General features: G+C 35.0%; 1 long non-coding RNA gene and 1 pseudogene across 2 annotated transcripts; one reads left to right on the top strand and one right to left on the bottom strand.

Moving 5' to 3' along the window:
• Positions 1-88,163: 88,163 nt before the first annotated feature.
• Positions 88,164-247,640, bottom strand: LOC126949892 (uncharacterized). The gene is made up of 3 exons (XR_007723988.1): positions 247,571-247,640; positions 168,750-168,822; positions 88,164-88,267 (listed from the first exon to the last, which is right to left on the bottom strand). It is a non-coding gene; the product is annotated as an uncharacterized LOC126949892 (long non-coding RNA).
• Positions 182,899-183,818, top strand: LOC126949886 (40S ribosomal protein S2-like; annotated as a pseudogene). Its single transcript, XR_007723986.1, has one exon. The product of XR_007723986.1 is annotated as a 40S ribosomal protein S2-like (transcript).
• Positions 247,641-288,358: the final 40,718 nt, after the last annotated feature.

Below are 288,358 nucleotides of genomic sequence, written 5' to 3'. Positions count from 1 at the left end.
TGACCTGACAGGAACCAAAATATATCATAAAACAACAGTATTTTGAATAATTTAGAGCTCATAGAGAAATGAACAAACAAAATGCAACAAAATATCCAGAAACAAATGCTACAAATGGGAGTATTTAAATTAAAATTATTAAGCAATCAATTATATATGAGGAAAATATTATGCTACATTCCTACTTCATTCCATATAATAAATTCCAGATAGATTATTTATCTACAGGCCTTCCAAGAAAATGTAGAAAAATGTTTTCCAAATATGTTACCAAGAGAGCTTTGACAGATATAACTCTATAACTATTAAATATCTTCATAAGAATAAAATAAAAATATTTTTGACATAAGAAAAGGACTGAGATAAAATAGTTTAGCATATATGTAATACATATAATATATATAACAAATATAAATTTAATTTTCATAATATATCATGAGCGCCTATAACAAGTAAAAAACAACAGCCCAGTAGAAAATGGCAAATGAAATCAACAGACAACTAATAGCCAATAATGCAAACTGTTCAATACTAATAATCAGTCATACAAGATTAAATTCTAATGGCTAATGACATTAGATGAGTAATCTGGCTAATAAGGTTCCTGGTAAGCAATTCAATGACATTTTAAGAAAATTATTTGTATATGTTTTGAGTGGCAAATAAAACTATATATTTTTCATGTGCAACATTTTTTGAAGTTCCTGTACATTGTGGAATGGCTAAATCGAGCTAATAAACATACGCATTACCTAAAATACTTATTTTTTATGGGGAGAACAATTGAAATCTACTCTCAGCAATTTTCAAAAATACAGTACATTGTTATTAACTATAGTCACCATGTTCTATATTTCTTGAACTTATTCCTCCTATTTAATGAAAATTTTGTATCTTTTGGCCATCTCCCCATCTCCCTGTTCCCACCACTCCTCCCATCCATAAGTGCCACAATTCTGTTCTTCACCTCTAGGAGTTCAACGGTTTTAGATTACACTTATAAGTGAGCTCATATTGTATTTGTTTTTCCATGTCGAGCTTATTTCATTTAATACAATATCCCCTAAGTTTGTCCTTGTTGTCACAAATGACAGAATTTCCATCTTTTTAAAGGCTGAATGGTGTTCCACTGTGTACATGTATCACATTATTTTGTCCATTGACTTTTTAATGGACACTTCCGTATGTTGACTTTTGTGAATAATGCTGCAATGAACGTAGCAGTGCAGATATCTCTTTGGGTTACCAATTGCATTTCCGTTGGATACAGACCCAGTAGTGGGATTGCTGGATCATATAGTGGTTCCATTTTTAATATTTTGAGGAACGATCATACTGTGTTTCATAATGGCTGTACAGGCATTAGGTACAGAGATATTGTGGGCTTGTTCCAAACAATTGCAATAAAGCAAACATTGCAATAAAGTGAGTTAAGCAAATATTTTTTCCCAGTGCATGTAAAAGCTATGTTTACATTATACTGTGTATATAAAGTGTGCAATAACATTATTTCTAAAGACACAATATACATACCTTCATTTAAAAATACATTATTGCTAAAAAGAGCTAACAATCATCTATATCTTCAGCAAGTTATAATCTTTTTTGCTGGTGGAGGGTCTTGCCTTGATGTTGATGGCTGCTAACTAATGAGGGTGGTGGGTGCTGAAAGTTGGGGTGGCTGTCATAACGTCTTAAGACAAGAAAGTCTGCTGCATTGATTGATTCTTCCTTTTGCTTAAGATTTCTCTGTAGCATGAGATGCTGTTTGTTGGCATTTTTATCCACAGTAGAAGTTCCTTTACAGTTGGAGTAGATTCTCTCAAACCTTGCTGCTGCTCTATCAACTATGTTTATGTAATATTCTAAATCACTGGTTGTCATGTCAATAACATTTACTGTGTCCTCACCAGGGGTAGATTCCACCTCTAGGAACCACTTTCTTTGCTCAACAGTAAGAAACAATTCCTCATTTGTTAAAGTTTTTCATGAGATTGCACCAATTCAGCCATAACTTCAGGCTGCACTCATAATTCTAGTTCTCTTGCTATTTCTCCCACATCTGCAGTGACTTCCACCACTGAAGTCTTGAGACCCTCCAAGTCATCCATGAGGATTGCAATTAACTTCTTCCAAAGTCCGTTTTTTTTCATATTTTGACTTTCTCCCATGAATCACAAATGTCCTTAATGGTATCTAGAATATAAAACCCTTTCCAGAAGGTGTTTTTTTTTTTTTTTTTAATTTTTTTGAGATGGTGTCTCGCTCTATCGCCCAGGCTGGAGTGCAGCGGCGCGATCTTGGCTCACTGCAAGCTCCGCCTCCTGGGTTCACGCCATTCTCCTGCCTCAGCCTCCTGAGTAGCTGGGACGCAGGTGCCCGCCACCACGCCTGGCTAATTTTTTTGTATTTTTAGTAGAGACGGGGTTTCAGCATGTTAGCCAGGATGGCCTTAATCTCCTGACCTCGTGATCCACCCGCCTCGGCCTCCCAAAGTGCTGGGATTACAGGCGTGAGCCACTGCGCCCGGCCTCCAGTAGGTTTGCAATTTGCTTTGCCCAGATCTATAAGAGGAATCCCTGTCTATGGAAGCTATAGCCTTACAAAATGTATTTCTTACATAATAAGGCCTCAAAATTCAAATTACTCTTTAATCCATGGGCTGCTGAATGAATGTTTTAGCAGGCATGAACATAACATTAATTTCCTTATACATCTTCATTAGAGCTTTTTTTAAAATTATACTTTATGTTCTAGGGTACATGTGCACAACGTGCAACTTTGTTACATATGTATACATGTGCCATGTTGATGTGCTACACCCATTAACTCGTCATTTACATTAGGTATATCTCCTAATGCTATCCCTCCCCACTCCCCCCACCCTACGACAGGCCCCAATGTGTGATGTTCCCCATCCTGTGTCCAAGTGTTCTCATTGTTCAGTTCCCACCTATGAGTGAGAATATGCAGTGTTTGGTTTTCTGTTCTTGTGGTATTTCGTTGATAGTGATGGTTTCCAGCTGCATCCATGTCCCTACAAAGGACATGAACTCATCCTTTTTTATGGCTGCATAGTATTCCATGGTGTATATGTGCCACATTTTCTTAATCGAGTCTGTCATTGATGGGCATTTGAGTTGGTTCCAAGTCTTTGCTATTGTGAATAGTGCCACAATAAACATACGTGTGCATGTGTCTTTATAGCAGCATAATTTATAATCCTTTGGGTATATACTCAATATTGAAGGGACTCTTTTTTCCTCATTATGTGTTCTTGGCACCTTTCTCAAAAATAAATTAGCTGTAAATTCATGAATTTATTTCTGAGTTCTCTACTCTGTTATCTCTACTAAAAATACAAAATATGAGCCTCTATTCTCTATTGGTCTATATGTTTTGTTTTAAATGGCAATATCATGCTATTTTGACTGTTGTAGTTTTAGAGTATATTTCGAAGTCAGGTAATGGGATGCCTCCCCAGCTTTGTTATTTTTGCTCAAGATTGGTTTGTCTATTCAGGGTCTTTTGCTTTTCCACACAAATTTTAGGATTGTTTTTGGAATTCTGTGAAAAATAGTTCAGTGATTATATTATAGAATCTATTTAATAAATGTTTTGCTACTGGTGAATATTACAAATTTGGAAAATAACATGTTTTTAATAAATGAATTTCTAATGTTAATGTGTTAGAAATAACATCAGTGAGATACAGTAATATGTAAACAATTGGGTACACTCAATTTAGATTTTTTAATATAATGACTATAAGATTCATGGCTAACCCAAAACACTTAAAGGTAAAATTAAGTGCTATTAATAATTATGTTGGACCAGTAGGCTATAATTCAAATTGTCTCAGCCAAACTGGGATGAATGCTTTAGAGTATGGTATCAAGAAAAAAAATCATAAAATTGGGCAACAGATGGGTCTAGTGTTAAATTGCTAGATTCATTTCTTTTTGTACAATATTCATTCTTAGATCACTAATTACTAAACATCTTACTTAGAATATAACATAAATTCAGTAATATTTTAAGAATGACTATGTGTGTATTAAATGAATTCTTCAATAATTCTCAGATTTAATTTTTGCGTTTATAAAACTGGGCTAGTAAAACCCGTAGGCTGAGGCTACTTTGTAGTGAATGAAATTGAATAATGCATGAAGAATATATACTGACCAGAAATGTAGTTGAGGCTGAACTCACAGTGAATACTAAAACAGAGTATTCCCTTTTATCATCAAGAGAATCTCCCTCTGTCGTTTCATTCCCATTAATATATAAGTTTGAGCCAGCAGCTCCTATCTTGAAGATAATTCTTCCCTTGATTCCATATGTTCCATTTCTCTGCTCTTCTTCATAGAAAAATATCTACAATGAGTTGACTTCTCAGCCTGTGTCCAATTCCCTAATTCCCTTTGCCAGTCAGCCACCTGTCTGCAGGCCACACTCCACTTCTCAGGTCTCATATCTATGAATTCTCAGTAGCATCAAGTGATATTGAGGTTTTTTTTGTGTGTAAGTCTTTTCTCTGCTTGGCTTCAGTGACAATGAATGCTCCTGTTTTTTTCTTTTATCTCCAGTTCCACATCCCACTTTCCCTTATGGGCTTCTCTGCCTCACTTATAGATATTGGAGTATTCTAAGTATCTGTTCTGGATGCTCTTCTCTTTCTTCCCTTAACATGATGTAATTCCAATAGTCGTGGGATTTTAAATATGTATGTGCTGATAAGTTCCCAAATTATGTCAATAGCCTTGAACTCTCCCTTGAGACACAGTACTCACATATTCAACTAATACTTGACATCTCTATGTATGCAATATTTAACTCAAGTATAGAATATTCAAAATAGGACATTTTTCTACATCTTTAATATTTTTTTCTCTTAGTGTTTGCCATTATAAAAACACTACTGTTACACTTGTGTAAACAGTATCACAATTCAATGGAAAACTTAGGCTGCATGCTTGGGAGTTTTTCTTTATTCCTCATACCAAATCCATCATCAAATTCTAGAGAAACAACCTCCAGACTACAACCAAATCTTAGTTTTCTCCATATCCATACCACCAACTGGCCTAAACTACTCTTATTTCTCACCTAAGGTAATATAATATTTTCATAACTGGTGTACTTTCACTATATTCTTCCCATACCTAGCCTCAACTCATTTGACACAGAGGAGCCAGGTTGTTCTTTATAAATATGTTCATATCAGTCCTCAGCTTAAAGTATCCCAAGTCCTCTCCATTGCACATATTCTTAAAATCCAATTCTTACTCTCTTGTAAATCTATACACAATTTTGCTTCAGTCTACATTTCCAATCTCTTCTTGTAGTGCAGTCCTCTCGATAAACATATTCCATTCCTCCTATCTGCTTCTGTTCTTCAAATATACCAGAATTGTTCCTGGCTTATGGATTTTCCACATTTAACCTGCTGTCAGAAATACTCTTCTACTAGAGTATACGGCCTTCTCCAAATTGTCATTCGGCTCTCAGCTGAAATGCTGGCTCTGACTGTCAATCATTGTCCAATGCCTGTTCCTGACTTCCTGCTTTTTGTTCTTTTAGTGTAGTTGACTTAGAATCACTGATGCAGATATAAATATTTAACAACTGGTTCTTCAAATAAATAAATACAAGAGAAAAAAGCCATGGTGTAAATATTCTCATGATGGTTAGCTGTGCTTATCGACATGACTTTTTGTGTCAGATTGGGAAGAGATGGACACAAACAGCTTTCACAGAGTGGAGCAAGTTAACTCCAGCACAGCACTGGACAATCTGTTAAGAATTTTGCTCATTTACCGTCTTGCTTTTTGTTTCATCCAAGACTAATTGTCAGTTAAAACATAAAGTTTGGGAATCTTTTACCAGATCTATGATGAGATGAACACAGAAAGGAGGGAATCAGAGGATGTTCTGATTTTGCAAAACCATAATATGCATTTATAATTCTATACATTTGTTTTCTACCTTAAAAATTCTGTTCACCTATTATAAACAGTTTTAATGACAACAACAGTGATAACAGTCAATCTATAAGAAAGCACATTTATAAGATATAAGTACCTTTTTTTCCCCTTTCTGGAGAAATAAATCTTGAATATCTAGGGTAGACCAGAACTATTTCATCATTTCCATCATATCAGGAAATGAAATTGTGCCTGTGCATGGCTCTTTCTTAAGCAGCATCCTGAAAACACTTTCAGCATCCTGTGTTTGATCTCAAAAAAATCAACACAGAATTCTCATACTTTCTAGGGACAAGTCATTATATCTCTTTGCCAAGTATTTAACTGTCTTTCTTATTTTCCACATGGCAGTAAAATGAGTTTGTTTTTCAGACATGAAGAAAATGATTCTCTAATTTAACACTTGTCTTTAAGCAAAAGCATGCCTTATTAAGATGATGTTGGCCATTTATTAGCTATAAGCTATAGTAATTTCAATTTAGAAAAATATGCTCAAATTGAATAAGGGAAAATTTTAGTTAACCACCAGGAAAAACTTAAAAATCAAGATAATAAAACTTTGAAATTAGATGACTTAAATGCTCTATAGTTCATTCATACAAGAACTATTCCGATAGTACCATCTGTGTGTATAGTGCTGAGGTACAGGGTAATTTGTTATGTTGCTTTACAGTTATGCATCGCTCAACAATAGGGATACATTCTGAAAAATGTGTCATTAAGTGATTTTGTCATTGTGAGCACATTATAGTGTGTAGTTACACAAACATAGGTGATACAGCCTACTACACACCTAGACTATATTGTACAGCCCAATGCTCCTAGGGCTATGAATCTGTACAGGATGTTACTGTGCTGAATACTGTAGGCAATTGTAACACACTGGTAAATACTTGTGTATCTAAACATTAAAAATGCGAAGTAAAAGTGCAGTATTATAATCTTATGTGACCACTGTTGTATATGTGGTCTATCATTGACTGAAACATTATAATGCAGAGCATGACTGCATTTACATCCTTGTATAATTTACCTGTGTTTACCTCTTCTTAAATCTGAACCTGTTAACTAAGCAAGGTTAATTAGAAAAAGCGGTAGAAGTTACACTTTACTAGTTATGGGGGTTCTGGGTTTTGGCCTAGGCCAAAGGTTGGCAACATCCGTTTTTACACTTTGAGGGTAGTGTGCCATCATGCAAGTTCAACTACTCTGAGAATAGGATGCTGTAAGAAACCCAGCCTAGCCACATGGAGAGGTCTCATGAAAGAGAATTGAGGGCTTATTCAGCACTTCTAGCTGGGCTTTCACCCACCGGTTAGTATCCACTTGGCCACCATGCAAGTAAGGCCATCTAAGAGTTGAGACTGGCTTTGGTCAAGTTGGGTCAGCTTATGCCAGCTGATGAAGGAGAAACGAACTGTCCCCAATAAGCCCTGCTCAAGTTGCAGAATTGTGAGCAAATAAGTAAAATGATTGTTGTTTTAAGCTGCTAATTTTTTGTTTGTTTGTTTGTTTTCAGTTGTAATCGTTCTTCAATGACCTTTAATCTGGAATGGCTCCACATAAGATGCTAAGTTTTGAGGTACTTTGTTACACAGCAATAGATGGCTAGAGAAGTTTAAGAGTTGACCCTCAACCTCCAGAATTCTCCTACTTAAAGACCACAAAGGAGAGAATAGACACATACCCAGTACAGTTTGCGTACACATTCACTGCTTGAGAGCAGCCAGGCTGAGCTCCATGATTACTAACCTTTTACCTCCAGGAGTTTGTATTTGCTAGAACATGGAATACAGAGGAGAAAGTGTCCCACTTTTGAGTGAAAATGAAACAATTACTGTACTTTTGTCATACATTAAACTCCATACCCATTTTGCTAAAAAATGGAAGGAAATTTGGTTCATGACCTTCAATTTATATTTCCTTTTGAAATGGAAAATAGTGGTAATACTTCACTGTTGTCCCCAGAGGAGCCATAATCACCAACCTTTTAAGTGTGGTTTATAGTATGATTGGTATGCAATTTCAGGTATTTCATCAAAGAAGTATTACCAGAGCTAGCATGGCTGATTTCTTTTGCTTGGTTTTCCTAGAGAACATTAGAGATTTACTCTGGCTTAAAATCCAGTAATGATAATGAATTCATTGTTTACTGTATTTGCAACTGTCATGATATAAGATAATGGGTTTCGTCTCGAATAGGGTCATAATTTGTGTCATAGTCCCTGATAGCACATTTAGATTTAACATCCAATTGTATTTTCCATCACTTCCACAGAGGAGTTTGCTTCAGGAAAAGCACATGCATTCAATTTAGGTTTTAGTGATCTGTGGCCCTGGAAATTTAAATCAAATCAATTTACAGACAACATCAAAAAGTTCCCTGTGAAGTAGATGCTGTTAACTTTTATATATTACAAGAGACATTTATACAAAGGACCTTCGGGCACAATTGTTATCTTTTTTATTTTGGTATGTTGACCTGAGGTTTTACTGGAGTGTATATTCACGGAAGATTTTTACCTAGGCTCACCAAATATGTATTTGGCATATGGGGCACTGAGTCTGGTTTTCATTTTAAATAATTTCTTGAAAAGCTTTGACTTCTCAAACCTGTTTATTTAGAAAGAAGTAAAGTTGTTGTTGTCACTTGACCTGAGATATGGAAAATCTACCAAGCAGCTTACATATGGGATACTTAAATTTTCTCAACTTACATTTCCTTTCTGTTTAAAAATATGTAAGATAAACATTTTGTTACTAAACTGTGGCCTGAAATGATATATTTTTTGATCTTTGTTCTCCTGTAAGGAAATGAAACCCATAGGTTATATTCAAATTTAAGCAGTATTTTCCATCAATGTCTTATCCCAACATTTGTATTGAAGGTCATAAAACAGAATGTTAAATCTATAAAGAAGCACTAGTGTTGAAATGGACCTTTGAAGTCAGTTTTAAAATAAAATCAATACTAAAGATGGCATGTCCCAATGGCAAGAATATCTGAACTGTTATACAGCATAATTTGGTAGTTTGATAAACTAAAACCTTTCTGTATTTGCTGTTGGGATACATTGTTCTATGTCTCTAAAAAAAGTCACATATCTCAAGTAGATCTGGAAAGAAAGATCAAGTAGAAATGTTTGATGAGTAGCTTAGTTTGGAAGGTTGAAATATAATTCATGTAATAGACAGCTCACACATAGGTTCTTAGCCTCACCAATGGTAAGCTGGGCAAAAGTTTCTAGGCAGAAACTTTAAGAGAGAGAATATACATCATCAAGATTCAAAGAAAGTGTTTAAAACCTGCCATTCGATTAAACTTTATGAAATTAAGGTTCAGAGTTCATGCTGATATTACACATTCATTATTATAGTCATTGGGAATTATGAAGTAATGGTGGGAAATATAAGTGTAAATGTAAAGGATGGAGATTTTCTAAGAGATATTTTATAATTGTTTTTCCTTTTAAATACTGCTTTGGAATCTGAGTGCTTTTTCTAGAGAAGGAAAAAGTAGCATACCACTGGGTTCATACTCATTGAATCAGGTCATGATAGAAAATGTTTTCTAATGCCAAAAATATTAATTCCTTAATCTGTATTTCTCAAGAACTTCTGATACTTTTTATCTCCTATGTTTGTGTTACGTATAATTTTAAATAGAGTGGAAATATATTTATTTTTGAATCAGAGATGAGTATCTTCCTAGCTAATGAATTGGAAATAATTATATGTGTAAACATGTTAATTTTTATAACAACTTCCAACTTTCCAAAATAATCTTAATCTTATATTACAAGTGATATTTAAAAATTGATGAATGATTTTTCCTGAACTTCTCAAATACAGAATTTACACAGTCATATAAAGAATAAGCACTTCATTTTTTGCAGCTTCAGAGAGTTAAATGACCTTTTGACTAAAAAAAATATATTTCAAGTCCCTTAAAAAATGTGATGTTGAGCTACTAAGATAGTAGAGCTCTAATTTATCTGAAGAGTATTTGCTAGGGTTCTGATCTTGGATTTTACCTTCTAAGATACAGGGAGAAAGAAAATAAACGCAGAAATCACCCTTTCCACAGTGAAGAACCTAACAGCAGACAGCTCCACTCCTATAAACTGGGACACTAAAAGGTTATAGCTTTATGAAAAAAAAAAATAATAACCAGAAACGATAGAAATAATCCCGTTTCTTTAAGAACCTAAGAACTGAATGCAGATTTAAAACAAAACAATACTTCCTTGGTAATACATAACCACAAGGCAGTCCTCCAGTGGAATATCTTTATCTGAGTGCTCTTAAAAAACAAACAAAAAAGGTAACATTTTAACTAAAAGTACTTCCTTCGAGTTCATAGTGCCCTCCAGAACCTACAAATAAGCAAGCTCAGACTCTCTAAGAGAAGGCTATCTTCAAGCTAGGTTTCAGTTTTTCACAGAAAAAAATTCCAAGCAATGAAACTTACGAACTTTCAGAAGAAAAACAAGACATTAAGTTTTAGAGCCAGTGGGGAAAACAAAAAATAGCTGAGACAAAATATAAAAAAATTATCTAATTGAATATCAAACAAAATATATATTTGAAAAGAAAAAGAAACACAAAACATTCTCAGATGATATAATTTCTCATATACTAAACACAGAAGAAACTAGAGATTAATAAATAGAAGTAATGATTTTATCATTATAGTTCAATATAAAATAATTATTAAAAAGAAATTTCAGTTGGAAAATAAAGTATAGTTTTAAAAGAAATATTTGTGAAAATATCACAATACAATGCAACTAGAAATAAATCTAACCAAAAGTCTTTAAGACCTTTATGAAAAAAATAAAATGTTGTTGAAATACACTGAAAAGACAAAAATAATTAGAGAAATATACCATGTTCACTCTTTGGAAGATGCAATATTTTAAGAATACCAGTTGTCTCTAAATTGATCTATAGATTTAATATCATTAACATTTACAATATTTTATAAGTTTTAGATTTTTAACAAGCTAAACTGTCAAATTCTAAAATTTATGTAAAGTGACAAAGAGCCAAGTATAGCTAAGACATTTCTGAGAAAGAACAAATTGGGGAGCAGCATAAAGTGTCATATTAACAAACCATGTTAATATGACAGAAGTGGCTTTGAAGGCAGTGGGGGGAAATGGATTTTTAATAGTGATAATTGATTTTCCATGAAATTAGGTCCTTACTTCAAATCACATGAAAATTAATCAATTCTAGGTGAATTATTATTTAAATGTAAATGTCAAAAATATAAAACTTGAGGACAATAGAGAATAACAGTTTTATGAACATGGGATAGTAAAAGATTGCCTATAAAATATTATAACAATCAGAAGTAAGTTTGGGAGGCTGAGGCAGGCGGATCACAAGGTCAGGAGATCGAGACCATCCTGGCTAACATGATGAAACCCTGTCTCAACTAAAAATACAAAAAATTAGCCGGGCGTGGTGGCGGGTGCCTGTAGTTCCAGCTACTCGGGAGGCTGAGGCAGGAGAATCACTTGAACCTGGGAGGCGGAGCTTGCAGTGAGCAGAGATCGTGCCACTGCACTCCAGCCTGGGTGACAGAGCAAGACTCCATCAAAAAAACAAAAACAAACAAACAAACAAAAAAAACTACCTTGATAAACATAACCACATTAAGAGCTTTTATTTTTATTTATCAAAAAAAAAAAAATACAGAGAACATGGAAATAAATACGGCAAGAAATACTGATGAAGATCAGAAGATTATTATCAATACGTATAAAGAACCCCTACAAATCCGTGAGAAAAACCAAGTGACATTTAGTGGATAGTATTTACTGGCTTATCCAATTTCCACTCCACTCTCTTTTAGTGTTCTTTCTTACACTTAGAGACTATCAAACTAAAAACTGTATTTGCCAGATTCCTGTGCAGCAAAGTTTTCTGTATGCCAAATGAGTCCTACCAATGAGAGGAATTCATATGGAATTTGGAGAGCAACAGCCTTCTTAGTATAATTCTGGCTGTTTTCTACTGGCAAGACAAATGGATAAAAGTGCACTTATTTTCTACTTCGGCTAGCCCTGGTAGTACCTTATTATACATTCATTTTTCACTGTCAGATCTACTTTTTGGTACCTCAGGAGTTACTTACCAAAAGTTGGACCCATTTCATGATCCAATCTAGTTTAGGTCTTAGCCGGTAAATATTCCCCCTCTTCCTCCTCCTCCTCCTCTTCCTCTTCCTTTCTTCCTCTTCCTCTTCCTTTCTTCCCCTTCTTCCTCCTTCTCCTTCTTCTCTTCTTCATCCTCCTCCACCTCTCTCTCTTTGTCTCTGTCTCTGTCTTTCTTTTCCTCTCCCTTTCCCTCTCTTTCACTATCCTCCACTCCCAGATCCACTGAGTTGTACATTACATACAATAAAATCCACCCATTTTAGCTATACAATGTAATGAGTTTTGGTAATTCTGTGTGGTTTTGTATACATGACCACAATATATTACAAAACATTTACATTGTTTCAAAACGTCTTCTATGCCCCTTTGCAGTCAGTCTCTTCCTCAGTTACCAGACGCAAGCAGCACTGATGTGCCCTCTGTCATCATAGCTTTGCTTTTATAGATTTCATGTAAGTAGAACTATACAGGATAGCCTTTTGTGTATGACCTGATTTTGAAATTTACCCATATTGTATCAATAGTTTATTTCTTGTTTTACAGAATGGATTTCCTCTGTGAAGATATACTACAACTTGCTTAACCATTTACCTCTTGATAGACATTTGAGCTTTTATCATAGTTTTGAGCTATCACAAATAAAGATTCTATAACTATTTGTGTACAAATCTTTGTTTACACATATGCTTTTATTTCTCTTGGGTAAATACCTAAGGGTGGAATGTCTGGATCATATGAAAGACACATGTTTGAATGTTTAAGAAACGGACAAAATGTTTTCCATAGTGGCTGTAAGTTTTTTTCTTCCCATCAGTAATATGTGAGTGTTCAGTTACTCCACATCATTGCCCACACTTGGCATTGCTAATCTTTTTAATTTTAACTGCTCTTTTACAATCTTTACGGTAATCACTAACAAAGAATGCAAAAACTATAGCTGAAGTCAATAGGGCTGTCAAAGGAAACAAAAGCCAAGACAGATGGAATAAGATCAAGATAGCTATTGCACATCAGGTTGACTATAGTTAATAAACATATACAGGTATTCCATACTTGAAATTTGCTAAGACAGTAGATTTTAAGTGTTCTGACCATAAAACAATGATAATTAGGTGAGGTAAATACCTGTGTTAAATCGCTTCATCTAGCCATTCCATAATATATACATATATTAAAATATCATGCTGCATAACATAAATCTGTGCAATTTTTACATATCAATTAAATATAAATAAATAAGTAAAAAACATTTTTGGAAGCCAGTGGAGCTTTTAAAGCAAATTTCAATACAGAAATAGGAAACCGTATGCACAAAAGAAAAACAAAAACCCCAAATCAATAATTTTGACTCGTATTTTACATAATATACAAAATTAACTTAAATCTTAGATGAAAGTGTAAAACAATATTATTAAATTTCTAGATGCAAACGTGTTTGTTACTTTGAGCAAAGATAGTTTAGATATAATGTGAAAAGCGTAATTAGTACAAAAATGGAAACTAGAGCTATTCTTATTATGAATATTTGCTAAATTTTGTCACATTTTTACTTTCCTGACTTCTCCCATGTTTGCATAATGTTTAATTTCTGTAATGGGTCTCTTCTTTGTTTAATACTTGTGGTAGCTCTGCTTCCATGCCTGCCCACTTACTGATTCACCTTTCTGATCAGTTTCTCTTCCAGATGCACAAGTAGACAAGAATAAGCCTTTATTTAACATAGTTCACGATTCCTTAGTACTATTTAGGGCAGACGAATTTTATTAATAGTAAAATAAAAAGTAACACTTGCTACCTACTATTTATAGTCTTGTTGGCACCACTATATACAGTCATGCATTACTTAATGACGGGGATGTATTCTGAGAAATGCATAATTAGGCATTTTCATGGTGTGTATATCATAGAGTGCACTTACACAAGCCTGGATGGTATAGCCTACTATACATGTAGGTTATAGGGTATAGCCTATTGCCCCTAGGCTACAAACCTGTATAGCATGTTACTGTACTGAATATTGTAGGCAATTGCAACACAATGGTAAGCATTTGTATTGCTAAACATATAAAAGGTACAGTAAAAGTAAGTTATTATAATTTTATTGGACCACTGTCATATATGAGGCCACTGTTGACTGAAACATCATTATGCAGAGCATGACTTTATATCCATTCATCTCTTGAACTATATATGTATTTCAGTTTTATGGATGAGAAAATGGAGCCTCGTTGAGATTTAAAACTTTGTTCATGGGATTGCACCTAGGAAGCAGTTAAATTTGGATTGATACCCAGTGTGCTCAGACTACAATGACTAAGCTCTTAATTCTTATGATGTACTCCCATTACCCGTTGGGTTATGGTTCCAAATACACCTTCAACTAAAGAATTTCTTAAATGTCATTCAACTTCAAAGATTTTGCCTTCAACACTTGAAAGAACTTTGTCTTCCACACTTGAAATTATTAAAAATCTAAACAAAGTAAATAAATCAATGCATTTTAGACATGGGCATCATAAGGCAACACAGAACAGTGATACCTGGGAGAGAGTACACAAATAAGTTACAACCCGACATTGCCCCAATTACTTCTTAGAGTTTCTAGGCTTGGGGCATGGAAGGGGGACCCAGGAAAGGATTCCAATCTTTCTAATTTGAGGAGATGGAGCTGGGAGTCCAAGAGACCAAAGAGCTGGATTTCTATGAAGAGAGTACCAGAAAAAAGAGAACTGTGGAGAGAGAACAAGAATTCTGGAGATCTGTAGATGGTCCCTCTCGTGTCTTTAGTTGATCACTGTTAAGGGCATTTGTGTAAGGAAATCTCCCCAAAAATATTCTAAAGCAGCAGAGGAAACAGTTTCTAGAGGTCACATAAGGTTTGGAATAATTTGTATTCCTCAAAACCAGGGTGGGAAATGCCCCAGTTTCCAGGACATTGGGTAGAGAATTGCCTCAGTACTGGGGTAAAATCAGCTCATAACTGAACACTACTCTGGCTCCACCTAAAAAAGGTTAAAAGGAAGACTATTAAAAAACGCAACTGCTTCCAAATAACTTAACTGTTCCCAAATAAAACGCAACTATATTTATAGGAACACAAAATTGTTCACAAACCTGTACAGCATGTTACTACACTGAATACTGTAGGCAATTGTAACACAATGGTATTTGTGTCTCTAAACATATAAAAGGTACAGTAAAAATACAGTATTATAATTTTGTTGGGCAATTGTAACCCAATGGTAAGTATTTGTGTCTCTAAACATGTAAAAGGTACAGTAAAATATAGTAGTATAATTTTTGGGGACCACTGTCATATATGTGGTCCACAGTTGACTGAAACACCATTATAAAACTAAACAACAAGTTATAAAATTAAACAACATAAAATTCGTAATGTCAGGCAGTCAAAAAAATAGGCAGTAAGGTAATATAAATATAATAAGAAAAAAATCATTCAGTAGAAAGAGACTCCCCCTCAAGAAAGACATGTATTGTTGACTTTGTAGTCAAAGATTCCAAGGCAATTATTGTATCTATATTATACGATAGAAGAAAATTCGAACATGTTAGAGAGATGGATTATATATAAAAGACTCAAACTTCTTGAAATGAAAGCTATAATTTCTGAGATAAAAATAAATACACTAGGTAGATTTGACAGCAGGTTAGTCACTACGGAAGACAAGATTCATGGATTTAAAGGTATAGCAATAGAAAATATTCAAAATGAAACAAATTTTAAAAACTGAACAGAGCTTCTGTAAGCCATGGCTTACAGCCAACTTTAAGTGACTTCATATAGGTTCATGAAAGAAGATAGAGAGACAGAAAAATATTTCAAGAAATAAGGGATGAATAGTTTCCAAATGTGAAGAATGTTGTTAACCCATAGTTTTAGTAGCTTAATAAACTCAAAGCACAAGAAACAAAAAACATTACTACCATTGCTCTTCAAAGTCAAATTGCCAAAAACATGTTGTAAAGAGACATCTTAACCACTTAGAGGGGGGAAAGTCACATGATAGATGGAGGAACAATATCAGAATAATCAAAACTATTAAAAAGACAGCAAAATCTTCAAAAATAAAGGTGGAAAGATTCCTTTAGAAATAGAGAAACTGAAAGAGTTTCTCACCAGCAGACCTTTGCTATGGGAAACATTAAAGGAAGTCCTTTAGGTAAAAGCAAAGTGATACCTGCATCTATATGATAGAATAAAAAGCACACGAAATGGTAAGTAGATAAGCATAAAAGACTTCTTCCTTTATTTAAAAAAACTCCTTTAAAAGATCACTGTTTAAAACAAATACAATAACAATATAATATGCATTTATAAAATTACTAAAAGTAAAATAGCTCACAACAGCATAAAGGCCAAGTTAGTGAAATTGAAAGTATAACTTAGATGTGTATATGTTATATAGAAAGCACAACAAAGTTATCACTAATAACTCAACAAAGGAGATAAAATTATAAAAATTATTCAGATAAACTGAATTATTAAGAATACTCAATCCAAAAGAATGCATAAAAAAGAAGAAAAAGAAAACAAAGAAACAAATGAGACAAAAACCAAATAGCAAATGGTAGGTTTAAATCCAATTATATCAACAATCACTCTACATACTAATATTCTAACCTGTTTTCTAAATGTAACCTGGATAACAATTCCTATCACTGTACTAAGTGCTTGTTCTAAATAATGTTACAGAAGCACACCTGTGAGTATTTAAGGATACATTTATAAAAATTTTTCACTAATTATGAATATTTAGAAACCATCTTGTACACTAATTAATGTGGGAATGGTTACATAAATATCACTGTCTACATTTCCTTTGCTCTTTGTTTTCTATAAGAATTAACTTAAATGAGTAAGTGTAGCAAGATCTCAGTTCTGAAGTTTCTGCAAAATACCAGGACAATAATTATATATCTGTACCCAGTCAATATTAGCTCTCTTTTGTCACATTATAATTCTGACATACTATAATTATACACAGTTATGAGGTACAATTTGACAATTCAATACACATCTATGTTGTCTAATGATTAAATCAGGGTAGTTAGCATATCCATCACCTCATACATTTATCATTTCTTTGTGGTAAGAACATTCAAATGCCTCTCTTCTAGCTATTCTGCAATATATAATACCTTACTGTTAACCATAGTATTTTCTGCCAGCAATGGAACTTGGAAATAAAAAGAAATACCATTTAACAGAGGAACAAAAATATGAAATACCTAGGATAAATTTGGCAAAAGATGCATAAGACCTATACACTAGAAACTGTAAACCATTACTGAGAAAAGTTAAAGAACATTAAAGAATATTTAAATAAAAGGAAGACAAAGCATGTTCTTGGATTGCAATACTCAATATTTTAGAGATATAAATCCTTGGCAAATTAGTCTATAAATTAAGCATAACACTACTAGAAATACAGTAGTCCTTTTTTTGCGTGTTAGCGTAGAGTAGAATTTGACAAGGTGATTAAAAATTTATTTGAGAATGTAAATGCTCTAGAAGAGCCGAAACAGCTTTGCAAAAGCAAAACAAAAATTGTCAGAATAATACTACCTTATTTCAATACTTATTTTAAAGCTACATAAACAGTGTAGTATTATAGTTAGGCAAATGGCTCAATGGAACAGAAAAAAGAGTCCAGAAGCAGACACATGCACATGATCATTGCTCACAAAGATGCAAGGGCAATTTGGTGGGGGAAGAGCTATCTTTTCAAGAAATTATGCTAGAAAAATGAGATATCTATATGCAAAAAAGGAACTTCTATCCATTCCTTGTACCACATATAAAAATTAACTCCAAATAGATCATAGACTTAAACATAAAGCATAAAACTATAAAACATATAGAAGACATAGAAGAAATGTTTATGTTAGTCAAAAGATTTCTTAAATGCGATATTAAAAGCATACCCACTTATAAGCAGATACATTTTACTTCATCAAAATTAAAATATTATTTTTCAAACACTATTCTGAAAGTATGCGAAGACAAACCATAGACTGGAAGAAAATAATTGTAAATTACATTCCTCATTATGGTTTTGTATGTATCCAGCATATACAAAATATCTCAAAATTTAATGATAAGAAAATAACTCAAAAATGGGCAAAAAGTTTTAAGTCAGATGGAAATTAAAGCCATCATGAAATGCCATTACGTATCTATTAGGACAGTTGAAATGTAAAAGACCAACTAAACCAATATTGGTGAGATTGTGATTCAACCTCATAGAATGTTGGTGGGAATGTAAAATGATGCAATCACTTTGTAAAACTTTATGGCAGTTTCTTAAACATATAACCATATACCTCAATATGACCCAGCCACTCAACATCTAGTTATTTACCAAAGAGAAGTGAATGTACAGTTTTTACAAATACTTGTATGTGAATGTTCACAAAAACTTTATTTTTGTAATGCCCCCAGACTGGGAATAGCCCAATTCATCAAGTGATGTTAGCCTGTTGAGTGATGAATGGATTAATAAATTGAGGTATGTCCACAAAGTTAATTAATAGTAATAAAATGAAATGAAACAATTGTCGAGAACTGTGAAGGAGCTGAGATTTTACCTGATTTGCAAGTTAACAAGTTAGTCTGTCACAATTTCATAGATTCTGGCAGAAGACACAAGTCTCTTGGGTCAGAAACAAGGCACTTTCGTACACACGATGGCAGTAGACAGAATATGGATTCCCTGAGTCCCAGTTCCAACAGGGCAATATGAAGACAATGCAGGAAAGGGGTCCCAAGTTTAAATATTCCTTTTTTTTTTTTATACTAGGCAATAAGCCTGCTTAACCTTTGCCATGAAGGAAGACAATATATTTATCATACTGAACAGTAAATAAACATACCCTTTGCTCTGGAGAGAGACACTATGTCTTCAAAGTGTGTTGCCTATACAAACATCCTTGTAAAGACAATCCAGAACAAAGGCAGTTAGTGATTCTGCTCCTAAGATATGCAAAAATCAAGACATACAAATCCACTAGGAGACTGTCTCCAGTTAGTAACAATATAATGAATCTCAGAATAAGTATGCTGAGTGAAAGAAGCCAGACTAAAGATATATACATCTTTACATTTATATAAAATTACGTAAAAGACAAACTAATGTACAGAACCAGAAAGCTGGTCAATAATTGCCAGGGAATGGAAAAGGAGGGGAAGAAGGGACAAAATAGAGGCTACAAAGAGGCACAAGGAAATTTTTGGGGGTGAAGAATATGATAATTATCTTTATTTGCTGATGCTTTCATGGGTATATACATAAGTCAAAACATAAAATTATACTTTATAAAATGAGAGGCTTATTGTATATAAATTATACTTCAATAAAACTTAAATAATAGAAGAAGCCATTCAACTTCTCTGACTCTTTACATATTTGTAAGATTAAACAGCTCTGGGATTGCATACAACTCTAAAATTATTTTAGTCTACAGTCAAATTGCATATTGGACTGAGACAGGAATCTGCTCATTGCTTGCACGTTCAGTAAATTGTCTCTCACCTCATTTTATTAATACATGGATTTAAAAAATATTTTCAATTTGTTACTCATTTTTATTTTTTTAAGATAGAGTTTAACTCTGTCGTCAGGCTGGAGTGCAGTGGTGGTGACCTCAGCTCACTGCAACCTCGAGTTGAACTCGGGTTCAAGCGATTCTTCTGCCTCAGCCTCCTGAGTAGCTGGGATTACAGGCTTGCACCACCACGCCTGGCTAATTTTTGTATTTTTAGTAGAGACAGGGTTTCGCCATGTTGGCCAGGATGGTCTCAATCTACTGACCTTGTGATCTGCTCACCTCAGCCTCCCAAAGTGCTGGGATTGCAGGCATGAGCCACCGCGCCAGGCCAATCTTTTAATTTTTAATTAGCAAAGACGCTGAGACTTTAGTGAAATTAGAGTTGATAATCCGTGACAAAATATCCGAATTTTAATCTGTATTTTCCTAAAACACATTTCTTACCTTTGTCGCTGTTAGTCTGAAGTCTGTAAACTATCGGAAATTGTAAGAAAAGAAAGAGAGAGAGAGAAGCTGGTCTTTAAGGTAGTGATAGAAGCATAATTGAGGAAGCATAATTGCGTTAAGGTAGGTTTAAATAATTTTAGAATTTGACAGTATTTTAGAGATTAAAACCCAAGTCCTCATTTTACAGTTTAGGAAAGTGAGACCTAGAGAACTTACCATTGCTGAGGCAAAGTAACTTTGGTAGTGACAAATCTCAGAAGTCCTGATTCCTAAATCAGTATTCTTTCTATTATGCAAAGTTTTTACTCTAAGTGATAATATTTATTTCCTCAGTTTTAGGAAGCCATTCTTCTGTGTTTTTCATTACACTGAGAACAAAGTAATTACATAGTTTGAAAAAAATCCCTGACGTATTACTTCAGCAAATCAATTCAGACAAGTGTAAAATACAACTTATTTTTCTACCCAAACAGCAATTAGGGTCAATGTTTTCTCACAGTAGCTTGTTTACCTTCGGGACACTAATTGTGAGCAAAGTAAGCGCAATTAAAGTGGACCTAAAAAGAAGTTAGTTATTAAGTAGTTAACCTGTCTTCCAATCAGTTTCTTGAATGCATTATTAACCATTTTTCAAGGGGCCTCATCGATTTTTTGACAAGCCATGCAATTTCGCTTCTAGACTACGTTGTCTAATAATATATGTGCACACACACACAGGAGTTGACACACATTTGTGTTTTGATGGCTCTACAAATTACCTTATATTTTAAGCAGAAAAATCACTTATTGGAAGCCTTTAGTTTGGCATGCTTTTTCTTAAACCAACAAGCACTGCAGTGTTAAGTGGACCCTAACAGATGGAGCAGATGGAGCTGCCACAGAAGCAATAAGGGAAAGCAGGAGGGGAAAGCCAAAGAAGTCCTGGAGGCAAGAAATACTGATGACTCTTTGTTGTTTGGGGCTCTTTATTGTATTTTTGTCAACTTTAATTTACATGTCTTTTAACTCCACTCAGGATTTTGACAAAAAAGTATCAACATAATTTAAGAACTCACCTTCATCTTGTCAGGAAGGCCTAATTCTTTTACAGTCTAATGATAAAAGAGTCCTACACAGGAGTGTTTTACTTATAACAGGTTTTAAGGCCAAGTTTTAGGGATCCACACAAAATAGTAGGTTCTTTATTATTTGGAGTATTCTGATGCACACCATCTGCCTCTCTCTTTATAGCCATAGGTATTTCTTGTTTGGAACCCATTATTTTATACACTGTCTCATCTTCCTAGCCATTATTTGTCCTGAAACTCAGGACAGCAGTCTTCATGTTGGAATAAAAGTCTAGACACACTAATATTTGCTATCATTTAATCTCTTTGGAGAATACCAGGGATAAACAAATGATTATTAGGTATAAATGAAATTCACAGGGACAGGATTGTTCTGATGTAAAATATGTGCAAAATATTTTGTACTGAATTATTGGAGAACTTAAATTACAAAAATTCTTAATCAGAGCATGCATCATTTTTGGCTTATTTGGGTTTTTTGTTTGTTTGTTTGTTTCCTTTATTTTTCGGGTGATGAAAAGAATAAAAAATGTATTTTAGAAACATTCTCTAGCTTGTCCTTCTATGTCCAAAAATCATTACCATGATTCATTTTTAAAAAATGATCAAATTGGCATGACCAAAATATACCAGATATCAGAAATTCTGTTTCCTTACATTGTTGGCATTAATGTTGTTAGGTTGAGCTACACATTTTTATCTGTGCTCAATAGATTTTAGTCTCTCTCCATTTTTGCTATGTAGAAATATATTTTGGTTTGATGATACACTACCTATTAAGCATCTTTGACAGTTGAAAAATATAAGATGAAGATAGCAATGTAACCTTTGATAATGGTAACTAACAACAAGAATGGGAAAATTCTAACATTGCAAGGAGGGAATCATTGACTTCTACAATTATGAAAGGCCTCCTTTGTCTATATAGTGTAATCCAAGATTTGTCTAAAGACTGACTGTGGTAACCAAAATGCCTGTACTACTACTACTGATGATCTCAATATCATCATGATTTATTGCTCTGAAGTAGTTTCATAGAATTTGGCAATTTAGTAGTGGTTAATATATCAGATTATCCACTTAATGATTTATTCATTGTCATATTGCTAAGAATGGAAGGAAATGAAGGCATGAACAGACCAGGTAAAATTTGAAGCCGGCATCTGTACAGAACTGGCTGGGCATCACAATAGTTGTATCTACATTAAAAATGATGATTTGGGAAGAAGCACAAATAGGGCAAAAGAACCTATAAAGAGAGGTGTAGGGATACAAAGAACCAAGTTTGTTAGAGTAGGCAATCTTATGATGTTAAAATAGCAAAGAATTTAGAATCAGGAGACTTAATTTGAATCCAGTTCTGACACTTACGAAATTGAGGAGCTTTGCACTTACATAAATTAATACAGAGGTATTAGCTATTATCATTAATTTTACTTAGAGTCACTGCCTTTTAGTTAATGTAATATATGTATTCTAGATTAAAATAATTGGTTAATGCGGACATGAATTTAATTGTAAGTCAAAACCTGGTTTCTATTTCTAATCTACTGAAATGTTGAAACTTGGTGAGTGGATCAATATTTGAATTTAAGCCATCAAAGATTGCTTAGTAACTTTGGAGTGTCTTGATCATTTTAAGTCATTAAGCAAAATACAACTTATCAATATCAACATGGGCTTGGCATCATTAGAGGGGAGGAACAATTCTATTTTTATATCTTATTCCAATTGGAAAATAATCAGTTCACATAAAGATGCTTCTTTTTTTGTGGATAAGACATTTCTTTAAAGCCTTGTCCGTTAAGCATGTCATTTGTAGACACATTTCTACTAGTATAAGATCTTTAGGTAAAAGATTATCAGATCTTTTGATTCTGTTCAGTTCATTAATCATGACTAATTTGCCATTTTAACTCTTTTACTTTCTGGAAACAAAAACACATGTTTTCCTATATCAATTTACAGGACAGAAGAGAAGCTTAGTGACAATGCAGATTCTTCCAAGAGTTGCCTGATACACATACTTTAGACATTCTAAAATTACATTTTTCCAGGCCAAGTCACACAATTATGTTACTAAATATGAAAATGAGATTACACTAACAGCTATAATGATATTTCAGGGAGAACAAAAATCACATTGTGTCAGTTTATTATATGCATTAATTCAAGGTTATTTTTTAGACACGGGTTGGTCACTCCCCTTGACCATATGTTCCTGATTTAGTTGTAAAACCACACTGACTATGACAATAGATTCTTTAATAGTGCTTTACAAGAGTTTAAATAACAAGGCTGCATGTACTACAAATTACTGAAAGTTACAAATTTTATCACCAAAATTATTTTATTCATTAAATAAACATTGAGAGCCTACTTTGCGTCAGCATGTTCTAAGGGCTGGGGGCTGGGTAGTAGAGTTATGAAAAATTAAACACTAACCCTACTCTGAAAGATTTTTGTTTGTTTGTTTTTAGAGGCAAGCGGGTAGGAAATACATCTTTACAATACAGTTTGATAACAGCAGTGGGAGCGATTTGTACAAGAGTGCTGTGGAGCACAATAATGGAGTGGCAGATGCTGCCTCATTAGAGAAGCAGAGTTGAGAAGTTAAGCTTAAAACTTGTCTTAACAGGTACAGATGACTTTTAAACAACTCGAGTTTGAACTGCATGCATCCACTGATAGTGATTTTTTTTTTCAATAAACATGTTGGAAAAAGTTTTAGAGATTGGTGACAATTTGAAAAACCTCAAAGGTGACCTGTGCAGTCCAGAAACCTCAAAAAAATTAAGGAAAATGCTAGATATGTCATAAATGCATAAGATATATGTAAATATTAGGCTGGTACAATTACTTTCGCACCAATCTAAGACTAGTCTATTTATCACTTACTGCCATAAAATATATACAAATCTATCATAAAAAGTTAAAATTTATCCAAACTTAAGTATGCACTTAGAGACTCTACATGATGACATTCATAGTTGAGAAAAATCCAGACAAATGTAAAGATGCAATGTTCAACCATAGTGGATAACATTAACTCTGTTACATACTGTACTACTGTCATAATTTTGTTGCCACCACCTGTGATTTTAACTGTTGTGAGAATCTGCTGAAATGCCGTGTGATGCTAATCATCTCTGTGTGAGCAGCTCCTCACTCCGGTAAATTGTACAATGCAGTTAAAGTGGTCATTCATGGTTCTCGTATATTTTTCATCGCATTTAGCGTGTTACCGTAAACTTTGAATAACGTCATGAGACCCATTCGAAATGCCACTAGTGATGCTGGATGTGCTCCCAGGAAGGAGAGGAAAGTCATAACATTACCAGAAAAGTTGAATTACTTGATACGTACTGTAGATTGAGGTCTGCAGCTGTGGTTGCCTGCCATTTCAGACAGATGATTCATCTTCTAATAAACATAAACCTGTGGTATCAACAAATACAGTACAGTACTGTAAATGTATTTTTTCTATCTTATGCTTTTCTTAAAGACATTTTCTTTTCTCTAGCTTATTTTATTGTAAGGATGTGGTATATAATATGTGTATATATTTGCGACCAGCCTGGCCAACATGGCGAAACCCCGTCTTTCTTAAAAGCAAAAGTTAGTGGGGGCATGGTGGCCCGTGCCTGTAATCCCAGCTACTGGGAAGGCTGAGGCAGGAAAATTGCTTGAACCGGGCAGACGGAGGTTACAGTGACCCGAGATTATGACACTGCACTCGTCTGGGCAACAGAGCTGGACTCCATCTCAAAAAAAAAAAAAAAAAAAAAAGTTATACATGACTGTTCAACTGCGTGTGGGGCTGGCACCCCACCTCCCACATTGTTCAAGAGTCAACTGTACTTTAAAAAAATATTTACACTTTACAGATGAAGAAACTGAGACAGAGAAATTAAGAAACTTTCTTATGTATATACAAGTATTGAAGGGTGCAGTTCACATGCAAATCCATTCTGTGAACCCATTTACAAATATGTTTTCCTGCTGAATACTTAGCTGTGCCTTTTAGACACCAAAAAGATCAAGAGTTACCATTTTGAATTGGATCAAAGGAGTGGAGAAGTAGTGAAAAGCATGTTTATAAACTCCTGATGGTTTTGTAATTAGCACACTGGTTCCTCTCTGTTATAAGAAAAAAATGTAGCAAATGTGCTGAGTGGACAAAATAGAATTGTGATAGTGAGGGGCTGGGCTTTTTGTAGGTTTATTTGCTTTTATGTATGCTGCTGGGTTTTTTTTTTTTTAAACGTTTCTGTTGATCAAAAAAAAATGGATTTGTGGTCCACAGAGAGATTAAAACCCTAATATAAAGTTTAAATGCTAAAACAGACTTTAGTTCCGGCTTACTCCTACTCTGTTAAAGTAAACAAAAATTATTCTGAAGTGTTCCAAAAGAATTGTAATACCAATATATTCTCCCAGCACATACAACAGGCAGGTTAGACTTATAAAAATACAGTGTGGTTTATACATTTTATACTAATTTATATGATTTATTAAATGTCATGGGTATTAACATTAAGGGAAATAAAAAGTACTGAAATGCAACTCTTTTATTAAAGAAGAGAAAAGAAATAACTCTTCAAAGCCCAATCTAGAATCCCTATTTATTAAATCAATAAAACAAATGGATAATAAGCAGTGGCGTATATTCATTAATTCTACAGAACAAAATACACATTGTGGTTTATATTAAAATCTATGGATAAAACTTTTTCTTGTCCTCAACATAATAGATTTATTTAAATTATAGGTTACTCTTTAATGATATTTAATATTTTTATAATGGTATGGATGGTTCATATATAATTGAGAGATTTGATACTTTGATATGAGTACATTGAAAACCCACAATGAAACACTAATTATCATTAACTAGGCACATAGCACCAAACATAAGAAATATAGGCATGTAGGGATGCATAAGTTCTTCTGCAAAGGTATGGCATCCGGTTTTTTTTTTTTTTTTTCATGCTGTTTTGTTTTGGGATGACGTATAAAGTAGCCCTTTTTTAAAGAGAGGGCTTGAAATCTCCTCTCTTTTGTACACAAACCATTGTATGTTCCAGGGTAACATGAAGTGTCATCAGTGGGTAAGAAAATAATGTGGGCATTTTATTTTTAAGCTATTATTATGCAACTTAAAACCTACTCCTAAGATTAGACCTGTTGGATTAAATGAGCTCTAATTTTAGGAGTAGGTTTTAAACTGTACGATAATAACTTTAAAAAAACACACAAGTGCATTGGTACAGACTGATGATAATTTCATGTTGCTCAGTCATAAAACTGTTGGTAGAAATAGGATTAGATTTGATGTTTTGAGTTTTTTGTCCCAAGATGATTTTCTTGAATTAATTTATTTTATCTCTTATTTATTTTCAGAATATAAACATGTGACATAAAAACAAATCATCCAAATACCATAATACATCAATGAGGTCCTATTGAATTCAAAACTCCTTTGTACATTTCTCATATTTCTGTCACACCTGCTTACTATCTAAATAGCATGAGGGGCAGAGGACCTGAAACTCTGGACAATACAAAATAAATAGGATTATTTTTATCTTTACAGAATTTTGACGTTAAACAAGATTTGAGAATAATTTTAAAACGTGTAATTAAATGCTAAACTGTCTACTACACTTAAGTGGTTAGTAGTGAGAGCTCTGAGAATATGCTACTGATCAGAGTTTGTATTCTCAGAGAAAATTCCTTCAAGTACAGAGCCTCTAAAAGTGTATTTGCTGGACCAGCACCATCAATATTACCTGCCACACCGTTGGAAATGCAGGCTCGCACGTCCCACCTGAGACCTGCTAAATCAGAAACTTTGGGAGATTCTGATGTGCGCTCAAGTCTGAAACCACTGACCATGGGATGAGGTTTGACTAACGAGTTTGAGAAAATCATGGAGTAAGGAGTCTCTGGCAGATATGTAAGGCAAAAATTCACCTTTGTAGAGGATAAAAAGTAGATTTCCTTTATTCACTACTAGAACTTAGGATGATAGCTGGAGACACCTGTATTTAGAACTTTCAACAATATGCCCTCTAGTAAATATCATTATAAAACAAATTATTTACTTTGGGAAATAATAAAAATATGTTATTTGCGTTTTAATTTCCAATTAAAAAATTTTCATTTTAAAAATGTTTCTGGTTAAAGTTTTGCCTTGAAAGAATTATTTTCAATTTTAAATATTGTGTTTTAAGTAGAGATTGTATAGATGTGTAGATCTCAATAAAAACTCGACTATCCTCTCTTGCTTATATTCTAAAATATACACTTGAGAGAGTGGTTCACAAAATTTTTAAAAAATACACAAAAGAATACCCTTATAGCGACACCTGGAGAATGCAAAAGATTTAGTATGTTTTTCTGCACATTTTGCATAAAACTTAACAGAATTATTTAGTAACTACTTGTTAACTGCTGATATTTCTGAAACGCTAAAAGAATGTCACTTATCTTTGGCATATTTGCCACAGTACTTTTATTAAGATAAAATAAAGACTAATATACCTTAGGAAGATTTTCGAGTAAGCATTTCAAATTAACCAGAAAATTTAATATACTGGAACACTATGTTAGCGAGAAGGATAGGATTTTATTAAGTAAAAAACAGTATGCATTATAAATTTTAATTCTTTCTAACCGTTTTTCTATTTACGTTCACATGAATAGCCACACCACAGTACTTTTAACAGTTGGAGTGCATAAAACACAATTAGCTCTTAGCAGAGTGAGATGAACCATATGTTTGAGTTAATTAGTTCTCTTTGTTCCTGAAATGTTTTTTCTAACTCCTTTGTCATAGATAGTTTTGTCACATTTTACTCCTTTTCCCATTCCTTCACTGCCCTTCACACAGCTGATAAAACATATTTTAATGAAATCCAGCTTAAATATATTAAAAATGTTCCCACTGCAAAATAAATAAATAAATAAACAAATGAATACACAAACTTAGCTGTTTACAAAGCTATTATCATTTAATTTATTGGTTAAATGTAAACACTCAAGAATATTAACAATGATGAAACTTGATTGCTAGCAATACATTTTCCAAATTAGTTTAGTTTGTACATATATGAACTAAAAACTTTTAAAAGGTGAAAAATGAAAATATTTATTAAACCAAACCAGTTTCTTCTGATGAACAATGTTAAGTAATTAAATTATGATCTTTTAATTAAATTCACTGAATATTTTAAAATCACAGAGACAGATTTATAAATCTAGGTTCAGAGTCCTGTTATGTGAGGAAATCTTACTAAGGAGGAGCCCAAAGTTCCAGAATTGTCCTGTTTCCTCCACTCTTTTGTTTTGAGACTTTGGGAAAGTTATTCAATATCTAAATTGCAATATTTTTCTCTGCAAACTGATAGAATAGTGACCTCTCATTGTATGGCTATGGTTAATAAATTAGATTATTGTATGGCTGTGGTTAATAAATGAGATTATGCCTTTAACACCCCTAACAGAATGTCTGCCAGTATGTTTTCTACAAATGCTAGCTGTTGCTTTAATTACCTTAGTAATGAGAGTTTAATTTGTGGCCGGGTGCGGTGGCTCACACCTGTAATCCAAGCACTTTGGAAGGCCAAGGCAGGCGGAACATGAGGTCAGGAGATCGAGACCATCCTGGCTAACATGGTGAAACCTTGTCTCTACTAAAAATACATAAAATAAGCAAAGTGTGGTGGCACGCACCTGTAGTCCCAGCTACTTGGGAGGCTGAGGCAAGAGAATCGCTTGAACCCAGGAGGCAAAGGTTCCAGTGAGCCGAGATCGTGCCGCTGCACTCCAGCCCGGGCGACAAAGCGAGACTCCATCTCAAAAAAAAAAAAAAAAAAAAAGTTTAATTTGTTACAGCTTTAACAAAAGTTTCTCATGATGGGGAGCATTTTGTTGCCACAACTGAGGGTGGGGTTTATTGTTATCCAGTACAGAGAGGCCAGCCATGCTGCTAAATTTTGTATAATGAAACGGGGAGCCCCAGAGCAAAGAATGATTTGGTTCCAAACGTCAATAGGACTGAAATTGAATAACTCTGTAGCATAACATGAATTGGTACTGTGTTCTACATGGTGTATTTTGAAAGTTCTTTTTGAATTGAGTAATAAAACGTAATTCAATAACTGGTCATTGAATTCTAACAAATAAAATTTTGTTGAACAACTTTTTATACATGTATCAGTTATGTGTGATACTTTGTCTAAGTAAAGTGTTGAAGAAAAATCAGTCTAACTAATGCCTTAAAGTTGTTCAGCCACCATCATTTAACATTTAAACTTTGATTTCCACTGTTAAGGGCACACTTGTGTTTTCATTTGTGTATTTCTGAAAGTGAATTCTCACTTGCCCTTCCAGAAGGTCAGAATTTCATAGCCGAAAGGTGTGTTCATTATAAAAATAATTCTATTGAATATGTGCATTTTTCTAATGTGAATTTAATAATACAATAAAAGGAGAAAGGTCACTTGAAGAATCCTTGATACATTTCTTCTCACAGGACATGTCTGATCTGTTAGCAAATGCTGTGGGCTCTATCTCCAGAATTTACTACTTACAACCTTCACCATTCATCTTAGTTCAAGCCAACTTCATTTCTTCTCTCCTAATTAATTACCCAGCATCTACTTTGTTCACTGGAAAATTTCCCATAGGGATTTTTTTAAAAAAAATACACAGAATTGTTTACATTTTACAGAAGGAAAATTAAGTTCCTCCTTTGCTAAAATTCTTGAATTGTATCTTATCTCACCCAAAGCAAAGCAGAGAAGTACACAGTGTCTGCAAGAACATATGTCTCTCTGTCTTACTTCTCTGACCTTATCCCTGACCACCCCTTCCCTCCTTCTCTCTGCACCAGTCATAATGCCTCCTACCAAGTTGCTGTTCTTTGAATATTCCATCCAAAGTAGGGGCCAGCAACTTTGCACTTGATATTTTCCCATCACACTCTTTCCCCTGACATTCACATGGCTCCCTCTCTCCCTCCATTGCATATGTGCCACCTTCTCAGCGAGACCTTTCCAAACCACCTATGAAAATAGCAATTCTAAATGCATCCTCTATCCTGCTTCTCCCCTCCAGCAATCCCAATTCTGATTCACTGCCTTAGTTTTTCCATAGCAATTATCACCATCTAACATACTTTATATTTCACTTGTTAATTTGTTTACTGTCTGCTCTCATTAGAAGGTAAACTGCTTTAGGGAAGGAATTCTTGTTTGTTTGTTTTTTCTCGTCTTTACAGCTTTTTCTCTAGTGTCTGGAACAATGCAAGACACATAGCAGGAGCAAGTTGGTGATTAAAGAAGAAGTTGATTAATGGGTACAAATATACATTTTGGTAGAAGAAATAAGACCTACTATTAGAGAGATCAGTAGGATAACTATAGTGTACAGTAATCCATTATACATCTCAAAATAGCTAGAAAAGAAGAATTTGAATGGTTGTAGCATAAAGAAAAGACAAATATTTAAGGTGATGGATATCTCAAGCATACTGATTCGATCCCTACAAATTATATAAATGTATTGAATTATCACATGTATGCTGAAACTTTTTACATCTGTTATGCATCAATAAAAGCAAAAATAAACAAATTTTAATAAATCACCATACAGCAATATAATGGCTGATATCTGTAAGGTAGTAATTTTACTGTAAAAAGAGCTACATTATTGAACCTTGTTGAACTCTTTTTTTTTCCTTCCTCTACAGCAGCATTCAATAGAAGCACCTATGACTCAATGGCTTTCTTTTTTCTTTTCTTTTTTTAAATTTTTTTTTGAGACAGAGTCTTGCTCTGTCACCCAGGTTGGAGTGCAGTGGTGCAGTCTTGGCTCACCGCAACCTCTGCCTCCCAGGTTCAAGCAATTCTTCTGCCTCGGTCTCCCAAGTAGCTGGGACTACAGGCATGTGCCACCATGCCCGGCTAATTTTTATATTTTTAGTAGAGATGGAGTTTCTATGTTGGCCAGACTGTTCTCGAACTTCTGGCCTCAAGTGATCTGCCCACCTTGGCCTCCCAAAGAGCTGGGATTACAGGTGTGAGGCACAGTGCCCAAACTGTCACCCCATTGGACAACACAGCTCTAGAACAAGAGAGAAACCTTCGTATTCTATAGGCCTAAGCTTATGTCCACAAGTACAGGAATATTGCTACATTCTGAAGAACTTTAATATGTTTTTATGTAAGTATAGTAAACTAATTTTGTATTATTGAGATATATATATAGTGGTTTTTATTACCTAGGAAGGCATATGACAGAATTTACACATTTTAACACATTTTGGAATTAACGAGTGAGATATTACCTGAAAGTTATTTGCTTTAGCTCTATTTCTGAAGAATGGATCCCTTTATTATATTTTATTGATATCATTGAATTCTACTTGAAAAACACTACTGATAAATTGATTTATAAAACCGTCTGTCCATGCCAATTGTGGAGACTTCTAGAGGTAAGAAAATCCTTTCCTATATGAGGCCAAAATCTAACTTAACGTATCTTTATTAGATAGGCCCTAGTAGTTTCCTCTGAAGCCACAGAGGGAAGTCTGAATATTTCTCCATATGAAAATTGCTAGAGTATTTTAGTATTGAACATAAAGGCCAGAGTCTTCTCTTTTTCTCTTTAAACAGAATTCATGTTTTAAAACAATTCCTTTTTATATTATCTTGTCCCCAAACTTCCCTTTTCTTATATATGACCCCTGGATATGCTTAAGTTTAAAGAGTCAATGTGATATTGTTAGCTTTGAAGATGTAGGACCTTTGTGCAAGGACTAGAGAGCGGCTTCTGTGATCTGAGCATGACCTCTAGCCAACAGCTAGCAAGGAAATGGGATCTCAGCCCTGCAACTGCATGGAACTATGTTTGACAACAACCCGAGTGAGTAAACAAGCATATTCTTCCCCAGGGCCTTCAGTGTGAGCCCAGCTCAGCAGATACTTTCATTTTCAGCCTTGTGACAGCCGTAGCAGAGAACCTGGCCCAAACCTCCCAGACATCTAACCCAAGAAGCTGTGAGATAATGTCATAAGCTGCTAACATTTGTGATAATTTGTTACACAGAAATAGAAAATTAACATAAAACAAATGGTTTAAAACTGATTAAATAAGAGAAATGAAGTCTAGATTTTGTCAAGATAATGGCAAATTATTTGATCATTCCTCAAATCACTGTAGCTTCCAGGTTCATTTGAATTAATGTCATTGAAGTCATTAATGATCTTGTCATTTCAATGAACCCTCAGTAGGCTTTAACTTCCATAATCTTCCATAGCATTTGACATTTTAAAAGATGCTTTTATTTTAATTAAATATTGGTCAAAAATAAATGAATGTTTTTATATGCATATGAAAAAATTAGTATGCCAAGTTATTGCCATCGATAACACATATTTTGTACTTTTTTACAGTATTTTTTTCCAATGAAATTTTGCCCGATTGAAATTGTGTAGGTAAAGAAAAAGTAAGCATTGGCTTTAGCATTTCTTTTTTCTTTTTTTTTCAAGTTATTTCCCTGTTAACTTTTTTTTAACTTTTAAGTTCAAAGGTACATGTGTAGGTTTGTTGCCTAGGTAACTTGTGTCACAGGGGTTTGTCGTACGGATTATTTCATCACCCAGGTATTAAGCCTAGTACCCATTCGTTATTTTTCCTGATCCTCTTCTTCCTCCCACCCTCCACCCTCTGATAGGCCTCAGTGTGCGTTGTTGCCATCTGTGTTTCCATGTGTTCTCATCATTTAGCTTCCACGTATAACATACGGTAGAACATACAGTATTTGGTTTTCTGTTCCTGCATTAAATTGCTAGGGTAATGTCCTCCAGCTCCATCCATGTCCTTGTAAAGAACATGATCTCATTCTCTTTTTATGGCTGCACAGTATCCATAATGGCAAAGACATAGAATCAACCTAAATGCTCATCAGTTACAGACTGGATAAAGAAAATGTGGTATGTATACACCATGGACTACTAGGCATTAGTACTTCTGATAGCCACATTTCATTGCAGGCTTTTTGAACTTAACTCTGGTTTTCCATATGTGCAATTCTTAATCTATATTATTTATTTTTTAAGACTCCATTTATCGCTGGGAAATTATACTATATCTAACCTATTTTTTATACCTTCTCAGCATTTCTTAATCTTAACTTCCATAGCAAAGACAGCAATGTATTTGCTATCTTTTCTACCTTATCATCTGGGAATGTGGTTATGCCAGGGATGCCTTTCTCAAGTTATGAACAATACTGGTGAAAGTTGGTGCTGTTAAAATATCACTACAACTCTTTTTGAGATCAAACAACAGACAACTTGGTGGAGTGGAATGGGCAACATTCTAGAAGTCGGGGGAGCTGTGAGGATTGCCCCTCTGTCACTACCAGGCTGGGCTCTGTCTGTAACTTCAACATCAATATCAGCAACCTAATTACTCATTTCTCCCTCAGTTGCCTGATCCCTGAAGGTAGGGACTGATCAGATAACCTTCCTCTCATGTCTAAATATATTAATATACTAATAATATAAATATACTATATATTATATTTAATATTTTGAATCCCCAAATAATATAAAGTTTCAGGAATAACCATCTACTGATTCAACTTTTGTACTTTTCCCCATTTAAGATAATTTTATCAACAAACCTGTGTCGTAAAAATGACAGGGATTTCTCATGATTCCTATATGAAATACTGGTATTTGATTATTATAGTTTTGTCATTACTATGTAAATATCAGCAGTTTTAAAGTTACTCTAAATACAGTAGAATATTATTCATTACTACAGGCTCATTTTGTCCTCTAATGACATTTCAAATGAGCATGTTCACAAATAAGTGTCCTACTTGAATTAGATTGATATCGATTGCAAGAGAAAGCCTCTTGTTTATTACTGAAGCAATTGGCTTCCTAGGAGCTGATGAAAGTGGAATGATTGTAGATTGCATGGAACTGACAAATCCTCTGAAAAAAGGTTTCTCTAGTGACAATACTATTGTTTTAAAATGAAGGTTAGACTTTTCTAAGCATATTTTCTCTATATGTGAATTTGTAGTAGTTATGCTTGTTTTGTTTTAGTTTTTCATTTAATCCTTCCAGTTATTTTCTTCAAAATAGCCCAAGATAAAGGAAACAAGAAAGTTAAAAATAGTAATGTATGCTATCATTACAAATCAAAGATATAAATTATTATATTCTTGAAAACCATCTATTTAAAATTGTAATAATTTTTGGCAATGTACATTGTATATGCCAGTGAGTAGGGTAGAAGATTAAATGAGTGACTTTTTAAAAATGTAACTTGCTTTTACACTGTTGGTGGGAGTGTAAACTAGTTCAACCGTTGTGGAAGACAGTGTGGCAATTCCTCAAGGATCTAGAACTAGAAATACCATTTGACGCAGCAATCCCATTACTGGGTATACACCCAAAGGATTATAAATCATGCTACTATAAATATACATGCACACGTATGTTTATTGTGGCACTACTCACAATAGCAAAAACTTGGAACCAATCCAAATGTCCACCAATGGTAGAGTGGATTAAGAAAATGTGGCACATATACACCATGGAATACTATGCAGCCATAAAAAGGATGAATTCATGTCCTTTGCAGGGACATGATGCAGCTGGGAACCATCATTCTCAGCAAACTATCACAAGAACAGAAAACCAAACACCGCATGTTCTCACTCATAGGTGAGAATTGAACAATGAGAACACTTGGACACAGGGTGTGGAACATCATACACCAGGACCTGCTGTGGGGTGGGGGACTGGGGGAGGGATAACATTAGGAGAAACACCTAATGTAAGTGATGAGTTGATGGGTGCAGCAAACCAACATGGCACATATATACCTATGTAATAAAACTGTACATTGTGCACATGTACCCTAAAACTTAAAGTATAATAAAAAAATGAAAAAAAATTAACTCACTTTCATTGAGCATCTATTACTTTCTAGAGACCGTTGATAATGGATTAAATATTAAAAAGACACAGCTCCCAATCTCAAAAACTTACAGTGTAGCAGGTGAAATAATGTACACATGCAAATAATACTAGGTAGACTCTTAATATATTAGTCACACTCACTAAGGTCTATGGGCCATGAAAACTATTCAGTGATTCCTGAGGGATAATGAAAAATATTTCGCAGAGAATTTTTTTTTTTTGAGCTAGCCATTAATGGATTAAAAAAAATCAGAAGCGTACTACATAAAAACGAAGTTTCATAGTGGATACAAAGGAGTTTCCAAGTATATGGAACAATACAGGCAAAGACAGTGGGTGACAAGGAAGAATATCTTTATGGCTGGAAGATAGTACTTTCAGAATAAAGTAATGGTGCTTGGAGGGGAAATCACAAAAGATAATGGTAAACTGTCATGGAGGGCTATACTGTCCACAGAAGGTGTTTTTAGGGTTAACTTAGAAATTTGATTTTCTTTAGTAAGGCAGTGAGAGATAAAATTTAAGCAATATCTTACTGAGGGGCATACTTCTCTTTTTAAACATTGTTTTGAAAAAAAAAATCATCAGCCGGGCGCGGTGGCTCACGCCTGTAATCCCAGCACTTTGGGAGGCAGAGGCAGGCGGATCACGAGGTCAGGAGATCGAGACCATCCTGGCTAACACGGTGAAACTCCGTCTCTACTAAAAATACAAAAAATTAGCCGAGCGTGGTGGCAGGTGCCTGTAGTCCCAGCTACTCAGGAGGCTGAGGCAGGAGAATGGTGTGAACCCGGGAGGCGGAGCTTGCAGTGAGCCAAGATTGCACCACTGCACTCCAGCCTGGGCGACAGAGCGAGACTCCGTCTCAAAAAAAAAAAAAAAAAGAAAAAAAGAAAAAAAATTATCTATGTATACAAGTAGGGAAAATAACGTAATGAGTGCCCATGTACTTATCACCAGCTTCAACGTGGCTAATCCCGTTTCATTTATATCTTCATTCACTTTCTTTGCCCTCCCATTACAGATTATTCTGAAAGAAATCAGATATTTCATCATTTCATCTGTAACTATTTTAGTATGTATTTTTAAATGGTAAGGACTCTTACAGCTGGGAAACTTTATTGCCTTTATCACCCTTCAATAAACAATGATTCTGTTACTGACAAAGCTGGTCCACCAAAAGGTGGGGTCTTTCTCTGTTTGGTGTCTTGAAGTCAGTACTCAACCAAATGTGAGCCACAAGCAATGCAGGTTTTATTCAATGGCCACGGAATTGAGAAGTGGAAGCGTGACTCACAAATCAACTTCTCATTTCAAGAGAGTTGGCAAGTCACAGATATAGGGCATCTCTAATGAAGGGGTTGGGCATTAAAGACAATGGGAGAAACATTCATATCGTCTCTGGGAATGTGTGGAGAACTTAGATCTGTAGAGCCCCCTCCTTTTTGTCCTCTTATGCTTTCTTCTGGTCGTTGTCATGGTAATTGTTAATTGTCATGGTGCTGTTGGAAGTGTCATTTAGAATGGAAATAGATTATAATGAGGTTAGAGGTTCTTCAGAGGTCAAGTGAACTGCCATCTTGGATATCGCCAGGCTCAGCCGGTGAGGTGGAGAACTGCTCATTGCAGGCATTCTGTTTCTTAAAGACAAGCAAGGGTGGGGTAGAAATTCAGCTATGTCATGTTGGCATTACACTGGGCATTATACTGGGTAACAATTCCTTAATATTAAATAGCCAGTTGTTTTTCACATTTCAGGAATTGTTTCATAGTTTTTGTTTTCTTACAGTTTGCTTGAATTAGAATCTATACATTGTGGTTAGTTGACAGCTGTACCCTCCTTCCATCTCTCTCTCTCTCTCTTTTTTTTTCCTTGCAATTTGTTTGTTGAGAAAATCTGGTTTATTTGTCTTACAGATTTACTTTCAGTCTGAATTTTGCTGACTCAATATTTACTATCATTTAACATTTTCTTCTATTTCATCTGAGTTGGTAAGTCTGGATTATAGAGGTTTGATTAGCTGAGATTGAGCCACTGCACTCCAGCCTGGGCAACAAAGTGTGAGATTCTGTCTCAAAAAAAAAAAATAAAAATAAATTTAAAGAAATAAATGTACTAATTTTTTATTCATGCATTATTTTTTCTTATGCCTATGTTACAGTGTCCTATTTGTAATTTAAGTATAAGCAACCAACTTTATCTTTGCCATATGATGATTTCACTATTCCAACATCGTTTATTAAGAAGTTCATGTTTTCTTAGACTTAAGATGCTATCTTTATAACATACTCTTTCCATATTCAATTTTTCTGTATCCAGAATAAAATCTAATTTTAATTTTATTGCTTTGCATTAAATTTATACATTACTTTAGGAAGAAAATTTTAAGATGTTCTCCTATCCAAAAATATGTTTTCATTTGTTCAGTTATACTTTGATGTCTTTCAGTAATCTTTGTAAATTTTTCTCTTATAAGTTTTGGATTTTTTGTTAAGCTTATGCTTAGGTATTCTTCTTATTGTTATGTTTGTTATTTTATTTTCTATCATAAATTGTTTCTATTCTTTCATTACATTTTTTCTTGTTTTTATGTATACAAAAGCCACTAATTTTTTTGTATGTTGATTTATAACCTGCTGTTTTAATTTCATTTGTAACAGTTTTCCATAAATTTTTTGTTTGTTTTCCAGTTATATATTCCTAATCATATTCTAGAAAACAGAAATAGTTTTGCTTCTTTACTTTCAATTCTAACATAAGATTCATGCACTTTTCCAACCATAAAAAAATGTATTAAATTACAGATGATGAGCAGGGGAAATATAATATTTTTGTTTATATAGTTTGTTTTTGTCAATTTGTTTATTTTTTGAAATGCTGTCTTTATTCAGTTTTGAGACCCTGGCTAGAGGCTGGTCAGTTCCCCCCGCCTTTTTTCTTATTATACTTTAAGATCTGGTATACATGTGCAGAATGTGCAGGTTTGTTACATAGGTATACACATGCCATGGTGCTTTGCTGCACCCATCAACCCATCATCTACATTAGGTATTTCTCCTAATGCTCTCCCTCCCTAGCCCCCCATCCCCGGACAGGCACCAATATGTGATATTCCCCTCCCTGTGTCCTTGTGTTCTCATTTTTCAACTCTCACTTATGAGCAAGAGCATGTGGTGTTTGATTTTCTGTTCCTCTGTTAGTTCGCTGAGAATGATGGTTGCCAGCTTCATCCATGTCCCTGCAAAGGATATGAACTCATCGTTTTATGGCTGCATAGTATTCCATGGCATGTATGTGCCACGTTTTCTTTATCCAGTCTATCATTGATGGGCATTTAGGTTGGTTCCAAGTGTTTGCTATTGTGAACAGTGCTGCAATAAACCTACATGTGCATGAGTCTTTATGGTAGAATGATTTATAATCCTTTGGGTTTATACCCAGTAATGGGATTGCTGGGTCAAATGGCATTTCTGGTTCTAGATCCTTGAGGAATCGCCACACTGTATTCCACAGTGGTCAAACTAACTTACACTCCCACCAACAGTGTAAAAGCGTTCCTATTTCTCCAGGAACTGGTGTTTTTTTTTTTTTTTTTTTTTGAAAAGATTAGCAAAATAGATAGACCACTAGCCAGACTAGTAAAGAAGAAAAGAGAATAATCAAATAGACACAATAAAAAATGATAAAGGGGATATCACCAATGATCCCACAGAAATACAAACTACCATCAGAGAATACTATAAACACCTCTCTGCAAACAAACTAGAAAATCTAGAAGAAATGGATACATTCCTGGACACATACACCCTCCCAAGACTAAACCAGGAAGAAGTCAAATCCCTGAATAGACCAATAACAAGTTCTGAAATTGAGGCAGTTCCCTTTCTTGAGTGGCTGATTAAGTCCATAGACCAACTCTTTCCCTTATAAGGCTCTCACCCTCAGGAATCACCATGCACCAGCCCTAATTCCTCCAGGGCCAGGTACCAGACAGCAAGAGAAAGCCCCTATGTCGTGAAGCCACATAAACCATTTAAATTAGCCAATTCTGTAAGAGTTAGCAAAACCTAAACCTACCAACTTGCCACACCTTTACTGCTCCCTATATCTCTGGCTTGCTGTTACCCTGTCCCCAGGTGCGACCCCCTGTGTGACCCTGTCTGGCAGCCTCTCCTTTGAAGCTTTAAATAACAGGGTGCTGCCCTCTATCTATCTGAGTGTCAATATGTTATGTCTTGACATCAAAAGAATGTTTAAATCTTATAAAACAAGAAAACATCCACATTTTCTGGAATCTAGGTGAATTGCACTTATTATGTTACCATCATGCTTATTTTTTGTGGTGACTAGTGAAGTTATTTCTGTCCTCTGTTGCTCTAGAGGGTGTATATAATACGCCTATGGTCACACCATTAGTAAGTGGTCAGTTTTAATCACGATTTTATCTAACTGTAAAGCGTGTGCTTGTTAATTCAAGCTTAGACTTATATAAATTATATATTTTCTTTAACACTTACTATATTGACACACACAAAACTAATTGAATGAGTGATTAAAATATGTAAATTCATGAAAACATTTTAAAAATGTATGTATGACTACTGAATTAAGCATTTCATTATTCATGAAGATGTCACACATACTCACAACTAAAACATAACCTTTAGTCAAATATTTCTCATAGAGATAGGAGTCAAAATATTGTACAATAATATAACTTCTTCTTGGTAAGTAGATGTCTAAAATATTAAAAGTGTAAGTCTTAAGTATAAGAAATATTATTCTTACTTAAAATGACTATATCATTTAAATGACTTATGTCTATAACTGTTCATTTTAGCAACTGTGCTGGGGCTCAAATTAGAATCAATTTCAAAGCTGTTTGTAATTATACTCCTCATAATCCTAAAGATTCCTGGACAATGTCCTATATGTTAAAATACCCTTTTTATCTATATATTACCTAGCAAAGAATTATGAGGAAGGGGCGAAAACAGAGCAAATATGTACAAACCTGTCTTTACAAACTTTACAATCTAGTGAAATGGTGATTAATCAAATGAATATTGAATTATAAAATGACAAATTCATGAAAACCAGGCAAAGTGCCTCGAAAACATATGACAGGAGGGTGTGATATTGATTTGAGGATCAGGGCAGATTTTTCTGAAGGAAGTGACATTTGGTGAAAGAGCCAAAGTATTGGAAGTACAGTCATGTGTATGTATGATGTTTTGGTCAATGGTAGACTAAACATATGAGAATGATCCCATAGATTATAAAACCATTTTTTACTGTACCTTCTCTATGTTTAAATATTTTTAGATACACAATTACTTATTGTGTCACAATTGCCTACAGCACTCAGTACAGTAAAATGCCTATAACATGTTTGTAGCCTAAGAAAAATAGCTATACCTTATGGGCTAAGTGTATAGTAGGCTATCCTATCTAGGTTTGCGTAAGCACACTCTATGATGTTCACGCATCAATGAAATTGCCTAACAACACGTTTCTAAGAGTGTATCTCCATCATTAAATGACTTTTGACTGCAGTTAATTAGATGAAGGTGGGATTAGAAGGTAAGTGGAGTGAATGGGGGAATGTTTTAGGCTGAGGGAAGATGATATGGAAGGATAAGTTTGGGGAGAGAGCATGGCACAATACAGGGTGATGTGTCATGTGAAGTGAACAGAATTACAGGGTGAAAATAACTCTCTAATGAATGGAGAGGGAGGGAGGCAACTACAAATTGGGAGAGCAGTTAGAAGACCGCTGCCTTTGCCCCATCCAGAGGAGGGAGTTGCTTGAACAAAGATTGTTATGGTGAACCTGGAAAGTACTAAATGAGTTCAAGAAACATTAAAGATAACATTGACTCAAAAGACTAAAAATAGAACTACCATATGATGTAGCAGTCTTACCACTGGCTGTTTATTCAGTAAAAGGAAATCAACATACTGAAGAGATATCTGCACTCTCATTTTTATTGCAGCACTATTCACAATAGCCAAGGTATGGAATCAAGGATGTGTCCATCAGTGATGAATGGATAAAGAAAATGTGGTTTGTATACACATTGGAATAGTATTCAGCTATAAAAAGAATGAAATCCTGTCACTTGCAGCAACATAGATGGAACTGGAAGACATTATGTTAAGTAAAGTAAGCCAGGCACAGAAAAAAAGAAGTCAAATTCTCACTCTCATGTGGGAGCTAAAAATACTGATCTTATGGAGGTAGTAAATAGAGTGGTGGTTATCAGAAGCTGGGAAGGGTAGCAGGAGGAGGGATAAAGAAAGATTGGGTACCCGGAGCAAAAATCCAGTTAGATAGAAGGACTAAGATCTAGTATTCAGTAGCACAATAGAGCAACTGTGGTTAAAAATGATTTATTGTATAATTCAAAGTAACTAGAAAAGTAGATTTGAAATCTTCTCAATCAAAGAAATAATAGATGTTAGATGTGATATATCCATTACCCAGATTTGATCATTACACACTATATGCTTGTATCAAAATATTACATGTACCCTATAAATATGTACAAGTATTATGTATGCATAAAAATAAAAAAAATAAAAATTGACAGGACAAGAGAAAGGGAGGATGAAGAGAGGATCACTTCTTGGTGTCAGGACTTCATAACAAGAGGGATGGTGGGGCCAGTCAGTGAATACTTAAGTATGTTTTTCTTTAAGAGTCAAGTAAAATGTTTTTTATTATGTTGTGTTTCTGTTACCTAGAACTTTATTTTAAAGTCATGAATGAATGTTGGATTTTATAATCTTTAGGCATCTACTGAAATCCTCATTTTTTTAACTTCTTGTTTTACTGAGGAAATCAATATCACCTTACATGTTAACTATTCTTACTGTGTTAGGAATTATAGCTGGTGCCCAAAATTAATGGGAAAAGATACCCAGAAACTGCAACAAGCAATGGTTACACAAATGGTTTATGTTTTTCAGTTGATAAGTCTTACATAATTTATTGCTGGTTTTGATTTGGGTGTTCAAAAGTAATGCCAGGGACCTAGGCTCTTTGTATTTTTCAGTTGCACCATTCTTAGCATGCTCTAGTTAATTCCCAAAATTTTTCACCCATGTTTACAATATGGTAGCCACATCATAAACTCTTACTTTTGTTTATCCAGCAAGAATGGGATGAGGAAATGAAGGATGTTCAGCCAAGAGCTAAGATCTGAGTCCTCCCAGAAACCTGCCCAGTATAGTACCCTTTAGCAGAACTAGGTTGCACAGTCATCCCAACAGGAAAGAAACCTGGGAGTATTATTTTTGGAATAAATATTCACTTAACAAGAGACAAAGAGATGTTGTTATTGGCTGTATCTAATAAACTTAAGTTTTTAAGATTAAAACCATCTACTGTAATTTTTCAATTACTTTCATGGTATTTGACCAATATGGATTTTTTAGATCTTTAGTAAAATCCTCTAATTTATTTTTCAATCTATTTTATTGTGATTCCACAATTTATTGCTAATACTTCTCTCTGTTTATATTTGTTCCTATTTTATTTGTTTCTAGAACTGATTTGTTTAACTTCACTAATTTCTGATTGCATTACTTTTTATTTTTCTTGATTTATCAGAATTTTGTCTATGTCTTATTAGTCTGCTAGGGTTGCCATAACAAAGTACTGTAAGCTGAGTGTCTTAAGTAACAAAAATTTATTGCGTCGTAGTTCTGGAGTCTGAAAACTCAACATTAACCTCTTGATAGGGTTGGTGTTTTCTGAGGTCTCTGAGGAAAAATTTGTTCCATCCCTCTTTCCTAACTTCTAGTAGTTTGCTGGAAATCTTTGTCATTCCTTGGCATGTAGAAGCATTGCCCAATATCTTCTTCATCTTCATCTTCACATAATGTTCCCCCTGCATGTTTGTCTGCAAATTCCCCTTTCTGATAGAGACTGCAATCATATTTGACTAGGGCTCACCCTAATTTAATTTTAACTTGATTACCTCTGTAAAGACCTTGTCTTCAAATGAGGTCACATTCTGAGGTAATAAGAGTTAAGACTTTAATGCATACGTTTTGGGAGGACACAGTTCAACCCATGACAATGTCATCTTAGAAAATCTCCTATACATTTTATTTTCAGTGCTATAGTAACTCTTAAAAAATATTAATTGCCTTAAATTTATCTCTCTCCTATAAGAGGGAGACTATGAATCAAAAAGTTTATTTGTAGTCAATGTAGTAGAGAGAATTGGGAAATGTCAACTAACGAATCACCCCAGACAATAATTCCTTAAGCCCTCGATGGCAATTGTATCTGACTGCCTAAACTTCTCCAATAATAAGCATCTCTCTGAAACTTCTAGAACCCAGGGATAGCTTGTTATCTCACTTTATTGCTATAAATAATAAATCTGTGTCCCCACCACTGTGTAAGCCAAAGAAGTTCTCTGTTATCTCCCAAACTCTGTCTTATTCTGGGTTTCTCCCAATGCAGTCTTACATTAAAAGCATGTGTACAGATAGTTCAATAGAAAAGTGATCAAAATGTAAAAGAATGAAGAACATTAGCCTGAAAGAATAAGGGAAAGCGACTAAGCGGTAAGTGTAGTAGGTATTCAGACTGCTATGAGAAAAACCCACCATAGACTGGGTGGTTTAAGCAACAAGCATTTATTTCTTATAGTTCTGGAGAGTGGGAAGTCCAAAATCAAGACACTGGCAGATTCAGTGTCTGGCAAGGCCTAGCTACTACTCTTCTTCTTGTGTCTTCACACGGAGAAAGATGGTAAGAGAGTTCTCTGGGGCCTCTTTTATGGGTGCACTAATCCCATTGAAGAGGGCTCTATGCTCATAACCTACTCACCGTCCAGAGGTTCTACTTCCAAATACCTTCACATTGGGATTAGGTCTCAACGTAAGAGTTTTGGAGGGGAACAAATATTCAGTCTATCACAGTTAGCAAATTGGGCACCACTAGGGGCAACTTGTGTTGATCCCACAGGATTTTCTAAAGGGTGCTATGAAATGTGTTTCACAGTTATCCATCCACTGGCTCTCTCTGCCCACTGATCAAAGATGGCCTCATGGGTATTAACTCCACAGCACTTAATGTTGCGTATGCATGAATGACAAATGGGTTTTCATGGGAATTTTCTATGTCAAGGAGTCAGAGAAACTATTGTTCAGGAAGAAAGATATGTTTTACGGGCCAAAAATTAGGCACTCTCAGGTTGCACCTGGTGAAGTTAGTCAAAGTCTGCATGGAAATTCAATTTATGTCTCAAGAGCAATAGGAGAATCTAGGAGCGTTTGTAGTGGCACAAAAGCAGTATCTTACCATCTGTCCTTCTCATATCACTCTGCGTCAGCAAAATTCTTAGCATCCTCAACCTCTTCTTAGAACATATTCTACAAGTTCCTGAAAACTGGTGCTCCCTGGGGATATCACTTCTCTTAGAGATTATTTGAAAGCTGTTTCTCCATAGTCAGTTTCCTCTTCATTCTGTAGGGCTGATCCTAAACTATTACTCCCCCTTCATCTTGGAAAAATAATTATAAATGAGACTTTGCTCTCAGGGTTTAACAACCTCCTATTCAATTATGACTCCCTGTTCCAACCTCCTAGCCACTCTTCCTTTCTCACAAAAGACTCTAACATCCAGTTCACAGATATCCTATCTATCTCAATTTCTGTAGATAGTTTTCAACAAATTCACACATAACCTAGATGGTCCATTTAAGACTACAGGTTTCATTTTCATCTTTTAATGATTAATTAGGTATTCTTTTAGTGTGCCTCTGCACGGATTTTGAGCATCAAAGTCAAGTTCCTGACTTAATCAAAAATAGGTCTGTCATACAAACAATGTCATAGTTAACTACAAACTTTTATTTTCTGAGTTTGCTTTTTGTTTAAGTCCCTCATGGAAACAACTTCAATCTTTTTATTATTTTCAATCATTTGACCTCAACATTTCTTGTTGAACATTTTCTTATGGTTTATGTATGCAACCAGCTGTATCTTTTTACCTCTTCACAATTTAATTTTATAGTTTATATTTACAGTCACTGACTTGTAACTCCTGGGATCTATTTTGTACCTCTCCTTTTTGTTGCATTACTTAGCAATTCCAGCAATCTTCCTTCAAGCTTTCTGTAACCATGTGGTCGAACACTGCTGGAGAAAATTATACAGTGGGGTTATTTCATATTCCCGATTATAACTACCAAATGAAGATTCTACTAACATTCAGTAGTGTTAGTATGTTTCTCTAGTAAACATATTTTCCATAACCTATAACATCTACTTCTCGTCCTTTTATCGTACTCTTCCATTTCCCTAAAAGCCACATCTTCATTTGATAATATTTCTTCACACTGTTTTGAAAAAGTAGAAATTATCAGGTTAGACATTCTCCTCTTCCCATAGGCAAGTTCTTAATACAATATCTGCCCCATTTTTTTTTCTCGTGTCGGCAGAAGATGTGATAATGTACATATTATTTTCTTTAATAAGAAACCATAATCCAGTACATCTATATTTTTATCTTAATACTTGTCCCAGTTTACAATTACATTTATTTCTTGATTTATTTTGTACTGATCTTTCCAGCTATAGATAGGAAACTCTCTAAGGTCAAAAATCTGTTTGCAGATTTTATTCTGTACTCACACCTGTATAGCATAGCGCCTTCTGTATTATAGTCACTCACTAAACAGTTGTTTAGTTAATGAATATGTGAAAGAATGGAAGGAAAGATAGATGTATAAATGCATGAGTTGAGTAATGAATGTGAATGCACATGAAATCAAATACCCACCTAGAAAAAAACTCAAAACACAATGTGCTTTATTCAAAATAAAAATGTGGACAACTTTTTCATCATTGTGTGACTTTTATTAATGTCTTGAATTAATTCATATGTACAATCTGTTTGTCCTCAAAAAAGTGTATCAGCAACTATTGTTCTTCCTATAACCATCTTAAATTTTGGAAAATTGACTTTTACAATAGGAAATAGTTAATTGAAAGTAGAAATTGTATTAATACAAGACATCAAATGTATTGTTTCAAAAAATTAAAATACCAAGAAGGAACAGCAGTGTTTGCTGGTATATTTTTATTTAAGTGAAATATTTGGAGCTACATCTAAAAGTTTCAGATATTTTCTTTATTGAAAGAAAGGTCTTAGAAATGTTCTGATCAAATTGCTTTTCCATAGATTTGCTTACACTGGTGTTTACTGCTTTTTAAAGTGTACATGCACTTTTGCAATTTTGCAATAGAATTAGAAATGATAGTTTTTGAAATTTATTGTTAGAGAAAGATAATCAGTAATGGCTCAGATAATCAGTAATGGCTCTCCAGGAGTATAATTTATACAGACAGATATACTTTAAACTACTATTATATATCCATGAAATGAATGCCTCCAGTTATAAAAAGATACAAAATTATACATTCCAATGATTTATATATTTGTATTTATATATAAATATGATGATATATGTATTTATGTATACATATTTTAATGATTTATGTATTTGGTATTTTTCATCATTGTAATGATAGGTACCTTTAAACAAATATATTAATTTATCTTTATCTGATGAGATTATCATTAGACAACAGGCCATCACAATTCCTAGAACATGTATACTTACTGAATGAGTTAAAGAGACATGATTTTAAGAGGAAGAAAAAGTGGAATTACTTGGTTTGTGATCAATACTATGCCACAACTACAGTTTTTATGCTAATACTTGGGTACATTAAATACTCACAAAATATTCCATGATTAACAAAAACATCTTCAAAGGAAATACTAAAACAATATTTTCAAGTGAATGATTCCAATCACATCATACCCATTGCTTCTATAATGTTTATGTGTTGTGTAACAGTAAATGACTTCAATGATTGTGGCTAGACAAAGGGATTGAGAGCCAGCGCTTTGTGCTCTGATGAAATTTCATCTTTGGCTGCTTAATATACATGTACCTACTTATGCTTATATACTCCAAAGTAAGCATGTAACCCTTGGTGTTATATGGATTGATCTGATTAATATATTGAAAACTACTGAAACTTTTAATCTAATTATAAATATGATGTTCAGATTTTAATTTTTGAAATCCAGATTTTTTTTTTTTTTAAATAATCAACAGAAATTTATTGACTCATGGTTCTGGAGGCTGACAAGTCCAAGACTGAGGGATCAGCATCTGCTGAGGGCTTTCTTGCTGTGTCAGCCACAGGTCAAGGACACTGTACAGGGACTGTGTAGACAAGGTATGAGGCCAGTTTTCCCAAGGGGCTTTCACTGACTTTATAAGTCAAGTTTAATTCCTTAAAGGAAAGTACACCATTCCAGTCAAAACCTTGGTAAAATAACCAGTATCTTCAATTGTGTCCCTTTTGCTGATGTGTCAGTGAAGTGGTGATGTTGTCTGTGGTAAATACCTGGGGTTCATCATCTCACGTCAAGAAAATTTAGGACATGGACACATACGAGGAGTTTAGGAGCAAAGATTTAATAGGCAAGAGAAAGAGGAAAAAAAGAGAAAGGAAAACAGCTCTCTCTCTAGTGAGACAGAGGGGACTTCCAAGAGGAAAAGACCCTAATTTTCTTTTAAAAAGTACTGATTGTTTGCATTTATATGTGCCTGAATAAAATCATTCTGAGAATTCTTGTTTTCTTTTATTCACCTGATTTTATTTTTCCATTACCAGCTACGTCTCTATGAGGAAGTATGTAACTCAAAACCAAGTGTGGTATATATATTCCATAATTCATGTTACCTGTAGTTAAAATTAAAATAGTGAATAAAGTTATTCTTTAAGATGTACATCATTGTTTTTATTACCCATTTTTCTTTTCTAATTTTAGCTGCTAAAATTATTACAGATATTGTAGACAGTAAAGACCTGTCACAACTCTTGAGGGTTCTATGTTAAACAATTCCAGAACAGTGCAATTAAGTATTATACCTACAATTACATGAACATTTATTTCTTAAATATGAAACAAGAAAGTTTTTTTATATTTTCAAACTTTAGAAAAATGAAAACTAAAACCCTGCTGAATTCTACTGATGCTTAATCCACATCCTTAGCTTTTGCATGAAGACTGAAAAATAGACACTGTTTAACGATAAGAAAAAGCTAGATCAAGATGTAGACAGAGTATGGAGGCCAGAGGAACAAATTCACTTCCTCTGACATGCCAGATTGACAGAAGAATTGGTAGAGTACATGGCATCTGCATATTATTGTAAGGACCCCTCCTTCTGTGTCTTGACTGTGGATAGCTAACAGCTTTGGGGTTATTTTAAGGAAGGAACAAGGGCAGACATATGCTTGAAATTAATTTAAACAGCTACTGCATTATTTCATTCTACTGTCTAGTTTATAGCTTGAATCTCTTTGACTAGATATAGACGTTGTGTTGTTATTTTTAACACTTGATTATCTAGTTCTAGATGTCAAAAACTGTGACACATTGGTTAAGTGGTTATTTGACTTCAACAGTTATTTTGCTACTAGAATCAGTACCATTGTATGTGACAGTTTGCTTTTATGTGTTTTAAAATAATCTTAAAGCATATGTATTAAGATACCAATGCATTATAATTTTTAGAGCTTGTTTTATACATTATGAAATATATTAGAAATCTTTGCTGAAAAGCAATGATTTGTTCTATGTAGATATTTAACAAAATTAGTTTACTGATGATTTTTATTGACCCAAATTCTTATATTGTCAGGAAAGCATTTTCTCATAGGGAATCAAAGAATAGTACAATCGATAAGAGACATTAGGGATTATATGACCTAACTCCAAGACTCCCATGGCAGGACACCACCAGTAGTGTGAAAGTGTTCCCTTTCCACCACATCCATGTCAACATTTATTTTATTTTTGTTTTCAATTACAGCCATTCTCACAAGAGTAAGGTAATATCTCATTGTGGTTTTAATTTGTATTTCCCTGATAATAAAGTTCTAATTGGCAGTGAGCAATTAGGATTTTAGATGTATAGCCTAGAGTTGGAGTTACCCATCCCTTTGTGAGGTGCCCCAGCTCATTTTATTCTTCAGCATAAGAATCCTTGATGACTACTGCATTAAAGCTGTCCTATCTCTTGTTAGTCATCTCAAAGCTGAACCTGAGGACTATTTTTCTCTGTCCTTCATCATGCTATATGGTTTCCACATTCCTCTCTCATTCAGGTTTAAAATCAAGTCTAATATGCCAGATGCATGCCTACATTGAATTAATGCTGTGGGATTATGATGATTTTGTGATCATGAAGTCTATCACGTCTTGCACATGGAAAGTGTTCATACAATTACCCACCAATTTGATGAAAATATAATTTTGAAAATAAACCTATGCTTCATATTCTCTTCCAAAACAAATTTAACTTTCTAGGTGAGCTGAATACAAAAATATTGAAAAAAATGAGGTGAAAACACACATAAATCCTCTAAAATCATTTAAAGTAAAGGAATTAAGTAGTGGAGAATTGCTGAAAGCAGTTTTTACTATTATTATCATTTCAACAGCTATTTGGAGGAACAGGTGGTTTTATGTTACATGGACGAGTTCTTCAGTGGTGATTTTTGAAATTTTAGTGCACCTGTTAACTGAGCAGTGTACACTGTATCCAATATGTAGTTTTTTATTCTCCACCCCACTCCTATACGTTCCCCAGAGTCCTCAAATTCCATTATATTGTTCTTATACTTTTGCATCCTCACAACTTAGCTTCCACTTACAAGTGAGATCATACAATATTTGGTTTTCCATTCACTTAGAATAACGGTTCCCAATTCCATCCAAGTTGCTGCAAATGCCATTCTTTCATTACGTTTTATGGCTGAGCAGTATTCCATGATACCACATTTTCTTTATGCACTTGTTGGTTGATGGGCATTTAGGTTGGTTTCATATTTTTGTGATTGCAAACTGTGCTACAATAAACATGTGTATACACGTGTATTTTTCATATAATGATTTCTTGCTCTTTGCATAGACACCTAGTAATGAGATTGCTGGGTCAAATGGTAGTTCTACTTTTAGTTCTTTAAGAAATCTCCATACTGTTTTTCATAGTGATTGCAGTAGTTTACATTCCCCCCAGGGATGTAACAGTGTACTATTTTTACTACATCTGTGTCAACATTTATTAATTTTTTATTTTTTAATTATGACCATTCTTGCAGGAGTAGGGAGGTATGCCATTGTGGTTTTAATTTTTATTTTCCTGATATTAATACTTAGTAATGTTGAGCATTTTTTCATGTTTGTTGGCTGTCCATATATCTTCTTTTGAGAATGGCTTATTCATATCCCTTGATCACATTTTTATGGGATTATTTGTTTATTTCTTGCTCATTTGTTCGAGTTCCTTGTAGATTCTGGATATTAGTTCTTTGTTGGATACATAGTTTGTGAATATTTTCTCCTACTCTGTGGGTTGTCTGTTTACTCTGCTAATGATTTCTTTTGCTGTGCAGAAGCTTTTTAGTTTAATAAGGTCCTATTTATTTATTTATTTTTGTTTTTGTTGAATATGCTTTTGGGTTCTTGCTTATGAAGTCTTTGCCTAAGCCAATGTCTAGAAGAGTTTTTCTGATGTTATTTTTTAGAATTTTTATGGTTTCAGGCCTTAGATTTAAGTCTTTAATTCATCTTGAGTTGATTTTTGTATAAGGTGAGAAATGAGAATCCAGTTTCATTCTTCTAGATGTGGCTTGCCAAGTATCCTAGCACGATTTGTTGAATAGAGTGTCATTCCCCCACTTTATGTGTTCTATGCTTTTGTTGAAGATGAGTTGGCACTAAGTATTTGGCTTTTTTTCTGGATTCTCTATTCTTGTCCATTGGTCTACATACTGTTTTGGTAACTACGTTCTTGTAGTATAGTTTGAAGTCAGGTAATGTGATGCCTCCAGATTTGTTCTTTTTGCTTAGTATTGGTTTGTCTATGCAGGCTCTTTTTTGGTCCCATATGAATTTTAAAATAGTATTTTCTAGTTCTGTGAAGAATGATGATGGTATTTTGATGGAAATTTCATTGACTCTGTAGATTGCTTTGGGCAGTATGGTCATTTCCACAATATTAATTTTACTCATCCATGAGCATGGGATGTGTTTCTGTTTATTTGTGTCATCTATTATTTCTTTCAATAATACTCTATAGCTTTTCTTGTAGAGATCTTTCACCTCCTTGGTTATATATATTCCTAAGTATTTTACTTCTTTCACAGATGTTGTAAAAGGGAGTGAGTTCTTCATTTGATTCTCAGCTTGGTGTATTGTTGGTGTATAGCAGTACTACCGATTTGTGTACATTGATTTTGTATCCTAACGTTACTGAATTCACTTATTAGATCTAGGAGCCTTTTGGATGAATCTTTAAGGTTTTCTATGTATATGATCATATTGTCATGAACAGTGACAGTTTGACTTCTTGTTTTCCAATGTGGATGCCCTTTTTATCCTTTCTCTTTTCTGGTTGCTCTGGTTAGGACTTGCAGTACTGAGTTGAATAGAAGTGGTGAAAGTGAGCATCCTTTTCTTGTTCTAGTTCTTAGGGGGAATGCTTTCAACTTTTTGCCATTCAGTTTGATATTGACTGTGGGGTGGTCACAGATGGCTTTTATTACTTCGAGGTATGCCAGTTTTATTGAGGGTTTTTATCTTAATGTGATGCTGTACTTTGTCAAATCCTTTTCCTGCATCTACTGAGATGATCATATGATTTTTGTTTTTAATTTTTTTCTGTTGTATCACATTTATTGACTTGTATATGTTAATTCATGTCTGATATAAAACTCACTTAATCATGATTATCTTTTGGTTTGTTCTTGTTTCTCTAGTTCCTAGAGGTGTGACATCAGGTTTTCCATTTGTGCTCTTTCAGACTTTTTGATGTAGGCATTTAATGCTATGGACTTTCCTCTTAGCACCAATTTTGCTGTATTCCCGAGGTTTTGATAAGTTGTGTCATTATTATTGTTCATTTCAAAAAAATTAATTTTCATCTTGATTTCATTGTTATAGAACTCTCTTTTGTCAAAGATCATTCAAGAACAGGTTATTTACTTTTTGTGTATTTGTATAGTTTTGAGTGTTCCTTTTAGAGTTAATTTCCAGTTGTATTCCACTGTGGTCTGAGATGATACCTGATCTGATTTTGATTTTCTTAAATTTGTTGAGTCTTGTTTTGTGGCCTATCATATGGTCTATCTTGGAGAATCTTCCATGTGCTGTTGAGAAGAATGTGTATTCTCCAGTTGTTGGGTAGAATGTTCTGTAAATACCTGTTAAGTCCATTTGTTCTAGGGTATAGTTTAAGTCCATTGCTTCTTTGTTGACTTTCTGTCTTGATGACCTGTCTAGTGCTGTCAGCAGAATACTGAAGTCCTCCACTATTATTGTGTACCTGTCTTATCACATTTCTTAGGTCTAGTAGTAATTGTTTTATAAACTTGGAAACTCCAGTGTTAAGTGCATATATATTTAGGATTGTGATATCTCCCTGTTGGACTAACACTTTTATCATTATATAATGTCCCTTTTTTGTCTTTTTTTTTAACTGTTGTTGCTTTAAAGTCTGTTTTGTTTGATATAAGAATAGTTAATTCTGCTTGCATTTGGTTTCTATTTGCATGGAATATCCTTTTCCTCTCCTTTACTTTAAGCTTATATGAGTCTTTATGTGTTAGGTGAGTCTTTTGAAGATGGCACATACTTGGTTTGTGGGTTTTTATCCACAAATATTTCATTTGCAGGTTCTTCTGCCACTCTATCTTTTAAGTGGAGCACTTAGGCCATTTACATTCAGTGTTAGTATTGAGATGTGAGGTACTGTTATATTCGTCATGTTAGTTGTTGCCTAAATATATTTTTTAAAATTGTGTGTGTGTGTGTGTTTTTTTAAATAGACCCTGTGAGATTTATGCTTTAAGGAGGTTCTAAGTCGGTGTATTTTGAGGCTTTGTTTCAAGATTTAGAAGTCCTTTTAGCATTTTTTGTAGTGCTGGTTTGGTAGTGGCAAATTCTTTCAGCATTTGTTTGCCCGAAAAATACTTTCTCTCTCCTTCACTTATGAAGCTTACTTTTGCTGGATACAAAATTCTTGACTGAGAATTATTTTGTTTAAGGAGGCTACAGATAGAACCCCAATCTCTTCTGACTTGTAAGGTTTCTGCTGAGAAATCAGCTGTTAAACTGATAGGTTTTTCTTTATAGTTTACCTGATGCTTTTTTCTCACAGCTCTAAGATACTTTCCTTTGTCTTGACTTTAGATAATCAAATGACTATGTGCCTAGGTGATGTTTTTTTTATGAAAAATTTTCCAGGAGTTCTTTGAGCTTCTTATATTTTGATGTCTACATCTCTAGCAAGGCTGGGAAAGTTTTCCTCACCATTTCCCTCAAATAAGTTTTTTCAAGCTTTGCGATTTCTCTTCTTCATGAATGCCAAGTGTTATTGTTAGATTTGGCTGCTTAATGTAATCCTAAATTTATGGAGACTTTATTCATTTTATTTTTTTGTCTATATCTGATTGGGTTAATTTGAAAGCCTTGCCTTCAAGCTCTGAAGTTCTTTCTTATACTTGTTCTAGTCTATTGTTGAAACTTTCCACGGCATTTTGTATTTCCTTAAGGATGTCTTTCATTTCCACAAGTTACAATTGTTTTTTCATTATGATATCTATTACTCTGGAAAATTTTCATCCATATCAAGTATTTTTTTTTCAATTTATTTGAGTTGGTTTTCGCCTTTCTCTGGTATCTCCTTGAGTAGCTTAATAATCAAGCTTCTGAATTTTTTGTCTGGCAATTCAGAGATTTCTTCTTGGTTTGGATCCATTGCTAGGGAGCTAGTGTGATCTTTTCGGGGTGTTATAGAGCCCTGTTATGTCATATTACCATAATTACTTTTCTGGTTCTTTCTCATTTGGATAAACTATTTCTTCAACTTTTTCCTGAATTTATTTATGATTGTACTGTGTTTTTTTTTATATTTAAAGTTCTCTTTTTTTCTCTTAAGGATTCAATTTTATTGTCTATTTTAGCCTAATTTGATACTTGGTGCTTGTAGGGGTGACAACTCTGTATGAGTTCCTTAGTCACAGAGAGTCTTTGTGTACTGGCTTTTCCTGATGCTGGTTGTAGCAGTTGTGTTCTTTGTGTGTGAGCAAGTTCACTGTCTCCTATGGAGTTGGAATGGCAGAGCTCTCTTGCAGCTTATTTCATTCTGTTGTGGTGTATATTTTATTTATTTATTTATTTTTTTCCTAGTATTGTATTAACTGAGTTGGTGATTCAGGCTTTAGGCCAATAGGGGAGGTATCCCTGGGTAGGCACCAGTTGTGGCTAAAGCAGTTGGGTAGATGTAATATCAAATGGTGGACCAAGGTCCCAGCCTTGATGAGGGTGACTGGGGAAGCTCTCAATTAGACATGCTGAGGTTTTATCATGGTGAAGAGTGGGAGCTACCTCAGCTCCCCTGACAAGCCAACAGGAAAGTTGTTCACCTCACAGACTCACTCTTGTCATAGTGTTTCAGCTATTCAGATCAGACAAGCACCTCTTTCATCTATAGGAATGTTGATGTTCCAACTAGGGAAGAATTATGACTCTGCCTCTTGTGCAGGCCTGAATCTGGGAGGTGCTCCTCCAGTGGTGCTGCGCTCACCCTGGATTGTTCCAGAAATGCTGTCTATAGTTGTCTCCTTGCTGCGTTCCTGCAGGGGAAGCCCTAACTGTGTCTGCAGTGGAGTGCAGGGACCCTTTCTCCAAGGCCATTCATGATCACAGCGGCTGCCTGCCTGTGGGGGTAGATGTGCAGACTTTCCCTACCGCTCCCAATATTGCAATTGTGTCTCTGCTGTGAGAAACTTCCCACCAGTGGAAAGAGATGGAACTCAAGGCCTACTGTTCAGATTCCTTTGTCCCACAGTGTTATCCCTTGATGAGGTGCTCCCCTGCTTTACCCTAGGAATGGGGCTTAAAAAGAGCCAGACGGCAGTGATTGTTATTGCTCTTCTGGGTCTAGCCACCCAGCATGGCTACTAGACCTTAGGTTGGAGCTGGGGAATGTCTGCAAGAGGGTGACCCGTCTTCAGGTCTCCCAGCCATGGATACCAGGCCCTGCTTTGGTGGAAGTGTCAGGGGAGTGATGTAGACTCTGAGATTTCTTGGTTTTAGATAGGTTTGGTTTGCTGGCTTTCTTGAATGGTGGTTATGTTAGCAGTGAAGTTGTCATGTGGACAGGCTCAGGGCCTCTTGTTAGCTAGGGTGCTGCAGGCAGTGGTGTTAGCTGTTGCTTTCTCCTTCCTGGGAACAGTGCTATTCTGCCCAGAGTTGCTGTAATGGCCTGGGTTGCTTGGCCCTCAGCCAGAAGGTGGCATTTGCAAAAGAGCACTTGCTGAAGTAGTAGTAGTGGGATATAAGCTTGCCTTAAGATGGTCAGGGGAAGTATTCTGGTTTCTCAGTCAATGACTGGGGCCATAAAGTTCCCCAAAGTTTTGTCTTATGCTACAAGGGCAAGTAGAGAAATACCATCAGGTGGGGAAAGCATTAGGTGGATCTTAGCTCAGACTCTCCCTGCGTGGGGCTTGCTGCAATCGCTGTAGGGAATGTGGGGGTGGTTCTCAGTTCAATGGGGTTATGTTCCAGAGGGGTGTATGGCTGCCTCTGCTGTGCAGTGGCTTCGCTAGGGGAGTAAGAGGTAGCTGGTAGTGAAAGACCTCACCCAGCTCCCAGGTGGTTGGTGAGGCTTGTTTTGCTCCTGCATTGCCCCACTAACAGTGCCAAGTTTAGATCAAGGCAGTGTGCCCACAGAACTCAGATGTGCCCTAGGCCAATAAGCTTCCTGACTGAGAAAGCAAGCACAGCTTTTAGGCCACACCCCTACCCCTACCCCCCGAATCCTCCACCTCAGTCTGCCAGCAATGTTGGTGCCCTGCCCCTGTGTTCATACCTGCTGCAGTTCTCGTTTGTTCCCCAGATTCTGTTCAAGGAAGTTCATGCCCACTTGAAATTGTCACAAAATGCAGTTGGCAGCTTCTTTCACCCTGCAACCTTTCCCTAAATCTGCTAGCTGCATTCCTCATGGGCTCCTGTGAGATATAGTCAGGGATGGCTTCAATGGGCTTGAGCTGGAGACTGGGAATGCCTACAAGTCTCTTTCTGATTATTCTGCTTCTCCTTTTATACTTCACGCTGCTCCCTAAGTCTGTTCCAGCTCTAGGTAACGTGAAAGCCTTCTCCTGTGATCTGTATGTTCAGATTTCCCAGTAGAAATGCACGTTTGAAGGAAGGTTCTCCCGTTGTCACACACTTGGAACTCACAGTTTTTTGCCTGTCTTATAGAGTTTGCAGTGGCATGCTGCCTCTGTCAAAGGATCTGTGATTTTTTTCAGTTCTCCTGGTACATTCCTGTTGTGGTCCTTGGAACAAAAGTTCACAGTGTGAATTGCCACACACTGTTCTCTCCAGCCAAGAGGGAGATGCTCACTAGCCCTGCCTCCTTTCTGCTCACTAGCCCTGCCTCCTTCCTGACATCTCAGCACCCCCCGCCTTTTTTTTTAGTGTGTTGTAATGGAATAGAGTGGCAAATGTCTTAACATGCCATATTCAGTTTTGATATGAAGGTTCACTCAGCATTATAAAAGGATTTGGGCAATTTTCCCTTTCCTGCTATTCTCTAGAATAAATTAAATAGAGTTTTTTTTGTCTTTAAATTTATGATAAGAAGGGCGACCAATTAAGCCATTTGTACTTTAGACTTATGTGTGCCTCCTCCTTTGTTTTTTTTGCAGGGACCTGGGGAGGTATGAAAATTTTATGATATTTCTGCAGAAGTTACTGATATATTCTGATTTCTATTTTTTTTCTTAAGACCTTTTTTGGTCATATTTATGTTCTTACGGCATTTTAACATTTATCTGTTTTAGTGCGTAGGTGTTTACATAGCTTATTGGTATAAATTAAATTATAGTATTATCTCATGTTTTTTGATGCTGTTTGCATTTTTCTTATTATATATCTTATGTACAGTTATGCCTCGCCTTTCCTTTGTGGATATTTATAATAATCTTTTCTCCCTTGCTCTTTTTTAAAATTCATCTTGTTAAAAGTTTGTCTATTTATTTCTTTCAAAAACAGTTATAGTTTTGTTAATCAGCTCTTTCCTTTCATTGTTTCATATGCTAATAGCTTCTGCTCTTATTATGCATTTTCTTCTAGATTTTTCATGTTTATTTTATGAGATTTTCCCTAATTTCTTGTGGTAAAATATTAGTAATTAATTATCATCCTTTTTGATTTTAAAAATGGATTATATTGCTCAGCATTTATAAATATTTTGTTTCCATTATAATTAATTTTTAGTCATTGATTTCTTTAGGATGATTTTATAATAGTCACTTATTCTTTCATTTATTTGCTATTCATTTTTCTTTCTTTGCATATTAAAATCCCTTCTCCACTCAGTTTCCTCCATTATTTTTATTTCCTGGAGTACACAAATTGTTCATTAAAAGCAAAAATAGGCCGGGCGCGGTGGCTCAAGCCTGTAATCCCAGCACTTTGGGAGGCCGAGACGGGCGGATCACGAGGTCAGGAGATCGAGACCATCCTGGCTAACACGGTGAAACCCCGTCTCTATTAAGAAATACAAAAAACTAGCCGGGCGAGGTGGCGGGCGCCTGTAGTCCCAGCTACTCGGGAGGCTGAGGCCGGAGAATGGCGTAAACCCGGGAGGCGGAGCTTGCAGTGAGCTGAGATCCGGCCACTGCACTCCAGCCTGGGTGACAGAGCCAGACTCCGTCTCAAAAAAAAAAAAAAAAAAAAAAAAAAAAAGCAAAAATATAAGAACTACTACTACTAATTATTATTAATCTAAATCAATCTAATACTTAATCTAAATGATAGAAGCTTATGTAATTCTTATTCCTGAAGTATTTATAACACTCACTTCACTTATTGAGTAATGTGGCAAAAATAGTTTTCACTGTCTTTGTTCCCTTATTCAAGTTTTCAACATATTACAGACAATTTGATAAAAGAAATACAAAAGAGATGCTATCATCTATCCATTAACATTTTAATTATTCCCATTTCTTGGTAATCATCATTAAATGAGCTAAATGTAGAAAAGAGAGAGAGAAAAAAAGGAAAGCTAGCAAAAGGCAAAAAACCAAGCTATTTCAATTTTATTTTGCCCCTAATAATTCTGGTCAGAGATAAGGGTTGTGTGCTCTTCTGATAAGCATTAAAGTAAAGCAATTTTCTCTGACACTTCACCTAAGAGAAGTGTTCAGTTAGAGTGACATGCTTCCTGTTCCAGGATATTTTATTTTAGTGATGTTGGTATTTATTTGAAGCAGGGAATGAATGCAAATACTTTTCTTTCAATATTCTGAACTAGTAATCTTTCCAATAGCAGTCACATTGGGAAAAATACTGCATGTTTATGTTGCAGGAATATGAGCTAATAATTTTACCTCTTAATTTATGATCAACATTTTAATTTTAAAAAGCATATGAAGTTTATATTTTGAGGTATTTGGAATACTTATGAGATCACAAGAATAATTTATTTTCAATTTTTTGATTTAATGAAATTTGAAAGAATTTTGAGCCTCAAATTTCAAGTTAACATTGAAAGTTAAAAGTATATAGTTGTGACTATTGTTACCAATGTTAATAAAAACGCAAAATTTTAGTGGCTAACAGGAGATACTGCAATTTGAAACATAATGCTTTCTTTGTTAAATGATGCTTTATACTATAAATTCATAGAAAATTATATTAATTCATAAGAATACATCTGAGTGTAATGCTTTTTAAAAATAGGATATGGCATGCATTATCTATTTCCTATTTCTTTTGTTTTCTTTCTTTTCTATTTTTCTGGAGATGAAGTCTCCCCTTTGTTGCCCAGGCTGGAGTAGAGTGCAATGGCGTGATCTTGGCACACTGCAGCCTCTGCTCTCCCGGTTCAAGTGATTCTCCTGCCTCAGCCTCCTGAGTAGCTGGAATTACAGGCATGCACCACCACGCCCGGCTAAGTCTGCATTTTTAGTAGAGATGGGGTTTCACCATATTGGCCAGGCTGGTCTTGAACTCCTGACCTCAGGTGATCTGCCCACCTTGGCCTCCCAAAGTTCTGGGATTACAGGCATGAACCATCGCGCCCAGCCATCTTTCTATTCTATAAAATCTATCTCAGAAATAAAACTATTAAGTACATCTAATTTAAAATATTTATTCTTTCTTACATACAACTCCCTTTGTGTTATGCAGTACTTTCACATTAAGAATTTACAGGCTGGGCGCGGTGGCTCAAGCCTGTAATCCCAGCACTTTGGGAGGCGGAGACGGGCAGATCACAAGGTCAGGAGATCGAGACCATCCTGGCTAACAAGGCGAAACCCCGTTTCTACTAAAAAGTACAAAAAACTAGCCGGGCGAGGTGGCGGGCGCCTGTAGTCCCAGCTACTTGGGAGGCTGAGGGAGGAGAATGGCGTGAACCCTGGAGGTGGAGCTTGCAGTGAGCTGAGATCGGGCCACTGCACTGTAGCCTGGGCGACAGAGCGAGACTCTGTCTCAAAAAAAAAAAAAAAAAAGAATTTACAGTAACCGAGAGCTATTTTTGAAGTTTTAAAGTAGCATTGACCAACACAGAATATTCATTTTGAATAAAATATACTCACCTTGAATCTGCAAAATGCTATTAAATTGTTAATTTTCAGGAAATTTATTTGTAAGCAGAGCATTTGTACTTGAAATCTCCATTTAAAAAAAATCACTTATTATGAATAAAGTATGATAACATTTTTTTCAGTCTAAGGCAGTAAATGTACCCCTTTAAAAGTCAGCTTTTTAATATAATCATGAAGATCTAAGCACTTAAAGAAGAGAAAGCTTTCCAAATCCAGGATAAGAGAGAAGACTAAAATTTGTTAACTGTCCTGTTAATCTTTGACTGGCCTTTCTAGTTATCTGAATGAGGCCTAGACAATTCTTTTTCTTACTTAACTTTAATACTATAACTACATTTGAATGTTTGCCTATGATAGAGCTAGCCAAGTATCTATTATGAAAATGGGAACTTAATAAATTTATAATAAACTTAATAAATGATTCTTAGTTTAACAGAAAATGTTACTTATATGAGTCCAAGGAATTCTTTTTATTTATATTTTAAGTTATTTTACAAAAATACTCTTTGAACATTGTTTGGACTACAGTCTGAAACATTTCTTTTCCACTTTAAATGAAGTTTTAACATGATTTCCCCAATGTTACATTGTAAGCTCAAGATGGCAGGGTTGTTTGCTTTATTCACTGATATATTCCAAGTTCCGGCATAGTGTTTGGCACATTGTGGGAACTCAGTAACTATCTGTTTAATTTATGAATGTATAAAATACATTTTAGATAAATGTTATATCATTAAAACAAAAAGAAAAATGCAGTGCACCTTCTGCAAAAAATTGAAGCCCAGAGTCCTTTGTTAGTTTTTATCAGAAATGAGTTGTTTTTTGTTTGTTTGTTTCAACATTTTGGCAAATTTAGATATAACTGGAAGCACTATGGATTTTCAATGTTTGCTTAATAGAGTCATTGGGTGAACATATAATCTAAGATATCACCTTGATAACAGCTATTTGCTAATTTTCCATTTCTTAGAAACATGGCACTTTCACAGGCATTTTTGACTTGTCACATAGACCATACTAACCTAACAAAACATTTTAAAGTGTCTGAAAACTTGTACAATATCTTGTGTCTTGATCTGTTTTGTACTGTAATAACAAAATATCTGAGACTGAGAAAATTTTAATAAACAGAAATGTATTGTCTTACAGTTCTGGAGGCTGGGAAGTCCATGATCAAGCCACAGGCATTTGCTAAGGCTCTTCTTGCTGTGTCATCACATGGCAGAAGGTGGAAGGGTAAAGAGACAAAAGGGGCTGAACTCATCCTTTTAAAATGGCATTAACCCACCCATGAGGGCTTTGCTTTATGGTGATTTGCCTAATTACCTCAACGGTCCCACCTCTTAATATTGTTACATGACAATTACATTTTAAAATGAGTTTTGAAGGAAAAAAATTCTCCCATGTTATCTTTTCACCCTTAGCCCCCCAGAACTCATGTTCCTCTCACATACAGAATACATTCATTCCATCCCAGTGGCCCCAAATGCTGAGGTTCTGTAGATATTCTGTGCCCTTTTCTGGAAATTTTTCTGTCCTCCAGGCTGTAGCATTCTGGGCTTATAGTGGGAGTGGCAACCCGAAAGATTTCTGAAATGCCTTCAGGGTTATCCTCCCATTGCTTTAATGAATTATACCTGGTTTCCTTTATTCATACTAATCTTTTTATCACATGTTGACTTGGCTACATCCTTGGTTTTCTCTCCTAAACATACTTCTTTATTCTTTACATGGCCAGGCTGATAATTTTCCTAGTTTTTACAATCTTGTCCCCTTTTAATTATAAATTCTGTCTTGCATTTTACTATATGCAGTTGAGAAGTCATGTAGCACTCTGAGTGCTTTGCTACTTAGATATGTATTTCACCTGATATCCTAGGTCATGCTCTTAAATCCTGCCTCCATAAAGCTCTAGTGCATGTATAAAATTCAACAAAGTTCTTTGCCACGTTACAACAAAGATGGCTTTTCTTTCCATTTCCAATACCTTGTTCCTTATTTCCATGTGAAATCTTGTCAGAATTGCCTTCATCATTTATTTTTCTGCCGATATCCTGGTCATGACCACTTAAGTAATCTCTAAGAACTTTCAGACTTGCCCTATAGCTCTCTTCTTCTGTGTCCTCACCAGAATCGCACTAATACTCCATTTATGGCAATCTAGGCATTTTCTAGCTTGCTCCTCCAAATTCTTAGAGCTTCTACACATTACCCAGTTCAAAGCTGCTTTCACATTTTTAGGTATTTGTTGATAGCAACACCACACTCTTGGTAACAATTTTCTGTTACGGTACATTTTGTGTGGCTATAACAGAATATCTGAGAATTAGTAACTTATAGTAAACATAAATAATTTTTCTCAAAGTTATGGGGCCTGGGAAATCCATGGCACTGGGATCTGGAGAGGGCCTTTCTGCAGGATTATCACATGGAGAAAATGGAACGACAAAGAAAAGAAAGGGACACAAACTCATCTTTTTATAACAGAATAACCCTACCCATGAGGGCAGAACCCCCATGGTTTAATCACGTCTCAAAGGTCCCACCTCTTCATACTGTTGTTAAAGGTAGTTAGATAGGCATTAGTGGGGAAGGAGAGCGCTCTTCCCCCACCCACTAGGAATGTCAGATGCTGTTTCAATGATTATTACACTGCCTCCCTAAAAATGATAATTTGGCAGCCACAAGGAGAGACAATCTCCTGATGACCCAAAGTTTTAATTGTGGGTCATCACACAATCTCCTGTCTTGTGGGTCATCAGACATCTCCTGATGACCCACAATTAAAGTGTTAATTGAATGCAGATGCTAGGAAGAAGAAACTTCCTGAGCACATGCACTAAGAGACAAAATGGTGAATTATGATGTTCCAGGTACACTGCACTTTAAAAAGGGAAGAAAGACTCAGATGGGCATGCATACAACTATACAACTTTCTAATCACACTGCGTGTGCTAAATTTCCAAGGGTAAGGAGGGCACTGCTTATGCAGGAAGCCCACCCTAGGGTAACAACCATGGGAAAGAGGTAAGCCTATAAAGCCCTAAGATCAAGGTTAAACATCCCTTTTTGACATTTAGATGTCCTCTTGGATCTCTTCCAAGAGAACTTTCCTTTCTTTCCTATTCTAAAGCCTTTTTAAATAAACTTCCACTCCTGCTCTGAAACTTGCCTTTGTCTCTTCTTTTGCTTAAAACATCTTGGACATTTATATTCGTAAAAATTTCACAATGTGGCCAGCAATTATATTATATTTAATTTCTATCTATCTATTTAATATGAAAATCTATGAATGTTAGTAGCCAACACATAGATTTGTTGTTCAGCATTTATAAAGTTCACCAGAAGCACTTACATTTTATGTGTTGATTGGAATAATACCACATTAGCCCTGATTTACAAATGTAATTTAACAAAGATAACATCTGCAGTAAGGCAACAAGATTATACAAGGTCACTTTGTTTCTTAATATATGTGGCAAGAATTGTTTTATAAATTTTCTTACTAGTATTTTTATGCTTCCCATCAATGCTTAATCAGCTGGATATGAGTTAACGTCTTCATAGTGCTTAGAAGGTCACATATATTTTAAAACTTTTTTCTAACTTTTGAGGTACATACTTAGTATGTATATTCACACATTCTGCAAGTTTTGTAGTACAACAATTTTGACTGCTGGTGCTCGAAGGTTTGCTGACAGCAACCACTTTACAGTTTAATTTATCTTATAATTAATGTTTACCTAATGGTATAATATGTGTGGGGTACATTGAGTTTTTCTGAAGTAGGATTTAAAAAAAATTGTGGGTACACAGTAGGTGTGTATATTTATGAGGTGTATGAGACGTCTTGATACAAACATGAAATGTAAAGTAAGCACATCATAAAAAAATGGGTTATCCATACCCTCAAGCATTTATTCATTGAGTTGCAAACAATCCGATTACACTCTTTGTGTTATTTTAAAAGGTACAGTTGTTATTGACTATAGTCACCCTGTTGCGCTATCAAATACTAGGTCTTATACTTTCTTTCCATTTTTTTGTACTCATTAACTATCCCTATTTCCCCCTCAGCCCCCTACTCCCCTTTCTAGCCTCTGATAAACATCTTTCTACTCTCTCTGTCCATTAGTTCAACTGTTTTGATTTTTAGATCCCACAAATAAATGAGAACATGTGGTGTTTGTCTTTCTGTGACTGGCTTATTTCACTTAACATAATGATCTCCAGTTTCATACATGTTGCAAATGACTGGATCTCATTCTTTTTTATGGCTGAATAGTACCACATTTTCTTTATTCATTCATATGTTGATGGACACTTAGGTTGCTTCCAAATCTTAGCTAATGAAAACAGTGCTACAACAAACGTAGGACTGCAGATATGTCTTCAATGTACCAATTTCCTTTCTTTTGGGTGTATACCCAGCAGTGGGATTGCTGGATGATATGTTAGCTCAACATTTAGTTTTTTGAGGAACCTCCAAATTGTTCTCCATAGTGGTTGTATCAATTTACGTTTCCACCAACAGAGTACAAGTGTTCTCTTTTCTGCAAATCCTCACCAGCATTTGTTATTGCCTGACTTTTGGATATAAGCCATTTTAACTAGGGTAAGCTGCTATCTCGTTGCAATTTTGACTTGCGTTTCTCTGATGATCAGTGCTGTTTGCACTGTTTCATATACTTGTTTTTCATTTATATGTCTTCTTTTGAGAAATGACTACGCAAATATTTTGCCCATCTTTTAATCAGAGTATTAAATTTTTTTCTTATTCAGTTATTAGAAATCCTTGTGTATTCTGGTTATTACCCCTTGTCATATGGGTAGTTTGCAGATAATTTTTCCCATTGTGTGGGTTGTCTTTTCATTTTGTTGATTGTATACTTTTCTGTGCAAAAGCTTTTTTACTTGATGTGATCACATTTGTTCATTTTTGATATGTTTGCTATGCTTGTGGGGTACTGCTCAAGAAATTTTTGCTCAGACCAATGGCCCGAAGATTTTCCCCAATGTTTTCTTGTAGTAGCTTTATGGTTTGAAGTTTTAGATTCAAGTCTTCAATCCATTTTAATTTTATTTTTGTATATGGCAAGAGATGGGGTCTAGTTTCACTCTTCTGCATATGGATATCCAGTTTTCCCTGCACTGTTTATTGAAGAGACTGTCTTTTTCCCATTGTATGTTATTGGCACCTTTGTCAAGAATGAGCTCACTGTAGGTGTGTGGACCTTTTTCTGGGTTCTCTATTCTGTTCCAAAGAATAAGTTCACTGTAGCTGTGTGGGCCTATTTCTGGATTCTCTATTCTGTTCCATTGGTCTATGTCTGTTTTTACGCCAGTGCCATGCTGGTTTGGTTACTATAGCTCTGTAGTATAATCTGAAGCCAGTTTTGTTCTTTTGGATTAGAATAGCTTTGACTACTCTGGTTCCATATAAATTTTAGGATTGTTCTTTCTATTTCTGTGAAGAATGTCATTGGTATTTTGATACAGATCTCATTGAATTTGTACATTGCTTTGAGTAAAATGGACATTTTAACAAGATTGATTCTTCCAATCCATGAACACAGAATATGTTTCTATTTTTTGGTGTCTTCTTCAATTTTTTAAATTAGTGTTTAATAAGTTTCATTATAGAGGTCTTTCATTTCTTTATTACGTTAATTCCTTGGTATTTAATTTTGTGTCTGGCTATTGTAAATGGGATTACATATAAAATTTCTTTTTCATGTTATTCACTGTTGGCATATAGAAATGGTACTGAATTTGTATGTTGATTTTGTATCCTGCAACTTTACTGAATTTGCTTATCAGTTCTAATAATTTTCTTGTGGAGTCTTTAGTTTTTTTTCCAAATAAAAGATTATATCATGAGCAAACAAGAATATTTTGACTTCTTCCTTTCCAATTTGGAAGCCCTTTATATCTTTTTCTTGTCTGATTGCTCTAGCTAGGACTTCCACCACTATGTTCAATGAGAGCGGTGACAGTGTGCAACTTTGTCATGTTTCAAATCTTAGGGGAAAGATTTTCAGTTTTTTCTCATTCAGTATAAGCTAGTATGGGTCTGTCATACATGGCTGTATTATGTTTACGCATGTTCCTTCTATTCCCAGTTTTTTCCAAAGGTTTTTTTTTTTTTTTTATGATGAACAGATGCTGAATTTTGTTAAATGCTTTTCAGCATCAATTAAAATGATATTATTGTTTTTATCCTTCATTCTGTTGATGTGATGTATCACATTGATTGATTTGCATATGTTGAACAATCATTGCATTCAGGGATAAATCTCACTTGGTCACGTCAAATAATCTTTGTTGAATTTGGTTTGCTAGTATTTTGTTAAGGATATTTGAATCAATATGCATCAGAAAAATTGGCCTGTAGTTTTCTTTTATTTTTGATGTGTCTTTGACTGATTTTGGTATCAGGGTAATACTGGTCTCATTGAATGAATTGGGAAGTAGTCCTTCTTTCTCTATTTTTCAGAATATTTTGAGTTGGATTGGTATTAGTTCTTTAAATGTTTGATAGAACTCAGCAGTGATGCCTTCAGGTCCCAGGCACTTCTGTACTTGGAGACTTTTTATTACAGCTTTGATCTCATTACTTGTTATTGGTCTGTTCAGGTTTTGGATTTCTTGTTCAATCTTTGTAGGTTGTATGTGTCTAGGAATTCTTTTATTACTTCTACATTTTCAAATTTATTGGCATATAGCTGCTCACAGTAGACACTAATAATCCTTTGAATTTCTGCAGTATCAGTTTTAAAGTCTCCTTTCTTATTTCTTATTTTTTTTTTGGGGTTTTCTCTTTTTTTGTCTTGGACTGGCAAAAGTTTTGCCAATATTTTTAATGTTTCAAAAAAACAACTTTTTGTTTCATTGATCTTGTGTAACTTTTTTCATTTCAACTTCATTTTTTTCTCCTCTGATCTTTGTTCTTTCTTTTCTTTTACTAATTTTGAGCTTGGTTTCCTCTTGCTTTTCTAGTTCCTTAAAGTGCATTGTTATATTGTTTAACTGAAGTTTTTCCTTTTTTTAATACCGTCACTTATAGGCTATAAATTTTTCTCTGAACACTGCTTTTGCTGTATCCCATAGGTTTTGATATGTTGTGTTTCCATTATCATTTGTTTCACATTATCATTTTCACTTAATTTCTTTACTCACCCATTGGTCATTCAAGAGCATGTTCATTTCCATATATTTGTATAGTTTCTAAAATTCCTCTTATTAGTTATTAATTTCTAGTTTTATTCCATTGTGGTCAGAGAATATGCTTGATATAATTTCAATGTTTTTGAATGTTTAAAGACTTGTTTTGTGATCTAACCTATGGCCTATCCTTGAGAATGATTCATGTGCTGAGGAAAGAATGTGCATTCTGCAGCTCTTGGATGACACATTCTGTAAATATCTATTAGATTTATTTTTTTCTAAGTGAAGATTAAGTCTCATGTTCTTTGTTTATTTTCTGTCTAGAAGATCTGCTCAATGCTGAAAGCATGGTGTTGAAGTCTCCAGCTATTATTGTATTGGGGCCTATCTCTTTAGCTCTAATAATATTTCCTTTATATATCTGGGTACTCCAGTGTTGAGCGCATATATATTTAAAATTGTTATATCCTCTTGTTGGACTGACCCCTTTGTCATTATATAGTGACCTTACTTGTCTCTTCCTATAGTTTTTTTTCTTGCATCTATTTTGTCTGATAGAAGCATAGTGATTCCTGCTCTTTCATGGTTAACATTGGCATAAAATATCTGTATTTTTAGTCTATATCTGTATCCATCTCTTTCTTTTTAGGCTGAAAGAGATGGATATAGATAATTACCCTGAGAGTGGGTAATTATAAAGGAAACAGGTTTAATTGACTCACAGTTCTGCAGGCTTAACAGGAAGCATGAGTAGGAGGCCTCAGGAAACCTACAATGATGGCAGACAATGAAGGGGAAGCAGGCACCATCTTCACAATGTGGCAGGAAGGAGTGTGAGCATGTGAAGGAGGAAAAACTATCATTTATAAAACTATCATATCTTGTGAGAATTCACTTACTAGCACAAGAACAGCATGGGGAAACCATCCCCATAATCCAATCATTTCCCTCCCTCAACACATGGGGATAACAATTCGAGATGTGATTTGGGTAGGGACACAGAGCCAAACCACATCACAGTCTTTCTGTGTCTTTGTAGATGAGATGTGTTTTTTGTAGGCAACAGGATCAGTGGGTCTTGTTTTTTCATCCATTCAACTAGTCTATGTCTTTTGATTGGATAATTTATTCTGTTTACATTCAATGGTATTATTTATAAGTAAGGATTTATTCCTGCCATATTGTTATTTGTTTTCTGGTTGCTTTGTGGCCTTCTCTTTGTTCTTTCCTTCCTGTCTTCCTCTAGTGGAGATGATTTTCTATGATTATATAATTTAGTTTTTTGCTTTATTTTTTGTGTATCCAAGTATGTTTTTTGGTTTGAAGTTAACACAAGGCTTACAAATACTCTCTTATAACCCATTATTTTAACCTAATAACAACTTAACACTATTTGCATAAGTAAACAAACAAAAAGTAAACTAATAAAAACTCACCTTAGTTTTGTCCTCCCACTTTTTAATTTTTTTGTTTCTATTTATGTCTTACTGTACTATGTCTTGACAAGATGTTGTATTTATTTTTTTATTGGGTCATCATTTAGTCTTTAGCCTTATTTAGTTCATTTGGTGAGGTCATGTTTTTCTGGATGGTTTTGATGTTAGTAGATATTCTTCAGTGTCTGTACATTAAAGAGTTAGGTATTTATTAGCAGCCATTCTTATTGGGAAGGCTTTCCAGATACTTGAAATAACTTGGGTGTTATGATTGAAGATGTTTCTGCTTTAGTGGGTACCTTAAGCTCAGTAATGCTGTGGCCTTGCAAACTAGTAGAGGTCCCAGCTTGATGGTCTTGGACAAGATCTGGGATAATTTTCTGCATTACCAGGCAGAGACTCTTGTTCTCTTCCCTTAATTATCTCAAACATATAGAATCTCTCTCTTCATTCTGAGCCACATAAACCTGGGGGTGGAGTGACACAAGCACCCCAGTGGCCACCACAACTATTACTTCACTCGGTCAGATCTGAAGCCAACACAGTAGTGCATCTCTCCCAAGGCCTCCTATAGCCACTCCCTGGCTACTGCTTATGTTCGCTTTACAATCAGCAGGTGGCAAAGCCAGCCAGGCCTGTGTCCTTCCCTTCAGGGTGGCAAGGTCCCCTAGGCCCAGGGTGGGTCCAGAAATGGACCGACAATTGAACACAATTGCTGTGTTCTCCCTCCCCCAGGACCCAGGGACAGTCTCAGCATCATGCTGTGATTGCCAGGGGTGGGGAAGGGGTGACATCAGTGTTTCAGGACTGTTTTTTCATATTGCTTCAGTGCCCCTTTCAGTGATATGATGTTAAAACCAGGTACTATGAGTGCTCACCTGATTTTTGATTCCTATGAAGTTGTTCTTTTCTTTGCCATTTGAGAATCAGAGACTAGAGTAAAAAATCTTAGAAGTCCACCTGGTATTTTATTGTATTATGGCTGAGTTGGCACTCAAACAATAAGATGCAGTCCTTCCCACACTTCCCTTCCCTTTCCAAAGGCAGAGGAGCCTCACCTCATAGTCACCATCACCCCTGGCCTCAAGGAGTACTGCCAGTCTACCACCAATGTTCCCATAAGGCCCAAAATTTCTCACGTCAGCTTGTGGTGAATGTTGCATAGCTTGGAACTCACCCTTCAGGTAGTTAGCTTCCCTCTGGCCCCGGAAAGGTCCAGTATTTCGTCCAAGAGTCAAGTCCTAAAATTGGTGTATTAATCCCTTCTCATATTGCTAATAAAGACATACCTGAGACTGGGAAATTTATACAGGAAAGATTTAATTGACTCAGTTCTACATGACCGGGGAGGCCTCACAATCATGCGGAAAGCAAATGAGGAGCAAAGTCACATCTTATATGGCATCAGGCAAGCTCATATGTGCAGGAGAGAATTCCCCTTTATAAAACCATCAAATCTTGTGAGACTTATTAGCTATCCATGATTCAATTCAATTACTTCCCACCAGGTTCTTCCCATGACATATGGGACTTAGGGGAGCTACAATTTAAGATTTGGTTGTGTACACAGCCAAACTATATTATTCTCACCCAGCCCCTCCTAAATCTCATGTCCTCACATTTCAATATTCATTATGCCTTCTCATCAGTCCCCCAAAGTCTCAATTCATTTAAGCATTAACTCAGAAGTCCACAGTCCAAAGTCTCATCCAAGACAAAGCAAGTCCCTTCTGGCTATGAGCCTGTAAAATCAAAAGCAAGTTAGTGTTAGTTACTTACTAGATACAATGGGGATACCGGAATTGGGCAAATACAGTCATTCCAAATGGGAGAAGTTGTGCAAAACAAAAGGGCTCCAGGCACCATGCAAGTCTGAAATCCAGTAGGGAATCATTAAACCTTAAAGTTCCAAAATGATCTCCTTTGACAACACATCTTACATCAAAGTCATTGTGATGCAAGAGGTGGGCTCCTACAGCCTTGGGCAGTTCTGCCTCTGTGACTTTGCATGGTACAGCCCCATTTCTGGTTGCTTTCATGGACTGGCATTGAGTGTCTGCAGCTTTTCTAGGTGCAGGGTGCAAGCTGTTGGTGGATCTACCATTCTGGGGTCTGGAGGACAGTAGCCCTTTTCTCACAGCTCCACTAGGCAGTGCCAAGACTCTGTGTGGAGGCTCCAACCCCACATTTCCCTTCTGCACTGCTCTAGTAGAGGTTCTCCATAAGGGCCCCGCCCCTGAAGCACACTTCTGCCTGGGCATCCGGGCATTCCACACATCCTCTGAAATCTAGGCAGAGGTTTCCAAACCTCAATTCTTGACTTTTGTGCACCTGCAGACTCAATTTCACATGGAAGGTGTCAAGGTGTGGGGCTTGCACCCTGTTGGGCCATGGCCTGAGCTGTACCTTGGCTCCTTTTAGCCATGGCTAGAGTAGCTGGGACACAGGGCACCAACTTCTGAGGCTGTATACATGGAGGAATGGGGGGAGCCCTGGGGCCATCCCATTACATCATTTTATACTCCTAGACCCCAGGGCCTGTGATGGGAAGGGCTGTCACAAAGGCTTCTGATATGCCCTAGAGATGTTTTCCGAATTTTCTTGGTGATTAACATTGGCCTTCTCATTACTTATGCAAATTTCTGCAGTGGGCTTGAATGTCTCCGCAGAAAATGATTTTTTTTTTCTTTACTGTTGCATTGTCAGGCTGCAAATTTTCCAAACTTTTATGCTCTGCTTCCTCTTGAACACTTTGCCATTTAGAAATTTCTTCCACCAGATACCCTAAATCATCTCTCAAGTTCAAAGTTCCACAGGTCTCTAGGGCAGGGACAAAATGCTGCCAGTCTCTTTGTATAGCAATAGTGACCTTTACTTCAGTTATCAACAAGTTTCTCATCTCCATTTGAGATCACCTCAACCTGTACTTCATTGTCCATCACACTATCAGCATTTTGGTCAAAGCCATTCAACAAGTCTCTAGGAAGTTCCCGCATCTACCTGTCGTCTTCTGAACCCTCCAAACTGTTCCAACCTCTACCTATTACCCAGCTCTAAAGTTGCTTCCACATTTTCAGGTATCTTGATGGCAGCACCCCACTCTACTGGTACCAGTTCACTGTATGAGTCTGTTCTCATGCTGCTAATAAACACATACCAGAGACTGAGTCTGGGTAATTTATACAGGAAAGAGGTTTAATTGACTCACAGTTCAGCATGGCTGGAGGTCTCACAATCATGGTGGAAGGCAAAGGAGGAGCAAACTCACATCTTACATGGCAACAGGGAACAGACTGTGTGCAAGGAAACTCCCCATTATAAAACCATCAGATCTTATTAGACTTATTTGTAACTATGAGAAGATCATAGGAAAGACCCACACTATGATTCAGCTACCTCCACTGGGTCCCTCCCACAACATGTAGGAATTACAAGAGCTACAATTCAAGATTTGGGTGGGGACAGAGCCAAGCCATATCAACTGGGGACCTTAAGGGCCTGCTTGGTGCTCCACCCACCTGTGGTGATGTTGGCACTTAATATTCAAGACAAAGTCTCCTTTCCTTTTCCCCCTGCTTTTCTCAAGAATAAGGAATTTTGCCTCGTAATCATCACAGCTGGTCACATGCTAAGTTTCACCTGAAGTTAGCAAATCTCAGATGCTCACCCAAACCCCACAGTGTAGTACCTGGATATTGCTGCTGGTTATTCAGGGCCCAAGAGCTCTTCAGTTAGCAGGTGATGAATGCTGCCAGGCCTTTCCTGTAGGACAGTGGGTTACCTTCTGGCCCAGGGTGTGTCTATAAATGTTTCTTGGGAGCTAAGGCCTGGATTGGTGGCCTCACGACTCTGACTGGTGCCCTATCCTGCAGTGGCTGAGGTGGTATCTAAGATGTAAGACAAAGTCCTTCCCACTCTTCCCTCTCTCCTCAAGTGAGAGGAAGGGGATCTATTTTGGAGCCATGAGCTGTGCAGCCTGGGGTCAGGTGAGAGGTGATGCCAGCACTCCCTTGACTGCCCCACTGGTGTCTCAGTAAGTCACATACTGCCTCCCTACTCCACGCCCTCCAGTTCACTGTCCTGGGCCTAGTTCTGCTCTAGGACTCATCTAAGAGTTGCATTCCTTATGACTTAGACTGCCTTTCATGTTTACTTAGATACTAAGAACACTTTGGCCCTCAGTGGTGAGGTGTGCTGGCACTCAAGTTTGAACTGTTGCAATTGGTGATTCCCCTGTGCCTATGGTTGGTTAAATGCTCCCTCGGTGGGTGAACATCAGCTGAGTTTGGTCTAGTTTTTCTCTCTTTTCTGACACGACAGCACTGAGTTCAATGCCTCACAATTGCTGTCTCCCTCCTTCAGTGCCCAGAGATGCTCTCTGCAACACATTGTGGCTGCCAGGGGTGGAGAAGGGTGGCACTAGAGATTCAAGACCATTTTTTTTTCTGTCTCTTTAGGGCGTCTTTTAGTGATATGAAATTAAAACCTGATACTGTGAGTGCTTACCTGATTTTCGGCTCTTATGAAGGTGCTTTTTCTCTGAAGATGGTTGTTTAACTTGATGTCCTTGAGAGTGAGTGATGAGTGGAGGTTCCTATTCTACCATCTTGCTTTGCCTCTCTCTGAAGTAGTTTTGTACTCATGTACCAACATTAGATAATATACTAAAATTCTACTTCATAGGGAAAATACTGTTTTTGTTTAAAGTTTTTAGGGTAAAAATGCTAAATGACTTAATGAATCATTTGAGTGATAGGAAGAATGGCTTTCTTTGAGAAGCTGTGCCGTAGCAGGTGTAGCTCAGAGTAGCTCAGAGACTCTATCACTTTGGTTGGTTGGGAACCCTATCACAGAACAGTAACTGCCCTTACAGTATACTACTTCTATAACAATTACTGTCTCTAAATTAGGTTGCATGTAACTCTCTACAGTTTGAGATTTCACCCTACTTGTAAGCTAAAAAGACTATTACTGTTTGATGGTAGAAGACTGGAGACTCTGGGTCAGAATAAAAGGAATTTATTATTCACAGCATAGCAGAAAAAATAAGCTTCACATACATGCTGTTTCTCCTTACCCCTCATATCCCCAGGGTGAAGTGGAGTGACCCAGATGGATGCTGCACTTGCAGTAGTAACCCTAGGCTTAAAAAACTCAAATCTTTTATAACGGAAAATAAACTTCCCTGAACTTTGTCCCAGAGGGAGATATCTCTGTTATTCTGAACAGCAAACAAAGCTGCCCTTTACCCCAGAGGGAGCCACTATCTTTATCTTCCACAGCTGTTTGCTATACAAATCTGTTATAACATAGTCAGTGCCTCCGCTTGCAAGATGGATAGAAATGGGAGACATTCACAGAAGATTATTTCTCAACATTGACTTCCTTAAAAACTGTATTTCTCTCAGGACTCTCCCCACTGTTGATAAGTAATTTTCAGGCCATTACCAAAAAAGTTTTCTTCTGTCGAAAGGACATGGAATATCAGAGAGATAAACACAAGGTTACACTTGTGAAGAGTTATCTTTTCAGGATTAATAAAGCAGTTCTTTATTAAAGAGTAAGAAGTATATTGCATATAAATACTGATTGATATTCAAATTTGAAGAAAAGTAACAAAGGTGTAAAAAGAGATGAAACCTAGATGCCAGTTGGGGCCACCTCTATTAGATATTATTAAAGAGATGTTTCAGATATCTCTGATTAATTATCTCTTCTTTTGTCCCACTCTTTATGAATCTCAATCTACCACTATGGTTCAAAACAAGACATGGAAACAGACAGAGAAATTATAAAACAACTCTACAAGATGATAATGGTTTAATAAATACTTACTATGTTAAGATACCGTGAGATATTTAAGGAAAGATAAGATATAAATTCTTTTGTTAAAATTTTATAACATAATTGAGGAGATAAGACTTTTAAATGGGAGAAATTACGTAAATATATTAAGTACCAGATTGAAAGAATAATGTTATAAATTTTAATGTGAATAATTGTTAAAACTTTAGAAGGCATTTGTGAACAACAAGCTTTATATAAAGAACTCATGTAGTATTTGGGAGGCTGAGGCAGGAGGATTGCTTGAGCCCAGGAATTTGAGACCAGCTTGGGCAACATAGTGGTACCCCATCTCTACAAACAAATTTAAAAATTAGGCAGGCATGGTCATGCATGCCTGTGGCCCCAGCTGCTTGGAGGCTGAGGTGAGGGGATTGCTTGAGCCCAGGAGGTTGAGGTTGCACTGGGTTATAATTGCATTACTGCACTCCAGCCTGGGCAACATAGAAAGACCTTGTCTAAAAAAAAAATTGTTCTAAAAAACAAAATTGAACAGCATTGAAGTCACATTGTAATGGTCATATTCCACTACTTCTCCAGCATGTCCATTCCTACCTCTTTCCCAAGAGAAAACACAAGAAAGAATGAGAATTAATAAGAGGTTTGCAAATGTGGTATGTTAAAAATAATAAAATCATAATATAAGGTTTGTTATAATATTTACATTATTAATCTAATATTACATTTAGAAATATTTCCATGGAGTTGTTAACTTCAAAACCTAAAAAGTATCTCATAGTAGAATAGTATAAGAAATATTGTCAGCGTTCTCCTACTGATGAAAATTGGAGTTGTTTTAACATTTTCATCTTTATAATATTTTAAGTTACAACATCTAACCAAAATGAATATTTCTAATAAGCTAAAAGATGGAAAAACTACTTTATAAAAAGTAAATCTTTAGCTAGTAGGCTTTTACTAATCTCTTTTCCCTATTCAAGTGCTGTTTTAATTTACAATTTCCTATTTACCAATTATAATGAGTATTAATTTCAAATCTTTCTTGTAATTTATTATTTCTTCTTCTGATGAATTACTTATTCATATTCCTTTCTTAATACATCTTGGTAATATTCAGTCCCAGTGAATAGTGTTAGTTTTCAACTTTTATAATGTTTTTTTTTTTTTTTTTTTTTTTTTTTACAAAATTTAAAATGTTTACATAGTTAAATGCATCAATCTTTTCTCTTTCAGATAATCTACAAAACTCTCTGATTTAGCAAAATCTTCCCTGCTTCAGATTATAAATACTTGTTCATATTTTCAAGTTTAAAAGTGTTTATAATGTAAACATTATCAAGATTAAGTTAGCTTTTAAAATATTTTCAGATTCAAACATCTGGAATGTAGATTTTTATATGGTATAGGCCTGGCATTAATTTTTCTCCAAGTTGATAGACAATGAACAAAATAATATTGATTTAACTGTATACATTTTTTCTGTCAACTTAAAAATCATCCTGGATTCTGAATATATATGTGTACGTGTACATACATACTCCCTCAGCTTTACTAATCTTTGCCTTTTCTCACAAAATGTCACATTGTGTAATTGTATAGTTTTTTTTTAAATAAAATGACGTAGAGTTAGTTCCTCATGTTTTCCTTTTCTAAAATCTCATTAGCTATTCTTACAAATTAATTTTCCACATGAACGTTAGAATAAACAACTGGAGATCTAGTTTTAAACCATGTCTATATATGCACACACAAAAATACATGTAGATCTCATTACATTTTTGAATAGAATTACATGGATTTTATACTTTAATAGAAATACAACTCATCTCTATTTTTATATTGAGCCTTTCCATTTAAGAACATAATCTTTCTTTTCAATTATTACATTTGATCTTCAGTAGACATTTAAAATTTCTTGATAGGATTGTGTTTTGTAGTTATTGCTATTTTCCAGTGCATTTCTAGTACAATATTGTTGATGTCTATAGAAAAGACTAATTTTTAGATATTATTTTTCTCTTATCCTGTTGATTATATTTGTATAGTCGCTAAAACATTTCTTTGATTACAAAATATTTTCTAGAAATAATTTTATATCTGTTGCAATTTTAAAGTCTTACGCTCTTTTCCCCTTACTTAATTTTTTAAATGTTATGTTGTTATTTTGCATTTATTAGGTTCCAGAATTAGGCTGGATATAAAGAAAGACAGTGTAGGGGAAGTTTTGAAAAACTTGAGTCTGATTTAGGAATTTGAACCACCTGCTTGTAATGGATTTATTGAATGAGCTAGATCCAGCACAGTACAAGTCAGGAAGCAAGTTTCTACTTTCTATCTTCCATTCATTTTAAGGAATCAAAGTCTTGTAGGTTATAGTTTGTTTCTGTTTTTATTTTGGTGATTGTTTTAGTTTTTATTACTAAAAAGAGTCAAGCCAATCTATTCTTTACAATATCTATTTTCATATACCCCATAATAATGCAAATATCCCCCAAACACTGTCATTCCAGAATCACTCTAGTCAATCAATTTTAAAAAGTTGATAAAACATCTTTTCAGTCACAAATAAACCACCATTATGTATAAAGTAAACTTTTAGTCTCTCTGAAGCGTGCCAGATCAATGCTGATTCCATCTTAAATCAAGGTGCAACTAAAAATCAAAGGAGAAAAGGAATCATAACAATTTCAAAGAACAAAGACATTTGCTTATCCATAATATCTTATATTGTTAGCAAATAATTTTTAAAAATACTGTAGTAGGGTCACATATTTAATTTTGTATTCTGATCCTAAATCTTAGAGAATGGATCAATAGAACTTGCTGTAATAAAGTATATGTATTATAGAATTATTCTACCCTTCAGATAAATGTTTCAGCTGTTACTGTAACATTTATCTATCTTACTCTATATTTTAATAAAACAAGATAAACAAAACTTCTCATAATAAGTTGCAAGAAACTGATATTTTTCTGTAATAATTTTACTACAAAGTATTGTTATAGTTAAATTTATTATATAACTGTACATTTCATTATTTTTGTTGCATTATTTCTTTTATAATTTCTGAATATGGAAAAGGAAAATAATTGTTTAGAGCTATGTTTGTTCAATGTGATAGACACTATTCCCATGTGGCCATTAAATTTAAATTAAAGTTAAATAAAATTTAAACCTAGTTATCTTATTTCAAGAGCTCAATAGCTACATGGGTCTAGTGTCTGCCATGTGGGACAGCATGGATATAAACATATCTATCATTGCAGAATGTTCTACTGGACAGTGGTGGTTTCAAGTATGGCAAAACTAGCATATATTTGTAACTTGCAAAGCCATGATATACTCTTAAAATTTTGTAATAATTTATAATGACTTTTGTAGTGATTAAATTAGTTATTTGATATCATGAAGGAAGTAATAGCTATCTTTTATTTTAGTCTCTTTTAGAAATTGCAACAGGATTCTCTGAGCGGAGGCTGTGAAGAACTTCAACATTAGGAAAACATCAGGATTAGGGGGCAGTGGGGAGAGGAAAGAATATCAAAAACTTATAATATCAGAAACAAATCAGAAGCCACATAGAGATCTCTCACATGACATTGTTTCTTAAATTAGCTGGATTTCCTTTTGCTTCCTTATTTCTTCATTCATTTCTTCATTAATTCCACAACTATTTATTGAGCCTCTGTTAAGTACCAGACATTATTCTAAATCTTGAGGAAACTAGACATAAATGTAATGGTCTGAATGTTTGTGTTCCCCCAAATTCCTGTTTAAATTCTAACATCCAAAGTGATGGTATTAGGAGGTGGGTCCTTGTGAGGTAATTAGGTCAGGGAAGTAGAGTCCCTATGATTGGGATGTTTAGTACCCTTATAAAAGAGTCCCAAAAGCTGCTTTGCCCCTTCTGCCATGTGAGGACACAGTGAGAAGAGGTTTGTATATGAACAAGGAAGTGGGCTCTCACCAGACACTGAATCTGTCAACACCTTGATCTCAGACTTACCTGACTCCAGAATTTTGAGAAATGAATTTCTGTTGTTAATAAACCACCCAGTTTATGTCATTTTGTTATAGCATCCTGAACAATAAACATAGAAAGACAACATGTATGGCATGTCAGATGGTAGTGAATGCTAAAGCATGCCAAAAACAAAAAGCAAAATGAAATAACATAGAAAAAAAAAAAGCAAAAACACACTAAGGAAGAAGAATATACTTAGAACTGGGAGGAATTCCTATTTTAATGATCAGATTGATCAAAAAAGCCTGTTCCAGTAAGGTGATATTGAAACACGAGAGTTCCCTGGTGCCTCATCGCAAGGCATGCAACAGGAGTGTGGCTCTGTGTTCCTCCACCACCACTCAAACCCCTTATGGGAAGGAGAGCATGCAGATGGGCCCACCCACGAGCCAAGGCGAGTCGTTCTGGGCTCTGGTTCTATGGTGGCATTTCGAGGTGGATGCCTGTGACTCCCGAAGCCCCAGTGTTAGAGTGCTCTTTTAGCTCTGCTGTCTGCAGATGGCTTAAGTGTTAACCAGCTCAGTTTCCTCTTGGTCCCTGGGTCCTTGTCCAGTGTCAAGAAAGAATCAGACCACACATGGTCTTGAAGAGTGAATGCAGGGATTTTACTGAGTGGTGGAGGTGGCTCTCAGTGGGATGGATGGGGAGCTGGAAGAGGGATGGAGTGGGAAGATGATCTTCCCCTAGAGTTTAACCATCCAGTGGCCTATCTCCTCTCTGATTGTCCCTAGCCAAACTACTCTCAGCATTCAGATGCTCCTTCTCTTCTCTCCTTCCCTGCCACCCGCTTCTTGCAGCAAAAACTCAGAGTGTGAGGGAGAGAGAAAGTGAGCCTCCCCTCTTTCTCTTCCATCTTCTTATCCCCAAGTTCCAGAGACATTAGACAGATGACACCCATAAGTGCCATTGTGACCTGTACCTGTGAAGCAGGGGAGCCTAGATAAGAGGAGTTATTCACCCTCACCTATGCCTGTGCCTCCCCTACTGTTGGCAACCTTTAGGTTCCCTGGGCCTCATTTATGTCATGGAGCATGGCCTCCTTCCACGAAGTGGGGATTTAGTTTGCAGGAATTGGTCCTGTCCATTTACATTGTGCCTGTTGCCTGGCTTTGGATCCCTTAGATCTGGTTTTCCTTTCTAGGGCTTCAGCCTGAAGCCTGGAATCAACTTTGGGACAAAAAGGTATTTCAGGGCTCAGATTAAGTCTCAAATAGGTGCAGCTGGTGGGAGGAACCAGCCAGCCAGCCACATGGGGTCCTAGCAGCAGCCATGTTTTTCTCCCACTCCTCATGACCATTTGGTGTGGCTTGTGCATGCTGCAGACACACCCAGGCATCTGAGCCATGAGGGGTGTGGGTAAGGAGCATGGCATGCTGGACCCTGCAGCTGTTGGGGTGGGGGTGGGGATGGCACCTGTAGGAACAAATGAAAACCACATTGCTCTGAATTGCACCTCTGATGGCTGAGCCAAATGATTCTTTTTAATATCATTGCCGCCGTCTGTAGCAAAACCCTTAACATTATAAAGGAAGAGATAAGAGTCATTTCAAAACATGAAAGAAGACACCATAGCCACCACAGCGAAGTCTGGGGGTCTTGGCCTTTGGAGTTCAGTCTCGGAGCCTTTTAGCAACAAAAGATACCTTCAGTTGCCCCCTCTGTGAAGGGAAACAGAGAAGGAAGGCGAGAGGTTGTAGGTTCTTGTAAAAGAGGCAGATCCAGTAGTTGCACACCTGTACTCACCCTTCTTTGTATCTTGGATGGGACTCCAGATGAAACAGGAGAGTTCTCTGGCCTCCCCTTGCAGGATGTGTGACGGGTGTGGCTGTTTGGCCACCACCACGCAAACCCCTTATGGGAGGGGGAGCATGCCAAAGGGCAGGTGCAGGAGCCGGTGCCAGTGCTTTTGGGCTCCAACCCCATGGCGGAGTCTAAGGGTGGCTGTCTGCAACTCTTGAAGCCCCAGTGTTAAAGGGCTGTTTTAGCTTTGCTCTCTGCAGATGGATTAAGTGTTAACCAGCTCAGTGCCCTCTTGGTCCCTGAGTCCTTGTCTGGTGTCCAGGAAGAATCAGGTCACACACGGATATGAGCAGTGAATGTGGGGGTTTTATTGAGTGGTGAAGGTGGCTCTCAGTGAGATGGACGCAGAGCTGGAAGAGGGATGGAGTAGGAAGGTGATCTTCCTCTGGAGTCAGGCCACCCAGCAGCCCATCTCTCCAGTCATCCCATTGTAACTCCTCTCTCCATTCAGATGCTCCTTCTCTTCTCTCCTCTGCCACCCAATTCTGCCGTTTGTCTGCTTGTCTCCTTCTGGATCCTGGGGCTTGGGATTTATATGGTTACAGGATGGGGTGGACTGGTGGGCCAAAAGGCAACAATTTGGATACAAAAACAAAAATGCCTGTGCCCATGTAGAGTCATGGGTTTCCAGGCCTTAGGGTGTGGCCTTTGCTGGGGAACTGTCCTTTTCTACACAGTATTTCCCTATCTGCTGTCCACATCAATATTTAAGTAGGGACACATAGAAGAACTTATTATGTTCTTGGCATTGTATTGAACTCAAGACTGTTTTGTTTTAGGCATTATACTAGGCTTTGGGACTGCAAAGAAGAAAAGAGTTTTCGTCCTATTCTCATCAAGGACTAAGGAAGAAGATAACAGGAAGAATAACCCATTACATACAATGTGCTAAGTGTTCTATTAGAAGTACATGCATATGGTAATGTTTCCTCATTTACCAGCTAGTATTTTTCCCACAAAAGAATATAAAGCCTTATGAACAATACTGAGAATAATAATTCTTTTTTTATTCAAAATTAATTTTTTAACAGAAAAGAATTAATCTTAAGTGAAGAATTATTTAAAAAATTAACCAACATACAGAGCTTGCAGTGAGCCGAGATCAAGCCACTGCACTCCAGCCTGGGCGACAGAGTGGGACCCTACCTCAAAAAAAAAAAAAAAAAAAAAAAAAAAAAAAAAAAAAAAAGTCAAAATTAGTCCTATTCTGGACAGTATGAAAAATTTCTACTGACTTTTCATTTTTTAACATTATATGATCTTCCCTTTCAGAGGGATGAGGTTACAGTTGATAAAGGTCGTGAACATCAAATTTAAAATGTAAAATAAATGAACAAATAAAATTTGTGTCATCTATTTTTTGTCATGGATATGTTAATAAATAAATGTGATAAACATGGAGACTTTTTATAGTAAATCTTATCTTACTGACAATTCATTATTTTTATACCTGTTTTAGAAAAAAATTAATTACAATTTTTCTGCTATTTTTTCTTTTTTTCAGGATTAAATTTTATTTCTCATTGATCAAAACCATGAAAAATATTTACATTTTCCCATGTTATAGCACAATATTTCAATGGAATATTTCTTGCCATAAATAATATCTTGCTGATTTGTAGAACTGAAACAACAGTTTAAGTTCTCCAAGGTAAGGAAAAATGACATAGTAAATAATTGTTTAAAATTTCTAAATCCAGACATAAACATATGGCTTCATTATTAACATCCTATGTAGTCTATTACTAAATTATTTCCATTGTCAATTAGCACCCATTTATAAAGATGCATTCTTAATATTGTTTTGATCAGCTGGAATACACAGATATAAGGTATTTAAAATCTATTTATGCTTTATAGAGAAACCAGACATTAAAACATCATGTACTACTTATTTGAAATTATTATACCTTATCCAAATTATTTAGTCATTAGGTTCTTCAAATTATTTAGTTATTAGGATCTTCAACCCAGGTAACAGGAATAATTCTGTGGTTTTATTTTTCTGTAAACAACTGAAAGAATAATCAGATCATATTCTAATATGTTCTGAAATATCTTTAAGACTGATCATAAAAACTAATTTCTAATATCAAACTAATGCTTGATATTTCTGCTATTTTTTCCTAATCACTTTTGGATAACTCCAAAAATAAAGTATAATATTAGGAAATTCATTTTTTTGAGTTTTACTTTTCTAAACTGAAAATTAACAATCTTGAAATTAAAACAGATGCAATTTTTCATGTACTTCATGATGGATGCATGGAAAGATTTACCCGGAGAGAAATAAACACACCTATTAGTTATCTCCAATTAGCCATGAAAGAAAGAAAAGGCAGATGAGTGACTGATTACTAAAAAGCTCCAAGTAATTGGGTAAAAGTAATGTTATATGTTCCTATAGTATAACCTAAGAACATGATTTCATTTGTATAAATTAATTACAAAGTAGGTGCAATTAACTGACTTACAGGTAAGGACGAAAATATAAGGAGTTTTGCAGATAGCAACCATTTGAAAATAAAACACTTCAATCATATTATAGGACACCATAAGAGAATGTCTCACTCTACAGTATACAGAGTCCATTCCTTGTTCTGAATGAGACTTACAAACAAAAAAGTATTTATTTAAAACTTGTGTTTTAAGGAAAGCTTTCACTGCAAATTAATTTAGCCAACATTTCAGTCATCTGTAACATTATACAATTTTACTATCATTTCTATAATCCATTAGTTTAAAATGAATTCAATTTATGCTACAGTTGAGTGATTAAATAATTTCTGAGGAAATTTTAATTATCTTTATGGCAGTTTTCTAGATTTGAAAGAAAAAGACCTTACACACAAGTTGAAATAAAAAATAGTTATAAAAACTCAACTTATTGTAAAAGCCAGAATCCGCAGCGGGGACAAAATATATTTCCGTTCTAAATATTGTTACCTTCAGGTCTCCTGATTCCTAAGTCCCATTTTGATGTTGCAGCAAGAAAGGGGACTTGAGGTGTCATCTATCTTATATCTCTCATTTTGAACCTTGCCTTCCACAGGGCCACTGCACGGTGTCCTCTCAGCTTCTTGTACTTTCTCCCTGAATATTCGTGTTTTGCTCCCTCACTTGATTTGAGTCCTTGTTAAAATGCTACCTTTTAAGAGAGGACTTTCTTGGCTACCTCTTTATCCTGCTCTATTTTTCTTTTTTAAAAATTTAGAAAATATGTAGCATAAATGCTATATATATATAAAAGATATGGTACATATGTGTGTGTATATATTATATACTGTGTATCTAGTATTTATTTATTGATTGATACAGGATCTCACTCTTTCACCCAGGCTGGAGTGCAGTGGCATGATCACGGCTCACTGCATCCCCTCGACCTCCCCAGGTTCAGGTGATCCTTCCACCTCTGCCTCCTGAGTAGCTGGGACTACAGGCATGCTGCACCACTCCCAGTTAATTTTTGCATTTTTTTGTAGAGATAGCGTTTCTCCATGTTGCCCAGACTGGTCTTGAACTCCTGGACTCAAGTGATCCACCCACTTCAGCCCTCCAAAGTGCTGGGATTACAGGTGTGAGCCACTGTGCCTGGCCACTGGTCTGTTTTCCTTTAGAATTACACTTATAAACAACATAATGTTCCATGTTTATTTTTGTAATATTCTGTCTCCCTCTAACTTCACCACCACTAGCATGTAATAGCCACCCGAGTGGGGCATTTAGTTTGTTTAAAGTATGTACCTGGTACACGGAAGAGGATCAGGCAATATAGAAGATGCCTGTCAAATACCTAGGAATGCAGACATAGTCAGATGTTTTTCTATAGACATACTGACTGAATTTCACTTTAAAACAAATAAAAATCACAACCAAAAGCAACTGCCTAGTAAACCAAGTCTCTGTGGTTTCAGGTATCAAATACTGAATTTAGTTGCATTTTGCTTATGGTAGTCAGTTGATTCGGGATTGTCCACAATCTTAGATAATCATCATGTTATCTGATATCTAGATGATCAAAAAATGTATTTTGTTTTCCCTTTCAATGTTTTTTTAATCTAAGAGTCCAGATTTGTCCAGGCCTTTGAAGATAAACTTCAATATCCTGGTAATTTCTAAATTTGATTATAAGTTAGGATTTTTGTTTGCTAGAGAAATAATTCTTCCTTACAAGTTAGGGTTTGAGTTTAAAGAGTTGCTTCCTAGTGAGTTCTGCAAATATTCACCTACCAGAAAAAGACTATGCTTTACACAATATCTTTTGTAATGGTGTACACTACATTTACTTTTCTGATACAGGAAAGTGCTTTCTTCAGAGTCATGATGATGTCATCTTCAAAACGTTGACACTCTCATAGCCGAGTGAAAAAAAAGATATTTAGTTAAAATAACCTGGACTAAAATGTCAGTTCTTCTATGTTGTAACTTCTGAGTCTCAGTGTCCACATTTATATGAAGTGAGTGAAGGAATACGAAGCATATTGCAGGCTTTCATCAGACAAGGAAAAATGTCTGTGAAAGTTTCTGAAAACATTCTGCTGCAGAGAAACGGTGATATTTTAAATCACTTCTTTTTTTTATCTCCTCCCATTCTTTAAAAGTGCAACAGAAAAAGAATTTTCTTATTGTGGTCTTACTGTCTCCTAATTCAAAATCATTCTGGATTTCAAATGAATTAATGACAGGCAATACTTTCATAGCAGATTGCCTTTTAGATCTCTTAGCCTTAGAATACAACTAATATATTTAATAAATTTACTTATCAAAAACATTTCTTTCTGAACATGAAAAAATATACTAGAAACTGTCACTATACAACTACATACAAGGTGCAGTGCTAGTCCTCAGAAATGACCCCAAACCACAAAATAAGGAAGAGGAGAAAGGAGAGGTCGAGGAGAGAAAACTGACAGCAATATCAGATGAATTTTCTGTAGATGAGTAAGGTAGAGAATACGTAAATGACTTGACTTTTATAAAGTGTCATCTTGATTGCCTTTTAAAAAGACATTTTAAACTAACTGTGACTAGTGAGACAAATAGCTAATTTGGGAGAAATATACATACTCCTCCAACATAAGGTTATCATTTTGCTATTTGTCAGTGCTAAATAAATATTCATAAATGTGGAACTTATCTTCCCCTATCAAAATTCTAAGGATTCGTTTTCTCAGTTTTCAATTTAAAGATATGGTCGTTGAGTTTTTTTTTTTTTTCTTAAAGCCTCTATTATTAGCCTACAAATTATTTTGAAAGAGAAAGTCAATTAAATATGTGAGCTCAAACATGTTATGTTTAAAGACTAGCCCATTTCCCCCCAAAACTGAATTAATTGAATATTATACGAGAATATATTAATATTTATAATACCACATTGTAAAAGTAAGGATACTTTTACAGGTCAGTAATTTCCCTAAGGTGGAAGAAATTCATTTTTAGTGTCAATTTTAAGATAAATGACATATTTCCTTACAATAGTTTTAGAACTTCTAACATAGCCGAGGACAGGTATGCCACAGTTGTTAAGAGCATTGATCTTGATGTTGTACTATTTCAAAACGATACTTGTGTTTAGCAGGTTACCTGCCTCTGAAGGTACAAGTAATCCTTTAAACTAAGAAAGGCCACGTGGAGAATAGGCTCCCTCTGATGAGTGCCTCAAATGTCAAACCTGTTTATTTAAAGAGACCGTGTATAATTATGTAGTCAAATCTGGTTTTTTCCCTCTTGGAAATCTCCACTTTATGAATAAAATACTGCTTATGGGTTTGTGCAGCCAGACAACTAGTGCATAAAAGAAGGGAACTAGTGTCAGATCTTTTTATATTGATTTTTTTTTTTTAATAATGACAGTTTCTAGGTCCCCAATCACTAGGAAGAGAAGGATTCAGTATCTCTGAGACAGATTGAGAGAGGCCAGACTCAGAGCCCCCATTAGCTGATTTGCTGAAGGAGAATTTAAGATTTTGAGGCAGTGTTTCTCACACCTGACTACAGAGATAATTAAGCAAAATGCCAGTTTTATCTCCAGACAATTGCAGAGGCTTTGGTAGTGTTGGTTATTGGCCAATTTCTCAATCTCTATTATAAGAAGCACTCTAAGCCTTTAATTTAAAATGTCTTTATTTTACACATCTTACCTACATTAGACCTCTGATCATCTTCACATTTATCGTTATTAAATGATTTTGGATCTCTTTTGTCTTTTCTCTAGGTATTACCTTACAACTGGACACTATTTATTGGGGTTACCTAGCATGTAAGAGGGTATTTGGATAATTTCTTCCATGAAATTTCAGGCCATGGCTCTAAAATGATTCATTAGCTAACATTTTACTAACATCATTCTAAACATTTTTACATATAAAACATCTATATAATTCCAAGACATTAAAAGTCAATACAGTATTTATAAAGCAGTTATATGCATTCAGGCAGGTGACTGTATCTTATATTTTTTATCTTATAAAGAAACAAAAGTGTGATCAAATATTGGATCTACCATGTACTGTTCTTTAGATGAGTTTCTTAAACCTTTATACTTCAGTTTCCTCTCTGTAGAACATTATGGAGAATATGTTAATATTTATAATACCACACTGTAAAAGTAAGGGTACTTTTACATGTACCCTTATTTTTAATACCAACCTAAGAGATTTTTGTGTTAGGACTAAAGGAAAAACAATATAGAATGCTTATCACAGATTCTGGTATTTGATATGTAGTCTATAAACTACTGTTAGCAAAGAAAACAAATCCTCACACTTTCCTTATGTGTATATATAAATGTTCATATGTGTGTATATATGTACGTATAAATATGTGCGTGTGTAAAACTTCAAAAATGCACTTGGTTTGTCTTACCTACTGAGTTACTTTTATTGGATGTCTTTGTGTGGGTGTTTCTGTGTGTGAATTATCTTATAGATTTGTTAAGTAGACACATAGAAGAAACCAAACACATCACAGTGACAAGTGACTTTCCTATTTGAGGACTGCCTCTAAGAAAATCTCATGTATATGAGATCCACAAATTATATGCAATATATGCACATGTGTGTCATGCACATTTATGATTTCTAGAAATGATGTAGAAGTTCTACAATAACAAAGCACAGCAAAAAATCTTGTATGAATTTAGAAATGAGATTTCACTTCAAATAAGTTTATTTAACTTATCCAGTGTAAAGTTGATTTTAGATTGGTTTTTGGTGTAATATACTTTCAGAAGTACCATCTCATAACAAATTTCAGAGAACTTGGATGAAAATAATTATACAAAAATTCCCTATGAAATATTCATTTTTAATATGCATTCGGTTTCGATTCAATTTTTTAGATAGTTTCTTTAAATATATTCAGCTTTCATATTGCTTTGCTTTATACTGTCAAAACAATAGCAACATTTGCTTTACTGTCAAAGAGATCAATTTCAACAATTCAATATAAAACACAAATCATACCATTTGCTGACATGAAAAAAAGAATTCGTTGAATTTTTCACTTTTTTAGCCAGTTATATAACTGACAACTGTATGTAATTTAAGTTTTTTAAGCACACCCAAACAATAAAGAAAAATAACACATTTGCAGGTAAAATGAAATAAACATCAAGAAGGAAAATTACTTTCTGAGAAGTTAAGGTACACGTGAGGTGTTGCTATAAAACTGCTTTTTTCATTTATCAGATAAATGTTGGATTGGATTCTGTAAGTCATCAATAAATGAACAATACAATTGTGTACTAAACTGGTGAGTCTGCTTATGATAGTCTATTCTGATCCCGGAATTATAATATTATTGGCATTAGTTGGAGTTAGGCAACATAGGAAAATTACAAGAGATGTTAATATCCTAATTTTGATACACTGCTGCTAAGTTGCCTCTTGAAACAACAAGAAGCATACAAGGAAAATTCACTAAGGTAAAGTTACGTCAAGACTTGGTCACACAATAAGTACCTGGTGGAGCTAGGATTCCTATCCGTGGCTGTATTGGTTAAGAGTTCTTCCAGGACAGGAGAAGGCCTGTCAGTGGGCACATTTAACCTGAAAACATGAATAAAATTAAATTTCCCAAATGAGTGGTTATTTTTATTGGACTTTTAATAAGTAAGCTCTATAGAAATTTCATAATCAAACATTTGACAATTTCAGATATACAGGAAGGAATATAAATATAGTTACTGATCAAATAGTATGCAATCTGAAAATAAAACTGATGGTAAAACCTTTCAGCAACAAGTGTTTTGGAAACATTTTGACCCTTCCACATATACCTTGATCCAAGTATCTGTGGGGCAGCTGGTAAGGAGGCTAAGTTCATAAGACACTAGGCCTTGACTTAGACAAACTTCCAAGCAGTGACTTTGGTTTCTTCATTGCCATTAAAAAAAATTCAAAACCATGAGATATCATCTCCCATTTGTTAGAATGTCTACTACCAAAAAGACAAAAGATAAAAAGAGTTGGGGAGCATATAGAGAAAAAGGAACACTTGCACCCTATCGGTGGGTGTATAAATTAGTATAGCTATTATGGAAAAAAGAGTATGAGGGCCCCTCAAAACAGAACTACCATATGATCTAGCAATCTCACTACTGAGAATATATCAAAGGAAATAAAATTAGTATGTCAAGGAGATATCTGCAATTCAATGTTTATTGAAGCATTATTTACAATAGACAAGATATGGAATTTGTGTCCATCAACAGATAAATGGATAAAGTAAATGGGATAGATATACACAATGGAATACCATTTGACTTTAAAAAAGAAAAAAATATCTTAATGTAGGAATATCCTAAGAAGAATTTTCATCTGTTCTGTACACATGCTTATGGACAAATTTTAAAAATTGAGTTTCTAGCTGTTCATAGTGACTGTATAAACACACAATCAATTTTTAATATACTAACATATCCAGCAAACTTGCTGAATGAACTTATGCATTCTAGGAGATTTTTGTTAAGTTTTTTTGGGATTTTTCCATGTACACAATCATGTCATCTGCAAATGAGATAATTGTATTTCTTTCTAATCTAAATCAAAATTTCTTTTTATTTTTCCTTATTGCACAACGGATAGGTCTTCTGGAATGATGTTGAGTAACAGCTGTAAGACAATAGCCAAGCCTTTTTTACACCACAATGTTGCGGGAAAGCATGAGGTGTCTTACAATTAAGTATGATGTTATCTGTATATTTGACACCCTTTTTTCAGTCAAAGGAGTGTTCTTCTATCCTTAGTTTTCTAATAGTTTTTTATAATAAAAACATAAATAAATGTTGATTTATAAATATTTTTGCGTTTGTTAAGATGTTAATGTGGTTTTTCTTTTTTAGTCTGATAATATTGTGAATTATATTGATTTATTATCAAATGTTAAACCACCCTTGCATTCCTGAGATAACCTTCACTTAGTCTTTACATGTTGTTGAATTTAGCGTGCTAATATTTAGCTGAGAATGTCTTTGCATATGATCATGAGAGATACGGTTCTATAGTTTTCATTCCTTTTAATGTCTTTGGTTATTCATAGTATTACCTGATTATTCCTTTAATATCTATAAGTTCCATGGTGATATCCTTCTTTTCTTCCCAATATTAGTAACCTATATGTTCTCTTTTTATTCTAGATCAAAATGCCTAAAGTTTCTATCAATTTTATTGTATTTGTTAAAGAATCAACTTTCGTTTCATTAATTTTCTCTATTGTTTTGTTTTCAATTTTATTTCTTTCTGTTTTTAAAAACTTTTTCATACATATTAATTGACAAATAAAAATTGTGTATATTAAAGGTGTACAATGTGATGTTTTCATATATGTATGTATTGCAAAATGATTGTCACTATCAAGCTAATTAACACGTCCATCACCTCACATGGTTACCTTTTTAAATATTATTTTAATTGACAAATCATGATTGTATTACATTATGTATTACATGCATAGAATAGAAGCTGCTGCTCTAAAAAACTGACAATGAAGTAAGAGTTGAATCTAGAGCAAGCAGAAGAAAGCAATTATAAAAATAACATAGTGCAATGTGATGTTTTGATACTTTGTTCTTTTTATAATTCTTTTATTCTACTTGCTCTAGATTTAATTATTTTATTGCTACTTCTTTAAAGTAGCAGCTTAGATAATTTATTTAATACTTTTCTTCTTTACTAATATAAACATTTCATGTTTTTTAACATTCTCTAAGCACTTCTGTAGCTATATTCTGCTAAATATTATGAGGTATTTATTTTCACTTGGTTAAAATATTATTTAATTTACCTTGAGTCATCCTCATTGACCAATGAGCTATTGAAAGTGAGTTGCTGATTTTCCAAATATTTTGGGGAATATTCTAGATATCTTTCCATTGCAGATTTCTAATTTAATTTTGTTATATTGCAGATCATGAACATACTTTATATTACTTCTCTTCTTTTAAATTTGTTAAGGTTTATGTTATGGCCCAGAATATGGACTATCATGGTGAATGTTCCACATACACTTTGAAAAAAAAAGTGTATTCAGCTGTTGTTGGGTGGGATGTTATAAAAATGGCAATTAGGTCAAGTTGGTTGATAGTGTTTTCAGGTATTCTATATTTTCACTAGTTGTTATATCAATTACTGCTTGAGGAATGTTGAAGGCTTCAACTGTATTTGGGGATTTAACTATTTCTGTTCTAAGAGTTTTCCCTTCATGTATGTTGAAGCTCGATTGTTAGATGCACATATGTTTGAGACTTATCTCTTCTTGGAAAATTGAGCAATTTTATCTTTAAGTAATGTTCCACTTTATTATAATATTCTTTGGTTTAGGTATATTTTGTCTAATAACAGTATTTTGGTTAGTGTGTGCTGCAAGGTATAGCTTTTGTACATGGCATATATTTTTATGCTTTTTTATTATTAACCTATGTATTTATATTTAAAATTAATTTCTTCCAGAAAACATATGACTGGTTGTACCATTATTCTTCAATCTTACAGTATCTGTCTTTCAACTGGTATACTTGGATTGTTCACATTCAGTATGATTCAATTTAAATTTTATTTAATACGGTTGAATTAAAATCTTTTTAGCTGTTTTATATTTGTTCTGCTTATTGTTTTATACTTTTTTTATACTTTTTTTCTGACCTCTCATGTTGAGCATTTTTATGATTTCATTTTATTTATATTGACTTACTATCTTTCTTAAAAATCAGAATCGGCATTGAAATAATATAAACACTTTACATATACTGCAAGGAACTTTCAGCAGTCTCCTCCCAATTCCTCTTTTCCATTTTCTGTCCCATTGTTACATACATTTGTTTCACATATGCACAATACTTTGATAGCTTTATATTTTGAGTTATTTAAGGCAATTAAAATTGCAAATCAATTTTATTATATTTTCTTTATTTCATTTTTTGGGCTCTTCAATTTTTTTTTACATAAATTGAAGTTTCTCTCTGATATAAAATTATTTTGCCTAAAGAACTGTGTTTACTATTTTGTGTAGACTAATTCTGCTGCCAACAAATGCCCTCAGATTTTGTCTGTCTAAGATAGTCTTTATACTTCTTTCTTTTTTGAAGTATATTTCCCCTGGGCATAGAAGTATAGGTTGATTTTTTTTCTTTTAGTACTTTAAAAATGTCTCTCTTTTGTATTCTAGCTTCTTTGTGTTCTGAGACAAGTCTGATAAAATTATTATATTTGTACTTCTGTGTGACTACATTTGAAAAAACATCTCTGGCTGCCTTTAATATTTTCTTTTTTTTTTTTTTTTGAGACGGAGTCTCGCTCTGTCTCCCGGGCTGGAGTTGCAGTGGCCGGATCTCAGCTCACTGCAAGCTCCGCCTCCCGGGTTTACGCCATTCTCCTGCCTCAGCCTCCCGAGTAGCTGGGACTACAGGCGCCGCCACCTCGCCCGGCTAGTTTTTTGTATTTTTTAGTAGAGACGGGGTTTCACCATGTTCACCAGGTTGGTCTCGATCTCCTGACCTCGTGATCCACCCGTCTCGGCCTCCCAAAGTGCTGGGATTACAGGCTTGAGCCACCGCGCCCGGCCGCCTTTAATATTTTCTGTTTGTCTTTTGATTTCAGCAGTATGAATAGGATACACGTTGGTTTTCTTTGTATTTTTTCCCTGCTTGGTGTTCTCTGAATTCTTGAATCTGAGATGTGTTCTTTGTCACTAAATTTAGAAAATTCTCAGAGGTTACTTTCAAATCTTTCTTTTTCTTTATGTTGTCTCTTTTTCTCCTTTTGGAAAATCAATTATACATATATTAGGCTATTTGGTATTGTTCCTCAGCTCTTAAATTCTTGGTTCTGCTTTTTCCCCTGAAAGATTATTTTTCTAATTGCGTTGAAATTTGGGTAATTTCTATTGACCTGTTTCAAGTTTACTGACTGTTTTCTTGGCTTTGCTATCCCTACTGATGACATTCTCCAGTGTCAAGATTGAACACATTCTTCATCTCTGTAAGATCTTTTTCATTTCTAGTAATTCCATTCTTTTCTATTATTTCCATCACTTCACAGAAATAATTATGTGATCTTGCATAATGTCTAACTTTTTCATTGAACTTTTAAATATATTAATTATAGTCATTTTCATTTTCCTGTCAAATGGTTTGTCATCTGCGTCTGGGTCTGATAATCTCTTTGTCTTTTGAGAGAGTTTTTACATTTGTTTTCTATTTTGTATTTTCCTCATAAATTTTTATCAACAGCTAGTCATTTTTATTTTTTTTTTAAATTTTTTATTTGTTTTGGTAAACTGGTATAGACCAAGGTAAAGAACTTCATCCAGGAAATTTGCAAACCTTTTCTTCTGCTGGGTTTTTAGTTTAGGGATTTGAGTTAATCTTGTTAGAAATTGGGCCGGGTTTAAAATTCCTTATTGCTATGGTTACCCTCATTGCACTATAATTCCTCAAGTTTCTTTAGCGATACCTGTGATTTAACATGGGGGATAGCTTGCCTGTGTGTGTGTGTGTGTGTGTGTGTGTGTGTGTGTATGTGTGTGTGTGTTTTGTCATTATTTGTTTTTATCTTTATCTCATCTTTAGTTTTGCCCCTGGCTGTATCCTTTTGTATACTTTTCACTCTTCCCTTAACCAGTATGCTGTTACTTATTATTAAATGCTTGTTAGACTGTCACTGAGTACCGAGTGCAGTGGGAAGTTGTTCCCCACGGTCCTGGTTAATCCTCAGTTTTAGGCAGGAACCCTATTTCTAGGACACAGGGATGTGGCCTCCTTGTTGCTCCTGTTCCTACTCTGGCTAGAGCTCTGGCCCTGGCATGTAATGCTACCGTTTTCCCAGAGCAATGTTTTTATTCTATTTTCTTTCTCCTTTTGCATTGGGCTTAAACCTAGCTCAATTTCTAATAAGATTAATTCAAATCCCCACACTAAAAACCTAGCAGAAGAAAAGATTTGCAAATTTCCTGGATAAAAATGTTTACCTTGGTCTGTACCCTTGTAGCCTTCAGTGCCACAAAGGTTAAATTGTTGGTTACTTTGCAGTTAAGGCTTTTGTTCCATCAAGAAGCCAGTTTTGTTGGGTTAGCTATCAAACTAATAATTTTGCCTCTTCTTGGAAAACTTCGTGTAGAATTGATATTACTTCCTTTTTTTTTTTTTTTTTTTTTTTTTTTTTGAGACGGAGTCTCGCTCTGTCGCCCAGGCTGGAGTGCAGTGGCGCGATCTCGGCTCACTGCAAGCTCCATCTCCCAGGTTCACGCCATTCTCCTGCCTCAGCCTCCTGAGTAGCTGGGACTACAGGCACCCACCACCATGCCCGGCTAATTTTTTGTGTTTTTAGTAGAGACGGGTTTTCACCGTGTTAGCCAGGATGGTCTCGATCTTCTGACATTGTGATCTGCCTGACTAGGCCTCCCAAAGTGCGGGATTACAGGCGCGAGCCACCACCCCTGGCTGATATTACCTCCTTTCTTAAATATTTAGGAAAATTCACTAATGAAGCCATCTAAGCTTGAAATTGTCTTTGTGGAAAGGTTTCTAAGTACACTTGTAGTTTCCTTCACAGTTATATGAACTATTCAGGTTATCTATTACTTCTTGATTGAGCTTTGATACTTTGTAGTTTTCAGGTAATCCATCTATTTCATCTACCTTGTCAAATGTATTATAATAAAATTTTCACAATCTCTTGCTTTTTCAATTATGTGTAGAAAGTGTATATCAATTGTCACATTCCCCTTTGATATCTTTATGGCTCACAAATGATTTAGAAATGTTTTATTTAGTTAAATATTTGGTATTTTCCAGATATTTCTCTAGTTACTAAAACCCCAGGGGTCTGGCCTTGGTCCTGCTGTTCACCACACAGAAAGCCAATGACTGAGAGGACAAGTATTTCCAAGGAAGAAGACTTTCTTTGGCTGCTATGGCCAAGGAGATGGGAACTGAGTCTCAAATCTGTTTATCTGGCTAAAACTAGGGGTTTATATAGCAGGGAGGAAATGTAACAATATGTAAGAAAACAAGAACTAGGGAGGAGCAAGGAAGCAATCATGATGAATGAGGGGTGGCATCTGCTATGGTGATCTAGTGAGTTGAAGTTCTTTGATACTTTTTTGAGAGGCCTGAATGTCCTGTCCTGAGGAAGGAACTCAGATAAAACAAAAATTTGAAGCTCTAAGACTAGAAGAGTCAATTTCTGTGTTTATCAAAAAGAGTAGTCTATGGGACTACTCTTAAATATTTTTTGGTCTATAACAGTATAGCAGTTCCCAAACACATATAGAGACACTTTTTGTTCAAGCCATAGTTTACTTGAGGAATTGGGCTAACCATCCTGTAGCATATTCCCACAATCTGTATTTGGCAGATTGCATTTTATTGCTGTTGTTCAATATGCTTCTCTTGTCTTTATATTTCTTGTAATTGAATCTAAAACTTGCATAGTCGCATTCAAATTCTAGCAAGAATGATTTGTAGGTGGCATGGTAGATTTCTCTAATACTGCATGAAGAGCCCATATAGTCTGGTTTTCCTAAGAGAGATCAGTGTTTTCAGTTGTTGTCAGTCCATCTACCCATTATAAGGCTTAGTAGCAACATTTCATGTATTTTTAAAACATCTAGTGTGAACTGTTATCCAGATCCACTGTTAAATTAGGACTTATAAAATAATGATTTTATAGTGCTATGATTATTTTTGCTTTATTAGTTGAACTTTTTCTATAGAAGAAATTAACCTTATCAAGTATTTGGCTACCTTGAAATGGTTTTATAAGGTATTATAATTTCTTTTTTCATTTTATTTGCCAATTTGCAGAATGAGTTATCACATCAGCACTCTATAATAGTAGGGTAATCATATAACTCATCCTCCGAACTGCGACACTTACAAGTAAAATGAAGTTATATTAATAATCATCTTAAGACAACAATCATAACCTGGGATTATTCCAGGAAAAGCTATCTAATGGTGATCTATGCATATTTTTAAAAGTTGATTATGAACTTATGGATCTTTTTGTATTTTATGTTTCATTTCATTGCAATCATAATTCTTGTTAATATCCTAATTGTTTTATATTTGGCTGCTGAGAGCTGCTTCAAGTTGGTTTCTATGTCCTTTTGAAATAATCTCAGTAGTCTTTGATAGCTTCTTTCCTTTTCTGGACAAGATACCTCATGCTCATTTTATATATTTCCTTCCTCCAGATCTGGAAACAGTTATTTCTCAAAAGAGTCTGTTTATTTTAGTAAGGAATGGTATGCAGATACCAAAATAATACCAAAATATTGGTTTTAGAGCTGATTACTTCTGTATTACATTGCTTTTAGGCCTTCTCAATGAAGAGAACTAAGAAACATGATTTTTTAAAAGAAAAATTAATCATGAGTATCTACTGATATTTCTAAATTAAAATAAAGATTACTGGATTCAATCTTGCTTTTATATTTTATGTTTGTGTTTATTTTCTTTTACTCTTCAAATGTTGATTACGATATTTAATGTTGCCAATATTTTCTACTTTAATATATATATTCACTCACACCATTATTTTTACTAACAATGACTAATTCAATTTCAAATTTCTGTGATGCTAGTTTTATCCTTTAGGCATAAACTACTAACAAGGCCAGTTAAAATCCTGTGTTTTAAAATCATGTTAAAAATTTTTGTTTAAATGTTATGCCACCAAATTGATGAATGATTTTGTTTTTTAAAAATTTATTCTTATAATTTATGTAAAATATTCAAAATTATAAAACAAAGTAAAAAGATCTGTAGCTTCTTTGTTACTTAACTCTTCCTACTTGTCACTCTCCAAAAGATAGCATTAATGAAACCACATTAAAGTCTCTATATTGAAACTAGTTTGACTATATGTACTGATATATCATCATATTCTATTTACTGCCATATCGACGTACTAAGGTAAGTCTTCATCAAGCCTCTATTATGAAATGGCTCTTTTGGTATCTCTGATTTTATTCTAATCATAAGCATTTTTTTTCCCCATTGTCTCTGTTGCATATTTATGTATCTTATGCTAGTTCACATAAACTGGCCACTTGCAGTGTCTGTTCTGGTATACTAATAGTAGGGAAATCTCTATACTTGTTCAGAGATCAGCCCTCACATTTATATATTGTTTAATCACACTTCTTGCTGCAACGACTGAATTAAGCAAGTGCGTTTGTATTTATTTAGTTATGTCCTATTCTGACTCTGTTACTATTTTGCAGATTTGTAGAATGCAGCGACTACTAGATATATGACTCTCCTGTGAGATTGGGTGAATACTAGAGATGCTGGAAATGCCATTTTTAGAGATGTTTCATGGGAAGGGTCATATACTCATAAAATAATGTCTCCCAAGAAACCCTTATCCTGAAAGGTTCTGCTGCATACTTCAAAACACCCACCCTTGTCTTCTATGTTTATGGCTACGAATGCCTGCAATGAAACTCCAGAAGTACAAGGAAGTGTCTGTCCCTATAGCTTAACTTAGCTGCTGAACCTTCATTTTGTAATTTAATTATTCTAGTTAATTTTAGGTAATGACAGGGAAAAGAATGTGTCTTTAAAACAGTTAATACAATACTCATTCATATAGAAACATAATATCCTGGAAAAGATAGCAAATTTAAGTTCAAGAATTAGTGTAGTGAAGAAAACTATTAAATTTTATTTAAATCATATCCCATTAATTCTCAGACTTATTTGACCACAGAATTGTTGCTTCCTACATAATGTATTAAAGTGAAGGAGAATTAGTGTTCTATAGAACACATCTGAGTTTTGTAAAGGCTGCGTTAAATAAAGTTCAACAAATGCATTTACTGTACAATATTTGAGAGTTTTTTATTTGCTACTGTGAATGATGAATTTCAAGGTGGAGGATAGTATATGGAATATTTCCCAAATTTATTTATGTCAGAACTACTTTACTGCATGACACGAACTGTGAATTATTGTTTAGGACATATAAACATCCTTCTTTTTTACAATTTACTTCTCTCTTTCTTGCTCAGAGAAGGTCATTTAATCTGTATGTCATAAAATGCTAAGAAATGTGATTTCATTACTACTCTTATTACTATCAGTATGTTTACCTTTAATTGATGCATTATATAATAAAGAATCCTGAATATGTCATAAATCTAAAGCTCAGTGAATTTCAACAAACTGAGCCCACTTGTATAACCAGCATCTAGCTCAAGAAACAGAATATTTTACCTACCTGTAAAGAAAAGAGAAATAAAAATTTCCCCAGACTTTCCAGGACCACCTTATTTTCTTTCAAAGAAAAGGAAGCAGTAACGTCAGAAGAACATTCTATAAAAATACTGTCCAAGTACACTAGATGAACTTACTATAGGTTGCAGAAGTTGGAGTACAGGTTTTGCACACCAGTTATACTGACACACAAACTGCAGATCTATCCTCTTCCTCATAGCTTTAGAGCTTAGCAATTGACCAGTAAAAATGTAGAGGGAATTACTTAAGGCAAATCAATTTAACTTGTCTTTCAGCAAATGTTGCATTGACTAAATCCTCTGTTCTTTTGCACATTGGTGGTAGAGTTAAAAATTTAATTAAAAAGCCAATGAGTTTGTCCATAGAAGAGTTAATTGATAAGAGAAAGAGGAATTCTGATTGACAGTTACAGACAATATTCATGGACAGTGGTAGAAGCGGCAGGCTCGGATAGTTTTCTTTCTGGAATAAAATCTACATCACTGGAAGATGCTGCTCCTTAGTTTCTTTCTTCTTCTTTTTTAAAAATAGTTAATTTAGTTTAATTTTTAAAAATTGACAGGCCGGGCTCTGTGGCTCATGCCTGTAATCCCAGCACTTTGGAAGCTGAGGTGGGCAGATCACCTGAGGTTAGCAGTTCGAGACCAGCCTGACCAACATGGAGAAACCCCCTCTCTACTAAAAATACAAAATTAGCGAGGCATGGTGGTGCACGCCTATAATCCCGGCTACTCAGGAGGCTGAAGTAGGAGAATTGCTTGAACCTGGAAGGCGGAGATTGCAGTAAGCCAAGATCGCACCATTGCATTCCAGCCTGGGCAACAAGAGCAAAACCCCGTCTCAAAAAGAAAAAAGAAAAAAGTTGACAGATAAAATTGTATATATTTATTGTGTACAACATGATATTTTGTTTTATATATACGTGTGTGTGTATATATATACACACGTACATACATATATACATATATTGTGGAATGGCTAAATCAAGCTAATCAACATATATATTCTTACTTAGTTGTTATTTTTGTGGTGAAAACTTGAGATCTACTCTCTCAGCATCTTTCAATAAAATAATATATTGCTATTAACTATAGCCACCAGGTTGTACAATATATCTCTTGAGCGTATTCCTCTTATCTAACTGAAATTTTCTATCCTTTGACCAATGTCTCCCCAGCCACCTCCTGCCCCGACCACCACCCCAACCCCTGGTAACCACCATGCTACTCTTTACTTTTATGAGATGAAGTTTTTAAAATTCCACAAGTGCGATCATGAGGTATTTGTCTTTCTGTGCCTGCTTATTTTACTTAACATATTATCTTTTGCAAATAACAGGATTTTCTTCTTTTTTGTGGCTAAGGAAAAACCAGATTTATATACTAGATTTTCTTTATCCATTCATGTTGATATACACTTAGGTTAATTCAATTTCTTGTCTATTGGGAATAATGCTTTAATAAACATGGAAGTGCAGATGTCCCTTTAATATACTGATTTAATTTCGTTTGGATATATACCCAGCAGTGGGATTGCTGGATCATATGGTGGATCTATTTTTAAATATTTTTAGAAACTCCATATTGTTTTCCATAGTGGCTGTACTAATTTGTATTTCCCCCAACAGTGTGTAAGTGTTCCCTTTTCTGCACGCCCTGGCCAACACTTATCTTTCGACTTTTTGATTATAGCCTTACTGCTCCTCGGTTTCTTGTGTTATTTGTAATTGTCTTCTATGGCTGTCTGCTTGGTCATTTAATATTTATTTGGGAAAGGATACTATCTTAACTCACAGCTTCTAATAGCTATAAATATGATGCTTATTGTCAGGTGCGGTGGCTTACGCCTGCAATCCCAGCACTTTGGGAGGCCAAGATGGGTGGATCACTTGAGGTCGGGAGTTCAAGACCAGCCTGACCAACAAGAAGAAACCCCGTCTCTACTAAAAATACAAAAAATTAGCTGGGCATGGTAGCATGCGCCTATAGTCCCAGCTACTCAGGAGGCTGAGGCAGGAGAATGGCTTGAACCTGGGAGGTGGAGGTTACTGTAAGCCAAGATCGCACCATTGTACCCCAGCCTGTCAACAGAGTGAGACTCCATCTCAAAAAAATAAAAAAGAAAGATGCTTATTATGTTTCTACTGCTATACTTATGTTTCAAACTATTAATATATCATCCCTGATTTTCACCTTAATATTGTGAAGTAGCTATTATTAATCATATTTTACTAATGAGTAAAATCAACAGAGAGACTAAGTATTTGTCCTAGGTCATACCAATGTTAAGCTGAGAAAACAAGTTTTAACCCTAGACATCTAGCTCAAAAACAAAGTGCTTTGCTGAAGGGTTCCTGAAAATAATCCTGGGAGATAGATAATGTGTTCTTTTCTCAGAGTTGCAATCACTGAGGGCTGGGGTATGAACCCAGATCAGAAAATTGTGGGTGCATTATTCTTTCCTCTAACCCAATAGAGTGCATATATATTCTTTCTACTGAGAAGTTCAAAGACTTACTGTATCAAAGAAAAGGAAATATACTACTGACTTTTAATAAGAAATGAAAAATTATGGTTTGAAACAGGGAAAGAACACTAACATGTTTCCGATTTTTAAGGTGCAGTCCAAAAAATGGCTTCACATTCAAGGATACAGGAGAATTAGGCTGGATTTCCATCACTCATCTTTGTGTATATGACTGAGAACATTGGTATTTCTGTGCTGCAGTTGAGTAATGTTTCTTTTTTTATCTATGAATATTTATTTAGGTTAATATCAAATACAAATACATTAAAATAAACAGATAAAAATAATTACGTAACTTGCATCAGTGGACATTAGGTATCCAAAGATAGATATATTTACAAACAATTGAAACACCTTTTAGTGCAATGAGAGGGAGACATTATAAATTATACCACTTTGTGATGGATATGTTCCTTTGCTTGGCTACAGTAATCATTTCACTATGTATATGTAAATCACAACATTACATTGTACACCTTAAATATACACACTAAAAATGAAATATATCACTTTTGGATTGTTTTAAACTTAATTTTCTCAGACTTCTCTGGAGAATTGGTCCTGCATTTACTTAATTGACCTTACACTTAATAAAATACAACAGAAAAGAAAAACCGTCAAAATGTTACTGATTTTAGACATGAAAAAGTAATGCATAATTGAAGTACATATACAGATAACAATTATCTTTCTATGAGGTTACTATTACAGTATATATTGGTGGACATCTTTTTCTAAAAATAAAACATAAATAAAAATTCTACAGGCAGAATTATTAGTCAATGGTGTTAAATGTTTCACAATTTTATCAACTTTACTGAGGTATATTTACATTCAAGTAATTGTATGCATCTAATGTGTGTGATTTGATTCATTGTGATAGATGGGTCCAGGGCCAAACCACTGCTCAAATCAACACACATTTTTCTCACCTCTCAGAGTTTCTTTAAGCGTCTATGGAACACATTCATACCTCTGAACCCTGCCCCAGATAATCATTGATATATTTTTGTTCACTATAGATTAGTTAGCATTTTCTAGATTTTAACATAATTAGAATCAACCAAACAATATAAACCCCTTTGCAAAAGGCTCCTCTTAGCACAATGGCTTAAAGAGTCACTTATGTTATTGTGTGGATTCATTTTTATTGTCGAGCAGTGTTCAGTTGTAAAGATACCCATATTTTGTTTACCTATGCATTTGTTGATGAATATTTGGGTTATTTGAATTTTGGAGCTACTTTGAAAAAAGCTTCTATGAATATCTGCATATAAATCCTCTGTGTGGATATATATTATCAATTATCTCAGGTAAATACCTGTGGTGGAATAACTAGGTTACTTGGTGGATATATATTGAATTTTTAAAGAAATATCCGAAGAGTTTTCCAAAGTAATTGTACCATTTCACGTTCCCACAGGCAGTGCATGAGAGTTTCAGTTGCGCCACATCTGGACACTTAAAATTTTCAGCCATTACTCTTAGCTCTTCCGATGGATACACAACAGTAACTTTTCTTTGTTTTAATAGTACTTTCTCAGATAAATAACCATGTTGACAACTTTTCCTATGCTTATCTGCCACAAAAATCTTTTCTGTGAGGTATGTGCTGAAATATTTTGCTCAGTTTTTTTACTGGATTTAATTTAAAGGGCAAGACCACCCTGCCTAATTCAGGACCAACAGTTCCCCTAAGGCTAAAATCCGCTGAGGGAGCAAGTCCACCTTAGGGAAATGGCCGACCCTGGCTGTGCTCCGCTACAGACACTGCCACACCAGACCCTCTGGTTCCAGGTTGTTCCTTGCCACCTTAACTCACCCATTCCCCCAGAGGCTCTGGGGGCCAGGATTGAGTCCAGGTGCACAGTAGCACTGTGTGGGGTTCTCAGGTATCTCCTGATGTTTCAATGGTTTTTATGTATTGGCTTCCTAACTATAACTGTTTGCATTTTAATGGTTTATTTAAAGTTATGTCATGTATCCTTAACTTTTCACATTACTTAAGGTTAATATCGTACACATTAATGTAAAATGTAAAGACTTTACAACCATCTAAGTCCATTTACCTCTTGAGATCTGTTATGCTAGAATTTTCATATGTATTATATCAATATACATTATACACTCTGAAAGAAAGCATCATAGTCTTTGACTGAAATAGCCATGCCTATTTTAATGAAATGAAGAATAAAATATAGACTATCTCCAAATACGTATCATTTTATATTCCCTTCTTGAATGTCTGTTTCCCTCTACTACCACTCACCTTCACCCAGAAGAATTTCCATTAGCATTTTTTGCAATACATGTCTTATCAAGACAAATTCTCTTAGTTTTCTGTTATCTGCAAATATCTCCACTTTGCTTTTTTATTGAAGAATATTGTCACTGTATATGGAACTGTAGGTTGCTAGTTTTATTTCCTTCATTACTTTAATGATGTTATTCCCCTTCTTCTGACTTCATAGTTCCTGATGGAAGACCACAATCATTTGGAACATTGTTTCACTTATATAATGTGCCATTATTCTCTGGTTTCTTTCAATATTTTTTTCTTTTCTTTGGGTTTCTGTAATTTGTCTATGATGTGCCTAAGTAAGGTGTATTCATTGTATGTGTCGTTTTGGTTTTACTGAATATATTGCATTTTGAATCAATGTATTTCACAAAATTTGAAAAGTATTTGAACATTAATTCTTCAAATATTTTTACTGACACATTCTCTCCTCTGCTTCTGGGACACTAATTACATGTATGTTTGACATGTAATTAAACCATTTGATAAAATGTAACACTCTCTGTAGTTCTGTTTGCTTTTTCTTTAGTTTGTTTTTTCCTCTGCCTCTTAGCTTGGATAATTTCCATTATATGATTTTCAAGTTCATTATTTTTTTGTCAGCTCCTTTCTACTATTAATCTGATCAGTTTACATTTTAATTCAAATATTTTATTTTGAATTTCTTTACTTTCTATTTTCTATTTAAGATTTTTAATTAGTATATCTAGCATTTTCTATTTTTCTGCTGAGATTTTCAATTTTTGTCCTTTCATTCCAAGTGTATTTTCCTTTACCTCATTATAAAAGCTGTTTTATGGTCTTGTCTGACATGATAAAAACTCTCAACACATTAGGTATCAAAGGAATGTGCCTCAGCATAATAAAGACTATATGTGTCAAGACCACAGCTAACATATTAAATAGTAAACAACTAAAACATATCCTCTAAGACTAGGAATAAGACAAAGGTGCCCACTGTCACTGCTTTTATTCCTCACAGTACTGGAAGTCCTAGTAAGAGCAATTAGGTTAGAAAAAGAAATTAAAGCTATTCTAACCAGAGAGGAAAAAGTTAAATTGTCTTATTTGCAGGGGACATGCTATTATATGTAAAAAATTCCTATAGACTCCACCAAAACCTCTTAGAGCCAATAAACAGATTCAGCAAAGTTGCAGCATTAAAATCATAGAAAAATCAGTTGTGTTTCTATACATTAATGATGAACTATCGGAAAAAGAAATTCAGGAAACAATTTCATTTAAAATGGCATAAAAAGATGATACTGAGGAATAAATGTAACTGAAGAGGTGAAAGATGAGAAAAAGTTGAAAACACAAATAAATAGAAAAATATCTCATGTTCACATATTAGAAGAATTAATATTGTTTAAAATACCTATATTACTCAAAGTGACCTACAGATTCAATGTAATACAAATAAAAACTTCAATAAAGTTTTTCACGCACACACAAAAATGCAATCCTAAAATTAATGTGGAACCACAAAAGACCCCAAATAGCCAAGCAATCTTGAGAAGAATCAAGCTGGAAGAATCACACTTAACGATTTCAAACAATATGATAAAGTTACAGTAATCAAAATAGGATAAAACTTGTATAAACACGGATACATAGACCAATGAAATAGAATAGAAAACCCAGAAATAAACTAACACATCAACCAATCTTTGAAAAGGCTACCAAACATACAAAATGGGGAAAGTGTAGTCTCTTGAATAAATAGTGTTGAGATAACTGGATATCCACATGTGAAAGACTGAAATGGAACCCTTATCTTACACCATACGTCGAAATTAATTCACAATGGATTAAAGACTTTAATGTAAGATGGAAAATTTAAAACTCCAAGAAGAAAACATGGGAAAACTCTTTGACATTGGTCTTGGCAATGACTTTTTAGATATGACGCCAAAAGCACAGGCAGCAAAAGCAAAAGTAAACAAATGGGATTACATAAAACTAAAAATATTCTACACAGCAAAGGAAACAACAAAATGAAAGGACAACATATGTAATGGGAACACAAAAATTACAAACCAAATATCCAAAAGGGGATTAATATCTAAAATATATAAAGAACTCCTTAAACTCAATAGCAAAAGCTAAATAATCCAATTGAAGAATGGCAGGAGATCTAAAAATAGACATTTTTCAGAAGAGGGCATACAGGTGGCCAACAGGTATAGTGAAGCTGCTCATTATCACTAATAATCAAGGAAATGCATATCAAAACCACAGTGAGGTGTCAGTCCACATCTGTTAGAATGGCTATTATCAAAAAGAAAAGAGAATAGAAGTGTTGGAAAGGGTGTGGAGAAAAGGAAACCCTTGTACACTTTTGGTGAAATATAAATTGGTATGACTATTATGGAAACAAATCTCGGAAAATTAAAATAGAGCTGCCGTATGATTCAGCAACCCCACTATTGAGTATTTATCCAAAGGATAGAGAATCAATACGTCTAAAAGATATAGATATCTTTAGATTCCCATGTCCATATGGAATTATTCACAATAGCCCAGACAGGCACTCAACCTAAGTGTTCCTTGTCGGGAGACTGAATAAAAAATTATGGTGTGTGTGTGTGTAATGAAATGCAACACATCCATAAAAAAGAAGAAAATCCTGATGTTTGCAACAACAAAGGTAAACCTGGGAGGCATTATGCTAAGTGAAATAAGCCAGATACAGAAAAACAAATACTCTATGACTTCACTTCTATATGGAATCTGAAAATGTCAAACTCAAAGAATCAAAGAGGAGAATAATGGTTGCCAGGGCTGGAAGGTGAGGGAAATTGGAAGACGTTGGTCAAGGGGTACAAGATTTCAGTTATAAGATGAGTAAATTCTGGTGATCTAATGTAGAGCATTATGACATTAATTAATACTGTACAGTATATTTGAAATTTTCTAAGAGTAGATCTTGCGTGTTCTCAACACACACACACACACACATATACACACACACAAATGGTAACTATATGAGGTGATGAATGAATTAACTTGATTGTGGTAATCAGTTTTACAAAGCACACATATTAAATTTTTTCACATTTTATACCTTAAGTATATACAGAATTTATTGGTCAATTATACCTCAATAAATCTGGAAACAAGAAGTTTGTGTTTGACAACCTAACATCTGGATCATCTTGAGTCTAGCCTCTGCTTATTTTATTTTCCTTTAAGAAAGTCATATTTTCTTGGTTCTTTTTATTTGAGTAATTTTCCATTGTATCTGGGATATTGTTACAGTTATATTGTTGAGGCTGTACATTTTGTTATATTCCTATAAAGGATGTTTAATTTTTTTTAGAAAACCAAAAACTACCTTGCTTATCCTCAAGCCTCAACATTTTTCTTGTGTGTTTAAGGCAGTAACTCAACTCTCAGTTTTTTCCATTTAGCTTTAGCTGCCAGCTGCTTTGAGTTTTCCTCATGCTTGCATAATTCAGTGGTTAGCCACGGATTTGGACAGAGTTTTTATACATAACTTGATGATTTCTCCCATGCTTTCTTTTCCCAGAATTCCCTCTTCATTTTTAGAGCATGATTGCCCCAGGCTCTGTGTTCTGATTCTCTAGGTTAGAAAGAATGTGGGTTTCTACCACAGTTTAAACTTCCCTGGGCCACACTGGGACTGTGGTCAGTCTTCAAACTTAAATCTTAAAAATGAGAAACAATCCTTGCTATAACCATCTTCAGAGTTTTAACCAATGCCCCCAATCCCACAAAAATATTACAGTTTTTTTAAACTTTCAAGTTTTTAAAAATTGTATCCAGATTGTATCGTCGTTTTTGAGATGATTCAATTGTTAGGAGATTATTTTGCCATACTTGAAGAGGAACTCCTTGGGGTAGAACAATGTAATCCTTTTCTCAGAAGACAGAAATATTTCTCCTGGATAGATTCCAAAACACGTGTTATTGTGTAAAAAGATTATCTGAGAAATTAGACACATATCAAAAACAAGATTTCAAAAATTCGGCATCCAGAAATCCAAAAAATTATGTCAGTGAATGAAAAGAGCAGAGGTAGGTAAAATCTCAAAAAATCCCAAAGAGACATTGATTTTTTTTCCAATCGAAAATACAGTTTTGAACTGGATTTTATTGTGGTTTTGCTTGTCTTCCTTCCAGATGGCACAATATAAGTTGTCTTAGAGATAAGCAAAGAGAGGCAGACTGAACACATAGCTCTCAAGAATCAAATTTTGCATCACTGATAACATGTACAAACAGAATTTCTCATCACTTAACACTGATGTCCGTAAATTATCTTTTAAACAATTTGTTATTGATAACACATACACTTCTAGTCCCAAAAACTAAGAACTGAATCAATAAGATATCTTCTTTCAATTACCAAATATTTTCTGTGCTTCTGAATAAATTATTTTATTCTTGCAAAAGAGAAAATCTCATAGGATATATGTTCACAACTTTAACCCAGAAGCTAAAATATTTTTTTTCTTTATTTTGAGAAGCAAGAATGGGTAAGTTACAGGGTAAACTCTTTAATGCTTTCTATTGACGAATTTATTTATCTTTTATTCTCTTATTTTTAAAACTAAGGGTAAGATCATCTTTATTAGCTTATATTTTTAACATTGAAGGTCTACTTGTTGGATAATACTGACAGCTGAGTGTTTCGGGCAATTAATTTTGAAATAGGACCAGTGAGAATGCTAATACCATGAAGCCACACAGAATGGCTGATGACCAAGATAGCCATAGTTAGGCAACATGCATACTATAAATTTGGTTTCCATGTGAAACATTGTAACTTTGAAAAGTTATCTTGTATTTCTGTTCTTTCATTTACTTAATTTAATAAAAAACCTAGATCTATTAATTAATATCAAGGTTAACTTTTTTGAAATTTAGTGCTTGAATGAAATTCTAACCACATAGTTATGAGTCTTTTAGTTAATAAATACAAATTTCTAGTCAGTCTTTTATTTAATAGGAGAGAAGCTGTTCAAATACTTCTGACAATAAAATATGCTTCAAAGACTGGCCTTCAAAATTATGGATATTAGCTACAATATTTTACCTACTCTGGAAAATTAAAGTGGTATTGAAACTTTTATGTATAGTAAATGTATTGCTTTATCTTTGTTGATGAACCCTGAGCATCATGAGTGTGATATACCAAAGCATGAAGTCACATTTTCCTATTCATGTTTATATTGTGTAGTAATGGAAGAAATATTGTTGTATATTGAACTCCTAGTTCATTTCTGAAAATAGTTTGAAACGATGATGTTTTTTAAATTAAGGATATTTTATTGTCTTTCTTTTTTTTCTTTTTCTCTTTTTTTTTTTTTTTTGAGACAGAGTTTCGCTCTGTTGCCCAGGCTGGAGTGCAGTGGCGCGATCTCGGCTCACTGCAAACTCCCTCTCCCGGGTTCATGCCATTCTCCTGCCTCAGCCTCCCGAGAAGCTGGGACTGCAGGCGCCCGCCACCGAGCCCGGCTAATTTTTTGTATCTTTATAGAGATGGGGTTTCACCGTGTTAGCCAGGATGGTCTCGATCTCTTGACCTTGTGATCCGCCCGCCTCGGCCTCCCAAAGTGCTGGGATTACAGGCGTGAGCCACCACGCCCGGCAAGATGATGGTTTTTTTTTGGAGATTATAATGAAGATATTTATATTGAAATCTTTTGAGCTAATTATTGCTTCAAACATTACCAATTGTTATTCTGTTTTTTTTCTCTTTATGTTAAGGTTCTAGATGTAATGTAATATTTTAGAAGAAAAATATTTAAAACAATTTTTCCATGACATTATATCCAAAATAATTTGTTTAAAATCTCTCTAATACCTGTAAATGTTTTTTACTTCTACAGAATATTTTGATTTTCATCAACAGTCATGAGAGCATTAACAGCCAGACAAAGAGACGGGGACTTAGATACTGTGGATAAACAGAACATTTATTTTAATTAAATGCCTAACATTTCAAGCTTATTAATCCAGAAATTTCAGGCAATGCTTCCACAGACTTATATATCTCTTTATTAATTAAAATGTTTTCCTTGGCTGAGCATGGTGGCTCACGCCTGTAATCCCAACACTTTGGGAGGCCAAGGTGGGCGGATCACCTGAGGTCAGGAATTCAAGATCAGCCTGGCCAACATGGTGAAATCCTGTCTTAAAAATACAAAAATTAGCAAGGTGAGGTGACGGGTGCCTGTAATCCCAGCTACTAAGGAGGCTGAGGGAAGAGAATCGCTTGAACCTGGGAGGCGGAGGTTGCAGTGAGTAAAGATAGCAACATTGTATTCCACCCTGGGCAACAGAGAGAGACTCCTTCTCAAAAAGAAAGAAAAAAAGTTTTCCTTATAAATTTTTTATTTATTGTTTATATTTATAAACCTTCAGTTTAAAAGCTTATATTCTTTTATATATATATCATTTGCATTGTAGCCTGTTATGTGTATTTTGCTGAACATACACGTTTTTCTTCCAAATTTTAGTTTAAAAAATAGTGTGTATTTTTTTTTTAATGCTAGAATAGCATTCACTTGAATGGAGCTTTTGCAGTCTAATATGCTTTTGAGGTTGCAGTGCTCAGTACTCCCGCGCAAGTCAGAAATGCCAACACCATGCTAGAGACAAGCTCCTGGCCAAAGGCCAGGACACCGCCTTTGTCAGCCAGCTCTGCAGAGGGCAGGGCAAGTACCCCTTTCTGAGACTGGGAAAATGCTTGGAAACTGCCAGAATCAGCTGAATTGTAAAATATTTCAGATGTATTTGAAGAAAACAATAAATCATCAACATAAACAAGACATCATTAGGGTGCTTGATGGGCATTTCTTGAATGAGAAGATTCTGAGCTGTGATTACTGTGTGTTTACCTTTGCCCACAGGACATAAATTAATTCTGTAATTTGGTAAAAAAGAATATTGCTTTACTCTCCAGCTGGTTTCCTGGGGGAAAAATAATAATATTTCAAAGGGGAAATACTTTGTTAAGCATATTCCTTTACCAACAATCTAGCATATTATTCAACACTTAAACTCACACATTGCATTTTATTCTAATATCTTGAGGCTGGTATTTGTGAAAAGGTATTAATAAAAACAGGCTTTCCTTTACATCGTTCTCAATAATAATCTGTTAGTTGGAGCACTTACTCCATAAGCTTAGTATACTGTAACAAAAAAAGTGTTTGGAGGCACATTAAAATTAAACATGCTAATTCAGTTTTCCTAATATATTCTGCTTTTGATTCTTAGCGAATTAATGATGATCATGGTGTACATTAGAAATAGTAACTAAATATTTTTAAAATTTTTTAGAATAAAATGACTAACCATATCACCAAAGAAAGAGATAGTTAAAAAGAAACATTGTACAAATTGTGCATTGACACAAAATAGACCATATTAGCATCCCAGAAACAAGAAACAACTATGAGGTATTAAATTGAAAATCCATGTGAAGGGAAGGTATGCATCTGGTTCTTCATGCCTTGCAACTTTTAAAATAGCATTTGAAAGCTAACCAGAAAAAAGACTTTAAAGACATTATTTCCAAAATTATGCAGAGTTCACAATGAGTGGATCTTAGAGCTTCTGTGTACCTATTTTTCATATTTCATATTTATATGGAAAAATGCATAAGAAGTTAAGGAATAATAATATAAATATATATTTGGTAGGACAATTATCATCATCTCAGTGTTCTGTTTTTTTACATTCCATACTTCATAATGAAGAGAATTTGGATTTTCTTTCTTTCCATTTTAGAGATTTACATATGAACTTTGTACAATAATTTGAAAAAAAATGAAAGAAACGTATGAAAAATATTAAAACTGGAAAATATATAAAAAGAGTGCAGAGTTTTTTCTTCACTCCTTTTTAAAAAGTTATTTAAATAAGATCGAAAACAAATATACAATAATATGTATTGAAATACATTTGAAAAATTTTGAACCTACATGGATTATTTACATTTATTTGTCACATTTCTCTTGAAGAATAATATAAACTTGAAACAAGTAAAACAAATTCCTCACTGTCCTCAGTTTTGAATGTTTAAATGCTTATCACATGATGGAGAAACCTTATTTAAAAAAATAATGTTACTGGTATGAATTTCCATATAAGTTTTAAGCACCTTAATCAAAATAATATCTTACAGATTCGTATAATACAGATAACATCATAAAAATGATCATCTTTGCACCTTTGGCACCACTTCATACCTAGCCCAATATAAAGAAACATAATCTAGTAATTATTTCTTTTTTTTACATTATCTTCATACATGTTCTCCAATTCTTGATTTATAGACTGTGTTACCTATTAACTGTGCACTGCGGAAGCTGCAAATTTTGATCATGCAGGCAGTTCTCCACTTCTCATCATTGTCTTCATCAAATATTTTTATCATTACTTAAATTATTGCTTAGTTGTATATCTTTGTTTAATGTACTTATATATTCATTTATTTTATCAATTATAATCACCAAATCCCCTTCTATATCATATCTTACTCCTAATCTTTTTATTTTCTTTTCCTTATTATAACTTTTCTATCCTCAGCACTTCAGAATGCCATGGTCAAAATTAATAAAATTTACAATTGCTCTGTGATCATAAGTAAGTCTGCTTTGCAGGATGAGCTAAAAGTGGAAAACTAATGAACTTTATTTTTATTATTATTTTGCCGAGACATTAACTGCAAGTCCAAGTTATATTTCACAATAATATTTTCTTTTATAGTGTTTCAATATCATGACCTCTGAATCACTCAAAGTATAATACAGTCCACATTAATACATAATTAAATATTATTTTTTATCAGTCTATCAGTTGGTTTAAAATTGTGCCCACATATTAGTTTGCTTCACAATTAGAAAATAAATTTTTTGTGTAGTTTTTAATTTTCCTGGAGTTTCTCATTTCTGCCTCTCTCACTTTTTAAAATGACACAATAATGTACTTTTAATGTAGCAGTTATGTGATGAATCTTTTCTAAGTCCTTGAATTAAAAAAATGTCATTATTCTACCTTCACACTTGATTTAAGATTTGTCTAGAGACAGCATCCATTCAAAGCCATTTTCCCTCATAACTTTGGAACCACTGTTTGATACTTTTCTGGCATCCAAAGCTATTAATGAAAAATCTGATGTTAGTATGAATCTCGCACTGTTGTAATTACCTGTTTTTGTCTCAAGAAGCTTGTATTTATTTTGTGTTTTTTTTTTAACTTATTGGTTTAAATCAACCAGAATTTCTTGGACTGTCTATGTAACAGAAATTAAATCAGTATAAATCATTGTTTAGGTTCACTTTGGGTTCCTTTGATTCTTCATGTTTTCTTTCATAGTCGTTTTATCTTGCACCCCATACTTTCCTTCTGTGGTCATTTTCTTTCCCCTTGAAGTTCACATTTTGAAGTTACTTCAATGAGAGTCTAATGATGCTGAGCTATCACACATTTTGTTGCTGTAAAATGTTTTACTTCATTTTTCTTTTTATAAAGATAGTTTTGATGGGACACATTTATTTCCTATATTTGGGGGTTTATGTGTTTTTATAATTTCTGAAAAATCCTTGGTTATTATCTCATTTTCTTCTCTTTATATTTTAAGATCAGGGATACATGTGCAGGTTTGTTACATAAGTAAACTTATGTCATGAGGGTTTGTTGTACAGATTATTTCATCACTCAGGTATTAAGTCTAGTACCCGTTAGTTATTTTCCCTGATCCTCTCCCTCCTCCCTCCCTACACCCTCTGATAGACCCCAGTGTACATTGATCCCCCCTGTGGATCTATGTGTTCTCATCATTTAGCTCCCACTTATAAGTGAGAACATGCAGTGTTTGCTTTTATGTTCCTGTGTTAGTTTGCTAAAGATAATGGCCTTCAGCTCCATCCATGTCCCTGCAAAGGGCATAATCTTGTTCATTTTTATGGCTCTGTAATATTTCAAGGTGTATATGTACCACATATTTCTAACCAGTCTATAATTGATGGACATTTAGGTTGATTCCATGTCTTTGCTATTGCAAACAGTGTTGCAATGAACATAACACATGCATGTGTCTTCATAATAGAATAATTTATATTTCTTTGGGCATATACCCAGTAATCAGATTGCTGGGTCAAATATTATTTCTGTCTTTAGGTCTCTGAACAATTACCACACTGTCTTCTACAATAGTTGGACTAATTTACACTGGCAGCAACAGTGTATAAGCATTGCTTTTATCCACAACCTCACCACCATCTGTTATGTTTTGACTTTTTAGTAATAGCCATTCTGACAGATGTGAGATGGTATCTCATTGCGGTTTTGATTAGCGTTTCTATAATGATCAGTCATGTTCAGCTTTTTCCACATACTCATTAGCTGCATGTATGTCTTCTTTTGACAAGTGTCTGTTTATGTCTTTTGCCCACTCTTTTACGGGGTTGTGGTTTTTTCTTGTAAATTTGTTTAGGTTCCTTATAGGTGGTGGCTATTAGACTTTTGTCAGATGCATAGTTTGCAAAAATTTTCTCTCTGTAGGCTGTCTGCTTACGCTGTTGATAGTTTCTCTTGCTGTGCAGAAGCTCTTTAATTTGATCCCATTTGCCAATTTTTGCTTTTGTTGCAGTTGCTTTTGGTGTCTTCATCATGAAATCTTTGCCCATGCCTGTGTCCTGAGTGGTATTGCCCAGGTTTTCTTCCAGTGTTTTTATAGTCTTGGAATCTACATTTAAATCTTTAATCCATCTGGAGTTAATTTTTGTATATGGTGAAAGGAAGTGGTCCAGTTTCAATCTTCTGCATATGGCTAGCCAGTTATCCCAGCACCATGTATTGAATAGGGAGTTCTTTCCTCATTCCATGTTTTTGTCAGGTTTGTTGACGATCAGATAGCTATAGATGTGCAGTACTATTTCTGGGTTCTCTATTCTGTTTAATTGGTCTATATGTCTGTTTTTGTACCAGTACCATGCTGTTTTGGTTACTGTAGCCCTGTAGTATACTTTGAGGTTGGGTAGCGTGATTCCTCCAGTTTTGTTCTTTTTGCTTAGGATTGCCTTGGCTATTTGGGCTTTTTCTTTGGTTCCATATGAATTTTAAAATAGTTTTTGTCTAGTTCTGTGAAGAATTCCATTTGTAGTTTAATAGGCATAGCACTGAATCTAAAAATTGCTTTAGGCAGTATGGCCATTTTAATGAATTGATTCTTCCTATTCATGAGCATAGGATGTTTTGCCATTTGTTTGTGTCATCTCTGGTCTCTCTGAGCAGTGTTTTGTAGCTCTCCTTGTAGAGATCTTTCACTTCTGTATTCAGCTGTATTCCTAGACATTTTATTCATTTTGTGGAAGTTGGGAATGGTAGTTTGTTTCTAATTTGGCTTTGATCAGAAAATAACAGATGCTGGCAAAGTTGTGGATAAAATGTTTATACACTGTTGGTGGGAGTGTAAATTAGTCCAACGATTGTGGAGGACAATGTGGCAATTCCTCAAAGATCTGATGACAGAAATACCATTTGAACCAGCAATCCCATTACTGGGTATATACCCAAAAGAATATTAATTATTCTATTATGAAGACACATGCCTGGGTACATTCATTGCCACACTATTTACAATAAAAAAGACATGGAATCAACCTAAATGTCTATCAATGATAGAGTGGATAAAAAAATGTGGTATATATACACCATGAAATACTACACAGCCATAAAAATGAATGAGATCATGTCCTTTGCAGGGACATGGATGGAACTGAAAACCATTATTCTTAGCAAACTAACACAGAAAGAGAAAACCAAATACTGCATGTTCTCATTCATAAATCGGAGTTAAATGATGAGAGAACACATGAACACACAGAGGGAAATAGCACACACTGCATTCTATTGAGGGTGCAGAGTGAGAGGAGGGAAAGGATCAGGAAAAATAACAAATGGGTACTAGGGTTATTACCTGAGTGATGAAATAATCTGTATGACTAATGCCCATGACACAAGATTACCTATATAACAAAGCTGCACATGCACCCCTGAACTTAAAATGTGAAAAAGATTTTAGTTAAAAGCCTATTCATTATTTTCTTTCCACAGTTTCTTCTCATTGGTTTCTTAATGTTGTTGGACATAATTTAATACTAGATCTTGACATTGTGTTCTAGTTCATTCCAGCTACATCATTCTAAGTTTCTGGTTCAGCAATGTTAATTTTCACACTTTGAAAATTTCTTAAATACTTTAAAGACAGTATTTGATTCACCAGCTAACTGGGTCAACGCATGACTTTTTCTCACATAAATTTGAATGTACTTTGTATCTTATTAAAATAAGTTATTCATGTGGTTTATAATTTATAAGGTTATTCAATTTACTCATGGAAAAAATACTCTAAAATACTCTAAAATTATGGTAATGGGGTTATAGACATAATAGCATTTTATGATCATTTTTGGCCTGTGATCCTAATAAACATATTAGGCAAAATATTGTCAGAATACAAACATGAGTGAAAGAATGTGCTAATCAGTGTTCTTATATCAATATATAAATACATTTATTAAAGATTTCTGCCGGGCGCGGTGGCTCACGCCTGTAATCCCAGCACTTTGGGAGGCCGAGACGGGCGGATCACAAGGTCAGGAGATCGAGACCATGGTGAAACCCCGTCTCTACTAAAAATACAAAAAATTAGCCGGGCGCGGTTGTGGGCGCCTGTAGTCCCAGCTACTCGGGAGGCTGAGGCAGGAGAATGGCGTGAACCCGGGAGGCGGAGCTTGCAGTGAGCCGAGATCGCGCCACTGCACTCCAGCCTGGGCGACAGAGCGAGACTCCGTCTCAAAAAAAAAAAAAAAAAAAAAAAAAGATTTCTATGATGACTTAAGTGGTTTGAATTTTGTTCCTTCAGAGAATATGTTTGCTAAAAACCTCAAAATGTAACCTTATTTGGAGTAGGTTTCTTTGCAGAAGTAATTAAGGTGTGGATATTGAGATTAGATAATCCTGAATTAGTATGGGTCCTAAGTCCATTGACAGGTGTCCTTACAAAAGAAAAAAAAGGTGCAAAGAAATGCAGAAGGGAAGGCCATAGGAAGATGGAAGTAGAGACTGGATGATTCATTTACAAGTCAAGGATTGCCAAGGATTGCCTGTGGGCTAGGAGAGAAGCCTGGAATGAATTCTCCCCTAGAATCTTTGGAAGAAAGCAATCCAACCAACATCTTTATTTTGGACTTTTTAACCTTTAAAATTATGAGAGAATAAAACTGTATTGTTTTAAGCTATCACATTTGTGATATTTCGTTGCAGCATCCCTAGAAACTAGAATATGCCTTTTGATTATTTACTATAGTATATTGATATTAGGCATTTAAAAGTGTTTCAAACATATTTTAAAATTTTCAGTGATACCTGCTTCTTCTAGAGTGAATTTTGGCAATATAAAATAGTTTTGTAATCACTTCTACAATCAAACCACCAAAGAGTTCCAATCACACCCCCTCCACACACACTTGAATCTCTCATGCCAGATTTTTGAAGGCAAATTCTCCCCCTCACCCATAACACTTGACAATCAAGGATATAATCTCCATTCCTATAATCTTGCCTTTTCCAGAGTGCCATATAAATGAGATATGCAATATATAGCATTTTGAGTTTGCCTTTGTTCATCATGCATAATGCATTTGAGGTTTATTCATGTTGCTGAGTGTATCAACAGTTTCTTCTTTTTATTACTAAGTAGTAAAAGAAGAGTAAGAACAAAAGAACTGTGGTTTTGACCCAGTTGAGAAACATGGTCGTTTGCAGATTTTTATGAAGAAAACTTATATAAATATCCAAATTTTATTAGGCTTATGTGAAAATCTAGGTAATACGGTATGTGTATGTTTAACTTATTAGAAACTAATACATGGTTTTCCTTAGTGGCTGTATCATTTTGCATGTTCACGAGTAATGTAGGAAAGTTCCAGTTACTTCACATCCCCATCAGAACTTGATTGTCACAAGAGTTGTATAAATTCATGCTTGCACACACGTATTCACAACATCAACATCATCAGTTTAGGGGACCACTCTACTACCATGTAACCTTATCTTAACTAATCACATCTGCAATGACTTTATTTCCAAATAAGGTAACAATCTGAAGTAGTGAGGTTAGGACTTAAATATATCTCTTTTAGAGGGACACAATTCCACCCACAGGCAATGCAAATCCACACAATTTTCTTTCAAAACCCGTCCAAGGTATAACACTCCTAATTGCTATATTCTGTTGTCTCTGTCTTATTAAAGTATACCCACAATCATTTATCTTTTCTAATGCCCAGTCCACAGTTACTGGGTCAACCTTGTGCTTGGTTCTTTGGTTCTCTAACATTATATAGAAGACAATGGGGAAAGCAATGTGGTCCAAACACACAACTCTCTGATAGTCTTGTATAATGAAAGGATTAAATTGGCCAGACATGGTGGCTCACGCCTGCAATCCCAGTAGTTTGGGAGGTTGAAGGTGGATGGTTTGAACTTAGAAGTTCAAGACCAGCCTGCACAACATGGCAAAACCCCATGTCTACAAAAAATACAAAAATTAGCCAGGCATGGTGGTGCACACCTGTAGCTCTAGCTACTTGGGATACTGAGGCATAAGGATGCCTTGAGCCAGGGAGGTTGATGCTGAAGTGAGCCAAGGTCATGTAGCCTAGGTAATAGAATGAGACTCTAAAAAAAGAGAAAAATAAAGAAGGAAAGAAAGGATTAAATTAGTAGAAGTTAATTATGCTCTTAAAGCTCATATAATGGGAGGCAAGAATCTTTCTGGATCCCATTGCTATATCCAGGACATGTCTATTCCTGTTTTGCAAAAACCTCTACTCCTCTATGTTTGGAACACTCTCCCCTTCTAATTTTTGCCATTTACTATTGTACAATTTATATACTTTTCACCTTAATTCACTGAATATACTGATATCAAGTTCAAAGTTTTCCTATTTGCTTCGACTCCTATTCTCAATCTAGTTGATTTCAAATTCCACATAGAAAACTAGCTTTGACTTCACGATCAACAGTGATCTTCAATTCGAGTCCATTTTCCTGATTCACTTTACAGTAAGGCCCTAAGAAGTTACCCTGAAATCCTGTATCACTCCAAATCTCTGACCACCATCTCCTGTTTCTTGCTTTCCTATTTAATTATTTAGGCAATGAGTTGCTGTGATTCACATCAGGACCTCCAGTTTACTGACCTCTCTTCTTTCTCTTCCTCCCTTTTCCCTGTCCTTAGTTTATTCCCTGTTCACTTAGATTCCATGCTCTATCATTTCAATCATTCTCTTTGCAATCTCTTAAACCCCCTTATTATGATATGTTTTAAATGCACAAATTCTGGAAAAATCTGAATAAAATCACCCATCTGCCTTCTGCATAGTCTCACACATATCACTGTATGTGGGAGAAGAAGAGTCACATGGGGCAGATGAACTGTACAGTCATTATTAACCCAAACTCCTCCCTCAATGCCATGTTTCTCTATGGCAGTTTAAAATCTTCTTCACATTAACTTACTTTTCTTTATCTAAAGGACTTTTTCTGTTTCTGAAGGACTCTCCACATTAACTCATTCTCTAAAAATAATAAATATTTTGAAATGACATTAATTACATTGTAGAATTTAAAAATACACTACAGTGCTGAGCTTTCAGGCCATTTTTTGTTTAAAAGTTGGTAACAGAGGAAAGTACACTCTTGGAACAAAAAAATTTTGAAGGTATTGGCCAGTATATTACACTTACATTTTGGTTCATCTGCTGTACTGGAGGGGGTCAAAACTCAGGTTCTGCCCAATATCCAGAGTCTCAGACAGAACCTCCCCACATTAGTAGTAAGTAAGGGTTATAGCCTTAGTAAAATATCAAACCAGACTTAAACATGTCTATTGTCCAAACCCTAGGAGACCATAGGAAAGTCTGCCTGGGACTGAGTAATGCAGAAGAAGTAAAATAAAAAAGAAAAGAAGTATGTTTCTGAGACATTATGACCATAGAACAATGGTGTAATGAACTTTCTCTCCAGCTATGTAATTTGGTCCATTCAAAGAACTTCAATCAATGTGACTTCTCAATTCTGGCTCCTTCTACGTTAAAGTTACTGCCCAAGTTAGGTAGGCATGGGATTCCAGTAACTACATTAGGATGTTGGACTGGCCATCCCTGGCAACTTGAATCTATATTTCCCTGATCGCTGCAGGCCAGATGAAGTAGCTGATGTCTCTTTGTTAGAGGCAGGCAGTCAAAAAGTTATACTTAATTTTGCTGGGAAATACATGGAATTTTAAAAAAAAACAGCTAAATGTGGTTATATATTTAAAAAGACATCACATATTCTGGCAGAAGAAATTTAAGTACTGTAACATCACAACCAGCATGCCAGAAATCCACAAAAGATCTATGTCATATGAGTTTGACCGTAGTTCTCTGAGGCGGACAGAAATCAAGGTGATGTGCGACTCTTATCTTTAAGTTTTTTGCCCCTTCTAATCTTGTACGCACACACACACATAGTCTAAATCTGTAGGAAATGAGTCATATATATCTGAAACTATCTCGCCAGAAAAGCTGATAGGTTCAAGGTCAAGGTCTTCCCTTCTTTCGGAGCTCTGTTTAGTCATGTCCAGGAAAGAACAAAGAGTTCATAGTTTTATTTTGTTTCGTTTTCAGAAATTTGTTGGAAAAAAAGAGTAGGAAGGCTAAATGTTATACTGCATGATAGCAGTACATGGAAGGAACACTAAACCAAGGAGATGATGATGATGTTTATTTACACTTTTTAAAATTCCTGGCAATTCCGTCTGTAACTAACTTTAAGTGAAATATAATTACATGTAAGGGAACAGTCATAAGGGTTTAAATCGATCTTTTGAAACAAACTGATCACCCAAATCAGACTGTACTCTCTTCTCACTAGAGATTGACTGCATTCTAGATTTGGGATTATGGACACAACCAGAATAACTATAAGAGTTATAACTATATGTGATTGCATTACAATGATCAGGTAGAATTCTTGGACCTTGAATATGTCATTCAAGGTCTTTGGAACCCAGTTTGCCTAAGTATAAAATGATTATTTTGTCAAAATGATTTATAAAATCCTTTCAAGCTCCAATATTTTACATTTTTTGAAACTCTGATTCAAAATATATTTTATTATTAAAATAAAAAAGGAAAGAGCAAATTGCAACATTACTGTGAAAATATATTTAGAAATCATTTTTATGCTTTTCATGATCTACACCATAAACCTTAAACTCACTTGAAGTCCCCACATGCTGTAGTTCCAACTCATTTTTGCCTCCTCCAAGCCTCAGGTGGTTATATATTAGAGAATGGTTACTCTCTCTTCTGCATATGTGGCGGTACCCTATACTGTTTCTTTCTTCAAATTTCTTCTTATTTTCTCTCTCCTTCTTTTGAATGACTTTTATCCCATACTCATGTGAATGTTGAAAATCTTTCCTTTAAAGTTTAGGTCAAATGTCAACTTCTTCACGAAACGTTCCCTGGAGACTCAGGCAGAAACGGTGTTTCTTTAATCAGTGCTGAGTGACTACTACTAATCTTCATTTAAAATGGAACCCATCATGTCCTGCAGTTTTTTCTTTGTTACCCTCTCAACGAAAAAAAAAAATCTTTTAAGAAAAGTATCATATGTTGGGCATCTGATATCCACCTTAACATCAGTCTTCTCACCCCATAATGCCTAGGAACTAGAGGACATTCTCCTAGAATTTGACTGGTAGTGATCTTCGGGGACAAAAAAGAAAGTTGAGAAATGTTGATATAGTTTTATCTAATGTACACTTAGGACGTAAATTCAAGGACCAGTTACAGGATGATAGATTTAACTCAATCTTTTACTGGATTGCATGATCAATTCTCAACTGCTTCCAGGCGGTGCCTCACTGGATGACTCATAACTAGCCATTTTTCCAATCCAGAGTTATGTCCATATTCCTTTGGGTGTCTTCAGAAAGTCACATTTTCAGGTAAATTAATATGACATGCACTTAACTAACCTCAAATAGCTTGGGAAAGAAGAGCAAAGAGCACGCATAAAATAGAATTTGTAGTAAAGGAAATTCTGGATTCATTAAAGACAAAAGGGAATTCTAAGACATGAACACTCCATAACAAGGGCTTTTTAAATTATAAGGGATACACAGTGATATTTTATTTTGTACACTTCCTATTGTCATCTCCTTACAATACAAAATTAACACTTAACACAGGAGTGCATCACACATAGAAAGTATCAAAAGAGACATGTTAGGATATATAGTTATTTTCAAAATAATTAAAAAGTTATAGATTGCTTTATAATATTTGGCTAGATAATTATTTGAAACATAAAAAAATTACAATGCAGAATCCTTTTGTGGGAAAAATATATTAATTTTTGTTGTTTCCTCCTGATGTTAAAAATGAGGGTGAATTTTATTTTTTATTCATAGGAGGTTTTCATTTCAAGTACTAATTATGTAATTTGCTTGTGACTAATATGAATTATTGAATCATTATGATCAATGATATATGTTAACTAACAATATGGAGCATTAGTTATAAAGCTAATTTCTACAAAACAGCTGCTTATGTAGATATATTTCTCTGTAGAGTTATTAAATATAGCATTTTTAAATATTGCAACGTATCCAAACATCAATTTTATTAGACAGCATTATTTTAAATGTAGGCAATGGAAGTTAATGCTACATAAATGCCCATTTAAATGTTTAGACATTTACATCAAGTGAAATATTTTCTTATATTTATACAAGTATATATTTCATTTACACCAAGTGAAATATCTCTTAGCAGAAGACGCTGAAAGAAAAGGCAGGAAATTCTGATTTAAAATGTGTGTAACCATCATCTGTAAAATTGTGTACAATTTTGTTGTATGCATAAATGTTATAAAGTAAAATAAATCTCATATTTAATTTTAAGGACATCTATAAAGACTTATTTCTAGAAATTATTTGGCCCCAGTGGTGTGCAAGATCTCTTCTAGATGCCAGAACACAAGCTAATAAAAGACTTGATATCTAATTAGAAATGGGCTGGCAAATTAAGAAAAACAAAAATAACACAAAATAGTTTTTTAGACACTCTTAAAATTATTTTTGCTGCTATTATTATAATAGGTACTATAAAAATGTTTTAAGAAGTTGGATCTTGAATTAGTCTTTCAGAATGGATTAGGTTTGTGTAAACAAACAAGTAAGTAGAGGGCATTTTTAGCAAGTAAACCATGTTAGCCAGTCACAGGAACTAAAATGTGCATAGTGATTTAGGGGATAGGGAAAAAAAAGGTATAGTATGGGTGATTAGTGGTAACTAAATTTTGAGGGGAGAGTGTAATACTTTCAAATTTAAGCAATGTTATCATCTAATAATATTGAAGTGTGTTTTTGAAGCCCTTATGAATAGAGAAGTAACATGGTCACACTGAGCAGAGTTTCTCAGACTTTAATGTTCACACTCATTGCTTGGGGATCCTGCTAAAACGCATATGCTGATTCAATTCTCCAGTAAAGCCTGAGATTTCACCTTACGAAAATGAATTCCCAGATAATACCATTACTGCTAATTCCCAGACTATACTTTAAATAACAATGCCCAATAGACAGATTCAGCTGCAAAACCTGGAAATAAAGAAGCTGATTTGAAGACTAATGCAGGAATCCTGATGCAAAGCAAGAAAGGTTAGTGCCAGTGAAAAGAGAGATAAAGAATATTTATCAGAAATGTTAGAGAGTAATTAATAAGTATGTTTTCTGGATTTGAGAGGATCACTGAAAAAAAGATGGATCTATTTGTTTTTCTGTTTGCGAAGTTGATAGCACAATGTTAGTTTGGAAATCAATATAAATTCTGAGGTGTGATATGGCTTGGAGGGAACAACTGGTATTCTTTTAGACATTACACTTACATTTATGGTCAGGCATCTGGATGGAAACGTCCACAGGCCTTGCAAAATGAGGATATGAAGCTGGGAAGAAACCTGAGCGATTAAGCCATGGAAATTGTTAAAATCATCAGGAAAAGTAGGTAACAAAGAAATAGAAAAGAAACTAAAGATAATGCCTATTTTTAAGAGGTAGAGAAAGGAAAAGGAATAATGAAAGAGATGGGGGAAGGTGCAAACAGTAGTATGGACTAAGAATCAACAAATAAAGCAGATAAACTCGGAGGAGAAGCAGTCTGAGATGTAAATAAAAAGTCACAGAGGTTAGGAATGTTGAACTTAAGAACCAGAGTGTCATCAGTGAACTGAGATCCTCAGGGCAAATATCTTTTAGTAAGGATGAGTTTTAGTAAGGATGAAACTGTGGGTAACCATGAAAGGGTAAAGTTTAATTGAATTTGACTGAGCTACATCTCATAAACATTTTCATTTGCCTATATTTTGTTACGGAGTATAATAGCCCTCTATTTAGTCTTTCTTGCATGACCTGCCTGGAGTATTATCTCCACCTCCTTATATGTAATAATTAAAATCTGCAATAATATCTGTCGCATAACTTGGAACTTGTACAATTCTAGCTCATGATTAGCACATGAAGCTGGTCAAGGGTGAAGTGCTCAACACTATTTCTTTCCTTCTTCTCTTGAGCCTCAAACTTTGGGAATTCCCGCAAAGTTTTACAGCCTTCATTCACATATAAATTTGAAGTAGTGCCAGGAATAGCTTACATATGTTTTCCCTCATTCCATGATGGTGAAGAACTCAGCTTTTCCTTAACAATATTACTTCATACACGTGGGTATTATAAATCCATTCTCAACTTCAGTTTTTAAAACAATATTTAGAATCTTCGTGCTTCTTCTCCAACATCTTTTCTTCCTTCCTTTCTTTCTCTTTCTTTCGCTCTTTCTTTCTCTTTCTCTCTCTCTGTTTCATTCCCTCCTTCCCTCTTTCTATTCTTTTCTTTTCTTTTTTCTTTCTTTCGGACAGAGTCTCACTGTTGCCCAGGCTGGAGTGTAATGGCACAATCATAGCTCACTGCAACCTCTGCCTCCCAAGTTCAAGCAATTCTCCTTCCTCAGGCTCATTCGTAGCTGTGATTACAGGCATGTGCCACCACACCTGGCTAATTTTCGTATTTTTAGTAGAGACAGGATTTTGCCATGTTGGTCAGGATGGTCTCGAACTCCTGACCTCAGGTGATAAACCTGCCTTGGCCTCCCAAAGTGCTGGTATTACAGCCGTAAGCCTCCGCATCTGGCCTAACATCTTATTTTTTTCACTATTCTTATCATAATATTGATTTGAGTAAGTTGTGTTTTTTATTATTCTTAACACTTATATTTTAATTTTGAAGACTAATGTAGGATCACACCTAACACAGTACAGTGTCCGGGAAGTACAACAAGGCCTTATCCAGATAGATGTAAGGGAATTAAATCACAATTGTATACATTTTTCCTATCTTTACTGTTTTTTATGGATTATCTGTGTAACCTAAAATTTACACTTTAAGATTTGAACTTTTTTGTTGTTGTTTTATTTTCCAATGATAGAATTCACCCAGTAATCTTTAAATACTCATGGACCAGAAACATTTATGACCAAAGACATGCACGTTTCTTTCGGGAATTATTCACAGACTTGTGTAACATTCGTCAGTATAATATTGCCTTAAAAATTACCAATTCTGCATTACCTAATTAGATATTGGTGAGGTGATTAGAGGTTTTTGGTGATGTTCCAATTGCCTTTCCTTCTGAGTCATATTGGTGGTGACCAGTGGATTTGAACCAGGTTAGTGTCTTCTGAACTGAGATACGAGAATAAAGCAGAGCTGGCTCATGTTAATGGTGCACAAAATCAAATACTATCCAATAGGCAATATTCAGAAGTAAAGAGTCAAAAAGAAAAGAGCTTGTACAAATAAATTGTCAGGAAAACTACTTTCAACCAAAGCAATAACAAGTATGGCAGCTAAGCACTCGCTTATCGTCTCCAAACAGTAACTTCACTGGCCCCATTTTCATTTTTAACAACCCAATGCAAGAAAGAAATACAAAAAACTCCTATTCACAAAGCAATTCAATAATTAGAAATATAGTGTAGTACAATTGCCTGATCTATGAATATGCTCTACGAATCAAGGAGATTGTAACTATCTAAATGAAGAAGTGTTATTGATAGGAAGAAATATATTATCTCATGTGTCTTAATCCCTAGTAGAGGATGTTTAAATTGGATTGATTTTCCCCTTTTAATAGTTTTTCAAAAATGCACACTTTATTTTTTAAAGACTGTTTTTAGGTTCATAACAAAACTTAGCATAAAGCAGAGTTCTCTCATACTCACCACCCCCACATACTCACACTTTCTCCTCTATCAACATACCATATCACAGTGGTACATTCACCACACTGGATGAACCCACACTGATGCAACATTATTACCCAAGTTCCAGAGTGTACATCAAGGTTCATTATTGGTGCTGTACATTACATGTGTTTGGACAAATGTATAATGACACTTATTCACCACTATAATATCATACACAACATTCTTCATACCCTAAAACTCCTCTATGCTCCTCCTATTCATCCCTTTCCCTGACACCCCTGAAAAGCACAGATCTTTTTACTGTCTCCATAGTTTTGCGTTTTCTAGAATGTCATATAGTTTGAATCATATAGTATTAGCCTTTTCAGATTGTGACTGATGTTATATTAAATAAAATCCATCTATATGCTATCTTCTATGTCTTCTACTATGACGTTAAATCTTTTTAGAATTTGCACACTGTAATCAGCACTGGGATTTTTAATACCTGTAGAAAATGATGGCATTATAAGTGTCACTTGCTCTTCTTTCATGATTGCAGTGCCTTTTCAAACATGTTTTATTATTCTAAAATTCTGTAACAAACTATCAAACAAAATCCATAGATATCAATAACCAGAGTATCAAATATTTTTAACTGAAGTTAAGGCAAATGTAGCAGTAACTAAAAATTATTTCTCTGAAGTCTGAGATAAATTATTTAAATTACATTTTAATCATTTACAGAAAAGTTGACATACTAGCTGGCTATCAGCTAGGTAAAACAGAACCATGGAAAATGAATGCAGTATTACCAACAATTCATGGCAAATGACATCTCATTTCATGCTCCCAAGTTAGTCAACAGCTTATTCATCATTCACTGATGTTCAAGACAGATTATCTATCATTTGAAACTCAGAAACACTTCAAGATGTTGTTAGGTTTTAATACTTTCCTACAAGACAGATAACTGTTTATTTCTGAATCTTTCAGTATGCTTAGAGGAGTTAACTCTGTCTGCAGAGTTAAAACAAGAGACAGAGAATCAAATATAAATGAACACAAATTCCAGAAGAGATAGGAGAGCAAAAGAGAGCATAATGTGTATAATGGTGAAAAAAATGGAAGAAAAAGAAAGGAAAGTGTCAAAGGGGGTTTACTAAAGAAGGAAGTTACAGGACATTTTGAAAGATTAATTTTGATCACACTAATTCATTCATTATTCCTTTATTCATTCTTTCAATGTATACCAATGCCTATCATGTGCCAGTCATTCCTCCAGGCACTAGAAGTAAAGAAGGAAACAAACACAAAAACCTTGCTCTTATCAAGCTTAAATTCTAATGGAGGGAGGCACAATAACAAACATGGAATAGGTTGGTTTTTGAGAAGAAAGAAAAAGCAGGGTTAGAAGACAGAATGAGAGGTGCTACTGTTCTAGAAATCTTGGCCCAGAGGGCCTTCCCCGATGATGGTATTTGAACATACTCTTAGATTCATACACTGGGGGTAAGAACTTTCCAGGGAAAGGGAATAGTGGAGCAAGAGGGGGAGTGCCTAAAATATCCCACAGTTCCAGTGGTGCTAGAGAGAAAGAAAGGGCTAGAGAGTGGAAGGGAATGAGCCAAGATTCAGATCATATTGGTCCCATGATCCAACTGCTTCTCATTCTGAGTGAGATGAGAAGCCATTGGAGGGCGCTGATCAGAAAAGTGATTTGATCTGACTTGCTAATAAAAACAACCGTGCTTGTTATGTATAACATACATATATATGTATGTTAATATATGTAAAATATAAATATACATTATATATGTAAAAGCAGAGAATATATATAAAATCAGAGAGATAAGTGTAGGACTTTTATAATACAGGGAAAAGACTATTGTATCATTCTTATGGAAGAAGAACATTTAATATGTCTAACATAAGGGAAAAAAGAGATTAGAAATAAAGGCTGAATGGCTCAGAGAATAAAAACTCGCTACATTTTAGTACACAAAATAGACTAAATCCAAAGTGGTAAATTTACACAGAGAAGCTGAACATAGGGTTTCTAATTTGTTGGGCAAGAAAAAAAAAATTGAGATTTTATTTTTTAATATAAGAACTCTAATACGAACATTTGAAAATGATTCAATATTAATGTTGGAAGATAGGTAGTCATAACTGCTCACCAAGTAGAGAAAATGCAAATTTCATGTGTACAAAATGTTCTTTTAGAATGAATGTGGAACAGAAAGTTATTAGGAGTTACAGAACATCATTAATCACTTCAGTCATTCGTATTATCAATTCCCTCTTTGCCTCTCCTTCATACTGAACTAGCCAGAGCTCACTCTCTAGCTACTTTCCAGGTATCCTTGGTTCCCATACACCCCTGCCAGGAAGGCATTATTTCCTTATTCCTAACCCCTCCCCACACACCTACAAACCTATTTAATTGTATCTTCCTGCTTCAAGCTGCCTTATTTATCAGTTCTCTTGACTGCATCTCTCTCATGAATCATCCCTTCACTCATATCTTTCTTCTTCTCCCCAGTCATGAAATGTGCTCATATGTCATAGGACTAACCAGGACAACTGTACATTGCTCTTATGCCTCCTGTAGTTACAATCTTATTTCTCTTTAATTATCATGCAAACTTGAGTGGTCTACATTTTCTTGTTTCTTCTTCCACCTTTCCCATTCATTTTTCATTGAACTAGGATCTGGTTCCCATTTTCAATAATCTCCTGAGCCATCTATAACCTGCCTTTAATTACTGTGTAATTATAGTATGAAAAATTCTGCTGATTTGACACTTGTGATAACTACTCAAAATTCTTACATATATTAGAGATATTAAAAACACATTTGGAGACATTATGTTTAGTGAAATAAACAAAGCATATAAAAACAAAGGCTGAATGATCTCGCTCTTATGAAGAATCTAAAAAAGTTGATTTCATAGAAGTAGAGAGTAGAATAGTGATTACCAGGGACTGGGGAGGATAGGGAGGAGGGGATACTAGGAGAAGGTGGTCAACATGGGTACAAAGTTAATGAGACAGGAAGAGTAAGTTCTGGTGTTCTATCATACAATACAATGGCTATAGTAAATAACAATGTAGTGTATATTTCAACATAGCCAGAAGAGAAGATTTTGAATATTATCACCCAAAAGAAATGATAAATGTTTAAAATGATGGATGTTGTAATTACCCTGAGTTGATCATTATGAACGTATACATGCATTGGAACATCACACTATATGCAATAAATATGTACAATTACTATGTGTCAATATAACTTTAAAGTGGTAAAATAATTAAAAAACACATTTGGATGATCAGTTTGAGAACTTTAGGGTAATTTTAATTAACATAATGCACTTACAGTAATTTGTACTACTAAAATCATTTTGACAATTTTTATACCATTTACTACTTATATTTTATTAGAAAAGTATTATATATGCCTGAATATTTTAAGCTATTTTCTGCCAAAAGATTTAGAAAATTACCCCCAAAACCATTAAAATAATTACTGATTTCTAACCAATATGTAAAATTTGTATTTTTCTCTATACATTTTTTTCCATTATACACAGTATATTGGTTTATACTTGTTCTCCTCCAGTGTCTAGTGTAATATTTTGTGTTATGATTTCATTACCTGTATTTTTTTCTGTTTCCCATGAATGATATATACGTGACGATGGCTCTTTTACTCCAGAGATAACTGATTATATTTTAGTACATAATTTTAGAGCTTAATGTTTATATTCTGGTTATATAATATTGTATACTATAGAAAATTTTAAAATGTAAACACAAGAAATAAAAGTCACAAAAAACCCACAGACAGGTAATCTCTATCTCTAATGTGAGGCATATATTTTCACTTTTTTATCTACAAATAATATAAATTTTATCTAATCCTTATTCTTACTTTTTTATTTTACACAAAGTGGAATGATGGTGTGCCTCTTGTTTTATAATTTGCTCTTTTATTTATTATTATATTGAGAACGTTGTTTCAAGTTACTCAATAATTTTATGGAACATCACGACAACAAATTCATGAAAATGTATTGCTTTAACCATAGTAAGCAATGTTTTATAAATGCTCTATTGCATTTGCTTTTGTGTGTGTATATCTGGTTTCTTATCCTTCAGATATGTTACTACATGAACATATTTAAGCTAATAGTACTGTATCAGTCAGGAGTTCTAAAGGAAAATAGAAACAGAGAGACTCAAACTAGTTGCGGTTAAAGCTTAACAATGAATGTACATATGATGTTTCGTACATATGTAGTTGGTGGTTTACATTTCCAGATGTGGAAACATGTTGTCTAAGTTCTCCTATAGTAGGCTGAATCCCACTTTTAAAATAGCGTTTATCATATTGTGTTACATAAGCCTGTGATAGTGTGCACTCCTTTAAGGAAGAGGATGTGTTTTTACTTTGGCCTTTATTTCTTGACACAATGCTTAACACATCATAAGCCTTCAAAATGTGTATTGAGAAAAACACATAAATATTTGTCTGAATCAGTGTGTGTAATTTAAACTAAATACTACAATGACTAATAATAATAATATCAACAACAGCAGTGTCGCCATCTCCCTATATTCTTTTGCCTAGGTATTTCTAAAACTCTGTGCAAATTATAACTGGTTTATATTAACTGATTTCAGTTCCTATCAAGTGATAGGAAAGTTAAAATATACTTAAGTTTAATGATACATTTTTCTGACTTTACCGTTTTAGTATCTCAGCTGGAATTTAAATAGAAATTTGTATATTCCTGTCTAAGAGTTGATTTTTTTCTTTTTATAGCCTATATTCAGCATTTTATTTTGAAAGTGGATTAAAACCATTATAACTTTTTTTAGTCATCAAATGCCTTAGTTACTGCAAATGTTTCAGACAGGACATTATGTTTCCTAAACAAGTTTCTTCTTCTACCTTGGAAAAATGCCGTAACTCTCGGAGTCATTCTGATTTAGAGTTCATCTAATCTGTGATCTATATAAGACAAATTCTTTCTCTCAATGGCAATATTTTCATTGACTAATTTTTATTATAGAGGTAACACAAATTTACTTCAAAACTGATTTTTGTTATTGTATCAAATAAAAAGGATTCTAGCTTTTGTACCTCCTACCTCTCTGTTCCTGTCTTTCAAAGTCCAACTCAAATTCTAGATCATGCATGAAAAACATCTCCTTGATCATATCTATATTTTTATCTGTATGCTTTTGGTAATGGTAATTTGTGCATTGCTTGGAAGTTTAACATATGTTATCATGCAATATTATTTGTTTCATAGGTAATCTTCTCATCAGGTAAGTTTTTTTTTTTTTTTTATGCTCCTATGTAGAAAAGAACTAATATAGTAGGCTACAGGCAGCTATCTTTAGAAGGGCCTACTGTAAGGTGGACCTTTGGCTGGCATCTGGGAATTTGGCACTTGTCTTATCCACTTTCTGATAAGAGTAGCTCTCTGTGCCTAGGCTGTTTTTACAAACGTTATGATTTATGAATATTTGCTTTTCTTCTGGGAGTCTGTAATTTTGGTATTTGCCTAGTATGTGCCTATATGACCACCATCCAACAGAAACCATAGGGGCTGAGTTGCCAATGGGCTTCCTTAGGCAGGAACACTGTACTTATGCTTCTGCATTTTAATTGCTAGATGAAGGCACATGCTTAAATGTGCCCCTTCACAAGGGGGAGAGCATAAGAATGCATGTGCATGAATTTCTCCAGAATTTGCCTCTGTCTCTTTTCTCTACCAATCTCTTTGTGCATTCTTTCAGTACAATACACCTTAGCCATGAGTACAGCTTTATTCTGAGTCCTGTAAGTCCTTCTAGCAAGTCTCTAAATATGGGAATGGTCTTGGGGAATCTCAACACACTTCCATATAAGCTATTAAATCTGTCTGTCACTCTTCATGGATGCTGTCAGAAGACAAAAGTCTTCTGGGTCAGAGACAAAAGGTTTATTACTAAAAGCATAGAAGACAGTATGTGCATCATTGTTATTTTAGTTCTAAATCTGCAAGTCCCACGGGGTGACACAAAGGGCCTCAAGTGATTACTGCAAAAACAGTGGATTGGCATTGCAGCCGAAGAGCACTGCGCTTGGGGAATCTGCTTCTTTTATAGCATTCCTACCTTTTTTCCTGGAAGGAGACATTATCCCGTCTTTTGAGGTTTCAAGACAAGGAAATATTACCAAATTCTTTAAGGTTACCCTAAGAAACAACCTGAGTAAAGAGTTTTCAAGACCTTGAATTTTTGAAATACCAAGGAAGAATTTACGAGATGCTCAGGGCCCGTGGAGGATTATCCTGCTGTATTAGACCATTCTCACATTGCTATAAAGAACTACCTGAGACTGGGTAATTTATAAAGAAAAGAGGTTTAATTGGCTCAAATTGGCTGACAGTGCCACAGGCTGTACAGGAAGCATGGCTGGTGTGGGGCCTTCCAGGAAACTTACAATCATGGTGGAAGGTGAAGGGTGGTGGAAGCTGGTACATCCTACATGGCTGGACCAGGAGGAAGAGAGAGAGGGAGAAGGAGGAGGTTCTACACACTTTTAAACAACTAGATCTTGTCAGAACTCACTCACAATTACAAGAACAGCAAGGGAAGTCTGCTCCCATGATCCGGTCATCTCCCACCAGACCCTTCCTCCAACACGGAGGATTATAATTCGAGATGAGATTTGGGTGGGGACACAGAGCCAAACCATATTATTCTGCCATTGGTCCCTGCCAAATCTCATGTACTGCTCACATTTCAAAACAAAATAATGCCTTCTCAACAGCCCCCCAAAGTCTTAACTCATTTCAGCATTAACTGAAAAGTGCAAGTTGAAAGCCTCATCTGAGAGAAGGAAAATCCCATCCACCTATGAGCCTGTAAAATAAAAAACAAGTTAGTTACTTCCAAGATACAATGAAAGTACAGGCATTGGGTAAATGTTCGTTTTCCAAAAGTGAGAAATTGTCTAAAACAAAGGTACTATAGGGACTATATGAGCCTGAAGCCCAGCAGGGCCATCATTAAATCTTAATGTTCCAAAATAAATCTCCTTGGACTCCATGTCTCACATCCAGGCCACACTGATGTAAGGGGTGGGCTCCCAAGGCCTTGGCCAGCTCTGCCACTGTGGATCTGCAGGGTACAGGCCCCTCAGCTGCCTTCACTGGCTGGCATTGATTGCCTGTGGCTTTTCCAGGCGCATGGTGCAAGGTGTCATTATACCTAACATTCTAGAGTCTGGAGGACAGTAGACCTCTTCTCACAGTTCCACTAGGCTGTGTCCTAGTAGAGACTCTGTGTAGGGGCACCAACCCCACATTTCCCTTCTGTACTGCCCTGTTAGAGGTTCTTCATGAAGGCCCTGCCACTGCAACGGACTTCTGCCTGTATATCCAGACATTTTCATACATCCTCTGAAATCCAGAGAAGTTCTCAAGCCTCGGCTTTTGCCCTCTTTGCACCCACATGCTTAACACCACATGGAAGCCACCAAGGCTTGCTGCTTGCAATGGCCTGAGACATATATGGGGCCCTTTTACCCATGACTGGAGCTGGAGTGGCTGAGATGCAGGGAGCAGAATCCCAAGGTTGTGCAGGGCAATGGGGCCTGGGCCCAGTTCACAAAGCCATTCTTCCCTCCTAGGCCTCCAGGCCTGTGATAGGATGGGCTGCCACGAAGGTGCCTAAAGTGCCTTGGAGACATTTTTCCCATTGTCTAGGCTGTTAACATTAGGCTCCTTTTCACTTAATGCAAATTTCTGCAGCCAGTTTGACTGCCCAGAAAATGAGTTTTTCTTTTCTACCACATGGCCAGGCTGCAAATTTTCAAAACTTTTTTGCTCAGCTTTCCCTTCTAAGTTCCAGTTTCAGATCATATCTTCACTCACAAACACAAGAAGCAGCTGGGTCACTTCTTGAATGCTTTACTGCTTAGACATTTCTTCTGCTACATACCCTAAATTATTTATCTCAAGTTCAAATTTCCACAGATCTCTAGGGCATGTTACAAGAAGACAGTCCTGTGCAGGGCAAGAGTTGACTCTCCCCCACCCACTAGGAATGTTAGGTGATGTAGGGAGATCCCCTGAAACTATTGCTATGGAATAAAAGATGAAATGCTCCTGATTATTATAAACACAAAATTGCATGCAGGATTGTGTAAAGACAATGCCAGACTGGACTGCCAGAATGAGCCAACAGCACGTGATGTGCTTCTCCCTGCAGAGAGCCTATGAATGGACGTGCAGTCAGGGAGGTTTCACATCACCAAGATTCCTATCCCAGAAAAGCACATGTTCATAGCTCTGGGAATGGAATGCGACCCTTGTGGAGAACCTATAAATGGATGCATGAGGGGTACCTGTCCATATTGGTAAGATAGGGCTATAAATGCCCTCATCTTTCCATGGCTCTTCTAGGCCTCTTTAGGGTTAAGGCATACTCCCTTCTGAGAATTTCTGGTATAACCGGTTGTCTAGCTTCACATCCTGTTTCTATGGATTGTCTGTAACCAGCTTTTGCTGCAACTGTTACTGCTGATTAATATCTGGCTAATCATAGGTTATGGAAAGACTGTGTTTCTGTTTTAAGACTCTTTTAGAAATTACTGATGCACACTCTATATTGTAAATTCTTATCTCTGTATACTGTACTTCTGCATACAGATGTTATGTTAAAGAATTACTTCATCCCCATGTGACCATCTCGCCTCATAATCAAATGACCCTAAATCCCTCACTAACCTACGCCTGCCCTCACTAAATTTAATGATAAATGCTGGCATATTCAGTGCATTGGCAGCACCGCAGAACTAGAAGGCGGTGACCCCCACTGGACCCAGCTTTCACTATCTTGTGTGTGTATATTATTTCTTGACCTGCCGATCCACCTGGGAACAAAGAAAGAGCCCCGCTGCATTGTTGGCTGCTGGCCAGATCCCACAATAGGGTGATGGTTCAGCAATTATAACATTGCCTCCCTAAAAGTGATGAATTGGCAGCCAGCACCAGGGAGAGCCATTTCCTGATGGTCCACACCTGTTGCACTAAAGTGTTAATTGAATGCAGATGCCAGGTAGAAGCAACCTCCTGGGCATGTGCATTAAGTGACAAATGGTAGAGTACGACCTTCCAGGGGCAGTCCAACAGAAAAAGGAAGAAAAGTCTCAGATGGGCATGTGAAACACTTTCTAAACACACTACATGTGCTCCCCTTCCAAGTGCTGCCCACCAGGACACTGCACATGTGGACAACCCATCCTAAGGGAAGAATTATGGGAAAGGGATGCAAGATGCTGGAAGGGGGCTGGCCTATGAAGTCCTAGAATCACAGTTAAACACTGCACTTGACCTTCATGTGCCCACTTGGGTCTCTTCAAGTATGCTTCCCTTTCTTTTTAAATAAACATCCACTCCTGCTCTGAAACTTGCTTCAGTCTCTTTTTCTGCCTTATGCCTCTCAGTCAAATTTTTTATTCTGAGGGTGCTAGAATTAAGGTTGCTGCCCACCTGCACAGATTAGTCACTGTTAATTCTGATACCTTCCATTGTTAACATATTTGGTGCCATGAGACTCAGATATTTGCCAACAGTAACAGGCAGGGGCACCACGCTGCCAGTCTCTTTGCTAAAGCACAGTAAGAGTAACTTTTATTACAGTTCGCAATAAGCTTGTCATCTCCATCTGGGATCATTTCAGCCTGGATTTTATTGTGCACATCACTATCAGCATTTGGGTCACAAACAACAAGTCTCTAGGTAGTTCCAAATTTTCCCATATCTTGTCTTCTTCTGAGCCCTCCAAACTGTTTCAACCTCTGCCTATTACCCAATCCCAAAGCTGCTTCCATATTTTCAGGTTTATTTATATCAATGCTCCACTTCTGTGGTACCAATTTTCTGTATTGGTCCATTCTTGCATTCTATAAATAACCACCTGAGGCTGGGTAATTTATGAAGAAATAATTAGTTTATGGTTCCACAGGCTGTACAGGAAGCATGGCTGGGGAGGCCTCAGGAAACTTACAATTATGTTGGAAGGTAAAGGAGAAGCCAGGACATCCTACAAGGCTAGAGCAGGAGGAGGAGAGAGAGAGCGAGAGAGTGAGAGAGAGAGAGAGCATGGGCAAGTAAAGGGGGAGGTGGTACACACTTTTAAACAACCAGATTTCATGAGGACTCACTATCACAGGAACAGCAAGTTCACTTCCATGATCCAATCACGTCCTAAAAGGACCCTCTTCCAACCAACATTGAAGATTACAATCCGACATGAGATTTGGTTGGGGACACAAAGCCAAACCATATCACCTGCCCAATAATACCTCTGTGTATTGTATAAGATTCTAAATATATCAAAGATAGCAAACATATTTTTAGATTCCTTTTATGCCATCTAGACCAATTATACAGTGTTCAATATGAATGTAAACTCAATGACTCCTTATATTAGTTTTATGTGGTTGCTATAACAAATTGTCATTAATTTGGTATCATAAAATAACAATAATTTATTCTGGAGGCCAGGCGTCCAAAATCAGTGTCATTGGACTGAAATGAAGGTATTGGCAGATTCAAGCTCCTTCTGGAGGTTCTAGGGAAGAAGGTATTTCTCATCTTTTCCACATCTTTTGAATGTGACGCATCACCCTAATTGCTGCTTCCATGGAGGCACTGTTTTCTCCTCTTGTGTCTGTATAGGGAAATCTCTCCCACCTCTCTCTTGCAAATACGCATTTGAGGATCACATTTAGGGCCCCTCTTGATAATCCAGGATAATCTCCTCATTTTAAGACCCTTAATTTAAATACTAACATCTGTAAAGTCTTTTTTTTTTTTTTTTTTTTTTTGGTCATATAAGTTAACGTATTTACAGGTTCATGGATTTCCAGCACACGGGCATCCTTTAGAGGGTGGTGTGCATAAAATGTTTTCAAAGTTATAAGATAATTACAACTGCATACTACAAAATAGAGAAATAATCACTCAATTTTATAGCTCTAAATAGGAAGTAATTTTTTTCTACTCATTAATACGTCTCTAGAAGTACTTTTAAGCCCATACACATATTTTGATAGAGGAGAATACTACACAATCTGAAAGAGAAAGCAGAAGTACTTTCTTAATAGCTAAATGAGATTTGCGGCATGCTCTTACAGAAACTCGAAACTAAAATTTACTGGAATGTACAAAATATTTATTTTTATAGACCTCCATATAATTTGAAATGCGGGTTAAAAGAATCAAAATTGTTCATTTTTTCCTTTTTATAGGTCAAAAAATAAGCAACACATTTTTGTAGCATGTATTTTGGTAGAACACTGCTGTGACAGAAAGAAGAAAAGGAAACAGAATAATTTACAGACTTTTTAGTGGTTTACAACCTTTAGATTAGGGAATCTAACAAACACTGTTCTCTTCAATAGCTGTATTTAGGATTTAGTTACCTTTTACATCTACTTAGTGTAGAAACTAATGAATAAATGACTGCAAAAACATTTTCATAGAATAAGGAGATTTCTGCTTCCTTCCCTTTCTAGAAACACAGGTCATACACACATATGTGTTTCTAAATCTGATTGCTAAAAACGCAAATTAGAATTCATGGTTTAGTTTACCCTGACAACTGTCATTTTTAAATTCCCTATGTAGTTTTTTACACATCAATTTCAGATAACTCTCTTAAGCTATTTCTGGCTCATTTAAATTTCCTAATTCACAAGACATAAACTTTTCTATTTGTTATTTCCTCTGCTTGAGAGGTCAGAATTTAATCTCTTTTACTATGAACAGAAATTAACTAAATGATGTGTGTCCAGATCTTTGCAATTTAAGTGATAGCTACTGGAATTAGCTGATGTACCACCTTCCTTTGGCAGTACTTTCTACATGGTCAGCTTGGTATAAGGAGGACTCTAGAACAGGTGCGGCGAACCACGATTCAGGGACCAAATCAGATCCCGGCTGTCTTTGTAGATTTTGATGTAACCCAGACATACTCAAACATTTACATAGAGTCCACAATTCCCTCACCTCTACAGCGGCAGATTTAAGAAGATGCAACAGAGGCTATATGGCCCAAAGAGTTTGAAATATTTACTCTCTCACTCTCCTTGGCCATATTTACTGATCTTTGCCTAAAATAAGGAAAATAAAACATAATCTGTTTATTAAACATACCTCAGACAAAGTAATGTGGAACCAATTGAAACCTAGAATGAGATTTAAAAAGACATCACTAAAAGGCTAAGAAATAATTTTAAAAGACAGAAATAAAAATCAAATCATATTTAAAAAGATAATACTAAAAGGCTATTGAGTTTAAAATAAGATGATTAAATAAAAATAATACAAAGTCATGAATTCAGAGTCCCAAATTTAACTGTACAGCTCAAACAAGATTTTGCTTGGCCCTCAACTTCATATGGTTAACCACAGATATAACATGAGACAGTATGATGTGGCTAGCAAAACATATAGGACAATTCTCTGAATTAATAGAAGTATGTTTCTAAAATAATATTACTATTAATAATAACTAACAATTATTAAGTATGTACTATGTGGATACACTTTTTGAAGACTAGTTGTATGTATGTATGCATATGTATGTGAGTTAAATTAATCCCATGACAGTTCATTTAGGTAGATAAAATATCCTATTTTATGTATGAGAAAATTGAAGTGCACAGAGTTTCTTGCCCAAGATCACATAGCTAATAAGGTCTGGAGACAGAATTCATACTTGGTTGTCTGTCACCAGAGCCCCTGCTCTTAAGCCCTCTCGCCCAGAGAACAAATTACTTAGAAAGTTAATAACAACTATATCCAAATGTTTGAAAGGGTTTCATGTGTAAGAGAACATAGATTTACTGGGAGTTATTTTAGAAGTCAGCATTAAAACAGTAACATCAATGATAGAGTTGCCACTTTTCAAAATATAAAGAACATGTTTATAATTAAAATTATTATTATAACTGTAATAGGTTGCATCTCTTTTCTGAACTCATAACAAGTGAATTTCTTCAGGGGCTGTGTGTGATTATTTTTTTAGAGATGTTCTCGTGGAGATTTTTGTATGGAGTGGAAGTATTCTAGACGTGCTGTAAATATTTGATGATAGAGAAGAAGGAAATCAAAGAACCGTGGATGTGCTCTGGCATCTTACTCTATCACTATTACCATGTAGGAAGATGACTTGCCTAAAGCAGGATAGTGTCCAGGATTAGCTTAAGAGTAGACTGTAAGAACACTTCACATTCACAGGGAGTTGAAGCTAGCACCCTAGAGCACAGTTAATGAATTACATTTTTGATCCCTCTGAATTTTTTTTCAATTAGGCTTAAACATGAAAGCTATGGAAAGTTAAAACATTTTATTCTATAAAGTTCAAAGTGGCAAAGAGGCACTGGAAATGCAAAGTTCCCATGATATTTTATCAATGTTACTCAACTTTCTTTGGGGGATTAAAGAATAATTCTTATTCTGTGACTAATCTTGAGCCTCATTCTTCACAGATCTAGGCTTCCCCATGTGTTACTCGGAAATACTTTCTGTGCCTCAGCACAGAAATAGGTATTTTAAAATGACTTTCTAACCTTTGGACATTCAATACACTAAGTAGAATCCAAAACCAAGACATGAACTGAGGAAATTTCAAGGGAGATGATCATTACAAATTTAACTAGATAAAAGTACAATATTTTGTCTTAAAATTATTAACTTTGGATCCCCCCCCAACAGCACAGTAGTCACAGAGATGTGTGTTTGAAATATAGCAACAAGAATGTTTATTAAATAATGTTTATACATAGACACACAAGCAATAGTTTATTGTTAAAATCTTCATAGAATCTCAGTTACTATTCACTTTTAAAAGAACGCATTTCTGGTTTTAACCACCTACTTAGGTTTAAAAAATATTGTGTACTTAGTGACAATACCTCTCTAATTAATTTTAATTATTACATAAAGATCTATTTTAAGAGTCTTTAGTCTCTTGGAAAATTAGTCTACATTTCTGGCACCTTAATGCCAATATATACTGCCAAATTTCTAATGTTGAAAAAAGCACATTCCCAATAAGGCATATTCCTTTACCAGTAATCTTTAAATTCCATGCATGCAAAGATATGCTTCTACAGAGAAACTTTTGATAATAAATACGGAAGGTAAGATTAAAATGCAAAATTCCAGCCCAGCTAGAAACAAAACAGGTGAGTACTGGAATTCAAACATTATGAGAAAGTGGACTTCATTCATCTTATTCTCTGTTGTATTACCAGTGTCTCAGAGAGGACAAGACACATAATAAGCACTCAGGGACTACTGAAGTGAACAAATAAATGAGTGAACAAAGGTAATGGAATATTGGGGGTACCCACCCCCAATATTTCAATGTAAGTTCTTTCTATTTTCCCTAAGTGTTAGCTGGCTGAGAAATAAAGAGAAAGTACAAAGAGAGGAATCCTACAGCTGAGCCTCCGGGGATGACATCACATATCGGTAGGACCGTGATGCCCACCTGAGCTGCAAAACGAGCAGGTTTTTATTAAGGACTTCAAAAGGGGAGGGAGTGTACGAACAGGGAGTAGGTCACAAGATCACATGCTTCAAAGGGCAAAAAGGAGAACAAAGATCACATGCTTCTGAGGAAACAAGACAAGGGCAAAAGCAAAGATCACAAGGCAAAGGGCAAAATTAGAATTACTGATGAGGGTCTATGTTCAGCTGTGCACATATTGTCTTGATAAACATCCTAAACAACAGACAACAGAATTCGAGGGCAGAGAACCAGTCTGACCTCGAATTTACCAGGGTGAAGTTTTTCCCCACCCTAGTAAGCCTGAGGGTACTGCAGGAGACCAGGGCGTATTTCAGTCCTTCTCTCAATCGCATAAGACACACACTCCCAAAGCAGTCATTTATAGACCTCTCCTAGGAATGCATTACTTTCCCAGGGTCTTAATTATTAATATTCCTTGCTAGGAAAAGAATTCAGTGATATCTTCCCTACTTACACGTCCATTTATAGGCTCTCTGCAAGAAGAAAACTATGGCTCTATTCTGCTCGACCCCACAGGCAGTCAGACCTTATGGTTGTCTTCCCTTGTTCCCTGAATATCACTGTTATTTTGTTCTTTTTCAAGGTGCACTGATTTCATATTGTTCAAACACACAAGTTTTATCATCAATTTGTGCAATAGTGGTCCTGAGGTAACATACATTCTCAGTTTATGAAGATAACAGGATTAAGAGATTAAAGTAAAGACAGGCATAAGAAATTATAAAAGTATTAATTTTGGGAACTGATAAATGCCCATGAAATCTTCACAATTTATGTTCCTCTGCCGCGGCTCCAGCTGGTCCCTCCGTTCAGGGTCCCTAACTTCCCACAACAATGGAAAATAATTGCTATGATGTGAATGAGTCTCCCAAAAAGTATGTGTTGGAAACTTAATCCCTAATGCAGCAGTGTTGGGAGTTGCAGCCTAAGGAGAGGTGAATAGGCAAGGAAGGTTATGCCCTTACTGGATTAATGTCATAATTTCAGGAGTTGGCTTGTTAATTGTGGGAGTGGGCTCTTTATAAAAGAGCAAGTTTGGCTTTCTTATACTCTCTCCCTTGCTTGCTGTTCTCCCTTCTGCATGGATGACATAGCAAGAAGGCTCTCACCAGATGCTAACACGTTGATCATGGATATTCCAGCTTTCAGAACCATGAGCCGATAAATTTCTGTTCTGCGTAAATTACCTAGTCTGTGATATTCTGTTATAGCAGCACAGAAAGCTGGTACCAGTAATGTGGGGTGTTGCTGTAACAAATATCTAAAAAGGTGGAAGTAGCTTTGGAACTGAGTAATGGCAGAGACTGAAAGAGTTTGGAGAAGCAGACTAGAAAAACATCTGTATTGATGGAAATTCTGGAGAGGGCTCAGATGAGAACTGCAGAGAAAGTATGCACTTTCTTTGAGATGATGTAAGTAGTCAGGAACAAAATGTTAGTAAAAATATGGTAAGTAAAGGCCATTCTTATGAGGTCCCAGATGAAAATGAGAAATATTTTGTTGGAAACAAGAGTTAAAGGCTATCCATGTTATAATGGTGTGAAGAACTTGGCAGAATTTTATTTATGTCTTAGGACTTTATGGAAGACACATTTTAAGAGCAATGAACTAGGATATCTGGCAGAATACATTTCTTTTCTTTTCTTTTTTTTTTTAAGATGGAGTACAGCTCTGTTGCCAGGTTGGAGTGCAGTGGCATGATCTCAGCTCACTACAACCTCTGACTCCCTGGTTCAAGCGATTCTCCTGCCTCAGCCTCCCGAGTAGCTGGGATTACAGGCATGAGCTGCCGTGCCCAGCTAATTTGTGTGTGTGTGTGTGTGTGTGTATACATATGTGTGTGTGTGTGCGTGTGTGTATATATGTATATTTTAGTAGAGACGGGGTTTACCATGTTGGCCAGGATGGTCTTCATCTCCTGACCTTGTGATCCGCCTGCCTTGGCCTCCCAAAGTGCTGGTATTACAGGCGTAAGACACCGTGCATGGCCAGAATAAATTCCTAAGCAAAATATTGAAGAAGCTGAGGGGTTTCTTGTGTTTTTTTTGTTTTTTTTTTTTTTTTTTTTTGGGGGGGGCTTTCTTTTTTTTTTTTTTTGAGACAGTGTCTTGCTCTGTTGCCAGGCTGGAGTGCAATGGCGTGATCTAGGCTTACTGCAACCTCTACCTCCTGGGTTCAAGCGATTCTCCTGCAGCAGCTTCCCGAGTAGCTGGGACTACAGGTGTGCGCCACCACACCAGGCTAACATTTGTAGATGAGGGGTTTCTTTTAATTGCATACACTAAAGTGAGAGAGCAGAAAATGATTTAAAGATGGAATTTATAATTAAAAGTGAAGCAGAATGCAAAGATTTGAAGAATTCACAGCCTGGCCATGTAAAGAATGAAAAAGTGTGCAAGGATGTAGCCAAGCAACTGTTTGATAAGATTGGCATGGATAGAAGGAAGCCAGGTGAAATTCTTCAGGACAATGGAAGAATGACCCCAAAGGCATTTCAGAAATCTTCAAGGCTGCCCCTCCAATCTAGGACTTTGAGGACAAGGTTTCTAGAGAGGCATCCACTAGACCTCAGCATTCACTGCTCTGTGATGCCTCAAGTTTCTTCTCCCTGCATTTTAGCACAGGAATCCTTGGCCTCTTCATTTCTAGCTATGCGGGCCTAGGTATGCTTCCAGCCACCATTACAGCTACTACTCTGGAAAGTACAGGCTATACATCTTGATATAAATCAACCCTGTAGTGCTAACTGTGCAGATGTGCAGAGTGCAGGAGCTGTGGAGGTGTAGTTGTCTCCAGCAAGATTTTAAAGGAAGCTGTAGATACCTGCTGCAGGAGTGAGGAAGAGTCCCCAGTAAGACAATACCTAATGAGACCTTGATGGTGGAGCACCCCTGAGACCCTAGTACTGTAGAGTCATTAGCATGTAGCCTCAGCCCAGAAGTGCTGCAGGTACAAGACTCCGAACTGTGGGAGTTGCTGTGTGAGATGACTTCAGCAAAACCATGGGAGTGGAGCTGCCTGAGGCTGTGGGGTTCCAAACTCTATCCCAGTGTATTCTGAAGGTGACACACGGAGTCAAATATTATTCTGGAGCATTAAGATTTAATATTGTTGATCATGTTGCCTTTTGGACTTACTTGGAAGCTGTTAAATCCTTTCTTCTTCCCTACTCCTCCCTTTTGGAATGGAACTATTTATCCTATGCATGTTCCACCACTGAATTTTGGAAGTGGGTAGCTTACTTAATTTCACAGCCTCACAGCAGGAGGGGAATTTACCTCAGGATAAATCCTGCCTGAGTCTCATCCATATCTGATGATAAGACTCTGGACTTTTGAATTAGTTCTGGAATTTGTTAAGGTCCTGAAACAAGTTAAGATTTTGGGGCTATTAGAATGGAATTAATATATTTTGCATACAAAAAGACACGAATTGGGTAGCTGTGGATGGAATGCTATGATTTAAATGTGCCCCTCCCCCCAAAAAAAGCATGTGTTGGAAAATTCATCCCCAGTTTGATAGTGTGAGGAGGTGGGGCTTAATGAGAAATTACCAGACCATGAGGACTCTGGTCTAATAAACAGATTAATGCTAATATTACAGGAGTGCATTTGTTATCATAGAAGTGGGGTTCTTTTAAACAGACAAATCCAGGTCTCTTCTCATCTCTCTCTCCCTTCTCTCTGTAGCTCTTGCATGCCCTTCCACCTTCTGTCATCAGATAACACAGCAAGAAGGCCCTGAGAACACATGCTGGCACCTTGGTCATAGACTTGCCAACCTCTCGAACTGTAAACTAATACATTCTACTTTTTAAAAATTTACCCAGTCTGTGGTACTCCGTTATATCTTGATTTCTGTTCTAGCTTTCATTTCCTTCATAGAACTGCTTGCTCAGAGATATGAAGAATTCAGGAATAATAACACTGTGCATGTAGAATGTGCCACTTTACAGGACACATAATTAAAATCATAACACAAGAGGATATTATAGGGGATTTTCTGAACTGAAACAATAAAATTTTTTATTGAAATTGAAATGGTATTAATTTATTGGTGCTGTTTTAGGTCTTATACAAAGATTTGATATGAGGAGTACATTTGTAAAAAAAAAAAAAATCTGTGTCAGATTTAGGGAATAATTTTAGGGATTTTTCTCTGGTATAATTCCGAAATTCACTTGTAGCAAAACGAAGCAAAGACAAAAGAAAAATGACTTTCTCTTTTTCCTTGAATAACTCAAGTTTTGCCTTGTCATACATTCCTTTTGAAGACAGTATCAACTTATAATTTATTATAAGAAAGGTCAGTTTAGGGTACACCTAAATGGTACTGTTAAATTTTGGAGTTTCTGAGCTTTCAGAAAGTATCCTTGATTGAAAAGTGAAATTCTTTGAAATAACACTCTATGAGATGACAGAAACCAAAGCATCAACTCACAGCTAAACGTGGTGTCATGTGCTCAAAACTGAGTAAAGTATTTTAATAAAATTTCCACTAATTTTAGCTGAATTTTGTTTAGTGGCTATAGGGAGAATAGTTTCAGACCAAAGGTTAGAAATAACTCCAATTCAGATGTGAAAATATATTGCTTTTCTAGGAATCAAAACGAACCTGAAGTAAACAGTCCATGACTGGATACTAACATTTGATTGCACAGTAACAAAAACGGAACAAGAAGCCAAAGGGTTTGGTCTAGAGTTGGCACTAGCCTAACATTAGGCAAACAAATGAGAATAATTAGAAATAAAACAATTGCTTTTATTTTAAATAAGCTGAAGAAATATACGCACTTAAGACTGTATTTCCAGACTGTCCATCTGATATGGTTAGGCTTTGTGTCCCCACCCAAATATCATCTTGAATTGTAGTCACCATAATCCCCACATGTTTAGGGAGATACCTGGTAAGAGATGATTGGATCAAGGGGGTGGTTTCCCCCATGCTGTTCTCATGACAGTGAGTGAGTTCTCATAAGACCTGATAGTTTTACAAGGGGTTCTTATGCCTTCGCTCCTTACTCTTCTCTCTCTTGCTGCCATGTGAAGTCCAAGCTTGCTTCCCCTTTGCCATCCACCATGATTGTACACTTCCTGAGGCATCTCCAGCCACACAGAATTGATAGTCAATTAAGCCTCTTTCCTTTATAAATTACCCAGTCTTGGGTTGTATGGCAATGTGAAAATGGACTAATACACCATCCGATTCCAATTTGCATGAGTACACCCTAGTTGAGACAATGTGAGGGATGTTGCTCTGTTCATTTATCAACTCACTTAACACATGTTTTGTTTTGAAATGAATTAAATTTTAGGATGTTTTTAAAATAGAAAAGTTTCTCTTCCTCTTAACCCAGCTTTTCACAATGAAAATATCTGTTTTCATAATCCATAATCCCTTGCCATAAATAGAAAATTAACATTAATTAATTTCTTCAAATACAGACATTATTTGGATTTTATATACACTCTTTCTTGTGGTATATATTTCTATAACATATTATTACATGTATCAATTAAACATCACTACAATCAGGACATGAGACTATTCTAACACTATAAAACTATGTTTGTTGTCTCTTAATAACGTGTTTCTCCAACCCTATGCCCTGGGAACCACTTATTTGTTGTCTATCCCTAGTTTTGTCACTTTAAGAAGATAATATTAAGGTAATCTTATAGTATGTAACCACTTTTAAGTTGTTGTTGTTGTTGTTGTTGTTTTTTCTTTTTGGGCCTACTTTTTGTTTGTTTGCTTGTTTCAATCAACTGCATGTTTTTGAGATCAGGTCAAGTTGCCACATGGATCAAAAGTTCATTTCCTTTTGTTGTGAACAGTATTCTGCTCTATAGATGTATCATAGTTTATTCACCCAGTTGAAAGACATTGTGGTTATTTTTGGACTATAGCTATACAAATAAAGCAGCTATGCATATTCATTTATAATAGAGCTTTTCACTTTTAACTATGAGAAACTTTGAAAACTGCTTTCCAGAGTGACTGCATCGTTTTACACTTGTACCAACAATGCATGAAGACTTCCTGTTGCTCTATATCCTCATGTATCAACATGTACTTACAAGCAGGAGACAATGCCAGTATCCAACATTTTAGACAAATTAGACATGGTGTTGCCGTTCAGATTTTATAACTGAGTAAAGAAGACAGACTTTATCAAGTAGTTTACAAACATTCAATCATAAATTTATAAATTCTAACAAGTACTGCAAAGGAAAAGTACAGGATTCTCTAAGATCATAACATTGGTTGACTCAATCTAGTCTGCAGTGTCGAGAATACTTACCTGGGGAAGTGTTAAGCCAAATTAAGGTACGAGCTGAGTAATTTGGGGAGATTCGGAGAGCACAAAACTGATTGTTTTTGTGTTAGGGAAGTTTCTGATTGGAGATATGGCCTTACTGCAAAAAGGAGCATCCTGAGCTTGACATATAATTATATTTCAATGTATATTTTAAGAAATTTTGGTCCCCAAACAAAACACATATGCTTGACACATTTATAAAATCAATTTAATTAAATTGAACTGCTCGTTAAATGAGAAATGTAGAAATGTCCCCTTTTTTCAAGGTGACAATAAATCCAACATGTAATACGACCTGCAACAAATTATTTGGGTATGAGAAATAAACATGAAATCCCAAGCCCTCAACTGACTGAATAGATCCCATCTTGGCCAAGGGGTCCCCAGAGTAACCTTGAAAACAGTTACTGGCAATGATGAGATGAGAGGTTAGACATACCTCATAATGCTCCCTTTCTCACTAACTGCCATTGGGTTTTCTTCCCTAAGGGCTAAACAGAAACCAGTCCTTGTAAAAGACTCTATCTCTGATATCAACCAACCCCAGATGCCAACCCTCCTTTTTTGCCTTATAAGACCACTGACCAAAGAGTGGTTCTGGCCAGCCCAGTAACGCACAGTAAAGGTTTTCATGTCCTCTGCTTCACCTTTTAATGTCAGAGGCCAAAAACTCTACCATCAGATCATACTAACTCTGCCATTTTTTGAACATGGAATCCATGAAGGGGCATGGAACTCAATTGAGTATGCACATGTTTCTCCTTTTATGAATATTCATGACGGTTCCTACAGCTTATTAAATATGTATATTCAGCCAGCTTGCTCAACATAAATGTCTCCCGTTTGCCCCTTCAGTCTTCTGGCCAGAGGCGACATTTCCCAGCCTGTTACAATGGCCATTATTCAGGCTGCAATGCTTTATGACAAATAAAGCTCTCCTTTCCAAATTTATGAACCTTGTCATTCATCAGTTGACGGTTAGATACTTAAGAAAAATGCTGGGTAAATAATAATTGCAAATCACTGATTAAATAAAATTCTATCATTTTATAGATGATAAAACTATGAATTAAGAAACTGGTGTCTTCATCACAGTCATAAAACTAGACATGACAGATATTCATATTAGAACCCCAGGTATTTTGTCTTTATTTTCATTTTTTTGTCACTATATTACAGGGGCACTAATACATATTTTTATTATTTTTAAGTGACATATATAAAAATATTCCCAGGCTTTATGAAAATCTGGCATTATACAAACATGCCATTTTAGACTGTCAAACAAGAGACAGAATAGGTTAAAATAAAATTAACACCAATTACAAAGAAAGCAATTAAGAAAATAATATGACAATTTGAATGTTTCACTTGAAATAAAACAGTATTAAAATATTGAGTGTAAATAGCAATTAAAAAATAAAATTATAGGCTCAACAGAAGCTTTTCTTTTCCAGGTTGTGAGAAAGTAGAAATAGGAATTAAATGTGTTCAATTAGTTGGCACTTTATGAACACTCCTTCAAGGAGACTGAGGTCTCTGAATTCACATCTCTCTTTTACAGTTTTCAATGAGCTATTTTACCTTTTCATTAGTATTTGATTTCAATATTTTAACAATTATTGGTAAGTGTAAGAATTGCATCTGACTGAAATCAGTCCATGTTTTCAACAATTAATTCAAGTATAAATGAGACAGCAATATTTCATAAACAAAAGTAATTGGTTATTATCCTTGAATCATTGTTGGAATATGCTCATTATATTTTTGGAATCTGATAATGGAAACACCATCAAATTGTTTATGTTTTGTTTTTGTTTTCCTAAATCAAGAGAAATTCATACAAAACATCTTACAGAGAATTAACTATAAAAATTGTAAATCTAAATTTAATATTTGAAATTATGCAAGTAGTAGCAGAAAAAATTGGGGGAAATCCTCTATAACCTGGATTGTAGAGGAATTCTTTCTAGGTAGAGCACAAAATCTGGTGCAATTTAAAAAATGATTGACGACATGTTGTACTCAAAAATAATTTTAAGAGTTTTGTATGTAAACAAAACCAAACAAAAACAACAACAAAAATCACCATAAGCAAAGTAAAAAAAATTGATACCAAAGTTGAAGAAAATATTGACAAAATATATTCCTTGTACAGAGTCATATCCTAAATACAAATAGAACTTTTTCAAATTATAGAATTTCCTAAAATTTTTTGAAAAGTGGAACAAAAATAAGCAAACAAGTCACAAAAATAAAGATAGCCATAAATACATTAAGATATATTTAACTTCATGTATAAAAAGAATTATGTAAATTAAAACTGTGTTTATATACCATTTCTCACATACAAATGGCAAAAACTTAGAAACTTGACAATACACTTTACTAAAGAGGCTGTGGAGAAACTTATTTGTGGGGAGGGGACACAACATAGCACAACCTCTTTGGAAGGGAATTTGGCAATATTTAGCAGAAATGCCTATGCATTTGTCCTTTGACACAGTCATCTTACATATATGAATTTACCATGAAAGCATTTTAAGAACACAAAAAATACACATATACATGATCGTTCATTGTAGCATTATTTGTAATTGCAAAATGTTGGGAACTATGTAAATAACCAACATAGCAAATTGGTGGAATTAACTATTGTGTATACACACAATGAAAGACTATGAAGCTGGTTAAAATAATACAACAATATATAAATTGATATGGATAAATTTGTAGAATATATTGCTAAGTTTCTTAAAAAAGCAAATAGCCAGAGTATATATAGTATGTTATTTCCATATAAATCTTAAGGGAAAATAAGAAAACATTCAAATATTTACTAATTTTACAGTAAGGAATACAGCAAGAATATATAAAAGAATAATGATATTAGTTTATATACAAGTGTGAGTTGAGAAAGGGGTAAAAAAATAATAAAGTAACATTTCACTGAGTATAACATTTATTACAGTTTTAAATCATATTAATACTGTACATATTCAAAAATAAACAATGCAAAAAGAAAAAAGAGCCAATTATATATCTAATTTAAAAAGAAAACCTTCACTAAAATAACAAATAAAAATAAGAACCACTAATCCAATTGAGGTTGAAATGCAGTTGTTTGACTATATATCCTTTGGACAAAATAAAAAAAGAACTCCAAACATACCTGAAACTTATCTTAATAGATTTGTTTTAATTTTTTAAAGGTTTAACAATTGTGATTATTATATGTATAGTAATTATAGTGCAAGTGATTAAATATAATGATATTATTGGGATTCAGTTTTCTCACTGTGGAAAGGGAAACATACAAATATGAATTGGGAAAGGCAAAAATGAACTTTTTGAGTATCTATTCATCTATCTCTGCCTCCCCACTCCCCTGCCCAACTCCAGCCAACTGTGTCCTTGAAAGGGCCTCGAAGCAATGAATATTCCATTAGCAATAAGCACATTTAGCATGCAGGTATCTGGATCTTTCTTTATAAATGTCATTCCTCACTACAAGACATTAGAGATTCCTGGAGAAATAGCTCATTCTAGTGCTAGAGTAAAAATGGTTAGGAGGAACCCGAATCATTTTTGGTGCCAGCAAATTGGGAAGTGAACAAAAAGAAATGTTAAGTGTGCCAAAATATGAGCATACTAAAAATACACAGGGATGACACCAAAGCGGGCTCTCTTTGGCCAAACCTGGAACAACTTGAGTATCTAATTAAATAAGAACAGTTATGGATTATTATCCACGGAATGAAGTAAAAATCCATGATTTCATATTATCAATAAAAATATGTAAATGATGAATAAAAATATAAAAAATATTTTTTTTACAGTATAATTCTCACCTATAAACATAAAAGGGATGATAGGGTTAAAAAAATATCATTTTGTACCTTTATAGTAAAAGTTTTGTAGGCAAGAAACAACAGCTGTTAACTTTAGAGGTAAAAATTTTGATGAGGAAGATAATAATTACATTTCCTCAAATTATTTCTCTCAAAATTAAATATCAAAAGAAAAATAATAACTATATAGTCAATAAACCAGACAACATCTAAACCAAATAATAAAAATTGCCATGGTCACCAACAGGGAAGAAACATCATGTGTCTCTGAATATTACATCCTAAGAAGGACACAGCATTACTTACGTAGATTTCCACCCCGTAATAAAAGCCTAACCTGAATCTAAACATAAGAAAACACCAACAAAACCTATTTGAAGGAAATTCAACTAAGATAACAAACTTACGTTCTTAAAAACTGAAAAAAGTAAATGCACTGTAAGTTAAAGAAAGGCTAAAACATGTTCTAGATATAATCTTTAAAAGACAATTTAAGAGATACGTCAAGTAAATGCATACATAATCCTGGATATGTTTAAGTAATGAGAAAAATGGCTAGAGAGGTTATTATTAGGACAGTTGAAGAAATTGGAATGTGAAACATAAATAAAATATTATACTAATGTTACATTGTAAGGTTATTTTACAATGGTTATATAAGAGCATCTCCTTAGTCTTAGAGTACTAACACTGACTTTCAAGTGGGAAATGGGGCATGATGTATGCAATTTCATTTCCAATTTTGTTCAGAAAAAGTATGAGATGTAGAGGAATAATGACACAGGTAGAGCAAAATGTTAAAAAATGGTGAATCCAGATAAAAGATATTCGGGAATTACTTAATTTTTTTCTAGGTTTAATTTTTTTGGGGTAATAAAATGTATAAGAAATATATATTTTCCAACATTTGAGGAGTTTTATAATTATCTTTCTGAAACTTATTTATTTTATTTATTGTTTACTTTTGTAGAGACAGGGTCTCACAAAAGAGAGATCAGGCTGATCTTGAACTCCTGGGCTCAAGTGATCCTCCCACCCTAGCCTCTCAAAGTGCTAGGTTTAGAGGTGTGAGCCACCAAGCCCGGCCTGCGAAACTGATTTTTATTTAAATTCCATTGTGTTTAGATAATGTACTTTGACTATTTTTAGTTTTTAAACTTTGTTTAGACTTGCTTTAATGTCAGTTACATAGTTTACTTTGGCAAATGATCCAAGGGTATATGAAAATAATGTGCATTTTGCTACTTAATTCTGAATTGAGTCTCTCTCTCTCTCTCTTTCTCTCTGTGTGTGTGTGTGTGTGTAATTTCATGTTTCTGTTAAAACCCAACATCCTTTTCTTTACTTTCTTGAATATATTAATCACACAGTTATATTCAAGCCCTTGTATGACAATTCTAATACCAACTCTAGGTCTTCTATTATCTGCCTTTGTTTGTTTTCATTTTTGGTCATTTTGTCCTATGTTTTGATATGCCTGGTAATTTTTGACTGAATTCTCGACACTTTGGATGAAAAATTATAACAACTCTGGAATATGTCATTTTTTCTCCAAGGAGGGTTAGATTTTCTTTAACAGCAAATACTGTATTAGTACTTCCCTTGATTTTGTTGTGTGCTGATTTCAAGCTCTGTAGAACTATTCTATATCACTTTCACTGTTACTTTCAGATGGTAGTCCTTACTCTTAACCATGTTCCTTATACCCAGGAGGTGGTCTTAGTTCTAGGTTGTGGTTTTTCTGGGGTCTTAACAAAAGACCTGGAGCATTTGAGAAAATGTTTGCACCATTCCGGGGCTTGATCTTCAACATCTGCCTCCCCGATATTATATAATTGACAAAATTTCTGTTTAGTTGTTTCCTTTCAGCAAATATTCATTTCTAGTCTTTTGTTCTTCCTTCCTTCCTGCCTGCCTGCCTGTCTTCCTACATTTTTCCTTCCTTCCTTTTTTCCTTCCTTCCTTCTTTTCTTCCTCCCCTCCCTCCCTCCCTCCCTCCCTCCCTCCCTCCCTTCCTTCCTTCCATCTTCCTTTGTTCCTTTTGTCATTCTTTTTTCAGTTTCATTTTTCATATGCAAGGATGGGTAATTAACCAATAACTAGAAAGGAATTTCCCTGTAAATTTTTTTCCCCTCATTATAGTAGTTTCCTCATTTCAAAGATTTTTGCTTCATGAGTCTTATCCAATTTGGCAACTTTAAATTCCAGTCACTGGCTTTCAGCCAAGTGAGATGCTGGGTTCTGCTTGGGTTCTGCTCTATGATGCAGTGAATTGAAAAAATATCTTCAAGGGAAAAGATGAATGAATGTGGAACTCATCTTATGCTCTTCCATTCTCTCAAGGATCATAGATCCTCAAATCCTGCCTCAGGTGGTTTATCTCCAATGCTTTCAAATAGTTTTTTAATATATTTTGTCCATCTTTCATAATTTTTTGTCAGAGGATTTGCTCAAAACAAATTACTTTGTTGTAGTGAGAAAAAAATTTTGAAAGTTATTATTTGAGCTCATATTTATTATCTCTATTTTAGAGACTCTCCCATAATACAAAGCTAATACTGGATGAAGTATAAGTTAAATTCAGATCTTTTCATGACAAGTCCATTGAGCTTTCAGTAATGTATTAAGAAGCATACATATTTATTATAAAAATACTTTCAATATGTGGAATCTTCTGCATACAAAATGTATTAAAACCTATGTTATTTGTGACAGGCTTCCTAATTTTCATATATGCTACATATATGTATGTTCATATGTGCGTGTATACATATATATATATTTAATTTAAAGCACAGTATAGATGAGCATATGTAAAACATGTTTCCAAGCCTCTTCTCCTAAGGTGCTATTATTTTTGTGGGTATGTGTTTAATAGATGTGACTAATACTCTCACTCAGCAGAAGATCTAGGGCAGAAGAGATCTTAAATAGTTAACTCAATAACCAAATTGCAAAGATGAGTCATTAACTTTAATGAAGATCATTTTTTCTTTCTTTTTTATATTTTATCCACTCATGTAATAAATAATAGTCATAATAAAGCTATAAAAGTGATAATGATGATTTTGGTGGTTGTATAATTTTATACTTCCAAAAGGGCTAAAGCGTATCCCATCCATAATCAGTTGTTTAAATTATATGCCTTGAAATGACACTCAATGTTTTAAAAAAGAAAATGTATTTTGGGAGAATTTCATCCTAAAAATAAATCTGCCTCAATTAGTAAGCTTGAGTCCTCATTCTCCTGCTCATTTAGCTTAATGAATGTCATTAGCATGGGCTGTTAATCATAATGGATAAGATATGAGTTGCTTTCTTTCTCCCTTATGTTTTCCACCCTAGGAAAAAAAAATCCATGCAGGTGGGGTTTTTACAAGTTTAGTCTTTCTTCATCGTAAGATAAGGATTATGAGACAAAAAATGCATTTTGAGGCAATTTTGATAAAATATGGCTAGACTGATGTTCTTGTTTTTCAATGCAATAGCTGTAGAAATTCACATATGTTGGAGAATGTACATGTTAATGCTTTAGGGAGAAGTTTGAAAGATAAAATATTTATGTAACATATTAAATAATATTTATAATATATAAAATACATCAATTATTATATACCTGCCAAACATATTTATGCATATATACACATAAATATGTGTGCGTGTGTGAGGGTCAGTGTTTTTTTAATGGATGCATATACAGATACCAAGATATTATAAACTCAAAGCTTAATCCTTCTTAATCTTTAGAAGGATAAATTTACTTTAGGGAATAAAATAATTTATTTGTATGAAAGCACTCCGATTCATCAATAGGGAATATTAAGGAAATTTCATTAATCCATAGCAGTATGTCAAGAGAAAAGGGGTGCAGAATACCTTCTGGATGATCAAATTAAAAACATATGTACTTTGAAATGGTTTTCTTATAATATCAGTCTGCTTTTATCATCTAGACCAGAGGACCTAACTTACTAGCAGAAAATTTCAGTTCTGAAAGTTGGTACTGTAGGAACACAGGGATGGTACGTTTTTGTCTCAGAAAAAGACAATCAAAGCAAAGTGTATGTTTCATGTAAATTGTGGCTCAGCATTTTGATATTCTGGTTTTCTGGTACAGAGAACTACTTTAAAAGATGATTCAGAAACCTCATAGGGAAAGAACTGGGGAAACTGTCAACCTGTTGGCAATGTTAAGAAACCACAAACGGCTGACAAATAATCTCTGTCTATCATGCAAGGCCAAGAAAAAACAGAAAAACAAATGAAGAAAATAACAAAAACAACTGCAAGAAGCCATAAAGAATGTGAGTCTTAACAGTAAAGAATGAAGTCTTATTGTGGAAGAAAAAAGTGAATGAACAGAAAGGATAGCGTGTAAGAAGATGAAATAACAAACATAGCAGAATATGGTACAAAACATAGAGGTTACAAAGATCAGGAGAAATAAGGTGTATGATAGAAAAAAAAAATGCAAAAGTAAAATGTAGCATAGATGCAAAATAATTAAAACAAGGAATATTATATCAACTTCGATTTAGGCCCAAAGCTTTGTGAGACTGGCAATAGCAGGATGCTGAGATATTTGCTATCTTCTGAATCTCAGCTGCAACCAGCACAGCTATTTTTCTCAAGTTATGAAATGAATATTCCAGCTGCAGAGATCATTAAAGGCTTGCTGTCATTTTGAATTTACTTGATCCTTCAGTGAACACGTATCAATTAAGATACTCTGCCTAAATAAAAAAAGAGACCCTTTCCTTGGGAACTGTCATTACGAGCCATGTCTGTGGACCCTAGAGCCAACTCTGTAGTGTCATCGATAATAGCATGCAACTCTAGAGCCATAGTGTCTGGGTTCATACACTACCTTTGCCATTTATTTCCTATGTAATCTTTGACAAGCAGTGATACCCCTTATTGCCTCAGAGTTCCCATTTGTGAAAAGGAAGCAATTAGACTATCCCATGAAGTTATGACAGGGATTAAATGTATTGAGTTATGTGAAGTACTTAGAATAATGTATGTCACATACTAAGCACTATCTGCTTGTAAAAGGAATAACAACAATTGTATGTGCCTGTTAGAGGTAGTCTCTTATTCATTCAGTGAATACTTACTGAGTACCTGCTATTTGCCAAGCATTGTTCCAGGAACTTTGGATTCCGTTATTAATAAAATGGACACGGCCGGGCGCGGTGGCTCAAGCCTGTAATCCCAGCACTTTGGGAGGCCGAGATGGGCGGATCACGAGGTCGGGAGATCGAGACCATCCTGGCAACACGGTGAAACCCCGTCTCTACTAAAACTACAAAAAAATTAGCCGGGCGAGGTGGCGGGCGCCTGTAGTTCCAGCTACTCGGGAGGCTGAGGCAGGAGAATGGAGTGAACCCGGGAGGCGGAGCTTGCAGTGAGCTGAGATCTGACCACTGCACTCCAGCCCGGGAGACAGAGCGAGACTCTGTCTCAAAAAAAAAAAAAAAAAAAAATTAAATAAATAAATAAATAAATAAATAAAATGGACACAAATCCTTATCGTTTTGGAAATGACATTCCATAGGTATATTCTAGTAGAAATACTCTAGGTACAAAAATGATAATAATATCCTATTAGACTCTGTTCCAATTTCTTAAGATATATTATTGTTATGGACTGAATCTATGTATTCCCCCAAAATTCATACATCATATATGGCCACCCCTGACCTCCACGGTGGCCATATTTGGAGTAAGGAAATAATTAAGGTTAAATGAGTGAAGTGGGACCCTGATCTGACAGAATTCATTTACTTACAAAACAATACACAAGAGCTTTCTCTGTCTCTCTCTCTTTCTGTCTCTCTCATCTCACTCTGTGTGCATGCAAGGCCATGTGAGGACGCAGTGAGAAGTCACCATCTGCAAGCCAGGAAGAGGGTTCTCACCAGAAACTGAACCCTGCCTGAACTGTGATCTTCAACTTTCCAGCCTCCAGAACCAAGAGAAAATAAATCTCTGTTGTTTAAGGCAGCCAGTCTGCAGTGTTTTGTTATGACAGCATGAGCAGACTAAGACAATTATTAACCGTGACAAGTAGTTTCTATTCCATATCCCATTCCACAGATAAAGAAAGCGAGTTGTAGAAATATTAGCTATCAAATACCTATATGTTTCTAAGTACTTGTCTTTCTTCCCATTTTTTTGTCTATTTTATTTAGTATTTATTTATTGATCTATTAATTCATTTATTCAACAAACAGCTTTTAATATTTTCTGGTAGACCGTGAGTTCAAAGCCAGAAATTCTGGCTTCAGAATTCCTCCTCTTAATCAATTCATTTTGCTGCCTCAATTAACAATTTGCCAAAGCTGGAAAAAATTCAGCCATGTTGAACTTATTACAGACTTTTAATTCCCATTTGTTTTCCAATTCAAGAATAATATCTAGTGTTGGATTATGAAATACCTGAATAAATTAGTATCATCTAAGCAGTATTCCTCATTCTCTAATACAGTACACACTGAAACAGTCATAATGGCATGTAACTCTACCTTCTAAATATCTCTTGAACACATCATTCCCACCCAATTTCCATCCCTGTGGCCTTGGTTCATTTGCTCATTACTGTCAAGTCCAGAGATATATGTTTAAGTCACATCAATTTCTTAGCCAGCCTTTCTTTCTTCATGTTTCTTTCATAATGTAACTCAAAAGCATGTGTCTGAATGTTTATCTCATACTTATAACCTTTAACTATTCAGAAAATATTGAATCCCAGACTCATTTAATGACACACAAACCCTTTCACTATTTTCCTCTCACTTAGTTCTCTAACACAGTGCCTGGCTTGGACTGATATCAATTCTTGAAAATATTACTTAAACGTTAGTTCAGGAAACATTTCCTGCTCAATCCCTCTGAACCTATTACATTTCCCACACCTTGTATATTTTCCCATCCTGTCATTATTACTCAGTATTAAAAATTTACTTGTTTATCTGTCACTTCTAATAGATTGAACTTCCATTGGACAGGTTTTATGCCTCATTCATTTTTTTATATGCCTAGGCTTATCACAATATTTGGCACAGACTAGTTCAATAAATGATTGTTCGATTAAATAGTATCCAACCCCTGAGGAAATAGACATCCAATAATGTAATTGCTCCATTAGCTGTTTACTAATTTTTACACATCTGATCATTATTTACAATAAGGAATAAGTTGGTGTCAAAAACAAAAACATTACTATTTCTCTCAAAGGATTCATTTTTTTTTTCAGACTGACATAAAAATGGGTATTTAGTAGATCTTCCAATATAGCTGTTTTCAGATAAACAATTTGGAAGAATAACCACCAATTGAAGTCTCATCATCTTTGCCTTTCTCATATTCATTTGAAAAATTTAAAAGCCAATGCCAATGTATGGAATAAATAGTTACTAGGAAAGCACATAAATACAAATATTGTCATCTCTAGGACTTCACATCAGTGAAGAACACAACTGTAAAAACCACTCTTAGATTGTAAACAGCAGGGATTTAATACAAGGAACTGGTTTTTGGATTTAATATAAGCAACGAAAAAGCTGAAACATGAAACAGGAAATCTGTAAGATTACCTAGAGATTAAGAAGCAAAACTACTACAACCCTTAGGACTGAGTGCCAAAGGGAAGAAGTAGTGTCACCAGAATTCAGAGATCATAATAACCTAGGAGAAGCTGAAATCAGGGTGGGCTTTTCTAGAGGGAGATAGAGGCTGGGAAGAAGCACAGCTTTTGCCAAAGACACCATTTTAGACAGAAAAGAGGGAGAGGAATATATCCTTGACTGACCCTTTCTCTCACTCTCTCACCTCCTGAAAATGTCTGTCATTGACCGAACCCTAGTGGAGACTCACTCGCATGGATCCCAGAGAATGTGGAGTTTAGTGACTGTCCTTCCTGTAATACACAACAGAGCATAGAAATTTTGACATTTCTACAAGGAGAACTACAAAACACTGCCGAAAGGAATCAGAGATAACAAAAATAAATGGAAAAACATTCTAAGCTCATGGATTCGAAGAATCAATATCATTACAATAACCATACTACTCAAGGCAATTTACAGATTCATTGCTATTCTTTTGAAACTACCAAGGTCATTCTTCACAAAATTAGAAAACAAAACAAAACAAAACTATTCCAGAATTCATATGAAACCAAAAAAGAGCCCAAATAGCTAAAGCAATGCTAAGTAAAAAGAACAAAGCAAGAGGCATCACACTACCCAACTTTAAACTACATTATAAAGCTATGGTAATCAAAACAGCATGGCAAAACAGAGACAGCCCAATGGAACACAGACCAATGGAACAGATTAGAGAACCCAGAAATAAACCCACACACTTACAACTATCTGATCTTTGACAAAGCTGACAAAAACAAGCAATGGGGAATGACTCTTTATTTAGTAAATGGTGCTGGGATTGTTGCCTAGCCATATGTAACAGAATAAAACTGGACCCTTAACTTTTACCACATAAAAAATTAACTCAAGATGGATTATGGATTTATATGTAAGACCTTATAGTAGATAAATCCTAGAAGAAAATCAAGGAAACACTCTTCTCTACATCAGTCTTAGAAAAGAATTTTTGAAGAAGTACCCAAAGCAATCGCAAAATAACCAAAAATTGACAAGTGAGACCTAATTAAACTAAAAAGCTTCTGCATAGTAAAAGAAACCATTAACAGAGTAAACAGACAACCTATAAAATGGGGAAAATATTTGCAAACTGTGCATCCAATGATGGTCTAATATCTAGCACCTACAAAGTATTTAAACAAATCAACAAGCAAAAAACAAAAAACTCTATTTAAAAATAGATAAAGGATATGAACAGACACTTCTCAGAAGAAGACATACAAACAGCTAGCCAATCAATATTAATATATGAACAATGTTCATCATCACTAATCTTCAGAGAAATGCAAATTAAAACTACAATATGATACCATCTCACACCAGTGAGATGGTGGTGGGAATGTAAATGAGTTCAGCCACTGTGGAAAGCAGTTTGGAGATTTCTCAAAGAACTTAAAAGATGGCTACCATTTGACTCAGCAATTCCATTACTGGAATACACAAAGGAAAATACACGATTTTAACAAAAAGACACATGCATTTGTGTGTTCATCACTGCTCTATTCACAATAGCAAAGACATTTAATTAGCGGAGGTGCCTATCAGTGGTGGACTGGATAAAGTACCCAATGGTATATGGTATATATACACCATGAAATACTACACAGCCATCAAAAATAACAAAATCATGTATTTTGTAGCAACATGGATGCAATTGGAGGCCATTATCCTAAATGCATTAATGCAGGAACAGGAAACCAAATACTACGTGTTCTCATTTATAAGTGGGAGCTAAACATTGAGCACACATGAACATAAACATGGAAACAATAGATACTATGGACTATGGTGGAGAGCGTGGGTTGAAAAACTACCTACTGGGGACCATACTTACTACCTGAGTGCAATATACCCATGTAACAAACCTGCGCATGTACTCTCTGTATCTAAAATAAGAGTTGGAAGAAAAAATCTTTTTTTGAGAAATAGATCTGATGGCAAAGCTTATTAATATGATTGTCTAAGGTATATGATACCATCTGTATTGTAAACTTTAAAACTCAGACAATAGATTATTTGGGGGATGGTAAGTATTGCTTTTTACAGCATCATCATCAATAATCAGAGAAATGCAAATCAAAACATCTTACACCAGTCAGAGTGGCTATTATTAAAAAGTCAAAAAACAACAGATGTCAGAGAGTCTGCTGAGAAAAGGGAACGCTTATATGCTGTTGGTGGGAGTGTAAATTAGCTCGGCCACTGTGGGAAACAGCTTGGAGATTTCTCAAAGGACTTAAAACCTATCTACCATTTGACCCAACATATAAACAGAATATAAACCCTGAAAATTCTGTTTGAATTAAGGCTTATCAAAATCTCTTATAATAGAGTCACATACAGATCTGACCATGCAGATGAAGATTTTTTTTTTTTCAATACACTATGATCATCTAAGAGAGTATTAGCTTGTATTCATTTATCTGGCCAATTAATTGACACTTTAGGAACTGATTCTACATAGCAGAGGTTACTTCATTAGGATAAAGTTTGGCAACCACATATCTAAGTGCTGGGGAAAAGGGTGAAGAAGAAAAGATTGTAACAACAATAACAAGAAGAAAGGATTAGGATGACATTTTGGTCAGAAACCTGAGAGGCAGCAATACCAGGATAGGAAGATGAGGACAAAAAGGGAAATGAGGGCTATTGAAAGCCACCTTATCTACTTCAAAGCATGGATCAGAGCTGTTCCTGATGTTTCCCAGACACGGTTTCTGTCTGGGCTTAGTAGCAGCTTCCAATTTCTCTTTAGGAAGAAAAATATAGCAACAAGAGGTCAAGTGAAAACTAGGAATTTTACTGAACCTATGTTTGCTTAACAAAATGCAGATTCTGTTTATTTTGGCTAGGGGCAAGGAGTATGGTAGAGACTACACAAGATTAAGAGTTTTCTCCAAGCAAATGCTGAACCCTGCTGTAATCTCTGCTCTTTATTTCTTTGTATATATAAAGTCAGTGTCGATATATTTTTCCTCATTTGAATCAAACAGGCTTCTGTTTCTACTCTGTTTCTATTCCATTGCTCATATTATCTTGCATATGTTACTCTTTTTCTAAAACAAAAAATAAATTCAACATCGGTTGTCAAATGTCTTCATTAATCGTGAATGCCCCAATGCAGTGTGATATAGAAAGCATGGTTTTCTTTTTTTAAGAATGAAATGTAACTTTTAGGGGTGACATTTAAAATATGTTTCTTAGCAAAAGTCTTATGATCTTTCTTTGACATATTCTCATCTGGATGAATTTAATTTTAAATTAGGGACGGTAAAAATGGAAAATATTTTTATTTAATATGTAATATCTTAATCACGAAGATGAAGTTTAATAGGACTGCATGTTTATGTTTGTATTAATGGTAGGACATGGAGATGTATTAATCAAACCAATAAAACTCTAGTACACATAATATAAATGTCATCTTCTTTGGTGGGTGAGTAGCATTTTGAACGGGATTTCTTGTCAAGTTGGTGCTGTTATTGAGGATATGAGAAGCAAAGTTCCAGAGTAGGTAATACTCACGCAAAATTTTCTGTTTCAAAATATCTTCTAAGTACTCTTTCAATTATAAACATCTTGGAATTAATAAAATGAAAATACCATATGGGAATATGGAGTTTGGAGTTTAAAAATCATAGAACGATTCTTTTACTATAAGTTGGTTGGGTGGAAAGACTTTAACTTTATTTGGAAGCCTCAAGCAATATGAAATTTAGTATAGAAAGCTCCCCTAAATCAAACTCAGAAAATTAGTAACAACCAGCACACAAGAAGTGGTACGCTAAGAAGGAACCCAGGAGGGGCCCCTGGAGATTTATTCTAGCACGTGTCCTCAGTGTGACTTTTTTTCTAACTCTCCTTTACTACTATATGTTTGTCTTACATTGGACTTCCCATTTTTCTCCCTATCTCATAGGGTTATCTATGAGAGTTACTACTTTCTAATCTTATTCATATTTGAGGTTTCTTAATAAATTTGGCCTAGTCGCCCCATGTCCTCCTCTCATATCATTTCAGCTTCAGCAGTTTCAAACTGTTCCATGCTCTTCTATATTTCTAGACACAAATCAAGTCATATAATTTTTCCTTTCTATCCAGGCCATTTGGGCCATGACCCATGATTTTGCTTGTCTGCTCTTGGATTCGACAGCCATCCATGATCCAACCAGTTGTGATCAGAAACCAAATGTTCCAAAGTGAGATGGAAATCACTCTTACAAGCCAGGTTTTATAGCCCAATGGCTCGCACCTGTAATCTCAGCACTTTGGGAGGCTGAGGTGGGAGGATGGCTTGAGCCCAGGAATTTGAGACCAGCCTGGGTACTGTGGCGAAACCCTGTCTCTACAAAAAACATTTTTAAAAAATTAGCCAGATGTAGTGGCACGTGCCTGTAGTCTCAGGTACTCAGGAGGCTGAGGTGAGACAATCACTTGAGTCTGGGAGGTCGGGGTCGCAGTCAGCCATGACTGCGCCACTGCACTCTAGCTTGCGTGACAGGTGAAACTCCATCTCCATAAATACATACATAAATAAGTAAATCAGTTTTGGTGGTGGTTGATTGGAGGGGTGAGGTGGTGGTGGTAGTTAAGTAACCGTGTGATTTCTTAACACAGACAAAATTTTCTATCAGTCCCAGCTCATTTCAGATTCAGTCATGGAAGAAAGAGAAATGGCTTTCGTTTGCTAAAACTTCAATGCCATATATTTTTGGTCAAGAACAACCTTCCAAATGAGAAAAGCGAGGGCCAGAGAGGGTAAGCAACCCATGTCATATTATATCGCTAATTACGGGCATTGCTGGGACTAATTTTAACCCAGGAGTTCTGTTTCGTGTAGCACAGGAAGCTGTTTCCAACTCCTTATTCATGTAAGACTGCACAAGAACAGAAAGGAAAATTTTGTGCCTGTGAATGAGCAATACTTGCACAATGCCTATTTAGCATACTTCTGCAGAGTGTGGTTGACCATAGCTTTGGGGAAGACATTAATTGATAGGCTTAAAGCCTCTGAACAGCTTGTACCCATCCTGGCTTTCAAGGTACTGACACCCACATAGCAGGTTTCTTGCTCAGGGCTTTGTTTTCTTTCTGTATGTAGACTATGAAAACAGAAATAGGAAATTTGGTTAGAGCCAAAAAATATTTGCCACTTTCTCTACCTAAGCCATGTTGTATAACTCAGATGCTGTTTATGAGTTACAATCATAGCAAAGATGCCACTATTTAGAAATGATTCAGAATCATCAGAGGATGAAAAATGTTATAGAGATATGATAGGAAAAGAACACTTTTCTGCAAAGTCTTTGGATTTTAGAAAATAATTAAATTCAGTGCTAAAGGAGAACAACTTAATCAGAGTTGCTGATGGTGATCTGGCCAAAATGAGGAGCAAGGAAAAGGCCAGAGAAAGTGTCTGCTATCTTTCCCACTCCTTCATATAGCACCCAAGTGACTATTAAAATGTATAAATTTGAAACATTTGCCATGTGTGGATTCAGGGGACTCCTGAAAGATGAGATCTACTAAGAAAAGGAGAACAGGACTTTTAAATGACCAATTAAATACAGAAAGAAGAGAGATGAAAGGGAAACATCGAATGCAAGAGGTAAGAGAGAGGCAAAGAGGATGGGAAGAAGGTAAGCAAAATTTTGTCTCAGAAAACTTCAAAAATAGTGAACAAAGATGATGCCGGCCAATTGCAACATGGATATCATGCTGCAGTAGCTTTCAACCCATTATTGGTATGCAGGGTACATTTCTGAGACAATCATAATTGAAGAAAACACAAAATTTACACATTTCTTGGTACCTAACAGTATAGTTCCTTTTTAAATTTATATTGTTATATTTAGAAGTAGTTAAGTTTCTGATTCCCTTTAAAAAAGAGGGAAACAAAATACAAGAGGGGAGAATGTTATTGATCATCTATTTCAAAAGAAAAGAGTAACTGCCTGGCTCAGCTAAAGTCTCTACTGATTATTCTTCACAATGTCATGTTTAAACACCATGGGGTAGACATTTCCATGGAGAAAAAAGAAGAAAAATCATGTTACGATCCTGAGTACTAGCTCTGTAAGACAATGCCCAGTTTCTCTTGCAAATGATACAAGCTAAATACTACAAAGGTTATAGAGTTATGCTTCTTGTGTTAGAATGGGATGAAGGCTCTGCAGCTAGAGAATACACATTAGGACTTTAATTGATTTAAGAATTTAGAATGTAAATCTTTAGAAATCTCCTACACACAGACTGAAAATTGAGCCCCCACTAGACAGTATTACATCTCTGAGCTAAGTTTAGAACATGACCCAAATATCCAAGACATCTATGAAAAAAAAAAAAAAAAAAAAAAAAAAAAAAAGTAAAAGAATCTCCTGACTCTGACTCCTGGCTGGTTTTGTTTTACAGCATTATTTTCTGCAACGCGTTTTCTATACTTCATGGAAAGGAGCCAAAGCCCTGAACTGTAAAAATCCATTGTTCATCATTGAAAATGGATGCACTATTCCATCAGGGCTGATAGTTCGACAGTCCAAAAGGACTTAGATCATTCAACCAAATGTTGATGAAAAATAACTTACTATTGTTTAGAGTAATATTTTCAAACCCGTTTTTTACCCTTTTGCTTCCATAAGTTACTAATAAGAGAAAAATTTTCTTTGCCATTTATTTTGAGAGTAAAAGTAAAGCAAATTTAAACAACTGGTTAATTTAATGATAATTTAAATCCTTATTTATACAAATTTGGATTAATTTAATAATTATTATGAAATAATATATTGTGCATTAGTTTAATTCTTGACAATATTTAAACATACTTCATACTTACTTTATAAATGAATGTATTAATGCCATAGGCAATCGAAATGTTATTCGCCCCCCTCCTTCTTTTCCTATTATTCCACCTCCTCTTTCTTTTGCTTCTCCTCCCCTTCCTTTGACTTTACTTTAGATTCTGAAGCTTTGCAAATATAAATTACTCATTGCAAACATGCATTAACGACTCATTATTATCCTATCTGATAATAGATCTTAACACTTTTAGTAGAATGAAAAGAAAAAAATGTTATTATGAAATAATGTATTTTTTAAATTGCTTTTGTTTTAAGACCGGTTCTTGTTCTGTCACTTGGGCTACAGTGCAGTGGCATGATCACAGCTCACTGCAGCCTGGAACTCCTGGACTCCAGCAATTCTCACACCTCAGCTTCTCAAGTAGCTGGGACTACAGGCACGAGGCACCACTAGTGCACCTGGCTAATTTATTTTATTTTTTGTAAAGATGGGATCTCACTATGTTGCCCAGACTGATCTCAAACTTCTGGCCTCAAGCAATCCTCCCATTTCTGCCTCCCAAAGCCCTGAGATTACAGGTGTAAGCCACCAGGCCCAGTAATATCGTTAACTGATAAATTTCCTTTTTTTTTTTTTTTTTTGTAGTGTTATGATATATACTGGTTTTCATCCATGGTTCCTGGCTTGTAACTCCCATAGGCATTGTTATAGCTTTTTGTTACAGCGTTGGCTATGTTAGACCTCAAGGCAGGCCTCTGACCTTCTCCTCCCCTCCTTTCACTCTAATGTTTCTCCACCTTTCTCACTGTGGGTCTTAGGACCCTCCCATGAGAGAGTTCCACCCTATACACTGGGGGAAGGAATGTGGATGTCATGAAGCTTCCATAAAAACCCAAGAGGTCAGGGTTCAATGAGCTTTGGGAGTTGACCACGTGGAGGTTCCTGGAGGGTGGCACAGCCAGGGAGGGCGTGAAAGTTCCTCCCTGGAACTTGGAAAATTGCCCCTTTCCCAATACCTTGCCCTATGTGTCTCTTCATCTGTGTCAATTGCAGTAACCTTTATAATAAACTGGTAAACGTGTTTCCCTGAGTTCTTTGAACCTCTCCAGCAAATTAATCAAACCCAACTTTGATTTGGTTCATGGGAACCCCAACTTAAAGCTGATTGATCAGAACTTCTGTAGGCCCAGACTTGCAACTGGGTGTGTGTGAGGGAGCAGTCTTGGAGACTGAGCCCTCAACCTGTGGGATCTGACACTATCTCTGGGTAGACAGTGTTGGAACTGAATTAGACGACAACCAGTTGGTGTCTGCTGCTTGGTATGTGGGGAAAAAACCCTCATTCATTTGGTCACAGAAGTCTTCTGTGTGATCATTACTGTGATGTGAGAGTAGAGGAAAAACAAGGTGAAAGCAAGTTTTTTCTACACAATTTTATTGATTTTGTTTTGTTTTGCTCTGTTTTGAGACAGAGTCTTGCCCTGTCACCCAGGCTGGATTGCAGTGGCGTGATCTCGTCTCACTGCAAACTCTGCCTACTGGGTTCAAGCAATTCTCCCGTCTCAGCCTCCCAAGTAGCTGGGATTACAGACATGCCCCACCATGCCTGGCTAATTTTTGTATTTTTAGTAGAGACGGGGTTTCACCATGTTGGCCAGGCTGGTCTCGTACACCTGACCTCAGGGGATCCACCAGCCTCGGCCTCCCAAAGTGTTGGGATTATGGGCGTGAGCCACCGTTCCCTGCCTGATTTTACTGACTACGACAAAGGCTACAATTCAAACTCCAACTTTTGGAAGCATTTCTGAATGAGGACATAAAAGGTTGCTCAGGAGTGAACAGCCCATGTATAGATTATTTAAAAACCCATCAAGGGTTAATATTGCAAATGTATAGCATCACAGTCATGTATAATTACTTACCAGTGTTTTAAAAATAAAACTGCATGGCTCTCAAATTTTTGAAAGCCTAGATGAAAATGATTTAAAATTCTGTTGTCATTGTCTCTGGCTGAGGGAATGAAAAAAATGCTTTTGTGATTAAAAGGGTTAAGAATTCTGTATAAGTCTTGTATAGACTTCAAGGTTTTTTTTTTTCCTATAAATTATCAAAGTCTTTTTCAAATGGAACATTGTTTGCCCTTTTAAATTTATGATGGATGTTATACAATTAACATTATCATGACAACTGAAATGTGAAAGCAATGGACCTACAAAATGTAATTGCTATAAAATAATCCTGGCATTTGTCAACCACAAAAGTGGAAAGTATTCTATCTCAGCATCCAAACTTTTTTTTACCTTAACACATACATTTATTTTTACTATTAAACAGATTTCTTGTTTCTTATTAAAGGTCTATATAATGACATTATTCTGGATATATTTTTGTTTTCCTGTATGAGAATTAGAATAACCTCACAAAAAAAAATTCAGCAAATATTATTTATTCCACTTTATATTATTCACCTTAATTTGTGATTATTTCCTCCAAAAGTCAATGTTTATTGAACTACCAATAACCATAGTGTTGGGATCAACACTACGTGTTAGCATCAGTTATTTACATTAACTCTGTATGTTTGTGGAGAATCTCATAAATAGATTTTATTAAATGCTCTTCTGTATTTGTAAGTGCATATTTGCTTTTTGTTTGTTTGTTTAGTATTTTTTTTATTTTAGAGCATACTGGAATTTTACATTTCACCTTTATTTTTTCCTAAGTGTTAGAATTTAACTTCTTTCCCTTAAAAGTTTAAAGGTTATTTGTGTTGTCAATTAGAATTTGAAATACGGAATCAAATAATCTTAAATAACAACAATAAAAATTACGTTCAAAGTTTTAGCAGTTTATGGATATTTATGTTTCTGGACAAAAATGTTTTAGAGAGATTCTCTCTAATTTCATCCATATTTTGATCACGTAGAGTCTCTGATCACATTTGATGATATACTTTCTAATTTATATTCAGTAACATTATGAGATACTTACATAAGTGAATAGAAAAGGTATATGAAGCATGCTTTGGAAGCCAGTCGTGGTGAGTCAACCAGGAAGAATCTCTAGGTTTGGAGTTAGGCTTTCAGAGTTCCAACTCCAGCTCTTTCTTATCTATTATCTAGCTAATAAATTTGATCCATTTATGGGGCTTTTGAATATACACTCCTATTCTACATATTTTATACAATTTATGTGATTATAATTTTAAATTACGTCTACAAGAAAGCTTTGCTAATTTAAAAGAGCCATGCTAATATGTAGTCATATTATTATTACTATTTATATTATCAAATAGTGTTTTAAAAAAGCAAGGTAAGCTAGAAATAAGAAGAGCATAGTATGTCCAATAAAGTAAACTTCCATGGGGAACACAAAGGAGAAAAAACATGAGTAATATCTTTATAAGGGCTAAGAGGTATTCTTGACATCATCGGGATACAAATCAAAACATGATGAAGAGTTTGGGCCATTTTAAACTTAAGCATAGTTTCACATTAGGAATATCTTTTTCTCTTGTTAAATAAATAATAGTTCTGGTAAGCTGATCTTTTAAAAATATCAGATTTTGATTCATAGATGGGAAAGTCTTTCACTGACGGAAGTAAAGGCGTATTTCTGAAAGTTTAAGTGATTCCAGGAAATTAATAACATGAACTTCACCTTTCCACATCTGTCAATTTCAACTGTGATGTGTTGTTATTTACCTCATGGTAAAGTTTAGCCATCCTTTCAAACTTTTGTGGAAAAGTACCAAATATTAGTTGCAATCTCTCCCATTAATTTAATAGGTTTGAAAGTAGAATTACAAGATTTTCTTTTTTGTATAGACAGATATACAAATTTTAGGCAAAGGTAAAAAAATGTGTTTATTACTCTGTAACAATTCTCAAGACCATAAATAGTTTCCAGACCATAAGGTTTTCGATGTGCTGTTTTAGAAGCCTCTAATCAAACCATGTTATACCTTTTGAATTTTAACAAAGAGAGAACCCAAATGTAAAACAAATAAACATACAAAAAACCCCACAAAAGGATTAGTAGACAAAACATAAGTTTTGAGAGTATCCAATTGACAGCACTAGGGTAATAGCACTGGCAGGCTATTTTAAGGCAATTTTTCTGTACTATTGAGTAGCTAGCATTTCATGGTTGGAATATCTATGATAAGCTGTGGGACCTATGGGTAGGTAGTAATACTGATTAATTTACCTGTTTTCATTCTCTGCGTGTTGCTAGAAACTGCTTTCTTATTCTCCTTTCCAGTAAACACTTAATATTAAGACTTACAGTGCTTCATTGTAGAAATAAGGGAAAACTGGCCTTGGGCCACATTTGTAAATCTACATTCAAGTACGCCATCAATCAAATCTTACCCAAATGCCAACGTGCAGCTGGGTATTACAGATGTTCAGTAGAGTCACTCCTTTCCTTTCCCACAAAACAGATCTAGGGAACAAATTTAAAACAAAACAAAAGAAAAAGAAACAGAGGAAATTAATTTTATATTAGGACTCCTTCTTTTTTTATCAACCAAAACTCCTTGTTGTTGACTGATATATGAGTTTGTGTTATTTGCAAATTGACTGTTATTTGTACACATTTAAGCATATTCAGAGTTCTCTTTCTCTACGTTTCCATTTCATTACTTTTTCCTTTATTCTAAATATTCATGTGACTAACCATAGGACAGTTGTTACTTTGAAACTACTCTATAGTGCCTTTTACATTGCATTTTACTTTGGTGAATGTTTTTTGCTTGAATAGGTTAGAATATTTGGAACACTGGTTTTAATGTATTGGTTTGATATGAAGTGACACTGAAATGATATCCCCGAGGCCTTATGTTCATTCAACTAAGTTAAATGAGATTCTTGTTCTTAAAATGAAGAAAATGTAGATATCTGCAATATTCTTGGAAGCTTATTGAAAATTTGACTATTTTCAATAACGCCTACATTCTTCAAACTTTATTCTATACTTTTCTAATAGTTAACATATACAAGTATTTTATAACATTACATTTCAGTTCATGAAAGAATAGCAAAATTTTTATTTTAAAAATATTTTTTAGACAAGTATTACATTTTGTACATTAGGTGAGCTACACTATAGTTTACATTTGCCAATAAGTCTTTCATAAATATTTTGTAGGAAATAGCAGAATTGGCTGAGAATATGTACATTTGTAATCTTACATGCATGCATTTTGGAAAGGAACACATGATAAAAATTTATAAATAGTTGAACTATAGTATTATATTACATACAGCCACACTTGTTTTAAAAGAAATTATCAATTTCCAGACTAAAAGAAGTGAAGAAAAAAAAGACCGTGGTAGTCAAAGAAAATATTTAATGATGAAATATTTCAAAATTTATACTTATTATTCTAACCTTCTGCCATTTTTGGTCAACTCTCTCTCTATACAGAAGTATAATTCATAACATGGTCTAAGGATACATCACTTCTTATAAATAACCTAATTGTACCTAGACATTTTAGAAGCTGGCAACATGAATTGAGAAGAAAAAAAAATACGAACATCATTCTTAGTCACGTTTTTAAAGTTAATCTCTTCACTAGGAATATTTTTCAAATTTAGAGAGTAGAGAATACAAATATAATAAATGCATCCCTATCTGATGAAAAGCAGTGACTATTTAGACAATGCTTTCTACTCAAACTTGGGCCTACCCAAGTTTATCATATATGCACTTTTTTTTCATATTTTGTTTTCAACGAAGCAACACTGCTGGCAAGCCCTGCGTTTAATTTCTTAATTAATACAAAAGCTGGTAGGTGAACTGCAGATTCACCAGGCAGTTTTCCCTTATTTCTACAATGAAACACTGTAGGTCTTAATAATCATGTAGTTTGGCTCTTGTCATTATAGATCTTGATTTTAGAATATTCTAACAAATGTTTTAATTTTAAAAGGTACTTTAAGTTGGGAGCATTTAACTTACATCAAAGAGTTAAAATGTAATTTCAGACCCCCAAGAGAGTTCATAATTATACTTGTGTATTAATACCTGAAGGGTTTTATATTTCATCGTATCGGATGATTTTTGAAGTCTTCATTGTAAATGGCAAAAACCACAATTACTTTTGCACCAACCTAATATTAAGACTATATTAGAAATTAATCACTACAACAATGTAGAGAAGTCAATTGTATGGGACAACTTCAGAAACTGAAACTGTCTTCAGATGAAAGCCTTTTCTTTCACGTTAGTAACCAAATCCACTTGAAAACAATTTAAGATAAACTGACGACCTTTCAAATGTTGTTCTTAGGGTAAGATTTGTATAAACATTCAATTTTTTTTTTCTTTTTTTGGCACGGAGTCTCTTTTTGTCACCCAGGCTGGAGTGCTGTGGCGCCATCTCGGCTATCAGCTCCGCCTCCCGGGTTCACGCCATTCTCCTGCCTCAGCCTCCTTAGTAGCTGGGACTACAGGCGCCCGCCACCTCGCCCGGCTAATTTTTTTGTATTTTTTTAGTAGAGACGGGGTTTCCCCGTGTTAGCCAGGATGGTCTCGATCTGCTGACCTCGTGATCTGCCCGTCTCGGCCTCCCAAAGTGCTGGGATTACAGGCGTGAGCCACCGCGCCCGGCCAACATTCAACTTCTTATTACGGAATTCTTTTACCAAGAATTTAATTTTTAATCTAAACTTTCTTTAATCTAAACTTTTTGTATCATTCTTTATTGCGGTTGTTAAATGGTTCTGTGCAAATATAATAACATCACCTACATAAAGCATATTTGTGTCTTTAAAAAAATGAGATCTAAGTCATTTTAAACCAAGGAAAGTTGTAACCAAAAAGTCTAAAATCAAAAATGATTAGTGAGAAAGTTGGCTTCATCTTATAGAAAACAAGTATATTTGGAAAGTTACTTATTTTCTTTCTTATACATCCTATTTTCATAATAAAATGTAAATATGTGTTTCTCAGTAAAAACCTGTAAAATTATATTTAAGTGTATGTTATGATTTTCAAATAAAATAGTATAAATTTATTTCTAATATCCAAGTAAAATTAACAGCACTCAATAGTTATAAAAGATATCTGGGTTTATTTGAAATTTTCTTCAAAAGTTGTCAAAGGGAAAATAAATGCTGTTTATATGACAGAAAACAAGTATCAAAAATCCTCCTGTCTACAACAGGCTACAATTCAATTTTCTTTTATATCCTGATTATTCCCTAACACTTTTTTAAAACTACTGATAATCTTTTTTCAATAAAAGTAAAAAGGAGATTTAGACACATAAGCTGAAATTGAGGAAAGAGATTCAAAATGTATTCATAACAAACAAACTGGAACGAGTAAGAAAAATACATATACATTTGTACACATTTTTTTCCTGGGACTCTGCAAAGCATTTTTAAGTTTTTGGCCTCTTTTAATCTTCACAGCAGTCTTACACAATAGGCATCATTATCCCTTTTTTATTGGTGAATTCAGACTTGGTCAGAGTGCTAGTAACAGAAAACACACACACACAATCAATTTAAATCATAACTTAATCATAAACTCAGTTGCCTTCAAAGATGTGGCTTTTTAATTTTTCTTTTAACCTCAAAATGTTCTGAAATAGCAAATTTTAGCATATCAAGTTTGATCTGCTAACAGTATTTATTAATGCCTCTAGTATCCTACTGGGTGACTTCAGTCACTTCCTATCACAGTTCCAATCTGCTATATGTGCAATTCCTGATCTGGCTGTGCACAGATACTAATGGCCTAAAGTGGCAAAGAGATCTGTCTGGGAAAGTGCTCACTCAACTAAGATTACTGGCATACGGTACCAGTTCCAACATGCCAATCAGAAGCCAATGATTGCTATTAAACCTTTGGCCATTTGACATCCCTCTAAGTCTCTCTGATCAAATTAACAGTGAACCAAGAGGAAAAGGTGTATGGTCTCCCTTTTTTGCTCATGAATTGTAGGTGCTCTCAACTTTCAAATTTATATTAACTGCGAAGGTCCTGCTGAAGAACAAAACTCTACTATAAAATTTCGGAAACTACTGGGGCATGAAACAATACACTATTTAACTTACTTCATTTGCCCAGCTCTTTATCATTCTTATGAAGTATCCACAGGATTCTTTAAGTTTTGCTTGTGAGCCTACCTCACAATCAGCTGCAGATACAAATTAAAATGCAGATTCCTAGGGCCTCAACAGACATAATGTATTAGAATCTCTAAGTGTGGTGCCTAGAAATCTGCTTTTTAAAACATGCTTCCTGAATCAGTTTTAAATATGCCGGCGTTTAAAAGTTGCAAACAAAGCAACTACACTGGTCAGTAAACCCCAGGAGCTAAGATTAAGACAAAAGACATTTATGTAGAACGAAGATGATTGGTATCGGTAATTATTTTGTACCTTTAATTAGCTAAGAAACGCTGGGTGATGGGTTTTCAAGGAATATAATAGGCAGAAAGGACTCAAGGTAATAATTTTCAGGAAGATTGCATACCCAGCAAGAATTTAGTGGATAATTTAATCTCCTTTTTGTTCTGAGCTTTCATATTTTTCTTATTTGTATACATAGTATATAAATATTCTTATATATATAAATTTATTGAAATATCTTACAAATATCATAAACATGAGACAATGAAACAAGTGTCAAACTGGTTTTATTGCAACACTCATTTTATGCAATCAGAATAAAAATGTTAAATGGCTATGAGTGTTTGCCAAAATATTATAATTTAATCAAAACTCTTTTGTTGACTATACTAGGAAAACTTCTCAAATAGGAGCTCAACCTTGACTCACATTAAAACTAGTTTTTTCTAAATAAATGTATTGATGCACACTACATTTAAACTTTAATTTGTACTCTAGAACAAAATTATAAAATTGTTCATTTAATTGCCAGCATTTGCTTGGGGTCTTTAACAGAGACATTTGAGGAGATTACTTTCCAAGAATGGTATCAATTTTAACCACCATTGTGTAGCAGGACGATTTGCTCCAGAGAAAAATCCATTGTGCTTTTTATTCTCCAATTTGCTATCTATAAACATGCCTATCAATCGGTCATCTAGGTTTTAAGCCCCACATGCATTAGGTATTTCTCCTAATGCTCTCCCTCCCCCTGCCACCTCACGACAGGCCCCGGTGTGTGATGTTCCGCTCCGTGTCCATGTGTTCTTATTGTTCAGCTCCCACTTATGAGTACGAACATGCAGTGTTTGGTTTTCTGCTCCTGTGTTAGTTTGCTGAGAATGATGGCTTCCAGCTTCATCCATGTCCCTGCAAAGGATATGAACTCATTCTTTTTTATGACTGCACTGTATTCCATGGTGTAGATGAAGTTACAACAGAAGGATGAATCCCCTTATCTAAGGAAAAATTGGTGATGATAGTTCTTGACTGGTCACCCTTATTTCTCCTGACCTCAGAGAAATTTTGTTTAGTTTTGTCTAAAAAAAACAGGCGTCTTTTTTCTCTCTCTGGTTTGATGCCCTAGCAAGATAGAATTGAAGGCACAAAGCACTCATTAGATAAAAGGTGTCACTCTTACTGTTTACTTTTGTTATTAATACGTTCCTAATCTTAGTATGTCTGCAGTACATATAAGAATTTGAGATGCAGAGAGTAAATTTATCCTGACTAGGAAGATGATTTTTTAAAAATGCCTATTTCAGTAGTATGTTTCTGTTTTACATTTACTGTAGTTAATGAACCCACTACATTCTCTGTGTAGTATTACTTGAAAGTGTAGATTGAGAAAATAAAACTGCAGTATTTAAAATCAACTAGAAAGTGTCTCATGCCTCTGGCTTATTGTTTTTTGTTTTTTTTTTTTTTTTTTTTGCAATTCAAAGTAAATTTTTTATTTTGCATTTTTGAAGCTTAGGGAGTGTTTGTAGACATTGTGGATAAGTAGTGTGGTAAACATCAGTTATTTATTTATTTTTTTCTCATTCAGTGCTCTTTTATTTTTATTTATTTATTTATTTATTATTTATTATTATTATACTTTAAGTTCTAGGGTACATGTGCATAATGTGCAGGTTTGTTACATATGTATACTTGTGCCATGTTGCTGTGCTGCACCCATCAACTTGTCAGCACCCATCAACTCATCATTTACATCAGGTATAACTCCCAATGCAATCCCTCCCCCCTCCCCCCTCCCCATGATAGGCCCCGGTGTGTGATGTTCCCCTTCCCGAGTCCAAGTGATCTCATTGTTCAGTTCCCACCTATGAGTGAGAACATGCGGTGTTTGGTTTTCTGTTCTTGTGATAGTTTGCTAAGAATGATGGTTTCCAGCTGCATCCATGTCCCTACAAAGGACACAAACTCATCCTTTTTTATGGCTGCATAGTATTCCATGGTGTATATGTGCCACATTTTCTTAATCCAGTCTGTCACTGATGGACATTTGGGTTGATTCCAAGTCTTTGCTATTGTGAATAGTGCCGCAATAAACATACGTGTGCATGTGTCTTTATAGCAGCATGATTTGTAATCCTTTGGGTATATACCTAGTAATGGGATGGCTGGGTCATATGGTACATCTAGTTCTAGATCCCTGAGGAATCGCCATACTGTTTTCCATAATGGTTGAACTAGTTTACAATCCCACCAACAGTGTAAAAGTGTTCCTATTTTTCCACATCCTCTCCAGCACCTGTTGTTTCCTGACTTTTTAATGATTGCCATTCTAACTGGTGTGAGATGGTATCTCATTGTGGTTTTGATTTGCATTTCTCTGATGGCCAGTGATGATGAGCATTTTTTCATGTGTCTGTTGGCTGTATGAATGTCTTCTTTTGAGAAATGTCTGTTCATATCCTTTGCCCACTTTTTGATGGGGTTGTTTTTTTCTTGTAAATTTGCTTGAGTTCTTTGTAGGTTCTGGATATTAGCCCTTTGTCAGATGAGTAGATTGCAAAAATTTTCTCCCATTCTGTAGGTTGCCTGTTCACTCTGATGGTAGTTTCTTTTGCTGTGCAGAAGCTCTTTAGTTGGCTTATTGTTATACCATCTTTACTGTCACGGGAATATCTAAAATTAAGTTTTCTCTATTTCACAAGAACTGATTCTATTTAACTTTTATTTCATTAAAAAACTATTGACTATGCTGTTTGTTTTGTATTTTCCCATTTTTACTGCATACTAGCAAACAATGAAGGTATCTACTTTTAAATGGTTTATCTAATAATTATAAATCTTATAGGATACATTATTTCTGATAGAATCAAATTCAATGCATTTCCTAGAGAAGCTACCGTTTCACTAGACTTTTCACTGTCAGCATTCCATGTACACATCTTACGGGGCTTCATTTACTGATGCCTAAATCTTTAACATGACAGATAATTATAAAGATAAATACTAATTCAGAATCCTTCATAATGTAAAAATCATTTAAATCTTTTCATTTACGATGTATTATTTAATTAATCAAGAATGGGTTGCCCATTTAATTTGTGAAGAAAAAAAGTGAATGCCTTTGAAATCTTTGCTACAAATGTAGGCGGACTCAAAAACAAAATCTGTGCTACAAGTATATTTCACAGCTTTCTATTAGTAGATGACCTCCATTCCTGTAACAGTTTCAATTGTCTTCACAGTTTAAAGAAAAATATTGGATTTGCCTCTACTTAAGACTGTATCTGTTCATAAAATCCATCTAGATTAGCTGAACCAGTAAAATTAATCAAGGATTAAAATTAATACCTACATACAGGCACAATCTAAGTTGGTTGATCACTACTGACATATAAATCTGCATTTGTTCTTGTGACTCCTGTCTTGAGAAAATTTGAGAGCTACTGGGAGGCTGAAGAAAACTAGTTGAGATTGGTGAAGCGGTGGAGAACAAGAAAAAAACAAAAGCAAGAGTTCAAATAGCCAAACACTTTATTGGCAACCATTTGTTTGATCTACAGCAGTGAGTGATTTGAAATGAAGTCTCGTGATGAAGTGTTTGGGACCAAACGTCTCGTCCACCAGATGTCAGTGTGACAAACCAAACTGATGGAAGCAGAAAGGGTCTGAGAAGAATTCAAAATGGTACCACGGCTCACAGCAAATTGGACTGAAATCCTTGGCTTATCCTGGAACTAATGAGAAATGAGACCTGACTGAAAAGACTATTTGAGCACAGTGGCTACAAATATTGAGTGTTAAAATAAGGTCTGAAGGCCAATTTCCTCATTGTGTGCCCGAAAGACTATAGTTACACAGGAACATTAGGAACAAAGAAACATCATGTTTGAAAACAGCAAAATTTTAACAGACCTGAATAAGAAGTGAAGAAGAAACTTCCAGGGGAGCCTCCAGTGGCTCAGGATCAGCTCTTCATAAAACACCAGAGTGGTGGGGATTGACAATTGTTTGTGCTTTTCCAAGATTTTGTAGCATTTAAAGAGTAATGCTTTCCTGGAATAGACGTTCACTTTCTTAAAATTCAAAGCTCGTATAGGGTTCTTTGCTTTGCCGTCTCTTTCAAACCAAGCAGGATCACCCAATCCTAGTTATATTATAATGTGTTGGCCAGAAAATTGCTATTCTTCATTAATTTTGTGCAAGTGTCCAGCTGTTCATCTAGCACTTCTTAAATATTTGATAAGTTCTTTCCAGGAAACTGGCATATGTTTTTTTCTGTCTGTATCTGTATCTCCCTCTGTCATTGCATGTAGCTCTAAATTCACATGACCAAGTATGTGTATATTTGCACATATGAATCCCACTAAAGACCGCCAGAAACATACCGATTATAGTCAAACACATTTATGTATATTAATTTGCTACAGTAAAGAAAATCATGCACCACAGAAATTGTGGAGAAGGAATTAAGTAAGAGACTTATGATAGGATTATTATAAATTCAATCTTATTCTGGGTAATTTGAGGGAAAGTTTAAGGAACTATTGGTTTGTTTGGAATTAGGTACTATCAGGTAGTAGAACCAATTTGTATTTGAGTATCCTATTAATTTGTCTAGGCGGTGGGAGACGCTAAGTTGGGCTGGAATTGTCACTGGAGAAGAAGCAGTAGTCATTCATATTTGCCAGGAGAGAAGGATATTTGTCACTGTGATGTTTCCATTTGTAGTGCATTGTCTTGTCCAATTCTGGTGACAGAGTGATCTCATCTGATGCTAACATTCTCTGAAATTGTTGATGCCCAGCACACCACAGTGCAGTCATGAGCTGCCAAGCTGGCAACAAGCTATCAGCAGCTATACGACTTTTTCTCAGCTATATTTTTTACCGGAAGCACTAGCTAATTAAACTTTAAATTCATAGTAGCTAAATTAAAACCTACTTAATGTAGAATGGATAAATCTGAGATGAGTCTTATAAGCAAGTAAGAAGAAACGTTATAATCATCTAACACATTGATACCTCTATGCTTAGTCAAATGGATAGATATGAACGTACAGTAAGGGATGCTGTAATAATGTTTTGCCACACATTTCATGAAACATTGAAGTATAATTTTTTAAAGACACAACTTCAAAAGAAAAGAAAAGCAAATTAAAAACACACTACTAGGCTTTGAGGAATTTAGGACCTATTAAAAATTATTAATTGCCACTAATTTAAGGTGCAAGAATTTTGAGTAGATCAAGATAATGTATGAAGAGTGCTTTAAACATGTGATATGCAAATAGAAGGCATTTTTTTTCTTTATTAATATTAAATGCAGTCTATTCTTTTTTAGACTGGGGTTGGGGGAAGACTAATATAATGTAAAGTTGAACTTCTTTTAAGTTTAGGATTCAGTCCTATTTCGATGATTTGGATGAAACTTTAAAAATTTTGTAATTTAAAAGCAAGTCAGTCTGGTAAATTAAAACTATTAGCAACAGGAAAATGTAGATTCCCCACCAAAACTTCTACATTTATCTTCTGGGTGAGTTTTATTCATTTCTCCTTATACAATTTCAAGAAAGCTTTATGTTATAACCATGAAATGGACTTATCAAACCCTAGGATTAGAGTGTATCACATGTCATGCAGATAGCTGCCAAGAAGTATCTAGAGAAAAAAATAATTCGTAGGGCACCTTGTGGTAGTATAACTTCAAATATTTCCTCATACTGCCTCCAAAGGTAAAAGTGAAGAGAAATTACTGGAAATTATTGGCAAAAAAAGTAGTATGTTATACTTACAGGATATTCTTGAAAGGTCTGTCTAAAAAGGACAACCATAAAAGTTAGTTTTACAATTTCTTGGGTAATGTCTTAGAACCTCTATTGCAATATGGGTTTTATATGTATGGTAGTTATTTACATTATACTTAAACTATGATATATATATACATTGCTGAAACTGATTTTGAGCAACAGTATCTGGCAAAAAAAAAGGAAAGCTTGTATGATTTTTTTGGTCATGGTTGCTTGTCATCCTAATTTTGATGACTTTTTATAAAATTAATTATCCTTATATGCTCACATATATGTACATTCTGTCAATACGGCATGATACTATGATGCCATCTATTTTAATCTTCTCGCTATGCCAGTAAAATATATATTACGGTCCTGTAAGTTCAATGCCCCTGTGAACCTATAACCTTCTAATTTGATCTGCTTCCACTGAAGGTTCGTTCAGTCTCTTTTCAAACTCTTAGATTAATGACATTTCTAAGCAGGGGGAGTTTAAGGAACCCTAGGTAAAAGGTCAGCAACTTTGCTTCAAACAGAATTTGCAGTGCACCTATCTGATATTCATTTAATCAGAACTTCAACCATCAATTTATGTCTTTTGCTGTGTGCTTTCAGCTAGCTGACAGTACCTGGTTCTTCTCCATCATCAAAATTATCCTGAAGACATCAAGATTGGAAAGAAAAAAAAAATTATCTTTATTTGCAAATAACATGAACTTATATATGAAGAATTCTAGGCATCCACTAAAATACTATTAGAACTAATATAGATTTAGCAAAGTTGGGGGGTACAAGATCAATATAGAAAAATTAATTTTATTTTTATATACTAGTGATCCAAAGTGAAATTAAGAAAGCAATTCCATTTAAAAGAGCATCAAAAAGAATAAAATGCTTCTGAATATACCAGATGTCTATCCCTGACCCCACCTGGTGGTCTTTCTTTACCCACCCTGGTAGCCAAAGACACAGGTCATAATCCCTTGGGAGTTCTATGGCCCTGCCCACCACCTGAGAAACCTGAGTACATAACCAGGTGTCCCTAGGGCAAATTTGCAACCTCCTTATAAGACTGCAGCTGATGGACTCTTGAAACCTCCACTCCCTGGCTGGAGGCCTACCAACACAAAACCAGTGCACTAAACAAAAACACCACCAAGGACTTTCACAGAGTCCAATTCACTCCCCTACGACCTCCACCGGAGCAAATGCTGGTGTCCATGGCTGCAAGAACTGAAGACAGATAACATCACAGGACTCTTTGCAGATACTCCCCTCCCCAGCACCAGCCCGAAGCCCAGTAGCTACATCCAGAAGAGCAAAAACAATCACTAGAGTTTGGTTCTCAGGAAGACCCATTCCGAGGGGAAGGGGAAGAACACCACATCAAGTGAGCACCCCATGGGACAAAATAATCTGATTGTGGTGGATAAGCTTTTTGAAATGCTGCTGGATTCGGTTTGCCAGTATTTTATTGAGGTTTTTTGCATCAATATTCATCAGGGATATTGGCCTGAAGTTTTCTTTTTTTGTTGTGTCTCTGCCAGGTTTTGGTATCAGGATGATGCTGGCCTCATAAAATGAGTTAGGGAGGAGTCCGTTCTTTTCAATTGTTTGGAATAGTTTCAAAAGGAATGGTACCAGCTCCTTTTTGTGTCTCTGGTAGAATTCAACTGTGAATCCATCTGATTCTGAGATTTTTTTCGTAGGTGGTATATTAATTGCTGCCTCAATTTCAGAACTTGTTATTGGTCCATTCAGGGATTTGACTTCTTCCTTGTTTAGTCTTGGGAGGGTGTATGTGCAGCAATTTATCCATTTCTGCTAGATTTTCCAGTTTATTTATATAGAGGTGTTTATAGTATTCTCTCATGGTAGTTTGTATTTCTGTGGAGTTAGCGGTGATATCCCCTTTATCCCTTTTTATCGTGTCTATTTGATGCTTCTCTTTTTTCTTCTTTATTATTCTAGCTAGTGGACTATCTATTCTGTTATTTTTTTTTTTTCAAAAAAAAAAAAAAGAAAAGAAAAGCCCAGCTCCTGGATTCATTGATTTTCTTGAAGCATTTTTCATGTCTCTATCTCCTTCAGTTCTGCTCTGATCTTAGTTATTTCTTGTCTTTTGCTAGCTTTTGGATTTGTTTGCTCTTGCTTCTCTAGCTCTTTTAATTGTGATGTTATTAGGGTATTGATTTGAGATCTTTCCAGCTCTCTGATGTGGGCATTTAGTGCTATAAATTTCCCTCTAAACATTGTTTTAACTGTTTCCCAGAGATTCTGGTATGTTGTCTCTTTGTTTTCATTGATTTCAAAGCTTTATTTCTGCCTTAATTTCATTTACCCAGGAGTCACTCAGGAACAGGTTGTTCAATTTCCATGTAGATGTGTGGTTTTGAGTGACTTTCTTAAACTCAAGTTATAATTTGATTTCACTGTGGTCTGAGAGACTGTTATGATTTCAGTTCTTTTGCGTTTGCTGAGGAGTGTTTTACTTCCAATTATGTGGTAGATTTTAGAATAAGTGCCATGTGGAACTGAGAAGAATGTATATTCTGTTGATTTAGGGTGGGGAGTTCTGTCAATATCTAGTAGATCCACTTGATTCAGAGATTAGCTTAAGTCCTGAATAGCCTTGTTAATTTTCTCTCTCACCGATCTGTGTAATATTGACAGTGTGGTGTTGAAGTCTCCCAGTATTATTGGGTGGGCGTCTAAGTCTCTTTGTTGGTCTCCCAGAAGTTGTTTTATAAACCTGGGTGCTCCTGCATTTGGTACATATATATTTAGAATAGTTAACTCTTCTGGTTGAATTGATCTCCTTACCATTATGTAATGCCTTTCTTTGTCTTTTTTCATCTTTGTTGGTTTAAAGTCTGTTTTGTCAGAGGCTAGGATTACAACCTCTGCATTTTTTTCTTTTGTTTTCCATTTGCTTGGTAAATTTTCCTCCATCCTTTTATTTTGAGCTTATGTGTGTCTTTGCACATGAAATGAGTCTCCTGAATATAGCACACCAATGGGTCTTGACTCTTCATCTGTGTCTTTTAATGAGGGCATTTAGCCCATTTAAAATTAAGGTTCATATTGTTATGTGTGAATTTGATCCTGTCATCATAATGCAATATGATTACTTTGCACACTAGTTGATGCAGTTTCTTCATAGTGTCATTGGTGTTTTTATTTTGGTGTGTTTTTGCAGGGGCTGGTATTGGGTTTTCCTTCTCATATTTAATGCTTCCTTCAAGAGCTCTTTCAAGGCAGGCCTGGTGGTGATGAAATCTCTCACCATTTGCTTGTCTGGAAAGAATTTTATTTCTCCTTCATTTATGAAGCTTAGTTTGGCTGGATATGAAATTCTGTGTTGAAAATTCTTTTTTTGAGAATGTTGAATATTGGCCTCCACTCTCTCCTGGCTTGTAGGGTTTCTGCTGAGAGGTCCACTGTTAGTCTGATAGGCTTCCCTGTGTAGGCAACCTGGCCTTTTTTTCTAGCTGCATTTAACATTTTTTCCTTAATTTTGACCTTAGAGTTTTCACTAAGATCTTCTTGTGAAATATCTTAGTGGTGTTCTTTGTAGTTCCTGAATCTCTCTTTCTCTTTCCATCATCTATCAGCTCTATCCATCCATCCATCCATCCATAGAAATAAAATAGCTATATATATAATGTATAAACAAATAGACAGGGGTTGGCAAACTATAGTCCATACTCCAGCCACATGTTTTTGTAAATAAAATTTTATTGAAATACAGCCACTCCATTTGTTTCTGCATTACTATAGTTGCGTTTATACTATAACAGCAGAGTCTAATGGTTATAACAAAGACTGTATGGTCCATGGCCTGAAAATATTTAACATCTGGATACTTATGGAAAAGTTTGCCAAGCCCTAAAATAAGAGGACGGAATAAAACACTAAGCTGTTAATAGAGGCTATTAGGGATGTTCAGTAAAATATGAAAAAAAAATGTAATTACTAAGAAAATAATAATTTTAACTTTAACTGAAAATATTTCATGTGTGGAAAAAAAAATTCAAAATCCTGAAGGCTGATGTGGGTAGATCAATTGAGGTTAGGAGTTTGAGACCAGCCTGGCCAACATAGTGAAACCCCGTCTCCACTAAAACTACAAAAATTAGCCAGGCATGGAGGCAGGTGCCTGTAGTTCCAGCTACTCTGGAGGCTGAGGTACGAGAATCTCTTGAACCCAGCAGGTGGAGGCTGCATTGAGCCAAGATTGCACCACGGCACTCCAGCCTGGGTGACAGAGCAAGGCTCTGTCTCAAAAACAAAAAACAAAAACACACACCACGCTGAACAGATATTTGAAAATTGGAGGAAGCTTCTTCTCTGAGAAAACAGCAAATGGCGGATGACGCCGGTGCAGTGCAGCGGGGGGGCCCAGAGGCCCTGGTGGCCCTGGGATGGGGAACCGTGATGGCTTCCACAGAGGTTTCGGCAGTGGCATCCGGGGCCAGGGTCGGCCGTGGACGGGGCCGGGACCGCAGAGCTCGCGGAGGCAAGGCCGAGGATAAGGAGTGGATGCTCGTCACCAAGCTGGGCCGCTTGGTCAAGGACATGAAGATCAAGTCCCTGCAGGAGATCTACCTCTTCTCCCTGCCCATTAAGGAATCTGAGATCATTGACTTTTTCTTGGGGGCCTCTCTCAAAGACGAGGTTTTGAAGATTATGCCGGTGCAGAAGCAGACCCGTGCTGGCCAGCGCACCAGGTTTAAGGCGTTGCTACTGGGGACTACAATGGCCACGTTGGCCTGGGTGTTATGTGCTCCAAGGAGGTGGCCACCGTCATCCGTGGGGCCATCATCCTGGCCAAACTCTCCATTGTCCCCGTGCACAGAGGTTACCAGGGGAACAAGATTGGTAAGCCCCACACCGTCCCTTGCAAGGTGACAGGCCTCTGTGGCTCTGTGTTGGTGCGCCTCATCCCTGCACCCAGGGGCACTGGCATCGTCTCAGCGCCTGTGCCCAAGAAGCTGCTCATGACGGCTGGTATCGATGACTGCTACACCTCAGCCCGGGCTGCACTGCCACCCTGGGCAACTTCACCAAGGCCACCTTTGATGCCATCTCTAAGACCTACAGCTACCTGACCCCTGACCTCTGGAAGGAGACTGTATTTACCAAGTCTCCCTATCAGGAATTCACTGACCACCTTGTCAAGACCCACACCAGAGTCTCTGTGCAGCGGACCCAGGCTCCAGCTGTGGCTACAACATACGGTTTTTATACAAGAAAAATAAAGTGAATTAAGCCTGAAAAAAAAAGAAAAGAAAATTGGAAGAAATATACAGTATAGATAAGCCAGAAGACAAATATAAATGAGAAGTTTAAAAATATTGAAGATAAAATAATGCAAGTCGAGTTTAGTGGAAAATACAGTGGAAATGAAGAGGAGGGAATATTTAAAGAAAAATGACTGACAACATTTCAGAAGTAATGCCAAACTTGAATCCACAGATATAAGAAGCTAATATGCACAGTAAGTATTACATACTTAGACACATGATATGGCAGTTGCAGTGCACCAAAATTAAAAAAATTAAGAAGGAAAAGAAAAAAAAAAACTAGAGTGTAAAAACCAATCATTTTAAAGTAACATAAATTACACAAAGGGAAGACGTCTCACAGCAATAAATGAAACCAAAAGACTAAAATAATATCTCTACAGTATTATAAGAAAATGATTAGAAATCAAAACGTTTTTACCCAGCAAAAATATGTCTTTTAAGAGAGAATAAACTTTAAGACAAAAAGAATCCTTACGACTAGATAATTTCCCGCAAAATGCTCATGAAGAAAACAAGCATATATTAATAAACTAGCCTCAAAATATATTAATAGACATATTGATAAAACAATAGGGAGAAACTTTATACATCTATTCCTACAGTAGAATATTTCATGTTTTTAACTTGATAAATAAAACAGTTAAAAAATTGGTAAAGATAGAAAATACATGAACAACATAGTTAACAAGCATGGCCTAGTAGTATGATCTGGAATTCTGTCCCCAAACAAGAGAATACAATTTGTTCTCAACCAAATATAAAACAGTTTTTAAATAAGCACATTATAGGCAGTGAATCAATTATCAATAAATGCCAGTGAATTTCTATTATGTAGAAAACATAAGGTATGAGATTTGAAAAGAAAAAAAAACACACAAAGGTCAATTTTTTTCTGAGGTGTTAGGAGAACATCACAAATAATAAGCACAATATAATGGAAAGATGAAGATTTCTGCCCCACAATTAAACAATATAAGTTGCTCTCACACATTTACAAAAACGATCACAATTTAAGCTCATAAATCAATTATCAATAAATTCAAAGAATTATCGTTATAAGGCTGTATAAAGACATAAGATTTTAAAATGATAGAACATTTAAATTAGTACAGCCACTATGCAAACTGTATAAAGATTTCTCAAATAATAAAAAAATAACTGCCATATGATCCAGCAATCCCACTACTGGTTAGATGTTTAAAGGAAATTACATCAGTATATCAAAGAAATATCTGCAGTCTCGTGTTCATTTCAACACTGTTTATAATACACAAGATAGGAAAGAAAATCAAGTATCCAACAACACATAAATGGATAAAGAAAATGTGGAATATATACAAACAATAGAATATTATTCAACTATAAAAAGAAGGAAATCCTGCCGTTTGTGACAACATGAATGAACCTGGAGGACATTATGTAAAGTGAAATAAGCCGGGCATAGAAAGAGTAGCACCATATAATTTCACTTATATGTGGAAATGAAAAGAATTGAACTCATAGATATGGAGAGAAGGGTGGTTACCAGGGACTAGTGATGGTGAGGGAGGCAGGGAGATGTTAGTCAAAGGATACAAAATATGAGTTAGGAGGAGTAAATTCAAGAGATCTACTTTCCAATATGGTGAATCAAGTTAAATAAAATGTATTATATTCTTTAAAATTCCTGAGTAGATTTTAAGTGTTCTCACCAAAAATAAAAGGTAAGTAAATAAGGTAATGCATATGCTAATTAGCTCAACCTAGCCATTCCATAATATATACATGTTTCAAAGCAATGTATTGTACACAATAAAGATACACAATTTTTATTTTTCAATCAAATACAGGAAGTAAGTTGTTCTTTTCTCACATGGTATGATTCATTGTATACATAGGAAATTCAGTTAAATTTATGGATAAATTATTAGAAATAATAACAGAATTTAGCAGGGTGAAAGGAATAAGATCAAATTAAAATACTTTTCTATATATGAACATCAGTTTCATAGCTATGTGAACTTTGTCAAGTTAATCTGTCTGGAATTATAAATTCCTCATCTATAAAATAGGAAAACTAATAGTAACCACTTCATATGGCTGTTAGAATATCAAATAAACTAATAGGTATAAACTCTTTGAATAGTGCCTGATACATTGTAATATCTAAATAAGAATTAAATAATAGATATATTAGTATTTATAGTATTTTAGGTAAAAGGAAGTATGTAAGCTATTGGAAACAGCCTTTTATGATATTCCACTATAATTAGGAACTGAAAAGTTTCTACCACATTTATAAGTGTTTTGAATTACAAATTACTTCCAGTAAATGCCACTCTCAAGAAAAATGTCCTCAGCTGGTAGTTTCTGAAAAATACCCATGGTAGTAATCAGATAAAAATCATTGTAATGGTCTGCTAAAATTCTGAAACAAAATAATATAATATAGTGCTGGAAATAACTTTTTCATCAAAGTATTAAGTTCTTCTGAATGTTTCCTGCAATAGTTTCTGTTTGGAAAAATTAAAGAATTTTGATGAGGATTTTACAGCAATTATAGAAAGTGGAACTATTTTGTATTTATTCTAAAACTCATAACTGTACTTTGACCACTAACCATATTTTATGACACAAATCTCTTTTTATTTGCAAATTTCCTGAAGAGGAAATTAATATTTTCTCACAAGTACTAAATAAATCAGAATAAACATTTATATAATATTTATTTGTAAACATGACAAATGTTAGTTTAATCTGTATGTTTCCCTTTGGTCCTTTTAATATAAAATCTGTTTTGTAAAAACAAAAAGGTTACAATATCTTTTGTCTGCATTCTCAATGTGCATCAAGAGGGTAGTAAACTGGATGAAATCAAGCTATTAGGAAATGATAAGGAACAATGTGAGGTGAAATAGACATATATTTACATGGCTTTCAAATGAAAGAGATGATGATAAAATGAATAATACCAATATCTTCAATGTATGTGCAGTGAATAGAGCATCAGATACTTAGTAAAGTGTAATAAAGTAGGAGACAAACTGAAGAAATTTTTAAGAAATAGGAGGAAAAGGATAAATAGAAAAAAATATTGAACAATTAAAGGATGAATGACAAGATCAAGTGAACCAATTAACTTAACAATTGTAGAAAAAGCAAACAGAGAAAATGGAGATGAGGCAATAATGAAAGAAATAAAGGGATATTTAGGAACCCCATAGATGTGAAGATTGACATAAGCAAAAATATTAAATTGGAATAACATTAAGACAGCCTAGTGTCTAAGTCTGATATTTTATTAACATTAAGAATAAAAAATAGAACTTCAAATGATATCTGAGATCAATATTTGCCTGCAAAGTAATTAAACTAAGGATAATCTAGGACTTTTTTTTAGGATTGATTCTAGAAAACCATGATGAGTCTACACAGTGGTTTCCTGAAAAGTGACTTGGGTCAACCTGAATATCACTGCTTTGCCAAATGGAAAGAAACATAATGTTAGCTACATAAGAGCATAGAAATGAATACTAAAGTCAGTGTATATAAAAACTTGAAAGATACAGGTGAAAAGAGAAATAAATAATAAATATCTTTAAAAAATAATAAATATAAATGAACAATTTAACCACTTAATGAATGCAGAATAGAAATATAATAAACCCCAAGAAAGCAGACACTCTCCCACCAAAAAGATAAAGCAGAAATTAAAACAGGCCAGGCACCGTGGCTCACACCTGTGATCCCAGCATTTTGGGAGGCCAAGGTGGGTGAATCGCTTGAGCCCTGGAGTTTGAGATCAGCCTAGGCAATATAGGGAAACTCCATATAAACAGAAAAAATTAAAAAATTATTAGGTTGGCGTGGTGGCGTGTGCCTGTAGTCCTTGTTACTTGTGAGGCTGAGGCAGGAGGATTGCTTGAGCCCATGAGGTCAAGGCTGCAGTGAACCATAATCTTGTCACTATACGGTAGCCTGGGTGACAGAGCAAGACCCTGTCTTAAAGAAAAATAATAATAAATAATAATAAAATATTTAGTAATACAAAACTAAAAAAATTGGTATTATCAATAAATATTTGCCCAAAATATAGACAGAATCTTTAGACAGGAAGAAAGTTCCATAGTTAAAAAGAGAACAAAAATAATTTACTCAGAATTTAGTACAAGGAAATGTAAAACCAACAATCAAATAATCACACAGAAAAAGAACAAATATAGTAATAATATAGGCAAATGGAGAAATTTACAGATGCTAACCTACAAAGACAGTTTAAAAAGTGAAAAACTTCAATTTCCTTAGTGAAATTTGAGACACCCTGCTAAGTGGTGTCAATCAAATTAACAAAAATAAGAAAATGCCAATACACAAAAGTAGAAATAGTGTATACTAAACTGCAAAGAAACAATTTTAACAAAAACCAAAGGATATTATTCAAAATCATACAAATTTGAATAAAACATCAAACATATGAAATAATTTCTGAGAAAATGAAATAATTGAAAGTGACTCAAGGTAAAATAGAATAATTTTTTAAAAAATAAATAAAAAATAAAATGCTTTGAATGTACTACCTTGAAAAAAATGTATTTTAGAATTTTAAAGATACCATAGGAACAATTACATCTCAAAGAAAATAAAAATTTCTGCTAGTAAGAAAAAGAGGAAAACTGTGCTAACTTTTTCGACAAGGCTATGAGATCTCTAATTCCATTTTGATAATGATGGAATTTCTAGTATCAAATGTGCCAGCTGACATAAACAAATAAAAATGGCAAAATATATTAAACCATACTGTAGACACTGGAAAAGGGTAATCCAGGACTCCAATCCTTGAAAGAAAAAAAACCTAATGAAATTATTCTTCCCTTTGCCTTAGTTTTCTGAGAAACTTTTTGGATAGTAGAATGGGCTGGGGATTGGGAGAAACCCAAGAGGAACATATACATCTCTTGCTGGTTGAGGTATCAAAGATTAGAGTGCAGGGAGACTGAAGCAGATGACATTTTTGGTGTATAACATCAGCAAAGAAGGAGTCACATGAAAAAAGAGCTGCAGAAACCTGCATGGGATTCCCCTTGATGAACAACAAAAGACACATGTATAATGATTCTCCGCTATACTGAGTAAAAAACTACCAGGAGGCTACACACTGAATAAATTCCTGATCATACACAGGGCTAACAGACCTTGAGATTCTGAACAGCCAGAATAAAGAGACCACATTGGACATCATGGAAATTCAGTACAGACTACAGAAGGTCTGTCTTTCTAGTCAGGCTAAACTAGTCCTAAATTAAAAGCAACTCTAAACTCACCCTAAAATCATGGAGAAATGAGGCTCCTGCCAACAGCTATGTGACTAAGTCACCGTGGGAGTGGATTCTCTATCTCCAAACAAACCTTTAGGTGATTGTAGTGATGGCCAACATTTGATGACAACTCCATTAGAGACCCTGAGACAGAATTTCTAAACCACAAAAATAGAAAGAGATATGAAATGTTTATTGTTGTTGTAGCCACTAAACTTTGGGTGTAACTTGTTACACAGCAATTGATAATTAAAACAATTATTTATCCAGCTACCTTTACTGCTGTGTCCAAACGGTAACGCCAGAGGCCAGTGTTCATCTCCCGAACTATATCATCTCCTAGGTGAACCAACCTGGGGGTCCACTCATTTCACTATATCCCTTCCATAGATGGAAGAATATTTTGTCCTATCAAGAAAATACAAGAGCATAGGTATAGATCAGCCTTTCCTACAAAAAAGACTTATGCAAGAACCACCATTAGTCACTTGACAAAATGCTTATCCTGGATATTTTACACAATACTGTATTTCATCTGGAGATGCAGTTCATGGCAAAGGAAGTGTAGTAGTAATTTCACATCTACAGAAACTTGTCTTTCTTCATTAGTTATCATGTAGAAGCAGCCATCTTGATAGAGCAATGAAATAGTCTACTCATGTATGATCTCAGCTGGGAGACAATACACCATGAGTTTGGGCATAAATTTGCCAGATTTGGTACATCCTTTGAAGCTGCAACCAATATATATTGCCACTCCCTCCATGAGTAGGGTATAGAAGTCAAGATGGTGATGTGAGTGCTCTTGTTATTGAACTTAATATGTAATTGAAAAAAAATTTCTTCATCTTCCCACAACTGGTGGACCTGGACCAGTCCTAGTGGAAGAGTAATATTCCAAATCAACAAAATCTGGTTTCTAACGGATAGGGAGATGAATCTGCTCCCTGATCAGTTTGCTTTCAGAATGTCTATGAAATAACAGTTTGAGAAGGAAAGTGGTTAAACTAGGAGGGTGTGATATATCGTAGTTACCAGGGGAATCTCTCAGTATTTACTTTTGCAAAAGTCCTTGTCAGTGGAAAACTGACACAGACTGGCTCCCAAGACTTGGATTCTGCAGGAATGAAGAAAGTTTGGGTTACCCCATAAGGAAAAAAAAATTGTGTCCATCTCACTAGCAAAAAAATCCCTCTGGCAAAAAAAGGCAACATGGAAGAAACAGTGTTTACTTAAAATATACAACATTTCTTATTTCATCATTATTTTATGAATATTTTATTGAACCTTGTGAACAGGAAAACATGTAGAGACTATAGTGGCTATGTTTAATGTTTTCAAAGCACTTCTCTTCTTTCCCTCCCCACCTTACAAAAAGGACCAATGAAACTTAAAGTTTCAGGTGGGAATATGACCAGAGTTATTCCAAGATCCACAATTATAGTGAGGCTGATGAGCTGATGATATTTTGTGCATCTGCTATGAAAGGGAAGTTGTCTCAAGCAGGCAAAGGACATGAGTAGATGGTAAGGGGCAAAATGGGTTAGCTGTACTCTGTGCTCTTTACTCTTCTCTATTCTGCTTTCTACACCAAGAGGCTGAAAAATAAGAAATCTGCTTTCCATTGGTTTCAGCCAATCTACACAGAAGATACCAGGTAGAGAGGAGAAAGAGGTGAAAACATGTTTCCCTGATTTCTGCTACTCAAAGTCACATTGAGCTGGCCAAGTCCCTTAGTCAAATGTCACTACCTCTTTCAAAATGGCCAGCTTTACACAACTCTCCCTCTGTAAGCTTTTCAGACACCTTCCTTCTCTATTCTTTCCGGCCTAGAGAACAGTTGTAAGAACTGTTATGCTGCAGGTAACTGCTGATTCCCTTACTCTTACTTTTGTAGTTAGTTCTTTTAAATAAGCCTTCTTCGAGTTCTATTTGAACGTACCATCTTATTGGGATCCAGACTGATTTACTAGGTTAACTGTTAATAGCCAGAAATATTTAAGTTAAAGATAACTCTACCAAGAATCATGAGAAAAATAAGTTGACCAAAGTCAGGTACCATCACTTGGAACTCCTGATTACACAGGATTAAGTATCCAGCAGACATTCAGATGGTAGTGCTGATTAATTAAATGATATTTTTTAAAAAAATAAGATTACTCCTAATTCTGAGATGTGATTATCAATTTTATAAATAACACCTTCAAGAAACATTAAATATTCTTTGCATAGAAACATAAAAAATGCCAGGTGAGAGATGAAGACACAGTATGACAATTTATCTCTGAAATTGACATCAAGGACTTTTACAATTACATTGTTTTGTTTTTATATAATACATTTGGGAACATTTTCTCACCTAGGAATTTACATGATAATAAATGTGAATTCTTTTTAAATCTGTTTACATTATAAACTTACATACCTATTGGCAGTAATATCACCATTTACCATTTAAAAGTTATGTTCTTGTTCTACATCTACCTCTTCTGGCCTTTCAGGGATAGTCTCTCATTCTGCCTCTGGTTCTCTTAAAATTCACATTTTTCCATTCTCCAGGGCCATTTTCCTGTAAACCATTAAGCTCCAATCTTATTTCTCTCGATGAGCAATTTATTTTTGTCCTTTCTTCATTAAAATTTTGATTTCTTCATGGCAGACAATATTCATGAGGAAATGTCAACTTAGCTACCACATTCAGTCACCTTTAATTTTAAGCTGAAGAATTATTCTGGATAATGAATTACACCTTTTAAATTGAGACAGCTGACCACAGTGATATATCTCGGTATGTTAATTCAACATGTATAAAGCACCTACAGTAATTAATAATATTTTTTCTAATTTGTTATACTTAATATAAAAATTATGCTGAGAATAAGCTTATGAATAAGACATAGTTTCTGTCTTGAAGGTGTTCACAGCCATGTTGAGTTATGATGAGAGGTAAAAATCCCAGAGGTGTCTGACACAGGATTCATTACATTTAGAAATCTCCCTAGTAAGTCTTCTGTATTTTGTTAAATGGTTCTCTCCCCAATTAAAAATCATTTCACATTGTCCAACAGAAATTAAAGTTTGTATTTTATTGAAAATGGTTTAGATCATATTTTATTTTATTTTTTACTTTTGGGTATTTGTGGAATGACTTTGTTCATCTCTTATTATATTGAAACAAATAGGTCAACACCAAGCAAACCAACATAAATGACTAATAAATCAATTTTTTGTTTTTACCAACATTAGTATTATAGCTGCAAAGTGTTTGAATCCCTTGGAGTTTGGATGAAATATTTATTATAATTCAGTAAAGGTCCATATTAATGTATCACAACAACTGCCTAAAAACAATGCACTGATCACGCATTCAGATCCTATGTAAAAATAGAGAAAAAAAATGCAAAAAGACAAAGAGAGAAAATTAAAATAAGAAAATTTAAAAAATAAACTAATAGAGCTGAATTATCTTTTGTCTTAAATTCTTAACCTTTTTTTTTAAAACATAGTGTACAATTTATTAGAATTACTTTTGGTGGGTGATGCATATTTATTTTGGTTTAAGATTGGATTTCTTAATTTAATAATTTGAGTCATGTAGGTAAGAAGAGATATTAAAATAATATGTTTGAGGGTAAGATAAATCTATCAGGTCAAAAAGGCTGTCTATAAGATTGATGATTTTTGATAATTCAGATAAATTTTAGAAAAATCTCACTTAAAGTTAGTATAGGGAACTTCAAATATTCATAATCCAGTCAAGAAGTCTGAAGAAAGCACCCTGCTCCACCAAAAAAAAAAAAAAAAAAAAAAAAAAAGGGACATTCTAAGAAGCAAAGACTTAAAATGACAAAGTACTGAAAGTCTATGCTTAACAGAGGGTAAGATTCAGTTGTTTGAAAATTTCCTTATATGGATTTATCTATGCTTAACAGTGCTGAATGAATAAAATATCACCATATTTATACAGCGAATAAAATGGAATTTTTAAGATTCTTTAGGTTGCAGGTGAGATAAATGTCTATATTAAAATAAACTTGATGATATGCAAAAATGCTATTTTAATTAATGCATAAATGGTAGGAGAATTAAGTATGCACTTCAGATAATTTCAGATGCTTTCATTATATTACTATTCTTGACTTTATGTAGGAATTATAGTATAGAGAGCAACATATTCATAAATTATATCAGAAGTGAGTAGAGCAACTCAAGAAGTAATTGGCCTCACTTGTGTATCCACAGGGACATATTCCTCTAGAATAGGTAGAAATAGTGGGAGATAGGAGCAAGGATAATTCGATCATGAGAGCTGCTCAATAGATGGAATGCACATTCAGCAAACTGTGGAAGAAGGAAAGAATAAGTCAAAAGAGAAAAACAGAGATTCTACAGTTTTACCATATAACATACACTGAATATAGAAATGGCTAGAATCACACGCTTGAAATCTGTCTAGGCACCAGTGCCCTTGAGCCTACAGTTCTACAAGATGCTCCTCAAAGACCTGCAGTTTGATTTTTTATGTATTTTTGAAATGTAGGAGAAAAAAGATCTTTTACCCATCACAAATTCATGCTCAAGGCATGAATCTGTGTCAAAAAACAGATTAACAAGTGAAAAGAATACAGATGTATTTAACACAAGATTTACGTGACATGAGAGCCTTCACAAATCAAGATGGTGAGAAAGAGGGAAACCTGAATATTTTTATGGACTGTAATGCAGATGTGTGATTGGAAAAGAAGAGGATATGGTAATAAACTGAGGGGAATTTGGCTAGCCTGTTTCTTCATACATTTTTTATGTGTGGGTAGAAGGTGGACACCTCTGGAATAAAGGTTCTATGATCTACTTCAGATTCAGATAATTCTCTTATAGCCTGCTTTACAGGAGAGCAGTGAGAAGAAAGTGAGAATAAACTTCCGCTGCTGCTTCCTCAAATGCCAAAATGCCATATTTTAGAGTAGTATGTCCTGAACTCTATCAGAGAATGAAAAGAAATATACAAACTAAAATATATTTTCAGGCCACACAGAGATTTTAATTTTTTTAGTTTTAAACTGAAATTTAAATTATTTCTTATTTCATCTTTATTCCATGAATGTTTTTTAAATCCTATGAAAATATCTCATTGGTATGTTTTCTGTCTTCCTTTTAGTAAGTATGAAATTGATGAACATATTTCTGAATACATAATCCTGTAATGTTCTTCATATGATTCAAAAGTACATCAGAAAAAAGTCATGGGTATTTAATCTATGGAACACAAAGAATAATTAAAGAGTGAAGGTTTTGCAAACCTATAGTTTTTAGATAAATTTTTTCAAATACTTATTTTTCCTTCAAATTTCTTTCGTTTTAACTTTTATTCTAGATTCGGGGGTACATGTGCAGGTTTTTTGTATAGGTAAATTGTACGTCACGAGGGGTTGACGTACAGATTATTTTATCACTCAGGTAATAAGCATAATACCTGATTGGTAGCTTTGTGATCCTCTCCCCTCTGCCACTCTCCACCCTCAAGTAGGCCTGCTATCTGTTGTTCCCTTCTTTGTATTCATGTGCACTCAATGTTTTGCTTCCACTTGTAAGTGAGAACATGTGGTATTTGGTTTTCTGTTCTTGTATTAATTTGCTTAGTATAAAGGCCTCCAGCTCCATCCATCTTGCTGCGAAGACATGATCTCATTCTTTTGATAGCTGCATAATATTCCATGATGTATATGTACTAGTTTCTTTAACCAGTCTACTATTGATGGGCATTTAGATAGATTCCATGTCTTTGATATGGTGAATAGCGATTAACATATATGTGCATGTATCTTTATGGTAGAATGATTCATATTCCTTTGAGTATACCCAATAATGAGACTGCTGGGTTGAATGGTAATTCCGTTTTAAGTTCTTTGACAAATCACCATACTGCTTTCTACAATGGCTCAACTAATTTACATTCCCTCTAACAGAGTCTAAGTGCTCCCTTTTCTCATCATCCTCACCAATATCTTTTTTTTTTTTTTTTTTTTTTTTTTTTACTTTTTAATAACAGCCATTCTAACTGGTGGTATGGTATGTGAAGGCAGAGAGTGTATATCTCTGGAATAAAGTCTCTTATTGGTATCTCACTCATATTTTATGGTATTTCTTTGATGGCATCTCATTGTGGTTTTGATTTGCATATCTCTAATGATTAGTAATATTGAGCATTTAGTCATTTTTTTTGGCTGCACGTATGTTTTCTTTTGAGAAGTGTCTCTTCATGTCCTTTGCCTGCTTTGTAATGGGATTGTTTGCTTTTTGCTTGTCAATTTCTTTAAGTTTTTTTAAAATTCTGGATACTAGACCTTTGTCAAATGCATAGTTTGCAAATATTTTCTCCCATTCTATAGGATGCCTGTTTACTTTGTTGATTGCTTTGTTATTTAAGTTGTCAGATAAAATTGCAAGTATTTATCATAAACAACGGGATGTTTTGAAGAGTATATACATTATGAATTGGTTAAATCTACCTAATTATATATGCATTACCTCATATAGTAATCATATTTTTGTGGTGAGAACACTTACTCTGTTAGTATTTTTTAACAATAAAATATATTATCACTAACTACAGTAACCATGCTGTACAACAGATGTCTTTATTCCTTTCATCTCACTGTAATTTGTATCCTTTGACCAACATCTTCCCAAGCCCTCACTTGCAAAATGCCCCAGCATCTACCAACAACCATTTTACTCTTTATTTATATGGGATCAACTTTTTACATTCTGCTCTGACCCTATATTATTGGTTTCCTTCTATTAATTTTTGGCTTAGTTTGTTCTTTTTTTTTCTTTTAGTTCCTTGAGGTTAAATGTTAAATTGTTTCTTTGAGAACTTTTTTCTCTTCTGATATAGGTATTTATTGCTGTAAGCTTTCCTCTTGGAGCTGATTTTGCTGTGTTACATAGGTTTGGGTATGTTATGTTTCTAGGTTCATTTGTCTCCATTTATTTTTACATTTCCCCTTTAATTTCCTCTTTGACTCATTTGTGTTTTAAGAGCAATTCATTAATTTCTATGTGTTTGTAAATTTTCCAGAATTCCTTCTGTATAGATTTCTGCTTTCAAATTCTTGTAGTGAGAAAAGATACTTTATACATATATACACATACATGTGTATACATATATATACACACATACATGTGTATACATATATACATACATACATGTGTATATCATATATATATACACACATGTGTGTATATCATATATATACTTACCACTGTTATATCCTCTTGCTGTGTTGACTCCTTTATTATATAATAAACTTATTTGTTTCTTTTTACAGTTTGGACATAAAGTTTTGTTTATCTGATATAAACATTGTTCCCTTTTGGTTTCTACTTACATGGAGTATATTTTTTTCAGCACCTTCACTTTCAATGTCCATATGCTATTACAAATAAAGTGAGTCTCTTGTAGGCAACATATAGTTGGTTCTCGTTTTCAATCTCTTCAGCCAGGCTATATTTTTGGTTTGAAGAATTTAATCCCTCGATATTCAATGTTATTATTGATAGGCAGGGACTTACTACTACCTTTTTGTTAATTGCTTACTAGTTGTTCAGTAGCGCCTTTGTTATTTTCCTCTTCCTTTTTGGTAAAGTGATTTTTCATTAGCATTTCTTATAAGACAGGTGAGATGATGAACTCCCTCAGATTTTGTTTGTCTGGGAAAGTGTTTGTCTCTGCTTCATTTCTGAAGGAAAGCTTTCCTAGATACCACAGTCTTGATTGGTACCTTATTTTTCAGTACATTGTATATATCACTCCATTATCTCCTGGCTTGTAGGATTTCTATAAAGAAGTCTGCTTGTAGTTGTATTAAAACTGCCTTATATGCTATTTGCTTCTTCTCTCTTTCTGCTTTCATGATTCTTTGTTTTGATTTTTGACAGTTTTATTATAATATGTCTTGGGGTAGTGTTATTTAGATTGAATTTGACTGAAGACCTCTAACGTTCCTGTGCCTGGATATTTATATCTTTCTTCAGTTTTGAAAAGTTTCCTATTATTTCTTTAAATAAGGTTTCTATGCCTTTATCTTTCTTCTCTCTCTTGAACTTTAATAACTCAGAAAAATTGCTCTTTTGATTCTGTCACATAAATACTGCATGTCTGCTTTATTCTTTCTCATTACTTTTTTCTTTTAAAAAAATCTAACTGTATATTTTCAAATAACCTGTCTTTGAGTTTTCAGATTCCTTCTTCTGTTTGATCAAGTGCTGTTGATGTTCTCTATTGTATCTTTTTCATTTTGCTCATTGTATTTTTCGGCTCTAAGATTTTTGCTTTAAAAAAAATATTTCAATCTTTCCTTATATTTCTCATTATAGTCACTTATTGTTTTCCTTATTTGTTTGAATTGTTTCTCTGTATTTTATGGAAATTTCTTAGCTTCTATAAAACAGTTATTTTTGTCAGGCTTTCATGCATCTCCATCTCTATTGGCTCAGTCACTGGAATTTTGTCTCTGGTGCTGTCATCTTTCCCTGTTTGATCTTGATCTTTGTGGCCATGCACAGATGTCTGCGCATTTGAAAAAGTAGTACTTATTCCTGTTTTTGTTGACTGGCTTTGTCTGGGAGCACCTTTTAACACTAAGCTTGTCCAGAGGTTCTTGGCAGGCCATCTGGTATGGTCCCTATGCCAAGGACAGCTTAGCCATTGCAGTAGTGGAGGAACCCTAAGCCTGAGACCACTATGTCTGCTGGGGGTAGGATTGGAAGCCTTGTGGCCACTGAGGCTGGCACAGTACTTGAGCAAGTCCAAAGACTCCTGGCTTCTGAGGCCTACTGTCCATTGAGATTCGTCCAGAGCCGAACACTGCCGTAGTCAGTAGGTAGTGATGTCACCTCCAGATAGTGTCTGCCTTTCAAGAGCTATGGGTAGCCCTTGGCACTGGGGCAAGTCTGGAGGTCATTCCACAGGTACTTGCCTAGAATCAGGGGCCACTGGAGTCTGCCTGATGATGTGTTTTTCTGTGGCAGGCCTGGTTTTAGGGTCCAAGAAAAAGTCCTCTGCTTACTTGCCTCTCCTTCCCCCAAGCAGAAAGCGTATCTCTCAGTGTGGTGCTACTTGTGGTTGGGAGGATGATGTGTGTAATGTAAAACTGCTCTCCTATCCTCTCCCATGCATCTTTTTTTATTATTATGCATAACCAGGTACCGTAGTCTTGCACTTGTTTACCTTTTTGAAGATTTTTGTGCGTGTATAATTGTTCAAATTGATGTTTCTATGATGGGATGATCACTAAAGATTTCTTTTTTGCAATCTTGCAACATTACCCTCTTCCCAAAATACTCTTTACTGCAGAGAAAATCCTGGCCTTCAAGGACAATAAACTTGAGTCAGTAAGATGTTTCCTGTGTTCTAAGGAAACTTCCTTTAACACAACTACTCTTTGGAATTGTTATCATGTAGATCTGGGGAAATATAGAAATCTTTTCAGTTAATCTTGTTGGCATTGATTTTTAGAATTTTGTTTTTCAATGCAGTAATATTTAGACACTAAGTAGGACAATAATAATTTCAGAGACTTATCTGAATAATAAAGAGTATCTAGCCTATTCCAGATTATCAGACTTCATCCTTCTAATTATGACAATGTTAATAAATACATATATTCTCTCATTTCCCTCAAAGTTTCTTCGTGTGTGTATACATATATGAAACATATCTATGATATGGTAACACAAGGATGAATAAAACGAAATTTAGATTTTTTGTTTTGAGAAGGTCATGCTCCATTGCCCAGGCTGAAGTGCAGTGGCATGAGCATAGTTCACTGAAACCTCAAATTTCTTGGCTCAAGTGATCCTTCCTTCTCAGCCTCTCGAGCAGCTAGGCTTTAAAAAAAAAAAAAAAAAAAAAAAAAAACACTGTAGAGATGAGGTCTCACTATGTTGCTCAGGCAGATGTCGAACTCCTGGCCTCAAGCAGTCCTCCTACCTTGGCCTCCTGAAGTGTTGGGATTACAGATATGAGTTACCTTGCCCAGCCTGGATTAGAATTTTTACTGAATACCTTTTCCATGAATCTACCTGATAAAATGATTACATATCAAAATATGAAACTTATTTATATGTTATTTATTCCAATTTTCCTAGTGTGTATGAAAATGACTTTGTCTAAATTAATTTGAATTTTTATGGATATATTTTTGCAATATATTCCCTACAAACAGTTCATTTATGATATTTACATGTTTCTTTATTGGGAACATAAGAATCACAAGTACATAATTTTTACCACTGGTATCAAACACACACACACACACACACACACACACACACACACACACACACAAAACCCAGAACGCAAGCATCAAGACAAATAAAAGAAATCAATATTTTCTAAGCACCAAGGACTGTACCTGATTATTATTATCTCATTTAAATATAATACAGTGTTATGAAATGAGTTCTCATTGTCTTTCACAGATTCAGAAATCTAGGCTTAGAGGAAATTTGCAATATTCTTCAATGTTAAACTACTAGTAAATAAATATAACTGTTATTAAAATCTAAGCCTGCTTGAACCCAAAGATCTCATTTGTTAGCTAATATATCATCTTATACATTCACCCAGTATATTTTAAAGCCCTTACTATGTTCTAAGCACAATACTAGACAATTTTTATAATTGGAAACTTATCTTTTTGCCAAGGCCTTGTTCTTATTACTCTTAATTTCTAAGAAAGACTCTGATTATCACTAGGATTTTGCTGAGTTAAAAAAAAACAACAAAAAACACTCAGAAAAAAACTTGTTACAATGAGTATAAATAAGATTTCAAGCTTTGTCTTATTCACCTATGTGAAAAATAAAACAGATTAATAATAATGTTAGAATTAAGAGAGTACTCAGTTGTACTACAGTCAGTTGGGTTATGTGAAATACTTTGTATTCAGAGGATAATTTGTTAAGTATGCTTCTTCAAGGGAGGTAATACCTAGAAATAATAATATTTACCTGAGCTATTACAGGATTCTGCTTTAAAATAATGACTTAGTTTAGCTCTGGTTGTGAAACCTGTAATAAGTTCTGAATATAGACACACAGAGTTTATAGATATAAAAGAAAACTATAGAACTAATTGGTTTTGCTGGAACATTTGAGCTGAAAAATTTGCTCTGACCAGTCACTGTGAACAACTGAGATATCCATAGATGTCAAGGCAAACAAGTTATTTCATTGCAGGTTCTGGGAGAAAAAAGTCCTTTTTAAAATTTTCATAAATCCTTACATTATCTCAGAGGTTCTGTACTTATTATTAGACCTTGATTTCACCAAGATTATGTTCACCTAGAAAATACTTAAGAAATTTAAATTACCAGCTGCTGAAAGATAACACAGAATGGTCATATGCAATTTGCAAATAGGCACTAGTAAGAATACCATTGAGTTCTCACTGAATAAAGTATTGTGATTGCTCTTTTGTCTTCCCACTGGGGAAAACTGTTATCACTGTGCCTTTGGTTTACTATCTGAATAGTAGAAATAAAAACCCTCAAAGGAACCATTTATTATTAAGTAAGTGAAATAAATTAGTTACAGTTCAGCACTTGGAAATCGTAGTTACTTAGGAAACATCTGTCTCTAACAAAAATTTAGTTTGTGAAAAAAATCAAGAAACCTTACCAAGCATATTTATTTTCATATTAAAATTTCAGCTAATGCTGGGGAGCTCATCTTTCTCTTAAGATTGACATTTTCCTCACAAAGAGTAATATCTTTTGTAACTTTATATGCAAAAGAACAATATTTGGGACAAAGTACAATGACATCTAGCGTACATTGTATTTGGGTTGATTTTATGGCCTTTTCTTGCCTTTCAGAGTCAACCATACTGTTTAAACAAAGGAAGACATTAATGCATCTGAATTAATTTTCTTCTTTTTCACAATATTAAAATATATCTACTAATTATCACATTCATAAACTTAAAACTTTCCAAGTATTTACTTTAAGTAGTTAAACTCATAATCTGCTACAGCACTAAGTACCATAATATACAATAAAATGTAATTTTATATTTTCCTTTTTTAATGTGATATATTCTATATTTTAAAAGTAATATTTGCAGTTCCATTTTTGGTAATGAATGCATATACTCCCACAGATAACAATTATACATTTTATTCAAAATATCTATAAACAACTATTGGAAGCACTGGTGAGTGACTAAAAATAGGCAGAAACTGCAGCATAAAATAGATAAAAACTCCATTAAGTGAAATTTGTGCTTATGTAAATTTTTTTCCTGAAGACACTTACCAGTTCATAAGATGAAGACAGCTGAAATTCAAACAGAAATCCGTAATTTTACTGACTTGAGGCATTAGAGGATAAAGTTATAGGATGCCAAACAACTGAAAAGTGAATGAAGAAATTTTGGAAAGGAGAAAGAGATAGAGAAAGGAGCCCTAACGTTTGCCTTTAAACTCCACCAAAAGTCTGGTGTTTAAGACAAGCATGCTTATTACTACCGTTTGTATTCAAATTTGTGGCAGAGATACTAACCACTGCAATAAGGTAATAAAAAGGAACAAAATGCATACTATTTTACAGACACTAAAGAGATGATAAAGATGATAATGAAATCTTTTTAAAATTTTATACCAACAAATTTGATGACTTAGATTATACAAAAAAAAAGTCCTTGAAAGAGTCCAACTATTAAAGCTCACTCAAGAAGGAAGAGATACTCTGAATGGTACTCTGCCTATTAATGAACATAAATTTGTAATTAAAAGCCCTTGTGGCTTCACACTAGTTAATTCAACCAAATGTTTATAGAAGAAATAGTATCAACTTCACATAAAATCATGTAGATAAAAGAAGAGGAAGGAATATTTTCCAGCTGTTTTTAGGAAGCCAAAAGCAGAGAAAATCTTTACGAGAAATTAAACTATGGATTAATACTTCTCATAAAATTATATGTGGAAATCAGTAAATCATATCCTAAAATACGTAAAAATTCATGACTCCCTAATAACACAAATAAATCAATGTATAATTAAAATATGAGGATGAAGGAAAAGCTCTTCTTTAGAATAGAATGTCAACCAGTATACATATAGACACAATGAAGGTGTAAGAAAATCACAAGACTCTAAAGTCAGTAGGTAAAGATTTTTAGAGAATAGGATATTTTCCTTGTCTCACCGTATTCTCCACAAATTACTTATCAGTTGACAAGGAAAGAGTCTCATCGTAATGGAGAAACCTGGGAGATCCACTTTACCAAGTGATCAAAGTTCAAATCATTAATACTGGGTCTGTACTGAAAGGAATTAACATAATGGCCTGAGACTGCTATTCTTACAAAGGCTTCTTGCAAGGTTAGTCACCGGCATCTGGGAACTTGGCTCTATAAATGTTCCCTGGGCAACAGTTAACTGATAATAAGGGTGGGGTTCACTGTGCATAGACTGCACGTGCAAATAATATGGTTATGTTAAACACCTGCTTTTATCTTCAGAGTCTAGAATTTGTGTACATATTAGGCAGACGGTGACTAAAAATAAATAAATAAATAAATAAATAAAATCTTAAATAAAAAGATTTTTTCTTTTTTATAATATTAAAATATACTAATTATCACATTCACAAATTAAACGTTTATGAACAAAAAGATAAAAATCTTAGCTACTTAAATTAAAAACAAAAATCTTAGCTGCTTAGTCTCTAATGGGCTCCCCTAGGCATAAGTATTGCACACATGTTGCTGCAGATGGGGTTCAGGACATGCTACACCAAAACATGGCAGCTCGGCCTTTGAGAAAACAGCAGAAGCAGGACGTCCCCTCACCTTCTCCTTTCCCTTCTTCTTTGAAGTAGGCCATAAAACCTAGGTCATTCTTTAACCTTCAACCCTCCCTCCTCTTCTGAAGACCTTCACGTGACAGGTATCCTCCCCTGCCCAGATGGAAGGAATGTTACGCAGGGATGCCAAGAAGCATTTGAACAAGTCCGCCTTGCTAAGTTCCTCCTAGTTTATTACCAGAGATCATACCCTTTTGTCCTCCAATAATACTTCTCTACGACTGTCCATAAAAATACACAGATTCTTCTGTTTCTTGGGGGTCTTCATTTCTGGAGACTGCAATACCATGTAAAACTTATATTAAATAAATTTGTATGCTTCTCTTTTGTTAATTCATCTTCTGTTATGGGGCCTCAGCTATGCACTTTGAAAAGGTGAGGAAAAAATATTATGTAATTTTTTTTCTCCCCTACACTACATTTTTGTTGCTGAGGAAAAGTGCACTCTGGGTGACCCCACGTGGGAGGCAGAGAGCATAAGGAAGACAGGCTTCATGTGAATTCCTCCACATTCTGACTGTCTTTTTCCCTTCTATTTCGACCATTTGTCTGTACTACATTGCTGTAATAAATTTTAACTGTATCACTGTATGCTTTGTCTCTTGAATTTTTCAAGGAAATGTCTGAGGTTCTCTTGGGGGTTTCCATCACAGGGGCAAATTGACCTGATGTGCATCCTAATATGAAGCAACGAGAAGAATAAAACACCATTTTTAATGTTTCTGTCAAAACTGTATAAGCTAAATGTAATCATGAGAAGACATCAGACAGATTAAAATTGAGGGACTTTTAACAAAATAACTTGTCAAAAATGTCAATGGGAAGAAAGACAAAGAAGCGCTAAGGACTTTTTTAGAACAAGAGAGACTGAAAGAGACATAAAAACTCCATACGATGACCCTGGAGTGAATCCTGAACCTCACAAAATTAAAATAGTTTTAAAAGACTGTTGGATAATTTAAAATTTTTATTTTTTGACAATGAAATACATAATAGTGTAACATTGTGCTTAAATTCTTCACACTTTAATAATTTTACCATGGTATATAAGAAAATGTTACTTTTTAAAGAAAAAAATATTAAGTTATTTAGGAAATAGAGGCATGATGACTCCAACTTACTTCCTAATGATCCAGAAAAAGAATAATAGCAGTATGTGTGTGTGTGTGTGTGCATACATGTGTGCATGTTTGTGTATGTCTGGAGAGAGGGGAAAAGAGCAAGAAGAGCATGAGAACAAGAGCCAGAAAGAAAAAACAAATAAGGTTAAATATAAATATTTGACAAATTGGGTAAATAATGGATGAGAGTTCTTTGTATCATTTTTGCAAATGTTCTTCTAGTTTGAATTTATTTCAAAATTAAAAGATAAAAATTAAAAATAAAACAATGTATGCATTAAATTTAACAATGCAATGTTGTATAAAGAGAAAGGTAAACAGCCTCCTGCCAATTACACTTGTAAAGAATAACCATGTTAATAAACTCAGGGGTCATTGTGCAACTTTCTCTTCACTTATACAAAAAACTCCAAACGATTGTATGTTATATAATGTATTAAAATCTTATTTTTTATATATATATATATTGCATTTAAGTATATATATAAATCTTTAAGCCTTGTGTGTTTACTAAATAGAATCATAATATAAATACTACCCAACAACTTATTTTTTTCACTGAATAATATGTCAAGAACAACCCTACAGGTCAGTACATAGAATTCTAATTAACTGTTGTTGTTTTTTTTTAATGCACACACAAATATATAATTTTGTAGGGAAGATTATTTTGTTGTTTTTGTTGTTTTTGGAGCAATCTTTTTCTGTTGATTTCTCTCTTTTTCTTTTGTCTCTCGCATACCCTTTCTTCCACCACTTACTTATTTCTCCACACATCCTCTCTAACCAAGTAACCCATGTTAAAAATCTGGAGTGTTTTGTTCTATTCCTTACTTCCTCTCTGTTTAAATTATTTTTATAGCTTTTAAAATTGCTGCTATAAATGAATCATTTTCACAATTCTATTTCTGTTTATTATTAGATTTATAAGGTTAAAAGTGTAACTATTTTTGTCTCTGATTTTGCTAAGTCTGCAAAATAACAGCTTTCACATTGCAAAATGAATTGTGAGACTAACATCACCTATTTACATAAGGAAATGAAAATCAATTTTTCAATATTTTTAACAACCACTTACAGCCCATAAAGTTATTGGGTTGTGGGAGGTTAAAGTGGTTCCTTAGGGAAAATCGGTGCTGCCTCCAAGGGAGAGGGCGTATGGCTCCCAAAATCACCTCTGATCATGGAAAGGGGCTTCAGTGGGATCACTGGGGTAGCTTCTTTTGTCTTCTATTTATGTCTGAGAAATATAAAGGAGTTGAGGGGCACTGGTTTCAAATATACTCTCAATATAGAGAAAAGTAGAAGTAGTGCTTTGGATGGTTTTTATATCTGAAGTTTGAGCACAAAGGATTCGTAAGTATTTTCTATGGATTAGAGCTGAACCAGATGAAAGAAGGCCAGAGAGTATTAGAGCTTAAACAGCTTCCAAACCTGGGGATGGCTTTGCCACCTGACAATAGCACTAGTCAGGTAAAATCCTTACTGACTCTTTCCTACTCTCCCTCCACCTCCTCTTGTCCAGTAAAGAAAAGAAACTGTTAATTCCGTTATCCTTTCTTTGGGCAATGGAAAAAGTAAATGATGGGGGAAGGAGAAGCAGCCATGCACTCACACTTCTTTCAATACCAGTTGACCATCTTGCAGTGGTCCAGAAATGGGAAAGAAGAGAGATGAGGAAGAAGTTGATGACATTTAAACTTTTTATTACTACATTGGATTGGACTTAAGGGTACTGAATATTAATTACCTTCAGTGACCTGAAAAGTCGTGAGAATGTCTATGCATTTCATCTAGGAGAATGAGAAGACTCAGCATCACAGAATAAACATAAATAGCTTTGAGAAACTATTTGTATTACTCTAAGGTAGATATATTTATTTTTTTCAATGTTTTATTGACAAGTTTTCTGATATAAAATAACAGAGTTTTGTTGTAGTCTATCTTTGTAATCCAATGCTGAATTTTATTTATCCAATTTACTAATATTTAATCTATATAATTATTTAAAATTTGTATATTAAAAATATAATTTGTCTTATGCTTCTCTATTCATGTTTTCTTTTTAGATTTTGTTATTATGGTTATAAAGGTTTTAAAATATGCATCAGAGATAGTGTCATTTCTTTTGGAGTGAAGTCATTTAACTGTTATTCGAAATACTTTATAATTCTTTTATCCAATTTTCCCTGTGATTATTATTTGTCATTCCAAATCTTTTATAGTTTTGTTCTTTTTAATTTACAGAATCAAAATATCAAGAATATTGTTGGCATTATTAGTCAAAGAAACCATGTTTGAATCCACTTATGCTTTTACAATTTTCCATTTTCTATTTTATTAATCACATATAATCTTTGTTAAATTCTTCTCTTTTCTTGTTTTTGCATTTTTGAAAGTACTATGAATTTTTTTAATGAAGGCTATACATTTCCCATAGAGTAAAAATAAATAAATAAATAAATAGATTACCCTTTGTAGTGTGAGTGGACCTCATTCAATCAGTTGAAGGCATTAGGAGCAAAAACTGAGGTTTCTAAAAAAGAAAAACAATAGTTTCAAGTGGTGCACACCCATAATCCCAGCACTTTGGGAGGCTGAGGCTGGAGTATGGCTTGAGCCCTACAGCTTCAGACCAGCCTGGGCAATAAAGTGAGACCCCATCTCTAAAAAAAATGAAAAAAAGTCAGGCAGGAATGGTGGCGGGTGCCTGTGGTCCCAGCCACACCAGACCTTGAAGTAGGAGGATCAAGAGCCATGTTCCTGCCACTGCACTCCAGCCTGGGTGATATATCAACACACTGTCTCGAACAAGCAAACAAAAACAAACAAAAAAAACAGACTAATACAGGAAATTGGCACCAGGAGTTTGAGGCACTGCTCTAAAGATACTTGACAATGTGGAAGCAACTTTGGAACTGTGTAATGGGCTGAGGTTGGAACAGTTTGGAGGGCTCAGAAGAAGATGTGGGAAAGTTTGGAACTTCCTAGAGACTTGTTAAGTGGTTTTGAGCAAAATGCTGATAGTGATATGGACAATTAAGTACAGGCTAGGGTGATCTCACATGGAGATGAGAAACTCATTGGGAACTGGAGCAAGGTCACTCTTGCTATGCTTTAGCAAAGAGACTGATGGCATTTTGTCCCTGCCCTAGAGATCCATGGAACCTTGAACTTGAGAGAGATGATTTAGGGTATGTGGCAGAAGAAATTTCTTAGCAGCCAAATATTCAAGAGGTGACAGAGCAAAAGAGTGGAGAAAATTTGCAGGCTGACCATGTGGCAGAAAAGAAAAACCCATTTTCTGAGGAGAAGTCAAGCCAGCTGCAGAAATTTGAGTAAGTAATGAGAAGCTGAATGTTAATCACTAAGACAATGGGAAAATGTCTCCAGGGAATGTCAGAGATCTTGATGGCAGTCCTTCCCATCACAGGCCCAGAGGCCTAGGAGGGAAAAGGGTTTCATGGTCCAGGCCCACGGCCCTGCTGCTCTGTGTAGACTTGGGACTTGGTGCCCTGTGTCCCGGCTGCTCCAGCTCCAGCCAAGGCTAAAAGGGGCCAAGGAACAGCTTGGGCTGTTGTTCCAAAGGGTGAAAGCCCCAAGCCTTGGTGAATTCCATGAGGTGTTGTGCCTGCAGCTGCATAGAAGACAAGAGTTGAATTTTGGGAGCCTCTGCCTAGATTTCAGAGGATGTGGGGAAACACCTGGGTGTCCAGGCAGAAGTCTGCTGCAGCAGTAGAGCCCTAATGGAAAACCTCTGCTAGGGCAGTGTGGAAGGAAATGTGGGCATAGAGCCCCCACACAGAGTCCCCTCTGGGGCACTGCCTAGTGGAGCTGTGAAAAGATGGCCACTGTCCTTCAGGCCCCAGAATGTTAGATCCACCGACAGCTTGCACCATGTACCTGGTAAAGCTGCAGATATTCAATGCCAGCCTGTGAAAGCAGTCACAGGGGCTGTACCCTGTAAAGCCACAAAAGTGGAGCTGCCCAAGGCTGCAGGAGACCATTCCTTCCATCAGTGTGCCTTGGGTGTGAGAAATGGAGTTAAAGGAGATCATTCTGGAGTTTTAAGATTTAATGTATGCTCTGCTGGGTTTGGACTTGCATAGGGCCTGTGGCCCCTTTTGTTTTGGCCAATTTCTCCCATTTGGAATGGGAATATTTACCAATGCCTATACCTCCACTGTATCATGGAAGTAACTAACTTGCTTTTGATTTTACAGGCTTCTAGGAATAAGGGACTTGCCTGGTCTCAGATGAGACTTTGGACTGTGAACTTTCGAGTTAATGCAGAAATAAGACTTCGGGAGACTGTTGGGAAGTCATGATTGGTTTTGAAATGTAGAAAAGACATGAGAGTTGGGAGGGACCACGGGCAGAATATTATGGTTTAGCCCTGTGTCCACATCCAAATCTCATCTCAGATTGTAATCCCCATGTGTCAACGGAGGGACCTGGTGAGAGGTGATTAGATCATGAGGGCAGTTTCTCTCACGCTATTCTCATAATAGTGAGTGAGTTCTCACGAGTTCTGATGCTTTAAAAGTGTGTGGCAGTTCCCTGTCCTCTCTCTCTCTCTCACCTGCCACGATGTAAAATGTGCCTTGCTTCCCCTTCTGTCACAATTGTAAGTTTCCTGAGGCCTCCCTAGCCACGTGGAACTGTGAGTTAATTAAACCTCTTTTATTTATAAATTATCCAGTCTCAGGTATTCTTTATAGCAGTTTAAAAACAGACTAATGCAATACTTTTATAAATTGAGACCTGCTTTAGTTTTATTTAGATTTGAATCTTAAATTTCTTCATTTTTAATGTTAACCATGTTTTGTTTCTGTTGTCATTTGTCTGATATAGTTTTAGGCATACTAATTCTTTTTTTTTTTTGAGACAGGGTCTTGCTCTGTCACCCAGGCTGGAGGGCAGTGGCACAAACATGGCTTCCTGTAGCATTAACTTCTCATCTCAGCCTCATAAGTAGCTGGGATTATAGGTATTCACTACTATGCCTGGCTAATTTTTGTATTTTTTTGTAGAAAAGGGGTCTTGCTATGTTGCCCTGGCTGGTCTTGAACTCCCGGGCTCAAGCAATCTGTCTCGGCCTCCCAAAGTGCTGGGATTACAAGTGTAAGTCAGCATCTCAGGCCCCATTTTTTAATTCTTAAACTCTCATTCTGACTTAGCTGTATTACTTATTGAAAGACTATGGCTGATTTATATTCTTAATCTGATAGTGTCTTGTTATGTAAGACTTCAGGTCATTCTCATTCAGGGATTTCACTAATATACATGACTTACATTTTATATTTATATTCTATTTATTATATAATTCTTATTATATTTTATATTGCTAATACTTATATTATTGATCTTCATACTTCCTTTTCATTTTTATTTGAATTTTTTATAATTACCTTTAGAATTTATTTTTTTCTCAAACCAAATAGATCTATTTTACCACTGTTGCCACTGACATCCCAATGATACGAGACCTTTAGAACATTTACTCTTTCCTGCTTTTATTCTCAAAAAATTTTGACAATGATTTTACTCACCTGTTTGCACCATTACCTCCCACACCTCTCGACAGTACTGGCAAATGCTAACTGGGCTGCCTGCCTAAGGCTGATCCTAGGCAGATGTGATGTGCTCGTCTTGGGGATGTAGCATTCACAGTTCTCTCTGTTCCCAGACTTCATCTGTTGGGCTCAGTGCATATTCCTGCTCCTGCTCTTCTTCCAGGGGTATTTTTTTTCCCCTCCTGTTTCCTTTCTCCAGCAGCAATTAGTTTATACCTTTTTTCCTAAGGTGGCAGTGTTATGTCCTCCACCTCAAAGATTAAGGCATTTATTTCATATGGTAGACAGGGGAGAAGGGTCCAGATAAAGTTTTTTGACATTCCCACACCACTGATGTTCCCCTTTTCAAGTCTGTCCCACCAAAAACATTTTCTTAGGAATCTTCCCATTCTTTTCTGTGAGTTCCTGTAAGAGTTTACAAACAGAAAGTCTGCCATTGTGTGGAGATTTCCCCAGTTTTAGGGGTCCTCACAGGCTCTACACTCTCCATCCCACATTCAGCCTCTAAAAATTCATCACACTCTAGCAGTGCTCTTTGTACCTGAGTCCATCTGGGTTTCCCTCAAGTAGAAGAGTGAACACTTGTCCTTTCTTTCTTCAGACTCCTGTCTCTCCTTATATTGTGGGCCAGTTGGTGGCTCTGCAAACGTAGGTTTAGTTGGGTTTGAAAAAAATTACGAATCTGAAGTTTATCTCATTCCTTTTTGCTGTAACGGTTAAAGGGACACCCTTCACAGGCTTTCTGCATTCTGGAGCCAGAAAGTGTTCTTAACTTTTTGAAGTTTCTTGGAAAATTCTCAAAAAAGATATGTTTTCTCTTTAAAATTAGTGTACTTAGAGTGGTGTGCTGGAACTAGCTAGTACCACCTCAATAGAGTTACTTGTATATTTTCAGGAGTTTTATGAGTGAGTTGCATCATCCATGGTGAGACTATCCTACCATAAAAAAAGCAAATGCTGCAAATAAGGGAGTTTCTTTTTGTTTTCCTTCTAGAGACTCAGTTTTTAAACACTAACCGGCATACACTACATGATAAATCATAGGAATATTGGCAAGAGTCTTAGATGAAAGCTAGGAAATCATAGGTAAAAACATGAAAAGAGTTAGGAATTAATATTTTTTGTGTGTACAAATGACTATCAACACCAAATATAAAACCAGGAAAATATCCAGAAAGTGAATATACATGGAGTAAAAACCAGACAACGCTGATTTTGCAAAATTTTTATTCTTTGGGAAAATTAGGCACAAGAATGAATACATGAATGAATGAATGAATGAATGAATGAATGAATGAATGCATGAATATCAACAGTGGGATGGGGCAGGATGCAGTCAAAAAGCAAGCAGTAGTAAATATAGGACATTTTCTATTCCAGTAATTTATTCAATAAAATGATTCTAAAATTTATCCAGGGTAGTTCAAAGCACCATTTTCACTTTATGGCATGAGGTTAAGCATAAGATTGAGAATATTTTGTTTTAGATTATGTATCAAGTCTAAATTTTTAAAAATCTACTTTCAAATATTATGAACAAACTCTCTGGCTATCATACTTCACTGAGAAATTGGAGTTGATTTTCAAACTTTCTTTCTTTAATCTTTCTACCTTTAATCATACATATGGATGACCTTGTTTTTAACAATAATATTTTCAACATTATTATCAATCAAGGCTTTTTATTTTCAAAGACTCTTGCTCTAATCTTGTAAGTTATAAGAATTTAATCAACACAGTCAGTACTTCTAGATTTATTTTCCCATAATTGAAGCCAGATATAAAGGCCTCTTGAATTTGTTCACTGAAATACTTTTTTTCCTCAAAGGGAAAATTGTGCTCTTTATGAGAAAGTTAATATGGAAAAGCACATTTATGTGATCATAAATTGAATTTGAAAGAATGTATAATATTAAACTCTCACTTTTCTCCTGTATCAATGAAGATTTAATACAGCTCCACTGAACAAAAACCATAGTTTCCAATTTACATAATTGCCAATTTTGATGTTACCCAATGATTACAAATACCTCTTGGGTAAATTGTGTAGCTCTCTTTTTTTTTCTGCACTTCTCAATGAATGATCTGTCTAGAAAATAGCCAATAAAATGCTGTCAATAACATTTTGAATATGGAATATTTTCAAACATCACATGATTGAAATTCAAAGTGTTTTCATTTAATTATATTGTTATTCACATTGGTATTAATGGTTGTAAATTAGCAATGATATGAATACTAGAAAAATAATTAGATATAATGGTTGTTAACAAAGAAAGGCAGACTTCTTTGCTTCTTCATGTCAAAATGTCATTATAGTATGGAGTATAAGGTCTCCTTTAGAACATATTCAACTGGAGACCAAAAGTTTAAGAAGGTATTTATGGAAAAACAATTTTCCAGTGGATATGTAATCATGTAATCAGGTGATCCTTTTACCACTGCTATCTAAGGCACAGGATACAATTGTAATATATATGTGTATCTATTTTACAATTGTGTTATATATGTGTTTCTATATTACAATTATATCCTTGAATGTGTATATGTATATTTACACATATTTTTACATATAATTTCCTTACCAATAACACACTCATACATACGCTCCTATCAGATATTGTTTTTCAGCAGCCTTGGCAAGCAATGTTTCATTTTATTTAAAACTATCTGTGTTTTGTTATCGCTGTTCCTCTGCTGAAGTTGTCTTTATTGAGCTAATATCTACATTTATCTCTTCCTATATGTTCCTCAATACATTTATAGAATTATTGTTTTCTTGATTTATTTGCTATAAAACATTTAGTAGCCGTTGTAATAAGAGTAACAGTATTTCCTTGAGTTGTCTTCATTTTGTCCAACCTCCAAAAGTTGTCTTTAAAAATGGTGCTTTATTACCTTCCAACTACAAGTTCAGACACAATTCTATTATCAGTTTTAATATTCAGGTCTTATTTTAATAGAACCCTCAATGTATGTGAAAGATAGTTTCCAAAGACTATATAAGGAGGATTATCACTGTTTTTATCACCTTTACATTATCCTCATTAATTTTCCCCAAGAATTACTTTTTTCCATTGTTATACAATATTTATCTTACTTATATCTTTTCACAAAAGTCATTAGACTCACTAAAAGTGATCTGTATATAATGCATATTCAGTCCAACATAATATAGAGGAAATAATTTATTAAAGTGCTTGTATTTTGCTTGAGCTGTTGAAACCTGTGATTGTGCCTCATTCCCTCTATGAAGTAACTTTGAAAACCAAAAACTTAAAGAAACTAGATCCACTCCTCTTCATTTTTCCGTATTCATTTTTTCTTTGAATTGCCTTCTTTGTGTTGGTCTTCTTATTTTCCGGTAATTCTCTTAAAGTCTGAGACAGAGTCTTATTTGAAGGTTTTTTTCATGTGTTTAAAACTTAGATAGAAAAGGCTTGTGTGGACATTCATTAATATTAATGTGTCTCTCCTCATGGCAACATGCCAAAAATATCTCCCTCCCACAATCAAATAAATAATTTCTAATTTTTTATTCATCATTAAGAAATATTCATTGGGAAGTATACTCAAATAACCATTAACAAGGTAAATGAGAAGTGGTTGCTGGTCTCTAAGAGCTCTCTCCCTCAGGACAGTGGGGACCACCAATGGATATTCTAAGGAGGAACAAAAAAGAGACATGAAACTAGAATGAACAGTGGCTGCTTTGAGCTTCTGAACTGCGCAATCTTATTTCAAAAGAGTTCATGGCATCCTTAAAAGCAATATTTATATAAATAATCACAATATTTAACATGATCTTATTAAGGTTTGGGGAAAGGAAAAAAAATGCAGAAGTTTCCTAATAATAAAGAATAACAACTCTCATTGGAGAAAATGTATAATGCATTTCAGGAACAGAAGCAGATTTTACTTTTCTTTTACTGGAGGTCAATTTTGTCATATTGAATCTATATTTGGGTTTTAAAGCACTTTATGTTCCCAGAATTCACTCATCATAGGCCTTATTCCTCTTAAACTGCCATTTTCAAGACTGTTGTATCCTATGAGTTAATGATTTTTAGGAGATCAAGGTTCGGTTCTTTGTTATTCTTGTAAATAAGTAACAAGGAAGAATGACGTACAGTAACCTGGTTTGAATCTATTTTTTAAAAAATCAAGACATACAAAATCACCAAGTTCTCAGAATTAAAATGAAAGATTGCTTTTCCAGATACTTTCTCTATGCTAAAAGAGACAGCTACTTAAGCATATTGTCAGTCTGAATGAGTTCACTAGCAGCTGTCACACAGTTTTAGCCAATTTCCTACAATCACATAGAGAACAATGTCATCACAATAACAAGGAAAGTCATTAATTGTTACTAGAATTTACATATGTTACTTGTAAAATTTTCATTAAAATATGTGTTGTTCACTCAAGACTGCATTACTTAAAATAGCTTGATAGTTTGGGGCATTGGTAAGAAGGTTCTGTTCAAAGTCATCAAAAGCAATATCTTCCTCAGATAAGACATTGTGTCTCATGTTTAACAGTAAACTATGTTCTGAAGTGATGAAAGACAGTGTCAACACTGATTATAGTTATGCTGGATTGCCAATGCCAATGCTTTGGTATTATTTGGGTATTAGAATTTTTGAGAGAATAGACACCAATGTAGATTGACTTAAGCACAACAAGTAAACAACAAATAAAAACTATTTCATATGAAACATTGGGCTATCTTGTCTCACAGAATCCAATCCAAGAGAAAATTTCCTTGCAAGTTTTCTACGAAGAAAAACTCTTAGTCTCAATGACAGGGTTTAACTACCCCACCTTAAAAGCTCAACTATTGCTAAGGCTAACCTTCTAATGCTACTCACCATTTCCATATCTCAGACCAACATTCCAACACTAGGAAAAATAGCTAGGATCATAGTGTGTAAACATAGCCACAGGGGGGTCCATCTGTGAGAGTGAAGGTAAGATTCTAGCAAAGAAATGTTAGATATTACAGCACAGTACGGTACATCTCTAGAAATTTCTGAAAAAAATCAAGCAAAGGAAAAAAAATCTAAAACTAAGAAGCGCAATAAATAATTAGACCCATACCAAAAAAATTTTTTTAGAAGAAACGTTCAGTTATTGGGTGAACTATAACACTGTGAGATGTTGATTAGATTTAACACACGTGGAAATTAACATTAGAGCTTCCTTACTGGGTAAAATCACACTCAATGCAATTACCTCCTTGACTAAGGCTCTCCAAGAAGAGAGCAAAACTGGGGTCAGAAAAAAGCAAAACTCAGTCCAATAGCTAGGACAACGGGAAACATGAAATTTATTCAGTACACTTTGAGTAGGTCTACTCTTGGAAGTAGAGGCTAACTCACATTAATACCATACCCAACCACATAAAACCCATTTGGCTTTTTTGTTTTTTCCCCCAGAGAAAATCTACTTTGCAGCAGTAGATTATTTCTAAATTAATTCATTGAACACAATGCCGATATTCTCTGTTCTTTAATTCATCAGTTGGGCATTCATAAATTTGTCAATTTTGTCAGAATTAATAAGCTTGTTAATTTCAAATATTTTGCAATAACACCTCTGAAGATCATATTTTGTTTTGAACTTTGTATTTAACATATGTTATTTCTGACTTTAGATTTCTATACATAATAAGACACTAAATAATAAGCTTCCTCTTTGGTTGTTATTTATACACATTGAAACATTCAATCTTGAAGTCAGAAAAAGCTGTGGAAAGAGTTTATTTGGGACATAAATTCTCCCTGTAGTTTAATTAAAGATTGGTAATTAGGATTATTATGTGTTGTGGCTTATCTTGAATTCTGATCACTATGTTTTGTTCCCAATTGGCCCGTTTGATCTTTTCTTTCATGCTCCAAATAGTTTTACCAATTTATGTCTGAAAAAAAAAAATCCTTTGTGACTCAATTTAAAAAATATGTGCCACAACAGTTCAGGGAGAATAATAATAAAGATATAATTGAAATGTTATGATTAAGTTATTTCTTTAGAAGTGTGTTCTGCCCAAATTTATTTTCCTTATCTATTTTTCTTTTATTTAAGATATAATTAGTATAAACTCATTATAAAATAATTCCCAATTATCATCTGTAGGTTATGTGTGTCTGTTTATATATGTATACATAGATAACAATTTCTTCTTTATGATATTTTAAAAACATAAGTTACACTTTTAATAATTTCTAAATGGAAAGCATACCATTTTCTTCGTTTTTAACAGGGATAAATAGAATAGCAGAATTTCCTCAAGACTTATCAAGTGTCAGATAAGCCCTTTTTTTTTTCAATTTTTCAAAGCTTACTACTTTGATTTATCCAAGAGAGTCTAGAAACTTAGTTGATATAATAAACTATGAATCTCAAATGTAAATGGTTAAGAAATTTGCCAGATTCATAAATGGTGCTTTAGGGTTTCAGGGAGAATAAAAAGATTATGTGCTGGAGAATGTTGACTAAACCAAATTCAAACATTCAGTGTGACACAATGGGGAAATCTTTCATGCTATCTCAATTTCAACCTCATGGAAAATTCATGACTGCCATGAAAAGACCAAGCTTGTGAGCTTTATTTAACCCAGCTTTGACACCAGCAAATTCAGGACGGAAACAAAATCTAGGTATTTTAGTTTTTAATTTTCCTTTGAAAACAAAAGATTCCATCAAATCCAAGCTTCAGTTTTAAAGCCCATGTTCTTTTGTGCTACAATTAAAAAGGCAAACATATTTTGTTATATTCGTATCTGTACAATTGTTAAAATAATGGACTACTGGCTCCAGTCAATTTGCTATTTCACTGTACCATAGATGGTAACGCTTAAAAATAAAATCATAGGTTTATGAAATGTAAGATTTTTTTAAAACTGATGTCGTAATATATTCTTGATAATTAAAATTGCATTATATCAATTTTATTTTTTATTCTATTAATTTAATTAAAATGTTCTTCTTATGACTATAATTCTTTGACAAACTGTTTGAATTCTATAGTGATTTACCACTTAAAATATGTAGATATAGGCATATTAGTAAGAATATATATGCTTTCCTAGTTATTAAAATTTGATTTAAGACAGCAGTCATAAATACTTCTTTTGAGGAATCCTATACCTATCGTGTTCATGCTCTGCAGGCAGTTGAAGAAATGGCTTTCTGTTATTTTTTAACTTGCTATATTTTTTTTCACTGTGAATCTACTGACTACCAACACATTATATATAAAAAAAGTTGTTCTCTTTGTCAGTCATGATAGGTTAGGAAAATATTATGGTAATAAACAGCCCCCAAATCTCAATACTTATTGCATTGAAGATTTATTTCTCTTTCACACAATTTCTGCTGGGTTTAGGCAATTCTCCAGGACAACTGAACTACATGATGGAGGTCAGTATCCCAGGTTACACCTCCATATCATCAGAGCTTCGATAACCACAGCAGCAAGATAAGGCACAGCATGAAAAGTCACACATATTCACTTTAATACTTCAATAAGGAAGTGATTCATGGTACCTCTGCTCACATTTTATTGCCAAAGGAAGACCTATGGGATTGCTTAAAGTTCAGGGAGTCAAAAAAGAGCAATACTCCTATATGCCTGAAAGGAAAAGAGAATCGGAAATATTTATGGACAATAGTAATATCCACTATACCCTCTGAGGTTTTTTATTTACTTGTTTGGTTTTATTACTTGATTTTTTTCACGATTGCAGTGTACTTCAGCAGGGGTTGGCAAACCTTTCCTGTATAGAGTAGTATAGTAAAGATTTTCATCTTTGTGGACTATACCCTCACAAATACTCAGCTCTTTTGTTATAGCATAAAATCGGCAATAGATAATAGTAAAACAAGTGAGTATGACTATGTTCCAGTAAAACCTTTTTTATGGCCTCCAGGCCATTTACTGAATTCTGACTTGGAATAACAACCATCCCTTCTGTTACTGATAGCAAGAAATCCCCTGGATCCTTCTCTTTTTCATCATTCCTTGGCCTCCTACCAAGGCTTCCTCATCTAGCCATGCAGACTGTGTACTGTATAAACTCAATGGGAATTTTTCACATTGACTACAATAGGAATGGTGCCTCCTGGATTTCTTCCCTGTGGGAGCCCAATATACTAAACCTTGCATACAAGTTACAAAAATCTTTTATATTTCTGTTTTGTAGATACCAGTGTGCTCTCTTTGCTATTACAACATAAGTTCAATACAGTACTCAAGGGAATGGGCAAGATGTTGGGGAACTGTACATGCCATAAACATTATCGATTTTTATTTGATAACGGCTCATTTTGATATATGATTTGTAAATAAAAATTAGCAAATTCAGAAAAATAGTGAAATAAACAAAGTATAAAAGTAGTTGTTTTTTTTAATTTAATATTTTCCATTATAAACTTATGGCATTATAATTTTTAATGAATCTGTAGTTTATTAAATGAATTAGCTATAGTTTTCGATCAATGCCCACTTTTGAAGTTTGGCAAGTTTCAAATTTTTGCTAGTAAAAATAATACTAAATGAAATGGTTATACATAAGTGTTTGAGCATTTTCTCGGGATAAATTTGTTAAGATAAATTATTTTCTTAGGACAAATTTCTATAGTATATTTTCTAGGTCACCCTTACATATTCTCATTTTTAAAAAATATGAATATGCCTATTTCATATTTTCCTCATCAAGATTGGGTATTATCTTCATATGGTAAATTCATGTAAAAATACACCTTCTTGATTATTTGACTATATTTCCTGATTAATGAATGACTCATTTATCTGGCAATTTCAGGAAACAAATTTACACACAGACACGTCGTAACTTTTCCAGGTATTAGTACATATTTATTAAAGAGCATGTATTTGCTGTATATTTATCTGCCTTATTACAAAGGGCATAAACTTTTCTCAAAGATTCTAAGTTATCATTAAGATAACATAGAATGCAATTTTCAGAGATCATTATCAATATTAATGAATGTTTACTCTGTGATATATTTGTACTGTTTGACTTTGTTCACCTTGAAGATTTATTATTCTTATTATAAAAATAGAGATAAATAAATACATACAAATGAGTCGGGACTATGCACTAATAAGCTGTTTTCTTAATGTCCCCTGGGAAAATCCGTCTTCTTAATGTGTAGCTACATCCTTACATTATTTATGAGCTTATGTTTTGTAGTTGAATAGTCTGTGTTTGTTGCTGAGTAGTAGGAACAGGGGAAATAAACAACCCTTCCAGTTAGTCACAGATAGGGTAGGTACGTAGTGATCCTGGAGAAAGACGGTTTTAGAGGAAGTCTATTTGAGGGCTCTTTAATCTGAGAAAAAAGTTAAGGCAAGCATTTCATTTCACAGGAACAGGTGGGTTTAGGAGCCCCTATTTCCTGCTATACTTTTGTTTTTCACAATTTTCAAGTTTTCTTAAATTATCCTGTGTACTCCCAAATGTCCCCTCCAATAACGTTTTACTTGTCTACTTGATTCTGTGAGAACACTTTTACATTTCACTTTTTTCAAAGAAAACATGAAAGGTAGTTGTTGATTATAAAATTATGATAATTATTATTAATTAGTAAGTTTTCTTTTGCCTTTTTTAAATGTCATCCACAATCTCTACCACTATTTGATTTACTAGATGCGTGTTGAAAAGTAATAATAGAAATAAGTTGGAACAAGACAGAAGAAATAGGAGTAGTGGTCAAGGAAAGGAATTTGAATTTTAGAGTAATGCAGTGTAAAAGGCCTATATTTAAGCAGACAAGTATACTCTATTTTTGTTACTATACACCAGTGAATGAAAAATGTTAACATTAAAAATCTAAAATACATATATATATTTTAGCACTGCTTCTGAATGATGTCTTGCAAATAACTAAGGCACTATGTCAGTGATGTTAGTACTCCTGACTTTGTATAACCTCAAACTCTACGAAGCTCTTAGGAGAAAACATCATTAGTCAAAAAGATTATCGTTCTCCTCTAATAGGGAAATGAATCAGATAGTTTACAATCGTCCCTTGGTATCCAGGGTTGGGGGGGATTGGTTCCACTGGTTTGCACTAGAAAGTCAAAATATATATTATATACATAGTACCTATCTATAAGAAAATCAAAATCAAACTTGGAAGTAAAGGCAAGCAAAAGTAATTGTAATAGATGTTAATATGTGGAATATTATTAGTATGAATAAATACTAATGGACATTAGTATAACATAATAATATAAGGCTGGGTGCAACAGCTCACGCCTGTAATCCCAGCACTTTGGGAGGCTGAGGCAGGCTCATCACGAGGTCAGGAGATCGAGACCATCCTGGTCAACATGGTGAAACTCCGTCTCTACTAAGAATACAAAAATTAGCTGGATGTGGTGGTGCATGCCTGTAATCTCAGCTACTCAGGTGGCTGAGGCAGAAGAATTGCCTGAACCAGGGATTCAGAGGTTGCAGTGAGCCGAGATCATGCCACTGCACTCCAGCCTGGCAGCAGAGAGAGATTCCACCTCAAAAAAATATATAAATATATATATTATACATGTATATATAATATATATTATATACATAATGCTATATATTATATTTACATATGTATATAATATATATTATATACAGAATATATATTATATATTATATATAATAGTAGTATAATATAATAATATTAGAACCTTGGGAGCACATATGGGTGACTACTTTTATTCTGGATATCAGAATAGGTTTCATAGAAGACTTAACACATGAGGTAGACCTTATAGAATGAGTTGTGTTTTTCCAGCCTTGTCTTTTCAGAGGTTTCCAAGAGTCAACTTTATCACAATGTCAAATGGGCTACATCAAGAAGCAGTAAATTTTCCATTACTGAGGATGACAGCACACAAGCTGGACAAAGCTTACACAGAATGTTGCGGTGGGCCCTTAAGCATCTATGTTGGAGTGTTTGTCAGATAACTTTACTTCTCTAGGTTCCTTCTTCCTTGAAATGATAATCTTCTAAACTGTCTGAGTTGGGCGAGTTGTTGGGGTGAGGAGATAGTGGGCGGAAGAGAAAGAGAGAGAGACAGAGAGAAAGAAAGAGAGAGAGAGACAGACACAGAGAGAAAGAGACAGAGAGATGTAAATGCATTCCAAGTAAATGGCAAGCGTGTATAAAGTTCTACGAGTGACTTATACTTTTGGAAAATTTGGAATAAGCCTATGTGACCAGTATGGATAGTGGTAAGAGTGCATTGGTGAAGAGGGAAGTCAAACTGGAAAGAGATAAGAGGCGGAAAGTACAAGTTGAATTCAGATTAACAAAATCCTCAAATATAATGCTAATAAACTTTAAATGTATTCTATTAGCTACTGAAATGCACCAAAGATTTTGGAGTAAGAAAGGTGAACAAGTTTGGAAACAATCAAGTGAAGATATCACTATTTGAAAACTTAAAAAAGATCATATAAGATTTTTAGTGGGAATCCAATATTTTTGCCCACAAAGCGTTTCTCCTTCTCTTGCTAAAAGTACTCTCTTTTTCTTTTAGAATTACCTCTTCCATTATAAGCAGTCTTAGTAAAACTGTCAATTAAGAATTTGTAAAACTATCAATTAAGAAGGAAAAATAACCTAAGCTAGAAAGTGAAGTTCCCCTTCAATTTGGATCTTGTGCAAAGCACCACAATTGGAGCTAATGATTTTCCCACAATGACTGTGCCTTAAAAAGATTGTTTACTAGTTCACAAAATCTAAATCTGAAGGGCTGCTTTGTTCTTGTTTTTCCTGGTGGTTAGTAAGAGTTCACTTCTGTTGTTTACAAACAGAGAATATTAATTCACAGCCACAACAGTCCTGTGTGAAAATAAGCGTATGCTTCTCACACTACAGAGTCACATAATGAGTGACATTATTGGTATTATTTTTAAAATAATGCTGGATATCAGAAAAGTGGAGAATCAGGAAGTTCTGACCACTCCTTTTCCCCACAGACACAGTGATTCAATAACACACAGACCAATTCCCTTTGTGAGAAACTGGATTCTAACATATATGATGGGTGAGGAATTGGGTTGTTATTTAGATACCATGCAAAAGCTGACTTTTACTTGTCACAAATGACAAGTAAACATAGAAAAACAAATAATCAAGTTTAGGAAAGGCTAATAGAATACAATTCAGGATGCTTTGTTCTACCTATGTGTGGCTCTTGTAGCCTCATTCCTCTTAGAAAAAGTAGAAACTGGGAATTGGCAATATGACTGTTCTACTGGAAATCTTATTAGAATTATAACTTTCTCTCCAAACTAAGAAAGACTACGTTTTTATGGGTAATAATTATTTCACTTTCTCCATTCTCTAGTGTCACTTATGCTGCCCTGGGACATGGTAGACAGACAGCAACACTTTATCATTTCTTCCTTGCTCTTAACAGCCTTGAATCAAACCCTAAGCATCCCTTGGCCGTAACTGTCATATTCACGCCACAATAGGGGCTTCCAAGTCCATAGAGTATTATGGAGGCCACAGAGGAGAGCACACTCTCTGGGATCACTTCCAGAGTTAGAGAGGTGGTGATATCATTTGCAGTGATATCTGTAAGTCTTCATTATTTCTGTGCATAGAATTCTTCAGAATTTCTCCAAGAAATACCATCTAAATTGTTAATTCATTTTCAACATTTCATTTTTTGTTGTTATAAAGAAATCTACATATCTGGACCAAATGGAATATTGTAATTATACTGAGGATAGAGCCAGACTATATTTATTTCAGGTATTCATTCACTTATTTGACATATATTTATGGAGTGCCATATTAGTCAGGGTTCTCCAGAGCAACAGCACTAACAGAATATATATATGAAAATTTATGATAATTGGTTTGCATGATTATGAAGTCTGAGAAGTCCCGTTTTATGCCATTTGGATAGCACTTTCTTACTGGAGACCCAAAGCAAATTGGTGGTATAATTCAGTCCAGGGCGAGAAACCTGAGGGGGAGAGTCACTGGTGTAAATTTTAGTCTGAAGGCCCAAGAAAAAGAGCTCCAGTGTCTAAGGGGAGGAGAAGACGGATGTCCCAGTCAAGAAGACAAAGAGAGTGTGCCCTTCATCTTCCTTTCTGTTCTACTGAGTCCCTCTACAGACTGGACGATGCCCACCCATGCTGGTGAGGGCAGATCTTCTCTACTCAGTATACTGACTCAAATGCTAATCCTTTGAGAAGTGTCTGTGCATGTCCTTTGCCCATTTTTTAATGGGGTTATTTGTCTTTTACTTATTAAGTTTTTTATAGATTCTGGACATCAGACATTTGTTGAATGCATAGTTTGCAAGTATTTTCTGTAGGTTGTCTGTTTACTCTGCTGATAGCTTCTTTTGCTGTGCAGAAGGTCTTTCATTTAATTAAATTCCCACTTGTCCGTTTTGCTTTTATTGCAATTGCTTTAGGGGACTTAGCCAAAAATTATTTGCCACAGCTGATGTCAAAAAGGGGATTTCCTACATTTTCTTCTAGGATTTTTATAGTTTGAGATGTTACACTTAAATCATTAATCAACATTGAGTTAATTTTTGTATATGTGTAAGAAAGGGGTCCAGTTCATTCTTCTGCATGTGGTTAGCCAGTTATCTCAGCACCATTTATTAGATAGAAAGTCCTTTCCCCATTGCTTGGTACTGTTGGCTTTATTGATGGTCAGATGGATGTAGGTATGGGCCTTTATTTCTGGGTTCTCTATTCTGTGCCATTGGTCAAAGTGTCTGTTCCGTTCGTCAAAGTGTCATGCTGATTTGGTTACTGCATCCTTAAAGTAACTTTGAAGTAGGTAATGTGATGTCTCTGGTTTTGTTCTTTTTGCTGAGGATTGCTTTAGCTATTTGGGCCCTTTTTTGGTTCCCTGTTAATTTTAGAATAGTTTTTCTAATTCTGTCAAAAATGATATTGGTAGTTTGATAGGAATAGCACTGAATCTGTAAGTTGTTTTGGGCAGTGACAACATTAGTTTTTCCAATCCATGAACATGGATTGTTTTTTTATTTACTTGTCTCATTTCTGATTTATTTCAGCAGTGTTTTGTAGTTCTCTTCAAAGAGATATTTCCCCTCCTTGGTTAGCTGTATTCATACGTATTTCAGTTTTTCATGTGGCTACTGTAAAAGGAGTTATGTCCTTGATTTGGCTCTCAGCTTCAACGTTATTTGCTTGCAGAAGTGCGACTGACTTTTGTACATTGATTTTGTTTTGTGAAACTTCACTAAAGTCATTTATTAGTTATAGGAGTCTTTTGGCAAAGTCTTAGGGTTTTCCAGTTATATAATCACATTGTCAGTGAAGATAGTTTGATAACTTCTTTTCCTGTTTGGTTGTCTTTTATTTTTTTTCTCTTGCCTGATTGCTCTGGCTATGACTTCCAATACTATGTTGAATAGGAGTGATGAGAATGGGCATCCTTGTCTTATTACAGTTCTCAAGGGGAATTGTTCCAGCTTTGCCTATTCAGTATGATGTTGGCTGTGGATTTGTCACAGATGGCTCATTATTTTGAGGTATGTTCCTCCAATGCCTCTAATCTGTTAAGGGTTTTCATCATGAAGACCTGTTGGATTTTATCAGAAGCTTTTCTTGGGTCTATTGAAATGATCATATTTGTTTTGTTGTTAATTCCATTTCTGTGGTGTATCACATTTATTGATTTCTATACATTGAGAGAAGATGATATGGTTTGGCTCTGTATTGCCACCCAAATCTCACCATAAATTGTAGCAATCCCCATGTGATATGGGAGGCATGCAGTGGGAGGTAATTGAATAGTGGGAGCAGGTTTTCTTCCATGCTGTTCTCAGGGTAGTGAATAAGTCTCACAAGATCTGATGGTTTTATACAGGAGAGTTCCAGTGCGCATACTCTCTTGCCTGCCACCAGATAAGGCATGGCTTTGCTCCTCCTTCACCTTCCTCCATGATTGTGAGGCCTCAATGTGAGGAACTGTGCATCAATTAAATCTCTTTTTTTGTTTTTTTGTTTTTTGTTTTTTTAATATATTACTCAGTCTCAGGTATGTCTTCATTAGCAGTGTGAGAATGGACTAATACAGAAGACATACTAGTGGCCAGCAAACCAATGAAAAAATGCTCATCATCACTAATCATCAGAAAAATATAAATAAAAACCACAATGACATACCATCTCACACTAGTCAGAATGGCTATTACAAACTCCAATAATAGCAGATGCTGGTGAAGCTGCAAAGAAAAGGCAACATTTATACACAGTTGGTTGGAATGTGAATTAGTTCAACAACTGTGGAAAGCAGTTTGGAGATTTCTCAAAGAACTTAAAAGAAAACAGAGCTACCATTGAACCCAGCAATTCCATTACTAGGTTATACCCAAAAGAAAATAAATAGTTCCACCATAAAGACACAGGCACTCATAATGTTCATTGCAGCACTATTCACAATGGCAAAGACACGACATAACCTAGGTGCCCATCAGCACTAGATTGGATAAAGAAAATGTGGTACACATACAACATGGAATATTATGCAGTCATAAAAAAGAATGACACAACATCTTTTGCAGCAACACAGATACAGGTAGAGGCCACAATCCTAAGTGAATTAATACAGAAACAGAAAGGGAAATATCATATATTTTCACTTATAAGTGGGAGCTAAACGTTAGGTACTCATGGACATAAAGATGAGAACAATAGACACTCTGGACTACTACAGATGGGAGGGGAGGAAGGTGTGTTGATTGAAATGCTACCTATTGGATACTATGCTCACTACCTCGGTGGCAGGATCTGTACTCCAAACCTCAGCATCATGCAATATACCCATGTAACAGACCTGCACATGTACCCTCTGGATTTAAAATAAAAGTAAAACTTTTTTAACGTGCTAATCATTTCTGGAAACACTTCACAGACACATTCAGAAATAATGTTTTGCCAGCTACCTGGACATTTCTTAGACTGGTCAAGTTATGCATAAAATTAGCCATCATAGGTACTTACCAAGAGCCAATCACTTTGCTAGGCACTGACTACTGAGTAGCATAAAAGATAAATATAATCTGACCTCGTGGAGCTTGAATTATAGTAAGGGAGACTTTGCACCAAATTAAGCATATATATTGATGGTAGTCTTGCCCATGTCCTCAATATATTAAATTCTCTGCTCTAATGTCACCTACTCTGAAAAGACATTCCCAGGACAGCATGTTTAGATTCGTGAGTAAGAATGATACTACAATTTGCTTTTCTATTTAGTCACATAATATCATTATTATATGTGTAGTATATGTCTAAATAGATCATATATTACATATAATAAACATAAAATATTAAACATGTAACACATTTGAACTGTAATATAATCTATAACAAGGCAGGGGAACATTTATTTGTTGTTTAACACATACACTTTATTGAAAAACAGAGCACTCATAGCAGAATACAGAACAGGAAGATGAAGATCAGTGTAATGGAAAAGACTTTTTTTCATTTCTAATGACACAGAATAATACGAAAAGTACTTTAAAATGTTAAGTGTTTTATTTACTTCTTTTTGTTATTGAGTGTGAAATGACTATGAAAATGTATGAAAAAAATAATGGTTTTTCTCTAAAAAGTACACAGTTAAAAATATGCCCATCTCAAAATGAAAAATCGCATTTCTTGTTATTATATATTGTAACTAGAAAAGTATGCATGAAAATGTGAGTATGATACTAATACATCATGCAAGAAAGCCAAGCAATAAACCCTCACTATCTCAAGAAAAATGACCCATTATCTTTACACTCCAGAAACAACTTTTGTATTTTTACAAAGTAGTAGTAGATGTATTTTCAGTTCTTCAGACTCTGTTCAAGCACTGAGTTTTAAGCTAATTTATTTTTACAAAAGTGCGAAAGAAGGTTAATTTGCATTTTTCTATTACTGCATATTGTTACTGTTTATTTTCCCCCTCCCTACCTGCCTTTCATTAGTTACCTTTTTGTTATTATTGCTTTTCTGATAACTTGAAAGTTGGAATTGTGAGGCAATTTTTTATTTGAGTGATTATATCTAAATTCTTAAGACCTATTCCCCTATTTGATGTCCTTTATAAATTTCTAAACCTTACCAATGCCTAGATTTTTGCTACAAGCAAGACCATTACTTTAGGCTTTTTACCTTCCGTTGTCATTGACATTCTACTTTATAAACTTCCTCATATGTTAAGAAAAATTTTTGGCTCACAAAACTAGAAGACCAGATATAACTCAGCCTTCAAGATTGACTTAATCTAGTCACCCTATCTCTGTTTTTTGGTAACTCTGTCCAATATAATTTATTCAAATTCACTCTGTGCTTGCTTCACTGCCAGCCTCAATTTTTTTTCATGATGAAGTGGTTATAGTATAATGTCAGACATCTGAGTCCCACATCAGGAAGAAGGAAACTTATCTCTTTTGGTGGATCTCTTTTAAGAGAGAAGAAACTTCATTTCCAAAATCCTCCAGCAAGTCATTGTCCATGTCTCTTAGCCTCATCTTAGTTCATATATTCAATTTATATCCTTCATTTTGCCTAAGGGTAATGCCGTATGATGACTGGCTGAGGCCTGTATCATTGATCCAGTCATTATTACTCTTGAACAATAAAATTTAAAACTTCAAAGTGGAGTTTAGGTCAGCTGCCCTTAATGCAGATGAGATATTTGGAGAATTTTGAATTGCTCATTTCAAAAATCAAGTCATTGATTAAAAGAGGAAACACGCAAGGCTCAGTGGCTCATGCCTGTAATCTCAACACTTCGGGAGGCCGAGGTGGGCGGATTGCTTGAGTTCAGGCTCAGGAATTGGAGACCAACCTAAGCAATGTGGCAAAACCCCATCTTTCCAAAAAAAAAAAAAAAGAGTTAGCCAAGTATGATGGGGCATGCTTGGGAGGAGCAGTTAAGCACAGGAAGTGGAGGTTGCATTAAGCCATGACAGCATCACCACACTCTAGTCTGGGCAAAAGAGTGAGACCTTGTCTCAAACAAAACAAAACAAAAAAAAAGAAATTACAAGTAAATAAATAAAATAAAATAAAAGAGGGAACAGATGAATAGTTACAAACAATAACCTCTCCATTCATTATCACCATACTTATTTAAAATATACTCCAAGTCTCAGACAGTTTTGAAGAAAAATAAAAATTAAAATTAAAAGGAGATCTAAATATCGGAAATCAGTGACTGGAAGGGTTACAAAGTTGTCATTTTATAATATTATCTTACAAGACATAAACTAGAGCTCACTGAAAGTATAGATTATTGCATAAGATAACTGGGTACAAGATCAACACTTGAAAATAACTCTATATTACATCAGTGTAACTGATTAGAAATTGTAATAATTTATTACATATTCATACTCATAATAGTCACAAATCACTGTTAAATGTTAAAATAAACCTAATACATAATATGTAGTATCTGTATGTTTAAAGTTATAAAATCTTACTAAAAGACTTAAAATGGGTAAAGGACTGAATAGCATGACTAAATATTTAAATTTTTACAAAACAAAATGTGGAAAGAACAAAAAATGAGCCAAAACATTTCTCACCAATATTTCTTTAGTATAGTTAAGTGAAAAAAATTCCATATTCTAACTGCTTTTACTTTAACATCCTTAAATAGAATCAGGAGCCACAACTCTGTAAGTATACATTCATAGTGAGTTTGGTTTGTCAATTTTTAGTAATATAACTTGTTGAAAGGATAAAGAATGGAAGAAGAGTTTACATTTTTTCTGTAGCTCCTGGAAATGATCTAATTCTGTGTTTCTCATCTCTGTCTGCATGGTGGAATCACCTGGGATCTTTAAAAATTATTGATGTCTAAGTCCGTGCTGACCCATTACATCATATTTCTGGGAGTGATACCAGGCCTCTGGAATTTTTGAAAGTTTCCCAGGTGATTCTAAAGTAAATCCCATGTGACAGTCTCTGACTAAATTCCCTAACACAGGCTCTATGACAATGATGAGGAACTGCAGAAAAGAAAATGCATAGCATTTTTCTGGAAATTTAGAAATATTGTTATAAATTGTTGGGCTACAAAGAAATTGATGAGCAAAACATCGTAACTATTCCAAGACAATAAGCTTTAAAAGACTAAAATGATTAGAGAACAGGACAGAATGTTTTGGAATCAAAACATCTTTCATGCTTATAAAAGTATAAAATTGCCCAGAAAATTACTTGGTCAGGCTGAGTGTGTTGTCATGAGAGATTCTGTAGATGTGTCCATTTCCTAACCCTGAAGCAGACATCCAGCCCCAAAGCAGCCTCAGACGCGGTCAAGAGGGTGCAGACCAGAGTGGATGATGAGGAGGTGGTAAAGGTCAGGGGCAGATCTGAGGGCCAGAAAGCTCAGCTGAAACAAAATAAACTCAAAAGCAGGCTGAAAATTACATAGAACCAAACCTCAGTTTTCATGATACACTGGGTTTTTCTCTATTCCAGTCCTGACTTTAACAGTGGCTTGGAGACAACAAATGCTGTGTTTCAGGGCATTACTGCTCAGTGCTATTTTCTCAAGATGATTCCTGCTTCACCTATATCAAATATCAATTGTGAAGCGTCTGAAAACAAGTTGTTTAGCAAGCAACAAGTTACAAGGTCTTATTCAGGTATATTATTAGTATTATTAGAAGGCTATTTTCATAATTCATAGGGCTTCATTAAAATATGTTGAAATACTGTTTAAAATAGATGATTTTAGACTGGATCTTTCGAAGTTACATTTTGTAAGAAAATATTCCCCAATGGATGATTCTGAACAAGCTTTGCCTCTGGAAAGGGTGATTTTAAAATAATTTTGGCAGGAATTTGATATATTAAGTTTCTTTTTCTGTGATTGGTGTTTTAGTAATAATTATTTTTTAATTTAAGGTGACATTTTGAAAGAACATGGAGAAACCTGAAAGAAGTTATGCTAAAAGTAAGTCAGTCAAAGAAAGACAGATACTTCATGGCTGCTCTTACATGAGGCATCTAGCCAAATACACAGAAGTTAGACAACAGAATGGTGGACACTAGGAGATGGCGTTAGGTGGAAATACGGGGAGTTGTTGAATTGGTGTAATGACACACTATACAAGAGAAAATTCCAGAGACCTACTGTATCACATAGTGACTATACTTAATAATCAGGTATTATATAAATTGAACTAGTACTGAAAAAAAAGTGTTTTTTTAAGAGGGTAGATCTCATGCTAAATGTTCCTGCCACAAAACAAAAAACAACAACCAAAAAACACAAAAAAGGAATAAAAGGAAACTTTTGGAGGTAATGTTTATTACCTCAACTATTGTGACTGTAACACGACTGTACATATATATGTGTCCAAACTCACCAAATTGTATACATTAGTTATATGCAGTTTTCATACACCAATTATACCTCAGTAAAGCTGGAAAGGGCCATCGACAGTGGCTCGCACTTGTAATCCCAGCAATTCAGGAGGCTGAGGCGAGAAGACTGCTTGACCCAAGGAGTTTGAGAACAACCTGGGCAACATAGCAAGACTCTGTCTCCGCAAAACATTTTTAAAATTAGCCAGGCACGGTGGCACATTCCTGTAGTCCTAGCTGCTCGGGAGGCTGAGGCAGGAGGATCTCTTGACTCCAGGAGTTTAGGGTTATTGTGAGCTCTGGTTACACCACCAGACTTTACCCTGAGAGACAGAGCAATTCTCTCTCTCAAAAAAAAAAGCTGGAAAAAAATAAACATTTTTGATTCAGTGTCTTTAACTGTTAATACTAAGAATATATGTTTGTGGGATGACAGAAGATAAAGGAAAGATCTACAAAAAGAGGTGGCAATCATTATTTTAAGGTAAAAATGCTATATAACCTTTTAAGTTTGGTACATAAATATTTTCTTATAAAATTCTATGTTTAATAATATCCACATTATTCACACATTATATGTTAAAACTCTTTCTAGCATGGCAGACTACCATGTTTTTACTTCTCAATAATACAGGCAAAAAATATTAGAGCTTAGGAGTTGATCATCTATAAAACATTAAATAAAATTTATAAGAAGAGAAGTTTCCTACTGATGTATTTGCACGTTTTTATTTAGCCTGTGACATTCGATTATTCTACCAGATACTTTTATGCTTCTTAGTCAGATTAAAGTCTTCATATGTTGAACCAGCCTTGCATCCCAGGGATGAAGCCCACTTGATCGTGGTGGATAAGCTTTTTGATGTGCTGTTGGATTCGGTGTGCCAGTATTTTATTGAGGACTTTTGCATTGATGTTCATCAGGGATATTGGTCTAAAATTCTCTTTTTTTGTTGTGTCTCCGCCAGGCTTTCATATCAGGATGATGCTGGCCTCATAAAATGAGTTAGGGAGGATTCCCTCTTGTTCTATTGATTGGAATAGTTTCAGAAGGAATGGTACTAGCTCCTCCTTGTACCTCTGGTAGAATTTGGCTGTGACTCCATCTGGTTCTGGACTCTTTTTGGTTGCTAGGCTATTGCCTCAATTTCAGAGCCACGGCTGGTTCAACATACACAAATCAATAAACGTAATCCAGTATATAAACAGAACTAAAAACAAAACCCACGTTATTATCTCAATAGATACAGAAAAGGTCTTTGACAAAATTCAACAGCCCTTCATGCTAAAAACTCTCAATAAATGAGGTATTGATGGGATGTATCTCAAAATAATAAGAGCTATTTATGACAAACCCACAGCCAATATCATACTGAATGGGCAAAAACTGGAAGCATTCCCTTTGAAAACTGGCAAAAGACAGAGATGCCCTCTCTCAACACTCCTATTCAACATAGTGTTGGAAGTTCTGGCCAGGGAAATCAGGCAGGAGAAAGAAATAAAGGGTATTCAATTAGGAGAAGAGGGAGTCAAATTGTCCCTGTTTATAGATGACATGATTGTATATTTAGAAAATCCCATCATCTCAGCCCAAAAATCTCCTTAAGCGATAAGCAACTTCAGCGAAGTCTCAGTAAACAAAATCAATGTGCAAAAATTACAGGCATTCCTATACACCAATAACAGACAAACACAGAGCCAAATCATGAGTGAACTCCCATTCATAATTGCTACAAAGAGAATAAAATACCTAGGCATACAACTTACAAGGGATGTGAAGGACCTCTTCAAGGAGAACTACAAACCACTGCTCAACGAAATAAAAGAGGACACAAACAAAGGGAAGAACATTCCATGCCCATGGATAGGAAGAATCAGTATCGTGAAAATGGCCATACTGCCCAAGGTAATTTATAGATTCAATGCCATCCCCACTAAGCTACCAATGACTTTCTTCATGGAATTGGAAAAAACTACTTTAAAGTTCATATGGAACCAAAAAAGAGTCCGCATCGCCAAGACAATCCTAAGCCAAAAGAACAAAGCTGGAGGCATCATGCTACCTGACTTCAAACTACACTACAAGGCTACAGTAACCAAAACAGCATGGTACTGGCACCAAAACAGAGATATAGACCAATGGAACAGAACAGAGCCCTCATAAATAATACCACACATCTACAACCATCTGATCTTTGACAAACCTGACAAAAACAAGAAATGGGGAAAGGATTCCCTACTTAATAAATGTTGCTGGGAAAACCGGCTAGCCATATGTAGAAAGCTGAAACTGAATCCCTTCCTTACACCTTATACAAAAATTAATTCAAGATGGAAAACCATAAAAACCCTAGAAGAAAACCTAGGCAATACCATTCAAGACATAGGCATGGGCAAGGACTTCATGTCTAAGACACCAAAAGCAATGACAACGAAAGCCAAAATTGACAAATGGGATCTAATTAAACTAAAGAACTTCTGTACAGCAAAAGAAACTACCATCAGAGTCAACAGGCAACCTACAGAATGGGAGAAAATGTTTGCAATTTACTCATCTGACAAAGGGCTAATATCCAGAATCTACAAAGAACTCATACAAAAACTTACAAGAAAAATACAAACAACCCCATCAAACAGTGGGCGAAGGATATGAACAGACATTTCTCAAAAGAAGACATTTATACAGCCAACAGACACATGAAAAAATGCTCATCACCACTGGTTATTAGAGAAATGCAAATCAAAACTGCAATGAGATACCATCCCATGCTAGTTAGAATGGTGATCATTAAAAAGTCAGGAAACAACAGGTGATGGAGAGGATGTGGAGAAACAGGAACACTTTTACACTGTTGGTGGGACTGTAAACTAGTTCAAACATTCTAGAAGACAGTGTGGTGATTCCTCAAGGATCTAGAAGTAGGAATACCATTTGACCCAGCCATCCCATTACTGGGCATATAGCCAAAGGATTATAAATCATGCTGCTATAAAGACATGTGCACGTGTATGTTTATTGTGGCACTACTCACAGTAGCAAAGACTTGGAACCAACACAAATGTCCATCAGTGACTGACTGGATCAAGCAAATGTGGCACATATACACCATGGAATATTATGCAGCCATAAAAAATGATGAGTACATGTCCTTTGTATGGACATGGATGCAGCTGGAAACCATCATTCTCAGCAAACTATCGCAAGGACAGAAAACCGAACACCACATGTTCTCACTCATAGGTGGGAATTGAACAATGAGAACACTAGGACACAGAAAGAGGAACATCACACACAGGGGCCTGTCGTGGGGGGTGGGGGGGGAGGGGGGTGGGATAGCATTAGGAGATATACCTAATGTAAATGACTAGTTAATGGGTGCAGCACACCAACATGGCACATGTATACACATGTAACAAACCTGCACGTTGTGCACATGTACCCTAAAACTTAAAGTACAATAAAAAAAGTCTTCATAAACGTAATCAGTGTCTCCAGTGTTGAAATATAAGATGTTATATAAAAAACGTTAAAAATATTTACATCTTTATAAATCCTAATTTATTTTTAGCTGATACACCAATTGAAGTTCCACTGAACTGTGTTTACTGAATCATAGTTCTACTGAATACTCTTAATGCCCTTTGGATAGTCCTAGAAAACCCTGGCAAACCGGAAATATTAATGCCAGGAAGACTAGTCCAAGCCAAAGTTTACAACCACACTGATCCCAAGACAACTTACATAGTCATCAGAAAAATGAGTTTTGGCCACTTTTCTGTCTCCTGGAAACAGTGCTGACAAAACTAGAAAATTCCAATGTCACACAGAAAAGTACTAGAACAACAATGGGCTAGATGATCTTATGCCCACAGGCTGTCTAATACTTTGCGGCATACAAAGTTCTTCCCCTCCTGTCTTCATTCTTTGCCTATGGTCTAAACCGTTTTACACTTGTCTCAGATCTTCCTACGATGTGTTGTTTTTCCTTGAACGTAGTTCCCCCCTTCCTCCATCATTATATTATTAGCACTGGAAGGTACTTCTTTATGAGGGTGGTGGTAGTGTTATCTGCTATAATCTAAACCATACGTGTTGAAACTCTCACTTCATTTTTGGTTCATCTCAATTTTGCAGTAAACAAAATATAAGTATTTTTTAAATTTCCACTTACTATGTCATTTACTTTCTAAAGTATTATCGATTTAATTGTGTGCCCAAAGAAGATATACTGGAATCCTGACCCACAGAGCCTCAGATATGACTTTATTTGGAAACATATATGGAAAATCATGTACTGAGAGACCCTCCTAATAAGCCCAAGTGAATTTGTGTCATTACTTCCTAATGCATCTTACTTTTCTATTACTGTTATTCTAATCATCATGTTAAGAAACATCTGAGAACAGAAATTGAATGCAATTTGCCTAAAAGTTCAGTTATCCAGACTCCAGCTTGGTAACCAAATATAAATTAAAAATGTTCTGACAACAAAAATTCTGGACTTAAAATATATTACCTTAAATCCATGCACCCACCTCAGTGGAAATCCTTTGGGCTCTCATTCAAAGCCTATGCCCTAATTTATAGACAGGTCTACAAGTAAAATTCACTATTTTCAGATCAAATACACAGAAATGTAAGAAATTCCTCAAATTTGGTATATTCTATTTTTGAAACAAAGTAAACACATTAAAGAAAATGCTAAATATATTTTGAATAGTACCAGTAGACTAAATTTCCACGCATTAAAAACTTATATTAGTATTTTAAAATTCTGAGTTTTTACCTGTGTATACATCTTTCATAGTAAATGCTGTACATTTATAAAAATGTATTCTTTCTGCGTTATCACTTTAAATCAAAGATATTTTCCATGCCATTACTTATTGGCCATTACAACTATTTTAATGTCTCAATAATATTCTACTTTTTAATTTCATTCCATTAAAACTATAAATTAAAATACGTAGATAGCAACAAACAATGGCTGATGGAACTGTAGCTTACAGGGATGAGGTTAGTGATTATTTAAAGTTGATATGTATATCAGTTTGTTCTCATACTGCTATAAAGAACTGCCTGAGACTGGGTAATTTATTTTAAAAAGAGATGTAATTGATTTACAGTTCTGCATGGCTGGAGAGGCCTCAGGAAACTTACAATCATTGCAGAAGGGGAAGCAGGCATGGCCTTTCTTGTGGAAAGTGAGAGAGATCGCATGAAGGAGGAACTGTTGAACACTTATAAAGCCATCAGATTTCGTAAGAATTCACTCACTATCACAAGAACAGCATGGGGGAAACTGTTCCCATGATCCAATCACCTTCCACCAATTCTGTCCCTCAAAATATGTGTATTATGGGGTTTACAATTCGAGATGAGATTTGGGTGGGGACACAGAGGCAAACCATACCAATATGTAAACTCTAACACAACAATATAATATTCCTCAATAGCTATTGGATGATTTATTGTAATACTGTATGACTAGAGTTATTCAAAAGGTTTTAATTTTATGTATCTGTTGTTTACTAAGTCTGAAAAGTATGCAATATGCAAGACATGTTAGTCATATTTGTAGAATATTTAGAAATACTTTAGCTTAATAGAAGATATTTCAGATATAGAAAAGTAACTAACCACACTTGCTTGAATGGGACAGGCTAACTGCATAAAACACTTTGCTGCCCAAATTTCCAGCTCTGGTTGCAGCTAGAAACATTATCAACCAGTCCTTATACTGGGAAATAAACCATGCACTGTTCTGGTGGGAAAATCCCTGCTGGTAAGGAAAGATTAATATAACCCAAGCCACATTGCCCCATTCTGCAATGAAACTAGATTTTGAAACCCCTTTGGAAAGACTCTCTTCCTTACAAAACAAAAATAACAGAAATCAATTGAGGGATGTATTAACCTAATTATTAAAACATATATAAGTGACTCAAGAAACATACATTTTCTTCTCATAACAACAATTACAGATGACTAGACCTACTTAAATTTAAACCTCCCAACTTGCTAACTTCTGGATTTGTTTTAATGGTAAGGGAAGGGAAATATGATTTGTTTTTAAAGAAGCATGAACTGAATCAGACAATTGATACACATCACTCGATTTAGTAATTATGACATTGCTATGGAGTATTGAGGAAACAGTCCATGAGAAAGATACATGGCTATTAAATGGAACACCCAAGATTAAAATTTTGATACTCCTTCCTTCCTGTATTCTGCTAACTTGATAGGTCTTTCTCAAGTTCAAAGAGCCACAAAGGATCCTTCAAAACTATTAAGACACCTTCTTTCTTTCTGATTTAAACTCTAGCTGGAACTATTTCAGTTGCTCCTGTATGTCTCTCAAATGCATCAAAATTTAGTTCTCAGTATCTGCAATCTATGGTCTAGCAGCAAAGGAAAAGAACGTAAAAAGAGGAATAAAGAAAAATAGAATAGTACAGTTGAAAAAAGATAAAAAGATGTAGAAGAAGAGAAAGTAGATGAGAAAAACAGAAACACAGCCCCAATTCCCTACGTTTTAGCTACTGTACTTGAGAAATGTACTGATAGTGTGTTTCAAGAGCTCCCACCTTAACTGGAGTTCCAGCACCGGAGTGGCTAGCAAGAAGAGTGGGACATAGGTGGATACAGTGTGCCTTCCCCAGAATACTTCTTTTACCTGCTGGGCAGACTGACACCTAATTGTCTGACCCATGACCAGGTGGCTCTCAACAGGAAAACAGTTTATATTGGAAGACAACTGTATTGTCTTGTGGCTATTGTCTAACCTCTGCCCGCTTTATGCCATAACCATCACCTTGTCCCTGAACCTTGCATTCTCTCTGGCATTCTAGGGAAAACTTGGCCTCAGATTCTTCAGAGAGAAGACACAAACTGGTTATATAGCACCACAATAGGAAACAGGTTCAAAGATTTTTACTTACAGATTTCAGGCAGGGTGCAACGAGCTGGGAGGGCAGCCCACTGTCCCTGAGTCACATGAGGCAAGAATGAAGAGTCAAGAAGCGAGAGAGAGAGAGAGAGAGTGTGTGTGTGTGTGTGTGTGCACGTGCAAGTGTGGCAACTAGTAGTCTATGTAAGAGAATAGGCTGTGAGACACTTTAAGCTCCCAGGCAAATGCCTCGGTGATCCATGTATTAGTCAGCGTTCTCACACTGCTAATAAGGACATACCCGAGACTGGGTAATTTATAAAGGAAAGACGTTTAATTGACTGACAGTTCCACATGGCTGGGGAGGCCTCACAATCATGGTGGAAAGCGAATGAGGAGCAAAGTCATATGTTACATGGTGGCAGGCAAGAGAGCTTGTGCGGGGGAACATCCAGTTATAAAACCATTAGATCTCATGAGACTTACTCACTATCATGAGAACAGTATGGAGGAAACCACCTCCATGATTCAATTATCTCCACCTGCCCTTGACACATGGAATTATTACAGTTCAAGGTGAGATTTGAGTGGGGACACAGCCAAACCATATCAGTTCACTTAAAGGAAATGGAGGGATAAACTGGGAGCCCAGTCTGTTAAATAAGAGAGAAGCCTCTAAGCTGTTATCTTACTACCAGCTTGAGCCTTTTGGGTGGCTGTTCTACTTCTAATGTCTACGCAGAAGCTTTGCTGTGATGTTCCTATGATAGCACGTGTGTGTACTCTTACACTTCATCTCCGTTATTTTTTAAGAGTTCTGGGTTAAGTTTTGAGTTTGTTGAGAGCTCTGAATGCTGACAAAATAAATGGAAAAAGTAATTCTAGAATTTAGAGTAAGACCGATATATCACACATTGCATATTTCATCAACTGTCATCTCAGTTTCAATTTTTCTTTAGGATAAATCTGCCAGGAAGTCAGCCAGTCTTCATATCTTGACTTCATTATCTCTGCAGTATTTGGTACCATAAAATAATTTTTAAAAAGAAGCAGAAGGAAATGCAACTGCATACCGTATCCTGTGTGATGTCCATGGGATTTGCATTTATTGCCTCTGCAATCTCATTCCTTATCAGTACTTGCAAAGTCCACTTATGACTGACAGTCCACTTAGCCAGCAAATGTGACATATTTTGTATTTTGCACTTTAAAAACTATCTAAAACACATTAGCAATTCTTTGAAAACATGGCAGTGTAACCTGAAAAAAAAAAAAAAATGACAGTACTGTCATTCAGTATACTCCAGTTGCAGTCCATTGTCTGAATCTAGATTCAGGATTCAAGGTTTACCTGCGCTACTTTCTGGCTGGTTAGCATAGGGAAATTCACTTAAGCTGTCTATGTTTCACTTTCTATTTGTAGAATACAGAAAACAGTACCTGTCTCCTGGTGATTCAAGAAGATAATTCTTGGAAAAGTGTATAATATCATGCTGTCCTTTGCAGAGTACACTCAACAAAGTAGTAAACATCACTGTTATTATTATATTATTATTATTATTATTACTGTTATCACCAATGTAAAATACCTGAAGAAATAGTCTCACATAGCCATCAGTGTCTAGAAATATCCCATCCCTACACTGTTGACTATACAAGGTTTATTACTCCAATTTGTTAATAGCCAATTTGCTTCAAAACTGTACATGCATACAGGTCAGGTGAGAAGAACAGAAAATTATATATTATTTGTGAATCAACTAAATAAAATGCATTTTGTATGTGGTTTCTAGATTGCATATTTATGCTGGAAAATATGGCCTAAACGAGCTTTGAGGGTCAGAATGTCTCAATAATCCTATACCACAGAGGCTGAGTATAACCAGCACTCTAAGGATGACTAGGTGGGAGTCCTGTATGTTTCTCTCACAGAACATTTGTGGTCTCTATGTCTCCTGAAACATTCTGTAGATACATAGAATTACTGCATTTCTGTATTTATTGCAAATCAGTGTTGATGGAACAAAAAAGTGAATATACAGTTATCTTAAAGAATGAGGACTTTTACTCTGAAATAATGTACGATTTACTAATTCAAGATGTCTCTTGGATAGTTAAATATAAAGCCCAAATAATGAAGATGTCATGAAAGCAAGACTTCTAGTTCACTTCAGCAATTATCTGTCTCCTATGTAGAAAACACATACACTAGTAATTGCAAAAGTGATACCTGCATGACTATTTTACCAATAAAAATTTGTGCTATTACCCTATGTGTAATATCAACCAAAAAAATTTAGTTCAATATATTTTATAAAAATATATTTTAAGTTTCCTCCCTGTGGCTTGCTAAATGACAGTCATGTTACAAATCTGTAATAACATAGTTTGTCATAATTATGCTGAGATCCACAAAAGCAGAAGATGCTAACGGGCACTACTGTAAGAACTGACCTGCGGTGCATTCTTCTATAATCACCAAAAATGACTAGGGAAAATGTCATGAGATCATTTGAGAAAGTTTTCAAAAGTGAATTAAAATTTCATGTGGTATTATCACTGACTAAGCATTCCTGAAAAATCAGTTGAGGTTTCTCTGAGTAAAGTAAAGCTACACTGGGCATGATAGTACAACAAAGAGAACAATAAAACTCTTCAACCAGTGATAGTCATATATTATGTATGTTGAAGGGAAAGCAAACAAACAAACAAAACCTGGCATTTGTATCAATTAAGTCTGGGTACCATAAAGTAAGAAAAATAACTGTAATGAAAACAGAAGTACGTCTTTCATTCTAAACTTCTACTTAATCTTCCATTTTATCAGACTTAAGCTTCTACTTTTTCAACTGCCTTAGGTCTTTTGAGTTGCAAACATGTTCTCTTACTTTTAAGATGTAATTATCTTTTCCATAAAAAAAAAAACCTCCTGAACAATCTACTTTATTCCTCTGGAAAAAAGTTGAAATTCAAGTCAAACACCACTATTTGTTTTTTCCAACAAGGCTTTCATAATGGAGTATTTCAGTTTGCTTAATTTACTATTTTAAAAAACTCCATATATTACTCTGTAATGCTCTAGTTTATGTAGTCAAAATTGTTGAACAACTCTTTCATAAAAGTATTTCCATTTTTAAACTTTAATTTATGCCTTGAGTATTCCCATATTTTAACATCTCAGGGTTAATCCTTGCTGTTACACTCAAAAAAGTTTGAATATTGCAGCGATTATTATTAACAACATCTATCAAAAAAAAAAAAACAAGGAAAACAACAATTTCTATTATTTCTGAATGTCCTCTAGGAATAATGGGAATCACTGTATCATGATTTTGCCTCTGCATCTGTGATTAATTTGTTTCATTTGCTGTAATTTTGTGTTATTAAAATCATATATTTTTATCAATTTCCATTTGTGACCTCTAACTTTGCTCTTGCATCAGTGACAGGCTGTAGCAAAATCTTAATTCACCATGCCACAACTATGCTCCATTGTTCACAAAGGGAATTCGTTATCGGACTAGAGATAGTACAAAGTTAGCGCAAAGTCACCATCTAGATTACTAAAACAACTTTGAAAGTCAGGTGTGTAACTATATTCATGATGGACAACACATTATTAGTATCATTATATGTAATTTAGATTCATAGCTTTTACAACATATAAAAAAAGTACAAAATACTAGTAGGCATCATCGGCTTTTATCTTTCAGCTTCTAAATATGCATTATAATAAGAATAATAAAATCTATTACTGCTCAGAAGCTGAATCCTGTGATGTATAAAATAAATTAACATTATGCCATACACAAGCTTTCCCACTCATCTTTCATGGTAACCTTCAGTTTTCCAGTAGGTGACCACTTGCAGTAATTTGTCTTAAACCAGTGGTCACACATGTTGAGGATGTTGCCCAGTTGCTGAGGGAAAAATAATTTGATGAAATAGAAATGAAAATGTAATAGATGTTTCATTCCACAGCAAATGTTTTTCAGACTGTAGACAGTCTTCCTGGAATGAGAAACAGATTCTGAATTCTGGAGATGAAGCAAAGAGTATAGAAGGAAGAACTCCATTGTGCACCCAAAGCAATGCAGTCGTCATCAAAATCTCTTAGCTCAAAGCCTAACCCAAAGCTAGAATTTTATCAACTTAATTCGAGTTAGGAACTTGGAATGATACCCACCTGGTTTGCAAGACCTTCACCAGATGCCAGCTCCCTGACTAGCCTCTAAAACTGTAGCCTCTAACACTGTAATATATATGTGTGTGTGTGTGTGTGTGTGTGTGTGTGTGTGTGTGTGTATTCTTTCTCAATTACCCAGTCTGTGATATTCTGTTATGGTAACACGAAATGGACTAAGACAAGCCCTTAATTATACATCAGGGATTTTTGTTCAATATGAAACTTTTATAAGGTCTTAATCCAATTTGAAAGAAAAGAACAAACCTTTGATATTTTCCAAAAACCAAAAAGATGTTTCTCTGTAGCTCTCTCTCTCTCTCTTTCTCTCTCTCTCTCTCTATTTACTTTTGAGACAGAGTCTCGTGCCCAGGATGGAGTAAAGTGGTGCAATCTCAGCTCACTGCAGCCTCCGACTCTCAGGTTCAAGTGATTCTTCCTCAGTCTCCCGAGTAGCTGGGATTACAGACATGCGCCAGTATGCCTGGCTAATTTTTGTACTTTTAGTAGAGATGTAGTTTCACCATGTTGGCCAGGCTGGTCTCAAACTCCTGACCTCAGGTGATCCATCCGCCCCAGCCTCCCAAAGTGGTGGCATTACGGCATGAGCCACCATGCCCAGCCTTTCTCTTTTTAATATATACCATATTTTGTATTATTGTCATTGCATTTAATATATAGTTCACAATCCACAGTCTCTCTCTCTCTCTCTCTCTCTCACACACACACACACACACACACACACACACACACAGAGGCACAAAAGTCATGGTAGGGGCCAGGCGTGCTGGCTCATGCCTGTAATCCCAGCACTTTGGGAGGCTAAGGCGGGCAGATCACCTGAGGTTGGGAGTTCAAGACCAGTCTGACCAATATGGAGAAACCCCATCTCTACTAAAAATACAAAATTAGCCGGAGTGTTGGTGCAAGCCTATAATCCCAGCTACTCGGGAGGCTGAGGCAGAAGAATCGCTTGAACCTGGGAAGCGGAGGTTTCAGAGAGCTCAGATCTCGCTCCTGCACTCTAGCCTGGGCAACAAGAGTGAAGCTCTGTCCATCTCCCCCACAAAAATAAAAGTCATTGCAGGTTGTATAATGGCCCCCAAGGATATCAAGCTCCTAATCCCTGGACATGTGAATGTTACCTTCTATCGAAAAAATAAAAAATAAAACTTTCCAGATTTGATTAACATAAGGATATTGAGATGGTGAGATTATCCCGGATAATGCAGGAGGGCTCTAAATGCAATCAGAAGTGTCCTTAGAAGAGGGAAGCAAAGCCAGATTAAACTACAGAATGGAGAACAGACCACGTGGTAACAGAAGCGGAGAGAGACTTGAAGATGCCACGCTCCTGGCTCTGAAGATGGAGAAAGGGGCCGTGAACCAAGGGATGCAAGGAGTACAGCTCTAGATACTGAAAGTGTCAGGGAAATATGTTCCCAGTGAAGAATACCATTGGGAATAATACAAAATATGGTATACACAATGATATGGTATATGTTTGAAATACAATAATACAAAATATGGTATATATTTGAAATGGCTTCCAGTTTCAAATATCATTACATTTAGGGAACAGAATAATTTCTTGGCAAAAGCCGAACGTATATTACTTAAAGTTGTCTCAAGAACTGCCCTACTTCTAATAGGTTCTGTTCTACCCTGACTGATGAAGAGGCAGCAGAAATATTTTCTATCACAGGCTCTTATATCTCTAACTTCTCCCTAAATCTTTCCAGAGATTATGGGATCAGAAATGGGCAAAGGAAACATATGCAGTCAATTTCTAGATGGCCAGGGACCCAAGGCCTAGAAAAACTGTGAAGATATAACAATACATCTATCTCAGGAACATGTGCTGAGTTTGCCAGAAAATAAGAAGGAAGAGATGTCACAGCACATTTATAAGGTCTAGGAATTATGAGGCAGTAGGAGAAGCCAATTGAGAAGATACACACAAACCAGAATACAATTAAAGTGAAACCATGATTTCCAGAAAAAAAAGACAGAGAGAATGTATCACTCCCATGGTGTCTGTGGTTCAAGGACATTTTCTGTCCGTAACAAGTCTATGAGGATCTCTGCACCTGGTAATAAAAATGGCCCTGGCTGCAGTAACGTAAATACTTCCAAAAATATTGTTTGAATTTTTGAATGTACTTATTTTAATCAGATGCTCTACACTGTACTTTCTATTTCTTTCTTTCATTTTTGATACCAATTCTCGCTTAGTTGCCCAGGCTGGAGTGCAGTGGCATGATCTTGACTCACTGCAACCTCCAGCTCCTGGATTCAAGCGATTTTCCTGCCTCAGCCTCCCCAGTAGCTGGGACTACAGGCATGTGCCACCATACCTGGCTAATTTTTTGTATTTTCAGTAGAGATGGGGTTTCACTGTGTTAGCCAGGATGGTCTCCATCTCCTGACCTCGATCTCCTGATCTTCCTGCCTCAGCCTCCCAAAGTGCTGGGATTATAGGCATTAGCCACCGTGCCTGGTCTCTCTCTCTGTTTTTAAATGACATTATTAGAATTTGAGTATATTTTGTATGACTTTGAAGTAATGGTTAAATCTCACGCTTCCTGAATCATATAGGGTGTGCAGGTATCATGTGAAGCCTGGGTTCTGAAATAGGACACATTCAGTTTGTGCTCAACTTTTTCACGTACCATCTATGGAACCTTGGCATGTAACTAAACCAACTCACTCAGATCTAAGGTTACTCCACAGAGTAACTGTGTTGGTTCATATAAAGCATCTTACCCAATGCCTGACAAATAGTAACTGTTAAATAACCACTGGTCATTCTCTCTCTTGCCATTATGCTAGAAGAGAGTTTAGTTGGCCAGTAGAGTTTGGGAATGTAGGAGAAAATAATGGAGGAGGGATAAAATTAGAATGGTAAGTTTATAGAATTGTATTTTTCTACTGGTCATCACTAAACATTGCACTTCTTTAAAATCTAAGTTGTACAATACTAAGTATGGGGGTAAACCCTTGGCCCATTCATTCTCCCTGCTTCTGCTCCACTTTGCATTTCAGGGAGGCTCACCCCTATACACTCTTAAGCTACTGTGTCTGCTGGCTTTGGCAGGGATCAACTAGCAGAAATGTCTCACGGAAGACTGGAGCCTGGAAGAAGAGAGAAGCTAGAGTATTTCTTCCTCCTCTCTCTCCCTGCCTCTAGTGACATCACTGGTGTGCACCTGCATCTCTTCTACAGTTCCAGCTGCCACCAAACTGTTCCATTACAGATCAAGCTTTCCCCAGGTGACTATAAACCAATAACACTACTTCGTCCCTTGTCCTTTTATCCCTCTTGGTCTTCCTAAGCTCTAGGTGGACTTAGTTTTTCATTTTGCTTCTCAGATCTTTCTTTACCTCTTGTTTCTATTTACTTCATTGGATGCTGACAGCTATAGTGTGGGGTAAATAAAAGCCGCCTCTCATCTTCTCTGAGCATCTGCATTAGTTCACACTGTGACTGCTTATTCACTATCTTTCTTCCCTATTCCATTGCTACTTTATAAGAATGATATCCATGTTATTTTGATCACTGATCTATCCTAAGTGCTTAGCACAAACAAAAAAGTCCTGAAAACATTGCTTGAACTTATGGTTGTTATTAAGGTTTTCCAATGCTAGCAACTATTATACTAGACTAAGTTGATTAAAGGTCTTCCAGAGACCTGGAAGATACTTAAAAATTACAGCAACTGTCCCTGTATTAGCATGCATTGCCAATAATAACATCACTTTGCCAAAATGGAGAGCACAATAGTCAATAGCATAAAAAGCAGATATCACATTTATCTTGTTAATACCTTAAAATGAATTTTAAAATTAAAATGAGTTATTTAAGAATAAAAAGTCAAATCAGACTATGAGCAAAACATTTGCAAACCACGTATCTTTTTATAAAGGTCGTGTATCCGAAATATACAAAAGATCTTGAAACTCAACCGTAAGAAAACAACCCAACTGAAAAATAAGCAAAATATCTGAAAGATAAAAGATACCTCACCAAAGAAGATATACAATAGACAAATAAGCATATGAAAATGTGCTCAACATCATTTGTAATTAGGGAAATACAAATCAAAATGGCAATGTGATACCACTACACACCTATTAGAATGACATACATCCATAGAAACCTGACAATATCAATTGCTAGTAAGGATGCATAGCAAGAGGAACATTCATTTTTGCTGATGAGAATGCAAAATGGTACAGACACTTTGGAAGAGAGTATAGCACTTTCTTGCAAAACTAAATAGAGTATTAATATGCAATTCAGCAATTTCACTCCTCGGTATTTATCCAACCGATTTAAAACATCTCCATGCAAAAATCTGCATATGAGTTTTTATAGAAGCTTTATTCATAATCATGAAAAAATGGAGCAGCCAAGATATCCTTTAAATAGTAGAATATATAAAAAAAATGTTTTACATTTTTACAATGGGATACTATTCGTGATAAAAGGAATGATACCAGTGTTTACCAGGGATATGTGTGTGTGTGTGTGTGTGTGTGTGTATGTGTTTATACATGTTTGTGGTTTTCTGTGTGAATTGATGAAATATGGGAGAATTGTTCAAGTGGTGAAACTTCTGTACGGTATTGTAATGACAGAAATGCTATGGTATCTACGATACTGAAACGTAATGCTAAGTGACATTTTGCATTTGTCAAAACCCATTCCCATAACAAAGAGTGAACTTCAATTCATGCGACATTTTAAACAAGCATTTCAGATATGGGGATAACCTAAAATGGAATGTAGACTATTACAAGAGAATTTAAATGTATTACAAATGTATGAAACAACCTCACTGAAGGGGATGGGGGGAAAAGGCACTGACTTAATTTTGAAAATGAGTGAAGTCTTTAAGAAAAAAGGTAAAAGTAGCACTATATAAACACTGCACACTAGTTGATACAGTTGCGTCCCGTGGGGTTCACTTAATAATTCTAATAATTCTAATTAATAATTCTATACTATACATATATAGTGTAATTAAACAAATAATGGGTGGTTAATGATAACAGCTAGGTTTCTCATTGGTGTCATGGGAGTTTACAGATAAGAAAGGAGAAGCAGCTAGAATGACCCACGTGGCATGGATTAGCATTGAAGGGATCAACAGAAACTCAGGCTTACATTTATATAGATACAGATGACTAAATAGATAAATATTTATAGATAGGTAACACAGGTAAGTATATATACAGGTATTTCCTTGTTCTGCCAGTGGAGGGCCGAGAAGCAAAGACTTCAGTTACACTAAGCACACCGAACACATTATCCAATGAAAAGAACCAGGACTCCTTGGGAAAAAAGCTGGTTCTAGGACTAGGGCAGGTGATATACTTGAGGAGCCTACAGCACTGTGTAGTGTCATAAAGTAAGAAAGTAATCACCCTTCTTCCCACACCACACACACACACACACACACAGAATGATGGGGTATGTCAAAGAAAAAAAAAGAGCCAATGGAAAAAAGCTTCTAATGGCTAAAATTGAAAAGCATTTCAGCAAGAAGATAAAGTAGTGATTAATTATAATCAAAAATATAAAATGAATATCCATGAGTCCATACTGACATAAATAAATGAATAAGTAAACGAATGAAGCAGAACAGAAAAGTCTTCAACGCAGAAAAATGTCAAATAAATTAAGTAGATTTTCTGTCCTTACTACCCTTTCCTTAATTTGGGCTGCACAGAGCGACTTCTTTTTAAAGAATGCAGTATGCAAGGTGGGTCGGGAGGAGGAGTAACTCTGCCATGAAAAAAAAAAAAAAAATCTGACAGAAACTACTTCAGTGAGGAGATTAGGTCAAAAATAAGTCAGGTTGATAATACGGAGTATTGGCATGATGTAATAAGAATGGCTTTAGCCTTAGCTTTAGCTCTGTGGTCTTCTGCTCCAAAACTCACTCCTCTAGTCTATGCCTGAGTAAAACATCCGACAAATCTCAAATGAAAGACATTTTACAAAATACTCATTCTACCAAATACCAATTCTCCTCAAAGCTCTCAAAACTTCAACAAGGAAAGTCTGAGAAAAAGTTATACCAAGAAGAGACTAAGGAGATACGACTAATAAATAGAATACTAATCCTAAATGAGATGCTAGAATAAAAAACAAAGGAGATTAGGCAAAAACTAAGGCAATCTGAACAAAACATTAATTACAGTAGATAATGTGTCAATATTGGTTCATTATTTTTGATAAATGTACCATACTAATGTAAACTGTTAATAACAGGGGAAACTGGGTGTTAAATTGTATTCTTCCATTTTCACGCTGCTGATAAAGACATACCCGAGACTGGTAATTTACAAAATAGAGAGATTTATTGGACTTACAGTTCCACCTGGCTGTGGAGGCCTCACAATCATCGTAGAAAGCAAAGCGGAGATCCTATGTGGATGGCGGCAGGCAAAGAAAGAGCGCTTGCTGCGGAACGCCTCCTTTTAAAACCATCGGATCTCGTGAGATTTACTCACCATCACGAGAACAGCGCAGGAAAGATTCGCCCCGTAATCCAGTTCCCTTCCACTGCCTTCCTCCCGCAACACGTGGTAATTGTGGGAGTTACAATTCAAGAAAAAATCTGGGAGGGGACACAGACAAACTATATCACAAATAAATGGAATTATCTGTACTGTCTTCGAAATTTTCAGTAAATCCAAAACTACTCGCAAATAAAAATTTTATTACACAACGGAATATGATTCAGCTGTTAAAAAAAAAAAAAAAAAAAAAAAGGAATCCTGCCACTTGCAGCAACATGGATGAAACTGGGGGTCATCATGTTAAGCAAAAGAAGCCAGGCATGGGTAGGTAAGTAGCATATGTTCTCACTCAGCTGTGAGCTAAGAAAGTGGATCAAATGGAGCTTGAGTGTATGGTGATGGATGCCAGAATTTGGGAAGAGTGGAAGGGAAGGAGGATAAAGAGAAGTTGGTTAAGGCATACAAATATACAGTTAGATAGAAAAAATAAATTCTAGCATTCAAGAGTAAAGTAGGGAAATTATGGTTAGTAATAATTTGTTGTATATTTCAAAATGGCTAGAAAAGAACAATTGCAATGTTCCCAACACAAAGAAAAGATAAATGGTAGAGTTGATGGATATTCCAATTACACTGATTTGATCATTACACATATCCAGTTATCAAAATATCACCTGTACTCCAAAATATATGTATAACTGTTATATATCAATAAAAATTATTATATATAAGACATTAATCACATCAAAATAAATCTATACATTCAAAGCAATTCAGATAAAATTAATCAAAGAAGTTTTTTACATAGACAAGCCAATTCTTAAAATTATATGAAAAAGCAACCATTCAAAAAATAGCAAAGAATTATCCAAGAGCAAGGTCAGAAGACTGCAATTAATGATGCAGCAATTTTCGTAATTATTTTTCATAATATAATTCTATTTTAGGGATAATGTAATTGGGGAAAATGACCTATCTAATAAATGGTTCTAAGATAAACTTTCATTCAAAGATAAAAAATAAATTTGATTTCCATTTTATACTAACAATAAATGTTATTGGCATTAAAATACTAAATGTGAGCAATTAAAATACTTTGGAACAAAACAGAAAATAGTAACTTCATGACTGCAAGATAATCAATAATTTTTAATAATGTATTTTAAAAATAAAAATCAAAATGGTAACACTCTATTCAAGCACACTGAAAAATAAATCTCTGTGTATCACAAAATGATTTAAAAGGCAAACCACAGACTATATAAAAAAAAAGGTTTGAACAAGGTGGCCATCAAAGGGACACAGATCTGAGATGATAAAGGTCTCTCACAATACAAAAATCAGACAGACAGCAAATAGTTAAGAAAATAGGAGATAGTGGCAGAGACTATAAATAGGGAGTTCACTGAAAAGGGAAATAAAATGACCAATAAGAAAAACAGATAATCTACTTCATTGCCAGTGAGGGCAATGCAAGTTAAAACTGTGAGAAACAATCAGTGTCTCAGAAGCATTGGTGAAGCTATACAGAAGCAAGAATTCACCCTCACTGCTTTTGAGATTTAGTTGGCACCAACATTCTAGACAGGAAAGTGGAAATATCCTTTTAAGATGGCTGTACCCTACTATCAAGGAATTCAATTTCTAGTTACATATTTTAAAGCAGTACTTAAAAAAATTAACCACCATTCCCAGTAAAAAAAAAATAATAATTTTTATAGTACAATCTCATACAAACATACTTTTTTTTTAAGGAAAAAAAAGATCCGTGAAGCAATACCCTTACTATGTGTGATACATTCAGACATTGTCTTTTCTCTCTTATTCCATTCCATTCTGTTGCAATTTTTAAATATTAAGAAGACATGTGCAAGCATGTTTATTGTTTATTTTTTGTAACATTGAGAAAATATAAAATAACTCTCAAGTAAATAATGAATGTATAATGAAAATAAATGAACTAGAGAAAATTTTATCAACTAAATAAATCTTAAAAATACATTGGGATAAAAATTCGACACAGAATCACACTTTCATATAAAATTTAATAACATACAAAATGAAATTATTTTGAGGTGTAAACATATTTAATGAAAATATTTGATATGCACTAGAATGATAACCATGAAATCTGGGATTTACACCTCTAGGGAGTAAAGGAGAGAGTGTGGAATTGAGAAATATTATAAAGGAGGTTTTAGTTATTTTATAAGGTTGTATTGCTTAAACTAAAGGATAAGCACTTGGGAATCCATATAGTATTCCACTTTTAGTGTGCTTAAAATATTTCATTATAATAAAAAGGAACCCGATATACAGAAATAATTATAAGGAGCAATCTTTCAAGCTACTGTGATACTTATCTTTGCATAATAACTTTATTCAAGCTAAAATAATTAATTCAAACTTGGTGTCCTATTGGAGTTAAGATCTGGCATATTTCTAAAAAGCTCACTGAGTGAATTCATCATATTTGCATCTGGTTTTGAACCTTTATTAAACCATCTTAAACTGTTCAGTGTTCCTTGTCACTGAAAGCCCAGAAGTGAATCGGTAGTTTTTTCATATGTAAGAAAAGTTTTCTGGTTGGGCATGGTGACTCACGCCTGTAATCCCAGCACTTTGGGAGGACGAGGTGGTTGGATCACCTGAGGTCAGGAGTTTGAGACCAGCCTGCCCAACATGGCAAAACCCCATCTCTACTAAAAACACAAAAATTAGCTGGGCATGGGTATGCGTGCCTGTGATCCCAGCTACTTGGAAGGCTGAGGCAGGAGAATCGCTTCAACCCAGGAAACAGATGTTGCAGTGAGCCGAGATCACGCCACTGCACTCCAGCTGGGTGACAGAGTAAGACTCCATCTAAAAAAAAAAAAAAAAAAAAGTTTGCTAACCACGGCATCTTACCAAAATTCTACGTGGAAACCTATGACTTTTTAAAGAGTAAACTCTCAGTTGCATGTGGATTTTACTCAAGCTGAATATGTTTAAATATTAAATTTTCCTTAGGCAAAAATATGCTTCCATTTCCAGGTTTTTGAACTAAAAATAAAATATCTTTAACAACGAATTTGGTGGACTAAAGAGTATGAGCTGAGTTGTTCAATTTAGAAGAATAGTACATCCAGACAGCATTGTAATGGCTCAGTAGTGCAGAATTTAATGTGTGAATATTTGCTTTATTTTATATGCTCACAGGCAAATCTGATTTATTTAAATTGATGCTTAGTTTTTAAGATATACTCAGTTTATTTGAAATTATAAATTGAGTTGATGACAAATATTATCAATAACTTTACTGTATATCTGTGTCTTGGTTAACTGATGTCCACTTGGAAAACACAGAAGACAGGACAGTAGAAGCTATTGGATATCATGAAGACTGATAGCTTTTGCCTTTGTAGAGTGAAGCACATTTGCCATCGATTTAAATGCCGGCTGTTCATTTCAGGCAGAACCAGACAAAATAAGAAAGAAAGTACAAGGAAATGATCTGTACCTTCAAAAAATGTGAATACAGGTACAGCAAGTTAAAATGTCAGTGAGTGGAATTTTCATGTTAAATACACGTGAGGAGGAAAAAACGAGAAAACATACAAGTTGTATTTTTTTCTAATTTGAATCATAGACATTGCCACTTCTATAATTTTAAAATTTCTAAAATATTATATTTTGGTGTATAAATATGGAAATATGGCAAAATAACAAAATAACCTCCAATCAATCACAATCAAATATAAGAAATAGAATATTACCCATATTGTTGTAATTGTCTGTATATTCCTGCCCCCCAAATTTAATTCATTGTCTTCTCCCAAACCTGTAATTGATATAATTTTTGTTTGCTGCTTGTAAATTTAAAATAGTATCATGAATTTTTTAGCTTTCTACTTTCTATAATTCTGCCCTTCTTTTTTCTCTTATTCTTGATTATAAATTGTTTCTTTGTTACATTATTACATATTTTCAAACCACATGTTTTAATGTTACAAATTCTATTTTCTATCATTTTGTTTACACTTCGTAATTTCCTATGGAATTTTACAACGTGCAAGATTAATATTTTATATCTTCTTCCAAATAAGAGTGTCATAGTCTTATAAGATTTTAAGTCATCACCACTGCCTTAATATATAAATACTGTTTTTCAGGGTTGGCCTTTCTAACTCCACAAAGTAGATTTTTAAAGTTGTTTTTGATAGACCACTCTTATTTATATTTAACTTAAATGCTTACATATTTCTTTGTTTACCGTTGTTTTTTGTGTTTCTTGATTCCTGAAGTACATTTCTTAAAATCTTCTTAACGAAGATTTATTAGATTTGTCATTGATAATCTGGTTTCACAATGACATATCTACTATGGATTTCCTTGTATTTAATATGCTTAGGCTATGTTATGCTTTCAAAGTCTATAGATCAGAACACCCAACCCCTCCTCATGAATATTCCCTACTGCCTTATCTGATATATTTCATAAAATATACTTTATATTTGACTTATGTGTATGTGTCCCTTAATTAGAATGTAAACTTTATGTAGATGGCAATTTTGTTTGTTTTATTCACTGTTGTATTTCTAGTGTCTAGATGGTGCCTGGACTTGATGTAAGATTTAAAAGTTATATGTGTGTGTACTATATATTTTTATATATATATATATTTATACTTATATGTTTATATATATATAAACAAAGAGACATAGACTAATCTGTATTCTAGAATCAGAAGAAAAACGATTCCACATCAAATCTCAGAGGAAAAAGGAATTAAATACTAAAGAAAAGGATAAATATGTTGGAAAAATCTAAAAGAATAGTGGCTGTTTACTGCAAAAAATGATTTGGATATTTAAAAGAGAAAATTAGCATTTGTGACAACAATGGCATGTAAGTTAGAAGAAGAGAAGATAGAATTGAAATGATGTAAGGTCTGGACACATATCAAAATCACAATTTAGCATTATATTTGATGAATTAAGAAGACATGCAGTAATCACTATGGTAAATAATGAATAGGAAAAGAATGCATAACTTTCAAATTAATTAAGGTAATTACAACAATTTTTAAAACACTTAAATAAAAATAAGTCAAGAAAATAGAAAGTAAAGGATCACAGGCAGATGAGTCAAATAGCCCTTTGTAATGTGGTAGTTATAAATTAAATGTTATTTATTTATTAAATGTAAGTGGGCTAAAGGTTATAATAATATGAAAAAAGGATTTTAAGTTATCAACAATAACAAAACTGAAATTGTAAATGTTAGAAAATACATCTAACACATTAGTAACTGAACATACGACATACACATCTAACTTTTTAAAAGCTGGCCTATGATAGGGTAGCTGTAGGGAAGAAACAATTACAAGAGATAATAATATAAGGTAGACATATATAGGAAATATGAGAATTCCAAGAATTAACAAAAGTATAAGACAAAGCAGGTAAGTCTATAAAGATACTGAGAGATTTTAGTATTGCTCTTAATTACCGATAGAGCATGAAGACAAAACTCAGTAAAAATAGACAGTGATAGAAAAGAGTCTAGACTCAGGCATATTATGAACTCTTGAGTTTCAACAAGATGGCACTGCAGAGCAAATTTGTAGAAGCAGTCTTTTTAATACCCGGTGCTAGGGTTAACTAGATACACATATGAGAAAACAATATTTGAATGCTATCTTTTACCATATACATAAAAGTAACATCTGTATTATTTCAATCTAATTATGATAGACCAAACAAAAGTTACTAGAAGATAATACAGGAGACTTTATTTATGGGCCGAAGTTAAGGTCAGTCTGCTTAAATAGAATGCAAGACACATGAATAAAGGGGAAATTTATAAGTTAGAATACAATAAAATTAACAATTTCTGTTTATTAAGACACCACCAAGAGACCAAACAGAAAAGTCCTGGACTAGAACACTAAATTTGTAACACATATAAATGACAAAAGGAATTATATTCAGAATTCATTTTTTAATTCTATAAAGGAATGAGAAAAAGAAAAACAATAGAAAAATGAACAAGACGTGTTAACAAGCAATTTTAAAAAAGACACCTAAACAGCCACTTAAACATAAGAAAATATGCTGAGACCATTAGTGATAAGGGAAATTCACAAGCTAAAACTAAAATAAAACAACACACTTACCAAAGTGGCTAAAATTAAAAGTACTAACTAAGAATTGGAGTGCAGGAGGAACAATGGAAATTCTGTAAACTGCAAATGGGGAGGCAAATTTGCACAATTTGGAAAACTCAATAGCAGAGTCCAACATAACTTTTCATATATACATGCCCAATATCTATATGTGCCTAATAGCTACTGAATTGGATAATGGAAAACATTTATATCATCTCAGAATGTTCTGTTGGATGGTGTTGATCTACTATTAATATGTTCAAGTCAGACAGTTCCTTTGGCTAATTAGGTCCCAAAAAATCTTTCTTTCACTAAGATTTGGATATTTTCTTGAAATGATTTAGATGTTGTATTATTTAGGGTGTGGTGTGACTGTTACATAAAATGAAAAAATAGCAGTGGCTCAGGCAAAAGGTAAATATATAACTCTTTCCAAGTGGAGGCAATCTGTTTCATGACATCAAGTAATCCAGGGCCCTGCCAGTTTATGGCTTTGCCAGCTTCCTCATGCAGGTCTTATCTCATGTCTGACATGGCTGTTCTAACTCACACCATTAAATCCATATTCCAACAAAATTACAATAGGGAAAGAACAGGAAGAACCTGCCCCTTTTCTCTTAAACTACATAACTCTGAAATAGCGTATATTGCTTCCTTTCACATCTGATTGGCCAGAAACTAATCACATGGTCACATCTAACTATGAGAGTGTCCAAGAAAGTAATCTTCAACTTGATGTCCATGCGCCTAGCTAAAATTCCTGCTCCTGTAGAAAATAGCAAGACTTGATTTTCGTAACCCATCTAGCAATCCTTCCAATATATAGCTCCATTTTATACTCTGTTACACACATAATTGAGTTTTCCTGCTTCCCTCTACAGCTATTCAGTTAAAGATTATGTAAAATTTTGATTGCAAACATTCAGAACATTAAACACGATATTTATATTATCATCTGATTTATGTAGTAGAATTCTTATTGTCAATTTTGAGCTCCCTACCACCATAAGTAGTGAGTAACCCCCAAACAGGAAATAGAAATTCACTCCCATTCAGAAAAACGTTTTGCAGAAACAAAATGTCAATACAAAAAGATCTCACAGCTGACAAGATTATCAAGTTTTGATGAGCAGTAAAATCTGCTGTATGCCATCTATTCACCTGTGTGTGAAAGCTGAGTATTTGAAATGGAAATCTGTTCCTACTTAAATTGTAAAATGGAGCGCAATAATTACAGTTCTTTTTTGCACAGTGCAGCACATAGTAAGCATTAATTAAGGATTGTTTTACACAGTATTTAATAAAAGACTCATTTAATGGAGACGGGTATTGTGTATGCAAACCATTCTCTTCACTGAATTAAAATATAAATGCAAATTAAATCAAATGTATATGGGTAAAATGTGTCAGATTAATAATTTCACATAAATTCTTAATAATTGAGAAATCTCTATTATTTCAGGTATTTTTCTTTTAAGATAGACTACATGAAAAGAAAAATCAAATTTTCAGATTATATTTTATTTTTGAAAGTGAAATAATAAATGGATCTTTATGATAAATAGTATGACTACACAACTCTTCAGCCAGAGAACATAAGCCTTCATTTGATGACTCTGTGCTCATGATTTACAAAGTGGCTGGCACCATAACAAACTTGTGACAACAAGGTCAGGTTTGACATTGCTATCTATTCAGGTAGTAGACACTATATTAATAGATTGATGGAATACTGAGTCATTCACTAAAAATTTTCCTTCCACTTTGTCTGTTCCTCATTTATATGATGGAGTACCAGCACTTCATAATGTAATAATGGGACTTTTGTCAAAGGAAGTAAAGATTATTAAGAAAAAAAGAACTCTCAAGAGATGCCTCTAAGCCATTTACAGATAAACATGTCATAGCCCCCTTGACAGTTCATGTGTGAATGTTTTTTTAATCAAATACTTCCTCATATCTACCATTTCTTTCTTCACATCTTTATCTTTATACCCTCAAACTATCTCCTGCTCTATAAACCTCTCTCCTCACCTGAAGCTTCTATGTCAAAAACACGGGATCATAAAGCCAAGGTACTGGTTCCCAGAGACTCACAAATAAAATCGAAAAGACTGATGTTTAGCTAGGGGATAGGATTATGTATTTGAGAAATACTGGCAACTGGGGGAGGGGGGCAGGAAACCAGAAGATTAGGAACACACAGTGATTGCCTTACTTCCAAATTTAAGCTGCAGACAACTACAATGACACTATCTGAGAAAAGCAAAAAACTGCCTCTTTCTTGCTGTATAAAAATCGTACTTAATCCTCTTTAAATTTTTACTTAGTTGAACTATTGTGAAGCCCCAATCCTTAAAAATTAGTGGGAAGTATTCCCATTTGTCTACTTCCATTTTATGTAGTTACCCAGCTATTAGCAAAACTATACCAGAACAATGTAGCATACATAACTATATTTTTCTACAGTGTCCCATAGTGCTCTGACCACTAATTAATAAAATGGCATATGTGTAGAGAGAATGTTCCTTTGATGTGTGTTCTTTCCATTATCAAAATGGTATATAACAGTGAAAATATGCTGAAGGCACTATCCTTGAACCAGAGCCATGAAAGAACAAGGTAGACTTGGGAAACATTAAATAGTCTTGTGCAGCTTCAATATAAACAAACTGTTAAGAAATGTCTATGTCATATTAAAGAACCAAGACTTTATGCAACATACACCACAAATTCATTGAAGAATTTTAAGCAGAACAGTAACTTGATTAGATTTGTACTTAAGAAAACTGTCCTTGACAGCCTGTGGATGATTTATTGAATGGGGAGAGAGATTAGGGAGTTCGGTTTGCAAGTCCAAATGAAAAATGACGGTCCCAAATAAGAAAATGATACTGGAAGGGAATGATTTGAGGATAGGAATTATTTTTTATCACTTTCTTTTTACCACAACACTTAGCAGAGTGCTTTTCACATATCTGTCCTTAATTACAAAATGACTCTATAGGTAAGTAAAAGTAACTAGTATCAAAATGTGACAAAAATATAAATTACTGTCACATTTTATAGTTTATTCACTTAATACAATGTTATTAATTGTCTCTGATATGGTTTGGATGTGTGTTCCATCTCTATCTCATGATGAAATGTGATCCCTAATGTTGGAGGTAGACCATAGTGGGAGGCATTCTATCATGGGATTGGATCCCTCATGAATGGCTTAGCGCCATCCCTTTGGTGATGAGTGATTTCTTGCTCAGTTCATTGAGAGATCTGGTTGGTTAAAACAGTCTGGGACTTCTTCCTTCTCTCTCTTGCTCCTCCTCTCTCCATGTGATATGTGGGCTGTCCCCTTTACCTTCCACCTCCCACCTCCCACCATAATTGTAAGCTTCCTGAGACCCTCACCAGAAACTGAGCAGATGGTGGTGCCATGCTTGCTGTACAACTTGCAAAACCATGAGCCAAGTAAGCCTCTTTTCTTCATAAATTACCCAATCTCAGGCATTTTTTAGAGCAATGCAAAATGGACCAACACAGTTTCTAAGAGTACTGTTGTAACCAATCTCTTAGCAGACTTGTTATGAACCACCTATCCAATACAGAATGCTCTTCATTGTGGCTCCAACATACTTATGGTAAAAACACTCAAAGAGGAGAATTCTGCCCTCTTTCACTTATCTAACTTACTCCTTATTTCAGTCAAAAGAAAACAAGCCAAACATCCCCATTCAATCTTTTCCCTATTCAGTAAATACAAAGCTACTCAATTTCCCTGGCTAATAGCACATACGTTGTCATGAATGTTTCTCTCTTAATTCACTTTGCTTTCTCAGCCATAGTGTCAGTTTATTGAGGGTAAGGATTTAATTTCTCAACACTTCTAGAATTGTAGAAGGTGCAGCATGATAGACACTTTAAAATAATGTTGGTTTATTAGTTCCTAAATTTAGGCATATTTAAGTCACTGATATTATTTTACATTAAAATACAATTACAGTTGAGGAGGGATGATTTTCATATCACTGTGATGTACAGGTGCTCTAGACAGCTTTGAAAGTTTGAAACTTTGTAGGTTTTTCTGAATATTTAAGATGTCATATTTTATTATTGCCACATGCAAAAGAAAGGAACTGTGGCTGTGACTGGCATAAAAAAATTCAGAAGGATGGAAAAGTCAAGTCTAAACAGGCTTTTCTTTCCAAAATCCTAGATGTAAGTGTGTCACCAAGATAAAAGCCATGAAAGCATTGTATGAAAACTTTGTATTGATCCAATTTTACTGATAGAATTAATTGCAATGGATTTTGTTCTCTTATTTATATAATACAATTTATAACTATATTTTAGTCATATTCATCTGAACGTTTTACCTTTTAGGTTCAAAGTGATTTGTTAAATTTGCTTATGACTTTAATAATGAGAAATAACCATATGAATTCACTAACCCATGTTTGGACTCAAGGATGCTTGTGCATGGGCCACACGCAGGCCTTGCAATCATTAATTAAGGCAAGGATCAGTGTGAAAATGGGGGAAAACATTATAGGTGCACAAATTGAATACTGCTGAAGGTCTATTTGCCTGGATTGTCAGTCTTAGCTACCACCTCATCATGAGAAGATAGGGGGTCATAACAAAGCACATTCAAGAAACACTTATTTAGTGACAGTTATACGTCAGGCAACTGAACCCTGGAACCTGACAATCTGCAAGGATCAATGGTGTCCACTCTGAAATTAAAAGACCAGACCAGATCACTCATTTCAGCTCAACTACTATATATCCAGTCCTCAAAATATATCTCTAGTTATCCAACTAAATAATTTAATTGGTTCTTGTCTAACTCTGAATTGACCAATTTTGTCCCTCAGACTTTTTGCGTAACATTTACCTCTCTGGGAAAGCTGGAAACAAAGCAAATGCAAATAGCTTTTACCTCTCTTCTAGGTAATTCCCTTCTCAAACAGAAAAGGAAAAACCTGGCTAGGTGTGATGGTTCACATCTGTAATCCCAGCAGTTTGGAAAGCTGAAGTGAAAGGATTGCTTAAGCCAGGAGTTCAAGGTACAGTGAGCCATTATTATCCACTGCACTCCAGCGAGGCAACGGAGCCAGACCCTGTCTCTAAAGGTTAAGAAACACTCTAATTGATTTTACCTACTAAACATCTTGAATCTCTTCACTGCATTCCACAGTCCTTGTTATCACCTGCTCTTGCCTAGAGGATGGCAAGTGCTAACTATAATTCCTGGGTGAGTCTTTTCCATATTCTCGCCAACACTGGTTATCTTTCCTCTTTTAACATTCTGACAGGTGTGAGATATTTTATTGTGTCTTTAATTGTGCTATTTTGCATTTCCTTAATTACTGATGTTGAGCATTTTTTTCATATGCTTGTTGGCCATTTGTATGTCTTCAGGAAATGTCTATTCAGGTTTTTTGCCCATTTTTTAATCAGCTTACTTGTTTATTGCTATGGAATTGTTTTGAGCACCTTATGTATTATGCATAATAACATTCATTAGATGTATGCTTTTCAAATATATTATGCCATTCCATAGGTTATCTTTCTACTCTGTTTATTGTTTCCTTTGTCCATAAGCTTTTTAAATTTGTTGTGATCCTATTTGTCTGTTTTTGCCTCTGTTGCCTAGGTTTTGGAGTCATATCCAAAAAAACCTTTGCCCAGACCAATGCCATGAAGATTTCTTTCTATGTTTTCTTTTAGTAGTTTTATAATTTAATGTCTTACATTTAAGTCTTTAATCCATTTTGAGATTTTTTTTGTATATGCTATGAGATAAGGGTATAATTTCATTCTTCTGCATCTGGACATACAGTTTTCTGAGTACCATTTTCTTAAAGGGACTCTCTTTCCCATTGTGTGTTTTTGGTATCTTTGTGGAAAATCAGTTAACTATAAATGTGTATATTTATTTATTTAAGGGCTGTCTATTCTGTTCTGTTGGTCTATTTGTCTGTTTTTATGCTGGTACCATGCTATTTTGATTACTATGGACTTGCTCTAGGTTTCAAATCCCATGGTGTGATGACTCTGGCTTTACTCTTTTTGTTGGAGATTGCTTTGGGAATTCAGGGTCTTTTGCGGTTCCACATTATTTTTAGAATATATTTTTCTATTTCTGTGAAAACATTTCATTGGACTTGTGATAAGGATTACACTGAATCTGAAAACTGATTTGCATAGTATGGACATTTTAACAATATTAATTCTTCCAATTCATGAACAAATATCCCATTTGTTTGTGTCATCAAATTCTTTCATTAATATTTTAATACTTTTCAGTGTATAGTTCTATTACCTCCTTCAGTGTACAGATCTATCAACTTCTTGGTTAAATTTATTCCTAAGTAGTTTTTTTTTAAGATTTGTTGTAGGCCGGGCGCGGTGGCTCATGCTTGTAATCCCAGCACTTTGGGAGGCCGAGGCGGGCGGATCACGAGGTCAGGAGATCGAGACCATCCTGGCGAACATGGTGAAACCCCGTCTCTACTAAAAATACAAAAAATTAGCCGGACGCGGTGGTGGGCGCCTGTAGTCCCAGCTACTAGGGAGGCTGAGGCAGGAGAATGGCGTGAACCCGGGAGGCGGAGCTTGCAGTGAGCCGAGATCGCGTCACTGCACTCCAGCCTGGGCGACAGAGCCAGACTCCGTCTCAAAAAAAAAAAAAAAAAAAGATTTGTTGTAAATAGGATTGTTTTCTTGATTTCATTTTTCAGATAGATCATTGTTACCATATAGAAACTACTGGTTTTCGTATGCTGATTTTTGTATCATGGAAATTTACTGAATTTGTTTTCTAAGTTCTAACAGTTTTATTGTGGAGTATTTATGTATATATTTATTGTGCAGTATTTATATATATGAGTAAATAAATATATGTGTGTATATATATATTTATATATAACCCCACATATATATATATATATATATGGGGTTAGTGTTGTGTACCCAAGTCTTCCTCTCTAGAGTTCCCTGGTGGAAATGGACGTTTGTTACCTCAGTTACATATATATATATGTAAAAACATATATGTAAAAACCAGAAAACAATGTAATGGAATTATTCAGTCCTTACCTATTAATAATTATCTCAAATATAAGTGGACTTAAATTCTCCAATAGAAAGATCGGGTGGCAGAAAATATTTTTAAAAATAAATCCAGCTATGTATTGCCTATTTTAGGCAATATAAGTATTATCTAAGTATTAATAATTAATATATTTTAGGCAATATATAGTTGGATTTATTTTTTAAAAATACATTCTGCCAATCAATCTTTTCATTGGAGAATGTAAGCCCATTTGTATTCAAAATAATTATTAATAGGTAAGGACTGAATGCTTCCATTTGATTAATTGTTTTCTAGTTTTCTGGTTGCTTTGTTGAACCTTTGTTCCTTCATCTATTCATGTTGTCTGCTTTTGAAATAGACGATTTTATCTACAGATATATTTGATTCATTACTTTTTATCTTTTTTACATCTTCTATAGACTTTCTTTTGTGGTTACCAGGAAGCTTACATAAAATATCCTATAGTTATAATCTGCTAATAATTTAAATATGATCACCTAATAATCATTATACTTTAACTTACACCCCTGCCAAGCATTTGTGTTTTTGAGGTCACAATTTATATCCTTTTACCTTATGTATCCTTAACAAATTATCATAGCTACTATTATTTGTAATAGTTTTGTCTTTTAACCTTTATACTAAAAATATAAGTGGTTTTCACACCACCATTACAGTACTATTCTGAATTTGACTGTGTACTTTCTTTTACCAGTGAGTTTTACTTTCATTTGTTTTTGTGTTACTCGTTAGTGTCCTTTTCTTTCAAGCTTCAAGGACTTTTAGCAATTTTTTGTAAGACAAATTTGGTGGTGATGAATGTTCTCAGCTTATGTTCATCTGTGAAAGACTTTATCTCTCTTTCATGTCTCCAGGACAACTTTGCTGGGCACAGTAATCTTGATTGGCAGTATTTTTCCTTCAGTCTTTTCAATATATTATTCCACTATTCTTGATCTGTAAGGTTTCAGCTGAGAGATCCATGCTAGCCTTAATAAAACTCCTTTATATGATTGGCTTCTTTTCTCTTGTTGCTTTCAGGATCTTCTGTTTGCCTTTGATTTTTGCAGTCTGATTATAATATGTCTTGGAGAGTGTTGTTCATATTGAATCTGATTGGAGAATTTTGACCTTCTGGTACCTGGATGGTTATCTTTCCCCAGATTTGAAAAGTTTTCTGCTTTTATTTCTTTAAAAAAGTTTTCTACCTCTTTGTCTCTCTCTTCTCCTTCTTTGACTGCTAAAATTAGAATTTTTATTTTTTTATTGGTGTCTCATAAATCACACAAACTTTCATTTCTTTTTATCCTTCTTTTCTCCTCTGACTATAAATTTTCAAATAACCTGTCTTAGGTTCACAGATTCTTTTCTCTGTTTTATCAGTTATGCTGTTGACACTCTCTATTGCATCTTTCATTTTATTCAATTTATTTTTCAGCTCCTAAAGTCCTGGTCTTTTAAAAGTAATCTTAATCTCTCTCTTAAATTTTTCATTTTGTTCATGTATTGTTTTCCTAATTCCACTGAATTGTTTCTGTATGCTTTATTGATAGTGCTTAAAACAATTATTTCGCATTCTTTTTTCAGGTAGTTCATATATCGCCATATCTTCGGAGTTAGCTACTGAAAAAATATTTTGTTATTTTGGTAGTAATACGTCTCGTTTGTTTTTCATGTTTCTTGTTGCCTTACATTGATGTCTATGCATTTTGGTGGAGCAGTCACCTTTTCCAGACTTTACTGACTAGTTTTAGTGTGGAAAGACCTTCTTCTTTGGAGGAGTATGAGAGTGCTTGCTGGGTGAGGTGCTGAAGTTCTGGCACCAGTGAGGATATAGCTTTGTAGTGTAGCTCTGTCAGCTGAGGTCAATGTTGACAAAAATTACAAGGATCCTCAGTAGCTAATGCTGTGGATATCCACAGTGGTGATGATATTACTGGGGTCTCTAGTGATGGCAGATAAGGTCTCTTTTTCTTCCAAAGGGGAATTTGTGGCTTAGGGGATCCCTCTTGGCAGTAGGTCCAACTTGTGAGCTTGTTCACCATAGTAGTGGCACTGGTATCTGATGAGTGGCACTCATTGAGTTGTCACCGAGCTGAAGCCTAAAGCATGAACACACATGGAGAGATGATAGCTCTGGGATCTCAGACAGTAATGGCACCGGTGTCTGGAGTACTAGCACCTTTCTGCTGCATTGGTAACAGTATGCAAGGGACGGATGCTTGTGAAGTATTCAGGGAGTCTATTATAGGAACATGGTTGTGTGCAAAGTTACAATGGTCCTGGGCTTGGCCTCTGAGCCTGGTCTCATCCCAAGCTCTCTATGGCAGCTGAGCTGGTGTCCAGAATGCAGGCATGCTCAGAGAGATTTTTGGCTCTGGGATTTGGAATGCAAACTAGTTTTCTATGACAGTGCTGCAGCTTCTGAGATGTAAGCAGTTACAGTGCAACCACAGAGCCCAGGGCTGGAGTATGGGCACTTTGGATATAACCATAGCTTTGGAGTTGGGGCATACAGAATATTTGGAGAGGTGGCATTTCTTTTCCCAAAGCAGCTCAACAATGGCTGCTCTTTATGGGATTAATGTTGTGAACCTCTCTAGAGTTCCCTGGTGGAAATGGATGTTTGTTACCTCAGTTACAAAAGGAACCAGTGTTCTCAACAGAGCTGGCCACTGGAAACCACAGTGGTTCCTGCCACATGGCTGATACCTAGAGCCTCCGCCTTTCTTCCTTGTCCTTAGACATTTACTGTCATTTCAAGGATGCTGATCTCACCAGTATTTCTTTCTGTGGGTGTATTATCCATTTGTTGTTGTTTTGTTTGGTTTTAATTTGTGGTGCTTTTTGTTTTTTTTTTTTGTTGTTGTTGTTGTTGTTGTTGTTTTTGCTTTTTTTGAGGGGGTTGGGGGGATGGATACTGCTACTTCCTACTTTGCCACTTTGTCCCTTGCTGATGTCATTTCAAAGTCATGTAAATATGTTTTTCTAACAGTAATGCAGAAAGATAGGAACAGAAAGATGAATACTGTAATCTTAATTTGTGTCAGTGAGGAAATTGAGGGTCTGAAAGTTTACAAGTCAAGCCTGAATTTGAACTGAGTCTCTCATATTTAAAATCACAACAACACACCTATTCTGATGTTGAATTTTTATGACACAGTTGAGTATATTGGAATGAAAATATTGACATAGGAAGTAAACAAGGTTCTCACCAACTTTCTCTTTCCATATATTCTTTCGTTAACAATTACAGTTGTAGTTTATAATACTGAGCAAAGGGAGAACTGGCATCTGTGTCTTACCATGGATCAGTATAATGAGTCCATTAGCACAAAACACCTAACTATCATTACCTCAATTTGTGTATGCAATACATTGTAAAGTTGTCACAGAACATTCTTTATTCTATGCTTTAATGTCATGATATTTAGGAATGGCCATTATCTGGGAGCAATGTTGCCATATAATGCCCATTAAACTATGGGCCACATTTAAGATAATTTCAACTAAAAAGATTTTTAGAAGCTGGGGCTCTTTCAAAATCCTTTCTGTTCCTTTGCAAAATATGTGGTTTGTTTTTGGCTAAAGATTGTAACATCTTTTTCATTTGCTAGGATATTCTATCCTCAAAGTAGAAGTCTTATTAACATAATCAAAAACTGAAATACATTTCTCAAAATTAATATAAATTAACTGCTGAACAATTTAGTTCATTACTTTTGACAGACACGTCACTAAATTGTGAAAATGAACTGCCTCTAAGTGGCAGAGACCATGACACTGAGGATGAAATATAGACTCTAGGGCCCAAAGCAGCTATAAGAGAAGCAAGTCATGCAAGGCCTCCAAATAGCAAAAAACTTGGGGGAAAATTTGTAGCAAAAACTTATTTTGTAAGATGACAACTTGTTCTATATTTACCGTTGCTATATTTTATAATAATGTGGAGAGAATTCTCACCCACCCGCAGCATGGATGACAGCCCAGTGTCTTCATGCATAATCCTCTCACCTTGCTCTCAGAATCTCTAGTTCCCTGAAGGTCTTCTGTTCTTTTAGCTGGCAGATACCAGGCCTATCACAGAAGCAACACATTTCACACCAGCACATAGGCATTGAGCTAAGCTTCCAATGTAGCCAATTCAACCCAAGCATTACTAAGCAGTTCTAACAGAATGATGGTTGGAATTTCAGCCTCTCTGTAACAGCCAAGAAACACAGAAATCAGGCAGTGACCACAAATAATAGTTTCTGGAACAAGTAACATTATGAGGATATATGAGTGTCCCAGCTCAGTAACTTAGAATTTTTCAAACATGAGAAATTTATCTTTTGTGAAAGCAAACAAACCAAGTGTGAAGTCTATAAACGTGAATGTGAATGCAAAGACGGATACAAAGTATTCATGTTAACTTAATGACTTATCTGGAAGAGAACATTTATCCTGTGGTGTGGAGGGTAGCATTAAGGAGTTAGCCCAACTGCTTTCTTCACCTTACAATGAGCACACATCACATTGTCAGCTATATCATTCCACCTCCATATCTTTGCAAATACTAGTCCCCTGTCTGCAGAAGTTTCCTTCTTATGTGCAGCCTCTGCGTATCTCCACTGTCTCCTTCTTTTGCAATTACTGTTGACACCATAGAACTAATGATTTACTACAATTGTCTTATTCTCTGGTAGCCTATACTACACAATTTAATCATTTAGATAACTGAATAATCTGTGGACATCTGGCACATTCTGAAGAAGTCCAAAGGAACATGAGAGAAAGAGAATGAAATGACTGCACACACACACAAACACACACACACACACACACCCTTTCCATCTGAAATCTGGGAGTGATGGGAAATATGTCACTTCCACTGATACCCACACCAATATTACCAGGTACATATAAGGGATGCTACAATCTTTTAAAAAACTAAATCACTCATTTCCTGCTTAACTGAATTATTGATCTTTCTCACTTCTCACCTCATCTAGATGTGTGGGTTGCTCTGTCTCATGGCGATTGAAATGGAAAACAAAGCCTCTTCATGTCACCAATACCTACATCTATAACTAAATAAGTTAGATAGATATTTCTTTGAATATTGGAATTTCTAAAAGTAGAACATATATTTTAGCTGTTTTGAAAACAGATGCTTCTATAAAGTAAAATGAGAAAATCTTTTATCCCTTATCTCCAAAGTCATTCCCCAACAGACTATATGTTTTTAGGAGGATGGAGTGTATGTGTATGTAATATTGAAGGGACTTGCTATTCTAGGAAAAATCAGGGAATAACTATCTTTATCTCTCACCTTTTCTCTTCCAACCTGCTCTTATTTCCCAATTCTTAAGGAAAATATCTTAAACTCACAGCTTTATGGTCATTTTCAGGCATTAAAAGAATATTTATTTTTTAGGTCTAGAAAATTCCAGGTTGATATAAATCAAATGTTCTGTATCTTAATTCAAAAGTTATCTGCTTTTCCTCAACTCAAGACTGACACAGACTGGAGAATCTGAAGTGGGAAATGGGTGTCATCTGTTTTCTTCCTTTTTGGCCCTTTTCTTCTTTATTTTCTTTGTTGTTTTGGTCATTTTACTTTTCCCCCCTGTCTTTTGCCCTGCTTTTGTTTCTATTGCATCCAGGATCAGATGACACAGGGAGGAAGGATGGAAGAACAAATACGTGACTTATTCAACACTGATTGTCACTTGAGGTCAGTAGCTGTATTCCTGTTGTTGCTATGATAAATTACTACACATTCTTTTTTTTTTTTTTTTTTGCTTAAAATAGAATAAATTACTTATCTTAGAGTTCTGGAAGTCAGACATTCAGAATTAAATTTATGGGACTGAAATTGGGATGTTAATAGGGCTACACTCGTTCTGGAGTCTCTCGTGGAAAATCCGTTTTCTTTTCCAGCCCCAAAAGGTGGCCTGCACCCCTGGTCTGTGGACCTTTCCTCCATCTCCAAAGCACATCACTCCAACCTTTGCTTCCAATGTCGTATTTACTTCTCTCATTCTAATACTCCTGTCTCTCTCTTATAAAGACCCTTATGATTATTCCAGGACAATCTAACCATTCAAGATTCTTAACTTAATCATATCTTTAATTTTCCTTTTGCCATTTAAGGTCTGAGGATTACAACATAGACATTTTTCAGGGGGGAGGTCATTATTCTGCTTAAACAGCAGCATCCCTCGAAAACTTGTATTGGTTCTTCAGTCAAGCACAGTAGTAATTGGTATTTCCGCAAGACCAAAGGACACTGTTCACATTCTCAAATTCTCTGGACCATCATACTCCTGAGGCAGCAGAAGATTCCAAGGCACGTCACCCCTACCTGGCTTAATTTATGTGCAGGGAAAGCACTTGGCAGTTTCCCAGAGAAGAAGTGGGAGGGTGTCCAACACTCTTTTGGCCCAGTTTTGGGCCAAAAAGTCAATGTCTACTTATTGACCTTGCCCTCCTAAATGCTTCCTTGATTTTTTTCAACTCGGCACAGCATGCAGCTGAGTATGAGCCAAAGTCCACAAGTTCTGTTATGTTACCACTGAGTCAGTGCTGTGGTCTGTCACCTTACTCTAGAATGTTTGGGGTCTCAGCAGTCATGGTCCTTAGCATGGGACCTTTGGCAAAAATCCCAAGATAAGGGGAAGATATAAATTAAATTTCCTGCTACATATAAATGTAAATTTAATTTAAATCATCTGAATAAGATATTAAATTTTACTTAAAAGATTTGGGGCAAAAGTCTCTCCTCTCCCAAAGACAGCCTATTATTATTTGAAAGTATGTCCTAACTCTTTGTACCTAAAGAAATGTGCCATTTTGTTTTGTGTGGTTTTTACTTAATAAATAAAGTATCATATCACATTGTGTGAGCTACCTCATTCTTTTAAACTATAATGCATTATTTCATTGACTATGCCACAATCTGTTTGGCCATTTTACCAAAGCTAATTCACTAAAGTCATTTTGCCAAATTATCAATTTGCCAAATAAACATTTTGCAATATTTACGTTTTGCATTTTAACTATTTATGTTGTAACAATGACTTTATTTCCTTCTTTTTAAAAGCTAAATAGTATTTCATTGTGTATAGATAGCACATTTTCTTTCATCTGTTGACAGATACAGGCTGATTCCACAACTCAAGTATTTTGAACAATGCTTTCATGAACATGGGGGTGCAGATACCGCTTTATATAATGATTTTATGTCCTTTGAATGTACACTCAACTGTGGAATTGCTGGATCATACAATAATTCTTTATGCAGTTATAATTTGTCAATTTCCAATGAAATAAAATTTAATAATTTAAAAATTACTTATAGTACTTAACACAAATTTGAGGACGTAAGATAATTTTGTCAGCTTTTGCAGATTTCTGCAAAATTTAAGTTGAGTCGTTTAGAAATGAAAAATATTTCACTTTTCAGAAGGTGGTGATCATGTTCTAAATATGTGCCCTTCTGGCTTCCCTTCTTTGTGCCCCTCGCTCACCTGTAACCCTGGTATCACCATCCTGGGCTGATTCTTTCCTTCATTTTTGTCCTAGCACCAAGTTTTCTCTGTGTTCTGATTCTTTCCACTGAAGCTTCTGTTCTGATTCTTTCCACTGAAGCTTCAAGTTGCTAAAGCACAAATGGACATTCCTTATAATTCTGCCAATAAAATAAAAATAAAAATGTGTCAACTATCCAAAACAAAGTATTTGTTGAAAATTTTTCATGCAATTTAAATTATCGTAAACTTTAAACATATAATTTTTAATTTAAATTTGCCAAATCGATTTTTCTATGAAGTGACTTTTGCATTTTGGCTATTTCGTGAATTAGCTTGTCATCACTGGCTTGAGTGAATTAGCTTCAGCAATTGCCCACTTTCCCTATTAATAGAAGCCTAGTGTCTGTGTTTTTATTTTTCCACTGGGCTTTTGGAAACAAAATGTAATAATATTCCATCTCATTTTCCTCCAAAACGGCTTTTGCACACCCATAGGAATATATAGAAGGTATCAATTTCACCAAACCTTTACATATGCTAGTTATTATAAAAATTAGTGCTTTATTATGGTTGTTTTTGTTTCCCTGTATTAGGAAGATTAATAATACTTGAGTTTCTAGTTTGTACTTCATGTGTTGGGTGTGGAGCTTTTTGCAATTTTTTCTTTTTGTGGGCTTTGGGGGCATAATGTTAATCATTTTAAGGGTTTTTGTGTTGTTAAATTTGCTGATAATGTTATTTACCATCCAGAAGTTTCCTTTTGTCAATTAAAATATTTTATTTCAGAGATCTTGCTTCATTTTGGGAGCATAAGATGGCCTTCCCTGCCTTAAAATCATAAACATTTTTTATTGTATTCTGCCAGTATTTTTCCTTAATATTCAGTAAATGTGGAAGTTATAGTTTTGAAAGATATGAGACAGAGATCTGGTTTCAGTATTTGAAAAATTCAAACTTGATTTTTTAAATCATCTAAATTCATAAGATATTTTAGCATTTGATAGAGTAAGTCCCCATCTTTCTTCATTTCCAAAGTTGGTTTTGCTAAGTTGACATACTAATTATAGAATCAACTTGGCAAGTCCCATAAAGGATCTTCAGAACAACTTTGATTAAAATTGTAGTACATACATATGTTGATTTGAAAACTAAATGTGTACCATGTTTATTATTTATGAATATGGGCTAGATTTATTTTTCTTTATTGTATCTTTTACAGTTTTCTCAACATATGTCTTGTCCATTTCTGTTTTAGTACATGCATAGATACTTTATTGATTTTTGTTGCTGTCTTAAAGGGATTTTGCTTTTTGCATTTTTAAAATTAATTATTTTTATAGGAGAATTTGGGGGTTTTATATATTTATTTAATCTTATATCCTTCTATTTTGTGGTACTTTCTTAAATGGTCCTGAATTTACTGGAAATACTTCTAATGCTTCATAGCAATTTATTTTGCTTACTGAAGGTTTTAGATAGAATCATTAAATCAGGTATTATTTCTTTCTGTTCCTTGTATGTCAAATATTTATATCAGGAATAAGATGTAAATTTTAAAAATACCTTTCTAGTATATATTGAAATGGCAGTGGTGCTTTTCTCTTGAATGTGCTACTGTGTCCAGTATAAAATGAATGCTCTATCCAAGCTCTGGGTAATGTGTCCAATACGATCTGGCAGAAAGAGAAGGGTCATTGCAACCCAAATCATATAAAATGGATTTTACTTTCACAAAGCTCACAATATTCCAAGGTATATTAATAATGTTTTGGTTGCAAGATATATTAATAATGTTTTCATTGCAACCCAAATCACATAAAATGGATTTTACTTCCACAAAGCTTACAATATTCCAAGGTATATTAATAATGTTTTGGTTGCAAATGGTAGAAACCCAATTTCTACTGAAGAGAAAGAAAAATTTGGTAATAAAATGGGATTCTGCATAGGTTTCAGGAAAAGGATGCAACCTTAGAATGAAACTAAAGCCTACACTGATACTAGAAAAACTCAAATTTTTTTCCTTTTTCCTCACTTCTTCTCCTCTTTGTGAGTACCTGTTGTATTATTAATCTTCTATTGCAAACCAACTTCCGTTCCTTAGATCTTGTAGCAGAAAACAGCTACCACATACAGCTCGCCAGTTTATATGTGATAGTCCAGGCACCTACACAGTTTCACAATTTCCAAGGGTGAAAATTCCCAGAGAAGAGACCTTATGACTCTATTTGAGTAAGATGCTTACCATTCGACCAATCATCTATGGCCAGAGAAAAGGGCACAAGTTAGTACCACCACAGCTACTGCCGCAGACATGCAGGTGCAAATAAAAAGGGGAACTTACCAGACAATCCTTCTGGGCCCAGGATTCAAAACCTGCCCATTATACAGGAAAGACAGACACCTTTTCTTGTGTGCTATGTTCTTTGTTAAGGAAAATATGGAGTCATTAGAAATATCCAGTGCAGAGAGAAGAGACCTCATTTTTGTTTAGGGAAAAGTGCACACCTCCCTGTCGAAGTAATATTTCCCCTAAGCCTTCAAGAATAAGTAGCCATGCAGATGTCCTAGCTGGTGATCAGCCTGGATTTTCACAATAGAATCTCTGATTTCAGTCAAGTAAAATTTGTTTTCCAAGTGAAATTAGAAAACTTTGTTCTGATAAAGCTCTAGAATTAATTCTTCTCTAATGCAGGAATTCTCAAACAAATTTTAATGTGTATATAATCTTTTGCGGTAGTCTTGCTAAAATGCACATTCTGTTTTCAGAGGTCTACAGTGGGAATTTTACATGTCTGCAAGCTACTAAGTGCTGCTGTTAATGCAGATGCACAGACTACACTTTCAGTTACAAGTTCTCGTGTATTTTAAAGAAAGATTTACATTTTGGAGATTCACATGAGGCATCATGCCTCAAATCATGAAGAATATTCACCATGTAATGAGTATTGGATGAATGAATCAAGTGATCACAGAATGGAGCATAATCAGAATTTGGCTTTTTCAAAGTAAAATGTCAAGTACCTTAAAGATAGAAAATTGAACAATTGCAGTTCATGCTATGTAAATAGCTTTTCTTTAACATCTGGGGGACTCACTGTAAATAAAGTAATTTTTTATACCATGTTATTTTTATGTCTGATTTATGGCCGTTTGGTGCTTTGCAATTATCTTCAGTGTCCTTTAGTCATCTTCTGAGGCAAAATATATAATCCTCTGGAGTTCATACAAACACCTACTGCAATTTCCCTGTAATTTCTTAGCTGAATTACTGAGCATGGGAAGCTAATTTACACACACACACACACACAGACACTTGCATTCAAAGGTCAATGTTAAACACATTAAGTTACAAAATCACAGTATCTTCCTGTTACATACTGTGAAGCTCTCTGTGTAAAATAAGACTTGTAATAGAATAATATTTTTAAGTTGTTTTAAACCAATAAATCAAAACCAATTTATAGTTTAAGCCTGATGCAGTAAGTTTATTTTTTAGAAAATAGACTCCAAGCTAAAGATTTGCATGCAAGCTTCTTACTGGAAAATACTCCCCACAAAGAAGTGAAAGAAGGAGAGTTGGGCAAAGAGAGAAGATGAACTGTGCTACAGTTACAAAGGAGACTTTAGCGGAGCCTCAGTGGTAGCTCTGAACCTGGCCGGTCAGAGATGTTCTAGATTAAAAAAAGAGCTCCTTGTCTGAGAGCAATTATCTGGGAAGGATATAGCTGTGACGTCAACTGCCAGTACTCCCAGAGATTGGGGTAATGAGTGTCTCCATCCTGAAATAAGATCTGAGCCAGACAACACAGCATCCATTGCAGAATGCCTCTTGCACCTTACATGCTCATTATGTCTCTTCTGCCCAGTCAGGATTCCCTTCTCCCATCCAAGTACTAACTAGGCCCACCCCTGCTTAGCTTCTGAGATCAAATGAGATTTGGTGTGCTCAGGGTGCTATGGCTGTAGGAGATTCTCTTCTTTATTAGCACTTCTGCTGGCCTAGGTTACGTACATGATGGGTAATCCATGCCCTTATTCCTGAGGGCTCTGAGTCCTGGTACTTTGTCTTTCTCAGGCTGTGACTGATGCATTGGTAAATTAATATCTAAACTGGCCAGGACAATACCGAATGATGCCACAGTAGCTTGACTGCATACTATGAACGTTTCATCCTACCCCTGCTTTATCACAGCAGCCTTGCTTCGTCCTGATGGTTAGTGTTATTTGCCTTGGCCAGAATAATTAGTCCACTCCGTTAGCTTCTTGTTGACCAAATGGCAACTACAGCTTTAAGTTTAGTGAGATTCTTGCAGTGTCCCCTGGTAGAAATATTCTTTCCCTAGTATTCTGTATGCATATAAACATTACAGCTCAGAGTTGTGGTGATGGAAAGCACATTTGTGCCCACATGGGTCATTGCAAGTAAAGCTAAGAGGGAATACTCCAACTTCTACACTTTGTTTCCTCATATATAAAATAGGATGAGTGTAGCCAAGAGTCAGATGCCCAGGGTTGCTTGTCTTTTACTGTAAAGTGTCTTCTTTGTGTGATATGATAATAGATAGGATTCTATACTGATGACTCAAATACTCTATTAGCCCTGGAATAGTGATTTGACTTGAATCAAAACACATTACCATTATGAACTTGTCTTCCCTGTAGACAGAAAAGATACATTCATAACAGTAATATGTTTTCATTCAAGTCAAACTGAACTGCTACCCCCTCCAGAGTGGAAGTGGTTTAATGAGACCAATTTGCCACAAAATGGCTCTCGAGTCTTGGGAGACAGTGCTGAATTATGGCTTCAACTTTGATCTCTGTTGCTGGCATGTCGGAAATTTGGTAGCAAAAGTAGTTAAATTAGGATTGGTAGCTGGAAACCATCATTCTTAGCAAACTATCACAAGAACAGAAAACCAAACACCGCATGTTCTCACTCATAGGTGGGAATTGAACAATGAGATCACTCGGACTCAGGAAGGGGAACATCACACACCGGGGCCTATCATGGGGAGGGGGGAGGGGGGAGGGGGGAGGGGGGAGGGGGGAGGGGGGAGGGATTGCATTGGGAGTTATACCTGATGTAAATGACGAGTTGATGGGTGCAGCACACCAACAAGGCACAAGTATACATATGTAACAAACCTGCACGTTATGCACATGTACCCTACAACTTAAAGTATAATAATAATAAATTAATTTAAAAAAAAAAAAAAAGAAAACCCATTATGTTGGGCCATTTCCTGCTACTATGACTGTTCTGGTCACAAGTCCATCATGGCAGCATTTGAGTGACTGATAGCAGAGGCAGGCTAAGAACTAGTAGCCAAATCACTTTCTATTTGATTGTTGAGTTCTTCTTACATAGACAATGCAACATAGGAGGCCCTAGTATATAATACACAGAGCTTCACATTCCAGTCTTATCAGTTCATTTATAGCTTATTACCTAGAGCTTCTTGTCTCTAATCTTTCAAACTTTCTCTTTCCAGCCCCATGAACAATCCACCAAGGCCTTACACATTTCCCATGAGATGTTTTAAATTCTAAACTCAGGCCACTTTTCTAATAAAGTGGATGACCACATACAACTCGTAACTTCTATTCACTGGGATAATTTTCCCTCCTCACCGTCTTTCAGCACTAACCCTGCAATAGTAGTAGCAGTCCACTTAGGACTTCAGTTTATATACCAAACTGACCTATCCATAAACCATGCACAGCATTTCTCCTTTTCTGCCAGCAGGTCTAGAGGGAGATACAAAACCACAGGTGTGAGCTGAGGAAGATGCACTGGTGTAACAATGGCAGATGAGATGACAGTCTGTTTCCTTGTGCCCAAGTATTTAAGTAAAATATGTCTTCAACTCAGTGTGGACACATTAAAATAGCCTAAGTTCTATACTAATGAATATTTCAACCTACAAATACCATAGTATCAATATCCAAAAATAATTTATAATTAATGACTTAAAGGCATCACTCTCTTTAAATGAATAAGAATATATTATTGCATGTTAGTTCCAATTTACAGTGAAAACGCATTCACTGAAGAAGATTTCTCTCAATTTGTTTTAAAATAATAAAGAGAATTTATAAATAATTATGAATTAAATGTAGCAGCAGCAAGGTTTGAAAACATAACTTTTACTAATGTGAATTTTCCTGATGTTCTTTTCATTGGAATTTAATTTTAGGACAAATTGAAGCTTTCAAATAGCACCATCTGGTCATCTATTAGACAGTGACATACAATACAGCAGTTGCAAAATGAAAAGGAAGTGAAGCAATGCTAACAAGTAAAGGCAAAATTGTTTCAATTTCCCAAGATTTCTGAATTCATAGAAGACTGATTTAGTGACTGTACAAGTAGGAGCATCATATTCTATACCAGAGCCATAATAAACTTAAAATTCATGTTTCAGAGGCACAAGTGAAGGTGTACTATACAGTAATTCTAAGTGTCTAAGAATACAACAGAGTCTAACAGTGTACCAGGAGTAGTTTTACACTATGAACACTGTGTTTTTAATGTATAGGTAAGCCATAACCAAACTGATAAGCCATTTGTTACATTACTTACTGTCTACGTGTCTAGGTGGGGAATGGGTAGGGGTGATGGCAACCAGTAATTCTGGTAACTTTTACCTAAAATCTTTTTGTGTACATATCTATGAGTTGACAGTGGAAGCACAAGAGACAATATAACTTGGCTGAAAAAAATGCCATATAAGGTATCATAATACTTTGTGGAACAAGTCTGCCCACTGAAGCATAAGTGGGTCAGTAATTGCTCCTGGCTATATAATGAAAATTTTTGCAATGAATTAACTAAACTCTTTCCAAATAGTATCTTTTAAAAATGTTCTTACAGAAAACCTCCAAATACACAAATGTAGCAATAGAGGTAGAGTGATGTTCTAGAAGTAGAGTGACGTTCTATTTCTCCACTCTCCAGTGTCAGCAGTTATCAACTTTTGAGCCATCTGGTTTTATCTGTACACAACTCACTTCCTCATACCTCTGATTATTTTAAAGCAAATTGAAAATATTACACCCTTTCATGAATAAATATTTCAGTGTAAATCTCTAAAACATAATGCCTTGTTTTCTACACACAGCACCACCAACACCTGAAAATTAATAGTAAGTTCACATTATCATCAAATATCCAGGGTTTATATTTCCTAACTTTCATAACTTTTGCTTGTTTGTCTGCCATTTGCAATTCTAGAAAGATCTGTGAATTACACTTAGTTAATATATCTCGTAAGTTTCTTTTACTAGAGTTTCACCTTCCATTATATTATTTTTCTGGCAATCTTTTATTGAAGAAATACTGTAGTTAGCCACAGATTTTGCTCACTACATTACTGTGGTGCTACTTAATACATTCTTCTGCCTCCCATATTTTCTGTAGTTGCTATGAAGCCAGGATAAGATTTAGTTTTCTGTGTGTTTTGCTTTGAAAGGTTATTTCATAGTTGGTCATGGTCATTCCCATTAGAAGGGATATACTGCCTGCTTTCCTCTGTTGTTTGTGCTATTATCAGTCATTGATGATAATTTCCTGGGTCCACTAATTAATTAGAGATTGCAAAGTGATGATATAATTCTAATATTTCTTCTTAATTTTTATTTGGATACTTCTATAAGAAGAAACTTTATCACCTCTTTGGTTAACTGCAGTGCAAACGGCATAGAAAACACAATGAATGGTGTTTTCTCTCTGTTTATTGTGAGTCAATTGCTTCTTATCATTCAAAGATGAGAATTTTGTACAATAAAGGTTTTATTATGCATTCATGGATTTAAACATGGTTGATGTTTTTCAATCCATTGCAGTATTGTTTATGTTGACAATCAATAACCCCATTTTTGACCATTGGGAACAACTTTGGCTTCTGTGCCCTTTTAGCATGACACCAGTAGGCTTTGATAGATGCATTTATTCATAGCCTAACAGTATACTCCAGGCTCATGTAGTATCTTTCCTGCTTTGACCTGGATCAACTATTTTTTAAATAATTTAAAAAGTTATTTTTAAGTTTGTTTGTGTGAAAATGTATTTAGAGACCATAGTCTGAGTGACAAAAGTGCTCATTGTTATGGGGTTCATTATTATTCTCTGGCTTCTGAAGTGAAGACAGCTAGAATATGTATATCGTGTTATTTATAAAGTATATGAGTTTATACTGATACTTATAATTCAAATTCAAGTTAACAGTGTTTTATTCAACTTCATTGATCTTACACCTGTATCTCTTTTTCTCCAGGCCAAAAATTCTACAGTTTTGTGACACCAAAATTTACTAACTCACTTTATCTTCTAATCTGCATACAAAAGAGTCTCAGAATAACACTACCCATATCACCATTAATATGCTTATGAAGAGTTCAATTCTTAATTTTTTTCCTTTATACATTTCCCACAAGAGATGTGTAGTCCAGGACTACATTTTAATATCCTTAGATTAGTTGCATTCTGCATAGAAATGAAACTAACTCTATACATTTTTAGCCTAATCTGTTCCATTATACTTTCAATTTTGGGGAGACATTTTTAACAATATTGTTTTATACTTTTATAATTTTAATAGTTCCAAATTAACATCTACCAGAGTATATTCAAAGAAGTCTAGATTCAAATGGTGTTCCCTCCAGTTTATTTACACCTTTAAACTATTAGTAATCTTTTGAAAAAAAAGTTTATCTTTTGAATTTTAAAATATAACTATATATTATACATAAAGTGCTATTTATATATTCTATACTAATTTTTACTTACATACAGTGCCTTTAAGTACTACCCTTATTCCCTCACTCTCATTTGTCCTTTGATTTTATTTATTGATACTTTGTGCCATGAGAAATATTTAAATTAGATGCTAACATTTTATATCCTTTGACACCCTCATATCATTATCTGAATTAAAGCAATATCTTATCCAAAATAATATCTGACAGTCAGTTATTGAGCATCTTATTTTTCATATAATTTCCTCATTCTCCCTCAAAGGTTAATAATTGTACAATGTACATGATGAGAATGTATAGCCATTCCATTCAACACTTACTTTCTTATAATCCATTATTTAATTTTGATATACAGGTAAATATATTCCATATCAACACTGGTTCATTTACTTATGGCTCTTCAATCATTTAGGTTGCCTAAACTCATTATTAGATGACTCATGAATAGGAACAATGTTGTAGAAAATAGCTATAGAAGATGGCATATTCTGAAAGGTTGCCTGAGGCCTCTATGTTTGAAGTGTTTGAGGTTGAACATATGATCCCCAATTCACGTTTTTCTTTTCCTGAGTATCTTAAATAATGTCCTATTTTTGTCTAACGTTGCATGTTGCTTTGAAAAGGTCTGATTACAATTTGTACCTTTTTTTGCAATTTGTTTTTTTTTGTCTGGATGTCCAAAATATTTTCTTTCTTTTTTAAAGTCCAGTACATTTACGACAATATATCCTGATGAAGAAGACCTGCAAACTCTGAGCAGATCTGCAGAAGGAGAGGATTGAGAGTATACAGAGGGAGGATGAAGACACTGGGCTGAAGGGGGAGGAATCTGGGAACCGTGCATGGGGCTGCCAAGCACCAGGGCTTGTTTGCAGCCCCCAGTGGCTCCTGGTGAAGGGAGGAGCTGAATAGGTGATGAGTGGCCCACTCTCATCACAGACCTCTGGAATCCTGGCTGAAGGAGACCCCATGATCCCATTGACATTTGAGCTGACAGGGAAAGCTGCTTGGAGAAGTGGTAGGGACAAGACTCCAGCCTGTGAGGAGCCTGGAAGATTTGGTGTGGGAATAGCAGCAGTGGAGCACAGCCAGGGATGCTCATCCCAAGGTGTGTCATGTTCCTCTAGGTGTCTTTGGCCCTTGTTGACTGTCTTACCAGGTTAGAGCAGGACTGTCTTGCTCATGGGAGAGGGCCAATCTGATTTCAGCACTCCCATATCTGCTGGCCTCTTCTGGGTCTCCTTCCTGGTCATACCTGTTTGCAGTGCTGCCTTGGATCCTCAGTCAGGGTGCTTTCCAGAAGTTGCCATTATAGCTTCTTAGCTGGTAGACCCCACCTGTCAGAAAACTTCAGCAAATGGGCCCCCACTGACATGCACTCCCCAGCAGCCTCCCCCTAACACTTGACCACCACACACTCACCTGTGGTGCATGTGTGGACAGACCTCCTGCTTCACTGTCACCAGTGCATGTGTGTACCTCACCCCCAAGCCCTGCCTTCACCAGTGTATCCACGTGCATAGACCCTCTGGCCACCAGCTGCCATTGCCAGTGCATGTAAGCGCAGACCCTACTGCCACCACCCAACAAAGTGCTTTTGCCGGTACCTCCCCCGCCCTTGATGTGTTGTTTCCAGAAGACTGGGAGCACCTTGACTCCTCCAGTGCAGCAGGTGCCTAACCTCAAGGGACCAGAGAAAAAAGCTGTGGGCCTGATTCCAACCCCCCGGGTTAGAACATATAGCCCAGGAGTGCTGACCTGAGCCCCAGCCCCTGAAATTGTCCAGAAACAAAGTCAGTTGACTGACTTAAACCACAAACCCTCAAGGACATCAAGAATATTTTTTTTAAAAAAGCCCCATCAGAAGGACATTAACTTCAAAGATTAAAGGAAAATCACGCAGATAAAAAAGAATCAGTGCAAGAACTCTGGCAACTCAAAAGCCCGGATGTCTTCTTACCTCCAGAAAACTACCTAGCTCCCCAGGAATCATTCTTAACCAGGTGAAATGGCTGAAATTACATACTTAAAATTCAGAATCTAGATGGCAACGAAGATCATCAAAATTCAGGAGAAAGTTGAAACCACTCCAAGAATCTAGAAAATCCAGTAAAATGATACAAGAGATGAAACTCAAAATAGCTATTTTAAGAAAGAAGCAAAGTAATCTAATAGAGATTGAAAGCTCACTATAAGAATTACCAATGGAAGTATTTACAGCAGAATTAACCAATCTGATGAAAGAATCTCAAAGCTCAAAGACCAGTTTTTCAAATCAATCAGACAAAAATAAAAAAGAATTGAACAAAACTTCTGAAAATTACGGGATTTTATTAAGAGACCAAACCTATGACTTATTGGTGTCCCTGAAAATGGGGGAAAGAGAGCCAACGACTTGGAAAAACTTTTTGAGGATATTGACCAATAAAATTTCCCTAATCTCACTGCAGACTGGAGAGAAGGTTGCTTCTTTTTTTTTTTTTTTTTTTCCTATTTCCTCTGGGTGTTGAAGGTTGCTTCAACATTCAAACTTAGGAAATTCAGAGAACTCCACAAGATACTATGCAAGATGACTATGCCCAAGACACATAATCATCAGACTCTTTATGGTCAATGCAAAAGTAAAAAACACTAATGGCAGCTAGAGAGAAAGGGTGGGTCACCTACAAAAGAACCCCATCAGGCTAACAGTGGACCTTTCAGCAGAAACTCTACCAGCCAGAAGAGATTGAGGGCCTATATTTAGCATTATTAAAGAAAATAAATTCTAAATAAGAATTTCATATCCATTCAAACTAAGCTTCATAAGTGAAGGAGAAATAAAATCCTTTTTAGATAAGCAAATGTTAAGGGGATTCATTACCATCGTACCTGCCTTATAAGAGGTCCTTAAGCAAGTCCAAAACATGGAAATGAAAGATTGTTACCAGCCACCACAAAAGCACACTTAAGTACATAGACCATTCACAGTACAAAGCAACTACATAATCAAGTCTACATAACAACACAATGACAAGATCAAATATGCGCATATCTATATTAACTTTGAACGCAGACAGGCTAAACACCCCACAAGACATAGAGTAGCAAATTGGATGAAGAAGCAAGAACCAATTTTATGCTATCTTCAAGAGACTTATCTCACATGCAATGACACCCATAGGATAAAAGTAAAGAGATGGAGAAAAATCTACCAAGCAAATGTCAAACAAACAAACAAACAAAAAGCAGTAGTTACTATTCTAATTTCAGACAAAACAAACTTTAAACCAACAATGATCATGGAGGACAAGAAAGGGTACCACGTGGTAATAAAATGTTCAATTCAACAGGAAGATTTAACTATCTTAATTGTATATGACCTTAACACTAGAGCACCCAGATTCATAAAACAGGTTCTTAGAGACCTATGAAGGGACTTAGATAAGCACAGAACAGTAATAGGAAACTTCGACACCCCACTGACACTATTAGACAGATCATTGAGACAGAAAACTAACAAAGATGTTCAGGATCTAATTTGACATTTGACTAAATTGACCTAGCAGACATCTAAAGAACACTCCAATGAACAGTAAAAGAATATTCGATCTTCTCAACAGCATGTGGCACATACGCTAAAATTGATCACACACTTGGCCATAAAGCAATTCTCAAAAAATTTAAAAAATCCAAAATCATACCAGCCACACTCACAGACCACAGCACAATAAAAATAGTAGTCAATACTAAGAAGATCTCTCAAAAACATACAATTACCTGAAAACTAACCTGCTACTGAATGACTTTTAGGTAAACAGTAAAATTATGGTGGAAACTAAGAAATACTTTGTAACTTATTAGAACAAAGAAACAGCATACCAGAGTCTTTGGGGCACAACTAAAGCAGTAAGAGGAAAGTTTATAGTGTGAAATGCTCACATCAGAAAGTTAGAAAGATCTTAAACTGACAACTTAAAATCACACCCAGAGGAAACAGAAAAAAAAGAAAACAAAACAACAACAACAACAACAAAACCAAAAAAATCCTAGAGCTAGCAGAAGAAAATAACCAAAATCAGCTGAATTTAATAAAATGGAGACACAAAAAGCCATCCAAAGGATCAACAAAACCAAAACTTTGTCTTTTGAAGAATAAGATTAATAGAACGCTAGCTAAAGTAATAAAGGAAAAAAAAAAAGAGCAGATTCAAATAAACGCAATCAAAAATGACAAAAAGAACATTACTACCAACCCCTCAAAAATACAGAAAATTCCTCAGAGACTATTATGTACACCTCTATGCACCCAATGTAGAAAACCTACAAGAAATTGATAAGTTTCTAGAAATATACAACCTCCTAAGAGTTAACAAGGAATAAAATTAAACCCTAAAGAGACTAATAACGAGTATGGAAATCAAATCAATAATAAAAATCCCATCAACCAGAAAAAGCCCTGGGACCAGATAGATTAACAGCCAAATTCTACCAGACATATAAAGAAGAGCTAGTTCCAATTTTACTGAAAATATTTCAAAAAATTGAGGAGAGACTCCTCCTTAACTCATTATATGAGGCCAAGATCATTCTGATACCAAAACCTGAAGGACAAAAAACAAAAAAAACCCAAAAAACAAAAAAAGAAAGTTTCAGGTCAATATCCCTGATGACCACAGATGTGAACATTCTCAACAAAATACTAGCGAGTGAAACCCAGTAGCACATCAAAAAGCTAATCCACCAGGTTGAAGTAGGCTTTATTCCTGGGATGAAAGGTTGGTTCAAATACTCAAACAAATAATTGTTATTCATTACATGAAGAGAACTAAAAACAAAAAACACACGATGATCTCAATAGACATAGAAAAAGCTTTCAATAAAATTCAGCATCCTTTCATGTTAAAAATCCTCAACAAACTAGGCATCGAAGGAACATAACTGAAAATAAGAGCCGTGTATGACAAACTCATAGCTAACATCATTCCCCCTTGAGAACTCAAATAAGACAGGATGCCCGCTATGGCAACACTTGTTCAACACAGTATAATACAATAGTTCTAACAAGAGCAATCAGGTAAGAGAAAGAAATAAAAGGCATCGAAATAGGACAAGAGGAAGTAAAACTCTCTCTCTTCATAGACCGTATGATTTTATATCTAAAAAGTCCCATAGTCTCTCTCTCTCCCTCTCTCTCTGAAAAAAGAGTCCTATATCTGATAAACCACTTAAACAAAGCTTCGAAATAGAAAATAAATGGAAAAAAATCAGTAGCATTTCTACACACCAATAATGTCCAGCTGAGAGCCAAATCAAGGAGCAATCCCATTCACAGTAGCCACCAAAAAAGGAAAACTTCTAGAAATAAAGCTAACTAAGGAGCTAAAAGATCTGTACAAGGAGAACTACAAAATGCTGCTAAAAGAAATCAGAGACAACACCAACATATGGAAAAACATTCCATGCTCATGGATAGGAAGAATCAAAATTGTTAAAATGGCCATACTACCCAAAGCAATTTACAGATTCGATGCTACTTCTATCAAACTACCAAAATCATTTTCACATAATTATTAAAAAACTATTCTAAAATTCACATGGAACTGAAGAAAGAGACTGAATAGCCAACACCATCCTAAGCAAGAAGAACAAAGCCAGAGGCATCATACTACCTGACTTCAAACTATACAGACTACAGTAACCAGAACATTATGGCATTGGTACAAAAACAAACACATAGACCAATTAAACAATTTAGAGAACCCAGAAGTAAAGCTGCACACCTACAAGCATTTGATCTTTGACACAGCTGACAAAAATAAGCAGTGGGGAAAGGACTTTCTGTTCAATAAACTGTGCTGGGATAACTGGCTAATGGTGTGCAGAAGAATGAAACTGTACCCATACCTTTCACCACATACAAAAATAGACTCCAGATGAATTAAAGACTTAAATGTAAAACCTAAAACTATAAAACCCTAGAAGAAAACCTAGGAAATACCATCTGGACATAGGCCCTGGAAGAAATTTCATAATAAAGACTCCAAAAGGAATAGCAACAAAACCAAAAACAGACAAGAAGGGCTTAATGAAACTAAAGAGCTTCTGCACAGCAAAATAAACTATCATCAGAGTGAACAAATAACCTGAAAAATTACAGAAAAATATTTCCAAACTGAATTCAACAAAGGTCTAACATCCAGAATCTATAAGGATTTAAGCAAATCAACAAGCAAAAAACAAAACAAAACATTAAAAAATGGGAGGCTGGGCACAGTGGCTCACACCTGTAATCCCAGCACTTTGAGAGGCCGAGGCAGATGGATCACCTGAGGTCACAAGTTCGAGACCAGCCTGACCAACATGGTGAAACCCAGTCTCTACTAAAAATACAAAAATTTGCCTGGCATGGTGGCACACGCCTGTAGTCTCAGCTACTCCAGAGGCTGAGGCAAGAGAATCCCTTGAACCCGGGAGGCAGAGGTTTCAGTGTACCACTGCACTCCAGCCTGGGTGACAGAGCGAGATTCCGTCAAAAAAAAAAAAAAAAAAAAAGGCAAAGGACATGAACAAACCCTTCTCAAAAGAAGACAAACACATTGCCAAGAAGCATATGAAGAATTGTTCCACATCACTAATCATTAGAGAAATGCAAATCAAAACCACAATGAGTTACTATGCCTCACCAGTCAGGATGTGGAAATACAGGGAGATGAAAACACTACTCCTGGCACCCACATTTCCCCCAAATGCAGCAGAGATATAGTAATTCTTATTAAATTTTCAAAATCATATAGTAAATTCTCAAGATATATAGATAGAGCAAGAATTGGTGAAGGAAATAAAATCAACATTAGCAGTGATAGATTACATGTTTTATAATGACAGGTTTGGTCCCAGGAAATGACTCTATAACAGTGCATTATTTTACATGCACACACACATATACAATGTTGCTAGATAAATGAGCAATAGCAGAAAAACAATGTTTTAAAAAACAAAATAGATAACTAAATAAATTAAATTAAGGAAATAAAGAAATAGGCCAATTCTAGGCTATAATATCTAAATAGAAAATATAAATGGCTACTGTAAATGAAAGAATAAACATTAGCTAGTCTTGTAACAATCCATACAGAATCTCAGAAAAAAAATGTCTAGGAATTATTAGGAATCTAGGAGCTCTAATCTAAAACTCCACCTTCTGTCTAAGCAATTTTCTTAAGTCTCACAGTGTGTGCATTATGTTCATTCCTCAGTGTAGCATTATTGTGCATTGAAATCATATAAAATTAAAGTCTTTCATCAATGATACTGAATATCTAAAAGTGTCTTTACCTAGCCACACTGCAGACAAAGAAATATTAGCTAAATAATATAGTTAACTTCAAAATTTCATACAATGCCACACAGTGTATTTCTGTGACTTTCAAATTAGCACCTCACTGTCACTTCCTAATTTCCTTTTCTTTCTCTTTTACTTTCAATTGCTAAATATTGGAGACATAATGTAAGTTAAAATGAGTTGATACAGTGGTGGACAAATGGTAGAAGCAGGGCCAGGAAAAAGCATACTGTATGTATGAAGGAACAATTGCAAAAAGGCAGTTTTTTCTGATCCTCAAAATCCTTTAGTGTTCACAACTACTTTCCAAAATAGTTATATAAATTTTATGTTCCTAATATATTCCTTTTCTGAAAGCAAAAAGCACTTTTCCAAAGTTAATATGCACTTTAGATTCAGTCCTCCCATTTGGAATAATGGAAAATAAAACTTAGTGTTAGAAATGACCTTAGGAATCAAGTTGTTTTTTCAAATGTTACTAGCAATGTAAGCCTTTCTTAACAAATGAAACTGTTCTGAGAGCACCAGTAAATTAGATGAGAGCAGAACTGCATTAAATGAATTTAACAAGAATGGTTGGAAATCCCCAAATTTGACATCACTCAGCACCTTTGGAAGGTATCTGAATAATTCTGGAAAGCATATTAGGGCTTCCTCATAGTTTAGATACCACACATTTAATTCAACTACTTCATGGTGTAGATGAGAAAGCTGAAGTTAAATGATTTTCTTAAGTAGAACAGTCAATTAGTAGCAGAACTGGTGTTTTAAGTAACTTGAGTCCAATTATGTGCCATTTACATTATTCATGGTACCCTGAACTTTCCTAGAAAATCTATTAAACAATTTTACTTTTATTTTTCCATTTTGATTATATAACTATGCCTTGGCTTGATTGATAGTTCAGTGTTAAAGTGTTACATAAGTTGAATTATGTAAACAAACTAGTGGAGCTCTCAGTTTCCAAAATATCTTAAATTAATCTTTGTAAATCGAAGAATTTTATTGACCATATAAAAATCACACAATAACTTCCCTATGTTATAAACTCTGACTTGTTTTATATAAGCAAAGACCAATTATGTAAATTTGCAAGTGTGTCTATAAACAGAAAGTACATATTAAAGAAGTGGGGGAAAAATAAGGAAAATGAAACCATGTGGAACAGATTTTGTCAGTAACAAGCAAAAGCCTACTGAGATAGTACAATTGTTTAAAATGATGAGTGTCATCTCTTCCTAGTTTCTGTTTTGCACCTGAACTGGTTATTGCTTCCTGTGGCTAAATGTCATATATTCTTAAGGCAAACATTGGGCCTATAGTAATCTCTAATTATAATCCATATTTAATGTGAAACCAACAAAAATATATTAACTTACAATATACTTCATGAAAATATAAACTTCTCAGGAAACAAAACATGAAGCACCAACGCTCTAATACTTTTTCTCTATTTAGGCAAGCTTTTATTTTCAAATAAATAACAGCAAGTTGCCCCTCAAAAGGAGTGGTGCAAAAGTTAAATAGAGATAGCTTTGAAACCTAAGTAGCTGATCATTTCAAAATAAAACATTAGAAAATTATCATAATTATAATAATAGTAAAGATAACTAATATCTATTTAACACTTTCTATGGGAAAACACTGTGCTAGTAATTTATATACATTTGAGTTATTTCATTAGTATAAATATTTTAGGAAGTAGATACTATCAACATTTTATAGATGACAAACTAAGGCTCATCGTCAATGAATGTACTACGGTCTTTATAAATACGATTCTCAGCATAGAGAGAGATCTGGGGCAAAAATCTAGCTCTGCTACATCTGAACTGTGAAACAAAAGACAAGCTATTGCATATCTTTGTCATTAGAATTCCTACTCCAATAATTGGGGTAATTATCTTACAAGATTATTATTAAGAGATTATGTATGGATGAACCTGGCCAACAGAGGCATTAAACATGTTGGAAACAATATTGTACTGCTTTACTATTTTTGGAGCTATTGTTTATTACCATAAATATTGTTATACTATTTAATACTCTTCATATTTCTATCATCAAAAATACTTTTATTTTTGAAGATTTTAATTTTCTTTCTTCACATATGACTAAAAGGGCAAAAAGTACAGTAATCGTAATTTTAAGTATTCACTATAAGCTATTTGTTCAGAAATGACATTTCAAAAATGACCTTATTTCCAAACTGAGAACTGAGTCCAGTCTCTTGAGGAATAAGTAGAGTATGTAAGAAGTTCTACATTGCTGATATTCACAGCCCTAGGCCATTTACATACCTAAAAATCTAGGAGACATTGAAACAAATTACTATTTATTTTCCTAAAACTGACATTTCCTGAAACTAGCTAGTAATCAGTGGCTAATTTAAAAGATAATCACTCTCTACAGTTGACTTGTTTTTAATAGCTTTGGTGGAACCTTCAGAAAAAGGTCACTTACTATGATCCCAAGGAAAATGTTCTGGGAGCCTAACAATTTCTCCCTCGTGTGAGATTATTCTCCCCATTAACCTTTTAAATGCAATTATATGAATTTATTAACAAGAAACAAATCTGTTAAAACTCAAGGGGATTTTTATGACCCATGACTTGTCATTTTAAAACATATTAATCTCACTCACCCTACATTACAACCAACCCAAAATCATCTTAGGCAGTTTATTGTATATGCCATTAGCCAACACAAAATAGAGCTTTATTACCACCACATAATTTAAATGATTTTTTAAAATGTCAGTAAACTCTCATCTAATCAGTTTGTCTTCTCTAACCCCATTTATTATTAGCAAAGGCAATAACACTTGGAATATTGGCCTCTCAATATTTCACTCAAGATCGATCATTATTTAATATTTCTCCGCAGTAGTATAAATCTGATGAATACTTCTTACAAATCACACAGAAATGTATATAAAGTACATTTTTAAAGAGTGAATTAAATCAGCAAGTCTGTCTCAGTGATGCTATGTTCAAGTGGTAAGTGTTTTGAACATGGAATAACATAGAAATGCTATTTTTAAAAGGAATAGTTCAGTGTCCATTCATTCTGACAAATACTTATTAAATGCCCAATTGTATTTATCCTTAATTATTCAGCTTCTCTTTATATTGAGTAGTCTGTTTCTAGTTTTCTAAGTCACAACTTATAGTTGTCAAAAATAATTTCCCTCATTTCTAAACTCATTGCTACTGTCATATTAATGAACCAATTATTTTTGACCCCAAAATATTTTCCATATTTAAACTGCGTGTCATGTCTCTGGCCTGGGAGGGCAGCCCCACCTCATCGCTAACTGATAGAATCTTAGATACTCCTCAAAGACACTTTAAATAGAGTCCACAAGTAGTATCTCCCTACAGTAAATTGCTAGAATTAACATGAGGAATACCGAAACACATAAACAAATAAATGTCATTACCTTTGTTGTCAGAACCTCCCTCACAAGAGTTACAAATTGTATAGAAGAAAAAGGAATACCAATCGGTGCCTTCCCTGGAGAAATGACTTACATTTTCCCGGCAACTTCAGAGGTGATCACACATTTTAAAGACTTAGGCAGATATTTAATAAATATTGATTCATTGCCTACAATACGCCAACGCACTTCTGGAGAGTTAATGATAAGATAGGCAAACTTACACTCTCATGGGGAAGAGAGACCATACAAAAGCAGACAAATAAATGAGCATGACAATTTCAGTTGACACTAAACCCTAAGGAAATAAAAATACATATGATAAAGTACTGAAATATCATTGGCTAC

This window comes from Macaca thibetana, chromosome 3, assembly GCF_024542745.1.
Source record: "Macaca thibetana thibetana isolate TM-01 chromosome 3, ASM2454274v1, whole genome shotgun sequence".
NCBI classification, from domain to species: domain Eukaryota; kingdom Metazoa; phylum Chordata; class Mammalia; order Primates; family Cercopithecidae; genus Macaca; species Macaca thibetana.
This window is presented reverse-complemented; position numbering and strand designations above follow the sequence as displayed.